The sequence below is a fragment of the Microcaecilia unicolor genome, chromosome 7, assembly GCF_901765095.1.
Source record: "Microcaecilia unicolor chromosome 7, aMicUni1.1, whole genome shotgun sequence".
In the NCBI taxonomy this organism is placed as follows: domain Eukaryota; kingdom Metazoa; phylum Chordata; class Amphibia; order Gymnophiona; family Siphonopidae; genus Microcaecilia; species Microcaecilia unicolor.
The window spans coordinates 123,796,575-124,084,932 of NC_044037.1; the positions used below are offsets into that span (position 1 = coordinate 123,796,575).

At 45.7% G+C, this 288,358-nt stretch overlaps 1 protein-coding gene across 3 annotated transcripts; it reads left to right on the forward strand.

Annotated features, from left to right (window-relative positions):
• Window positions 1-59,771: 59,771 nt before the first annotated feature.
• Window positions 59,772-229,928, forward strand: LOC115474661 (E3 ubiquitin-protein ligase TRIM39-like). Of its 3 annotated transcripts, XM_030210253.1 has the most exons (9): window positions 59,772-60,216; window positions 82,941-83,036; window positions 85,020-85,250; window positions 98,089-98,111; window positions 136,030-136,140; window positions 150,923-151,272; window positions 167,590-167,765; window positions 216,998-217,027; window positions 229,807-229,928. In XM_030210253.1, the coding sequence occupies exons 1-5, from the start codon at window positions 59,803-59,805 to the stop codon at window positions 136,106-136,108; spliced, it is 843 nt and encodes a 280-aa protein (XP_030066113.1). In that variant the 5' UTR covers window positions 59,772-59,802; the 3' UTR covers window positions 136,109-136,140; window positions 150,923-151,272; window positions 167,590-167,765; window positions 216,998-217,027; window positions 229,807-229,928. The 3 variants fall into 3 exon arrangements, with proteins under 3 accessions (XP_030066113.1, XP_030066112.1, XP_030066114.1); XM_030210252.1 differs by lacking the exon at window positions 167,590-167,765; XM_030210254.1 differs by lacking the exons at window positions 167,590-167,765; window positions 216,998-217,027.
• Window positions 229,929-288,358: the final 58,430 nt, after the last annotated feature.

Sequence of the window (288,358 nt, forward strand, 5' to 3'; positions counted from 1 at the left end):
GGATTTAGGAGTACTGCTGTTTCCAGCTTGTTCTAGTCCTGGTCCCTGTGTCATCCGGTATCCGATAAGTCCTGCCGGCCACTCAAACCCAGGGGCTCAACCTCCATTCATCCCTTTCCAGCAATTCCCCTCTCTCCCTGAGCCCTGCCCCTCCCATCCATGCTCCTCTGTCACCCTCCATTAATCCCTATCCAGCAATTCCCCTCTCTCCCTTCCATGACCCCCCCCCACCTCGCATCCATGCTCCTCTCTCCTCTGTCCTCCCGCTCCCATCATGTCCCAGTTGGCCTGGCCCGCCCTCTTCTCCCCTCCCCCTTCGCATTTATGCTCGTCTCTCCCCTGCCCTCCCGCTCCCATTGTTCAACTACTGCCCGCCCTCTTCTCTCCCACCAACATCCCTTTTCTTGATTTTTCTTTTTAAATTTACCTCCGTGGCTGTCCAGCAGCGCAGCGTCAGTGAAGGAGGCAGCGCTCCCGACGTCTCTAGCCTTCTCTTCGCTGTGTTGCGCCTTCTTCTGACATCAAGGAAATGACATCAGAAGAAGGCGGAACACAGCGAAGGGAAGGCTAGAGACGTCGGGAAGCGAGCGCCGCCTCCTTCACTGATGCTGCACTGCTGGACCGCCACGGAGGTACATTTAAAAAGAAAAAGAAAAGGGATGTTGGGGGGAGAAGAGGGCGGGCAGTAGTTGAACAATGGGAGCGGGAGGGCAAGCGAGGTGAGCATGGTGCGGCGGCGTCCCCCAGAGGGTGGCGCCCCCCTGCCATGCTTACCTCGCTTACCGTGTTGGCACGGCCCTGTCTGAATGTTCCGGAAGACCTAGCAGACGGATATTGTTCCGACGCTGTCGATTCCCTGCGTCGTCCATGGCTAGTTGCATATCCTGCACCATTTTAGTAGCACGTTGAAATACTAGGGCCTGATCTTCCATGCAGCTATGGTGTTGTTCTAATTCATCCATTCTTCCTTCAATTAAATCAAGACGCACATTGATGTGAGCCACCTCTTCCTTGATAAATTTTACATCTGAAGAATTCTCAGAGAGCATTCCAGTTATCGAGGTAAGTTGCTCCGTTATTAAAGCAAAAGTAGCAACGACGTCAGGCTTGTCTCTTGTAACTTTCTCCGGCGATGATAGATCCGGTTTTGATCATTTAGAACCCATTGTAAGAGTCGACTCACTCTTCGATTGTTTGCTAGTAGCCATTAATGAAGTGTTATTAAGCAAATATATACTGCTTACTTGTAGAAAAAGAAGGTTAAATCATGTTATTAAGCCAGGGAGGTGAGGAGCGCCTTAATTATGTGCCATTCTTTAACCGCTCTCTAGCGCCCCCCAGTGGAGGAGTAGCCTAGTGGTTAGTGCAGCAGACTTTGATCCTGGGGAACTGGGTTCGATTCCCACTACAGCTCCTTGTGACTGTGGGCAAGTCACTTAACCCTCCATTGCCCCAGGTAACATAGTAACATAGTAGTTGACGGCAGAAAAAGACCTGCACGGTCCATCCAGTCTGTCCAACAAGATAACTCATATTTGCTGCTTTTTGTGTATACCCTACTTTGATTTGTACCTGTGCTCTTCAGGGCACAGACCGTATAAGTCTGCCCAGCACTATCCCCGCCTCCCAACCACCAGCCCCTTCTCCCAACCACCGGCTCTGGCACAGACCGTACAAGTCTGTCCAGCACTATCCCCGCCTCCCAACCACCAGTCCCGCTGCCCACCACTGGCTCTGGTACAGACTGTATAAGTCTGCCCAGCACTATCCCCGCCTCCCAACCACCAGCCCCGCCTCCCGATCTTGACTAAGCTCCTGAGGATCCATTCCTTCGGCACAAAATAAGTACCTGTATATATGTAAACCGCTTTGAATGTAGTTGCAAAATACCACAGAAAGGCGGTATATCACGTCCCATTTCCCTTTCCCAATAATGACAAAATCTTCAAACATTTGTAATGTGCTTATACTTCTCACCAGGACCACCACAGACCACTAAATTGTAGAACCAGCTGTGTTCATTTTGGGCTCCCACATTTCAGGCTAAATAACACACTGTTTATTTACTGCTCAAATTTTTACACATTTCTCCTGAGTATATATTGGGTCACCACCACCAGCCCTGAGTTTATTTTGAGATTTTTTTCCTTCACTTAGTTTAATTTCATTGTTTTTGACTGGATAAAAGCAGCTTTCTGTCTCCCTGCACTCTACAAACCAGCAACTTCTCCCTTTCCTGTGATGAGCTGGATCTACTACAACAAAAAGAAGCCTCCAGTGATCTGCATCTGAATTAACTGGCTCATCAAACAACATCAGGATTCAGGAACTGCATAATAACGAAACTGTAACTGCAATTCCGTGAGTTGAAGTTAATCTTTAACCTATATTATCTCTAAATTTCTGATATCCTGCTGAAGCTCCCCCTCAAGCTAACAATAATCTCACAGATGTGAAATACAGCCTTTAGATTGATGTCTGTATGTCACGGTTGTGACTGTATCCCATGCCTACACTCACCTCACCTCCTGGTGACCAGGCCCTATGGCTGCTGTGGACTGTCTTCTTCCTGTTTCCCAAACATGTTCCAGAGTTCATTCCAGTCCTGTTCTGATGTTCCAGCACTCCAGACTCGCTTTGGGGTTCCTGCAGCCAAGCCTCACTTGTGACCTCATCTGTAATTGCCTTTATTGAGCACCTGGGAACTTTCAGGCTTGCCTTTGCAACAGAGGTCTTCTGATGAGTTTTCGTCTGTGTGTGTGTTTGTTGCTGTTCCAGCCCTGCAAGCCTTCAGCTTCAGTTCTAATCCTGCTTGTGTCTGCCCTGTTTGTCTTCGGCTTCAGTTCTAATCCTGCTTGTGTCTGCCCTGTTTGTCTTCAACTTCTTTTGTCTGCCCTGTTTGTCTTCAGCTTCAGTTCTAATCCTGCTTGTGTCTGCCCTGTTGCCTTCAGCTTCAGTTCGAATCCTGTTTGTGTCTGCCCTGTTTGTCTTCAGCTTTAGTTCTAATCCTGCTTGTGTCTGCCCTGTTTGTCTTCAGTTCTAAAACTGCTTGTGTCTGCCCTGTTTGTCTTCAGTTTCAGTTCTAATCCTGCTTGTGTCTGCCCTGTTTGCCTTCAGCTTCAGTTCCTCCACTGTTTGTTCCAGCCCTGTCTGCTTTCAGCTTCCATTCCAGCTCTGCCTGAATCCTGTTCCAGCCAAGCCTGTTTGAGAATCCTGAATCCTGTTTGAGAATCCTATCTACAGCTTCAGCTCCAGTCCAGTAGTTCCAGTCCTGCTTATTCCAGTCCTGCTCATCTACAGCTTCAGTTCCCATCCTGCTAGTTCCGGTCCTGCTTGTACCAGCCTGTCTGTGTTCAGCCTCGCTTCCTGTTTGGGTGGTCCACCTGCTGCTGCCGGTCACTGGCAGTGGCCCAAGGGCTCACTACTCTGGACACCATGACAGTCTGTGACACTGTAGTGAACAGAAGTGCCTGCTAGATATCAGATAATGGAGTTTAAAACTATTTTACCGTGTTTCAAGATATAAAAGTACAAAATAGAAATAAAATAAGCAGTTCTACCGAATGACTGCATATCTATCAGAGAATCTTCAACTTTCCTACTTCGAAGAGGACTCAGACCCTCAACAAGGCACTGTCTGTAAAATTAACACTCCCCTGTTAATTGCAGCCAAAGACAAACTGACTTTTGTTAAACTGAATAGATAGAAAGCTCTGAAACCTCCACACTATTTAATACAAAAATCTGCTCTGGCCAATAAATCAAAGATCTTAATACCCCTAATAATCTGGGGAAGAAGATACAACAGCCTCAAGAAAGCAATGTTTTCTGACTTAAATAAAGGAGATTTAAAACAAACATAGCTGCATTCCAAAAAGCGCTTAAGGTTAATTACTCTGTCTCAAAATGCCTGGCTTACTCAGCTCATTTCCCCCGCACCTCTACATTGCCTACAGTAATTCCAAACTGGCAGCTTGAAAAAGAGAACTGTGCGTTTGTAACCTTCCTTGAAACAGCAAACAAAGGAAATTGTCCAAATCAGACAGAAAGCGACTCTACAACCTGTCTGGAGGAACCTAGGTGCAAAATTAGCGGGAAGGCCGTCCTCCATCCCATGAACTGACTAGATCACGCAGCTCAACAGAGCAGTCCAGTGCCAGTGGACAAGAGCAGGCAGACGCGGATTGGCAGTGCAATCAAACATCAACAACTCACAGTGCACTCCAGCCCAGAAGGACAGTGTAGTTCTCATGCTCACCATGCTCGGTGACGACCAGCCGAGGAGTCAGCACAGCGGTGTGCCCCAAGGTTGTGGGAACACTGGATGCAGATGAACTGCGAAAGGTGAATTTCTACTGGGGGTCGGGGTCTGCGCCTTACAAGAGCCCAGTTCTGGATGGCCCACCACCCGCGCTGCAGGCACCCTACACAAGTTGCAGGTATCCTATTTGGATTCATGACCCATCATTGAGAACGGCAAGCCCAGAACAAGAGCTCTCACTTGGGGATGAGACGGCAAGTACGTGGCCTCTACGCTTCTCCTCTCGGCCGCCACAATTACCACAGCATCCTCCACTCTCCGAGCAAGTATTTTGCTGATCGGAGCACCCAAACTATGGAAAAAAAAAAAGAAGTGTTCTTCTCCAAACGGTGTTCTCCCCAAGCCACGCGGAGTGCCACAAGAACTATATTGAGTAGCAACTACTCTGTAGCACATCAAACTTCCACTGCTCATTTATCCTTTAGACGTGACTGTTACTGAAGGACATATTTACCCTGCTGCGGGTATTGTTTTTATGTACTAGCTACCTTCTATCTGATCATTCATTGATGTTGGAAAAGCCCCTGCCAAGGTAGAAAAAAAAAACAACAAACAACCAACCCCACGCAACACACAAACACAAGCACCTCAGAGCCCAAACACACACATATTGACATGCAAACACCCCCAAGCCAGAAGTAACTCCCAAAAATGGCCAACCTAAGGGCATGAATATTCTACTATACAATAACAACATGGACAATGGGGATACCAGCAGCAACTCCAACTGAATGGAACAAAATACCAGCAAGCATGACAGGAAGAAGACCACTCCAACAACTGGAAGAACCCAATCACCACCTAAAGAACAATGCAGAGGCCAAACAACCAGCAACATAAAACCAAACATGAACAACACCTAACAAAACAAGAGCAAAACAGAAAAACCACACAGCTACAAACTGTTAAAGAAAACAACATTAAACACGACACTTATGGTCCGATACAAATAGGTTATATAAACACAAGATCAGCCGTAAATAAGAAACACTACTAGAGACTGGATAAAAACGGAACAACTCGTACTACTGCTCATAATGAAACATGGTTGCACCTCGAAGACCCTGCACTACTAGACCTATGCCCACCATGATATAACATAATATATATCAACAGAACCAAAAGGAGGGGAGGAGGCGTTGCAATAATATACAAATCCTCCTTCACAGCAGAACCTGTTGCTAAGCACACACCCTCAATTGAAATCCTGGCATGAAAATCACTGACAAAACACTGACCAACTATGCATCACATTATTCTACCGCCCTCCAGGAAGCTGGACAAATGCCCAAGATGATTTCATGGACTTCGTATCAAACATCTGCACCAGTCACTCAAATGTCCTATTAGTAGGTGACATAAACCTGCACCTAGAAAAACAAAATGACACAAACACCAGAACATTAATGAACTTCATAAACCAATGGAGCTTCACAACAGCACAAGCAGTCTCATCGCACACAAAAGGACACCAATTAGACACACTAGCCCACAGATTCTCAGCGAATAGCAACCACATATTAACAAACCACACATGGGAAGAGGTACCATGATCGAACCACAGCAAGCCACTTTCACACTACAAGGGAAAAGAAAGCAGCAAGAAAAGAGAGCCCACAGATTCTCAGCGAGTAGCAACCACATATTAACAAACCACACATGGGAAGAGGTACCATGATCGAACCACAGCAAGCTCAACTTTCACACTACAGGGAAAGAAAGCAGCAAGAAAAGAGGCCCAAGAACCCAACCCACATTCACAACCAAAGGAAAAAGGTAGACAACCACACATTCTGAATTCAACGACATACCACCCGAGGATAACACTTCATGAGAAACTGGGACGAAATAAGTGAAAACACACTAAACAAATAGCACCACTCAAACAAAAACAAAAATCACAAAACAACCACATCCCTGTTTAATGACAACTATTACACATGAAGAAACTCTGTAGGAAACTCAAAAGAGCATGGGCCAAAACAAAACTATATGGAGAAAAGCCATAGAACATACACAAAAAGCATAAAGAAAGAGAAAGCAGAATGCTACAGTCAGTGCTTTTTGTAGGAAAAAAGGTACCGGTACTCATTATGGGCAGGGTCACCATCTATGGCTCCTCCCCTATGGTACCCACACCCCTTATACCAGCCATGGCACATATAAACAGGTATAATTGAAAATACTATACCAGTATAGGAGAAAAAATAACTTGTGATTTTTTTTTCATTATAATTACTTTCTATAAGGTGTTACAGCTCTAGTATACCCAGTGCAAAATAAGACAGCAGATGTAAATTCTCAAATTGGACATATTCCAAACACTAAAATGAAAGTAAAAATGATTTTTTCTACCTTTGTTGTCTGGTGGCTTTGTTTTCTGATCATGTTGGTCCCAGTCTCTGATTCTGCTGCTCTCTATGTGTTCTCTCAACTCCATTTCCAGGGCTTCCCTTCCATTTATTTCTTTACTTTCCTCCTTTCTTCTTCATTTCTTGCCCTACATTCATAGTTAAAAACTGGGTCCTCCGCAGACTTGACTGGAGGAGGTATAGAGTGAATCCAGCTTTTGCCTGTTTTCTCCATCCATGTGCAGTTTTTCTCCTCTTTCTCTTTCCCTCTTCTCCGTCAGTATGCATCTCCTTCCTATTCTTCCCTCCCCTCCATCCATATGCATCTCCTTCCTATTCTTCCATCCATATGCATCTCCTTCCTCTCTCTTCCTTCTCATCCATCCATGTCCAGCATTTATCCTTCCCCTTCCATCTATGTCCAGCACTTTCTCCTCTCTCCTCCCCTCCATCCATGTTCATCTCACTTCCTCTCTCGTCCCTCCCCTCCATTCATGTCCAGCATTTCAACTCTCTCCCCTTCTCTCCATCTGTGTCCAGAATTTCTCGTCTGCCCTAAATCCATGTGCATCTCCTCCTCTGACTTCCCTTCCCTCCATCCATATCCAGCATTTCTCCTCTAAATCCATGTGCATCTCCTCCTCTGTCTTCCCTCCCCTCCATTAATGTCCAGCATTTCTTCTCCTCCCCCCCCCCCCACTCCATTCATGTCATCTACTTCCTTTGTCTTCCCTGTCCTCCATCTATGTCCAGCATTTCTCCTCTCTCCCTTCCCCTCCATCCATGTGCATCTTCTTCCTCTGTCTTTCCTTCCATCCAACATTTCTCTTCCCTACCTTCCACTCCATCCACGTCCAGCATTTCTCCCCTCCCCTCCATGTGCATCTCCTTCCTGTCTTCCTTCTCTTCCATCCATGTCCAGCATTTCTCCTGCCCTTTCCCTCCATCCATCCATGTCCAGCAACTCTCCTCTCTCCCCTGCCCTCCCATCCATGTCCAGTGATTCTTCTCTCTCCCCTGCCCTCTCTTCCCATCCATGTCCAGCGATTCTCCTTTGCCCTCCCCTCCCATCCATGTCCAACGATTCTTTTGTCCCTATCCTTCCCTCTCATCCATGTCCAGCGATTCTCCTTTGCCCCCTATCCTCCCCTCCCATCCATGTCCAGTGACTCACCCCAGCCTCCACCTGCCCCCGTGTTCATTCCAACCCCAGCGCCAGCCCCAGCTGCCCGCCCTCAGCTCCCCGACTTTCCATTCCTGCCGCCTTGTGTTGAAATCTTTTATTTTACTTCAAGTCGCAGCAGCAGTGGCATTGAAGGCAGCAGACAGGCTCGCCTCCTCGCTTCCCTTCCCTCAGCATCCCACCCTCGCGGAAAGGAAATTACATCAGAGGAAGGCGGGATACTGAGAGGGAAGGGAAGGCTGGAGGCGAGCCTTCCTGCTGCTTTCACTACCGGTTAGCCGCTGCAACTTCAGGTAAAATAAAATATTTCAACACAGGGCGGCATGAATTGAAAGTCGGGGAGCTGAGGGCGGGCAGGTGAGCTGGCCCTGAGAAAAAAGATGCCGGCACAAAAAAAGCATTGGCTACAGTACCTCGACCAGACCAATACAAAAAAATATTCAAACTCGTGAACAAACTACTGAAACCCAGAACATATTGGCAACGACTGCAGATGAGCTTGCACAATACTTCAGAACAAACACATGATCAAACCTTGCCAAACCACAATAAATATCACAGACTACCTACCGGATTGCGAAACACATGACAACCACACCGCACCATACAGAATATGGAGTATGTTCTAACCACCCCAACAGTAAAGACGCTATGACAAAATACGCGCATACATACTGCCTACATGACAAATGCCCCAACTATATGATGAAAACCACCAGACTGGTTCATCGAGTTCCTCACCAAACACATCATATGCATCTTTGAAAGAAGCGTCTGTTTACGCTTTCCAAAATACTAGGACTAGGGGGCATGTGATGAAGCTACAATGTAGTAAATTCAAAACAAATCGGAGAAAAAAAAAGTTTCTTCACTGAACGTGCAATTAACTCTGGGATTCCGTTGCCAGAGAATGTGGTAAATGCGGTTAGCTTAGCGGAGTTTTAAAAACGGTTTGGATGGCTTCCTAAAGAAAAAGTCCATAGACTATTATTAAATGGACTTGGTGAAATCCACTATTTCTGGGATAAAGCGGTATAGAATGTTTTGTACTTTTTTGGGATCTTGCTAGGTATTTGTGAACTGGATTGGCCACTGTTGGAAACAGGATGCTGGGCTTGATGGACCTTTGGTCTTTCCCAGTATGGCAATACTTATGTACTTATGATTTTGGCATATGCCTGCATCTCCCTGCATCCAGACCAGCACCTCTGGTTCCAGGATCTCTCCCCCTTCCCAGTTCCAGCGTCTGTCCTTCTCTCTCGCTCCATGTGGTCCCTGTCACTTTTTCCCCTTGCCACCATTAGCAGTGCTTCAATTGAATCAGCCTGTCTTGGGGCTTGGGGCTTTCCCTATGATGTGTTCCTCCCTCACTGATGCAACTCCTGCTTCCATGAGGGTGGGTCATGTTTCAGGGAAAGACCAAATTGAAGTCCTGCAAAAAATTTCTTTACAGGTATTTAACTTCACCTTTACTGTGCAAATGTAGGTTATTTAAAAGCTCAAGCAGGCTGCACGGTTTAAATTTAGCCAGTAATGGAGTTCTGCCTCCTATGTCTGCTTGCCTCTTAATTTTATTTGTTAGCTTAATAAAATGTCTCTAGCTTTTTGCCAGTTTTTTTTCAGATTTATTTTAGCAACCATATATATTTTTGCAAAAGCAATCAGGACACCTACTCCAGCCTGCATCATCTGCTCCTGCCTGCGTCCTCTGTCCCAGCCTGCATCGTCTGCTCCGACCTGCGTCATCTGCTCCAGCCTGCATCAGCTGTTCCAGCCTCTGCACTTCTGTTCCTGCCTGCGTCCTCTGCCCCAGCCTGCATCCAGCCTGCATCATCTGCTCCAACTCTGCATCGTCTGTTCCTGCCTGCACCCTCTGCCCCAGACTGCATCATCTGCTCTAACCTGCGTCATCTGTTCCTGCCTGTGTCATCTGCTCTAGCCTGCATCATCTGTCCTGCCTGCATCCTCTGCCCCTGCCTGCTTCATCTGTTCCTGCCTGCGTCATCTGCTCTAGCCTGCGTCATCTGTCCTGCCTGCATCCTCTGCTCCAGCCTGCGTCATCTGTCCTACCTGCATCCTCTGCCCCTGCCTGCGTCATCTGCTCCAGCTTGCATCATCTGTTCCTGCCTGCGTCATCTGCTCTAGCCTACGTCATCTGTCCTGCCTGCATCCTCTGCCCCTGCCTGCGTCATCTGCTCCAGCTTGCATCATCTGTTCCTGCCTGCATCCTCTGCCCCAGCCTGCATCATCTGCTCTAGCCTGCATCATCTGTTCCTGCCTGCATCCTCTGCCCCAGCCTGCGTCATCTGCTCTAGCCTGCATCATTTGTTCCTGCCTGCATCCTCTGCCCCAGCCTGCATCATCTACTCTAGCCTGCATCCTCTGCCCCAACCTGTGTCATCTGCCCCAGCCTGCATCCTCTGCCCCAGCCTGCGTCCTCTGCTCCAGTCTGCATCGTCTGCTCCAGCCTGCATCATCTGCTCCAGCTTGCAGCTTTAACTCCAATCCTGCAACCTCTACTCCTTTGTTCCAGCCTTCAGCCTTAGCTGCCTCAACTCTGTTTGTGACTGTTAGTAGACAGCTAGACAGTTAGCTATTACTGGCTATTCTACTACTGCATATGCATTACCCTGAATTGTATTATCTTGTATTATTGGCTATTACCTCTAATGCCTATACCATCCCCCTCCTAATTGCTCTGAGCCTATCTGAACCTCCTCCCCCTTCAGCTTATTCTGAGCATTTCTGTACCAAAATCTGTTATTCTTATGGCTCCTATACACCTGCTCTTCTTGGCACTATCCCTTCCTAATCTATTTCTCCTTATGAAACCACTTCCCACCGCAGGAACACGTGGTCTTCCCTCTGTATTCATCATCTCTTTATCCCTCTCTTCACCATCTCTTTTTTCCACCCCCTTCTTCACAGCTCTCAACCTTCAACACTTCCTTCCTTCCATTCACCCCTCGCCTTTTTACCTGAATACATCTCGCCTTCGTCGCTGTCGTCATACCTCTCCTACTCTCCTCTGCACTCTCTTACTCCTTCTCCTGCTCTCCGCTGGTGACATTAATCCCAATCCTGGTCCCCCACATCAGCCCTCATCCTATTCGTGCAGGCCTTACCGTGATACCTCCAATCTTATTTCTATTCCTCTCCACTCCCCTTCTTCTTTGCCCTTCTCTTGTGCTCTATGGAACGCCTGCTCTGTCTGCAACAAACTCTCCTACATCCATGACCTCTTTATCTCTCATACCCTTCATCTGCTTGCCCTAACTGAAACCTGGATTTACCCTGAAGACTCTGCTTCTGTTGCGGCCCTATGTCATGGAGGTTATCTCTTCTCCCATACTCCTCGCTCAGTTGACCGTGGAGGCGGTGTCGGGCTACTACTTTCACCCTGCTGTAAATTTCAACCCATTCTTCCACCTCAGTCTCACTGGTTTTCTTCCTTTGAAGTCCACTCGATCCGTCTATTCGCTCCTCTACCTCTCCAGGTAGCAGTCATCTATTGACCCCCTGCTAAATCCCCCTCTTCCTTTCTCACTGACTTTGATGCCTGGCTCTCCTTCTTTCTTGAACCTTCATCTCCTTCCCTCATTCTTGGGGATTTTAACTTTCATGTTAATGACCCCTCTAACTCTCATGCTTCTCAATTTCTTCCCTTAACATCCTCCTTCAATCTTCAACTGTGCTCCACCCACCGCCCCTACTCACCAGAATGGCCACTGTCTTGATCTTGTACTCTTCTCCAACTGCTCAACCTCCAATTTCCTTGCCTCAACTCTTCCCGTATCTAACCATCATCTTTTAACTTTCACACTTAAACACCCTCCTTCTCAGTCCCGTCCTATTCTAACCAACACATTTAGGAACCTTCAGGCTATTAACCCTTCTACCCTGTCCTCCAGTATCTCAAATCTTTTCTCTATTGCTATATCAACCAAGTCCGTCAATGAGGCTGTCTCTTCCTATAATACTATTCTGTCATCTGCTCTGGACACTCTCGCTCCTCCCGTGTCTCGTCCTGTAAAATGTACCAAACCCCAGCCTTGGTTGGCCCCTACTATCCGCTACCTATGCTCTTGTGCTCGTTCTGCTGAACGCCTCTGGTTTAAATCTCGTGCCCATGCTGACTTCATACACTTTAAATTCTTGCTGACCTCCTTTCAATCGGCTCTCCAACTTGCCAAACAGGATTATTATATCCAATTGACTAACTCTATTGGTTCGAACCCTCGATGTCTCTTTGCCACCCTAAACTCTCTCCTTAAAGTGCCTTCTCCTCCAACTCCCCCTTCACTTTCTCCCCAGATTTTGGCTGATTACTTTCACGATAAGGTTCACAAGATTAAACTTGAATTCATAACCAGCTCTCCTCTACTCCTTCTTCCCTTAGTCCACTCTCTCAACCCTCTTACCCCTGCCTCCTTTTCTTCCTTTTCCGAAATCACTGAAGAAGAAACTTTACTTCTTCTTTCATCCTCAAAACTAACCACCTGCTCCACCGACCCTATCCCCACTCATATACTCAACACTATCTCTTCTGCTGTCACCCCTTTCATCTGTCATGTCTTCAATCTGTCACTTTCCACAGCGACTGTCCCTGATGCCTTCAAACATGCAGTAGTCACCCCACTCCTCAAAAAACCTTCTCTAGATCCCACCTCTCCTTCCAACTATCGCCCCATCTCCCTCCTCCCTTTGTTATCCAAGATACTAGAACATGCTGTCCACCGTCGCTGCCTCGACTTTCTTTCTTCTCATGCTATTCTTGATCCACTCCAATCTGGCTTTCGCCCCTTCATTCAACTGAAACAGCACTTGCTAAAGTCTCCAATGATCTATTCCTGGCTAAATCCAAAGGGCTCTATTCTATCCTCATCCTTCTCGATCTTTCTGCTGCTTTTGACACTGTTGATCACAGCCTACTCCTTGGCACGCTGTCCTCACTTGGATTTCAGACCTCTGTTCTTTCCTGGTTTTCTTCTTATCTCTCTCAGCGTACTTTTAGTGTATACTCTGGTGGATCCTCCTCTTCCTCTATCCCGCTCTCAGTGGGTTTACGTTAAGGATCCGTCCTAGGACCTCTCCTTTTCTCCATCTATACTTCCTCCCTTGGTGCTCTAATCTCATCCCACGGTTTTCAATATCACCTTTATGCTGATGACTCCCAGATCTACCTTTCCACACCAGAAATCTCGGCTGAAATCCAGGCCAAGATATCTGCCTGCCTGTCTGACATTGCTGCCTGGATATCTCAGTGCCATCTAAAACTAAATATGACCAAGACTGAGCTTCTTATCTTTCCCCCTAAACCAACCTCTCCCCTTTCCCCACTCTCTATTTCTGTCGACAACACGCTCATTCTTCCTGTCTCATCTGCTCGTAACCTTGGGGTCATCTCCCTCTCCTTCTCTGCACATATTCAACAGATTGCTAAAACCTGTTGTTTCTTCCTCTATAATATCGCCAAAATTTGCCCTTTCCTTTCTGAGCACGCTACCAGAACCCTCATCCACACTCTCATCACCTCTCACTTAGACTACTGCAACTTGCTTCTCACAGGTCTTCCTCTCAGCCATCTTTCTCCTCTTCAATCTGTTCAAAATTCTGCTGCACGATTAATATTTTGCCAAAGTCGCTATGCCCATATCAGCCCTCTTCTGAAGTCACTTCACTGTCTCCATGTCCGTTTCCATATACAATTCAAGCTCCTCTTATTGACCTATAAGTGCATTCACTCTACAGCCCCTCACTACCTCTCCACCCTCATCTCTCCCTACACTCCTTCCCAGGAACTCCGTTCACTAGGCAAATCTCTTCTAATTGCACCCTTCTCCTCCATCACTAACTCCAGACTCCGTTCCTTTTATCTCGCCACACCTTATACCTGGAATAGACTTCCTGAGCCATTACATCAAGCTTCATCCCTGGCCGCCTTCAAATCCGGGCTAAAGGCCTACCTGTTTGATGCTGCTTTTGATTCCTAACTTGTCACTTGCTCGTAACCTTTATCTTGTCTTCCTCTCTTCAATAATCCCATTTCCCTATGTGTCCTATCTGACTGTCCTACCCTTATCCCTTATTTGTCCTGTCTGTCTGTCCTGATTTAGATTGTAAGCTGTTTTGGGCAGGGACTGTCTTTCTTCATGTTTAATTGTGAAGCGCTGCGTACGACTGGAGTGCTGTAGAAATGATTTGTAGTAGTAGTAGTAGGACAATGAAAATGCCAAAATACAGAGGAGGGGAAAATTAAAGATGGAATTAAAAACAAGTAATCTCACAGAACCCTGAAAAAATGTTTATTGGACTAGTTCCTTGTTTGATAGTTGGCATCCTTAGTGCAGAGCTGCCAAAGGGGAGCAATTTCTAGGGGAGGTTTCCAGCATGATGAGGGAACTTTAAATATACTGTAGTTGAATTGTTTCCATAGGTTTCTATGTGGTTTTAGTGTTAAGTGCTTGAAATAATTGAGTTTTAACTATGTAACATGTCATCCATGAAGGCATTACTTGTTAATAAGCGTAGCCAGTAGCCCTTCCTTGGACTTCCCTTCACCACCATTTCAGATGTATAGATTGAATACACTGCAAGAAAAAAACTCATCCATTGACCTTCAATTTCACTTATTGGAGTGGTACATGTCACTCTTCTGGATGGTCTATAAACAAAAATGGGGACTCTTCAGGGAAAATTTTCTATAAAGACAATTTCTCCGTGGACAAGCAGGCTGCTTTTTCTCACATGTGGGTCGACGTCCGCTTCGGCCCAGGAATCGGCAATTTTGCAAGCAAAATATAAAAAACGTTTTGCCAGAGTCTACTGGCGCGCGTGCAGCGCGCACCACGCATGCGCAGTTGTCTTCCCGCCCGTTGCGTGAGTGTTCCCGCTCAGTTATTTTTTCTCCGCGATGAGGTGCGGTCAAAATTTTCCCTGCTCCTCGCAGGTCTGGGAAAGAGTTTTCTGCGTTGATTTCTTTCATTCTTTCTTTCTTACTGTTAAAAGAAAAAACTCCCTAGTTTTCTTTACTTTTTTGCCCCTTTTTCAAGTTTCCTTTGTTTTTTGACACGGCCGGCTTAGGCCGCGCAGTCGGGTTGCTCCCTTCTTTTCGTGCCCTTTTTTCTTTTAACAGGCATGATTGCGTCTTTTGATTTAGCCGAAGCCGTTTTTTCTTCCATGTCATCGAAGACACCCAGCGGCTTCAAACGTTGTACTCGGTGCAACTGCACTATCTCAGGTACCGATACCCATGCTTGGTGTATCCAGTGCCTTGGGCCCGACCACAGCCCAGCTGCTTGTAGTCTGTGTCTTCGTTTGAAGAAACGGACCCAAGCATCTGGAGGGCCCAACAAGAGAAGCTTTTTGGGACTTAGTCCGGTCCTTCAATGTCGACATTGACATCGGTACCGAGGTCGGCGGCGTCAAAATCGACATCGAGGGACGCGTCGACATCGGGAGTGAAGGTAATGGCTGCGGAATGAACTACTCGTGCTGGAAGCAGTGAGGCATCGAGTGGGTCTCCATCTGTCTCAAGGCCGCCTGCTATGCAGGCCCCCCCCCCCGGGACCGACCTTCGTCGGACCTGGCCCCGAGGAGATGTGAGGATTCCACGTCTTCCTCATCAGTACCAAGGATTCTCTATGACGGGCGTCGAGCGAAGGCGAAGAAGCACCATCATCGATCTCCTTTGACACATGTCGAGGGATTCGGCACCCGAGAAGCGTCGGCGCCGAGAGGATCGCTCTCCCTCTATTCAGGAGGTGCTGATGCGTCGGTCTAGCAGCCCAGTACCTGCTCCCAAGCCTCAACAGATTCTGCCACCAGCTCCTATGCCGACCCCACAGCCTTGTCCGACAGCGGTTCTCAACGAGCGCATCAGTGCCCTGCTTCCAGAGCTTCTGGAAGGGTTACTGCGGCAGTCTGCTTTGGTGTCAGGGGTGCTTGCTCCTTCCGTACCGTCAGTTACAGCGGTTTCTGGCCCTTCGCCTGCAGTGAGGTCCCTGACCTGAGTGCTGCCTGTGACATCGGTGTTGGCTGCCACCCAGGTCGACTCTCCTTCGACGTCGGTGGAGGAAGCTTCACCGGAGTCTAGGCAGGCATCGACTTCTTGGCATCGCATTCGAGGATGTCGTTCCTCAGCGTCGAGCAGGCTCAGTTTCAGACTGCTCTGAGAGATGTCTTGTCCGATATTGAAGATGAGCATTCGTGGAAAGAAGATGAGGATCCCAGGTACTTTTCTTCTGACGAGTTCTATGGGATTCCTTCTGAACCTTCCCCTCCACCAGAAAGGAGACTGTCTCCACCGGAGAGTCTATTCTTTACCTCCTTTGTCCGGGAAATGGCTGCGGCTATTCCCTTCCCTATGGAGATTGAGGATGAGCCCAGGGCTCAGATGCTCGATGTCCTGGATTATCCTTCTCCACCTAGAGAGGCTGCAGCGGCTCCTTTGCATAATGTACTGAAGGAAGTCCTTATGCGAAACTGGTCGTTCCCTCTGTCTAACCCCGTCATCCCGCAGAGAACTAAATCCCAATATCGTATCCACGGGGAACCTGGATTGATGAAGTCTCAGCTACCTGACAACTTCATGATGGTGGACTCCGCTCTCAAAAGAGCCAAGAGCACTAGGGACTATGCCTCAGCGCCCCCAGGCAGAGAATCTAGAACCTTGGACTCTTTTGGGAGGAAGGCGTATCAGGGCGCTATGCTCGTTGCCAAAATCCAGACATGGATCCACTTGCAGAACTTGGTGAGGCAACTGTCTAGCTTGGTTGATGCGCTCCCTCCGGAGCAGGCCGAGCCTTTTCACCAGGTGGTGAGGCAGCAGAAGGCGTGTCGAAAATTCCTGGCCAGGGGTACATTCGACACTTTTGATGTAGTATCCAGAATCGCTGCTCAAGGTATAGTGATGTACTGCTACAAGTATGTATCTTCGCTTTATCACAATCCCCTACTTTTATTATAGTAATGTCTGCGCTCTCTTGATCAATTATAACTTCAATAGCAGTATCTAAAATATTTTTAAAAATGGGAGGAAAAGCTTCAACTGACTCTATATTGGCAAGAGTTCATGTAGTCATCATTAGCTCAAAAACCTCCCCAAAAATAGCTTTATTGAAGTACATGTAAGCAAATTAAATCAGCTTCTACTCAGCTTTTAAGAATACATCGACTCATTCATCGATTTCCCTCCCACCCCTCCCCTCCCCTTTCCTTCCCCCCAAAAGTATTCCAAAGAGCAACCCAGCCTGCCAAACTAAAAATCTTAGCACACTATACCACCAGTAAGGTCAAGAACCCCCACCCAATCCCCACGACCCACCCACACACTCATACCAAAGAATAAGTAAAGAGAAAAAACAGAAACAAAATTATTAAGCAATGTCCTTTCTCACTCGAAGGATTCAGTGCTGTCCTCACAAGGAAGAAAATCAGATCACAGCGTGGGCCCGAATCTGGCTCAAGGTAGAGCAGTGATCACAGTCAAATGAGGCTTCTTAGCTTTGTTGAAGACTTGTTGCCATTGGTGCACTTTGTCTCGGGTGTTCGAATCGGTAGGTATAGTCGCGTTCTCTGGTGCTGCAATTCCTGCAGTTTTCAAAATCTGCCATGCAGAAGCTAAGGTGCATACTTTATGTTACTTCCGTGCCGCTGTGAAGCATAATGCAAATGGGAAGGCCCACCGATATTTCAGATTGTGATGTCCTAGGGCTTCCGGTATGGTCCTCATTGCTCGACGCTGCTTCAGTGTATATGCAGAGAGATCTTGATAAACAGAGATTGTGGCGTTGTTGAAGACTAAGTCTTTCTTTTGGTGCCCCAGTGTGAGAAGTTGCTCCTTGTCCAAGTATTTTGAAAAGTGCACCACAATGTCTCTTGATTTGTTATTGGGTGGAGTCCCCAAGGCTCGATGGGCCCTTTCAATTTCTGGGACAGGAGAGTCCGGCTCCAGGGAGAGTATCTGAATATAAAGTTCATGCACTACTCTCTTCACATCCTCCTGGTCCCCCACTTCAGGAACTCCCCGGAATCGGAGATTCTTGTGACTCCCCCGATTTTCCATATTGTTCAGTTTATATTGAAGCTCATCCAACTGGTTTGCAAAACCATCCCCACGCTGATGCATTTGCTGAATGGCTTCCACGTATTCATTCACTCACACCTCAAAGTCTTCAATACATGCACCTATGTCCTTCATCTCCCCACAGAGAGTTTCTATACACTCCACTATGTTGGCCTTCATGTGCGATAAGTCCTTGCAGAGATCAAGCAGAAGGCATATAAAATGTGGGTTGCGGGCACTGCACACCTCTCACTCTGAGCCTGCCAAGTCTGAATCAGAAGCTGTTTCCCATAGGGGGAAGCATGGTGCGAGGCCACTTTTGATAGGCACTGGCTATCCTGTGCCCCAATCTTAACATCTGACACCTTAGATTTTTGCGACATGATCACAACTTGTCATGCTTCCAAATCTTATCAAATGAGAGGTAATCTTACTTATGGATGCGTAGAATAGCAATATTAGCTGGGTGAGCCGGAAGCCCTGGGATCAGGCTGCCATTTCGGTCAGTGACCTCCATCGTACAATTTCTTTTGACGAGGCTACAGATAGTGATGATCCTTGAGAGGACCATAGAGGTTTGAAAGGTGTCTAAAGGGCTAACTTATTCTTTAATTACTCTGGCCCATTTTGTCTGAGGACCTTGAAAATCAAACAGAGAGTTTTAAATTTAGCCCTGTAAGGTACTGATGGCCAGTTTAGCTTTTGCAGGAAGGGTATGATGTGGTCATGCCACTTGCAGCCTTCTATCAATCGTGCTGCAGCATTCTGAATTAGTTGGAGCTTGTACAAACTAATTTTGGTTTGGTCAGTGTACAGGGCATTACAGTAGTCTAGCTGTGATGTTATCATGGCATGGACCACTGTGATCAGACTCGTCTTTTCAATATATGGAGAGAGATTTTGTAGCTGCCGTAGGTGAAGAGCCCTAGCCGCTATGAGGAAAGGCTAAAGCGGCTAGGGCTCTTCAGCTTGGATAAAAGGCAGCTGAGGAGAGATATGATAGAGGTCCATAAAATAATGAGTGCAGTTGAACAGGTAGATGTGAAGCGTCTCTTCACGATTTCCAAAAATACTAGGACTAGGGGGCATGCGATGAAGCTACAATGTAGTAAATTTAAAATGAATCGGAGAAAAGTTTTCTTCACTCAACGTGTAATTAAACTCTGGAATTTATTGCCAGAGAATGTGGTAAAGGCGGTTAGCTTAGTGGAGTTTAAAAAAGGTTTGGACGGCTTCCTAAAGGAAAAGTTCATAGACAGTTATTAAATGAACTTGGGGAAAATCCACTATTTCTGGGATAAGCAGTATAAAATGTTTTGTACATTTTTGGAATCTTGCCAGGTATTTGTGACCTGGATTGGCCACTGTTGGAAACAAGATGCTGGGCTCGATGGACCTTTGGTCTTTCCCAGTATGGCAATACTTATGTACTTATGACCGCTGATCCTCTCACTGTCTCCACTTTTTAAAAATGTCTGCTGAGACTTCAAGCGGTGGCCTCGCGAGATTTAAATGCAGAGACAGCGAGAGGATCAGCGGCAGTGGGCAGGAAATAGTGGGTATCTTTCCTGCACAAAGAAGCCACTAGACCAGGGGTAGGCAACTCCGGTCCTCGAGAGCCGCAGGCAGGTCAGGTTTTCAGGATATCCACTACTACTACTACTATTTAGTATTTAATTTGCATGAACTTTGATTTGCATACACTGCCTCCATGGTATGCAAATCTATCTCCTGCATATTCATTGTGGATATCCTGAAAACCTGACCTGCCTACGGCTCTCGAGGACCAAAGTTGCCTACTCCTGCATTAGACCACTAGGATGCCTTGAGGTACGTGCTAGGAGGGCACCCAGGTTCAGAGGGGAGGTGAATGGATGGAGTTGGGATAATGTCAAAAGTTGAAGCCAGTTAGGTGAGTCTCTGTTTTCCCTTCCTCACATAGTTGTCATCACTGTACACTCAAAACAATGCAAGCAAACCTATGTGCTGCTGCATCCACCTTGTCGTTCTTTATTGTTGGTGGCATTTTAATTTAATTTCACTTATATTTTCAAACATGCTGGCTTGTGCAGCATACAGAGGTACATAGAGAAAGTATAGTAATGGAATAACTTTCATAGGTCAAGTAGTAATTTGTTGTAAATCATAATCAGTGTGTCATTTGGAGGGGCTGGTTAAAGGGATACCCTAGCACTATTATATTTATGCAGAGATTTTTTTTCTCCTGGTAAATGGCCACTAAAACACACATCATGTTATGAGAATCAGGTGCTCAACATTCATATTTTCTATCAATCTATTTACTTATGTATGACATTTATAGCCCACATTAAACATGAATTAGGGGGGTCACGTGATGCCTGCTTCCTGATCGGCAGCAAGAGCAGAGAGCTCCTCAAACTACCTGCAAAAATCAGCTATATTAATAGTTTGGAAAAACCCCCGGGACACCTAACAGTATATCGCAGGGCTGGTGAGCTGAAAGAAAACAGCGAAACTAAAAATAGAGATCGAGGGCAGAGGGAATGCCCACAAGGAATCAAGGAAGCTTGAAGAACAAAAACGCTTCAGCGATGAAGGCAAACAAGATGGCGCCGGCCCCAGGTTCCCCGAACGCAAGTGAAAAAATGGCGGGAGAATGGGCACGAGAGATATCATTGACGGTAACCGCAGCACTGGAGGATAGACTGAATAAAATCCAGTCAGCGGTGGAAGAAATAAACGAAAAATTTGACTCGCAGACGCGCAGAATTGAAGAAGTAGAGCAAAGAGTGCTAGTGCAGGAGGAAACAACGCAGGGCATGGCGGCACAAATCTCAGAACTACAAAAGGAAGCAGCAGCTTTAAAGGAGAGAGTAGAGGAACAAGAAAATCGAAATCGGCGAAATAACCTGCGGGTTATAGGATTACCCGAGACAGTACAGGACAAAGAACTTTATAAATTTTTTGACTCATGGCTACCAGCACAGCTGGGCCTGGAGGGCGATGCAAGCGCATGGCAATGTGACCGGGCACATCGAATCGGGACACGAAGAGAAGGGGATAGTAAACCCCGCACAGCTATAGCGCATTACATAAACTGGAGGGAAAAAGAGATGTTACTTAAAACCAGCCGCTCCAGGAAAGAACCCATAGAATATGAGGGTCATAAAATACTGCTCTTCAACGACTACTCGGCAGCGGTGGCGCAACAGAGACGCGCCATGGCTCCTACCTGCACCTCACTGCACAGAAAAGGACTTAGATTCTCGCTACTATACCCAGCCAAATTGAAAGTGTGGCATGGAGGAAAATCACTACTATTCTCGGAAGTAGCGGAGGCTAGGGCCTTTATGGATAACATCAACAGGGAAGATCTGAGGGAGAGCCCTAACAGACTGCAGCAACCATAGGGCTTGGAGGATTAAAAAAAAAAACATAATAAAAATAAAAAACAGATGCAGTTTGCGAGCGCAAAGTTACCAAAGTTCCAACGCTAAATCGAACCCAGGCAAACAACAAAATGCCGGCGGGGAACATTGTGAGGGGAACGAGGATGCGCAGGAGAGAGAGGAAGAGCAGCGGAAGAAGCCAAGATTCATGAACTCACTGAAGCACCAGACGATCCCCTAGACTGTATGTTTAAATGAAGCCGGACTGTTTAATTTGCTAAAGTTTCTTTAATTAAGAGGAAGGGGGGAAGGGGGCAGGGAGGTTGAGGGACGATAAGCTTTGTTATCTTGTTGTATGGTTAAGGGAAGGAGAAGGTGGATGTGTTGGATAGTTTATTTGGGATGGGGTTTTGGGGCAGTGGGGGGAGGGGGAAAAAAGAGGGTAAGATGGGAACGGATGGGTGGGGGGAAAGTTACAAACATGAGAGGGGGGGAGGGGGGAGGAGATAGGGAGAGTACCTGTGGAGGAGGGCACGGAAGAAAGGGCTTGAATGTAACAGGAAAACAAAGTTCCACACAAAGAGTAAATGCAAAAGGAAAAATTGAAACTGGCGGGCTTAGCTGGGAGGCTCGCTGGTTGATAGAGAAGATTCTATGCTTAATATTGATGGATAGTTATAGCAATGGTTAACTTAAAGCTTATTTCTCTCAATGTGGATGGGATACACTCCCCGGTCAAGCGAACCAAAATACTGACGTGGCTGAGCAAAGAGGGAGCAGATATTGCTTATTTGCAAGAGACACACCTGTCTGATACTGAACATGCAAAACTGAAGAGAGGATGGGTGGGAGAAGTGGTTTATTCATCATTCAATAGCAGGAAAAGAGGGGTAGCCATACTCATACATAAAAAACTTCCCCTAAACATCCATAAAACGTTAACTGACAAGGAAGGGAGATTTGTTATAGTGTTGGGAGAATTATGGGGTAGAAAGATAGGTCTTTGTAACATCTATGGACCTAATGTTTATTGCCACAGGTTTTTTTCCGATATTGTAGCAAATATGGGCACATACCCTGAATACCAACTGGTTCTGGGAGGAGACCTAAACACATATGCAGATCCAACTGTTGACTGTAAACCGGCTAAAAAGAGAAGCAAAGGGTCGGAGGGCAAAGGAATCAACTTCTTGTTAAATCAATTGGGGACAGTAGATATACTGTATGGAGACTGCTACACCCACATGACACAGACTATACATTTTTTTCTAACCCCCACAATATGTACTCTAGAATAGATTACTTTCTCATATCACAATCTTTGGTCACGGCAGCAAAAGCGGCACATATAGTGGACAATACTCTGTCTGACCATTCGGCCATAACTCTAACTATAGCATACACTGCGAGTACAACAGAGAAGGTGTGGAGATTCTCACCCTCATTGTATTATGATAATGACTTTAAATCTTTTTTAAGAGAGAAATGGGCAGACTATCAGAGGTACAATGAGACGCCGGAAGTGGACCCAATAATATACTGGGAGGCAGCCAAAGCAGTGTTACGGGGCCACATCTTGGCATACACAGCTAGTAAGAAGAAAAAACTGGAAGCTGAATTGTTACAACTATCCCTAGAGTACCAGAGGGTGAGACAACAACATATAGGAAGCTTAGATAAAGAGGCCAAAACACGCAAGATGGAGTTACGTAAACAAATTGATCAATTACTTAACTCCAGGGCTGAAAGGGACATATACTTCCAAAGATTTAAATTATTTAAATGGGGGAATAAAGCTGGAAGGCTTATGGCTAACCTGGTTAGACCTTATAAAAAACGACAGGTGGTCACGTCGATCAAAGATAGCTCTGGCCAAAGTTACCGGCAGGAGGCCCAAATACAACAACAATTTGTTAAATATTACCAATCTCTGTATAAAGAGAGGGAAATGGATTATACACAGAGAGATGCCTTCTTTGGGGACGTGTCTATACCACAACTCACCATAGACCAAACCCAAGAGCTAGGTAAACCCATAACCTTACAGGAGATTAGACTGGGCATCAAGGTATTAAAACTCACTAAAGCACCGGGCCCAGATGGATATGGACCGGAGTTTTACAAAATACTATCAGGCGATATAGCTAGCCCATTAACCGATATGTATAATAGCCTTAAAAGAGAGGGGGTTGGTGAACATTCTAACCTGGCACACATCATACTGTTACCAAAACCAGGGAAAGATCCAGGGCAAGTGGGATCGTATAGGCCGATCTCACTATTGAACCAAGATGCTAAAATCTTAGCAGCTATCTTAGCCAGGAGATTGAACATATACTTACCTCAAGTAATACATGAAGATCAGGCGGGCTTTGTCCCAGGGAGGTATGCCTCAATGAACCTAATCAGAGCTCTGGCGGCCATACATATCCATAGAGGGAAAGGGGGGAAGGAGGCTATTGCAGGATTAGACATGGAAAAAGCTTTCGACAGTATCTCATGGGAGTACTTGTTTTGGGTGATGGAAAAGTACGGCATACAAGGAAGATTTAATGAGTGGGTCGGGGTTCTTTATACTAAACCAAAGGCTAAACTGCTGATTAACAACACACTGACAGAAAGCTTTGACCTACAAAGAGGTACGAGACAGGGGTGCCCGTTGTCCCCACTCTTGTTTCTTCTAGCAATTGAACCACTAGCCATTAAAATACGACAGAGTGAACAGTTAAAGGGCCTCCAGGTGGGGGGGAAGGAGATCCGCATTAACTTATTTGCGGACGATATACTACTTTATCTGGCGGACGCCTTTACCCACCTAGAAAAGGCATTGGTGGTGGTGAGGGAGTTTGGGGGAATCTCTGGATTACGAGTCAACTGTGATAAATCTGAACTACTCCCATTAGCAGGCAACAAGGAAAATTTAAGGTTTGAGAAACTGCCCATACCACCAGTGCAACAGTCGATGCGCTATCTAGGCATATACCTGAGCACCAATCCAGCTGTGATGTATAAAAAAAATATTTTAGATCAAATAGATAAAATAAGACAATCATGTATTAGATGGAAAGACTTACCACTGTCATTATTTGGTAGAGTGGCGATGGTTAAGATGGTGTTACTGCCCAAACTACTTTACCCGATACAGGCCATGCCAGTCTGGATAAAAAGGCAAGATGAATGAGTATTCAGGTCTATAATTAGAGCGTTTATATGGAGGCAAAAGGGCTCCCGAGTAGCATATCAAACGCTAACACTTAATAGAGAAAAGGGCGGCATTAAGTTGCCAGATCTCCGACTATACAATGTGGCTGCATTAATGAGACTAATTTATGAGGGCATAATAGGGCAATCGAAATTTATACCGGCCCATTGGTGGGAGGGCTGGTGCTCCCCGTACACGTTTATAAATCTAATACATACACCTCCGGGATTGGGTACAAAGCTGAATAAGCAGTACAGTTTTCTTCATCCACTGAGAAATGCTTGGAAGTGGTGGAGGAACAGACAGACACGGAGCCCGTATGCGTCACCATTCCTGAGAATGGTAGGGCTGGTAGATTTCCCCGCGGGGGTGGGTCCCTCCGGGTCCCTCCCATTTCAAGACATGGGCAAAGAACGGGTGTGCAACTTTTGGAGACCTGTCCCCTTCAGGGGGGGACAATTTTATGACATTTTCACAAATGAAAGACACATGGCAAATACCCAACACACAAATGATACAATACATGCAAGCCAGGCATTATTGGTCACAAATGAAAGTGAAATACGGGAAGTCTTGGACTTATGGTAACCTGGATGAGATGATGCTACGAATGCCAGTAGGGGGCAATCGGTTATCCAATTGGTATAAGTTGGTGAAACTGGTCACTCCAGAAGGTGGAGCAGGGGGGACTGTTACACGATGGAATGAAGAATTAGGAACAGACTACACACTGCCACAGTTTAACATGATGTATGTGACACTATTTGAAATGGTAAAATCGGCAGATTGGCAAGAAACCCAATTTAAGCTGCTACATAGGGCATACATTACTGGTGAAAAGGGAAAAAAAATGAAAATGTGGGCCTCAGACAGCTGTATTAAGTGTAAGTCAGGAACTGGCACCTTCCTACATACTTTCTTAGAATGTCCTAAACTGTTAATTTGGAATGAAGTATTTGCATTGATTAATAAGGTATTGCAGATAACGGTGGAGTGGTCCTATAAAGCACTGATGTTGGGGGATCAAACAGAATTAATCACACAAGGATTGTCTCGACCACAGAGGAGATTCTTGTACATGACAGTGCTGGCGGTTAAGAAAATCATTCTGCGGGAGTGGATAAGTGAGACATCGGCCTCATATGCATGCTGGCTGGTAAGAGTACAAGAGATAGCACATTATGAGATATCATTGTATAGAAAATCTACAAATGTGGAGGGCAAACAATATGCAATGCTGTGGCAACGGCTTGAGGAACTTGTAAGGAAATAAAGCCTTTCAAACACATGTCTTACATACAGGTACCACAAGGGGGGAGGGGGGATGAGGGGGGGATAAGTAAGAAGAGATGGGTATAAGATGGATGTATGTACACGGTACGAATCTTTTTTCTTTCTGAGTGAATAGCCTTATAAGGGACAATAGAATGGTATTATTAATAATAATAAGGGGGGGAAAAAAAAAAAGGAAAATGTTGATGCAATTGTGCTGTATTGTGCAAACAGAGATACACTGAAAGAATACTTTGTAATGGATTCTTAATGCAACAAAGGAAAACACAATGTCACGCATACTGAAAGCATGTATTGTATTAATGTCAATAAAAACAATTGGAAAAAAAAAATAAACATGAATTAGGTTGAAACCTGGCAGCATTTAAAATCTTTTTGTTTTCCTGTGCCTACATCAAAAGAAAAAGATGGCATGTGGGAGCTGTGGATTGCAATGGTATATTATAAAAATGCACTTGCATTGTTTATTACTACTTTTTCACAGAGAGGTATTGAATAATGAGGAAAGGGATTCCTTCATGCAGAAGTTTAGTCCAGCATCAGTCTAAATGTGCCAACATTGTCCAGTTCAGCACACTATTAGCCGCCAAGTTCATACAAAGTTAATTATGTTTATTAGAAAATAAATCTGTTTCCTCAGGCTGCTTGCTATGTGAATATTCCACCACTGTTTCATTATTTGTCGCGTCCCTCACCTGTGCCGCTTCTCCGTCGGTCGTGCCGCGCTGTCAGGGTGCCGCAGGGAGTGTTGGCCAGGAGAGGCGGTCGGGCGCCAGGTCCCTGCGTCGCACCGCTGGAGTCCTGTCTGCGGTCTGGGCTGCTCCGGCCCTCTGGTCCGCTTCGGTGGTAGCGGGGAGACGTCGGCCAGGTGGTCAGGGCCGGCGTTCCCCGAGAAAGGGATCCCTTGCAGGCGCGGAGCCTCAGAGGAATGTCGTCACTCCCCACAACGTCCGGATTGGCCGATCGCGGCTGACTCCGCCTCCTGCCTCTGGCCGGCCAATCCGGGGCTGTTGAGTCACGGTTGTGGGTAGCTCCGCCTCCTTTCAGCTGTTACCGGTCCTCCTGATGGGGAGGGCTATTTAGGAGCAGCAAGGTAGAACTCTCATTGCTTCGGCTTCTACTTTTGTGGATTCTGTGGCGTTGGGTTTCTCTCGGACTGCTCCTGCCTTGAAACTTGCCTGGACCTGGACTCTGCTTTTGTTTGCCGCCTGCCCTGAAACTTGCCTGGACCTGGACTCTGCTTTTGTTTGCCGCCAGCCCTGAAACTTGCCTGGACCTGGACTCTGCTTTTGTTTGCCGCCTGCCCTGAAACTTGCCTGGACCTGGACTCTGCTTTTGTTTGCCGCTTGCCCTGAAACTTGCCTGGACCTGGACTCTGTTTCTGTTTGCCGCCTGCCCTGAAACTTGCCTGGACCTGGACTGTGCTTTTGTTCGTCACCTGTTCTGAGACTTGTCTGGTCTGCTCCTGCTTTCCATCTGCCCTGAAAGTCTCACCTGTGTCTACACACCTCTGACCTCCTGAGGAGTTGCTGCTCCACTCTTCAGGTAAGATCAGGATTGTCCGGCTGCCTAACTCTGTTCGGCACAGGGGCTCACTTTCTGAGGGTTACTAGGCCTGACATTATTGCTACCAAGTATTACATATTAAGGGCATTTGCTTTAAACTTTGTTTTAATTCATTTATCTAGTCCTTACATGCACATTGTTTTGCTTCTTAAACCCAAAGGTGAATCCTAAGGGTGGTTGAATAATTAGGTATAAACTGTGTTGTTTCTGACTTTACTTGTTTTGGAATTTGGACTGCTTCGGGTCCTGTGCTGATCTGTACATCTGCTGTCTTAGCAGAGTATGGAAGAAAATGATTTATGTTACTTTTACTAGTATTTTTACTGCTTATAGAATCTGGCTTTCTTTGGGGGGGGGGGGGGTCATCAAAGTGACTTTGGTACAGCAAGGGCTGGGTGGGCCAGGAGCTGGGATAAAGGAGATTACTTGCAATGGGGACGGGCAGGGATGGGTTAGATTCCTGTGGGGACGGGATAGATTTATGTCGCCATGCAACTCTCTAGTGTGTATTGCTGCAAAGGGGGGGGGAGGGAAGGGAAGAGAAGAGAGAGTGTACAAAAACATCAAGTCACCCATTTCCAGGCTAGAGATTTTGGGCAGTCCTGGATTTCTGACGACTCTATCCTGGTGCATGTTGGGATTTGCAGCACTAATTTAATGGGAAGGATCAGGCAGTACAAATCCCACATTGCTTTGGGATGCAAATTCAAAACCAGGACTGGAACTGGGTAACTTGGCATCTCTGAGTGTGCATGAGTTTAGGGCTTCAGATTTTTGTGTAATATGTAAATCCATGATGGCTAAAGGAAGCTGCCACTCAGTAGCACTGATTTCTTGAAATTGCTGCCATTTTTGGCAACAATCACAAACATCACAATGTTACCACAAGTACTGGTAGCTGCAAGACTTCAGCACTACCTGCAGCGTGAGACTTTCCTATGGCCTCCACAGATTGATAAATTGAAATCCCCCAAAACCAGAACCTGTAATTTATAGAACTGCCAAGTTACCCATTCCAGGAGGGAGACTTTTTGGCCAGTCCTCTAGCATTGAATTCAACAGATAGAATCATGGACTACAAATACTACAGTGCTTTGGGATATCTAATATAATAATTTGCTCCTCCAACGTTCCAATGAGGCTACCTGTGATCATAACCACCTCCTGACGTCACTGGCACGCGTCAGGAGATGTTACTCCTCCTAGCAGGGAGGCGGGAAGCGCGCGAGAAAGGGCAGAGACGATGCTCTCGGGCACAGACATTGCTCTCGAGGAGCCGCTTCAGATCTTTAGTGGACCACTGACAGCTGAACGGCAGTGGAGCCACGGCAACGGAAACAAGATCAGGAGCCACTTCAGCACTCCAAAGACACTGAGAGCTGAACGGCAACGGCCAAAAAAAGGTAACCCACAAAAGAAAACTCACACACTCTCTCTGGAGGCTGGGATGGGGACAGAAAAAGGAAAGAATGGAAAAGCAGATTGTGGATTGGGGGAACAGCAGTGATTGATTGGGAGGATGGAGATGGAGACTTGGACATTGGCTGAAAAGGGTGAGCAGGTAGTGAGCTAATGGAAGACAGGATGGGGAGCTACAAGGAAAAGGATGATGCACTGAGGATGAGAAACCTAATGGAAAAAGGGGGAATTGATGTGGAAGGGAGTGCCCACACACTGGCTCACACACACACACACACACACACACTGTGTCTCACACACAGCATGTGTCTCTGTCTCACACAGACAAACAATGTGTCTTGGTCTTACACACTCTCTCTGTGTCTCTCTGACACACAAACACTCACTTTTTCAGTCTCACCAACACACATACACTCTGTGTCTCACACAGACACAGACTGTTTCTCTCACACACACAGACACTGCCAGACTCACACACACACAAACAGCATGTGTCTGTCTATCACATACACAAATAATGTGTCTTGGTCTCACACACTCTCTCTGTATCTCTTTAAATGTGTAACACGAAAGCAGGCTACAACAAAATTGAGATATATCAGAAAGTGTGACATTCCTGATACAAGTCAGGAAACTAGAACGCGCATGGAACAAAAAGAAGGATGAACAAACACTAAATGCCTGGAAACTACCTCGGAGGAAATACAAATACACTATAAAACAGACTAAAAGACTACATTACAAAACGATAATTGGACCAAACTACAAAGACACACACAAACTCTTTTACCTTGTGAACAAATTGCTAGACACCACACCAGTTACAAACAACAGCAAAGACATACCAAGTGTTGACGACCTCGCGGAATACTTCAAAGAGAAAATTATACAACTACGACTTAAAATACCCACCAGCCCCACTGAATACACCACACTCCTCGACTGTCTAGATCCAGCAGACGGAATATACCCAGCAGACAGAACCTGGACCGAATTCGAACTACTATCAGAAGACCACATCTCTGAAACACTCAAAAGATTCGCCAAATCCAACTGCAAACTAGACATATGCCCAAACAACCTCATGAAATCAGCCCCTCAACAATTCATAACAGACCTAACGAACTATGTAAACTCCATGCTACAAAACGGACTTTTCCCAAAAGAAAAAGGAAAAAATTTTCCTTACCCCAATACCCAAAGACGCAAAGACAAATGCAAGTGAAATAACCAATTACAGACCAGTAACATCCATACCACTAATAACCAAAATAACCGAAGGGATGGTAACAAAACAACTTACAAACTACCTAGACAAGTTCTCAATACTGCATGATGCCCAATCAGGATTCCGATCGAATCACAGCACCGAAACAGTACTAATTACATTAATGACTAAATTTAAACAAATGATTGCAACCGGCAACAATATACTCCTCCTACAATTCGACATGTCAAGTGCCTTTGATATGGTTGACCACGGAATCCTACTACATATACTTGAATACTTTGGCATCGGAGGCAATGTCCTAAACTGGTTCAAGGGGTTCCTAACCCTGCACTCCTACCAGGTTACATCAAATTCAACTACATCTGCAGCATGGACACCAGAATGTGGAGTACCGCAAGGATCACCCCTATCACCAACCATTTTCAACCTAATGATGATTCCCTTGGCAAAACGTTTATCAAGCCATAACCTCAACCCATATATATACGCCGACGATGTAACAATATATATCCCTTTCAAACAAGACATTAAAGAAATCTTCAACGAAATCAACCAAAGCTTACACATCATGAACACCTGGGCAGATGCATTTCGATTGAAACTGAATGCAGAAAAAACTCAATGCCTGATACTCACCTCCCAATACAACACGAATGAATTCACCGCTATAAACACACCAAAACTAAATCTTCCTATTTCAGATACTCTAAAAATCCTTGGAGTTACTGTTGACCGCCACCTAACACTCGAAACTCACGCAAACAACACAACCAAAAAGATGTTCTACAGCATGTGGAAACTGAAAAGAATAAGACCAATCTTCCCAAGATCCGTCTTCCGCAGCCTAGTGCAATCACTTGTACTCAGCCATCTGGATTACTGCAACTCACTGTACGCAGGTTGTAAAGAGCAAATACTGAGGAAACTTCAAACAGCCCAGAACACAGCTGCCAGACTCATCTTCGGGAAACCAAAATACGAAAGTGCGAAACCCTTACGAAAGATGCTACACTGGCTCCCACTCAAGGAACGAATTACTTTTAAAGTATGCACACTAGGAACATTTAGTGATCCAAGATGGCGTTTGTGAAGGTCGCATGAACGCCAGCTCCTGCTGCCCGTTGCGAAATTTCAAGCGGATAACTTACCTATTTTACAATGGGTAAGAGAAAGGGGAAGCTTGGAATACCCTGCTCCACGGGTCAGGCGAATCCCCCAGCCGCTCGTCAAACGACGCTAGAGCAGTCGGGTCTGGTTGTTCAGAGGATTCAAGCTGGCGCTTCGAGCGGTCCAACGGAGACCTTGGACCTTAGTACAGAGGGAGTGTCACTGAGCCCCTCTCTGAGGATAACCCCCTTGAGACCCGGAGGAATTTTGTTAGAGACGGAGAACCAGCCGAAGGTGGTATCCGGAAGTGTGACCCCTTTGGTTGGCAGTGGAGACCCCGTAGCTACTTCGTCTCCGATCGGAACATCATTGCAGGCAGGCTTGATGCCGAAGGCCTCTCAGCCTGTATGGAATCGGGACGAACCCTCTGTGGGAAATCGGGAGATAGTGAAACCAGCGGTTATCACCATGGACTCCATTTGGGAGGCAATTCAAGGATTAAACGCCACGCTACTCCAGGTAGCAGGTTCTATGGAGAAGCTCTCACAGGCTCAGATTGAGATATCCGGAAAGGTGACTGAGCAAACATCTAGGGTGGACTCCATTGAAACTGAGGTAATCTCTAATAAGAACTTTATTCAAGCTATAATGAAGGACAATAATGTTCAAAGGAAAAAAATTGAATATATGGAGAACCAGCAGAGGAGAAATAACCTTCGGTTTTTGAATTTCCCCAAATCCCCATTAATCCCTGCCAAAGAGATGTTGAAAAAGTATTTCATTGAAATTCTGGGGATTCCCTCAGAAGCTTTTCCTCCATTAACTCGAGTTCTTTACATCTCTGGGGCAGGAAAGGGGATAATATCTTCCCCTCAGCTTAATTTAACTCAGTTCCTCGAAAATTCAATGGAGGTTATCACAGAGAGGACGACACTCCTGGTAGTTTTTGCTCTGGAACTGGACCGTAATAATATCTTTAGGTTGTTTTTCCGCCATATTTCTACACCCTTTTTGGGTTCGAAAATTCAGGTATTTCCTGATCTCTCTCGAGAGACACAAAGAAAAAGGAAAGACTTTTTATTATTAAAAGCAAGAGTCCTACAATTGGGTGGGACCTTTAATCTCAAGTTTCCATGTAAATGCTGTATTTCCTTACAATCTACTAATTATATTTTTTTCGAACCTGAAAAACTTAAAATATTTATTGCTAGCAAGGAGTAATTTGGCGCTAACTTGAATTGTAATTATCGGCTGCCCTGACTTGAGTTCTTGCCCTTTTCTGTTAAAAATTTATTCTTTTGAGTTTAAATGTTCCTATATCTTGGATCAATAATATGTGGTCTAATATAATATAGTGTTTTTTTCCTCTTCTTTTTCTTTTCCTTTTTGGATATATGTCTATGAAATTAGACTTTTGTAATGCCATTTATGTTTATGATGTAAATGTAATGAAAAATTAATAAATAGAATATATAATAAAAGTATGCACACTAGTTCATAAAATTATTCACGGTGAAGCCCCAGCCTACATGTCTGACTTAATAGACTTACCACCCAGAAACGCTAAAAGATCATCCCGAACTTTCCTTAACCTCCACTTCCTAAATTGCAAAGGCATAAAATACAAAGTGCTACACGCATCAACCTTCTCTTATATGAGCACGCAATTCTGGAATAAACTACCACGCAACCTGAAGACGACTTACGAGCTGACCGACTTCCACAAATCGTTGAAGACTTATCTCTTCGAAGAAATCTATCGAAAGGATTAAAACACATGAAGCCCACACATACTGTTAATACTGCATCAATACATACTCATTTAGAAATGTTAAGTAGTAGTAGTAGTAGTATACTCTTATCCACTGAAATTCTAACACACTCAAACCTTAATCTACAGGTAAAAATGTAACAACCAAACGTTCTGTAGCTATTGTTCTGTAATCCTATCAGTATCCATTGTTCTTCCACTATTCCATTGTTCTGTTCCATTGTCCTATTCCCCTTGCGATACAAAGACTTTGTTTTCACTTTACTCCTCACAATGTAACCATAATCGAGTTGTAACAAATTGTACTTCCATCAATACAATATATTGTAAGCCACACTGAACCCGCAAATAGGTGGGAAAATGTGGGATACAAATGCAATAAATAAATAAAATAAATAAATAAATAATCCAGGACAATTACATGGCAGGGAACCTGTGAGCGGGAAAAAGACATCAATCAGGACTCAGAGGCAGGGAGCCCGTGAGTGGGAAAAAGACATCAATGAAGACTCAGAGGCAAAGGACAACGGGGTGCAACACAACAGGTAAACCACAGAACAAAAACAGACACAACACACAGAGAGTGAACTATGTTTCACACTCTCTCTCTTTCTTTCACACACAGACACACACTCTCTCTCTCTCTGACACACAAACACTTTCTTTTTCTGTCTCACCCACACACACACAATCTGTCCATCACACACTTTCTCTCTCTCTCTCTCTCTGACACACAAACACTCTGTTTACCTTTCTCACCCCCCCCCCCACACACAGACTGTTTCTCTCACACACACAGACACAATCTCTAAGACCCTCTTTCTCTCACTGTGTCACACGAAAGCAGGAACAACAGAAAAGGATAAATACAGAAACAGTGAGATAAAAATACAGGAAAATTACATGGCGGGGACCCCGTGAGCGGGAAACAGCCATCCAACAAGACTGAGAGGAAAGGACAACGGGGTGCAACACAACAGGTAAACAACAGAACAAAACCAGATACAACACACAGAGAGTGAACTCTGAATCACACTCTCTTTCTTTCACATACAGACACACACTCTGTGTCTGTCAGACACACACAGTCTCTTTTTCCCTCAGACATGTTGGATTATTTGTAGTAAATAATTAGCAGATTTTAGTACACACAGCTTCAGCTTTAGAAATGTTAATTTCTTTCTTCATCTCTCTCTCATTCACCCCTGAATAATTCACTGCTGAGTCACTTTAAAGTTGAAGTAACAAAACATCTGTTTACTCACAGTTTGTAGTTAGATTATAATCAGACAGGCTTATATATACATATTACTATACATTTGTATTATCAGCTCCTTCCATGTGCTTAGATGGTAATGGATGCTCACACCACCATAGATCCTCTCAGGTTAGGAGAGATCATGAGCTCCATGTGCTCCATGTGCTGCATCTGCTGCATCTATCCCCCAACAGGAAGTTGCATAGCTGTGTGACCTCTCTAAGTAATTCACATCAGAGGTCACAGAGTAATCACAGAGAAATAATAGGTGACAGGCAATGCATGTAAAAATACAATTACATTCCAACAAACCCCTTCTCATGCATAACTGTCATGCAATTATTTATTCATACAAAGTCCAAGCTTTATACGCAGATTCACAAAATGTTCTCTGGGTAACGGTTTGGTCATGATGTCAGCTGTCATCTCACTGGTGTGACAATAGTGTAGACTGATGACTCCTTCTTTTGCCAACTCTCGCACGTTGTGGTATTTCGTTGCGATGTGCTTGGTGCGTGACTGAACCTTGTCATTCTGTGACAGTCGGATGCAGCTCTGATTATCTTCCATTATCTGGATTGGTCTCTTTTCAGCTATTCCAAAATCCAGCAAAAGTTTTTCAATCCACATCAGTTCTCTGCACGCTTCCGATACGGCCACATATTCAGCTTCTGTAGAAGACAAACTCACAATACTTTGTTTATGACTGGCCCATGAAATGTGTACATTTCCATACATAAACACATATCCACTTGTGGATTTATAATTAGAATGATCCCCTGCCCAATCTGAATCACAGTAACATATTAGTTTTGGATTACTATTGGCTGAAATCTTTAATTTACAATCAATGGTACCCTTTAAATACCTTACCATCCTTTTAACTGCAGTCCAATCTGATTTGGTAGGTGAGCTGACCCTTCTGCTCAAAATTCCTACTGCATTTGCTATATCAGCCCTGTATGTGGTAGCTAGATATAAAAGCTTACCTATGGCTGATCTATATTGGATGTTATCTGGTAAAGGTTCTCTTACTGTTTCATCCTTCAGAAAATCAGTGATCATGGGAGTGCTTACAACTTGGGCATCTTGCATACCTAAACTTTCAATAAGCTCATTTATTTTCTGCTTCTGGCTTAGAATATAAGAACCATCATTTTGTTTCTCAATTTCTATACCAAGATAGTATGACACATTACCAAGTTCTTTTATCTCAACATTGTGGTTTAAACACTTTACAATGTCCTTGTACTCTTGCTCACTTTTGCTTGCAATGAGCAGATCATCAACAAAAGCTAAAATGTATGCATATTGTCCATTTGTGCACCTAGTGTACAAACATTTATCTGCTTCACCTTGTTTAAATCCTAAATTTGTCAATATTTCATGCAATTTTTCATTCCAACATTTTGCACTTTGCTTTAATCCGTAAAGACCTTTGTTTAATTTACACACTAGCTGTCTTTGTTTTGTATTTATGAAACCTGTTGGTTGTTCCATGTACAAGTCTTCAGTTATTTCTCCATGAAGAAACGCTGTTTTCACATCAATGTGGTTGACTTGCATGCCTTTTGAGACTGCAATGCTCAGAAGTGTTCTTATTGTCGTGTGTTTCACTACAGGTGCAAACACTTCATCAAAATCTTCTCCATATTTTTGAAGATATCCCTTTGCCACTAATCTGGCTTTATACCTTTCCACTTTTCCTTGTGCATTCCTTTTTAACTTGAATACCCATTTGCATCCTATAGCTTTCTTGCCAGGAGGTAATTTTGCAAGAATCCAAGTATTATTTTTATCCAATGCATCAATTTCTTCTTGTGCAGCTTTACGCCATTCAGCAGCTTCTTCTGCTGGCATTTTCTCAATCTCATCCCATGTTAAGGGCTCTTGAGCTTCTGCTGACTTTGTTAGGTAAGACAGTCTTGGGGGTGGAACACCTTTGTTTTCCCTGGATGAGCGTCTGACAACAGGTTGGTCTGACCTTTCTGCATCCTCTATATCTGAGAGTACTTCTCCAATTGATTCCCCTTCTCCAACTGTACTGTCTTCTTCAATGATCCTTTCTGTGTCTGCTTCCTCTGCCTGTTCCTCGTTAGATACAGGTGAGTTGCTTTCAGACATCTGCCTTGGTATGGCATTTATATACACTGGCATGTCTATTATGGTTCTAGTTTCATATTCTGGATGATAAGGCTCATCTGGGATAATCCAGCCTTTATCAACCCTTTTGTTTTCATCAAAATATGTAACATGTCTTATGCCAACAATGCCAGTTTTCAGATTCAAAATTCTATATCCTTTGTGTCCTGGAGTATAGCCAACTAAAATGCCCCTTTCTGTTGTGGAATCCAGCTTATGCCTTCTTTGCTTTGGTACATGAGCATATGCTGTACTTCCAAATGTTCTTATGTGTGACAGGTTTGGCTTCCTACCATGCCATGTCTCATGTGGTGTGCGCTCAGCGCCTTTAGTTGGCATTCTGTTTTGTAGGTACACTGCTGTGAGAATGGCTTCCCCCCATAGTCTTTTAGGGAGATTGCTATCTGACAGCATACATCTGGTCATTTCCACAATTGACCTAAATTTTCTCTCTGCAACAGAATTTTGCTCTGGTATATAAGCTACTGTTGTGATATGCTGAATGCCTTCTTGTTCTAGAAATGTGCGCATGCTTTGTGAAGTGAACTCACCACCATTGTCGGTCTGAAGAACCTTTGGTTTTCTTTCAAATTTATTGCTCACCATGGCTACGTATTTCTTCAGCATGTCTGTGACTTGACTTTTCTCTTTCAGCAAATAGGCCACACAGTATCTAGAGAAATCATCCAAGAATATTAGCACAAATCTGTTATTTCCCAATGATGGGATATTAAACGGTCCACATAAGTCACTGTGTATTAAGTCCAGTACTTTATTACTCCTATTTCCTGTATATGCAGGAAATGAGGGTCTCATACCTTTTTGAGTAACACAGTCTATGCATTTCTCAATTTTACCAGCATCTGCACTTATCTGAATGCCGGTGGCTAGTTGCCCACTGTGAAGATCCTGGATCACCTTAGAATCACGATGTCCCAGGCGGCGGTGCCAGATTTCCAGACTACATTTACCATCATTCTTCCTTACTTGCGCCATATGTGAGGCTTCACCTGAAATGCTCAGTTTATAAACATCATTATGCATAAAAGCTTCAGCATACACTTCATCATTTTTAGAGATTGTGCACTTACTGTTTTCAAAATGAATCACAAATCCCTTCTTATCTAATGTAGATACACTAAGCATATTGCAAACTGCTTGGGGAATATACAAGACATCACTTACAGGAATTTCTTTAACTTCATTAGACACTTTGCATTTTAAGAATCCAATACCTTTTGCTTGGATCTTAGCAGTCCCTGCGTTTGCAGTTTTAAGAATACCTTCCTCTGGACACATTTCCTGAAAGAAATCCTTACAATTGGTTAAATGGCATGTGCTCCCTGAATCCAAAATCCAAGTACTTTCATTTGAATTATTATTTACCATAGTCAAAGATTTTTCTGCCATTAGAAAGCCCTTGTGTTTATCTTTGTCCTTCATACATTTCCTGGTTTGAAAATTCTTTAGTTCCATTGGCTTAGGTGAGCTAGAGGGAGTGTTTTGTGTTTCCTTACACCATTTAGATACATGTCCCTCCTTTCCACATGAGTAGCAAATCAGCTTGCCCTTGGGTGGAGTTTTCCCATAGCTCCGCCTTCCTCTGTTCTTTGCCAAGAAATTTGTTTCATTTCTCTCTGACTTGCTTTGAGAACACATCTCCTCAGAATCATTTATTATGCATTCCTGCCTTAGTTTTGATGTTGCCTGTTCAAAAGATTGCCCTTCAATGGCCTCATTTACAGACCTAAAAACATCAAACTTCTTTGATAGTGAGGTAAAAAGAAATGCTCTTTTCAATGCATCACACATGGGAATTCCAGAAAGTTCTAGCTTTTGAAATGAAGACATAAGATGCATAATGTGATCATTACATTTACTTTTATCCCTTAATTTGGTTTCATTCAACTCTGCCAGCCAAATTGGTTGCTGCTTTGCATATGTAGTTGCATACATAGTTCTCAGTTTATATAAAATGTCCTTTGGTGTATCTTTTCCCTCCACTAATATGGCTTGTTTCTCTGAGAGAGCTTCCAAAAGCATGCACTTCACATAATAGTTTGCATTGTCCCATTCAGCCATATTTTCAGCTGTTCTGTCTTGGTCTAAGCATATATGTAATCCTTTTGCTCGAAGGAGACATATGAATCTTAGTTCCCACTGCTGATAATTAAACTCAGTTAATTTAGGCACCTTGAGAGAATAGAAAAATGGTGAATTTCCTCCCTCAGCCATTTTCTTAGCCTTCTGTCTGCTGTGTGGGGGGAGAGAGAGACAGACTGAATCTTTCCTTTAAAACTTAAGAGAAAAATGTGGCCTTTTTTTCTGCCTGGTAATATTTCTCTTCTTTTTCAATTCCTGGACCCTGGGCCCATAACCCTTTTGTTGGATTATTTGTAGTAAATAATTAGCAGATTTTAGTACACACAGCTTCAGCTTTAGAAATGTTAATTTCTTTCTTCATCTCTCTCTCATTCACCCCTGAATAATTCACTGCTGAGTCACTTTAAAGTTGAAGTAACAAAACATCTGTTTACTCACAGTTTGTAGTTAGATTATAATCAGACAGGCTTATATATACATATTACTATACATTTGTATTATCAGCTCCTTCCATGTGCTTAGATGGTAATGGATGCTCACACCACCATAGATCCTCTCAGGTTAGGAGAGATCATGAGCTCCATGTGCTCCATGTGCTGCATCTGCTGCATCTATCCCCCAACAGGAAGTTGCATAGCTGTGTGACCTCTCTAAGTAATTCACATCAGAGGTCACAGAGTAATCACAGAGAAATAATAGGTGACAGGCAATGCATGTAAAAATACAATTACATTCCAACAAGACACACAATCACTCTCTTTTCCTGTCTCACCCACACTCTCTGTCTCTCACACAGACACAGACTATTTCTCTAACACACACAGACACTCTCTCTCAAACACACACACAGCATGTGTGTGTCTCTCTCTCACACACAAAAACAATCCTGCTTATAATCGAACGAAAAAAACGCCCAAGAGCCGACCTAAATCGGGAGATGGACGTTAATCTCACAAAAACGAGTAAATCCATATAATCGAAAGCAATGTTTCAGTGCGTCCGTGTCGCTCGTACGTGGACGTAAAAACGCCCAAATAAGAGGCGTGTCGGGGGCGTGTTAGGGGCGGTGATACGACGTGGACGGGTACAACGTATAACGAATAGCGAAATGGCTCTGGTTGAGCGGGAAGATGGGCGTAATATGATGGACCCGAAATAAAAGCGACCAGAGCAAGGGGGAAAGCGTCTTGAGACCCATTAGCGATTGTGTGTAGTTGGAGAGTGGCGATATTGTTGGTGGAAGAGCGGAAGTGGTGGTTGCAGAGAGAAAGCCGAGCGTGTTGAGTACCTGTGACCGTCGTCTGTGTGCCCTGCCTCTTTTTGTGTCTTACCCTTTGACCGTTCCTTACTCCTACTCCTTTGCTCCATCGCCCCCTTCCCCTCCCCCTATCCCTCCCCATTCACTCTTCCCACGTGTATACTCTATTCCCTGACCTCCGTTTGTCTCTGTGTGCCTGTACTGTTTGGCGAGTGAGTGGCCAGAGGGCGTGGTGGCTGGAAGTGACAGATCTGTGTGTGTTGCTGTTTGTTTGACTACTAGTCCTAATACTTGCACTGGTGGTGGGGATATGGATGCACTTAATGCACTTGTGGCATGCATGCTACACGAAGAGGCCACCCACCGCAGGAGGTATTCACGGCCCCGAGTGTTTAGGCCCCGCACCACCTTCCTACAACTCACTGACCAGCAGTGTCTAACAAGGTTCAGGTTTGATAGGGCCACCATTCGTCAGCTGTGTGAGCAGCTGACACCCCTCCTTCAGCCCCAGACACGTAGGAATAACCCCATCCCTGCCCACCTCAAAATCACTTCCGCTCTCTCTGTCCTGGCCACTGGCAGTTTTCAATCCGTATTAGCTGCTAACACAGGCCTCACCCAAGCTTCTATTTCACACTGTCTCACCCAGTTCCTGGATGCCTTCATAACTCACACCTCACACTACATCACTTTCCCCACCACCCCCCAGGCCCTGCACAACAACATGGCCGCCTTCTATGCTGTTGCTAGATTCCCCTCGGTCATCGGTGTGATAGACTGCACACACGTAGCCCTCAGACCCCCCCCGGGCACACGAAGCCACCTACAGAAATAGGAAGGCATTTCATTCTATGAACATGCAAGTTGTATGTGATGCCCAGGGGGAGATATTAGACGTGTGTGCCAGGTACCCCGGCTCCACCCACGATGCCTACATCCTACAGCACTCGGGCATCTTCCGCAGGTTCGAGCGAGGGGAGTTCATTGGTGGATGGCTACTAGGTAAGTGCAACATGCATGTACCACCCATACTACACCTCCTCCACTGGGCAACCCTCCGCCCTGGCTTCCTCCACCACAACCCACTATCCAAATCTCCCCGCCCCCCCTGTACCTGCTCCAAGCGATACACACTCATCTATCTCATTCTGCTTTTCTGCAAAGGTGACCGAGGCTACCCGCAGAGGACATGGCTCATGACCCCCCTGATCCACCCACAACCAGGGGCAGAAGAAACCTACAACAGGAAACATCGCAGCACCCGGGGGATCATTGAGCGCACCTTTGGTTTATTGAAAAACCGCTTCCGCTGTCTGGACCGGTCTGGAGGAGAGCTGCTCTACAGTCCAGAAAAGGTGGCCAAGATCTTTGTGGCGTGCTGTATGTTACACAATTTGGCCCAGCGCAGAGGACAGCCTCTCCCAGAGGAGCCACAGCCACCACCAGAAGAGGCCCCAGATGAGCTGGAAGAGGAGCCCCCTCCACCCCCAGCCCACAGAGCAGAGCTCAATGCCTACCAGCTTGGCGTAAGAGCAAGACAAAGACTCATTGAAACAAGTTTTAGGTGAATGTAAGTGAACATTTATTTTTTACATACAGTGCATATGTGTTTGGTCAACCCCACCACCACCACCACCACCACCACCACCCCCCTCCCACACCCACCCCCCTCCCACCAACCCTCACCCTACAGCATGTCCCATCATTTTCCCCTTCCCTTCCCCCGTCCCCTCCTACCCCTCCCACGCCCTTCCTTTGCAGCTGGTGCTGCATGGGAAGTCTCTTCTGAGCTGCTGCTCCCAGTGTCCTCCTCCCTATCCCCACGGCAGCCTGCGGCTTCGGCTGCACCGTGGAAATCGGGCCACCTTCTTGCTTCTAGTGGTCTGGCCACAGGACCCAGAATGGGAGCAGAATTCGCGGGTGCTGCAGGAGTGGGTGCGGAGGCTGAGGAGCGCAATGCCCACCTCTTAGCTGGTGGTTGCTGGTGGTCAGTGGAGGAGGATGTTGATGGCAGGGGCTGCTCCAGCAGCACGGGGGCTGGAGTAGGCGCGGTGCCCTGAGGGCGCAGGTGTTGGATGCTCTGCTCCAGCCGTCTCAGTTGCTGGAGCACCTCCTGGTGGCCTTCACGGTGCGCCTGGAGGAGTTCCTGGTGTGCTCGCTGCTGTGCCTCCAGTGCTTGGCGCTGCAGCTCCAGTTTCTGCTGGCGGTACTCCTCCAAGCGCACGTTGTGGCGGAGTAGCTCCGTGGCCAGCCGCAGGAGTTGCCTCCTTTGGCCGGATGGCCTCTGGCGGGGAGCTGGGCCCTCCTCCTCCTCAACAAAGTCCTCCGGTGCTGGAGGTGCGGCCTCTGCTGGTGCAGGTGGTGGTGGTGGTGGCAGAGGCTGGACAGCTGGTGCAGGTGGTGGCAGAGGCTGGACAGCTGGTGCAGGTGGTGGTGGTGGTGGCAGAGGCTGGACAGCTGGTGGTGGTAGAGGCTGGACAGCTGGTGCAGGTGGTGGTGGACGCGGAGGATGCACAGCTGGTGCAGGTGGTAGAGGCTGGACAGCTGGTGCAGGTGGTGGTGGATGCGGAGGATGCACAGCTGGTGCAGGTGGTGGAGGCTGGACTGCTGGTGCTGCAGGCTGTGGAGGTTGAGGCTGGACGGATGGTGTAGGGCGTTGGCCTTGCAGGCCACTAGGGCCAGCCTCCTCTGAGTCTTCACCTGTATAGCACAAGAGTGAGGAATAGTGTTGGTGCAAATAACCCACTTTTGTCTTTCAGCATTCATATACATTGGTATGTCCCCCAACCTGATGACCCAGCAAAGAGATGGTGAGGAGGAATGGAATTGACACGGGTACGAAAGAGAGAGGCCCGCAGGCAGCTGGGTAGAGGTGGTGGATGAGCAGCCAAGAGAAGGACACCACTCACAACGTTGTGCACAAGCTGTTAGTTGTATAATTGTTAAATTGAACAACATTGCAGCATGTGTTGTGTTACTACTGACTTGCTAAACTGCATAGAACTGCTTTATGACCCCCATTACAGGCTCCTTCAGTTGAATGCATGTGGCCCACACTCAGTAGAGCACAGAGGTCACAGGAGGAACTAGGCACAGTTTGGTAATGGGAAAATAGGAGGGAGTAGTAGGGAAGGACGGCCCCCAGAGTTCTGCCACAGTAGTAACCTACACACACCCATAGGAGCCAACTGGAAAGTAGTATTGGGGGTGCTAAGCCCAGTGACCAACACTCCTCCCTGCACAGCTACATGATCTTTCCTCAATATTGGGGGTGCTCACACACACACACAGCACCCACCCTGTCTGCTTGCTCCTATAACACACATGACCACTACCACTACTCAAATAGAGCTTACAATTAATTCTATAAATATGGGCACACAGGACAAGTAAGAGGAAACCCAATGACAATGGTAGGGATAGGGAGTAAGGGTAGAGAGCTAGTGAGTAGGGGTTACCAGGTCAAAACAGCATCATAAAGGTGGCCTGTTAATATACATAAAGACAGCCAGAGATACTCCCCCCCCCCCCCACCTATCTCCCTCCCTCCTCCTGCCCCCCACTCCTCACCTCCCTCCCCCTGACCCCAACTTCTATAACACAAGTGTACTGCAGCACAACAGATACCCCAACTGCATAATGAAACACCTACCTGAGTCCTCAGCCTGGCCCGAGGTGTCCATGGAGCCAATCCCGTGGATGCCCTCCTGGGGTAGGAGGGAGTACACCATCAGCTCCATGGGTGTAAGGTTGGCAGTGTCATTGCCTGGGGGATTGGCCCCCGCCTTCCTCCGAACATCCCTCCTCAGCTTCCGCCACTTCCTCTTGCAGTCCTCCACGTCTCTCCCAGCATGGAAGACAGCATTCAGGCTGTCCCGTACTGCCTCCCATTCCCGCTGCTTTACTGTTGCTGCCAGCCTCTGCCCTGTGGGAGCAAACAGACTCCGGTGCCGCTGTACAATTTCTTGCACCAGGAGCTCCACCTCTGCCTCGAGAAAATTACCCTTCCGGGTCGGCGGCATGCGTGGTGGCATTGTACCAATGGGATTTTCGAAAATACGGAGTGGGCGTTTATATGGGCGCCAAGAACGCCCATTGAGACGGGGGAATAGGCGATTCTGATATGGGTGTTTCTTTTTCCATTATACACATAATTCCTAAGCGTGCCCAGCTCAGATAGCGATTAGGAACACATGGTTTTGATTATGAGTAGTAAAGTATGGGCGTCTCCACCTGCCTTCCCTTTCTTCATTGCCATTTTACCTGCCATTTCCTGCACTGAGACCTTGCCGGTTGTTCGTAATAATCATTTACAGGGTTTTACCCTCACTTAGCATGCTTGGGTACACCTGTGTATTTAGGGGGGGGGGGGGAATTATTGTTGGCCCTCAGCCACCACGCCTTCCGTTTCCTCTCTTCCACATCGCCTGATGCTCCCTTCCTTTCTCCCATTCTCTCTGCCTGGTTGTAGCAGGCAGTGTGTGGGGGCCACGAATTTGCTACACTCACCCCAAATCATGCACCCCTCGGTAACGGTCATTTCAATCAGGGAGATGTGCAGCTAATGTTCCAGAAGATAAAAGGCGCACTACACAGTCTTGAAACAGACGTTCATGGTAAGCTCTCATTTGTCTGCCACCTCTTCTCTTTGTGCTCATAGTCAAGGAGTGTGCATTCACTGTATGTATGTAGTCTGGAGTCAGATGTTAGGTAGCTCTGTTTTCACCAGGTTCCTGTGCATTGTACTGTGGGGTTGGCAGGTCCTCAGTGGTGTGGGCCAGCTGTTGGAGGTGCTGTATTGGTTCCCGGTAGGTTCCATCTTCCTTGTTTATGTGGTGTACCCCAGTCCCCATTTATGAAGTGGCCACCCATTCTCAAGGTCCATAGGCGGGGGAGGGGAGAATGATTAATGCAATGGATGTGTATAGCACATTATGGAACACCTTCCTAAATTGCTCCATAGGTAGTAGGGTAGGGAACATGCACATTACATTGTTTTTAATCGGTAGCCTGGACAAAATGATCGAGGTGGCTACAGGTAGTGCCACTGAGGCCTATGACGTGGTGGTGAGGGAGAGGGGTGTGTGTACAGGTACCAACCCAAAGTAACTGGTGGTGGCTAAAGCCTGGTGGCTGCTGTGGCCTAGTGGTTAGAGCACCAGCCTTATAATCATAAGGTTGCTGGTTCAAATCCCACCTAAGGCAAGTCACTTCAGGGACAAAGTTTGACACAAACCCAGAATACTTGAATGTAACACACCTTGATCAACTACTGGAGAAAGTGTGATCACACCTGCAAATAATGAGCACCATTTTTATTTGTGCCCTTCCCTAACACAAGTATTACATTGCAACTGTGATGAAGTAACCATCCATCTATTGGGTTTCCCATTGTTTCCCTTTTGCTCCTCAGCATTATATACCATAGCTGATGTATTCAATGTGAAAATATGAGCCATCTGTTTGTAGGTCCTTCTTGGGCCCCCCCCCCCCCACCCCACCAATGTGGCTTGTGGGTAAGGATATGTGTCCATCAGACAGCAAACACTGTGTATGTGGTACCTGGAGTTATGTGGAAGTGTGTACCTGGCAGATCACACGTGGTACAATATTCATCTCTTATTGATGGCACTCTGTATTGTGGGTCAGTATGGTGGAGGGGAGGGAGGAAGGGAGAGAGAGATGCTGGCTGGCCATTTTTATTCATGAACACAAATATCCAGCCAGCCTCCCCGGCCCAACCCCCCTGCACATATATAGCCATGCAGGTTGGAATGAACAGGTGGCGTTCTGTCTGGCCAACATTCTCAGACATACATCACCTTCTCATTCACACAGCACATTTAATGCTATGCATATTGCTGCCTCCTTCCTCTCAACTCAACAGCACCATTTGGTGATATGTAATGCACAAGGGAGACAAACACACACACACACACCCTGATAGTTATATTATAACAAACATTTATTTCCCCCCCCCACCCCCACCCCTACAAAATAACCCCAACAATGCCCTCCTCCCCCCCACAACTCCCCACACACCCCAACAATTCCCCCCCCCACCCCCCACAGAACCCCCAACATTTCCCTCCCCCCACACACACAACCCCAACAATTCCCTCCCTCCCCCCACACACACAACCCCAACAGGCCCCCCCTATTTAAATTAAGGGCGGCCACGCCCTCTTAGTAAGGCCCTCTGTAGCAGGGCAATGAGCAGCCCCAGCAGTACCCTTAGTGGGCCCTGGAGCTGCTCATTGCCCTGCCGTAGGGCTGTCACCTCCTGCAGCAGCTGTTGCTGGCCAACTAGAAGTTGCTGCTGGCCAACTATAAGTTGGTGCTGGCCATCTACCAGCTGCTGCAGGAGGCGCACTACCGTAGCCGGGCCAAAGGCTGGAGGTGGGCCAGGGGACACGGAAGATGGCCCAGGGGATGGAGGTGGGCCAGGGGACACAGAAGCTGGCCCAGGGGATGGAGGTGGGCCAGGCGATGGCGCTGCAGGTGGGGAGGGAGAGCCCTCATAAGGAGCTGCAGGTGGGGAGGGGTCCTCAGGAATGTCTATGATGAGGACTCCCTCCTCCGAGTCCTCCTCCTCCTCTTCTCCCTGGTGGCCCGCCTCCTGGCCTGGCTGCTGCTCCTCCTCCTCCTCCATGTGCCCCTCCTCCTGCTCCTCCTGCTCCTCCTCCTGCTCCTCCTCCTCCTCCTCCTCCTGGAGGTGGTGGCCCTCCTCATCCTGCCGCTCAACTTCCTGCTGGTGGAGCCCTGTGTATGTAAAAGGAGTGTGATTGAGATCAGTGCATACACCATGGCTTGCATAGTGCAGTAGCTGGGTGGCGTGAGGCAGGGGATGGGGCAGGGTGTGGTAAGGCGTAGCCTATGCCCACGGGGAATGAGCTGCATCAGATGACATGAAACAGAACCCTGGACCCTCCTCTGACACACACCACGCAGGACATGTGGGCATACCAAATTCATTGCTGACCAGCATGTTTGCATTGTGAGATGCAACGAGGGGTTGATGGGCAGTTGTTGTAGGAGTTATTGGGGGGGGGGGGCAGTGGGAAGGGTGTTGAGCACAATTCTTTTATGTGATTTAGGCCATAACATGCAGTAAAAGTAGGGCCTCAGGCACCTGTACCAGGACACAGTAATCAGCCACCACAATAAGGGGAATAGTAAAGTGTGGCATATCATCTCATTCATCTCGGGGGGATGGTCGGACGTTGCAAGCACGCTCATGGGAGAACCCCTGCAACCTGCATCCTTGATCTGGGACAGATATGGTATTACTAGGTGGCTATTAGGCACATGGGAAGTGATATTGTACAACACATTTGCTTTATTCATGAAATGTATGTAGTAATGTGTACAGGTGTCCTGTTTTTGAATACTTACGGCGAGCCCTGAGGTGCCTTCGCACCACCCGGATGAGGTCGGGCCTCTCCCGCCTTACCCGGCGGAACCGCCTCCTTAGGGACTCGAGGTCCCGGTGGACTCCAAAGCGTCTGTAAGATATAAGTTTGTAGAGCAGGGGTCAGGGGTGTTGGTCCTTTTTGTCTTCTGCACACATTCATTTGCTATTCACATACCAGAGAGAGAGGGTCTACAGTGTTGGGGGGGGGCACCTCCATTGGTAGTGAATCATAGGAGCCACCTTTTTACCATTTTGGGGGGTGGAACCCCCAGTGGAGATGACCCCTCCCTCCATACATATTTGATATTGGGGGTGGGGTGGTGAAGCACCCACAGCAGCCACCGAGTTGGTTCCTATGCAGATGATGCCAGAGAGGTGGGCATGAGGCCAGACAGTACCGTTTGTATACATTATAATGTATGCTTGTTAAACTACTTTATATGTGTTATCATGACCATGTTATAAAGTATGGTATAGGTTTCATTGGTCTCATGCTTCCACTATTCGGAGGCGTTGTAACCCACTGGCTGCAAAGAGGGGTTGGAAAATGTGGCCTTCACATAACTAACGAAATTTTCACATAACACTAATAGCATAGTCACGATACTAACCTAACGAAATACATTCTTGTAGGGATGTGGGAATGGTGGTCGTTTAAATAACATACAAATTATTAGTGATTGTGCATGTTCCTATATTACTCATGATCCTTGCATGGACACTCCAGTTACTGGTGGTAACATTGATGACGGAGCTGTTATATGTGTAGGTACAGGAGGGGAGGGGGGTTGGGCCATAACCTTACCTTTCTAATCGTTCCCGGATGCGGGACCAGGCTCGCATGGCCTGCAGCCTGGGGGGCAGGTGGTGGTGCTGTATGAAGAGGGTGTGGCGGTGCCTTAGGCACAGCCTGACGAGGAGCAAACTCTCCTCCTGTCCGAAGTTGGGTTCTCTTCGTTGTGCCATTTTTCCACGTGTTGGAAAAGAAGTGCCTTATATAGACGACCTTGCGTGAGGGACGTCGTTTCATGCACAGCTCCATATATGGATGACCATTCCATATATGGCCCCTATCAGCACATGGACGCCCTCGTAAGCATAGACGTCTTTGACGTGCACATGCCTGCAGGAGTGTGAAACGTGCCTTATATAGATGAGTATGACGCACCCCACCCGACCCTTTTCACATATACACAATATGCATTTACTGCATGTTCAGTAGGTGTACAGTGCATGCAGATCCGGACATTCAGATGGGCACATATGATGAAAGTATGGGTGGAGCAGCATGATATGTCTGTAGTTGACACATATATGCGTTCCTCATATATTTCCGTACCCGGATGGCCTGAACAACATGTACTGTACTTGCGATACACCTTTGTACATTATTTTACACACCACGTGATTTGGTCATTTGCACCTGCAATAATCGACCATCTTAGGGCGCCCAATTTAGTCACGCTTCTGCGCTCGTCATTTGATTGTTTTCTTACAGGGATAATCGATTATCGAAAAACGCCCACACTATTTTTCCATTATACAGGTCTATTTTTGGACGTTATCGTAAGAACGCCCTAATTCGTGCTTGGACGATCTTTCCATTTTGCCCCTCAATGTGTCTTGGTCTCAAACACTCTCTATGTCTCTCTTTCTCTCACTGTGTCACACGAAAGCAGGCAACAACAGAAACTGTGACATTAAAATCCTGGAAAATTACATGGCGGGAAGCCCGTGAGCAGAGAACAGCCATCAATCAAGACTGAGAAGCAAAGGACAACGGGGTGTAACACAACAGGTAAACCACAAAACAAACATTGATACAACACACAGACAGTGATCTCCCTCGCTCTCGCTCGACAGGAGGCCACAACAGACTAAGGAAAGAACACAATTCTGTTATTCAAATTAAGCATATTTACTTGGTGGAGAGCACGTCAGTGGGACACAGCCATCGATCAAGACTCAGAGGCAAAGGACATTGGGTTGCAAAACAACAGGTAAACCACAGAAACAAAAGACAAACAGATCTGACACACACACAGTTAACTCTCTGTACAGTCCTCTCTCTCTCTCACTCACACACACACACACACACCAAAAACAACAAAATAACTGTCACAAGCACACACTCTGTCTCTCTCACACATGTATACTCTTTCTCTCTTTCACACTAAAACACACACACAGTCTCTCTCACAGACACACAGACTCTCTATGTCTCACACACAGACACTGTGTATCTCACACACACATACACACTGTCTCTCAGTATCTGTCTCATATACTCTCTCTCTCTCTCTGTTACTCAGTCACAGGATAGCAGGACACAACAGAATAGGGAAACAACACAATTGTGACATACAAATTAAGCATCTTTACTAGGCAGCGAGCACGTCAGCGGGGCACAGCCATCGATCAAGACTGAGAGGGCAAAGGACAGTGGGTTGCAAAACAACAGGTAAACAACAGAAACAAAAGACAAACAGCTATGACACACACACAGTTAACTTTGTGTCACACTCCTTCTCTCTCTCGCTCACACACACACACATAAAAAAAAGGAATGTCACACACAAACACTCTCTCTCACACACATATACTCTTTCTCTCTCTGACACTCTAAAACACACACACACGGGCTCATTTTCAAAGCACTTAGCCTCCCAAAGTTCCATAGGTTTCTATGGAACTTTGGAAGGCTAAGTGCTTTGAAAATATGCCTCACAGTCTCTCTCACAGACAGACACGTGGCAAATGAGAGAAACTCAGAGATTTTCAGTAAGCATAATTACTTGATCAAGAGCACAGCAGTGGCCTCAGCCATCGATCAATACTGAGAGGCAGAGGACAGCAGGGTATAACACATAAGAATAAACAGAGAAACTGTGAGATTACAATTTAAGCTAATATCTAAAGATAATATCTACAAAAGACAAGGAAACACATCAGAGACACAGTGAACTTACTCTCACACACTGTCTCTCTGTCTCTGTGTCACAGACTCTGTCTCTGACATTGTCTCACTCTCTCTTTCACACACACTGTGTCAGACACACACAGTGACAGGATATGGATGGCTCAGAAACAACAAGCACAGCTACACATGAATGGGCCGCTGGACGAAAATGGTGTTAAAGGGGCGATCAAGGAGGACAAAGCCATAGCGGAGAAATTAAATGAATTCTTTGCTTCGGTCTTCACCGAGGAGGATTTGGGGGGGACACCGGTGCCGGAAAGAATATTTGAAGCGGGGGAGTCGGAGAAACTAAACAAATTCTCTGTAACCTTGGAGGATGTAATGGGTCAGTTCAGCAAGCTGAAGAGTAGTAAATCACCGGGACCTGATGGTATTCATCCCAGAGTATTAATAGAACTAAAAAATGAACTTGCGGAGCTACTGTTAGAAATATGCAATCTGTCCCTAAAATCGAGTGTAATACCGGAAGACTGGAGGGTAGCCAATGTTACTCCGATTTTTAAGAAAGGTTCCAGAGGAGATCCGGGAAATTATAGACCGGTGAGTCTGACGTCGGTGCCGGGCAAGATGGTGGAGGCTATTATTAAGAATAAAATTGCAGAGCATATACAAAAACATGGACTGATGAGACAAAGTCAGCACGGATTTAGTGAAGGGAAGTCTTGCCTCACCAATCTAATGCATTTTTTTGAGGGGGTAAGCAAACAAGTGGACAATGGGGAGCCGGTTGATATTGTATATCTGGATTTTCAGAAGGCGTTTGACAAAGTGCCGCACGAAAGACTCCTGAAGAAATTGCAGAGTCATGGAATCGGAGGTAGGGTATTATTATGGATTAAGAACTGGTTGAAAGATAGGAAGCAGAGAGTAGGATTGCGTGGCCAGTATTCTCAGTGGAGGAGGGTAGTTAGTGGGGTCCCGCAGGGGTCTGTGCTGGGTCCGTTGCTTTTTAATGTATTTATAAATGACCTAGAGATGGGAATAACTAGTGAGGTAATTAAATTCGCCGATGACACAAAATTATTCAGGGTCGTCAAGTCGCAGGAGGAATGTGAACGATTACAGGAGGACCTTGCGAGACTGGGAGAATGGGCGTGCAAGTGGCAGATGAAGTTCAATGTTGACAAGTGCAAAGTGATGCATGTGGGTAAGAGGAACCCGAATTATAGCTACGTCTTGCAAGGTTCCGCGTTAGGAGTTACGGATCAAGAAAGGGATCTGGGTGTCGTCGTCGATGATACGCTGAAACCTTCTGCTCAGTGTGCTGCTGCGGCTAGGAAAGCGAATAGAATGTTGGGTGTTATTAAGAAGGGTATGGAGTCCAGGTGTGCGGATGTTATAATGCCGTTGTATCGCTCCATGGTGCGACCGCACCTGGAGTATTGTGTTCAGTACTGGTCTCCGTATCTCAAAAAAGATATAGTAGAAGTGGAAAAGGTACAGCGAAGGGCGACGAAAATGATAGTGGGGATGGGACGACTTTCCTATGAAGAGAGGCTGAGAAGGCTAGGGCTTTTCAGCTTGGAGAAGAGACGGCTGAGGGGAGATATGATAGAAGTGTATAAAATAATGAGTGGAATGGATCGGGTGGATGTGAAGCGACTGTTCACGCTATCCAAAAATACTAGGACTAGAGGGCATGAGTTGAAGCTACAGTGTGGTAAATTTAAAACGAATCGGAGAAAATTTTTCTTCACCCAACGTGTAATTAGACTCTGGAATTCATTGCCGGAGAACGTGGTACGGGCGGTTAGCTTGACGGAGTTTAAAAAGGGGTTAGATAGATTCCTAAAGGACAAGTCCATAGACCGCTATTAAATGGACTGGAAAAATTCCTCATTTTTAGGTATAACTTGTCTGGAATGTTTTTACGTTTGGGGAGCGTGCCAGGTGCCCTTGACCTGGATTGGCCACTGTCGGTGACAGGATGCTGGGCTAGATGGACCTTTGGTCTTTCCCAGTATGGCACTACTTATGTACTTATGTACTTATGCTGCACATCATATGACTAAAAAACGCACACAAACTGATCAGCAACAGGCTGAACATTTAAAAAAAAGAGCAGAAGAACAAAGAAAGAGGCATGAGTGAGGATGAAAAGGCACATCAGAGTCAACAAGCAACTGCAAGGAAAAGGTCCAGGACACAAAATATGACTGCTCAGGAAAATGCAAGTAACAGAGAAAGACACGCTAATTTAGAAAGGCAAAGAATTGCTGAGATGACGGATGAACAGAGACAAACACACACAGCAAGGTGAACTGCTATACAACGGAAAAGATTACAAAACATGATAGAAGAAAGACCAACAAATAGAAAAAGGAAAACAGATTTACAGAAACAGAGACGAAAAGGCAGAACGACACTACAAGATTTAGGATGGCAAATACTTCCACAAGTGACAGACACGCAAACAATAACAAATAACAAAAAAATTACAGAATTAAAACAGAAAATATTTGCAAATGAAAAAAAAATAAAACACTCTTTGACAAAGGACAAAATAAAGCAACAAGAAAGCATACAGTGACAGCACAGTGTAGAAGTTCTAACACAGGAATTGCAATAACAGACAGTGTAAATGAGGACAACATTCAATACTATAGTTGTGGTCCAATGAACACAATGTGTATATTTTGCAATGCAAAACATTTTCAGAATGAAACACCTTCTGATAACCTATTTACACAATGCTGTAGTAAGGGGAAAGTACAACTTCCTGAAATTAGGTGCAATGAATTCATACAACACCTTCTCTCTGGGGAACATGAATTTTCAAAAAACTTTCTAAAAAAACATTAGGTCCATTAATAGTTCCTTAGCTTTTGCCTCCATGGGAGCTAAGATTGCACCACCACCAGGATATGGCCCTTATTGTTTTAGAATTAATGGTACTATTTACCATAGAACAGGAGCACTGCATCCTCAAAATGATAATCAAAGACAATTTGCTCAATTATATATTCTTGGCCCAGATGAGGCAGCCGTTATGAGACTACAAATGTCACCAAATGCAGACATCAATGATACATTAATGAGAGAATTGAGCAATTTCATGGTATGGGAAAATCCATTTGCAGACGCATGCAAGATGCTGTACGAAGTAGAAAATGAATGCATAACTGAAGCTAATAAGCTAGGAATAGAACCTCAAACTGTTTCAATGGCCATTGTTCAAGATCACAAAAATGATCCAAGACGATATAATGTACCTAAAGCCAATGAGGTGGCTTTCATTTTTTACAATACTGATGGAGAACCTCCTTTACATAGAGATCTGATCATACATTGCCAAAACAAGCCACATGAACAAAACAAAACTGAGATCATCAGTGTGTTGGATCCCAATCTGGAACCAATAGTTTATCCATTATTCTTTCCATATGGAGATCAGAGCTGGGGGATACATATTCCTTTGAATAAACAACCAACATATATTATGCACCTGCATTGCAAAGCCAAGAACACAAGAGTATGAGTTACACAAATACAGTACTATGGGTACCGTTTCGCTATAAGAGATCAATTCAACCCTTTTCTTAGTGCTGGAAAACTTACACAACAATATTTTGTGGATGCATATATTAAAACAGAGACTAACAGACTAAATTATATTTGAAAAAATCAAAATCTCTTAAGAGTAGAAAAATACTCTGGGTTAATGGACCACCTTACAAGTGAAGCTACACATCGAGGATTCACACCTGGCCAGGCATTCATTTTACCATCATCATTTCCTGGGAGCCCAAGAAACATGCATCAAAATTATCAGGATGCAATGGCAATAGTTCGAAAATATGGCAAGCCTGATCTGTTTATTACTATGACCTGCAACCCAAGATGGGAAGAAATTACTGAAAATCTAAACAAAGGTCAGTGTTACGGTTGTGAGCCCTTATGCCCAGACAGAGCACCACGACCCGGTGAGTAGAGCCCACGCTCAGTCGGGCAGCCGAACAACCCCGAGGCTTCACCTGGGAGTGACCACCGTTCCCCGGGGGTTGAGCCCCCAGGTGCAGGTGGCCACCAGGACTTCTGGAAACGAACAGGGGTCAAACAGCCGCAAGCAGCAGGCAGTAAGGAGTCGGGTCCGCCGCAGAGGTCAGGCCAGGCAGCAAACAAGAGGTAGTCAGGTCCGCAGCAGAGGTCAGGTCAGGCAGCAAGCAAGAGGTAGTCGGGTCTGCAGCAGAGGTCAGGTCAGGCAGCAAGCAAGAGGTAGTGAGATCCGCAGCAGAGGTCAGGTCAGGCAGCAAGCAAGACGAACAATCAGCAAACTAAGAATCCACCACCAGCAGAAAGACTACAGTAGTAGAAGCCGAAGCAATGCTAGTGAGGAACGCTGCTCCTTAAGTAGCCCTCCCCATCACGGAGACCAGAATCAGCTGGCAGGGGGCAGGGAGCCTGAAGGGAGAGAGAGACAGACGTCAGCCAGCCAGAAGAACACTGAGTGGCTGGCACAACCTGAGGAGGCGGAGTCCGGTTGAGAGCGGCCAATCCACACGTGGGGGCGTGACCAAGGTTCCCGGGCCCCGCGCCCGGAAGAGATGCACTTCCTCTGGTACACCGGCAATGGCAAAAATGGCCGGCGTTCCCATGGTGGCGAAGACTGGCAGAACGAGCGGGGCGAGACGAGGAGAGTCGAAGCGCCAGCCTGGCCCGCATGGCCGATGCTCCTCCTTACAGAGGCAAAGCCGGAGAGTGAGCTGGGCGCGGGGAGCATGCCACAGGTGAGGGACGCGACAGTCAGGCACCAGAGTTTCGACCTGACTTATTGGCAAGGGTGTTTCATTTAAAACTTAAACAATTACTAGACGATATTTGCAAACAACATATACTTGGTGTCCCTCTTGCAAAAATTCATGTGATTGAATTTCAAAAACGTGGTTTACCTCATGCTCATATATTAATTATCCTCAAAGAAGAATACAAACCAAAAAGAAAGGAAATAATTGATAAAATCGTAAGTGCAGAAATCCCGGAACCAAACAACTTCCCACGTCTCCATGCAACAGTTGCTAAGCATATGATACATGGCCCATGCACTGACAGTAACTTACATTTTCCCTGCATGCTTCATGGGAAGTGCTCTAAACAATTCCCAAAACCATTCCACAATGAAACTATTGAGACCTGTGACGGCTATCCTAAATATCACAGAAGGGATAATGGTGTTGGTGCACTCTTACATGGAAAATTCATTAATAACACTTGGGTTGTCCCTTATAACCCTTTTTTTACTTTTAAAGTACAATTGCCATATAAATGTAGAAGTATGTTCATCTATTAAAAGTGTTAAATACCTCTTTTAATATGTCTATAAAGGACACAATTGTGCTAATGTGGTTATTACCAAGCAACAAACTTTACAACATGATGAAATTAAAACTTTTACTGACTCTAGATATGTTAGTGCTCCCGAAGCTGCATGGCGACTAAATGGCTTTGAAATGCATCACCAATCACATACTATCCAGAGATTGGAAGTACACTTACCAGATCAACAAACCATTGTTTTCCATCCTGACAACGTTGAGGCTGCAGTTCAAAGAGCTAGAACAAGGGACACCACTTTAACATCATGGTTTAAACTTAATGCAGAACATAACCCTCCAAATAACATTTTGTATGCAGATATTCCCATGTACTATACTTTCAACAAAACAGAACGAAAGTGGGAACGTCGAAAAGCAGGACATGACAAAACAATTGGAAGAATGCATGCAGTTCATTTCTTAGCGGACTCTGAGCAATATTGTTTAAGGCTAATTCTAAAACACAAACCAGGGGCTAAGTCATTTGAAGAGTTAAAAACAGTTGGAGGTGTTCTTAATAATAATTTCCAAGATGCTGCCAAGAAAATGGGCCTCATTCAAGATGAAGCTGTCTGGGAACATACCTTAGACGATGCAGTCACATGCAGCATGGCACAACAAATCAGACACTTTTTTGCATATATTTGTGTTTTTGCAGTACCAACAAATGCTTTACAAATGTTCAAAAAATACAAGAAAAATATGACAGAAGATTTACAACACATCCATGGTTGCCAAGGTGATTTCTCGGTTTGTGAACAATTGCGCCTTCAGAAAATCCAAGGCGTTCTGAGTACACATGGAAAAACACTACAAAAATTCGGTTTGCCAACAGTCATCCAGACACTAGAAGATCCTAAACTTGCCTTCAAAGCTGCAGACGAAAAGCATAAAGCTAAAGCAATGGTAGAAAATCTAAACAATGAGCAGAAGGAAGCTTTTCATACTATACTTTCTGCCTGTAATACAAAAAACATAAAACATACGTGCTTTTTCCTTGATGGTCCTGGTGAAAGTGGAAAAACCTTTACATACAACAATATCCTGAGCAGCATTAGAGGAGATGGAGGAACCTGTTGCTTCTACAGGAATTGCTGCAAATCTCCTTCCAGGAGGACGCACTTATCATTCGCAGTTTAAGCTACCTGTTCCTCTACTAGAAACGTCAACATCAAGTATCAGATTAACATCAAATGATGCGTCCATTATTAGAGAAGCTAAAATCATTATTTGGGATGGCACGTACTGCTGTAGATAGACTCCTGAAAGACATCATGAACAATGACAACCCATTTGGTGGGAAAGTGCTTCTCCTTGGTGGAGACTTTCGACAAACTCTACCAGTGGTGCCACATGGTGATCGAGGTCACATAATTGAAGCAAGCATTAAGTTAAATAAACTATGGAAACAATTTAAAGTCCTCCAATTAAACAACAATGTGCGCTCAAAAGACACAGATTTCAACAACTGGCTTATTAATTTAGCTGATGGAAATCTTCCATGCCCAGAGGGTTCCAAAGATATTATAGAAATACCACAGAAACACATTTGTGAGGGAGATATAGTTAATGCTGTTTTTGGTGTCAAAATTACCACAGATTCAGTTTACAACTTTGCAAAAAAGGCTATTCTTTGTCCAAAAAATTCACATGTTGACAAGATAAATGATGCCATTCTTAATATATTAGAAGGTCAACAAATTACTCCAATGATGAGGAATCCCAGTTATATCCTGTAGAGTTTCTTCATGAACAAAATCCAACTGGCATGCCTTGCCATAAACTGCATTTAAAAATTGGAGCCATAATTATCCTACTGAGAAATTTAAATACCAAGGAAGGTTTATGTAACGGAACTCGCTTAAAAGTGAAAGAGTTGAAACATAACCTCATTTTTTGTCAGATAATAACTGGGTCAGCTGCAGGCAGTACTGTTTTTATCCCACGAATTGAATTAGCACCATCTAACACTGATCTGCCATTTACATTATGTAGAAAACAATTTCCTGTGAAATTGGCTTTTGCAATGACAATTAATAAGTCACAAGGACAAACATTTGAAAAAGTAGGCATTTTCCTACCAGAACCAGTGTTTACATACGGACAACTTTATGTTGCATTTTCACGAGTACGTAAGTCTTCTGATGCAATTGTTAAAGTTTTAGATGGTCCTGAACAAGGAAAGCTTTTCCCTCATTGTGACAAAGTTTTCACAAAAATATTGTTTATAATGAAATATTAAAAATCTAAACCAGCATTATGTTTGTAATTAAAGTTATTTACATTCTGCTTACTGTCTATTTTTTTAAATATTATATACATTCCCAAGATCCCAAAATCCTGGGTTTTCCGTAATTTAATTCAATCAATGGTATTAAGCCATGTTGATTACTGCAATGGAATCTATGTGGGGTGTAAGGAACAACTCACAAGGAAACTCCAGATGGCACAAAACACAGCAGCCAGATTGATATTTGGTAAGTCACCATTCCATAGCACCACACCACTCCGTGAAAATTTGCATTGGCTTCCTATCAAAGAACGCATCTCTTTCAAAATCTGCACCTTAGTCCATAAGATTATCTATGGTGAAGTCCCAGGTTACATGATCGACCTAATCAATCTCCCAATCAGAAATAGTACCAGTTCATCACGGTCTTACCTGAATCTCCACTACCCAAATTGCAAAGGACTAAAATACAAGACAACCCATGCGTCCAACTTCTCTTACATAAGCATGTGCCTGTGGAACGCATTGCCACAAGTGGTGAAAACAACTTATGATCACCTAAAATTCAGAAAATTATTAAAGACTCACCTCTTCGGAAAGGCTTATCCGAATGACCCAACCTAAGTGACTCAACCCTGCAACACTTCACTATCATAGATCGTATTGGACATTGACAAACCCTTTTACCTCACCCCAACTTGATTGAATCTTATCTTCCATATCCCAATACAACATTTTGTACTTATCCCGTACCGGAATGGTGAATGCCTTCACGGTAAAAAGTAAGCCACATTGAGCCTGCAAATATGTGGGAAAATGTGGGATACAAATGTAACAAATAAATAAATACACATTTATAAACAAGAAAATATTACTCATTGTATACCCTGATTTCTGGTAATGGTTCTGTTAACAACATAATTGCAATTACATCATCATTATCCTAGCGCCCGTTTCATTTCTTTCAGAAACGGGCCTTTTTTACTAGTATGTTTATAAATTGAAATAAAACAAAACATAGAAAAGAAAATAAGATGATACCTTTTTTATTGGACTAAATATATTTTTTGATTAGCTTTTGAAACAGGGGCGTAACCAGACTTCGGTGGGAAGGGGGTCCAGAGCTCAAGATGAGGGGGCACATTTTATCCCCCCCCGGCGCTGCTGACCCCCTGTCCCTTTTGACCCCCCTCCGGCTGCCGCCAAGTTACAACCCTCCCCCGCAACCGCCAGGTACATTTGCTGGCGAGGATCACCTTCAAAGCAGGGGTGTAGCTAGGTGGGGCCACGGGGCCATGGGCCCCCGCAGATTTAGCCCTGGCCTCCCTGCTTTCACCCCCACGACCCTCCCCCGCCACATTCGACCTCCCCCGCTGCCGCAAACCCTCCCCCGCTGCTGCCGCCATTAGATACCTTTGCTGGTGGGGGCCCCCAACCCCCACCAGCTGAAGTCCCCTTCAGTGCTGGTCTCCAAGTCTGGCGCATTCGCAGATCTGGATTCTGTTTCTGTGAGTCTTGACGTCCTGGGGGAGGGTTGGCGGTGGTGGTGGGGGGGTTGAATGTGGCGGGGGAGGATCGGCAGGGGGGGGTGAAAGCAGGGTTGCCATGTCTAAATCTGCGGGGGCCCATGCCCCTGTGGCCCCACCTAGCTACACCCCTGTTTTGAAGGTGACCCTTCTTTTTCAGATCAGAAATAAGCAAATGTTGACAAATATCAGAATATATAAGTGAAACACAAAAGCATGTATGTATGCTTAAAACCAGGATGTATGTTTAAGATCAGGACTGCCCAAAAAGTCTTCCTCCTGGAATGGGTAATTTGGCAGCTCTAAATTTATGGTGCATTCTCATAGTATTCCTGAGGGAATTCAGCCCTAAATCCTAAAAAATCCTGGGTCTTTGAAAGAGAACATTTTTTCTGCGTGGTAGATTACATCATTATAATTCAAAAACTGATTATTTGTCAAAATTACACAATATAGAGCTGCAGAATTTTCAGCTATTGTGCACAGATTTTTTTTTTCCTTTTCGTAGAATTTCCTCAAGACAAGACTAAACATATTTTGCTGTTAATAGCTGCTCCTTCACAGGCCAGGAGGCTCCCAGATGGCGCTGTCTGCAAATTGCTGTTGAGTTTTTGTCCCTGAAAGCCACTCCCTTATGTTTAAACTCACTAGCAGCAAATGAAAGCGCAAAGAACCTTCCTTTATTTCCTGCAAGAAGCATGGCTGCTGTAAGCCATGCTAAGAGGCTCCGAGAAGAAGCTTCTTGCTTTCTTTGTTTGGATTATTTTACAGACCCAGTGACTTTAGAATGTGGGGACAACTTCTGTCGCTCCTGTATCACTCAGAGCTGGGAGGGGATAGATACAAACTTCTCATGCCCTCAATGCAAGAAAACATCTCAGAAAAGGAACCTCAGAGCTAACCAGCAAATGGAAAATATCACACAAATCATGAAAAAGTTTTGTCCAAAGAAAGATAGACAAAAAGGAGGGAAGCTGTATGAGGAATATGAAGAAAATTTTAAACTGTGGTATGATGAGGATAAGAAAATGGTAGGTGGTTGTAGCAGTGAGTCCCAGAATCACAGATCTCACACTGTGATGCCCATAGAGGAGGCTGCACAGCTATACAAGGTGAGTGTAATTTTTAAATTATTATTCTTACAATGCCCTGGTACCACGGATCTCGCACTGTCATCCCCACAGAAGTACAAATGTCTCAGCATCGTTATTATTACAATGTAGTTGTGTCACAGACCTCATATAGGAATACAAAGGTATTAATACAGATAAAGAGATGAGAATATATGCTGGTTTAGCAAAAAGCTTCATTGTCATCCTGTTTTGTTGTAGAGTACAGGTTAAAAGGCTTGTTGTGCCTAGTGTTTAAATGTATGTACAATTGAGGCAGAGGCGTGTGCCTAGGGTGCCAAAATTTGAATGCTCTAAATAACTGGAAACAGCAGCCTCATTTTGCTTGCTATGGTGCCATGCTCTATGATGTCTGAGAGAGAGAACTTCCCTTCCCACTGCTCTAGGATCCTGCCTGTGGGTGCCAATATCTTCCAGGCCCAGGCATGATGTGGCACTGAAATATTTAAAAGTTAGAGCATTTTCAACAAGTTTGTAAGCTGAGGTTCTGAGCCATGTTGCCACGAGTCCTCTCAGCATCTGAGATTAGATTGGACTCCTGGGGGAAGTTTGTACAGCTGCACAATGCAGAATTTGGGGTAAGTAATGTCCACAGCAGGAGACAAATCAGCAAAGGCTCAAGTGCCTCTCTTTCCCTTTCTGCAGCAATCAGAAGAGGAGAAGGTGAATGACTTTACATTGAATTGCATCCTCCTCCTGCTCTTGTTGTCTTGGGCCACACTGAGCTGTACAGAATTCTGGTCCTTCAAATGAGTATGAATAGGCTGGCAGAGTAGCCTGATGTGCAGCTACTATTTGATGACTTCTTTTACCATGTGATTGGGGGGGGGGGGGGAGGCTGGAGAAAGCTGAATAGAAGTGTACCACAAGGCTGGGAGATGTGCCAGAGGAATGGAGGGCAGAGTAAGCTGTGTATGCCATGGGGGAGGGGAGGGGTGGTGAGAAAGAAGCAGGGCATGTTTTGGGAAGGGGGAACAGAGACCTCACTAGTTACTCCCATCTGTAGGTCATTTATAAATATGTTAAAAAGCAGGGGTCCCAGCTTAGAGCCCTGGGGAACCCCACTAACTACCCTTCTCCATTGAGAATACTGACCATTTAACCCTACTTTCTGTTTTCTATCTTTTAACCAGTTTTTAATCCACAATAGAACACTACCTCCTATCCCATGACTCTCCAGTTTCCTCTGGAGTCTTTCATGAGGTACTTTGTCAAACGCCTTCTGAAAATCCAGATACACAATATCAACCGGCTCCCCTTTATCCACATGTTTGTTCACCCCTTCAAAGAAATGTAGTAGATTGGTGAAGCAAGATTTCCCTTCACTAAATCCATGTTGACTTTGTCTCATTAATCCATGCTTTTGAATATGCTCTGTAATTTTGTTCTTAATAATAGTCTCTACCATTTTGCCCGGCACCGACGTCAGACTCACCGGTCTATAATTTCCTGGATCTCCTCTGGAACCTTTTTTAAAAATCAGCGTTACCTTGGCCACCCTCCAATCTTCCGGTACCACGCTCAATTTTAAGGATAAATTACATATTTCTAACAATAGCTCCGCAAGCTCATTTTTTAGTTCTATCAGTTCTCTGGGATGAATACCATCCAGTCCAGGAGATTTGCTACTCTTCAGTTTGTAGAACTGCCCCATTACATCCTCCAGGTTTACAGAGAATTCATTAAGTTTCTCTGACTCGTCAGCTTCGAATACCATTTCTGGCACCGATATCCCACCCAAATCTTCCTCGGTGAAGACCGAAGCAAAGAATTAATTGCAACGTTTGTCTTCCCTGAACGCCCCTTTTACTCCTCGGTCATCTAGGACCAACTGATTCTTTTGCCGGCTTCCTGCTTTTAATATACCTAAAAAAATGTTTACTATGTGTTTTTGCCCCCAACGCAATCTTTTTTTCGAAGTCCCTCTTAGCTTTTCTTATCAGCGCTTTGCATTTGACTTGACATTCCTTATGCTGTTTCTTATTATTTTCAGTCGGTTCCTTCTTCCATTTTCTGAAGGATTTTCTTTTAGCTCTAATAGCTTCCTTCACCTCACTAACCACGCCGGCTGTTGTTTGGTCTTCCGTCCTCCTTTTTTAATACGCGGATGGTGTTTTTGAACAGCATCCACGCCTGATGTAAATTTTTGACCCTCGCAGTCGCTCCTCTAAGTTTGTTTTCATCGTTCTCATTTTATCATAGTCTCCTTTTTTTAAAGTTAAACGCTAACGTATTTGATTTCCTATGTATACTTACTTCAAAGCTAATATCAAATCCAATCATGATCACTGTTATCAAGCGGCCCCAGCACCATTACCTCCCGCTCCACTAAGGACTAAGTCTAGAATTTTTCCTTCTCTCGTCGGTTCCTGTACCAGCTGCTCCATAAAGCTGTCCTTGATTTCATCAAGGAATTTTACCTCCCTAGCGTGTCCCGATGTTACATTTACCCATCAATATCAGGGTAATTGAAATCACCCATTATTATTGTGTTGCCCAGGTTTGCGTCCCTAATTTCTTTTAACATTTCTGCATCCGTCTGTTCATCCTGGCCAGGCGGACGGTAGTACACTCCTATCATTATCCTTTTCTCCTTTACACATGGAATTTCAATCCACAGTGATTCCAAGAAGTGTTTTGTTTCCTGCAGAATTTTCAATCTATTTGATTCAAGGCTCTCGTTAATATACAATGCTACCCCTCCACCAATTCGATCCACCCTATCACAACAGTATAATTTGTACCCCGGTATGACAGTGTCCCACTGGTTAGCCTCCTTCCACCGGGTCTCAGAGATGCCTATTATATCTAATTTTTAATTTAGTGCAATATATTCTAACTCTCCCATCTTATTTCTTAGGCTTCTGGCATTCGCATATAGACATTTCAAACTGTGTTTGTTGCTCCTATTTACATCATGCTTAGTACTTGACAGTACTAATTTATTTATTTATTTATTTGTTACATTTGTACCCCGCGCTTTCCCACTCATGGCAGGCTCAATGCGGCTTACATGGGGCAATGGAGGGTTAAGTGACTTGCCCAGAGTCACAAGGAGCTGCCTGTGCCTGAAGTGGGAATCAAACTCAGTTCCTCAGTTCCCCATGACCAAAGTCCACCACCCTAACCACTAGGCCACTCACTTTTGTCTGATTTTTATTTAGGGACTCCTGTTCTACTACAGTCTCTTTTGCAACCTCACTATCAGGATACCGTATCTTTCCTGCTTAGTTGTCTACTCCGAAGTTATGTGGGTGCTGGCTGATTTAATTTAATGTCTGCATTTATAATCTGCTTAACCCTTAAGTTCAAGGTGGAGGACAGACCAGTTTATATATATATATATATATATATATATACAGTGGGGGAAATAAGTATTTGATCCCTTGCTGATTTTGTAAGTTTGCCCACTGACAAAGACATGAGCAGCCCATAATTGAAGGGTAGGTTATTGGTAACAGTGAGAGATAGCACATCACAAATTAAATCCGGAAAATCACATTGTGGAAAGTATATGAATTTATTTGCATTCTGCAGAGGGAAATAAGTATTTGATCCCCCACCAACCAGTAAGAGATCTGGCCCCTACAGACCAGGTAGATGCTCCAAATCAACTCGTTACCTGCATGACAGACAGCTGTCGGCAATGGTCACCTGTATGAAAGACACCTGTCCACAGACTCAGTGAATCAGTCAGACTCTAACCTCTACAAAATGGCCAAGAGCAAGGAGCTGTCTAAGGATGTCAGGGACAAGATCATACACCTGCACAAGGCTGGAATGGGCTACAAAACCATCAGTAAGACGCTGGGCGAGAAGGAGACAACTGTTGGTGCCATAGTAAGAAAATGGAAGAAGTACAAAATGACTGTCAATCGACAAAGATCTGGGGCTCCACGCAAAATCTCACCTCGTGGGGTATCCTTGATCATGAGGAAGGTTAGAAATCAGCCTACAACTACAAGGGGGGAACTTGTCAATGATCTCAAGGCAGCTGGGACCACTGTCACCACGAAAACCATTGGTAACACATTACGACATAACGGATTGCAATCCTGCAGTGCCCGCAAGGTCCCCCTGCTCCGGAAGGCACATGTGACGGCCCGTCTGAAGTTTGCCAGTGAACACCTGGATGATGCCGAGAGTGATTGGGAGAAGGTGCTGTGGTCAGATGAGACAAAAATTGAGCTCTTTGGCATGAACTCAACTCGCCGTGTTTGGAGGAAGAGAAATGCTGCCTATGACCCAAAGAACACCGTCCCCACTGTCAAGCATGGAGGTGGAAATGTTATGTTTTGGGGGTGTTTCTCTGCTAAGGGCACAGGACTACTTCACCGCATCAATGGGAGAATGGATGGGGCCATGTACCGTACAATTCTGAGTGACAACCTCCTTCCCTCCGCCAGGGCCTTAAAAATGGGTCGTGGCTGGGTCTTCCAGCACGACAATGACCCAAAACATACAGCCAAGGCAACAAAGGAGTGGCTCAGGAAGAAGCACATTAGGGTCATGGAGTGGCCTAGCCAGTCACCAGACCTTAATCCCATTGAAAACTTATGGAGGGAGCTGAAGCTGCGAGTTGCCAAGCGACAGCCCAGAACTCTTAATGATTTAGAGATGATCTGCAAAGAGGAGTGGACCAAAATTCCTCCTGACATGTGTGCAAACCTCATCATCAACTACAGAAGACGTCTGACCGCTGTGCTTGCCAACAAGGGTTTTGCCACCAAGTATTAGGTCTTGTTTGCCAGAGGGATTAAATACTTATTTCCCTCTGCAGAATGCAAATAAATTCATATACTTTCCACAATGTGATTTTCCGGATTTAATTTGTGATGTGCTATCTCTCACTGTTACCAATAACCTACCCTTCAATTATGGGCTGCTCATGTCTTTGTCAGTGGGCAAACTTACAAAATCAGCAAGGGATCAAATACTTATTTCCCCCACTGTATATAAAAGTACACATAATCACATCACTCAAGAGAGGAAAATCTACATCTGGATTACCACCATAGAAGAATGTCTCATACAGATGCCAAATTACTCACTTCTAGGCTGGAGATTTTTTTTGCCAATGCTGGTTTTGAACTTACATCCCAAAGCGGTATGGGATTTGTAGAGCCTAATCCTGCCTATTGAAATCAGTGCAGCATGTCCCATAACGCACCAGGATAGGGTGGTCAGAAATCCAGGACTGTGCAAACCTTTCTAGCCTGGAACTGGGTAACTTGGCATCTCGGGTCTCTTCCTAGTTACTTCTGGGGGAGTCCTGTGCAAAAAAAAGTTAAATTCTCTACACAGTTAGGTTGATTTTGTGTGGTTTAAATGGGCAGGAGAGGCTAAGATAGGACTGCACATAAAAGCAGTCCTATTTGTCCACTTAGCTATACAGGCACTGGTGGCTCCATTCCAGCTTCATCCACTGTCTGATGTGGCACTAACCAGGCAGTGCTTTGGTAGTCAGAACTGATGTTTATGTATTTATTTATTTGTTTGTATTTTGCTCACTCCTTTTTTCAGTAGTAACTCAAGGTGAGTTACATTCAGGTACACTGGATATTTCTCTGTCCCAGGAGGGCTCACATTCTAAGTTTGTACCTGAGGCAATGGAGGGTTAAGTGACTTGCCCTAGATCACAAGGAGCAGCAGTGGGATTTAGCAGCATTGCTCATTTAAGTGCCACAGAATATTGGTGACCAGGATGTTAGGCGTGGTTTAAGCAGGCAGGAGTCTGCCTCTTCTGTCCATTTAAACCATGCTGAATATCGACTCTATTGAGCACAGAATTTAACCTTTTTTTGTGCAGAGTTTCCTCAGGAGTGATAAGGATGAGAGCCTTTGCTTTAGTGGCTCCCCAAAATATGAAATTCTCTTGAGAGCTGTGGTTATCTCAGGATCTGGTAGGTTTTAAAAAGAGCCTGAAGACATGGATGCCTTAAACTGCATTTGGGAGTGAATGATTTTCTTTTGTGGAATTATATTTTTATCACTTTGTATTGTGTTTAATAAAATGTTACTTTTAAATAATGCACCTCATTTCTGGCAGCCTTGTTGTAGAGAAAGCAATAAATATTAAAATACATACATTATTATAACAGTGTGTCCTGGGGTCACAGATTTCACACTGTGGCTGTGTGGTTCCCGTAGAGGGCTGTGCATGAGCACAAGGATTGTAATTTTTGTAAAAGGTGTCTAGTCTGGGAAGGTACACAGGTTTATTGTTCTGATTTTATAAAGACAACTGTGCATATGTACCTTTTTAAAACTGACCCCCAAAGCCTGCCACACAAAACTAAACTTGCTCTAAGGCAAGAATAAGTGTCCGTATATGTGCCAGTAAGCATTGGCACTTATGCATGTAATTTATACATGCATAAGTGCCAATGCAGTCCCTGCTGTGCCCCTGAGGAAACCTGTACATACATCATATACAAATAGGTGTTCCTTAGAGGCCTTCCGAACTGGCCCAGATTGTGACTGATAGGTTGTTCACGCCTTCCAGCAGGTGGAGACTGAGAATTCTGCTCTATAGAGTGAGCCAATAAGAGCCCTTGCTAAGTAGAGAAAGATCTAGTATCTCAGTCTCCAGCAGGTGGAAGGGGCTCTGTTTTCTTTCTCTGTGAGTTTTTTTTTAATTCTGTGTTTTGGGTAGTTTCTTTTCCCTTCTGTGCATCTGGGGTTTGTCTGTACCTGTTCTTTGGAGGCCGAGGTCGACGGGGATCTATTCCAGCCTCGGGGGTGTTACACCCAGGTGGCCAAGTCCCTCCCCTCCCAAATCCTCCCTGATATAGCGTCTCTTACATCTAACTCGACTACATCAGCCACATGGATATCTGAATGCGGAGTTCCACAGGGATCCCCCCTCTCACCGACCTTATTCAACTTAATGATGATACCATTGGCCAAACTACTATCAAACCAAAACCTCAACTCATACATATATGCAGATGACGTAACGATCTACATCCCATTTAAACAAGATCTAAAGGAAATTTCCAATGACATCAACCAGAGTTTACATATCATGCACTCATGGGCGGATGCATTTAAGCTGAAACTCAATGCAGAAAAAACCCAATGCCTAATACTCACCTCTCAACATAACACGAACAAATTCACCACCATCAGTACACTAAAATTGAATCTCCCAATTTCGGACACCCTAAAAATTCTCAGAGTTACTATTGATCGACACCTAACACTTGAGAATCAAGCGAAGAACACAACCAAGAAGATGTTCCACTCAATGTGGAAGCTAAAAAGAGTAAGACCTTTCTTCCCAAGGACCGTCTTCCGCAACCTGATACAATGAATGGTACTTAGCCATCTAGACTATTGCAACGCTCTCTATGCTGGCTGCAAAGAGCAAATAATCAAGAAATTACAAACAGCCCAAAACACTGCAGCCAGACTCATATTTGGAAAAACAAAATATGAAAGTGCTAAACCCCTGCGAGAAAAACTACACTGGCTCCCACTTAAAGAACGCATCACGTTCAAAATATGTACCCTAGTTCACAAAATCATTCACAGAGACGCTCCAGTTTACATGTCAGACCTGATAGACTTACCACCCAGGAATGCTAAAAAATCATCCCGCACATTCCTCAATCTTCAGTTCCCCAACTGCAGATGTCTAAAATACAAACTAACGCATGAGTCAACCTTTTCCTACTTGAGCACACAATTCTGGAATGTGCTGCCGCACAACTTGAAGACGATCCATGAACTAGCCAACTTCCGCAAACTACTGAAGACCCATCTCTTTGACAAGGCATACCACAAAGATTAACAAATGTGAACCATTACACAAATATCCAGAACTGCTTAAAGAAATTCAACTCACGAAATTAGTTTGTTACTCTACTATCCTGCTTAACTATTATCATATTACCCAAGATCCTTAAGCAATACTAAATGTATATTGCTCATTATTCTACTACCTTGCCTTACTATTATGTTACCCAAGATCCTTAAGGAATACTAAATGTATATTTTCTTATAGATTTCCACTATTCATAATGTAATGTAAGCCACATTGAGCCTGCAAAGAGGTGGGAAAATATGGGGTACAAATGCAATAAATAAATAAAATATTTGCCTAAGCCTCTTCAAGGGAAGTGCGGCTAGGCAGGGAGAGGCAGCTGTTTTCTATACAGAACCCCCCCCCCCCCCCCAAAAAAAAAAAAAACAAGAGAAGCTTAGTTTGCACAGCGTTAAGGGGTGAATGTGCAAGCCAGCTCTCTTGCTGTTTCTTGTCAGCGGCTGTTCTCTGTTTCCCCTCCGACACGCTAAGTTAAAAAAAAAAAAAACAACGCGCTGATGTTTGCTTGAAGCATGGCTGAAAGGTCCACCGCTGCGCTTTCTGTCAGCACCGCGGGTTAAGTGCTAGCGGCTGCTGCAAGTACTGCACCGCAATTGATAGCTTCTCTGAAGCAGGTCTCTCTGCTTTGATTTTGCTGGTTCAGTCAGTGGGTTGTAAAGACTCAACAGCAGGGAAGGAGAAATCAGCGGTTCCGGTTTTGGCGGGAACCACTGCCATTTTGGCTGCTCCTGCCAGGCTGGCGGAGCAGTCTGCTTCTCTGCTGGTTCCTTCAGAGCAGGTACATGCAGAACGTCTTTCCATTTTCCCTGCAGGGTTGGATGGGAGGAGTTTCATTCTGAATTTGTGATGCAAACGTATAAAGCATTTATGTTGCAGCAATCTAATCTTTCTCCTGTAGTTTCTGGGAAAAGACCTTCAGAAGGACAGTTAGTAGCAACTAAGAGGTCCAGAGAATCCTGGGTTCTGGACAAAGACCTTGGGTCTGATCCCGATCAGGAGATGCCATCCTTAGAGGAACAGGATTTTTCTCATGGAGGCATTTTGGAGGAGGACTCTGGTCAGGGGAATTCAGAGGCTGATCCTTTTATCCATGGGGAAGACCCTTCTGTCCTTAGAATGTTTCACAAAGAAGATTTGCAGGAATTAATTTCCTTGGTTTCCTCCACCTTACGTTTTGAGAAAGAGGAGTCTCCTGCTGCAAAGCCACGTAAGGTGGATCTCTCTATATAAAAGGCAACCCCAACGTTCTGAAGCCTCCACAGAAGTTGAGGCGCCCGAGATATCCGGTGTGCTCTGGAGTGTCTGCACCGCCCTTGCGTCAAAACATCATGACGTCGAGGGCGGAGCTATGACACTCGAGGGCCGAAACGGAAACACCACAGGCACAGCCACGGAGGCGCAGCAAAAAAAAACCCCTCCCCACACACAGTGACGCGAACCCCGAACAAGGCAAGTAGCTCGGAGGGACGGAGGGAGGGAGCCCCTTGCTAGCGCCCGTTTCATTGCGCTCAGAAACGGGCATTTTTTTCCTAGTCTTCTAATAAAGGGAGTCCGTAAACCAGGCAAGACTTTTCCTATTCATCAGAGATGTTGTTCAGGCACAGTGGGATGTCCCTGATTCGGACTTTAGGCCCGCTAAATCGGAGGTTTGTCTCTACCCGGTCCCTGAGGCTGACATCCCTCTTGAAAGATCCCTCTTGAAGCCAGCTGTGGTGGTTCCGGTGATCTCGGCAGTCACTAAGCGGAATACAGTGCCCGCAGCACTTAAGGATGTTTAGGACTGCCGTATGGAGCTGTTGTTGAAGAGTAACTTCGATGTGTCAGCCTTGGCAGTGCAGACAGCCATCTGCGGATCTTTAGTTGCCAGGTGGTCAGAGAGAGTGCTTGATAGATGTTCGGATGATTTGTCAGCCATTGATGCTGAGGTGGCGAAGCTCGAGATGGATTTGGCCTTCGTACGATTTGCTGCGCACGTCACCAAGTCTATGGCTGCTAGAAGGTCTCTTTGGCTTCGGAGTTGGACAGCGGATGCGGCCTCTAAGTCTAAGCTCAGTTAGTTTCCCTTTCGGGGTTCCTTATTGTTCGGTGAGGACTTGGACAAGTTAGTCCGCAGTTTGAGGAAGACAAAGGTCCCGAGACTTCCTGAAGATCAGCCTGTGCTTCTGGGCACAGTTTGTTTTCTATCCGGGGTCACCATTTTTATCGCTTTAGATCAGGTAATGCGTCTCCGGTTCAACAATCCCATTTTTTTCCAGAGGAATCAGTCTTTTCGGGGAGCTCACAGAGAGGGCAGGGACCTAGTTCTTGTAGGAGCACGTTTGGCGCAGTTTTACTGGAGGTGGAGATCACCTTCAACCAGTGGGTTCTGGAGGTTATTCGAGAAGGGTACACCTTAGAATTTGCACGTCCTCTGTTAGACGCATTTCTGGAGTTTCCTTGTCAGTCTCACTTCAAGGTGGCTGTCGTCAGGGACACTCTGGAAAGGCTTCTCAACCTTTAGGCTATTTGTCTAGTTCCCTTGGCGGAGCTCCGGCAGGAACGGTATTCCATCTACTTCATCGTCCCCAAGAAAGAAGGTTCTTTCAGGCCAATTCTGGACCACAACGCGATCAACCGGGTACTCAAGGTCTCCTCTTTTCGTATGGAGATGCTTCGCTTGGTCATAGTAGTAGTGCGGTCCGGAGAATTTTTGACGGCCCTAGACATTACCGAGGCCTGTCTTCACATTCCGATTCGTCCTTTTTATCAGCGTTTTCTACGCTTTGCAATCCTCTGCAAGCATTATCTGTTTTGGGCATTGTGACGGCTCCTTGCACCTTCACCAAGGTGATGGTGGTATTTGCAGCGGCCTTCAGGAGGGACGGAATTTTTGTTCATCCTTATCTGGACGATTAGCCGATCAGAGCAAAAATGTACCAGGAGAGTCTGCAGGTCACAGAGAGGTGGTCCATTTCCTTCATTCCCTTGGATGGGTGGTCAACTTGCAGAAAAGTCGTCTACAGCCATCCCAGTTCATGGATTATCTGGGAGTGTGCTTCAACACTCAGAGGGGTCGAGTGTTTCTTACCCAAGCTAGAATTCTCAAGTTAACAGACTTTGATTCATCAATTCCTGCTGACATTACTCCTGTGCACGAGGGATTACCTTCAAGTCTTGGGTTCCATGGCTGCGACAATAGAGGCGGTGCCGTGGGCCAGAGCACATATGAGATCTCTGCAAAGGCCCCTTCTCTTCAGGTGATCCGCTGCAGAGGGACTCCCTTCTGTGGAAATTGCATCTACCAGTTCAGGAGCAAGGCAGTCTGTGCTGGTGGCTCCGGACATCCAGTCTTTCCAGGAGGATGTCTCTGGATGCTCCGCAGTGGATAGTAGTTATGACGGACCTACTTATATACCTGGTTGTCAGCAGGCCAACCTTGTGTACTCGCTAAAGACTGTGCTGGTAACTGTGGATCTAGGGGCTAGGCCAGAAACCAGGAAGAGGTGCTTATGAGCTCAGAGACAGTCATATATGTTGTTGCCCTTTAGCAGCAGGCCACTCATAGACACTGTTAAGTTTACAGAATTAGCTTTGAATATTGCTTCCTCCCTTCCTGTGAAGTGAACAGAAACCCTTAGAAAACACCTTTTATAAATATTATATTTGCTTTCACTGTAATTTACTGAGTGTGTCTGGCTTGTCTTACCTGGCTTCATTGCCTGCCCTTGCTCACAGTACCACAACCTGGCTATAATCTTTTTAGGAAGGATAGGGAGGGCCAAAGGGGGGTGGTAGAATGGCACTAAATGTGAGAAACAGTATTAAAGTTGCTGAAATACAGGGAACCTAGGAAAAAAAGGGAGCGATATAGATAGTCCAGGAAAGACCTGATGGAACCCTGTATCTATATGGGTGTTATCAGACAGATCTCTGGCACAAATAGAGAATCTGGAGAAGGGTCTGATTGAAGGTATCCATAAACTGGGAATAAAAGCGGAGAGGTGGTGCTGCTGGGAGATTTCAACTTACTGGATGTGGATTGGAACTTCCCATCAGCAGTATTGGAAAGAAGCCGAGAGATTGTGGATGCCTACCAAACTGCTTTCCTCATACAAATGGTGATGGAACCCACATGGGATGGGGTGATGCTGGATCTAGTGCCCACAAATGGAGTGCAGACGCAGAAAACTCAAGTACGGGATTTCAGATTTACTGATTTTAGTGGAATAGGAGAGCATGTGAAGAAAAGCTAATTTATTTATTGCATTTGTATCCCACATTTTCCCACCTTTTTGGGGATACAAATGCAATAAATAAATTAGCTTTTCTTCACATGCTCTCCTATTCCACTAAAATCAGTAAATCTGAAATCCCGTACTTGAGTTTTCTGCGTCTGCACTCCATTTGTGGGCACTAGATCCAGCATCACCCCATCCCATGTGGGTTCCATCACCATTTGTATGAGGAAAGCAGTTTGGTAGGCATCCACAATCTCTCGGCTTCTTTCCAATACTGCTGATGGGAAGTTCCAATCCACATCCAGCAAGTTGGGATGGGCAGCAATAGGAGAAGTGGAGAGGCTGTGGTCCAAACTGAAAACAGCTATAAATATGGCAGCAGATCTTTGTCTTTATATAAGAAAAGTAAACAAAAACAAGAGACACAGGAAACTGATATGGTTCTCCAAACAAGTGGCTGAAAAAGTAAAGGCAAAAGAGGTGGCATTCAAAAAATACTGAAGAACGCAACAAGAGGACCACAGAAAGATTACCAGATAAAACTCAAAGAAGCAAAGAGGGAAATAAGGCAAGCAAAAGCTCAGGAGGAAGAAAAAATGGCTAAAGATGTTGACGGGTGATAATACCTTTTCAGATATATTGAGGAAATGAGAGAGGCTAGAAATGGAATAGTAATACTGAAAGATGCTGAGAATCACTTTGTGATGTGGGACATTCTAAACCAATATTTCTGTGTTCACAGAAGAAAATCCTGGAGAAGGACCCCGGTCGACTGTTGAGGGTATATCTGGGAATGGAGTGGATATTGCTCCATTCACAGAAGAAAATGTTTATAAAAACTTTTTAAAATCTGAAAGTGGACAAAGCTATGGAGCTGGATTAGAGACATCCCAGAATACAGAGGGAGCTCAGAGAAATCCTGGCAGGACCTCTTAAGGATTTATTTAATAGATCTTTAGAAAGGGAGAGGTTCCATTGGATTGGAGATGAGCGGATGTGGTCCCTCTTCACAAAAGCTTGGACAGGGAAGAAGTGGGAAACTACATGCTCATAAGCCTCATGTCAGTGGTAGGAAAAATAATGGAGTCGCTGCTGATGGTAAGGATCGTGACTTTTCTAGAACCCAATAGGTTATAAAATCTGAGGCAAAATGGTTTTGCCAAAGGAAAATCCTGCCAAATGAATCTGATTGATTTCTTTGACCAGGTGACTAGAGAACTGGATAAAGGGTATGCACTAGATGTAGTCTACTTGGATTTCAGCAAAGCCTTTGATACAATTCCTCATAGGAGACTCATGAATAAACAGAGCGGGCTAAATTTAGGACCCAAAGTGGTGAACTGGATTAGAAACTGGTTAACCAACAGAGTGGTGGTGAATGGAATCTGCTCAGACATAAGGGAGGTGAGTGGTGGAGTGCTTCAGGGATCGGTACTGGGTTCAATTTGCTATTTAATATATTTGTGGGTGACATTGCTGAAGGGATAGAAGGGAACATTTGCTCTTTCGTGGATGACACAGAAGATTGCCAACAGATTGCACACCCCAGTAGAGATGTCCAAAAATTAGAGGAATGGTCTAAGGTCTGGCAGTTAAAATTTAATGTGAAGAAGCACAGTGATGCAGTTGGGGTGCAGAAATCTAAAGGAGATTTATGAAATAGGCAAGAAATTGATAAACACGTTTCAACAGAGAACCCTTTGGATGATAGTGTCTGAGGAAGGTGACAAAACAGTATTACGAGGTGGTATAAGCAGAAGAAGAAAGGAGATGTTGATGCCCCTTTACAAGTGGTTGGTGAGGCATCTTTGAATCTTGTGTTCAGTTTTAGAGGCCATATCTCACTAAGGATGTAAAAAGACTTAAAATGGTTCAGAGAAAATTGATGAAAATAGTATGCAGTTTGCATCACAAGACATATGAAAAAAGACATGACAACCTTAATATGTATACCCTAGAGCAGGAATTCTCGGCCCAATCTTTGGGACACACCTAGCCAGTGTGGTTTTCAAGGTATTCACAGTGAGTATACATGAGAGAGATTTGCATATAGTGGAGGCAGTGCATGCAAATCTGTCTCATGCGTATTCATTGTGAATATCCTGAAACCTGACCAGCTGAGTATGTCCCGAGGACTGGGTTGAGAACTTCTGTTCTACAGGAAAAGAGGGAAGAAGGGTGAAATGATACAGATGTTCAAATATTTGAAAGGTATTAATATGCAAACAAACCTTTTTCAGGGATGGAAAACTGGTAGAACCAGAGGACGTGAATTGACGTTGCAGAGGAGTCAACTAGGAGTAACGTTAGGAAGTACATTTTCACAGACAGGGTGGTGGATGTCTGGAGTGCCTTTCCACAGGAGGTGGTGGCAACTCAAGCAGCTAGGGAATCAACTCCAGTAGTGGGGAATAAGGCCAGTGCCTGGCAGACTTCTATGGTCTGTGCTTCGAAAATGGCAAGTATGCATGTTTTAGATCGCATCATACTAAATGCTATGAGTTTGTCTTGTTATGCAGACTGCATGGGCTGTGCAGGTCTTTATCTGCCATCATTTACTATGCTACTATGGTTCTTATTTTCAAAGCTCTATTCCTATTTTGTATGCCTGAAAACTGGCATTTAGACATCCATATTGCATGGAAGTCCCAAATCCAGTTTTACAAAGGCAAGATATGAACGTCCAACACTGCAGAATATTCATAGAGCAAGGGGGTGTGGTCTGGGTGTATTTTGGGCAGGACTAGGGAGGGCCCAAAATATGGACATCCAGCTGTGATTACAGAAAGGGAAGAGACATCTGTGTCTAAAAAGGATGTTATCTGGACCTAGTACAGGCACATCCAGGTTACAGAATGGTGCTTTGAGTAGCTGTCCATTGGAGTGATTGAGATAAAGGTTTTTCATATACAAGATCAAATCAAACATGGAAACTATGTACCTTTTCATTATCTACTTGACCATTTGTCCTTGTGACCTTTTATACACAGGGAAGATAACTTTGATTGAATGATTTATAAGTAGAACAATGTTTGATTTTTTTTATTTTTAGAAGTCTTTATTAAGCATTGAAAAGACAATACAACAGCAGAGTAGATGTAGAAGTAAATGCAAAATGCAACACAAGGTACGCACAACCAGAATACCATACAGCGTAAACTCTGCCACCATATAAGAACATACATTACCCTCACACCCCCACCCCACCGCAAACCAACTAAACCTCCCACCTAAACCAACCCCCCCCCCCCACACACACACATCCCCTCCCCTCCCCCCTCCCCCTCCCTCCTAACAGGAAGGGTTCCCATATTGCTTCCCATTTCGCCAAAGTGCGACAGCGAACAGCCCAGAGTCTCTCCATTTCACAAATGTACCATAATTTGTTTAACCATCTTGTCGTGGGAGATTTCCAGTGGGCAGCTAACACAACTCTCGCAGCAGACATAGCATGCCTAGTCAACAACGCCCGAGATTTAGTGAGACCTGGAGGTTTCTTAGTAAATATGAAATATTCGGGAGACCATTTGATTGGCCTAAGAAACCAATTTTGTAACCTATGCTGTATAGCTTTCCATTAGGCCCGCACTTTAAAACAGGACCACCAAATGTGGCCCATAGTACCACTGGTGATGCACTTGGAACGTGATGCAAACATACAGGAGTCAAGTACCACCTATAGAGTACTTTAACTGCATTCTCTTTAAAGGGAACTGATATCGACATCCTCATCCATCCATTCTCCAAAAAGGACCAATCATCGTCATCAATAGTCACCCCTAGCTCCTGATGCCAGCGCTTCCTATGAACAAGGTAGGGATGCATTAGCCTACGCTGATAAGCATACAAGTAAGTGATAAGACCCCTAGTAGTCCTAGAATCTTAACAAAGATCCTCTATAAAAGAGTCCTCTTGCAATATTTTGGCCTTAATCACTGCAGAGGAAAGGAAGTGTCTCAACTGAGAATAAGCAAACAACTCCTGAGGTAGAATAGGATATTGTTCTATTAGCGAGTCAAAAGGGATCAAATGATCTTCATCAAACTGTTGACCCAAGGTTGTTAAACCCAAAGACGCCCATCTAGAAAACGGCCCAGGAGAAAGACCCGGGGGGGGGGGGGGGAAGTGGGTTATTAGCTATTGGGGACAATTTGGATAATATTAAATCCGGCTTTGCAAACAGCCCATCCCAGTAAAAAAAACGTTGAAGAGATCGAGAGACACAAATCCTTACTTAGAATCTTATACTTAACACGGAAGCCACATCAATGAATGAAGAGGACAGGAACCCAACTTGACCTGCTGTAGTTGAACCTATAGCTTCTGTGGATTTCCCTGAAACCACTCAAAAGCAGCTTGAGGCACATTAGGGACACTCCAACCACCATTCCTCTGATCCCGATAAAGTAAAGGCCGGGGCAGTCTAGGACGCTTATTAGACCAAATAAAATGAACCAGTCTGTCCTGCAAACTAGCTAGAAACCCCCTTGAGACCCTAAGAGGGAGGACTTGGAAAAGATGCATCAAACGAGGCAGAACAACGAAGGGGTTGGGCAGGGAGGGGGGGGGGTGTTGGCGACGAAAACCTTGCTAGCGCCCGTTTCATTTGCTCAGAAACGGGCCTCTTTTACTAGGAATTTATATTACTAAGAGGAATCACATATATATATATTTTAATAAAAATATCTTATGGACAAACTTTTTATGGAAATAAGTTTATTTAGTTTATTTGCACATTCTTGATATATGCAAGGGCCCAGTCTGGTTTCTATGCGGTTTATAATAACAAAAGCACTAGAAAATCCTCTGTTCCTTGGCTTTTAGAGGGTATTTCTATTTTTTCAAAACTTAGCTGGTGGTGGGAGGCAGGGCTGGTGGTTGGGAGGTGGGATAGTGCTGGGCAGACTTATACGGTCTGTGCCAGAGCCAGTGGTGGGAGGCGGGGCGGGGATAGTGCTGGGCAGACTTATACGGTCTGTGCCCTGAAAAAGACAGGTACAAATCAAGGTAAGGTATACACAAAAAGTATATTCATCTTTAACGTAGCAATCCTGCCAAACCAAGATAAGTCAGAAGCATCCCACCTCTCCAGGTCCTTATAAAGAGCTTTCAAAAGAGGAGGGTAATTGGCAGAAAACAAATCTGAAAGAAGAGGTGTAAGAGTAACCCCCAAATAAGTAATGCCCCCAGATACCCATTTAAAAGAAAAGGAATGCTGAATGGACTTCAGAACCAGAGAAGAGATCCCAATCGCTAAAGTCTCCGACTTATTCACATTTAATTTGAAACCTGAAACCAAGGAATAGGCAGTCAAACGCTTCATAAGGTTAGGTAAGGAAATTAATGGTTTTGTCAGGGAAAGAACATCATCAGCAAACATTGCCAATTTGTATTCCCTATTCCCTACAGAGATTCCAGAAATTTGGGGATCAGAACGTAAAGAAATCACAAGGGGTTCCATAAACAACGCAAAGAACAATGGCAAAAGCGGGCATCCCTGCCTAGTGCCCCTAAACAATGGAAACATCGGGGAGTTACCACCATTAATACGAACACAAGCCCGTGGAGAGGCATAGAGAGCTTGTATCCATCTGTGAAATTCCAGACCAAATCCGAAGCGTTCCAACACCTGGTACATCAAATGCCTTTTCGGCGTCCAACCCCACTAAACAGACTGGGAGCTCTCACTTCTTAGATACATGACTCAAGTTAATCATGCGACGGACATTGTCCATAGCCCACAGACGATGAGGAATAAAGTCCGTCTGGTCTGAATGGATTAGATCAGGCAGAACGTTTGCAAAGTGATTAGCTAAAACTTTCACCAATTTTTTAACATCTGAATTTAATACTGAAATGGGACGATAAGAAACACATTCAGTCTTATCCTTACCAGGTTTTGGAATAACTGCGATCCAGGCTTCCATCATAGAGGGCGGAAACTCAGCCCCAGTAAGAATCTCATTAAGGAGCTCCGTCAATATAGGTGCCAGTTCACCATGAAAAGCTTTGTAAAAATTGTTAGGCAATCCATCCAGACCAGGTGACCTTCCAATTGAAAGTGCTTTGATAACTTGAGACCTCTCCACTGAAACCGGACCATCCAGGGCCTCCTGTTGATCAGCTGTATGTGTAGGAAAAGAATATGTTGGTAGAAAATTATCTATCGCTTCTGGCGTAGTAGAAGTATCAGAAGTATAAAGATTTTGATAAAATGACTGAAATTTTTGACAGATCTGCAAGGATGAGGACAAAGAATTTCTTCTACCATCCCTCACTTTAAGAATTGTGCAGTCCACCCGACGACGCAATTTAATCCCCAAAGCCTCACTCGGTTTATTGCTATACACATATTGAGTCTGTCGCTGTTGAGCATAAAAAAATTTTTAACTGATCAGAATATATCTGATCTTCTTTCAAACGAAGTGCCTGAATTTCCCGCAGAGTAGCAACCGAATGAGAAGATTTATGACTTTCAGCCAAGTGAGTCAATTGTGATAGGCACTTAGCAACCTCAACCCTTTGCTGCCTAGCCCGGAAGCTAGCTTTTTGAAGAAAGAAACTTCTAGAGACAGCCTTAAGCGCATCCCAAACAACCCCCAAAGACGGTCCCAAATTTAAATTAAGATCAAGATACTCCTGCAAGAGTGTTCTGTAACCTGCCAGAATCTCGTCCTCTTTTAGCAAGGTAGTATTCAAAGTCCACCTCCTCTCTTTATCTTCCTGTCGGAGAGAAAGAAGCAGAACCCAAACAGGAGCACGATCCGATAAGGTAAAAGTTCCAATATCTGAGGTCCATCCAACATGTGTCAGAGAGATATCTATTAATAAATAATCAATTTGAGAGTAAGTATCATGAGAGTGTGAATAAAAAGAATAGTCACGAACCGCCGGATGTGATACACGCCATACATCAGAGATGCTAAGATCTCGAACAAACCTATTTAATGCTAGGGAAACTTGAACATCCAAACCGGAGGGTGGGCCCGACCGCAGGATGCTGTGTGTGAAGTCCCCCCCCCCCCCCCCCAACTATCAATTTACCAGTGGGACAAGACGCAAAGTGTCCTACAAGCTTATTCAAACCCCCCCCCTCCCGGGCTTCATTGGGAGCATATATTGAGGCTAGGGTCAAGGCCAAATTATCAATCGGCTCAGAAGCAAGAATTGACCATCGTTATCACGCTTAATTTTAACTACCTGTATCTGCAAGAGGAATGAAGCAGGGTTGCTACCCCCCTCTTAGAACCATCCACTGCTGAGGCACAAAAAACAGAAGGATATTGGGGATGTGACAAAAATTTTTCATGTTCCCCTTCTCAAGTGAGTTTCCTGTAAAAACACCACATGAGGTTTGAAATGCAACAATTCCTTAAATAATTTATGGCGCTTTTGGGGAGAGTTCAGGCCTTTCACATTATAAGTCAAAAATTTTAAGTCTTTACTCATTTCAGACACATGACAGGCAGCTATGTAGGATGTACATAGAACAATGGCAACCCCTCAAGGCTAAAGCAAAGTTAAACAATCTCCCCCCCCCCCAGCATCCCCCAGTCACAACCCCACCCACAATCATACACCCACCAGATAGCACCACACAGCACTGAATGGGAAATAAGGAGAAAGCAACCACAATACCAAATGAATCACCCAACCTCGCACACATCCCCTACAATCACACCCACACCCAACCTTTGTCACATACTAGTATTACATCCACCCACCACGCATTAATAACAAATAGCATACTCTTCCTTCGACACCAAGCGAGTGCCCCAAAGCAATAGAACAAACAGTTATCAATAAGATCCCAATCAAATCATAAGTAAGATAAGTCTTAAAAGAGTCAAGTCTGAGCCAATTGTTTCTTAGACTTCTGGGTGACTCTCTTCCACTTTTGGAACTTAGCCTTCGTTGAGGGTGCCAAATCAGTCGACGGGACAGCAGATGGTGTCAGGCCTACCTCATGAAGAATCTTCCAAGCATCAGAAACACTGCGAAGCCTGCTCAGTTTACCTTTAATCGTAAAGCATAAGGCAAATGGAAAAGCCCACCGATATGTAATCTTCTCCTTAATTAGAATCTCCAACACAGGCTTCATAGCGCGTCTCTGAGCCAGCATGAACAAGGAAAGGTCCCGATAGACTGACACTTTAGCCTTGTTATATTCCAGAGATGATAGTTGATGAGCGCACACCCACAAGCTCTCCTTAAATGCAAATGAAGAGAATCTCGCTATAATGTCCCTGGGTCTGTTATCCAATGATTTCCCCAAAGCTCTATGAGCACAGTCTATTTCCACTGCACCAGAGTCCAGATCTTCACCCAAAATTTTTACACACAGTGAGCGCACTATAGCAGGGACATCTTCCGCGTTACCGTTCTCCGGAACCCCACGGAACCAGAGGTTGTGCCGGCGTCCAACATTCTCGAGATCATCGACTTTGTTTTGAAGCTCCTCGGTTTGCTTCAACAACTGGGAGAATTGGGAGTCTACAACTGCAGCTCGTTCAGCCTGCTCATCAACCCACTCCTCCAAGACCTCCACCTGGCCACCAAGCTCTCGCAGGTCTAAACTGATGGCGTCCATGTACTCCAGAATTTCGACCTTAGACGCCTTAATCTCAGCTTGGATCTCCTCCAGGCATTTAGCTATTTCTTTGGGGAAACCTTTCTTGGGGAGAGAAGGACGCAGGTTTGCTTGGGAGGAAGCAGAATCCAACTCAGAAGAGCGACCCATGGTGCGATGGGCCCTTACCCAGCTGTCTCACAGAATGGTGCTCTCCCTCCCTGCGCTGCGACGATGGAAGTTTGCTCATTGCAACAGAGGACTCGCAGCAACTTTTACAAGGTAAGTAGAGATGAATAATAAAGTGGATGCCGGTGGATGAAGCAAATAAAGGCAGGATAGTGCGGGAGCTAGAATCTCAGGCGTCCATTTGACACCGTGACATCACTTCCTCCACAATGTTTGATTTTTAAATTATGAACTATAAACCCTGGTGGGAAGTTGACTGTAGTGTTTTTCTGTGATCATTTTTTATGGGGGATGTATTTATTAGAGTAACATGCGTGAAAACTGAACATGTATGGGTGCCTACATCGGCAGCTCAGGGAGCTGCCACCAACTGCTGAGCTGGGCAGCAGAGTTCTGACCTCCTTCAGGTACATCTTCAGCTGGCAAGGCTTGGGTATCCCCACCAGCTGCCACTGCTGGGTGGGCCCCTGGTTACCCGTGTCTATGCCATTGTATTAAACATGCATATATTTGACTACTTGACAGCAGGTGCAGTGTCGTGCCTGCAGTCTAGGCACCATTTCTGCAGGATTGGTACTAGTATGTTATAAAGACATATAGAGGGTCAGTACAATATAAGGATTGACTGGCAGCTATGTTCAGGTCCTATAGTTAAGCTGGAGGTGCCCCTGGAGTCGGGGTGCCACTTTGTGGGCCAGCGGAATCTAACTGTATGCTAACCCTTGAGGTTAGTAGTTCAGCAGTGATGGACCTGGGGTGCGGATGTGGGGTAATCTGGAACGGAGGGAGGGGGGGAAGGGACGGGGGCTTCATAAAGGGGGGTAAAATGACAAAAGGTTGACGATCTGATTTATGTGTGACTTCATTACATATGCTTCGGTGTATATATATGTTGATGTGTTCTGATTTGTTATCAATAAAAATTGTTGTTGAATCATCCTATATAATAAAACGCACCTCCAACATTCTGAAGCTGACTGCATGGCTGAGGCATTCCTGCTCTCTGTATCCATCTCCTGAATTGACATCATGTACTTCTGGGTTCGTCACAATCAGAAGTGACCAACCACACGAGGTTTCTTGGCTTCAGAATGTTGGAGGTGCATTCTATTAAATAGGATTGGTCAGTTCCTTGAAGCACAGCCAGAGCTCAGTGTCCTGCACAGTAATGCTCAGACACCAGAGAGAGAGGGGGCAGGGGCTGACACCAGAGAGAGGGAGGGAGGGGGGCCTGACACCAGAGAGGGGGGAGGTATCTCTGTCACACACACACTCTCTCTGTCTCTGTCTCACAGTCAATGTCTTTCTCTCTCTCACTCTCACACACTGTCTCTCACACACTCTATGTCTCACACTGTATCACATTCACTCTCTATGTGTCACACAGTCACTCACACACTCTCTTGGTCTCATACACTCAGTCTCACAGAGAGTCTGTGTCTCACACACACTATCTCTCTCTCGCACACACTGTATCTGTGTGAAACACTCTCTCACACTGTGTCTCACATACGCACTTGCACACACTCTCATTCTCACACACACACACTCTCTCTCTCTCACAGACACACTCGCACCCAGACTCACTCTCTCTCTCTCACACACACACACTCGCACATTCACTCTCTCTCTCACACATAGTCACTCTCACATACACTCTCTAAAACATACACACTCAGAGGAAAACCTTGATAGCACCCGTTTATTTGTGTCAGAAACGGGCCTTTTTTTTACTAGTAAAGACATATAGCGCCTATGTGTCTGTGTAAAATAAGCTAAAAGTAGGTGCCTTGTTACCCTTCTGACCTAGGCATTCTGTTTTACAATTACCCCTGTTAAGTCTAAAATTATATTCATAAAAATGATGCTGAAATTCAAACCAAGTGTATTTTAATATTCACAGAACAAATTTAAAATGTGCCTGGCGCTTCTGAGAAAAAAGCTGGAAGACCTTGTGAAATTTAAGTCTAACGAAGAGAAGAAAGCACAAGAACTGATGGTGGGTGTGTCTTCCTTTTGAACAAATTTCTGCAGGGACACTGTTCCCTCTCACTACATCAAGTCCCTGAATAAGATCAATAACAGAGCAATAAGATTTAATCTGCCTTGTTACATAGGCATAAAAAGTGTTCTTGGTTCCTTTTTGGCTGAAAGTAATTAATAAGTGGTATATAAAATAACAATTGAAATTTGAAAAAGACCAGGTATATTCTAAATCAATATATTTTTGCGCATTTGCTTTTGCAACCAGGAATGGATTTGTCCTTCTGTTTTTCCAAAGCCTCCTGGTTTCCTTGACTTTATTTATTTATTTATTTATTTAAAAGATTCTGCGGCAAGAGTTTACAAATTCTCAAGCAGAATTTTCACATATCGGTAGTGGTTGTATATTGCTTTTGCATATATTTGAATAAATCTGCATATTAAATGTTTATTTTATAAACTAAAATACAAGTTAAATTATCCATTATATTTCTTGTGTATCTGATTTAATTTATAGGTTATTAGTTGGGGGGGGTGTAAAGGATCTTAGTGATCAGTGTTAGAGCATGAGGGGTGGGGGAACTGGGGGGCGTGGAAGGGAAAGAGGATCTCAGATGCAATAAGGGATCTCAGAAAGGAGGGGGGAGAAGGGCATTCATGGGGCATAGGGAGAGGCGGGATCACAAGAACAGGAAAGGGGATGAAGGGGAGAGAAAGAAGAGGTATTATGCAACAGGTGGAACCAGGACTAGAAGAGGGAAGGAAAATGGGTCAATGCGTACACACCTTTTCTCATTCATTTCTGCACCCCCCCCCCTCTGAGCACTTTTTGAACCACTTATACTCTGCGCCTCCTCAAACCCTCCACTCACACCAGATAAGCCCTTTAATCTCATCCCTCTCCTCCTGCCATCCACCAAACTACTCATTCTCTCCCATTCCCTCTGTCACTTTTACACTTGCATTTGCCCAACACTTCCTTCATTTGCCTTAGTATAATTGTCAATCATTTTTCCTACACGCTTTCTACCCTCTTAATTCTATTTCTTGCCACCCTTCCTCTGAGTGGCTGCTGCTTCCAGTCGCCTCATTCACTTTTCCCATCTCTCCTCTCTATGATATTTTTACTCTTTCATCGTGGCTCTGGATTTGGAAGACAATACCGGCAACACCTTAGGTGGCATCAGGGCTGACTCAACGATTAAGCAAGACTAGGTAGTTGCCTAGAGTAGCAGATTCTTTGGGGAAGCAAAGAATAGCTGCAGTCAAAGCAAAACAATAGGTTTTGACAGTCACACAAACTCAACAATCAGCACATACTTTAATTTGTATTTTTATAGGATTTTTGTTTGATGATCATGTCTTAAGTTGAATTATCAAAATCTTTGGGAGGCTGCAGTCTAAAAGCTTGAAAGTTAATGGGGGGAGGGGAGTTAAACCTGAAGGGTTGCCTAGGACGCCCACTACTTTTGCACTAGCTCTGGGTGGCATCCTTTCTCTTTTGCTATTTTGTTTGAGACACACAGCATAAAGCATAATACCAGACAGTGAAGTGATTATGGGAGGGAGGGTAGAAAGAAAAGCTGCTCTGATTCCACCGTTGACAGCCATGCCACTATATACACTTCTGTTTGGACCCAGCCTCTGACAATTCTACCAGGACCAGGCAATTCTACAGCAAGGGCTAAATTTTGCTGCCCTTACTGTAGCCATGGAATTTCAGGAGGCCAGGGGCCCTTATTTTAACCAGTTGACTTACAGGACACAAATTTCAGTCTTGGAAAATAAAAGGCTTTCATCTGTACGTCTAATGTAGCCCCATTATGTGATTTGTCACTTTTTCAGTGGCTTCTGAGAGCCCTACGATACCATTTCTGATTGTGGATTCTGTAATGATAACAGAACAGATTTCCTTTTCCCTACAGACCCTGTATCTAGAGCTTTCTGCAACAAAACCACTACAGCGTTACTGACATTTATGTATCTTTGTTTAATCCAGAATGAGACAGATATCAAGAGACAGAAACTTGTGTCTGAGTTCGAGGAGTTACATCAGTTTCTGAACAAGGAGAAGCAGATCCTTCTCTCCAGACTTGAGGAGAAAAAGATGATGATTTTTCAGAGAATCAGGAAAAATGTGACTCAGCTAGAAGAGCAATGTTCCACCATCATGCGGTTGATCTCAGAGATAGAGAAAAAGACTCAGCAGCCATCTGCTGAGTTACTGAAGGTGACATCTACAAATGTACTACTTAAGGCGGTTATAGATCTGCCATGAGAACTGATATACTTAACAAATAAATGTGATGTGTGTTTCAAAGCAAATTTAGCAAATGTAAGTTTGCTTTGAAAATTGGTGTAACCTAAGTGCATAACAACCTGCAAATGTATGTGGGTGTTAAAAAATTAGCCTCATGTTTGTTTATTTATGACATTTATATCCCACTTCATTTCAAATAGGATTCAAGTTCAATGTGGCTCACAATATAACAAAAGTAGAACTGACAAGTTGTTCTGATTACATAGAGCAAAGTATATGTATATATATATATGTGTGTGTATGTTTATATATAATAGCATAACATGAAATCCTGATCATATAACATGTTTGTAATACATAGGATAGAATGTGAATATGGACAGAGTTGTTGTTATTGCGGTTTAGTTAGAGGGTTAGTTATTTGTATTGTTAGAGGTCGATCTTATCAAATGAGTTGTCAATAGTTTATGAAATATGAGATAGTCTTCAGTTTGACGGAGTTGTTTGGGCAAAGAGTTCCATCTGGTTGTACTTTGGTATGAAAATCCAGCATTGTGAATAGTTTTATATTTGATTTTATTACATTGAGGGAAATGTAATACAAGAAAGTCTCTGGATGATTTTTTAGCATTGCGTGTTTATAGCACTATAAGATTCTGCTTTAAGATGGGGATGGACCATAAATTATTTGGTGGGTGAATGCACATAATTTGAAAGTAATACATGAACTTATGGGTAGCCAGTGTAGTTTGAGTAGAAGCAGGGTGGCTTTGGAGTATCGGATAGCTTTAAGTACAAGACGAGCTGCTGTGTTTTGAGCAGTTTGTAATTTTCTGATTAGTGAGGTCTTAAGTCCTGCATGGACCGCATTGCAGTAATAAAATTTTGATAGTACCAAGGATTGAGTTAATAATCTGAAAATTGTGTTTTGAAAATAAGGTCTTAATCTTTTTAGTTTCCATAATGATTTAAATACATTAGACACTAATTTGGATACTTGTGGTTCAAATGAGAGATGTTGATCAATTATTATTCCCAGGATTTTCAAATTATGCTCCAGTGGATAAGTTTTGTTACTAATAGTAAAAGTAGAAGAAGTGATTGGTTGGTGAGGGTTTGTTAGTATTAAGAATTTGGTTTTCTCTCTGTTAAGTTTCATTTTGAAATTGTTTGCCCATAATTCCATATTGGCGGAATTCAGTTTGGATGCGTCAGAATTTGACTGGTACACTTTCTTGGTTAACTCCCTGCGTCCCACTAAGTCAGCAGCGATATCCCAATCCTCATATTTTATATTTCACAAAGCCTATTGGACTCCTGCTCGTGTGGCAAGAATCACTAAGAGTGTCAACTTTAGCTGCTGGTCTTGCCAGGAGAGGGATGGCTCATTAGCGCATATGGTCTTCTACTGTAAGAACGTCAGAGCTTACTGGCAACTTATTTGGACAAGAATGTGTCTTATTTTTCACCTGCCAGAGACTACTGCGCTTTCTTATGAGGTTGTGATCTTACGAGCCTCTTGTCCTAATATCCTCCTTCTGGAGTCCGATAAAAAGTTGTTCAACATACTGTTAGCTGTTGCTCTACATTTAATTGTTTCCAATTGGAAAAATGTGTACCTCAATTATAATTAATTAATTAATTTATTTTTTTGTTACCCCGCCCTTTCCCGCTCATGGCAGGCTCAATGCGGCTTACATATTGTATACAGGTATTTATTTGTACCTGGGGCAATGGAGGGTTAAGTGACTTGCCCAGAGTCACAAGGAGCTGCCTGTGCCTAAAGTGGGAATTGAACTCAGTTCCTGAGTTCCCCAGGACCAAAGTTCACCACCCTAACCACTAGGCCACTCCTCCACTCCATAATGAATGGTGGAGTTACGTTTGTGTGATTAGGAAATATGAAACCATTTTGGCCCATAAGCGTTGACGAATTAAGTCTGTTTTGAAGACCTGGGCTCGTTTAGATCACTTTTGTAAGGAGTCGCATAGCACCACTTGATTTTGTGTATCCATACTGTGTGTTTCCGGGTATTGCCATGTCTCTTTGATCTTCCTTTGTGTTTATTTCCGGGGGGGGGGGGGGGGGTTGTTTGCTTTTGTGTTTATTTTTGAATTTATCTTTGTATTATCGGTATGAAAAAGCCTTTCCATATCATCATGCTGATCAATCCATAGACTGGTGGGTTGTGTCCATCTACCAGCAGGTGGAGATAGAGAGCAAACTTTTGCCTCCCTATATGTGGTCATGTGCTGCCGGAAACTCCTCAGTATGTTCTCTATCTCAGCAGGTGGTGGTCACACACAGCAGCAGCTCTGGCTAGGCCTCCAAGCCTAATTTTTAGGTTTTGTTGAGTGCCTGGGGTTGAGGGCTCTTCTTGAGCAAGTGCAAACCTGGTGGCGCCAGGTCCCTCCTTTTCTCCCCCCTCCCGCTGGCTCCGTTAAAAAAAAAAAAAAAAAAAAATTTTGAACGTCCTTAAAGGCGTTTATTTCGACGTTTATTTAAACGTTTATTGCAGCTACTCACTGGGACACCAGGTCGTTACAGCTCGGAGCGGAAAGCAGGTAATTTTTACCTTTTTATAGCGGGCAGGGGGTTCCCCGATTGATCTCCACGTGGCCTATGGCGTCGGAGGGCGAGGGCGCAAAGAGTCGCTCCCCGGATCGCTTGTGCGCTTCTAGAGGGGATGCGGGGGTCTTAAAGTCTGATTCGCCCTTGTTGGGTGACAGTTTCGTGACCGATGAATGTCCCGGTCCTTCCTCCGGTGTGGTGGTTTTTCCCGCCATAAACGCCCATCCCCCGCTGCTCGCCTCCGCCATCTTAGCCGGCCACGCGGCTCAGACGGCTTCTTCTTGGGCCGCCCTTGAGGTGGGAGACGTTAATGCCATGAACGCCCTTAATTTGGGCGACGGCACAAAAGCGGCTAAACATAAGCGCCGTTCTTCCCGCGCGGCTCCTTCGCGGAGTGTCACGCCGGACGCCATTTTGGATACGCAGCATGTCTCTCCCCCGCTCTTGCGAGCGCCGGTTGAGGGTGCGTCTAGGGCTGTAGCCCAGGCTGCGGAAGTGCACAGTCTGGGGGGTTTCTCCCCCGAGTTTGTTTTGCTGCTGCATCAGGCCTTCCTTATGCAAAACGCTGCCCCTGCTCCCTCGTCTGGTAAAGAGGTTGAGGCCCCCGGAGGTAAACGCCCTCGGGTTGATTCCCAGGCCTTGGAGGACTTTGTCTCCTCCGATGTAGATGAGGGCAGCGTATCTGAGTTCTCCCAACGGTCCTTTGCGGATTCCTTGGAGGAGACGGATCCCCGCTCGGATGGAGCGGATGACCCCTCTGCAGCGCGGCTCTTTAGCTCAGAGGATTTGCCCAACCTGTTAGTGCAGGCCATGGGCATTTTGAAGATTTCCTCTCCGGAGGACGTCTCTCCCTCAGCCCCTGTTGGTTCTGCCATTATGCTGGGGACGAAGCGCCCGCCTAGAACCTTCCACGTGCATGATGCTATGCACACCTTAATTTCGGCTCAATGGGCTGTCCCGGAAGCGAGCCTTAAAGTGGCTAGGGCTATGTCCCGCCTCTATCCTTTGCCTGAAAGTGAACGTGAGGCCTATCTGTGGCCTACCGTGGATTCTTTAATCACTGCGGTGACTAAGAAAATGGCGTTGCCGGTGGAAGGTGGCACGGCCCTAAAGGACGCCCAAGACAGAAGATTGGAGGCGGCCTTAAGGTCGTCCTTTGAGGCGGCTGCTTTAAGTTTGCAGGCCTCAGTTTGCGGCTCCTATGTGGCCAGGGCGTGCCAGACTATGGTGCAGCGGGCTTCCCCCTCGGATCATTCCTTGAGGGCTGATTGGCCGGCCCTGGAATCGGGCTTGGCCTATTTGGCAGACTTGCTGTATGATGTCTTGAGGGCCTCAGCTAAAGGCATGGCTCAGACAATCTCTGCGCGGTGGTGGCTTTGGCTGAAGCATTGGTCTGCTGACCACGCCTCTAAATCCCGCCTGGCTAAATTGCCTTTTAAAGGCAAGCTGCTCTTTGGGGTCGAGCTGGACAAAATCGTGACCGATCTCGGCACGTCTAAGGGCAAGAAGTTACCAGAGGTCAGGGCTCGGGCTAGTACTCGCCCCGGTACCTCCAGAGGACTGTTTCAGGAAGCCCTTTGGTACCGCCCGGCCAGGTCGGGCTCTTCTGCCTCCTCTTCCTTCAAGAGGAACTTCTCCCCCAAGCAGCATTCCTTTCGCAGAGACCGCCGTCCCGGAGGTGCTCCCTCCGGTCCTCCCCCAGGGTCTCGTACCCAATGACGGGGCCTTGGTCCACCCCCCAGTGCAGATTGGAGGACGGCTGTCCTCGTTTCTGGGCGAGTGGACCACAATAACTTCAGACGCTTGGGTGCTGGAAGTCATCAGAGACGGCTACAAGCTAGAGTTCTGCCAACCCTTAAGAGACGGGTTTGTACTCTCTCCCTGCAAGTCTCCGGTCAAAGCTGTGGCAGTGCAGCAGACCTTGGACAATCTGATCCGCCTGGGTGCGGTTGTTCCGGTGCCAGAAAATCAGCTTGGCAAGGGACGTTACTCCATTTACTTTGTGGTACCAAAGAAAGGAGGTTCTGTACGGCCTATCCTCGACCTCAAAGGGGTCAATCGGGCCTTGAAAGTTCGGCACTTTCGCATGGAGACTCTCCGCTCTGTTATAGCGGCAGTGAAGGCAGGGGAGTACCTGGCATCCTTGGACATCAAGGAAGCGTACTTGCATATTCCCATCTGGCCTCCTCATCAACGCTTTCTGCGTTTTGCAGTACTGGGCCGACACTTCCAGTTCAGAGCCCTCCCGTTCGGGTTGGCTACTGCTCCGCGGACCTTCTCCAAAGTAATGGTGGTCATCGCGGCCTTCCTGAGGAAGGAAGGAGTACAAGTCCATCCTTATCTGGACGACTGGTTGATCCGAGCCCCCTCTTATGCAGAGTGCGGCAAAGCTGTGAACCGGGTGGTTGCTCTTTTGAGCTCCCTGGGGTGGATCATCAACTGGGAGAAAAGCCAGCTGCGCCCAACTCAGTCCCTGGAGTATCTGGGAGTTCGATTCGACACCCAAGTAGGCAGAGTGTTCCTGCCAGACAATCGGATTGTCAAGCTTCAGGCTCAGGTGGACCAGTTCCTAGTAGCCTCTCCTCTTCGGGCTTGGGACTATGTGCAGCTGTTGGGCTCTATGACGGCCACGATGGAAGTAGTGCCCTGGGCCAGGGCTCATATGAGACCACTACAACACTCTGCTGCAGCGCTGGACTCCGATGTCGGAGGATTATGCTGTGCGCCTTCCCTTGGACCCAGCAGTGCGCAAGGCGCTGAGCTGGTGGACGCAGACAGACAAGTTGTCTGCAGGAATGCCTCTGGTGACCCCGGAGTGGATTGTCGTCACGACGGACGCCTCTTTGTCGGGCTGGGGAGCCCACTGCTTGGGAAGGACAGCGCAGGGGCTCTGGTCTCCTGCAGAGGCAAAGTGGTCTATCAACCTCCTGGAACTCAGAGCCATTCGGTTGGCGCTTTTGGAGTTCATCCCGGTACTGGCGTTGAAGCCAGTACGGGTCCTGTCGGACAATGCCACGGCTGTGGCCTATGTCAACCGCCAGGGAGGTACCAAGAGCGCCCCTCTAGCCAAGGAGGCCATGAATCTATGCCAGTGGGCGGAAGCGAACCTGGAACAGCTGTCAGCGGCCCACATTGCCAGAGTCATGAATGTCAAGGCGGACTTTCTCAGTCGCCATACCTTGGAGCCCGGAGAGTGGCAGCTATCTGCTCAGGCGTTCTTGGGCATCACGAAGCGCTGGGGCCAGCCGAGCCTAGATCTGATGGCGTCATCGGCCAATTGCCAAGTGCCGTGCTTTTTCAGCAGAGGACGGGACCCTCGATCCCTGGGAGTAGATGCTCTTCTCCAACAGTGGCCGACACAAGAGCTCCTCTATGTGTTCCCGCCCTGGCCCATGTTGGGCAGGGTGCTAGACCGGGTGGCAAAGCATCCGGGCCGGATAATCCTGGTGGGTCCGGATTGACCCAGACGTCCCTGGTATGCGGACTTGATCAGGCTCTCAGTCGACGATCCTCTGCGGCTGCCAGTGGAGCAGGGTCTGTTACATCAGGGTCCCGTGGTGATGGAGGATCCCTCCCCCTTTGGTCTTACGGCCTGGCTATTGAGCGGCAGCGTCTGAGGAAGAAGGGCTTCTCAGACAAGGTCATCGCCACTATGCTGAGAGCGAGGAAGCGCTCTACTTCTACTGCTTACGCCAGGGTTTGGCGTACCTTTGCAGCGTGGTGTGAAGCAGGCTCATGTTCTCCATTCACTGCTCCAATTTCTTCAGTGTTGGCATTCCTGCAAGAAGGTCTGGAGAAAGGCCTGTCGCTCAGTTCCCTTAAAGTCCAGGTAGCGGCCCTGGCTTGCTTCAGGGGCCGCCTGAAGGGTGCTTCCCTGGCTTCGCAGCCAGATGTGGTGCGTTTTCTCAAGGGAGTTAATCACCTGCGCCCTCCTCTGCACTCGGTGGTGCCTGCGTGGAATCTCAACCTGGTGCTAAGAGCATTACAGAAGCCGCCTTTTGAACCCTTGTCGAGGGCATCTCTGAAAGACCTGACGTTGAAAGCAGTCTTTTTGGTGGCTATCACTTCAGCCAGAAGAGTTTTCGAGCTCCAGGCACTCTCATGTCGAGAGCCTTTTCTGCAGTTCACTGAGGCAGGAGTGACTATTCGCACAGTGCCTTCCTTCCTGCCCAAGATTGTTTCTCGCTTCCATGTGAATCAGCAGCTCTGTCTCCCTTCCTTTCGTAGGGAGGACTACCCAGAGGAATACTCTGCTCTTAAATATCTGGATGTGAGACGAGTCATCATCAGATATTTGGAAGTGACCAATGATTTCCGGAAGTCGGATCATCTGTTTGTCCTGTTTGCAGGTCCTCGTAAGGGTCTGCAGGCTGCTAAGCCTACAGTGGCAAGATGGGTCAAGGAAGCCATTGCAGCGGCTTATGTGGCCGCGGGGAAGGTGCCGCCTATCCAGCTGAAGGCTCACTCCACTAGAGCTCAGGCGGCCTCGATGGCAGAGGCCGTCTGCGTCTCCTTGGAAGAGATATGCAAGGCGGCAACTTGGGCATCGGCCCATACATTCTCCAAGCATTACCGCTTGACTGTGGCGGCACGGGCGGAGGCCCGATTTGGAGCTTCAGTGTTGAGGTCAAGGATTTCAATGTCCCGCCCTGGGTGAGTACTGCTTCGGTACATCCCACCAGTCTATGGATTGATCAGCATGATGATATGGAAGGTAAAATTATGTATCATACCTGATAATTTTCTTTCCATTAATCATAGCTGATCAATCCATAGTCCCTCCCAGATATCTGTATTGTTTATATTCTGGTTGCATTTCAGGTTCAAGTTTAGTCTTCAGTTCCTGTTCAGGAGGACTTCGTGTTCAAGTTTTTCAATGGATTCTTCAAGATTTGAGACAAATTTGTGTTACAGTGAGCTGCTGCATTCCTCTCCCCTCCGTTTTACGGGGCTGGATTGAGACTTAAATTCTGCCGGCACTCCCTCCCGCTTCGTGCGGCTGTAGGGCAGCTTTGTACCCTTCCCGCTTCGGCGGTGTTAGGGTCAGTCAGCTCCTCCCGCGGTTGCGGTTGCAGGATAAGCCAGATCCCCCCGCATCGGCGGGTGTGGTGTCCCTCCCCTGCTCCGCGGGGATGAGCTGGACGGATTCCCCTCCCCCACTTGTGTGGGGATGAGCTGGGTTAATTCCCCTCCCCCGTTTCGGCGGTGGTGAGCTGGGCAGAGTGTCCCTTTGTGGGTGTAATTCTCTAAGTGCTGAGTCCTGCGGATGGAGCTTTGATATCGACATACGAGGAGTATATAGGGAGGCAAAAGTTTGCTCTCTATCTCCACCTGCTGGTAGATGGACACAACCCACCAGTCTATGGATTGATCAGCTATGATTAATGGAAAGAAAATTATCAGGTATGATACATAATTTTACCTTAATAAACATATTAAAAAAAAAAAGATTTCTTTGATATCTTTGTCAAAAATGACGGATTGTAACATCATCGGCATACATGAAACAATTGAAACCATTTGAGTCACGTAGATAACCTAGAGGTGCCATCATTATGTTAAACAGGATGGGGGAGAGAGGAGATCCATGTGGTACTCTGCAATTAGGGGACCAGGGAGCTTAGAATGAGTCCTGATTGTTTTACTTGGTAGAATCTAGAGGTGAGAAAGCCCTTGAACCGTTAAGAACATTGCCGGATATACCAATATAATCTAACAGATTGAGTAGAATGTCATGGTCCACTGTATCAAAAGCGTTGGACATATCAAATTGTAAGATGATGATCTTTCTGCCTTTACTTAGCTCTTTTCTGAAGTTTGCAATAAGTGTTGTTAGGACTGTTTGGTGCTGTAAGAGGACCTGAAACCTGATTGACAGGCATGTAATATCGAGAAAGAGTTAAGATAGTCCATGAGTTGTTGGGTAACCAGGCCTTCCATTACTTTAACTAACAGTGGGATAGAGGCTACAAGCCTGTAGTGTGAAACTTCATTCAAGCTGGATTGTGGGTTTTTGGGAATGGGGGGTCAGGATTGTTTTTCCATTTTTTTAAGGAAAAATTCTGTGAGATAGCATAAATGTTATATTTGATTACAAGCACTGTAGGAACTGTTCAGAAGCTGATTTTAAGAAGTAGCTGGGACATGGGTCAAGTATACATTGAGAGGATACATATTTTAGTAAGTAGTGCTTGACAGAGTCTAATGTTGGTTTGGAGAAGGAAATCCATATTCTATCTGCAGGAAGGCAGTTGGGAGATGTGGCAGATACATTGAAAAGATTTGTGATTGGACTTGTAGAACCTTTCAGGTCGTTCCTGATTTTGACAATTTTCAGTTCAAAATAATTTGCTAGTTGGTCAGCAAAGGAGCTGATTCTGTGCCAATAGTTAGGGTGTGTGTGTTTAGTAGATTGTTAACTAGGGCACAGAGTTTCCTAGTATTTATTATTATTATTTGTTACATTTGTATTCCACATTTTCCCACCTATTTGCGGGCTCAGTGTGGCTTACAATACATTGTGAATGATGGAAATACAATTTGTTAAAGTACGATTATGAGTTACATTGTGAAGAGTTATGGGAAGACAAAGTCAAAACATCATTTGGGGAATAGAACAATGGAATGTAACAATGGGGAAATGATAGGGCGATAAACAATAGCAAGAGAACATTAGGGTATACAATTTTATCTGTGGGTAGAGTTTTAAGTGTGGTGAAAATACGGGGGGAGAGAATTCAGAACAGAGTGTATTGATGCATTTCTATTAGTGTGTATGGACTTCATGTGTTTTAATCCTTGCAATAAATTTTCTCAAAGAGATGAGTTTTCAATAGTTTGCGGAAGTCGGTTAGTTCGTAGATTGTTCTCAGGTTGCGTGGTAATGTATTCCAGAATTGCGTGCTCATATAAGAGAAGGTTGAAGCATGCAGTACTTTGTATTTTATGCCTTTGCACTTAGGGAAGTGGAGATTGAGGAAAGTTCGGGATGATCTTTTAGCGTTTCTGGGTGGCAGGTCTATTAAATCAGACATGTATGCAGGGGCTTCACCGTGAATGATTTTGTGAACTAAGGTGCATACTTTAAAGGTGATACGTTCCTTGAGTGAGAGCCAGTGTAGTTTCTCACGTAAGGGTTTAGCACTTTCGTATTTTGGTTTTCCGAAGATGAGTCTGGCTGCTGTATTCTGGGCTGTTTGAAGATTCCTCAGTATTTGCTCTTTGCAGCCCGCGTATAGTGAGTTGCAGTAGTCCAGATGACTGAGTACGAGTGATTGTACTAGGCTGCGGAAGACAGATCTTGGAAAGAATGGTCTTATTCTTTTCAATTTCCACATGGAGTAGAACATCTTTTTGGTTGTGTTGTTCGCGTGAGTCTCAAGTCTCAAGTTTCTGAGATTGGCAGATTTAGTTTAGGTGTGTTAATAGCGGTAAATTTATTCGTGTTGTATTGGGAAGTGAGTACCAGGCATTGAGTTTTTTCTGCGTTCAGTTTCAATCGGAATGCATCTGCCCAGGTGTTCATGGTGTGTACACTTTGGTTGATTTCGTTGGAGATTTCATTAATGTCTTGTTTGAAAGGCATATATATCGTTACATCATCGGCATATATGTAAGGGTTAAGGTTAAGGTTTGATAGAAGTTTTGCCAAGGGGATCATCATTAGGTTGAAAATAGTTGGCGAGAGGGAGGATCCCTGCGGTACTCCACACTCAGGTGTCCATGCAGCAGACGTAGTTGAATTTGATGTGACCTGATATGAACGTACGGTTAAGAACCCCTTGAACCAGTTTAGGACATTGCCTCCGATGCCAAAATATTCAAGTATGTGTAATAGGATTCCGTGGTCAACCATATCAAAAGCACTTGACATGTCAAATTGTAAGAGGGAGTATATTGGTGCCGGTTGCAATCATTTGTTTAAATTTGGTCATTAGGGTAATTAATACTGTTTCTGTGCTGTGATTTGACCAGAATCCTGATTGGGCATCATGCAGTATTGAGAACTTGTTGAGATAGTTTGTGAGTTGTTTGGTTACCATCCCTTCGGTTATTTTGATTATTAGTGGTATAGATGCTACAGGTCTGTAGTTAGTTATTTCACTTGCGTTTTCCTTTGTGGCTTTGGGTATAGGGGTGAGTATTGTTCCTTTGGGAAAAGTCTGTTTTGTAGCATGAAGTTCACGTGGTTCGTTAGGTCTGTTATGAATTGTTGAGGAGCTGATTTCATGAGGTTGTTTGGGCAGATATCTAGTTTGCATTGGGATTTGGCGAATCTTTTGAGCGTTTTAGAGATGAGGAACTCTGACAGTAATTCGAATTCGGTCCAGATCCTGTCTGCTGGATATATTCTGTCTGCTGGGTCTAGACAGTTTAGGAGTGTGGCGTATTCAGTAGGGCTGACGGGTATTTTAAGTCGTAATTGTATAATTTTCTCCTTGAAGTATTTCGCGAGGTCATCGACCCCTGGTGTATCTTTGCTGTTATTTGGTGTGGTGTCTAGCAATTTATTTACAAGGTAGAAGAGTTTGTGTGTGTCTTTGTAGTTTGGTCCAATCATTGTTTTGTAGTGTAGTCTTTTAGTCTGTTTTATGGTATATTTGTATTTCCTCCGAAGTAATTTCCAGGCATTCAGTGTGTGTTCATCTTTCTTTTTGTTCCATGCGCGTTCTAGTCTTCTGACTTGTGTTTTGAGTTCTTTCAGCTCTTCGGTGAACCATGGATTTGATTTTTTTCCTATGTGATGTTCTGGTTTGGATAGGGGCAATTGTATCTAGTGTTGTCTTACATATATCGTCCCATTCTTGGAGGAATTGAATGGTGTCTGCATTTGTTGACCATTCGTTTTGGTAGACCTGTTGCCAGAATGTTGTGGGGTCTATTTATCCTCTCGTGGTGTATGTTGTTCATTCATGTTTGTTGACTGCGTTTCTGTGTATTTTTCGCCAGTGGAGGGAGACGTATGCTTTATGGTGGTCTGTCCATGGTGTGGGTGTCCATCTTGTGTCTGTAAGTAGGAGAGTTGAGTCTGGGTCGAATTTGTGTGTAATGATGTCTAGTGTGTGTCCTTTTACGTGTGCTGGTTGAGTGTTAGGTGCGTGTAAATCCCAGAGTTTTAGGAATTCTTTGCATTCTTGTGTGCCTGTTGAGGTGTCGTCTTCGAGGTGTAGGTTGATATCTCCTATTATGAGGATGTTTGAGGTAGAGACACAAGTGTTCGAGATGAAGTCCATGAGTTGCGTTTGGGAGTCTTTCCATTTCCCTGGTGGTCTGAAGAATAGGATTGCATTGAGGTGTCCTTGTAGGTTCGGATGATTGATTCTTGTCGAAGCGATTTCGAGTTGTGGTGAGGTGGATTCACCAGTGGTTGTGATGGTGAACTCGGATTTGTAAATTATGGCTATTCCGCCACCTCATTTTCCATTTCTTGTCCAGTGGGTGATTTTGTATTCTGGTGGGCATGTCTCTATGATGGCGGGGTCTGTAGGGCTGTGGAACCATGTTTCCGTGATGAATAGAAGGTCTAGATTCTCTGTGGTAATCCAGTCTAGTATGTCTACTGAGTTGCTTACTGCTGATCTAGCGTTGATGTATCCTATTCGGATTAAGCGGTATGGTTCTGTAGGGAGGTTATATGTGTTTATTTTTATTAGTTGTCTGTTTCCTCGGTGGTTGAATTTGTTGTTGTTGTTGTTTTTTTTCTCTTTCTGTTGGTGGTGTTCGTGTGTGGAGATTTTTCCTTTTGGTTGGTTGTTGTATTTTTGGTCTGGTGAATTGTTAATAGGTTGTACATAGAGTTGGTGTATTGAGGTTGGGTGGTTGTTGATGTTGGGGGTGGTCCATGCGTGGTGGATTATGGGGATGAGATAGATTATTATCAGTAGCTTATTAGTGTTCATTTTGATTTTGACCATAATCTTTCTAGGTGTCTGCAGTTTCTTTTTGCGTTAAGGATGTCCTCTTGAGAACCAGGGTGAGATTTTTTTGGTGGGTCTGAATTTTGTTTTCATTGGTGCTATATCATTAAGCACAGTTGTACATAGATTGTCCCAGGTGTGGTTAAAGTCATTACTGAGTGAAGATGTGAGGAGTGTGTCTAATGGGATATTGGACCAGAATTCTTATAAGTTAATTTTGCCTCTTGTTTTGAAAGTAGACTTTTTGTTTTTTAACAAAACGTTTGCTCATAATGTATGGAATGTACCTAAAATTACTTCTGTCTCATTTCTCTTCTAGGATGTGAAGGACACCTTAAGAAGGTACAGTTCTCTTTTGATTTAAGCTCTTTCTGTATGAAATAGCCCTGTATGCGACTAAGGAACCTGCTTCTTTTCTAGTGACTGGAAAGTGATATGTGACCCCTTTCACACACCTGTGTAAAGCATAAGTGGCATACTTTGTGCTATGGCTCTCGTGTACTTTTTTGTTAAAAATTTTCTTTATTAAACCATAGTTATAAATATTTTCTTTTATACATCACCTCCACCCCACTCATTCCTACCACAGTTTTTATTTTTTCTCCATACTATCCCCCCTTCCTCCCCCGCTGCACTGTAGCCTTCCCTTGGTGAATGAAAATCAGACATTCCTTGTCATCAAGCAGATGAAGCCATTACGTGTGGGTTATGTCCATCAACCAGCAGGGGAGATAGAGAGCACTCAAACTTTCACAGTGCCCTCTTGGCCAGCTAGTTCCACTGCCTCTCCAGTATTCTCTATCTCCCCTAGCAGGGTGGCTGCAGCTTGTTCGAGCTCCAGAAAAATCTGCCGGGAGGTGGTTCCTGGCTTGCCAGTTGTTAACCAGGGTGTTGGAGGCTATAGCAGCCTCACTTTAAAGGCACATAGGTTAGCCCTTTCCCTGCCTTACCCATACCTCTGTGGATGTGGACATATTGCCTTGCTTTCCCTGTCCTTACCCACCAACAGTGGATGCAGGCATATAGGTTCGCCCTTTCCCTGCCTTTCCCACTCATCTGAGCCTCCGGAGTCTTCAATACCTCTGCTTTCCTCACAGCTAAAAAAAAAAAAAAAAAAAAGTTGCGTCGCGTTTTTAAACGCAGAGATGCTGGAACAGAGGTTTTTGACCTGATTTTCAGCAGGATCGTAGTTGTACACTAGATCCTTTGAGGTAAGAGTGTTTTCCAGCTCCTCCGGGGTGGGCCCGCGATCGGGGCGATTTTGGCGCGAAACCGCCATCTTGGATTTTACCGCCGTTTTTCGGCGATGGCTGTGGACAATGTAAAGCGCTGTTCCACTTGTGGCAAGCGCAAATCAGCAGGGCTCTGTAAATCGTGCTGTACTGGCGTAGGAGCCGGCCCGAGCATGGCGAGCGATGTTTCTTCCCGCTCTGAGCTGGCAGCGGGCGCCATTTTGCTTACACCACATGGCGCGGCCTCCGTGGACACGGAGAGACCTGAGCCGGGTGGGGCACCTCGAGATGAGGTTATTTCAGGAGTGGCTAGCACCGGACAGGATTTGGGTGCCCAGGGTGAGATTTTCTCCCCGGATTTTGTGCTTTTGCTGCATAAAGCATACATGATGAAAAGAGCCCTTCCTCAAGGGTCGCCTGAGGCTCCTGTGATTGCCCCCCTGATGGATTCTGGCCTGGGACTGCCCAGTGAGGCTTTTTTCCCGGATGCTTGGCCTAAAGATAAGCGCAGAAGGGTTAATTCCCCTTCAGATTGTGGTGCACCTTCCCCCCCCCCCCCCCCCCCCCCCCCGTGGTCGGGGTGTGAGGATTTGGAGAACTCTGACAGACGTTCTTGGTCTGAGGAACCAGAGTCAGGTGCGGATTTACCACAGGATCTGGATGATCCCTCCGCGGTGAGGATTTTCCACAGTGATGAGCTGCCAGCGCTTATTTCAGATACCCTGCAGGCCCTCTCGATTGAAGATCCTGACAGTGGCATGGCCTCCTTGGGTAATCCCAGGATGGCTAGTACCAAGAAAGCTGCTCGGGCCTTCCCTTTGCATGACTCCATCCTAGAGCTTGTTTCGGCTCAGTGGGCTGACCCCGAGGGACCTTTGAGAGTTTCCAGGGCTATGGGGCAGTTATACCCTCTGCGTGAGGGACATATGGCTCGTTTTCAAATGCCTACAGTGGATGCCCTAGTCACTGCGGTGACAAAGAGAACTACCCTCCCTGTTGAAGGAGGTGTTGCCCTGAAGGATGTTCAAGACCGTAGGCTGGAAACAGCATTGAAACGGTCCTTTGAAATTGCAGGTCTCACTGTTCGGGCGTCTGCATGCAGCTGTTATGCTGTTAGAGCCTGCCTAGCTTGGCTGCAACAGGCAGTGGCTCAGCCCGGAGATGGAGCGGAGCCCTTCTTGGATGTGGCTCCGCGGATGGAGGTGGCCTTGTCCTTTCTGGCTGATGCCCTTATGACCTTGTCAGAGCTTCGGCTAAACAAATGGCAGTAGCAGTGGCGGCTCGCCGTCGTCTGTGGCTACGACACTGGGGCAGCGGACATGGCCTCTAAGCAAAGGTTGGTGAAGTTGCCTTTTCAAGGACTTCTCCTATTTGGTGAGGAGTTGGAGAAAATTGTGAAGGCCTGGGTTGATCCAAAACCCCAGCGCTTGCCCGAAGATAGGCAGAGGCCTTCCTCTAAGGGCCAGGCGGTCCACTCCTCGTACAGACCTCGCTTCCGTGAAGCTAGAAGGTACCGCCCGGGCATTCTGCTGGGTTCACTTCACGTGCCCGTGGTCAGCAGAGGAACTCCTTTCGCTCGGACAAGCGTTCCGCAGCCAGTAGCTCAAGACCAGGAGTTCAGGGGTGACCCTCTCAATGATGGTGCGCCGGCCCTCTCCTCGATGCCTGTCATCGGAGGACGGCTTTCCCTCTTTGTCGAGGAGTGGGCCAAGATTTCCTCAGATCAGTGGGTTCTGGACCTGATCAGAGAAGGATACAGAATAGAATTCAACGCCCCAGTAAGAGACGTGTTTGTGGAGTCCCGATGCGGTTCTGCCGTCAAACGGGCGACGGTGGAGGAGACTTTACAAGGTCTGATTCAGTTAGGGGCAGTGACCCCGGTGCCTCCCGCCGAGCAAGGCTGCGGCCGATACTCCATCTACTTTGTGGTGCCGCGAAAAGGTGGGTCCTTTCGCCCTATTCTGGACTTAAAAGAAGTGAACAAGTCCCTGAGAGTGCGGCATTTCCACATGGAATCCCTGCGCTCTGTCATTGCGGCGGTACAGCCAGGAGAGTTTCTCACGTCTCTAGACCTGAAAGAAGCTTACTTGCACATACCGATTTGGCCCCCGCACCAGAAGTTTCTGAGGTTTGCGGTGTTGGGAAAACATTTCTAGTTCAGGGCCTTGCCTTTTGGCCTCGCCACAGCTCCCGAACCTTTTCGAAAGTAATGGTGGTAGTAGCTGCTTTTCTCAGGCGAGAAGGTATCAGGGTTCACCCGTACCTAGACGACTGGCTCATCAGAGCAGACTCTGCAACAGAGAGCTTACAAGCTACAGCCAGAGTGGTCTCAGTACTGCAATCTCTAGGCTGGGTCGTCAATATGGCCAAAAGTCACCTGTCCCCTTCACAATCTCTAGAGTTTTTTGGGGGCCAGGTTCGACACAGTCTCGGGCTATGTGTTCCTACCTGAGCTAAGGCGGTGCAAGCTTCAGAATCAGGTCCGTCTGCTCCTGAGGATGCCCCGCCCGCGAGCTTGGGACATTGTCCAGCTGCTGGGATCGATGACAGCCACGATGGAAGTGGTACCCTGGGCGAGAGCGCACCTGAGACCTCTACAGTATTCCCTACTCCGGAGATGGTCTCCTATTTCTCAGGATTACCAATGCAGACTTACTTGGCTCCCTGCGGCCCGACTCAGCATGGAGTGGTGGCTCTCGGACAGCATGCTGCGGCGAGGAATTCCGCTGACGCTCCCCGTTTGGTGCCTGGTGGTAACAGATGCCAACCTGAAGGGCTGGGTCGCACACTGCAAGGGGAAGCATGCCCAGGGTCTATGGACACCCGAGGAGTCGGAGTGGTCCATCAACTGCCTAGAGTTGAAAGCGGTGTTTCAGGCGCTTCTGGCCTTTCAAGTGACCCTGGAAGGATTGGCTGTCAGAGTGATGTCGGACAACACGACAACGGTGGCCTATATAAATCGACAAGGCGGAACAAGGTGCAGAGCACTAGCCGCGCAGGCCGAACTGATTTGCCACTGGGCCGAGCTGCATCTTCAGTGTCTGTCGGCAGCTCATATTGCAGGTCAGAGCAATGTGCAGGCCGATTATCTGAGCAGGCATCAGATCGATCCAGCAGAATGGAATCTGGCAGACGAAGTTTTCCTGCAGATCTGTGCCAAATGGGGCAAGCCCGTGATGGATCTAATGGCGACAAGTGCCAATACCAAAGTCCCGTGCTTCTTCAGCAGACGGAGAGATCCTCGCTCGGCGGGGTTGGATGCCTTGGCTCAACCCTGGCCTCCGGGTCTACTTTATGTGTTTCCCCCATGGCCCTTGATAGGGCGCCTGCTCTTGCGGATTCGGCTGCACCCAGGAGAAGTGGTCCTCATCGCCCCGGATTGGCCAAGGAGACCTTGGTATGCAGACCTCCGACAGATGCTCCTGGAGGCTCCTCTGCCGTTACCTCTGGTACCGAACCTGTTGACTCAGGGACCGGTAGCCATGGAGGACGCCGGCCGCTTTGGTCTTACGGCATGGCTATTGAGAGGGCGCAATTGAGGGATAAAGGTTATTCCAATAAAGTTATTTCCACTCTCCTGCAAGCCCGCAAGCGGTCCACTTCCGTGGCTTATGCCAGGATTTGGTGCCTGTTTGAGTCTTGGTGTGCTTCCAGAGCCATTGCTCCAATGCGGGCTCCTGTCTCGCTGATTCTGGGACTTTTTGCAGGAAGGTGTACAAAAAGGCTTGGCCTATAATTCCCTGCGGGTGCAGGTGGCAGCGTTGGCCTCCCTTCGTGGTAAGGTGGAAGGCGTGCCTTTGGCTGCTCACCCAGATGTGGCACAGTTTCTTAGAGGGGTTCTTCGGCTCCGACCTCCAGTGCGAGCACCCTGTCCAGCTTGGAACCTGGGGCTAGTTTTGAAAACCCTGCAGGCATCTCCTTTGAGCCGCTTCGGCGAGCATCGGAGAAAGATTTGACACTGAAGGCCGTTTTTCTGGTGGCCATTACCTCGGCGAGAGGGGTGTCAGAGCTCCAGGCGCTGTCCTGTAGAGACCCATTTCTGCAATTTTCAGAGTCCGGAGTCACGGTTCGGACCGTGCCTTCCTTTATGCCTAAGGTGGTTTCAGCCTTTCACCTAAACCAGCCTATTTTCTTGCCCTCTTTTTCAGAGGAAGAGTTTCCAGAATCTTTTGGGCAGCTGCACCTTTTGGATGTGCGCAGGACTCTGCTGCAGTATCTGCGAGTTACTAACTCTTTCAGGACTTCTGATCATCTGTTTGTTTTGCTATCCGGTGTCGCAGAGAGTCTCCAGCGTCTAAAGCCACTATTGCCCGCTGGCTCAAAGAACTATCTTTTCAGCTATCTGCTGGCCGGCAGGGTTCCGCCTGTAGCCTTTAAGGCACATTATACTAGAGCGATTTCTTCCTCTTGGGCTGAAACTGGAGGCACTCTCTCTTCAGAGATATGCAGTGCAGCAACATGGGCTTCTAAGCTCTCCTTTGCCCGACATTACAGGCTGGATGTGGCTGCCAGGAGGGATGCGCGTTTGGTGCACAAGTGCTAGCGCGTGGTGTGGCTTGTTCCCACCCTATCTAGGGATTGCTTTGTTACATCCATACGTAATGGCTTCATCTGCTTGATGACAAGGAAGGGAAAATGAGGTTCTTACCTGGTAATTTTCTTCCTTTAGTCATAGCAGATGAAGCCATGAGCCCTCCCTGTATGATTGTCTGTATGCTGTGAATCTGTTTTCAGGTTCTGTTCTAATTTCCTGAGTTCCTTCCTTGGGAGAAAGTTGGAAAACAATCTCAGGATTCATGTTCAGTTTAAATTTAGGAGGATGTGTTCATTCCCTCCAGCATGTTTCTTTTTGGAGGATGTGTTGATTCTCTCCAGGAGGCGCGTGTGTTCCCCTCCAGTTCTATAAATAGGAGGATGGTTCATTCCCTCCAGTGTGTTGGGAGGATGTGTGATTCCCTCCAGGAGGCGCATGTGTTCCCCTCCACTTATACAATAAGGAGGATGAGTTTATTCCCTCCAGGAGGATGTGCATTCCCTCCTTTATGAGTTTCATGCCCTTGTGATGGGCCATCGTTCGCTGTGAGGAAAGCTGCTTGTGATTCCCATTGCGGTTTGCCATACTGCTTTGGAAGCTTCAAATACTGAAAGAGGCAGTGGAGCTAGCTGGCCAGAGGGCACTGTGAAAGTTTGAGTGCTCTCTATCTCCCCTGCTGGTTGATGGACATAACCCATACGTAATGGCTTCATCTGCTATGACTAAAGGAAAGAAAAATTACCAAGGTAAGAACCTAATTTTCCCTTAATGATAAATAATACAGCACGAGCAAGGGTGTGCAAATAGTTTAAAATTATACTGCATGCCTTGTGAGGCAGGGAATTCCAATAGTCCTCCTATTCTCACATACTTTCTTCACAGAACTCTGTGGTCCTACCATATTCATAAATTTGGAAACTAAAAATGTATAGATAATGAATGTAATCATTTTTTGGAATGTGAAATTATCCATTTAACATTAGCAGCTATTTTTGAGTTCTCCAAGTTTCTGGCAGGACTGAAGTCAATTCGCCTTTATATGGAAAGTGATACCCCCCACTAGTGGTAGTATGCAAGTGGTCAGTACTGTCCATTTTTAAACCATAGTCAGATGGGGCGAGAGCAGAAGGAAACTGCTCCTGCCCTGTCCACTAGAATCCCAGGGATCACCTCTGGGTAAGTCTCAAGGGTTGAGTTGGACACATGAGATGGGGCAGATTGGAGATGGGGGGGTTGGGGAAAGATTGGAATTGGGGGGATTTAGAAGCAGGAACAGGTGGGAGGGAGGATTGGAAAAGGGGGGGGGGTTGGAAAGAAGGATTGGGCAGAAGGGGAGGATTGGAATTGGGAAGGAAGGGTGGTTGAAAGCACATCAGGGCAACCAAAGAACTTGTCAGATTAGTTATGTGGGTGCTGATGGTCAGTGCTGGTTCCCACATAGCTACGTGGCCAAAAATGGGACGGCCTTTTATATGGTCCTGTCTGGCCATTTTGCTATGGGGCACTCGCACACATAAGTACCGGCTCCTTCTTGGCTCCCCCTCGCCCCTCCAGCTCCTCCCCCCCTCTCAGGACCACCCCAGCACTGCTTGGATTGTACCGGGTTAGTTAAAGATGATACTAACCATGCAGTGTCGCTGTATATCAGTGACTGGGCCCATTTAATGTGGTTTAATTGAGCAAGAGCCTCTCCTATTTACTTAAACCACGCTGCTTATGAACCCCTTAACGTATTCACTTTTTAATAATAGTTTTTAGTATGTAAATAAAGATCAATACTTATCTCCCAGCACCTATCCTAACTGAAAAACGTTTTCTGCTTCAGGGGAGACTGTTCTCAAAGGAACTTCATCATGGTACACCCCATCACTCTTTGATGGTAAACTGCAAAGTTAAAAAAATTAAAAGGGGAGGGTTAATATTTAAAGGAACTAATCCAGATAGTGCCAAGGCTGTCAAGAGGAAATATTCAGCAGCACTATCTGGATAGTGGTGGGGTGGTCCATGAGCAGAGCTTGGGTGGGTGGGCGGGTTAGTGTCAATACTGTCTCTCTTTGTTAAATTGTACAGCGCTGCGTAACCCTAGTAGCGCTCTAGAAATGTTAGTAGTAGTAGTAGATATTGAGTGCTGCTATCTGAATGTCTTAAGGTGCTGACTTCCATGGGCTTATTTTTGGGAGGAAGTTATCACAGAATGGATATCATCACAAAATCCCATTCATAAAAACTTGATTGCTTGACTGCATTGTATGGATCAGTCAGGTACAATCAGGGTATTACTGGGTGCCACACTGTCACATGATGCCATTCCTTTCAGTCCAAAGTTAAAAAAAATCCAAATAAGTCATGTTATGAAAGAATGCATAAACCTTTAGTCATATAGAGGATGGGCAGTTTTCAAAAAGACCTTTTACCTGTGGGATAGAGTGTATTACTTATCAAGGGAGAAATCAGTACTACTACTATTACTATTTATCATTTCTATAGCGCTACAAGACATACGCAGCGCTGTACACCATACACAAAAAGACAGTCCCTGCTCAAAGAGCTTACAAGGTAGAAATGCTGGGAAATTTTACAAGAGAAAAGAGAAGACCAGAGATTTTGAGTTCTATAATTCCTAGGAGACTAAGGGAGAGAATATAGATAGAAGTTTATGGGATAGAAGGTCATATCTTACTGTGGATTGCCAACTATTTAAATGATAGGAAGCAGAGTAGGTTACATGATTATTTTGCCAATGGAGTAGAATGACTTAGGGATCTCTGCTAAGACTGCTGTTGAACGTACTCATTAATGATGTTTCTTTGGCATCAGCTCCACTGTTCTGCACGAATGGGTGTTATCCCTTCCTACCAGCAGGTGGAGGTACAGAAAACTGAATTCTACCAGTGACATCACCGGTATAAGCTGGGGTGCTCCCTGGAGCAATCCATTATTTTTCTCTACTTTCAACAGGTGGTAGGTCATGCTGACAGTGCTCCTAGTCCCTGGTCTAGCTCCCCGCTCTGCTGGTCACAGCCGCATAGGGAGATTGAGCCATAACAGCGGTCTCGGGACTGTACCTAGTTTAGCATGGAGCTTAGCTCCGCAGTACCTAGTCACACTTCTTAGTGCCACTGTGTCAGGCATTGGGATGGTCCTGCTGGGCCCACCGGAGGGGTGCAGACCTCCATCCCCTCACCCCTTTTTGCCTGTACACGCTGTTTGGTGTTCCTCCCCCTGCAGTTCCCAGGCTCCAAAAAAAAAAAAATTGTGTAATTGGCCTGCCTAGCTTTATTCTCTTTGTCAGGGAATAAAGCTATTGGAAAAAAAAAAAAAAGAACAGGTGATTCTCTTTGCACACCCAGAGAGAAACAGTGAAAGGTGGAGTTGCTGGAGCCCCGGTTGAGACATGACCGCGTGCATCTGCCACATGGCCAGGCATGGTGGTGTCTACAAGAGCAGGCAGCTAAGTACAGCTGCTGACTCTCTGTGTCTCTCATGCGATGAGCTTTTCTGACTTAAGAAATGGCCAAAGGGAGGAGGTCGGGGGCTGCCAGAGCTGCATATTCCCTGGTTGAAGTGTTGGGACATGCGGGCCTTTTTCCCTATTGGGGCTTGGGATTGTAGGAGCTCTTTCCTTCCCTACACAGCTTGGGATGGAGCTTATCCCAAATGGTAAGGGAAGACCTGAGTTGGACATCAGGTTCACCCCAGGGGGCGTGAGGGGAGCCCTTTTTTGGGCTCTAACCGCTGCAGAGAAGATCTGGTGGTTCTAGAGGGATCAGTCTCCTCAGAACTAGCAGGGACAGACTCCCAGTCCTCTGTGAATTCTGATTCCGAAGAGCCTCCCTCTGAGGAGGCAGAGGAGGAGCGGTTCCATGTGATCCAACTTTTCAGAGAGAGGAGTTATATCATTTCATTGACGATGTTGCGAGGTCTAGTAATGCCCAAGCCTCCAGCCGCAGAACCCTCTGAGGGGATTCCGCTGCTGGAGGGCCTTGCTGGCCCCCCAAAGCCTTTTCCCCTCCATAAGGCCCTCATCTGTATGATGATGATGGAGTGGGAAGGCTCTGGATGGGCCCCTTGGGGGGGGGGGGGGAACAGGGTTCTGGATCGCTTCCACACCTTTGCCCCAGAGGAAGGTTGAGGAGTACTGGGCGTTTCATAAAGTGGATGCTCTGGTTACTGTGGTCACAAAGGCAACTGCGGTGCCAATTCAGGGGGGGCTCGTCTCTTCAGGACTCCATGAGAAGAAAATGGAGCAGCAGCTGCACCTGGCCTTCAGTGGGGTCCTTGAGAATTTAGGCCACCGTTTGTGGTGGTTATGTGGCCAGGGCTATGTTGTGAAAGCTGCAGTATTTGCCTGAGTCCTCTGAGGTTGCTTGCCTATAATTGGACAGCCGTCTTGGCGGATGTCCTCTGTGACCTTGTCTGGCTGGCCTCCTACTCTCTGGACCCGTGGTTGTAGGTTGTTGTTGATTGTGGCTCCAGCAGTGGGTCGTGAATGCAAACTAAGAAGCTGTTACTGTAAGTCAGCTACCCTTTAGGGTTACGCAAGCCCCAGATGCCCATGGTGTGGGATTATTTGCTGTCACGGTCGGCCCCGCGTTTCCTTACTTCTGTGTCAGGGTCTCGTGTGATGCCCCCCGCTGCCTTCTGTGCTGCTCCCTCCGGCCTGCTGTCAGCTATGCTTCATGCTCATTTGGGGGAAGCTGGATTCAGGTTGGCGCTGCTCTGGCCCGCCCTCGCTGGCGTCGTCACCCTGGGCCTTCTTCTGCAGTCACTGCTCTCTGCCTCTTTGCCATGCAACAGGTGTCCTGGTTCCAGTGTCCTGCACAATGTCAGCTTCCAGCCCTAGTTTCAGTTCCCAGTTAAAGATTCAGCTTCCAGCCTTAGTTCCGTCTCAGCTTCAGCTTCCAGCCCTGGTTCCAGTTTCCAGCACGTGCTTCAGCTTCCAGTCCTGGTTCCAGTTTCCAGCACGTGCTTCAGCTTCCAGTCCTGGTTCCAGTTTCCAGCACGTGCTTCAGCTTCCAGTCCTGGTTCCAGCTTCCAGCAGATTGTTTCAGCTTCCAGCAGATGGTTTCAGCTTCCGGCACATGCTTCAGCTTCCGGTCCTGGTTTCAGCTTCCGGCACATGCTTCAGCTTCCGGTCCTGGTTTCAGCTTCCGGCACATGCTTCAGCTTCCAGCACAGTTTCAGCTTCCAGTTTGATTTCCAGCTTCCTGCCTCCTTTGACGCTTCTATTGGAGCAATCCCTTTAGCAGGGACTCGCCTACTGCTTGCTACAGTCTGTCTGTCCCCTGAACAGGCAGGCAGTACTGATCCACCGCAGTCCAAGGGCTTACTGACTATGACACTTGACAGTTTGCAAGGCCATGAGCTCAGATGGGTCACCTGCCCTGTGGCTGCTTCAACAATTGGCTCTGTAGCTCCAGCAATTGTTCAGTTCTGTCCAGTATTTGTCTGCTCGTATGGACCAGCTACAGGGACCAGCAGTTCCTCAAGGGGCCACTGCTCCTGTTCCAGAATTTGTCAGTCCGGTCGGATTCACGGTCACCTCTGGTGTCCATCTGACTTCCCCGCCTAGATACAATAGCAACCCCAAGACTTGGAGAGGGTTCATTAATCCATGTCTTATCATCTTTGAACTTCAGGCTAGAGACTTTCTGACAGATTGAGCTTGAGTAACATATTATCTTTCTACTGGCAGGCCAAGCACTTGCATGGGTTCCCCTCTGTGGGAGCAGAATGACCCAGCACTCAACAGTCTCCAAGCTTTTCTTGAAGAATTCCGTTGGATCTTTGCTGAACCCAGGAAAGCTTCTTCAGCAGCTGCAGAGCTCCTCCGTCTTAGACAGGGGACTCACAGTGGATAGTTATGCCATTCAGTTCCACACGTTCTCTGAAGTAGAGTGGAACAACGAATGTCTGGTAGCAGTGTTTTGGCACGGATTAGCCCATCTATCAAGGATGAACTGGCAGAGTGAGATCTTCCCTCTTCTCTGGATGATCTAGTTGGTCTGTGCAATCAAATTGATATTTGATTTCATAAGCGAGTCCGAGAACATCATTCTGCCCGCCATATGATTTGGTTGGGGCCCCGGCTCCCAACAGCCCTCATGCTCTTCCAAAGACTCTGCATCACCAGATCCTGGAGAACCCAGGTATATAGAGGTATATAAAATGAGTGGAGTGGAACCGGTTGGATGTGAAGCTTCTGTCCACGCTTTCCAAAAATACTAGGACTAGGGGGCATGCGATGAAACTACAGCGTAGTAAATTTAAAACAGGAGAGAATTTTTCTTCACCCAACGAATAATTAAACTCTGGAATTCGTTGCCGGAGAACGTAGTGAAGGTGATTAGCTTGGCAGAGTTTAAAAAGGGATTGGACAGTTTCCTAAAGGACAAGTCCATAGACCGCTACTAAATGGACTTGGGAAAAATCCACAATTTCGGGAGTAACTTGTATAAAATGTTTGTACGTTTGGGTAGCTTGCCAGGTGCCCTTGACCTGCTGTTACTCTAGCCATGACTGACATAAGTTCTTCAGATATGCTCCCATCAGCATACGTAGCCTATGCTGATGTCTTTTCCAAAAAAACACACTGAAAAAGCTCCCTCCTCATAGGTACTATGATTTCCTTATTGATCCCTCCTGGGCAAGATGCCGCCTCGAGGAAGGGTTTACCCCCTTTCTGTCCCAGAGACTCAGGCTATGTTGGATTATAATGCAGAGAACTTACTGAAAGGGTTCATTCACCCTTCTACCTTGCCGGCTGGAGCAGGATTTTTCTTGGTGGGGAAAAAAGATGACACCCTTCGCCCTTTGCATTGACCTACCAGGGACTAAATGCCATTATGATGAAGAACAGATACCCATTCCCGCTTATCTCTGAGCTTTTTGACAGTCTTTGGGGTGCTCGGATCTTTATCAAGTTGGACTTGAGAGGAGCATATAACTTGGTACGTATTAAAGAGTTGGATGAATGGAAAACAGGTTTCAAAATGAGATATGGCCATTATAAATATTTGGTTATGGTATTCGACTGGCTAATGCCCCAGCTGTTTTCCAGAATTTTTTTAATGACATCTTCCGAGACATCTTACAGAGGGGCTCATTTTCAAAGCACTTAGCCTCCCAAAGTTCCATAGAAACCTATGGAACTTAGCCTCCCAAAGTGCTTTGAAAATATGCCTCAATGTGTGTTCTAGTCTATCCAGATGTTATCCTGATATTCTCCAAAACATTGGCCCAAAATTGTGAACAAGCAAAATTAGTTCTGCAACATCTAAGGGAGAATCATCATTACGCGAAGCTAGAAAAGTGCAGTTTTCAGCAGACAGAGCTACCCTTCTTAGGTTATATTATTTTGGATCAGGACATTAGGATGGATCCCGCCAAGCTGTCTGCTATCCTTGATTGGCCTCGCCCCCAAGAGCGTAAAGCACTACAATGTTTCTTAGGTTTTGCAAATTATCACCACTAATTTATCCAGAATTACTCCTCTGTAGCGGCTCCGCTCACCGCCATTACCCGCAAAGAGGCTAATACCCAGGAGTGGCCCAAGGAGGCGCTTCAAGCGTTCGAGCAGCTGAAGAATTCCTTTAGCTCAGCACCTATACTCTGGCATCCTAATCCTGAGAAGCCTTTCTATGTGGAGGTAGACGCTTCCTCCATTGGGGCTAGGGCTATTCTCTCTCAGGCTGACAACGTGGGCAAGATGATACCATGCGCTGCCTTCTCCAGGAAAATTTCCCCAGTGGAGAGGAACTATGCCACAGGTGACCAGGAATTATTAGCCTTCAAAATGACTTTGGAGGAATGATGTCATAAGTACATAAGTATTGCCATACTGGGAAAGACCAAAGGTCCATCGAGCCCAGCATCCTGTTTCCAACAGTGGCCAATCCAGGTCACAGATACCCGGCAAGATCCCAAAATGTACAACCATTTTATACTGCTTATCCCAGAAATAGTGGATTTCCCCAAGTCCATTTAATAACTGTCTATGGACTTTTCCTTTAGGAAGCCGTCCAAACTTTTTTAAAACTCCGCTAAGCTAACCGCCTTTACCACATTCGCTGGCAACAAATTCCAGAGTTTATTACATGTTGAGTGAAGAAAAATTTTCTCCGATTGTTTTAAATTTAGTACCTTGTAGCTTCATCAACATGCCCCCTAGTCTAGTATTTTTGGAAAGCGTAAACAGACGCTTCACATTTACCCATTCAACTCCACTCATTATTCTTGAAGGAGCCAGACACCCTTCACTGTGAGCTCCGATCACAAGAACCTGCTTTATTACAGGAAGCCCCGGTGGCTTAATCCCCGGAAGGCTCGATGGTCCTTGTTTGTTGCTCATTTTAATTTCCGGGTTGTCTTTCGCCTGGCTGAGAAAACCCTCTGGGCCGATTCTTTCTCTCATTCATTTCTACGTTCTGAAGAGACTCCTGAGTTTCAGATTGTCATTGATCCTGCTAAAATTCTGGCCGCAGCAGCTGCACCGATTCCACCTGGCAAGACAGTTGTTCCCAAGCGCCTCCGGGGACACAGTACTGACTTGGGGACATGACTCCAAGGTGACTGGATATCCCTGTATTTGGAAGACAGTGGAACTCATTTTTTGGACATACTGGTGGCTAGTAATGAAGAAGGGTTTGGCCACTTTTGTGGGTTCTTGTCCTGTCTCTGCTGCCACAAGCCCACTCACTCTCGGCCTTGGGGCCTTCAACCCCTCCTGGTGCCTGAAAAACCCTAGACTCACATAGCAATGGATTTCGTAACAGACCTCCCTGATTCTGAGAGTTTTCCACTATTGGGGTGGTCAGTGACTGATTCTCAAAGATTTCACATTTCATCCCATTACTTGGGCTACTGACAGTTCCCGCTTTTGCCATGCCATTTCTCAAAGAAATCTTCTGTCTCCATGGTTTACCTGCTTCTATTGTATCTGATTGTGTTCAGTTTACATCTAGGTTTGACGGAGCTTATATAAATCTCTGCATATCACCCTGAACTTTTCGTTCTGGCTATTACCCGCAAACCTATGGCCAAACTGAACGAGTCAACCAGATCCTAAAGACCTTCCTGCAGAGCTACGTACCTGTTCATCAAATTGACTGGTCTCAAATTATTACCCTGGGCCGAATTCAGCTATAATAATCAAGTGAGTGAGTCCTCCGGAATGTCTTTTTTTACATTTATAATTTTTATTAGGTTTTAATACTTATACAGATATTATAATACTGCAAAGTGTAATACAGCCATTAAGTAATAAGATTTACAAATCAGGAAATCAAAAGAAAATTCTCTTCTTTTAATAAACATAACATGGCTTCCTTAGACCTCAATAAGACGGGGGGGGGGGGGGGTAGGAATCTAGTGAAGTTAACACAATGTACATAAATCATTACAGCCTTAATTATGGTTCCGTCATTCCTTACTTCTTTATTCTACTCTACAGATTGTTTACTGTCTAGGAAGGTCTGAAGCTGATTGGGCAAATAATACACATATTTTATCTGATTTAGTCTAATAATACATTTGCAAGGGTAAGCCAGGAGGAACGAAGCCCCCAATTCCAAAACTTTTGGTCTCATAGAGAGAAATTTTTTTCGTCTTTCTTGGGTGGACTTAGTCACATCCGGGTAAAGCCAAATTTTCTGACCAGCAAACAAACGATCAGTTGATTTAAAGTAAAGACGCATTATTGCATTTAAGTCCTGCTGAAATACAAATGAGACAATCAACGTTCCTCTTTCAGTTACTTCTTCAATTGTTGTTCCAAAATGGCTGTGACATTTTATAGGTCTATTGACTTCTCTGAGTCTATTTTTTTCATTTTTAGATGATATATAGTAAATTTTATTCAACGGTGGAAACACTTCTTAGGAAAACTTCAAATTTTCTTTTAAGTACCTGCAAAACATGTCATTCGGGGAAACTCCCAGTAATCTAGGGAAATTCAATATACGGAGATTTAATCTCCTATTATAGTTATCCATATTATCCTTGATCACAGCCATTTTAAATTCTTCAGTTTGTTTAGACTCTCCCTGCAAGGCCTCAATTTTCAGGGAAAAGTCTTGTTTCACCAACTCATGGGAGTTCTTTATCTCCTGTATATTTGCATTCAAAATCTTTACCTCTTCAGAAGATTGTTTCAGTATTTTGTCCATTTCTACAAGCTTCAGCCAGATCTTGCCCAGGCTCACCTCTGTCTCTCCGGCAAACGCAGATATTCTCTCAGATTCGAGCTCCCCTCTAGGCTCCTCGGAATCGCCCCCTCTGGGCTCCACAGGAAACCCCGTTCGAATCGCAGCAGTTGCAGGGCAAGGAGGCGTCGTAGAGATTGGTGGGGAGAGAGATGTTTCAATTTCCAGAGGGGGGACCGCTTCACCGTTCCTCCTGCTATGGACTCCACCTCACCTCGTCGGGAAAGAGCGGAGAAGAGCGCTGCCAGACCCACAGTTACCGGCGTGAACGTTCCCGAAGGTAGGGAAATCCTCCGATCGTCCCTTACGTTTTCGTGTGCTGCCCTAATGTAATAGAGGCAAGAAAAAATATCAAGTTTAGCAATTGTGGACCGGAGCACACTTCAAACGTAACTGCTCACGGCGCCATCTGACACGCCCCCCGGAATGTCTTAGTTCCAGATTGTGTTTGGACAACAGCCTAGGATACCTATGCTATAGCGGACAACACCCCTTGGATACCTCTGCCGATAGCCGATGCAGTTGCAGTAACCGGCTGCCAAAGCTGCCACTAAATCTCTAATTGAACAGTGGAAGAAGACGAAAATACTTAAGACAAGTTCCCTCTACTAAGTTTGCACCCAGGTTTATTGGACCATATAAATTCTTCACCAAGTGGGCCAAGTGTCCTATCAGCTAAGGTTGCCACCTACATTATGGGTGCATGTCTTTCATGTATCTCTCTTCAAACCTGTGATTCTGAGGAGGGAAAAGCCACCTGTTCTTCTGCAGTAGCCATGGATCCTGACAGGGAGTGTGAGGTCCAGGATATTTTGAAGTTGAGGAAAGTCTACAGCAGATTTGAGTATCTTATTGCATGGAGAGGTTATGGGCTGAAGAGAATTCTTGGGGACCAGCATCCATGCTCCCTTGCTGGTTAGAAGATTTCATCACCTCTTTCCCCATAAACCTAACTGACAGCAGATAGGAGGGGCCCTTTGTGGAGGAGTACTGTCACAGTCATCCCAGCATATGGACCCATTTAACATCCTCCGCTGCTCCCTCCTCTGGCCTGATGACAGCACGCGCTATGTGCTCATTTGGGGGAGACTGGATTTGGGTTGGCGATGCTTGGGCCCGCTCCTCACTGACATCATCACCCTGTGAAGATGAGGCTATCGTGAAGATGAAGCTCCCACCTCAGGATCCCAGGTCCCTCTTTCACTCAGGGTGAGCTGGTTCTCAGTATGCAGATGTTATGCAAATTAGTCTATTTCCCCTTTCTACTCAGGGTGACCTGGTTCTCAAAAAGGCAAACATAGTCAGGTCTCATCAACAGGATTTTCTCATACAAATCTTTATTCCAGCCTCTGGGGCACACTTCTTTTAGCTTAAAGCACTTCACAAGCTTAAACGTTCTTCCAGCTTAACCATTTCTTCCTACTCAGTGCAATCTTCCAGCTTAAACATTTCTTCTTGCACAGTTCAATACCCAACAGATTTCTTCCCCCTGAGCCCTCCCAACACAGGCATCGGGCTCAGTACTAACTCAGTCCTGGACACACAGTCCTTCCTTGTAGCACACAGTTCTTATACCTTGATACTCTAGGGCAGTGATGGGCAACCTTTTGAGCTTGGTGTGTCAAAATTCGCCAAAAAACCGAGCATAAGTCGGGTGGTGTGTCACTTCGAGAAAAATCACTGCTACTAGGACCGCCCCCGGGCCCCCCCTCTACCCGAGATCGCTGCCCACCCGAGGTCGCTGGGCTCCCCTCCACCCACTATCAGGCCCAGAACTAACCTTAAAGCCTCCTTTCACGTCGCAGCAAGCAGAAGCAGGGCAGACCTCTCCTCCTTCCTTCTGTGCTCCGCCCTTGCGGACGTTACGTCAGGCGAGGGCGGGACACTGAAGGAAGGAGTGGCCTGCCCTGCTACTGCTTGCTGCGACGTGAAAGGAGGCTTTAAGGTTAGTTTCCGGGAGCGAGGAGGGAGGGCGGACCACACTGCGGCGGCGCCGCGTGTCATCGAAAATGGCTACGCGTGTCAGTGCTGACACACGTGTCATAGGTTCACCATCAGGGCTCTAGGGCCTTCTTACCCCAGCCGTATTAACTCAGTCCTTCTTTGTAACACACAGTTCACCACCAGGCCATAGGGCTCAACCAGTACTTTCCATGGGGATCTTTCTGCATCAGCTACCAGCTCTCTTCTGCAGCGGCTAGCTCTCCTCTCTCCCTCACAACTCAGGTGGGGTATTAAGTGGTTAATGGCCAAACAGGACCTAGCCCATAACCTGCTGCACCTGTTCCACTCCCCAGGACTCTCCTCGGTCCTAGCGACCTCCTGCTATACACCCCTTACTGGCTCCCTTTAGTGACTCACCCAGCCCTTCTCCCTGGACATTTTAGGGGAACAGCGCCCTCTAGGGGCCTAACCAGGGTAGGACAGCCTCTTCCTATCACAGTCTCCTTCTGCAGAAGCTGCTCTCTGCCTCAGTGCTTTGCAACAGGTCATCCTGGTTCCAGTACTCTGCACAGCATCAGCTTCCAGCCCTGACTCCAGCTTCCAGCCAAGCTTCAGCTTCCAACCCTGGTTCCAGCTTCCATCATAAGCTTCAGCAATAAGAAACTAGGGGCTACATTTCTGGATCTTCGGAAATATAATGTTGCTTGTTTGATGAGATACATGGTGGACTGGATAAAGGGTACTCAATATTTTACTCCATTACCATTGGAATAACAATTAATGGCACCTGTACATCTTTTGCTTTATTTACATGTTAAAAAAATCTCATCTTATATTTCCTATTCATAAACATCCGCTTCTGAAATCTATGCAACAAGATTGGCACTGGATTTGTCAAGATTGAAAATTTCACCACACACTACAGTTCTGTTGCCATGTAATTGAGACATTGACCCAGATGCCTCAAAATTATATCTAAAACGATGGTATAGACATGGTCTTTGCTATGTTAAGGATGTGGTCACTGACTTTGGCACCATGAAGGCATTTGATGCTTTGAAAGAGGATGGCTTGATTCTTTGAATCAATTGGCCTTGAATGAAGATATGACCAATTTGCTGAAACTTTTATTTTATTATAAGTACATAAGTATTGCCATACTGGGAAAGACCAAAGGTCCATCGAGCCCAGCATCCTGTTTCCAACAGTGGCCAATCCAGGTCACAAATACCTGGCAGATCCCAAAAATGTACAAAACATTTTATACTGCTTATCCCAGAAATAGTGGGTTTTCCCCAAGTCCATTTAATAACGGTCTATGGACTTTTCCTTTAGGAAGCCGTCCAAACCTTTTTAAAACTCTGCTAAGCTAAGCGCCTTTACCACATTCTCTGGCAATGAATTCCAGAGTTTAATTACACGTTGAGTGAAGAAAACTTTTCTCCGATTCGTTTTAAATTTTCTACATTGTAGCTTCATCGCATGCCCCTAGTCCTAATATTTTGGAAAGCGTGAACAGATGCTTCACATCTACCCGTTCAACTCCACTCATTATTTTATAGACCTCTATCATATCTCCCCCCCAGCCACCTTTTCTCCAAGCTGAAGAGCCCTAGCCGCTTTAGCCTTTCCTCATAGGGAAGTTGTCCCATCCCCTTTATCATTTCGTCACCTTTCTCTGCACCTTTTCTTTTTTTTTATTTTATTTTTTATAATTTTCAAAAATAATATAAAGCATGTTATACATATACAGACATGAGAATTAAATTATTCAGGATATAGGATTTCTCCAACACAATATCAAGATTATAATTCTTATTACTTGGACCACAATATTTGGACAAGACACTAGGAATAAATTATAAGAAATTGTCAGGAATTATTTTCAAATAAATTGAGAGGAAAAAGCACATAAGTCAACTAGCTGATATTACAAGCATAAACTGTGTGAGTATTCAGGTAGCTCCATCACCACCACTCCCTTCTTTGGCAATTAACCATTTCAGCATTTTCCTCAGGATCCAGGAATACAAAATTAACATCATTAAGAGACACGAAACATCTACAAAGATATTTCAGCACAAAAGAACCACCTAGTGCGAGAATTCGTGGTTTAAGCGCCAGGAACTCTCGCCTTCTTTTTTGTGTTTCCTTATTCAAATCTGGAAAAACTTGTATCCTGGCGCCTAAGAATAGTGCCTTCATATGTTTAAAATACAAGTGAAAGATATTATTTCTATCCAGTTCCAATGCGAAAGTCACTAGGAGGGTAGTACGTTGAGTAACCACATCTAAAGAACTTTCCAGAAATTCAGTGAGGTTAAGTCCAGGTTGAGAACCTTGAGATTGAGATCTAATTCCAGAAATATATTGGGCTCTGGTAATTGGTGGATAACCCTCTACCGGAACTCCAAGAATTTCTCCAAAATACTTCTTCAGCATATCTATAGCAGGTATCAATGGAGACTTGGGAAAATTAAGAAATCTTAAATTATTTCTCCGTCCTCGGTTATCTAGAAATTCCAGCTTCCTCGCTAGAATTTCCCTGTCCTTAACCATAACTCCTGTCAAGTTCTGAAGTATCTGTGTCTCTTCTCCCAGAGTTTCAATTTTCCTGTCATTCTCTTGTATTTTCCCAGATAATACTATTTGTTCTTGTTTTAATTCTGTGAGTTCAGTTTTAATAGACTTTGTTACCTGGGTGAGGGTGGTATTGATGCCCTGGATAGCATCCCACAGCGTCTCCAATGTTATAACAGCGGGTCTTAAATTCACTCGACTTCCCTCAGGAGCTGCCTCCAGAACCAGGGGAGATATCAGGCTATCTGCCCTTAATCTGCCAGTTATATTCTGTTCTGGGGTCGAAGTGGCTGCGGGGCCTCCTCCAGTCGTTCGGGGTCTCACCACTTCGGATGGCTCCTCGTTCATCTTCCCCGCAGCTAACAAGCTGCTTCCGGGTCGTGGGGGCGCTGTTAACGGAGGCGGGCTTAACGAAGCCGTCTCCATGCTTCGGTCCAATTGACCAGCAACGGATCCCGTTAGCGTTGGCGTCTGCACCTTCAACGCCTGGATTCCAAATTGTTCCAGCGTCTTTTGCTGGTTAGCCAGTTTCTCGGGGTCGGAGGGGGTTGAAACCCCGGTCTTTCCCTTCCTCTTCCCCATGGTTAACCCGGGGAAGAGTGCTGCTTCCCAGGTATGTCAGCTGAAAATCGGGAGCTCACAGACATACGTCCTCTCACGCCGCCATCTTGTCATTCTCTCTCTGCACCTTTTCTAATTCCACTATATGTTTTTTGAGATGCGGCGACCAGAATTGAGCACAATATTCGAGGTGTGGTCCCCCCATGGAGCGATACAAAGGCATTATAACATCCTCATTTTTGTTTTCCATTCCTTTCCTAATAATACCTAACTTTCTATTTGCTTTCTTAACCGCAGCAGCACACTGAGCAGAAGGTTTCAATGTATCATCAACGACGACACCTAGATCCCTTTCTTGTTCTGTGACTCCCAACGTGGAACTTTGCATGACATAGCTATAATTCGGGTTCCTCTTTCCCACATTCATCACTTTGCAGTTGCTCACATTAAACGTCATCTGCCATTTAGATGCCCAGTCTCCCAGTCTCATAAGGTCCTCTTGTAATTTTTCATAATCCTCCCGTGATTTAACGACTTTGAATAACTTTGTGTTGTCAGCAAATTTAATTACCTCACTAGTTACTCCCATCTCTAGGTCATTTATAAATATGTTAAAAAGCAGAGGTCCCAGCACAGAGCCATGGGGAACCCCACTAACTACCCTTCTCCGTTGAGAATACTGACCATTTAACCCTACTCTCTGTTTTCTATCTTTTAACCAGTTTTTAATCCACAATAGAACACTACCTCCTATCCCATGACTGTCCAATTTCCTCTGGAGTCTTTCATGAGGTACTTTGTCAAACGCCTTCTGAAAATCCAGATACACAATATCAACCGTCTCCCCTTTATCCATGTTTGTTCACCCCTTCAAAGAAATGTAGTAGATTGGTGAGGCAAGATTTCCCTTCACTAAATCCATGTTGACTTTGTCTCATTAATCCATGCTTTTGAATATGCTCTGTAATTTTGTTCTTAATAATAGTGTCTACCATTTTGCCTGGCACCGATGTCAGACTCACCGGTCTATAATTCCCGGATCTCCTCTGGAACCTTTTTAAAAAATCGGCGTTACATTGGCCACCCTCCAGTCTTCCGAATCCCTCCAATCCCGAACAACTAAAGCCAGTCTATCTTTTTATCAAAGGAGTCGTGGTACCTTTCAAGTGCCCTAGGACTATGAAGCTCTGGCTTTGGCATGGAATGCAGAACTATCACCTAATGAGTAAACGAGGAGTGAGAGTCTTCATCATCTTATGAAACATGTTAGAATCCTTTCTCAGTCGGTGACTGTTGTAAAGGGGGGCTCCCAGGGTTCCAGGACAGAATGCTGCTGATACTGGGACTCAGGGCCAAAGTATTTTATTATCAAGGCACTTTCATACCAAAAATCATAATATATTCTTCAAAACAAAAGGTACAGCCCTCTTAATATAGTCTTCAAAAGAAAAAGGTAGTACAGTCCTCATAAGATAATCTTCAAAAGAAAAAAAGGTACAGTCCAGGTCACAAAATCCCTCAGCAAACGCTCAGCTCCTCAAGACCTCAGGTCTTCTATTAGGGCATTAGCTTTCCCTTCCCCTTCCTTCAGAAGGGTTTAGTAAGAGTTCAGTACACTTCCAATATAGCACAACAGTTCAGAACAAATCTTCATGGACAGTCTTTGCACATCAAACCAATACCACAAATTACCTGCCTTTTCACAGCACAGAGGGAACCCTGTAAGGAGCAGGTTTGGCAGTTTCTCTCACCTCTCAGCACCAAGCCCGGTGTGGCCTCCTCCACTGCCTTCAAGTGCTGGGTGCTGGGCAGTGCAACCTTTGAATTCTCCCACTCCATGCTAGCTGGCTCCTCTCCCTTAGGCAGCACTAGTGGCAGGCTACTTCCTTCCTCCACATACTCCATGGAATCTCTCTCTCCATTCATCTTCCCTCTCTCCTGGTGACTGAGAGCCTCCAGGATATGTGCTCTCCCCTTCTCACAGCTGGGGGAATATATACTGATGGCGAAGCCAGGGAAACTGAGCTTTCATCCTTCCCTCGCCCTCTAGTGGGGAAGGGAGTAACAGGCTCACCCTGCCTCAAGCTGTTGCTCCCCCTGCTGGGACTGGAATCCATTCCATCTTTTAGGACTACTATCACTCATTCTTGCAAGGACTTCTGGGACCTGTAGTTCTGGGCTCACTGCTTCACTGGTGAATCTTTGGGGCTTGCTTTGTCACACTATCCAGGAGCAACAGTATAAGTGTTTCCTGTGGATGTTTGTGGCTCCATGTCTTGCTTTCCGGCAGGAATTTCAAGTACAGCGCAGTGCCCTCTGTGCCAATTCTCTCCAGCCAATTTAACTCATATGTGTTGGTCCTGTGACAGAATACAGCTTTTTGGAAAAGCATCATGGCATATTATATACATTGTACATAAATACCTTTATGGTGGATATACATTTGTTTTCCAATTTTACCTCTTTGGGACTGCGGAAAGGTCCTATCTTCTATTGAAAAAAGCCTTTATTATTATTATTTTTTTAACTTTAAATTTTTATTGCATATTTTCTTATGTTTACAGTTGAAACCATAAAATCATTAAATGTACAACAAAGTTTTGTGTCCGTCTCTTTACATTATCTCAACGTGACGGTCTTTCCAACTCCCTGGTGTTATCACATCAATACAACCCATTAATTCCAAACTGTTTCCCATAAACATTACTCTCCAACCATGTTTCCCCCTATATTTACCCATCTTAATTATTCTCGTACCAACCACTGGTGATATAATCAACATTACACCCATGCCCCCCCCCCCCCCCAAACACACTTAATATATACCTATGGCCCCCTAATACTGCCCTCCCCCCCGCCCCACCCCCCCTCCCTGGAACGTGTCTCAACCCCCTCTAAAGTCTCTCAACCATTTGCTGAAGTCTTTTCCATCCCTTTTACGTTTAAGTTCTCCCTCCTATATACCGTTAAATGCTCCTTCCCTATCATCAAGCCGATCAATCCATAGACTGGTGGGTTGTGTCCATCTACCAGCAGGTGGAGATAGAGAGCAATCTTTTGCCTCCCTATATGTGGTCATGTGCTGCCGGAAATTCCCCAGTATGTTCTCTATCTCAGCAGGTGTGTGGTCACACATCTGCAGCTCTGGCTAGGTCTCCAAGCCTAATTGTTTAGGTTTTGTTGAGTACCTGGTGTTGAGGGCTCTTCGTGAGCAAGTGCAAACCTGGTGGTGCCATGTCCCTCCTTTTCTCCCCCATCCCACTGGCTCCGTTAAAAAAAAAAAAAAAAAAAAATTTTTTAAACGTTCAAAAAGGACGTCCATTTGCAGCTGCTCACTGGAACAAGTCGTCGCTGCTCGGAGCAAGAAGCAGGTAATTTTTACCTTTTACTAGCGAGCAGGGGTTCCCCCGAACGGTCTCCACGTGGCTATGGCCTCGGATGGAAAGGGCGCGAAAAGACGCTCCCTGGAACGCATTCGCGCGCCTAGCGGGGAAGCGGGGGGCTCGAAGGTAGAGTCGCCCTTTTTGGGCGCCCTTGCGGAGCCAGGAGAGTTCACCGGTTTTTCCTCCAGCGCGGCGGCCTTTCCCGCCTTAGGTGCCCATCCCCCGCTGGCCACCCTCCCGGTCGTGACCGGCCACGCGGCTCGGTCGGCTTCTTCTTGGGCTGCCCTCGAGATGGGAGACGTTAACAGCTTGGTCGCCCTTGAATCCGGTGACAGTAAGAAGTCGGCGAAATTAAAACGCCCTTCTTCCCACGCGGCTCCTTCTCGGAGTTTCGCCGCCGGACGCCATTTTGGATGCGCAACACGCCCCTCTCCTGCTACTGGGAGCGCAGATGGAGGGCGCCTCTAGGGCCGCGGCACAGACTGCAGAAATGCACAGACTGGGGGGTTTCTCCCCTGAGTTCATTTTGCTGCTGCATCAGGCCTTTCTTATGCAGAACACTGCCCCTGCCCACCTCTCTGATGGGGTGATGAGGCCTCTATGCTTAAGCGCCCTCGGGTGGATCTTCCACCATCGGGGGACTTGGTCTCCTCTGATGTGGATGACGGCAGCGTGTCTGAGTTCTCCCAGAGATCCTTAGGCGATTCTATGGAAGAGACTGATCCTCGCTCGGATGAGCGGACGACCCCTCTGCAGCGCGGCTTTTTCGCTCAGAGGATTTGCCCAACCTGCTTGTGCAGGCCATGAGCATTTTGAAGATTGCCTCTCCGAGGAAGGCTCTCTCTCAGCCTCTACTGGCTCCGCCATTATGCTGGGAACGAAGCGCCCGCCTAGAACCTTCCACGTTCATGAAGCCATGCAGACCTTAATTTCAGCGCAATGGGATGCCCCTGAGGTGAGCCTGAAAGTAGCCAGGGCTATGTCCCGTCTGTACCTCTTACCTGAGGGGGAACGGGAAGCCTTTGTCTGGCCCACGGTAGATTCCTTAATCACTGCTGTGACTAAGAAAACGGCGCTGCCGGTGGAAGGTGGCACTGCTCTGAAGGACGCCCAGGACAGGAGAATGGAGGCGGCCTTAAAGTCGTCCTTTGAGGTGGCCGCTCTGAGTTTGCAAGCCTCGGTTTGCGGCTCCTATGTGGCTAGGGCGTGTCTGACTGTTTTGCAGCAGGCTTCCCCCTCGGACCCTTCCTGGAGGGCGGAATGGCCGACCCTGGAGTCGGGTTTGGCCTACTTGGCAGACTTGCTGTATGATGTTTTGAGAACCTCGGCCAAGGGTATGGCTCAGACAGTCTCTGCACGGCGGTGGCTCTGGCTTTAGCACTGGTCTGCTGACCATGCCTCTAAATCGCGCCTAACCAAGCTGCCTTTTAAAGGCAAGCTACTCTTTGGGGACGAGCTGGACAAGATCGTGACAGAGCTGGGCACGTCCAAGGGCAAGAGGTTGCCGAAGGTCAGGACTCAGGCCGGCAGTGCCCGTCCTGGTTCCTCTAAGGGCCGATTCCAGGAAGCCCATCGGTATCGCGCCCGGGCAAGTTGGCCTCCTCTGCCTCCGCTTCCTTGAAATGGAACTTCTCCCCCAAGCAGCTTCCTTTCGTAGGGACCCGCCGTCCAGGAGGTTCGTCCTCCGACCCGCCCCCAGGGTCGCGTACCCAATGACGGGGACCTGGTCCATGGCCCAGTGGCAGATAGGAGGAAGGTTGTCCTCGTTTTTGAGCGAGTGGACCAGGGTAACTTCAGACGCTTGGGTTCTGGAAGTCATCAGAGACGGCTACAAGCTAAGTTCTGCCCGACCCCTAAGAGACGGGTTTGTAAACTCTCCTTGCAAGTCTCAGGTCAAAGCAGCTGCCGTGCAGCAGACTTTGAACAACCTGATCCGCCTGGGCGCGGTGGTCCCGGTGCCAGTAGATCAGCTTGGCAAGGGGCGCTATTCCATTTACTTTGTGTGCCAAAGAAAGAAGGCTCTGCTCGGCCTATTCTCGACCTCAAGGGAGTCAATCGAGCCTTGAAAGTTCGGCACTTCCGGATGGAGACCCTCCGCTCCGTAATAGCTGCGGTGAAAAAGGGAGAATTCCTGGCCTCCCTGAACATCAAGGAAGCTTACCTACATATTCCCATCTGGCCGCCTCATCAGCGCTTTCTGTGCTTTGCAGTGCTGGGCCGACACTTCCAGTTCACAGCCCTCCCGTTCGGGTTGGCAACGGCTCCGGGGACCTTTCTCAAAAGTAATGCTGGTCATCGCGGCCTACCTCTGCAAGGAGGGAGTGCAAGTCATTCCCTATCTGGACGACTGGCTGATCCGAGCCCCTTCCTATGCGGAGTGCGGGAGAGCTACAGACAGGGTCATTGCTCTTCTGAGCTCCCTGGGATGGGTCATCAACTGGGAGAAAGCCAGCTGCGCCCGACTCAGTCCCTGGAGTATCTGGGAATTCGATTCGACACCCAAGTGGGCAGAGTGTTTCCTGCTGGACAACCGGAGCATCAAGCTTCGGACCCAGGTGGACCAGTTTCCTAGCCTCCTCTACTCTTCGGGCTTGGGGACTATGTGCAGCTGTTGGGCTCCATGACGGCCACGATGGAGGTAGTGCCCTGGGCCAGGGCTTGTATGAGACCACTACAGCACTCCTCTTTTGCGGCGGTGGACTCCAGTCTCGGAGGACTACGCCGTACGCCTTCCTTTGGATCCAGCGGTGCGAAAGGCGCTGAGCTTGGTGCTGAGGCCAGGCAAGCTGTCCGCAGGAATGCCTCTTACGACCCCGGAGTGGGTTGTCGTCATAACGGACGCCTGCTTGACGGGCTGGGGAGCCCACTGCCTGGGACGGACAGCGCAGGGACTCTGGTCCCCTGCAGAGACGAAATGGTCCATCAACCTCCTGGAACTCCGAGCCATTCGGTTGGCGCTTCTAGAGTTTCCTCCTAGTACTGGTGCTGAGGCGGTACGGGTCCTGTCGGACAATGCCACGGCTGTGTCCTATGTCAATCGCCAGGGAGGTACTAGGAGCGCACCTCTAGCCAAGGAGGCCATGAAGCTATGCCTGTGGGCGGAATGCGAATCTGGAACAGCTGTCGGCGGCCCACATTGCGGGAGTCATGAATGTCAAGGCGGACTTTCTCAGTCGCCATACCTTGGATCCCGGAGAGTGGCAACTGTCTGCTCGGGCGTTCTTGGACATCACGAAACGCTGGGGGCCGGCCGAGCCTGGATCTGATGGCGTCCTCGGCCAATTGCCAAGTGCCCGCGTTTTTTCAGCAGAGGACGGGACCCTCGATCTCTGGGAGTCGATGCTCTTCTCCAGCAGTGGCCGGCACAGGAGCTTCTCTACGTGTTCCCGCCCTGGCCCATGATGGGCAGGGTGCTGGGCCGGGTGGCAAAGCATCCGGGCCGGGTGATCCTGGTGGGTCCGGATTGCCCCAGACGTCCCTGGTATGAGGACTTAGTCAGACTCTCGGTGGGCAGCCCTCTGCAGTTGCCAGCGGAGAGCGGGGCCTCTTACATCAGGGTCCCGTGGTGATGGAGGATCCCTCCCCCTTTGGTCTTACGGCCCTGGCTCTTGAGCGGAAGCGGCTGAGGAAGAAGGGCTTCTCAGACAAGGTCATTGCCACTGTGCTGAGAGCGAGGAGGCGCTCTACTTCTACCACTTATGCCAGGGTTTGGCGTACCTTCGCGTCGTGGTGCGAGGCAGGCTCTGTATCGCCCTTCACTGCTCCAATTTCTTCAGTGTTGGCATTCCTGCAAGAGGGGCTGGAGAAAGGCCTGTTGCTCAGTTCACTGAACGTCCAGGTGGCGGCTCTAGCTTGCTTCAGGAGTCGCCTGAAGGGGGCTTCCCTGGCTTCACAGCCAGATGTGATACGCTTTCTCAAAGGAGTTAATCACCTGCGCCCCCCTCTGCACTTGATAGTGCCTACGTGGAATCTCAATCTGGTACTACGGGCCTTGCAGAAGCCGCCCCTTCGAGCCCTTGCCAAGGGCATCGCTGAAGGACCTGACGCTGAAAGCGGTCTTCCTGGTGGCTATCACATCAGCCAGAAGAGTTTCCGAGCTCCAGGCTCTCTCGTGTAGAGAGCCGTTCCAGCCATTCACTGAGGCAGGTTGTATCGATTCGCCCAGTGCCCTCCTTCCTGCCCAAGATTGTTTCTCGATTCCATGTGAATCAGCAGCTTTACCTACCCTCCTTTCGTAGGGAGGATTACTCAGAGGAGTACCCTGCGCTCAAATACCTGGATGTTAGACGGGTCATCTCAGATACTTGGAAGTGGACCAATGATTTCCGGAAGTCGGATCACCTGTTCGTGCTGTTCGCAGGCCCTCGTAAGGGTCTGCAGGCATCTAAGCCTACAGTGGCACGTTGGGTCAAGGAGACGATCGAGGCTAGCTTATGTGGCGGCAGGGAAGATTCCGCCTATTCAGCTGAAGGCACACACTACTAGAGCACAAGCAGCCTCGATGGCGGAGTCCAGATCTGTCTCCTTGGAAGAGATTTGCAGAGCGGCTACTTGGTCGTCGGCTCATTCCTTCTCACAACATTACGCTTGGATGTGGCTGCTTGGGCCGAGGCCCAGTTTGGGGCTTCAGTGTTGCGTTCAGGGATTTCCATGTCCCGCCCTGGGTGAGTACTGCTTCGGTACATCCCACCAGTCTATGGATTGATCGGCTTGATGATAGGGAAGGTAAAATTATGTATCATACCTGATAATTTTCTTTCCCTTAATCATAGCCGATCAATCCATAGCCCCTCACAGATATCTGTATTGTTTGTGTTCTGGTTATATTTCAGGTTCAAGTTCAGTCTTCATTTCCTGTTCACGAGGACTTCGTGTTCAAGTTCTTGCAATTGAAGTCTCTTCGAGTTGAGACGATTTTGTGTTACAGTGAGCTGCCTGCTTCCTCTCCCCCCGTTTCGGCGGTGGCTGGATTGATAACTAAATTATGCGGTGCTCTCTCCCGCTTCGTGCGGCTGTAGGGTAGCTTTGTATCCCTCCCGCTTCGGCGGTGTTAGGGTAAGCCAGCTTCTCCTGCGGTTGCGGTAGCAGGATAAGCCAGTTCCCCCCGCGTCAGCGGGTGTGGTTTCCCGCCCACCGCCCCCGGCAGTGGTGCGCTGGAATATTTCCCCTCCCCCCGCTTCGGCGGTGGTGAGCTGGGCAGAGTGTCCCTTTGTGGGTGTAATCTCTAAGTGCTGAGTCCTGCGGATGGAGCTTTGATATCGACATACTGGGGAATTTCCGGCAGCACATGACCACATATAGGGAGGCAAAAGATTGCTCTCTATCTCACCTGCTGGTAGATGGACACAACCCAACGTCTATGGATTGATCGGCTATGATTAAGAGAGAGAAAATTATCAGGTTATGATACATAATTTTACTTTGATCCACTTCAATCTGGCTTTTGCCCCCTTCATTCAACTGAAACAGCACTTGCTAAAGTCTCCAATGATCTGTTCCTGGCCAGATCCAAAGGTCTCTATTCTATCCTCATCCTTCTCGATCTATCTGCTGCTTTTGACACCGTTGATCACAGCCTACTCACTTGGATTTCAGGGCTCTGTTCTTTCCTGGTTTCTTCTTATCTCTCCCAGCGTACCTTAGTGTATACTCTAGTGGATCCTCTTCTACTTCTATCCCACTGTCAGTTGGTGTACTTCAGGGATCTGTCCTGGGACCTCTTCTCTTCGCCATCTATACTTGTTCCCTTGGTACTCTGATCTCATCCCATGGATTTCAGTATCATCTTTACGCTGATGACTCCCAGATCTACCTCTTCACACCAGAAATCTCAGCCGAAATCCAGGCCAAAGTATCAGCAAGCCCGTCTGACATTGCTGCCTGGATGTCTCAGCACCATCTGAAAACTAAACATGACCAAGACTGAGCTTCTATCTTCCCCCTAAACCAACATCTCCTCCTCCCCCATTCTCTATTTCTGTGGATAACACTCTCATACTTCCTGTCTCATCAGCTCGTAACCTTGGGGTCATCTTCGACTCCTCCCTCTCCTTCTCTGCACATATTCAACAGACTGCTAAAACCTGTTGTTTTTCTTTATAATATCAGCAAAATTTGCCCTTTCCTTTCTGAGCACAGTACCAGAACCCTCATCCACGCTCTTATCACCTCTCGCTTAGGACTATTGCAACTTGCTTCTCACAGGTCTCCCACTTAGCCATCTCTCTCCTCTTCAATCTGTTTCAAAATTCTGCTGCACAACTAATATTCCGCCAGGGTCATTATGCTCATATTAGCCCTCTCCTCAAATCACTTCACTGGCTTCCTCTTATTGACCTATAAGTGCTTCACTCTGCAGCTCCTCAGTACCTCTTCACTCTCATCTGTCCCTACATTCCTCCCCGGGAACTCCGTTCACTGGGTAAATCTCTCTTATCTGCACCCTTCTCCTCTACTGCTAACTCCAGACTCCGTTCCTTTTATCTTGCTGCACCATATGCCTGGAATAGACTTCCTGAGCCGGTATGTCAAGCTCCATCTCTGGACCGTCTTCAAATCTAAGCTAAAAGCCCACCTTTTTGATGCTGCTTTTAACTCCTAACCCTTGTTCACTTGTTCAGAACCCTTATTTTATCATCTCACTTTAATATTCCCTTATCTCTTGTTTGCCCTGTTTGTCTGTCCTAATTAGATTGTAAGCTCTGTTGAGCAGGGACTGTCTCTCATGTTCAAGTGTACAGCGCTGCGTACATCTAGTAGTGCTATAGAAATGATAAGTAGTAGTAGTAATATTGAGATCTCCTCCCACAATCACCTGTCCCCCTATGAACCCATGAATCTCCTCCCATAATTTGTGGAAAACCCTCCCTGTCCCGTGTTAGGGCATAGATGTTGAATCAGTGTTATCTCCTTCCCCTGTATCTATCCCCTTAGGGCCACACACCTCCCTGTTGTGTCCTTAAATTCGTTTTTAATTATCATTCCACATGTCTGTCTAATCAATATGGCCACGCCCCCCCCACTTTCCTCTCCCCTGTGCCTTGGTGTGTTACCACCTCTTATATATTTTACCGCATAGCAAATGCCATCCCTGGGCCTCAAATGCATCTCTTGCAAGAATATCACTTTGCACCTCAACCGGTTTTAACTCTTTCATCACCCTTATTTGTTCCCGGGGTTATTGAGCCCATTAACATTCCAGGTACCCACCTTCAGTCACTCTCCCTCCCCCTTCCCACTCCCTCCTCCTTGACTTTTCCCCTCCCCCCCCCCCCCCGACCTGCCTCCCCCCTTCTCCTCTATAACCCTCCCTCCCCTCTCCCCTCCTCCTCCCCTCGAACCGATCATGACTTGGTCTGTCGGTTAGAAAGGAGACTCCGCTCTTGCCCCCAAGGCCCCCACTCCCCCCCGAATCCCCCCCTAACTCCTCCCCTCTAATCTTTTTAGTAATGAACCCTCATCCCACCTACCCCCCCCCCCCCCCGGCACCCCCCATACTAGGGTCAGCTCACTACCAGACATCAAAAGTAGTCTTTGTTTCTGAGAGTTCGTCAGATTCATCACTACTCCCTCTCATGGAGGTCATCAGGACGCGCTTCTATCATTCTTCTTCCCTCTATTGGTTGCCATCTGCCATGCTGAGTCTGATCTTGGCTCCCCCTCCTTCGGCGGCTGTCGCTCCCGATCTGGGAGTCCTTCACACCCCAGCAGTCTCAGTGCTGCCCATGCTTCCGCAGGTGTCTTCGCCTTTCGTGACTTGCCCGCCACCGTGAGCCATATTGCAAAGGGGAAAAAGCCATCTGTATTGAATCCCTTTAGCTCTCATGAAACCTGTCACTTCTCCCATTTCTCTTTCGTTTTTGCAGTGTGGTTACCGCCAAGTCCTGATATACTCCTATCTTATAATTTTTCCTTTGTGTCACTTTCTGTTGTCTTGCCTTTGCCAATATCAGTTCTTTGGTAGGGAAATCCAGAAAACAAGCTATGATACCTCTCGGTGCTGATTCCCGTTGGAAACCTGCACTGGAATGTACACATTGTAAGCTGATATCACATTGCACACTTTTCACCCTCCGGGCTTAAAATATATTGACACAGTTCTTGATCACTGCCTCGCAATTGCTGAAAATGTCCAGTTCCAGAATTCCTTTAAACCGTAAATTGTTACGGCAAGATCTGTTTTCCAGGCCTTCCACCTGGTCTTTTAACTGTTGGATTTCCCCTTGTGCCTCTACCTTTTTTTTTTCTGTACTTCCGCCTGTACTATTTCCCTCTTCTCCTCGACTCCATCGACACGTGACCCCAAGTCTCTGATCTCCGTCTGAATCTCTCTGAGTGAGCTTTGAATATCTTTTCGAACCCCTTCCAGCTCTGACTTCAATTCCTTGAACCAGCCCACCACTTCTACTTTAGTAATTTCTTCATTATTCTCCCCCATTTCCCTGGGGGATTCTTCCTCTGAATCTGAAGGAATCACTGCCATCTTCTCCACTCCCTGCCTGGCTCCTGCCACCTCTTGTTTCGTCTTCCCCGCCTGATCTGTCATGTACCCTGAATTTTTCCAGGCTCTTTTTCGGCGGCATCCTGGTGGTCTCCTTTTCTTGGCTGTATTTACCAAAGGTATTTTGGCGCTGGTTAGTTATGACCCTTATTTTTCCTCACCCTTAGTGTGAGACGTTCATCCTGTATAGCACAAGGTGCTTTCCTTAACTCAGTCCTCTCTAGCCGTGAACTTTATTTTGTTGTGGGCCCAAGAGCACTCACCCTCTCAGTTCAACATTTTAGCTCCAAATTTCTGCTCTTTCCAGGAGGGAAACTCTCCTCCATTATCTTTTCTCCTTGTTCTAGCTTCACAAAGGCTCCCTCAGCCTGCTCTGATGGTTATTCTTTTTCCTCTGTCCCCTTGGACATCAGTAGTCTTCAGGGGGGTGCCTTTGTCTCCTCTCCTTCACCATTCCCCGGATCTGGACTCCTCCGCTCCCTGTGATACTGTTATACCCCCCACTGGGGGGAGGGGGGGGGGAGAAGCGCCTGTCACTCCCTCCATTCGCTGGCCTCTCCTTTACCGGCCACTGCTCTTCCCGATCCAAATCTGTCTGAGGCACCGCCAACTCCCTCCTCTCCACCTCCTGAGGATCTCCATTTCGGGGCCCCACACTTTTATTTCGCCGCGTTCCGTCTCCGGTGGCCATCTTGGATTCCTGCTCATTTTGGCGCTCCCGCGGCTCTCCCCAATCCTGCTGATCTTTCTGCCCACATCCCCACACTCCTACCTGCTCTTGTGAGCAGTATGACTCTACCGGGAGGGGGTCGGGGGTCTCGATCAGGATCTAGCGGAGCTCACTTCTCGGTGGCCATCTTCCTGCCCGGCTCCACCGGAAGTCAAAAGCCTTTATTTTTTGGCTAGGAAATGCATACTGTGGAATTGGAGGCAGGCTGAAGAAATGAAATGTATCAGTTATTGAAACTGGAACGCTTGGATGCTAAGAAGGGATCAGCGGAAATCATGGAGGATTTTTCAACAAACTTAGTATTTTGTGTGGGAAGACCTCTCTCATAGGGCTCGTAGTTATCTTTTGAATAAGTAAGGCTCTGTCCTGGTGTATGAAGTTTGAAGTGTTTTGGTGGGATGGGGGTTTGGGAGGGGAATTAGGATTGGGAGTAAGATGGGTAGATAAATTGCTGCTTTGGGCAGGGTTCACTGTGAAGAGTACACATAGGTGATCCCATTTATATTCTCTTGTTGTTTTTTTTAATTTTGCTGTATGTTGGTGTTGTGGTTGGGAGTGGGGAGAAAATGTACAAAATGAGAAAGGGGGATGGTTTGTATTTACTTCTCTTGTATTTTGGTCTATTATGGTTGCTTCCATCTTTCTAATAAAAAGGAATTAAATCAACAATCATGAATAAATACAATATCAGATTAAGAGAAAAAGGTCTTCAATTCTTGTGGAAAAGATGGCACATTGGTTTCCAGTCTTAATTCCTCTGGTAACTTAGGAGCCCTTTTACAAAAGTGCGGCAAGCCTATGGCAGGCTTGCCTTGCGGCAGTTCGGGAGCCTAGTGTAGTTCGACGTCCACTGCGCGCCATTCCCAGCGCTAGAAAATCTTTTTGTATTTTTCTAGTGCCTGGGGTATGCCATGCAGTTACCAACGGCTACCGCAGGAGCCCTGCTCCTCCTAAATAGGAGGCGGTTGTAAGAGCTCCCCCAGGAAATGTCCGCTCAGCAAGTGTCGTACTTACCACACGGCCATTTCATTCCTTTAAAAAAAAAAAAAGGCCTTTTTTTTTGGCGGTGGTAAAAAGGGGGACTCGGCACATGGCATTCCATGCACCAACACCACCAAAGGGCCCCTCCCTTTACCACTGCTTGATAAAAGAGCCCATAACCAGAACTCGGAACATGAAATACTGAGTGCTCTGATGTAGAGGGAGTGGTATCAAACATATAAACGGCGAGTGACCGTAATCACTCGCAAATGCGCAGTAGAGACCTTCTCTGCCCCGCCCCCCACATCAATACGTGATGACGGGGGGGCAGAACACAGAGGGTCTTGTACTGCGCATTGCTGAGGGAGGGACACCGCCGTCTAACGCTCCCCCACCCGAGTCGCCGCCGCCACCACCCACCTTCTACCCGGTCGGGCCCTCGCTCCACTATTGAAACAGCGAGGGTCCGGGAACGCAGCACTGAGCTCTGCTGAGCTGCCGACATCGCCTTTCCTTCTTCTCCTCTGCCTCTGTCCCGCCCTCGACGACGTTACGCACACGAGGGCGGGACAGGCAGCTGCAGGCAGAGAAGAAGACACGAAGGCCGACGTCGGCAGCTCAGCAGAGCTCAGTGCTGCGTTCCCGGACCTCGCTGTTTCAATAGCGGAGCGAGGGCCCGGCCGGGTGGAAGGTGGATGGTGACGGCTCGGTGGGGGACGCGAACTCGGAGGGGAGGGGCGCGGCGAACTCGGCGGTGGGGGGCCCCCCCTTCCTATAATAGCCCGTTTTTACGGGCTCAAAGTTAGTTACGGTATAAAGTCCCTTTGTTATTTAGGGGGGGGGGGGGGGAGGATTCTTGTGTTGTTTTAAATTAAAGAAATTACTCCTGAGAAAAAGTTAAAATTCCACAGGGACTTCGATGGTGAAGGTTGTTCATAAGATGGACCATTTATACCAGGTGTCTAAATTGGCAGGCTATATACTCTAGACAAATTATGCAATTTCACAAAACAATGGGGACAAGTATACTACTTGGAGAGGGAGGGATAAGGGAAGGGATGGGATGGGATTGGATTAGTACTATTACTGTCTAGCGCACACTCCAGATGTACAAGTACTGTTTGTTCTATTCAAAATTCTTCAATAAAAAAGAAAATCCACAGGGACAAAATAATCTATTTATTTATTTGTTGCATTTATATCCCACATTTTCCCACTATTTGCAGGCTCAATGTGGCTTACACCGGTACCGTAAGGCATTCGCCAATTCCGGTAGTAACAGTTTACAATGTGATATTGTGGTCGAATAAGGTACATATGTTTCAGGTACTATGGGGATAGGGGAGAGGAAAGGTTATAAGTGTCCATTTTGAGCTTTGGTTTTGCTGTGTTGCAGGGTGTAGGTATTTATGTGGGTCAATGAGGTATGCTTTTTTTTAAACCAGGTTGGTTTTTAGTAATTTCCTGAAATTTAGGTGGTCGTAGGTTGTTTTCACAGCTTTTGGCAATGCGTCCATAGTTTGTGTGCTTATATAGGAGAAGCTGGATGCATAGGTTGCTTTGTATTTGAGTCCCTTTACAGTTTGGGTAGTGGAGGTTTAGGTATGTTCAGGATGTTTCTGGTTATGTTTCTGATTGGTAAGTCTATATGGTCTGTCATGTATCCTAGGACTGGCCATAGACAATTTTGTGGACCAGGGTGCAGACTTTGAAGGCAATACGTTCTTTGATTGGAGCCAGTTGTAGTTTTTCTCGGAGGGGTTTGGCACTTTCGAATCGCGATTTTCCAAATATCAGCCTGTCTGCCGTATCTGAGCGGTTCGGAGTTTCTTTGTGAGTTGTTCCCTTACATCCCGCATAGATTCTGTTGCCGTAGTCTGCATGGCTTAGTACCATTGATTGTATTAGGTTGCGAAATATATCCCTCGGGAAGAAAGGTTTTACACGTTTAAATTTCCACATTGAGTGGAACATCTTCTTGTTGTGGAGTTCACTTGACTCTCAAGTGTGAGGTTCCTGTCGATTGTGCCACCGAGTATTTTCAGGCTGTCTGAGATAGGGAGGGAGTGTTCTGGGGTGATTAAGGTTGTGGGATTGTACGTATTGTGTTGAGATGAGAGTATACGGCAGTGCATTTTTTCAGTGTTCAGTTTCAGTTGGAAAGAATTTACCCATGAATTCATGGTGTTCAAACCGAGATTGATTTTGTTGGTGATTTCGGTTAGGGAATGTATATTGTTGACATCGTCTGCATAAGATGAACGGGTTGAGGCCTTGCTTTGATAGGGATTTGGCCAGTGGGATCATCATTATGTTGAAAAGTATGGTGATAATGGTGATCCTGAGGTACTCCACATTCTGCTTTCAAGGTGGGGATATGTTTAAGATGATTTCACTGGTATGTTCTGGTGGTTAGGAAACCCTTGATCCAGCTAAGTACATTTCCGCCAATGCCGAAGTAGTTGGAGTCTTAGTAGTATATTGTGGTTAATCATGTCGAATGCGCTCGACATATCAAATGGAGAAGTATACTTTTACCTGTGGCTATTTCCTGCTTGAATTTGGCCAGGAGAGTGACTAGCACAGTTTCGGGGCGAAATCCTGATTGTAGTATTGAGAACTTGTCCATGTAGTCAGTAATCTGTTTAGTCACCATGCTCTCCATCAGTTTGATTGCTAGTGGGATAGATGCAACTGGGCGGTAGTTGGTAAGTTCGGTTGTTTTTTTCTTGGGGTCTTTTGGATTGGGGTGAGTAGGATATTGCCATAATCCTCAGGAAAAAGACCTTGTTGGAGCATGTAGTTTAGGTGTGAAGCGAGGTCTAAAGGAAGTGATCAGGGGGTGGATCTTAGCAGGTAGCTGGGGCAGGTATCCAGTTGCAGGGGTGTTGGAGAACCTTTTGATCTCCTGGGTGACTGTTTTGACAGGAGCGTGAAGTTTGACCAAGTTCGGTCAACTGGGTATTCTCCAGGGTTTGGATCCAAACTGTTGATTGAAGCTTTCAATGTCAGTATTATCGTGGGGTAGTGTTTTGCGTAGATTTGTGATTTCTTTCCTTAAAGTATTTGGCGAGTTTTTCTGCTGATGGATGTCTGTATTGGTTGTAGTGACCACTGAAGTGTCTAGTAGTTTGTTCACGAGTTGGTATAGTTTCTTTATGTCTTTGTAGTCAGGTCATATATTAGTTTTATAGTAGTTCTCTTGGTTTGTCTTATTGCATATTTGTCTTTCATTGTATCTGTTTCCATTCATTGAGCGTGTGTTCGTCTTTTATTTTTTTCCATGCTTGTTCGAGTTTCCTGGATTGTGTTTTTAGTTTTTTCAGTTCATCGTTTAAACCATTATACTTTTTGAAATGGCAAAAGCAAAGGTAGTGCTTTCCTTTTGATCCTATGCCCCAGAACAGATAATGAGTACGCATCACATTTATGCAAATGTGCCACAGAAAAAATTTGTAACTCTAGCCACAAAATCATCCTTATCCTATAGGAGTCAACATTTCCCAGAATAAACCCAAGGGAGGTATATCGCATTCTATCCTTCTGTCCCATCTCTATCCCCTTGGGAGGTGAATATCTCCGAAAATAATCCCAGTGATTTTCTTACCTGTAGGTGTCAGAATGTGGATTTTCCAGAACCAAAGGCTGTTTGCACTGAATCTGAAAATGGGTTTCCAATTGCGCTACCCTGAGCAACTGAAAAAATTGATTACAAAATTTGGAGGTAAAAAAGAGCTGTTATATTTTTTTCTGTTGATTGCTTTATTTTTCCTAGATCATAAGCAGGCAGAATATGAAGAGAATAATTTAGACCTGCAATATGTGTAGTTTGATTGAACTGGCTAAGTTTACTTCCACACCAGCTTGCTTCTGATCCTCCCATATATAATTGCGTAAAATTTAACAAAAATATCAATTGGGACAAAATGTAAATGGTATATAGGGGTAGATTTTAAAATTAACCAGATAATAGAATGTTCTTGGGGGGATGTGGGGGATGGTCCTTGGGGGGGTGGAGCAAAGGCAGCTCTATCTTAAAAATTGTGATGATACATGGTACAGTGATCTGCTTCCTTTTGTTACTCTATGTTATGGTTGTCATTAATAAAATTATTTTCAACTAAAAAAAATTAACCAAATATTACTGCTGGGGAAATTCTGCACAAAAAAATAAAATAAAAAATCTGCACACAATATTTCAGAATTATGCACAATTCTACAACTTTTTTGGCACATAACCACTATTCTTGAGCATAGTTATAAAATACAATATAGAAAAAAGTTTTTTCTCAAATATGCAGGATTTTTAAAGAGTAGTCAAAGTTCCCCTAGGAGTACATAAACTATAGGTCTGGTTTGGGGGGATTTACTATATCAATCTGTAGAGCCTGAGAAACCGCTTGGAGCTGCTAATTCTGGCAATAACAGAGGCAGCGCTTTCACAAAATCAGGGGGCGGTGGCAGTGCAGAGCTTCTCTCAGACTCTATGAACAGATAATACAAACCTAGAAAAAACCAGAAGCCCTAACATAGGGAACAGACGGACTCAGGTTTGTTACAGAGATGCCAAGGGTGACCCACCCCAATGAGTGAGATTCACCACACCAAGGAGTGAGATTGAAGGACAAAGGAGAGATTTTTCAGATGGTACATCCAGGTTATAAATCTAGAATGAATTAAATATAGTATTAATTGTAAATAAATCAAGGCAACACTAAATGATATTGACTTTTCTTTGGAGTCTCTAAAGGATACAGACAATGTGGGTGCAGTTTGGGTACATTTTTTTTGAAATGAAAATTGTCTTCCATCCAGTAGTTACAAGTATGTACATCAGTTTCAGAGCACATGTATTTGCAGTAAAAGGGGAAAGGGACAACGGCAAGGGAAAGCAGTAGGCAGGAAGGTGTGCTCAGATTTCTTCCTACTGGTTGGACCATTTGATTACTTCTCTCAGGCTTCTCTCTCATAAAAACATGTGATCAAGATCGGTACAGGGCCACCGAGGGAGGGGGGAGGGCAAGATTCCCCTGGCCAGACGCCAGCGATCAAAAGAGACTGCTTTGCTGGCCACAGGTCCTCCTTCCTCCCGCATCCCTGCCTGTGCGTAGGGTTACCATATTTACCCTAAGAAAAAAGAGGACACATGCCCTGCCCCCTGTTAGTTTGAACCCCCCCAAAGAAAGCCAGATTCCCTCTCTTTCTCCCCCCCCCAATGTAGATCCCCTCCCCAATTTTCCAGCCTCCCTCCACCCACATGATCCATTTGCATTACACCTCCCCTCTCCTTCTTTACCTTAGTGTGGTGCCCTGGTGGTCTAGTACCTTGTCTGACAGGAAAGAGCCACTCCTCTTCCTGCCCAGTGGTCTGCAGGACTGTTCTTGCTCCCAGCGCCGATTCAAAAAGGCTGCCGAGAGTTCAAGCAGTTACCTTGGCAAGACTTCTGTGGATAGTCTCTTGAGTCCACCGCTTGAACTCTCAGCAGCCATTTTGAATCGGAGACGGGAGCAAGACAGTCTGCAGGACACACTGGGCAGGAAAGAGAGGGCTCTTTCCTGTCAGACAAGGTCACTAGACCACCAGGGCACCACACTAAGGTAAAGAAGGAGAGGGGCGGTGTAATGAAATGGATCATGTGGGTGGAGGGAGGCTGGAAAATTGGGGAGGGGATCTACATGGGGGGGGGGAGAAAAGAGAGGGAATCTGGCTTTTCTTTGGGGGGTTCAAACTAACAGGGGGCAGGGCATGTGTCCTCTTTTTTCTTAGGCCTCGAACAGGTCAGACCACCAGGGCACCACACTAAGGTAAAGGAGGGGAGGGGAGGGGAGGATAAGGTGCCCGTCTGCCCACCAGCCTGCCCATTCGTCCACAACATCGGACAAACGGGACAGTTTAGCAAAACCCACCCGGCCGTGTGTCCTAAAAAAAAGGACATGTCTGGGTTAAACTGGATGTAAGGTAACCCTACCTGTGTGGAAACTAAGTTATTTACAGGAGGTGGAACGTGGCAGGAAAAGGACCTATAGCCGGCAGAGCACTCTCTCTCTCGTTCGCTGCTACGGGAGGGGGCGCTGGCAGCGGTGGTGGGGCCCAGAAAATTGTTTGCTCCAGGCCCAGTTTTTGTATCGGCAGCCATGGATCAGTGCACAGGTACCAAAGCTCTGATGAGTGAGAATTAGGTTTTAAAGAGTGTGAGAGTGAGAAAGCTTTCAAATGAGTGTGACTTGGCATCTCTGTTGTTATCCCTATGCTTTCTTCCCACACCCACCCCACTCACTCTTGCACATGCTCAATTGTGTCCTCCCCAGTTTATTCCTAATCAGGCAGTCCACCCCCTACAAGCCAGCCTATTTGCCTCAGCCCCTCACCAGTTATATAACCAGCTCTTTCCCAACTAATCTGCTGTCCCCAAACCAGTAGGACACTCAGTCAGCATGCCTAGCTGTCCTCCCCAACCTTCTGACAAGCATGTTTTATCTTTAATACAACACTATAGAAAAGTGTCTGGCTTATATTTAAATTTAGATAAGTGGAGGCGTGGCTCTTGGAGGTTACTGATATGAAGACTGACAAGCACATAGCCAGTGTGCTCCTCTGCCCTCTTCCCCTCTCCCAAAGAAGCAGACAGTTCCCAGCCGGCTTTTAGGATCAGAAGTAAAAGTCTCAGGATCGCTCACCAGTTCATCTGCTTTCCTCTCTCTGCAGAATGTCCTCTTTAGTGCATGGAAAGACAGATTCTGCCCTGCAGGGCTCTCACTATGTTACATCCATGAGGGGCCTGTATTCTCTGGCTGAGCTCTCATTTCATTCTTGTGAGAATAATGGGAGACTGTAAGCTCTACAAGGTTCAAACAAACAGAGCCACACGTGCAGTGCCTGAATTTGAGCCATCCTTGCCCTAAAGGAAGACGCTGTAGAGAGAGGAAATTGGGAAAGGCAAAAAAACAAATTGGTGAGGAGCCCTGTTTGATTTTATGTTCTTTGATCCATCAGTTGGCCAAATTTTGTGCGCCAACTCATTTTTTGAGGGGAGCAGGAATTCTGAGCAAATTCTGCATTGCACAGTTGTGCAGAATTCCCCCCAGGAGTAGGATATATGGCTCATTCTCAAAATTAACCAGATACATACCTTTGAAATAAACCCTCAATTTCATAAGATACTGATATACAATTTATATATAGAGAGATGAGAGCTTTCTTCTTTTTTCCTGTTCTCTGCTTGTGTCCCCCATTCTCTCTCTCTCTCTCTTTTTTTTTTTTTTTTCATTTTATTCTGTTGCTTTTTTTTGTTTATTTATTTGTTGCATTTGTACCCCACATTTTCCCACCTATTTGCAGGCTCAACGTGGCTTACATAGTACCACCTCCGTTGATGAAACACATACAGAGTAATGTTAAAGAGAATGAGATATATGCGTTACAGACACATTAGAGAATGAGATATATACGTTACAGAAACATGAGAGGACGAGTTATATAATGTTCGTTGCAAGTTTTGGTTTCATTGTGTTGCTGAATTCAGGCACTTAAGTTGGGTCAGTAGGGTATGCTTTTCGAACAGATCGGTCTTTGGTGATTTCTGGAAGTTGAGATGGTCGTGCGTTGTCTTTATGGCTTTCGGTAATGCGTTCCATAGTTGCGTGCTTATATAGGAGAAGCTGGATCCGTAAATGATTTGTACTGGAGTCCTTTGCAGCTAGGGTGGTGAAGATTTAGGTATGTTCGTGATGTTCTGATTGTGTTTCTGGTTGGCAGGTCTATGAGGTCAATCATATAACCTGGGGCTTCGCACAGATAATCTTGTGGACGGATGCAGATTTTGAAAGTAATACATTCTTTGATTGGGAGCCAGTGCAGTTTTTCTCGTCGGGGTTGGCGCTGTTGAATCGCGATTTTTTTGAATATAAGCCTGGCTGCTGTGTTTTGAGCAGTCTGTAGTTCTTTATGAGTTGTTCTTTGCAACCCGCATAGAGTCCGTTGCAGTAGTCAGCATGGCTGAGTACCATTGATTGTATCAGGTTGCGGAAGGTTGCCCTTGGGAAGAATGGTTTCACGCGTTTTAAGTTTCCACATTGAGTGGAACATTTTCTTGATTTCTAGAGTTAACTTGGGTATCGAGTGTAAGGTTTCGGTCGATTGTGACACCAAGGATTTTCTGGCTGAAATGGGGAGGGCGTAATCTGGGGTGACTAAGTTTGTGGGTATATTCGTGTTGTATTGTGATGAGAGGATAAGGCAGTGTGTTTTTTCTGTATTGAGTTTTAGTTATGCGTTTGCCCATGAGTTCATGATATGGAAGCCGAGGTTGATTTTGTTGGTGTGAAAGGGATGTATATTGTGACGTCGTCTGCATAGATGAATGAGTTAATGCCCTGAGTGGATAAGGACTTGGCTAATGGGGTCATCATTAGGTTGAAAAGGATCAGTGATAGTGGTGATCCTTGAGGTACTCCGCAGTCTGCCTTCCAAGGTGATGATATATTAGAGTTTACTTCCACTTGGTATGTTCTGATGGTTAGGAAACCCTTGATCCAACTGAGTATGGCTCCGCCAATCTCGAAGTAGTCTAAGAGTCTTAGTAGTATACTATGGTTACCATGTCGAATTGGAGAAGTATGCTTTTGCCTGTTGCTAGTTCCTGTTTGAATTTGGCCAGGAGGATGATAGCACTGTTTTGGTGCTGTGGCAGGGGCGGAATCCTGATTGTGATTCATGCAGTTTTGAGAATTTGTGTATGTAATGGTCAATTTCCATCAGCTTGACTGCTAGTGGGATAGATGCTACTGGGCGGTAATTGGTGAGATCGTTGTTTTTTTTCTTGGTATCTTTTGGTAAGGGCGTGAGTAGAATGTTGCCGTTTTCCTTTGGGAAGAGGCCTTGTTGGAGCATGAAGTTTAGGTGGGATGTGATATCTGTTATGAAGCGATTGGGGGCAGATTTTAAAGGTAACTGGGGCAGGTGTCCAGTTTGCAGTGAGTATCGGCGGCTCTGTTAATCGCATGGGCCAATGCTTCAGCAGTAAGGAGAGCTAATTTTGACCAGATTCAATCTGCTGGGTATTCTTCCTAAGGTTGGGTGTAAGCCATTGTTGAAATTTTCAATATCGGCAGTGTTCTGAGGAAGATTGTTTCGTAGTTTTACAATTTTTTTCATTGAAGTATTTGGCAAGTTTGTCTGCTAATCGGATGTATGAGTTGGTTGTGGTTGACCGGGGTAGTGCCCAGTAGTTTATGTACGAGTTGGTATAGTTTCTTTGTGTCTTTGTGATCTGGTCCTGTTTTGGTTTTGCAGTATTACCTTTTGGGTGTTCTTATTGTGTATTATATTTTCTATGTATTTGCTTCCAAGCGTTGAGTGTGTGATCGTCTTTTATTTTTATCCATGCTCGTTCAAGCTTCCTGGTTTGTCTTTTTAGTTTTTTTCAGTTCATCGTTGAACCATGGTACTGGGTTGTGTCTATCCTGCTTATAATCGAACAAGAAAACGCCCAAGTTCCGACCTAAATCGGGAGATGGACGTTTATCTCACAAAAACGAATAACACGGTATAATCGAAAGCCGAACTTGGACGTTTTCAACTGCACTTCATCGCGGAAGCATACAAAGTTGACGGGGACGTGTCAGAGGCGTGGTGAAGGCGGGACTGAGGCATGGTTATCACCCGAACAGAGATGGGCGCCTTTCGCCGATAATGGAAAAAAAGTATGCGTTTGTAGCTAGAATTTAGGGCACTTTTCCTGGACCCTGTTTTTTCACGAATAAGGCCCCAAAAAGTGCCCTAAATGACCAGATTACCACCAGAGGGAATCGGGGATGACCTCCCCTGACTCCCCCAGTGGTCACTAACCCCCTCCCACCACAAAAAATGATGTTTCACAACTTTTTATTTTCACCCTCAAATGTCATACCCACCTCCCTGGCAGCAGTATGCAGGTCCCTGGAGCAGTTGTTAGGGGGTGCAGTGGACTTCAGGCAGGTGAACCCAGGCCCATCCCCCCCCTACCTGTTACAATTGTGCTGCTTAATGCTTAGTCGTCCAACCCCCCCCCCAAACCCACTGTACCAACATGTAGGTGCCCCCCTTCACCCCTTAGGGCTATAGTAATGGTGTAGACTTGTGGGCAGTGGGTTTTGAGGGGGATTTGGGGGGCTCAACAAACAAGGGAAGGGTGCTATGCACCTGGGAGCTCTTTTACCTTTTTTTTGTTTTTTGTAAAAGTGCCCCCTAGGGTGCCCGGTTGGTGTCCTGGCATGTGAGGGGGACCAGTGCACTACGAATCCTGGCCCCTCCCACGAACAAATGCCTTGGATTTATTCGTTTTTGATCTGGGCGCTTTCATTTTCCATTATCGCCTGAAAAGCAAAAACGCCCAGCTCACAAATTGCCGAAATAAAACATGGACATCTATTTTTTTCAAAAATACAGTTCGGTCCGCCCCTTCACGGACCCGGTTCTCGGAGATAAACGCCCATGGAGAAAGACGTTTTCGTTCGATTATGCCCCTCCACGTGAAGTAGTAATTGTTCGTAAGGGTGCTATTTTGTCTAATATGGAGGAATTCCTTGCATTCGCGTGCTGTTGGTAGAGTTAGGGTCTTCTAGGTGAAGGTTGATGTCTCCTAAGACTAATATATTGGAGTTGGTTACACAAGTGTTTGAAATGAAGTCCATGAAGTTTGACTGGCTTTCGTTCCAGTACCTGGTGGTCTGTAAAACAAGACACAGTTCAGGTGGTCAAGCAGGGATTTGTTATGTATTCTAATGAGGCAATTTCAAGTTGGGGGTGTTATGGACTCGGCTGTGGTTTCGGTGGTAAAGTGGGAGTGGTTAGATAGGCCTATGCCTCCACCTCTCTTTTCCTTTCTGGTCCAGGGAGTGATTTTGTATCCTGGAGGGCATAGGTCAAGAGTTATGGGATCCTTTTGATCGTGGATCCAGGTTTCATTAATGAAAATTAGATCAAGGTTTTCTGCCGTGATCCAGTCTGTTATTGTTGTTGTTTTGTTAACTACGGATCTGGCATTAATGTAGCCCACTTGAATCTTTTGGTATTCTATAGTTGGTGATGTGTGGATTTTTGTTAGTTGTCTTTCCGTAGTTAGTGTTGCTTATTATGACCTTTTTTACCGTTTTGTTGGTGTTGTCCATATGTGGGTATTCTTCCTTCGTTTTGGTGGTTGTCAATTTGGTGAGGTGTGGAGTTTCTGATCAGCCTTTGGTGACTTTATAGGATGGATATTGTTTGGTGTGAGTGGGATGGATAGTGTTAGGTGAATCAGTGATAGGGAATGGATTGCTAGGAAAAGTGTGACTGTATTCATTTTGGTGTCAGTTTGGAGGTAAGTAAATACTTACAGGTGATCAGGGGTGGCGTCCAAGGGCGCAGAGGCTCTATAGACCTGGGCGCCGGGCTGCTGTGTACACTAATTTGGTCTTGTGTTACCTGGGGCAGTGAGGCTCCGTGATTTTGGATGCTGTGATACTGGTTGGCGGTTGAGTTTGGGAGAGGTGGTGGTAGTGGTGACTGATCAGCTGCTCACAGCGTGCTTCAGGATAGTGGGGCCGCGCCTGCACCCAAACCCTGGGACTCCGGCAGCTTCCCAGGCTACATTCAACCGTGATCTTCATGGGCGGCATAGGGCTCACCTCAGTCGCGGCAGATGGTTGGCCGCAGGCGCTCTCTCTGATGCGCAGTTCGTGACTTGGGGGCTGGCGCTCTCTCTAATGTGCAATCCGTGAGTCTGGGAGCAGTAGCGATGGTTGGTGGCAGGAAACTGTTCGGGCAAGAGACTATTCAGACCTGAATTTGGTCAGGAGATATTATGAGGCTTATTTTCGAAAGAGAAAAACGCCCAAATTCCGACCTAAATCGGGAGATGGACGTCTTTCTCTTGTGGGTGCCCAAATCGGTATAATCAAAAGCCGATTTTGGGCGTTTCCAACTGCACTCCGTCGCAGGAACGCATAAAGTTGACGGGGGTGTGTCGGAGGCGTGGTGAAGGGACTGAGGCTGTGGTTATCGGCTGAGCAGAGATGTGCGTTGCTCGGCCGATAATGGAAAAAAGAAAGGCGTTTTCAGAGAGAATTTAGGTCACTTTTGTTGGACCCGTTTTTTTTCACGAACAGGTCCCAAAAAGTGCCCTAAATGACCAGATGACCACCGGAGGGAACCGGGGATGACCTCTCCTGACTCCCCCAGTGGTCACTAACCCCCTCCCACCAAAAAAAAACGAATGTTAAACACTTTTTTCCCAACTTTTAAGCCAGCCTCAAATGTCATCCCCAGCTCCATGACAGCAGTATGCAGGTCCCCGAAGTAATTTTAGTTTAGTTAGTGCTGTGCGGGACCCCATGCCAGAGAGGAAAAATCGGAAGAAAAAAAAAAAAACAAGCAATGCAGTCAGGGACGTCTAAATTACCAGGATAGTAAAAGGGGAATCGAACCAGCAACCTTCTGATTACAAGCTCAGTGCTCTAGCCAGTGCACTACTGATTAGACGTCCTTCCCTTTCCATTAAGTCTCTCCAAGTTTCTGTCAGCCAATCACCGCTGTTTAGCTGACACAGATGTCAGCTAATGAGCTGTGATTGGCTGACAGAAACTTGGAGAGGACTTAATGGAAAGGGAAGGACGTCTAATCAGTGGTGCACTGGCTAGAGCACAGAGCTTGTAATCAAAAGGTTGCTGGTTCAATTCCCCCTTTTACTATCTTTTAATTTGGACGTCCCTGACTGCACTTGCTTGCTTGTTTTTTTTTTTCATCGATTTTTCCTCTCTGCATGGGTCCCGCGCAGCACCAACTAAAGTAAAATTGCTCTGGGGACCTGCATACTACTGTCATGGAGCTAGGTATGATATTTGAGGCTGGCATAGAGGCATCTCAGGGGGACCAGTGCACTACGAATGCTGGCCCCCTCCCACGACCAAATGCCTTGGATTGGTTGTTTTGAGCTGGGACGCTTCGGTTTCGATTATCGCTAAAAAACAAAAACGCCCAGCTCAAAAACGACCAAATCCAATGTATTTTCGAAAAAAAAAGATGGACGTCCATTTTTTTCGAAAATACAGTTCGGCCCGCCCCTTCACGGACCCGTTCTCGGAGATGGACGTTTTTACAAATGGGCGTTCGCGTTCGATTATGCCCCTCTATGTCACCAGCTGCATCTCATGCTCTGCAGCCCGTCGTCTCTGGCCAACATCGTACAACTTCATTGGCGACGCAAACTACTCCCGTCTGCCGTTCCCGCGTGTGGCGTGAGGCAATGCCGCCTGACTGGGAGCCGCTCCAAGCCACGCATCTCTCGCGTGCTGCACACGTCGCGTCTCCCCAACCGTCTTCTACGCCCGATCCTCTCACCTGCTCCTCTTGTCTGCCACTCTCCATTCCATAGCCCAGGCCGCCATACTGGAACAGACAATGGTCTAGCCCAGTATCCTGCTTCCAACAGTGGCCAATCCAAATCACAAGTACCTGGCAGAAATCCAAATAATAGCAAGATTCCATGCTACCAATCCAAGGGCAAGCAGTGGCTTCCCCATGTATCTCAATAGCAGACTAAAAACCCAGATATTCTAACCACTGTTACCACATCATCAGGCAACAAGTTCCAGAACTTAACTATTCGTTGATGTGGAAAAAAAAATGTTCTTCTATTTGTTTTAAACTTATTTCTGCTATTTCGCTAAAACTTCAGCACTGCAAAATTTGTCATATGAAAAACATCTTTTTTGTGTTAAATCTATTTTCTTTGTCAACAAGAATCATGAAATCAGAAACTAATGGGTGACGTTTGATGGGTGTCTCCTCCTCCTCCCATGTTTTAGTTGGGTCAGAGGCCCCATGGAATTAGAGGAGCTGTGTAGAAGACTTCAGGCACAGTGCTCCCTACTTTAGGAGTCACAGTTGCTCTAGTACAGTATCCCCCTCTCTCCTTTCCTCCATGGTCTGCCTAGTATCCCTCTCTCTTGATCTCCAAATCTAGTAGCAGCTATCCCCAAGGTTTTCGGTCATTCTTCTGTCTCTCTTCCCAGCTGCATCCATCCATTCTCCCCTCTCCCCCATATCAGCAGTGGTGTATTGTTCTTTCCTTTCTTCTTCTGACCTTTAGCATCAGCAGTGCTGCAGGCATCATTCATGAAAATCCTGCCCTTTAGTGCTTTTACCATTATGCTCTTCTACATCAGTGTGTTCCAGTGAGATAACAAGAGCATGTAGTCATATGCCATAATACTAGAGAACAATTATAATGATCCCAACTATGATTTCTTTATAGGTAATATTTATTTATTAAGTTTTCTATACATTTTTGGACCATCAGAAAAGCGAATAACAGCAATGCACTATATAACTGCTTTTCATATCGCTCTCAATCCTCATCGGTCCTTTTTGTAAAATTGCATTTTCTCTTCATTTATATAATAATAGTTTATTCATTCACTTATCTTCAAATATCGGACCCACTGCCAACACGGCCAGTGTTTTGACACCTTCCTCAGGGTAGGGGTCTGTTATCTCTGTCAAAACACAAAATCAGTAATTAATGTCCATCAATCATTCTTCTCAATATCCTATTACATTCATGAATGTCACCTAAATCGCACATACTATTCAGTACTCAAACTTGCTTGTAAAATTAGTATTCCATGAACATGGCACCAGCGTTTAGTCAGCGTTTTAAATACAGGTCATGTGACTTAACTGATTGGTTCAATTCAATGTCTTCAAATCAATGACCACCATTCAAGTTCTGCATTCAGCCCATTGGGTTGAACTGAATCCAGGGGATAATATCCATTGCCTGTTCCTTATAATTAGTTTACTAAATTATAGGGCTGCACATTTAACGCGTTAATAATGCGATTCACTCATTAAATGTTTAACGCACGTTAAAGCCAGGTCTGGCGCCCTCATCCATTGCTCCCTTTGGGGGCATTCCTGGGCTGCACAGACCAGCTACTGGATCCTGGTCTGGGTTGGCTCTGCTGCTGTGCTGTTCCCAAGCAATCTGGGGAAGGTGGAGCCACACCGTGACCCAGAAGTAACTGCGGAGGTCCAGGGCAAGGTTGGAGGAGTTCTAAGCAGCAGCATGGCTGGGTCCCAGAAGAGGTAGAATGTGATTATTTTCTCCTTCCATATTCCTGCTCCTCTCAGCTCTGACATTGCCTTCCTGTGCTTCTGAACCCTCCCCCACCCCGCGGTCTCCATTCTCATTTTCTCTCTCTCGCTCTCTCCGAAATATTTTGCTCCTGAACTCTCACCCCCACTCTTTCCTTATACCTTCTCCTGTTGACTCTCTGACTTATCTTCAGTGCTGCAGCTCTGAAGGCATGCTGCACGAAGCCTCTCTCTGTAGTGTCCCATCCCTTCTGACAGCGCTTCCTGTTTCCTGTTTAAATAGAATAGATAGCATTCAAACCATGAGAAGGCAACTAGCTAAGCCAAAGGGAGATAAAACATAAAAGGTAAGGGGACATGGTGAGAGAGGAGTAAACCAGAACCTAGGATTGATCGAAGGCTGACTGAAAAAGCCATGTTTTCAGGCAACTTGAAATTTCTTAGGACACGGTTCAGCTCAAATAGAGAAGGACATAGAATTCCAGTGAAAAGGGGCCTGCAAAGCAAAGGTGCTGTGTCTGCTGGATACAATTGAGCATTTTTGGAGCTTGGAAGACAGAAACAATAATCATTTACAAGAACGAAGAAACCGGGCTCGTGTACAGGGAATAGTGAGGTTGGAGAGATAAGGAGGGTGGCCAATTCTAAATGCTTTAAAGGCCAACAGAAATAACTTGTAGATAATCCATTTATTGATGGGCAACCAGTGGTGTTTAATAAATAAAGGGGAAATATGATCTGATTTGTGCACGTGGCAGAGAAGTCGGATTGCTGTGTTTTGGAGTGATTATAGTTTCTTGAGAAGGGATTGAGGGCAGCCCAGGTAACATATATTGCAATAGTCAATTCATTAAGTCAGTAATGAGAGGATAAGTGAATGAAAGGTGTTAAGGTCGAAATATTGTCTAACAGAGCGGAGTTGACATAAAATGAAGAAAACAGTTTTATATAACTGAAATATCTGAGGTGCAAACGACAGCTGGGAATCAAGAATGATTCCCAAATAGAGAAAAGAGTCTACTGGTTGAATAGTGCTACCGAAAACAGTGAGGGGGATCTTAGGGGTCGGGAGGCCTCGGGTGAACCAACATTCTATAGTTTTGTCTTTAAGGATCAGTCTATGCTCAAGCAATGATGATTTACACCCTATATGTGTGTAAATAAAGAAACTGACACCTGTTATAAAAAGAATAATCAAAATATTTTTTATTTTTTCAACTGTTCTCCGTCGAACAGAGGCAAATGAGGAACACTCATTTGGAAGCAAAGTCCTGCTTATATGATATATTTTAGCTATAATAGAGAGATATATATATATATGCTTAGCAGTAATACAGAGATATATTTGCTTAGCTTTGCTCTTGCGTTTGCTTTGCTTAAGATACCTTTCTCTCCCTCAGTTTAAATACACTTACAAACACACTGCATCCAATGTGTGCACGTCATCAACCCTCTCTCTTTGAAGCTTGTTTTCACATTCATTCCTTATCTATAACAATTCTTTCTGTCCAGCAAAGACAGTCTCCGCTTCACACCAAGCTGCTCTTCAAGGTTAATTCTATGACTCCCTTATTGCATTCACAGGGCTGTGACTCATATCTCGTTTGCCTTAATTCTTTGACCATAGGAACTTCACACTGCCTCAACAGTTTCTAATTATATTCATTATATTAACAGCAACCAATGTGATATCAAAGATAGACAACTTTGGAGGGGGCAAGAGTAGGGGAAAAGGGGTTGATGGGGTAGATTAGAAATATATTGTCATGTAGAAGTGGATGAGATACTTGTGGATTGGATAATAGTGGCTAACGGACTAAGAAAAAGATTGAAAGGAGCGAGGACAGGAGGAACCCTGTGGAACCCCACAATCAAGGTTACACAACTGAGATTGTCGAGGATGAGGTGTTAACCTTAAACATTCGACCTTTCAGGAATGAGGAAGCCCAGAAAGAACTAATCCGATAAGCCCAAGGAAGAAAGGTGATCTAGTATAAGGGAGTGATCTACAAGGTCAAATACAGCAGAAAGGTCAAGCGAGACAGTGAGTACAACGTTGTGTTTATCTAGGTGATAGTGCAGTTTGCTTAATAGAGCTTTAATAGTTGTTTCTGTACTGCAGTGGGAGCGGAAGCTGATTGTCCTACGGTGGAGGGCAAGGGGTTTCTTGAAGAAGGAATGCAGCTTGTGGTAAACTATCTTCTCAAGAATCTTAGAGATAAAGCATAAGTTTATCTGGGATGATAATAGGCCAGGGCATGAGGATCCAGAGTTGGCTTCTTTAGGATAGGATGGACTAGGGCAGTTTTCCAAACAAGGGGAGCTTGACCAGATACAAGACTGTTATTGATGAGTAAGAAGATAGAAGGCAATAGGTTAAGCTCAGGAATTTTAAGCCACGCTGAGGGAAAGGGATGAAGAGCACAATAAGTACCTTTCATACTGGAAATGATTTTAGATATTTTGAACAACAATTGTAGTTCAGAGGAAGACCAGGAGGACGAGTCAGTAAGCTCATTTTTTTTTTGCAGTACTTCTGATGCTAAAGGTCAGAAGAAAGGATGGAACAATACAACCTGTGCATAAACCTGGGGAATCCACTGCTGATATGGGGGGTGGGGGGGGGGGTGGAGAGGAGAATGGATAGATGCTGCTGGGAAGAGAGACAGAAGAATGGCCAAAATCTTGGAGGAGACAAGTAAATGAATAAACTATATATAAATGAAGAGAAAATGCAATTTTATAAAAAGGACTAATGAAGATTGAGAGCGATATGAAAAGCAGTTATATACTGCATTGCTGTTTGCTATTCTAATGGTCCAGAAAATTGAATGAATGAATGTTACCTATAAAGAAAGTATAAATGGGATCATTATAATTATTGACTGATGTCCCCACGATAAGAAATCCCCCTAATAAGTGGATAATATGAGAAAGAATTTCATTTGCCTTACTTTCCTACTCTGGGTTGGCATTCATGTCATGATGGAACAATAGTGAAGCAATAGTGGGCATAGTGCTGCCCCCAAAACTGTACTGCTCTAGGTGACCACTACTTGACTTAATGGATTCACTGGCCCTGGATCAATTTTATCCTTGTCTGCAGTGATGATCTTTCTGGAAGAAAATAAGCATTGAAAATAGGGAGGGGGGGGAGTCTCTTGAAAAACTTGATTAATGAAATAGTTAACTACGGGGAAATTTATATTTTCTTAATATTTCTTTTCATCAAATAATTTTATAATTGCAGTACAACTAACTGTTGAACAACTTCTTGCAACAGAACTGTCTGCATAGAAGCATGAGTTTTTTTGAAAATGCAGTTTCCAAAAGTAAGCTTAGATGAAAGTGTGTGCCTAATTTTCAGATTTACTTTCTGTATCTTTTGCAGAATCACCTCAGAATTCAACTCTGAATGTCTCGGTACTAAACCAGAAGGATAATCAAATAAGCCCTGTTGTGCAGAGTCAAAATCCAGTACAGCATCCTGCTTTGGGGCAGCTTGTCCCAAAGACTCGCACCTTGATACCTGCTCCAAAAGCAACTTCAACAAAAGAGACTTTGCAAACTCAGTTGGGAGGAAATATCCTGTTAGTAGTGACTCCTCCAATACCAGCAGTGAACCAGAAAGTGCCACCATGCCTCCCTCAACATTTACAGACAAATGTCCAATCCCAGTTAGCTGCAGTAAAGAGTCCTCCATTCGCCCCACAACTGATTCCTTTGGGATGTATCCATCAGGTATGCCATCATCTTACATTTATTGATGAACATTTTTTCAGTAAAACTGCCTAAAAAGAACTTCCACACAGCAAGTAGCTGTGTGGGTTTCAGAAGAGCAAAGTTCAGTATGCTTACCGACTAGCAAACCATCTTACCCACTGTATAGAAACATTTAAGAGAAATTTTTTTTCAAAACAATCTAACCATGTAATCAGTGGGTAAAGCATGCACAGCATTGCTCATTGAATTCTTTGCGTGTAAATGCATGTGTTTGTTTTTTGAGGTGGATGTGTCTGTGATAAGTTCTTGTATGTTACATCTGAGTGTGTATGCTTTATGTGTCCTATGATCGGGAGAGGTGAGGAGAAAGCAGTTTGAAAGGTTGACTTTCTTAATTACTATGTTTAAGTGATTAGAGCTGCTTCTCCCATAGAAATCAATTTTGGCATTATTTGAAAAAGGTTAATTTCTCTTCTGCCTCCTGCCATATGCAAAACTAACTTCTATGGCACATAATTCCCTCCAATTCCCTCCTTCCTGTGTCTATAGCAACTTTCCAGTCCACTGCCTTTCTATTGGCTGGCTCCTACCTACAGACCGTTTCTAGTTTATGATTCAACATTTTTATTGATGGCAATTCAAAGGAAATACATCCAATAATATGAATACACATAGATTCAAAAATAACATGTACTCCTTAAAACAAAATGGTACAGTCCGTCATCAAATTTTTAACATTTATCCCCACCCCACCCCTCTGTTTTATGTTCTAACAGTTTTATTGGGAAATGACCCTCTTACATTAACAAACTCTGCGTGTAAGAAAACATTGTAAACTCATTAATACGCATAATAAAATACTTAAGCCAAGTAGTAATCAGCAGGCCATCCCCACTATTTTCCAACTTCTTCTTCTCCTCCCCACTCCCCAGGACCCTCCCCCCTCCCCTTTGAGCTGCTAGCTTCTCCCCCCCTCATACTAATTGTCCTCCCCTCTCCCTCCTACCCCCCCCCCTCCCTCCACTGACAGTGCAATGCCATTCTTTACTCTCCACAATTCCTAACCGTCCCATGGGAGTCTATTCAGGACTTGACTACGTGCCCATGGCAATAATTTGGACAAATAAGCTTCCCAGATTGCAAGGAACCTCTGCTGCCTTCCAGGAGACAACCCTGCCCCTCTGGATTCCCATGTCATCAACTCATGCAGCTTGTTCCTCCATTGCCAAAAGGAGGGGGGGGGGGATCCTGAGTCCAATAAATGAGAATACACTTGGAGTCACGTGACGCGATGCACGAGAGCGGACGCTAAACACTTCGCTCCGTGCCTACTCCCGCATTCATCCGGGCTAAAACCCTTAAAAACAAAAAACAAAAACATTCCATCTTTATACACAACACCTTATTGCACTGCTGGGAAAAGGCGATTGACGGTTAGAGTTGACGATGGCGGCGAAAACTTTGAGAAAAGACAAAGACAGAAGCAGAATCGGGAAGACAAAATGGCGGCCCCCGCGGAGTCCCCCGGTGTTCGTCAGTTAGCTCCACATGGACAGCTGAAATAGTCGGAGAGGTAACAGCAGCTCTGGAAGGAATATTGGACAGGAAATTACAGGGGCTGGAACAGAAGCTGGAGGGGATAAAAGACAACATGTCCCAACTCACCCAAGACATGGCAGGATTCCAACAGAGAACAGGAGCATTGGAAGACCAGGTATCAGCTATTGAACAAAACTACGCCAAGCTATTAAAGCTGGTCGAGACACAGGCCGAAAAACTGGAAGACTTAGAGAACCGGTCACGTCGCAATAACTTTGCGTTTTGTGGGGATTTCAGAAGAATTGAGTGACAGAGATCTACGTTCCTTTTTGGAGGACTGGCTTGTGAAAGAACTGAAATTGCCTGCCGCCATGGGGCCACTGACAATAGAGCGAGCGCACCGGGTGGGGCCCAAGCGCCCAGAACAAAAACAGACCACGAGTTGTAATATGCCGTGTGCTCAATTTTGCCCAGAAAGCGGCGATTATGCAAGCGGTTCGGAGTGGAGATGGACTGCACTATAAAAATCAAAAGATCCTTTGCTTTCAAGATTACTCAGTCGCAGTGGCAGCGCAACGAAAAACCTTCTCGCCAATATGTTCAACACTGGTAAATCACAAAGTTAAATTCGCGCTGATGTATCCAGCCAAATTGAAAATATTTCACCAGACAGGCACAAAGATTTGTGAAATGATAACAGAGGCTCAGCAGTATGTTCGCCAAATATTAAATACAGGTGATGAATGACTCTAGTAAGAGAGCGGACCGGAATGGTTATGTTCTGCAAATAAGGAAACGGATTTTACTATAAACTCTAAGGTCAAAGGAGCTGGTCTACTGGGGGAAGGCTGTGGAACACGGCTAAGGACTATATAAAACTATATAAAGCTATCACTAATATACAAGCTGAACTAGTGATTTACCCCCCTAAAAAAGTTTAAATGAGCCATGAATAGCAGTGGAACTTGCCAGCATAGATCGCTGCTGAGAAAGGCAGGACGGGACGAAAGGAGCTGACCAAGACACATTCTTCACTGACGTGACTGACCGCAGTGAACTTGAGCAAAAAATGTAAGTTGGTGTTAAGTGCCATAACTACATGATGGTGAGAGAAGGACTTGGCCAACTACAGATTTTGGATGCTGATTTGCGACTGAGCTTCGCTAAGTTGGAAAGGTTTATAATTCTTTCAGTATGACTCTAAATAAGGAAAATGCAGGCATAAAATGTGAAGAGTAGACTGTTAAATACTGTATGTTAAAGTTAAAGTTCGTTAAATGGTATACAGTTATGTTGAAGATTTAATGTAAGGAACAACGTAAGTAATATAAAGGGTTAATGTCAGGGGTGGGGAGGGCATAATTGATATAGGAACCTGGAGGAGGGAGGAACACAGTTTGAATTGGAATCTTCGAGGGGAAAAAAAAAATCCCTTGTCACCCACGCTTATAGCGGAATGCTGGGAGGGGCGTAGATGTGGCTAGTTCCCTAAGAATAGGGACGAAGAGAAAGGGGGAGGGCAGGGGTTTGGGGGGGAGGGTTGAGGGGTTGGGGAAGGGGAGACTATATGGGCATCTTAGGAGATTTTTGGGAGGGGAGGGTTTCACTCAGGCCGTAACCAAAGTCATTGCTCAGCACCACAAAGTAAATGGGGGGCGCCATGAGCTGGGGTGGCGCCCCCATGGAGATAAAGAACTACAACAGTGTAATAAGGACCACAGACACACAGGTGATGACTAAAATTATAACATGGAATGTGGGTGGCATAGGTTCACCAGTGAAGAGATCCAAGATACTGCGTTACTTACAGAGAATAGGCGCGGATGTAGCTCTCCTACAGGAGACACATTTGTCGGACATCGAGCACATGAAATTGCAGAAATGGTGGGTAGGGGATTGCATTAGTTCGCCAGCAAAAGGGAGGAAAGGGGGAGTAGCCATATTGATTAGGAAAGGAGTAGCTGGACAAATAAGTGACATTACCAAAGACCCTGAGGGCAGACACATCTTCTGTAAAGTATCCTTGGGTAGGAGACAAATTTTAATGGGCAGCATTTATGCGCCAAATCAACTAGACAATAGATTTTACAAGAACATTATTGATCTGTTGTCAAAAGAAGATGATATCCCAATGATCCTGGGAGGAGATTTTAATATGGTGTGGGACCCGCAAATGGATAAATCGCTTGCTACCCCCGCACCTCCTTGGTGGAAGTCAAGGGGACTCACGAACTTAGGTTCGTTGCTAGATCTTTTGGACATATGGAGGGTTTTTCACCCACATGAGAGGGACTATACACATTTGTCTAGGGCCCACAACACGCAATCACGGATTGACTATCTCTTGGTGTCTCGATCCCTGATAACAGATATACAAGACACACAGATTGGCCCATATGCGATATCAGACCATGCAGAGGTATGGGCAATTTTGAACTTTGGGGGACAGGGTACGAAACATAGACAATGGGTATTTCCTAGCTATTTAGCTCAGAACGCACGGTTTCGTGAACATTTACTGAAGACTTGGAGAGACTATAAAAGCCATAATGAACATTCTGTATTAGACATAGGGACGTACTGGGAGGCGGCGAAAGCCGTGATAAGGGGAGAGATTATCAGTTTTGTAAGCCAGTTTAAAAAGACGAGGGACAGAGAAATATTGAGTTTAGAAAAACAAATTCTGACATTGAGGAAGAAACTTGGGGAATTGCCCTCCCCACAATTGAAAACGGACCTCATAGCGGCTCAGGTGAGCTTGAACTCCCTTATACACGAGAGGGAGAAGAAGTCACAGGACTACTATCGGTTTCAATTATACAAATATGGCAGCAAGGGAGGGCGGATGTTAGCTAGATTGATAGCCCGGAAACAAGCCTCAAGAACAGTTACAGCGCTAAAAGATAAGGCTGGAAAGCTGTGTCACACAGATAAGGAGATTAGAGAGATTTTCCATGAATGCTATCAGAAGTTATATAACGCAGAAGAAGACTCGGGCCTTGCAACCAAGGCCTACCTAGAAGGAGTGGATCACCCAGTACTTAGAGACAAAGATCGGAAAGATTTGAACGCCCCCATTACAGTAGATGAAGTACATTGGGCAATTACCAGCAGTCAAATGGGGAAAGCTCCGGGACCAGATGGTATGAGAGCGGAATGTTATAAACTGCTGGGTGAAGAGATAGAACCAACAATAGCGGGAGTTTTTAACAGCTGGGTCGATAAAAGCTCGCTACCTAAGCAGCTAAACATAGCCCAAATTATTTTAATACCAAAGCCTAAAAGGGACGTGGTTTTGGCAGAATCTTATCGACCAATCTCCCTGTTGAATTGTGAATTGAAATTGTTTGCAAAATTTCTGGCCAACCGCCTGGGCAGAGTGCTACCAAAGATTATCCATGAGGGACAGGTGGGGTTTGTAAAGGGACGATCAATCTCCAAGAACTTAAGGAAGATACTAGCAGCATTGGAATTTACGGGCACGAGAGCAGAACCCACATTAATGATAAGTTTTGACGCAGAGAAAGCTTTTGATCGTGTAAAATGGGAATATTTGTTTGAAACCCTTAGAGCATATGGGATCACAGGGTGGTTTGAAAGAGCGATCAAAACATTATACCTAGACCCCACGGCACGAATTATGGTAAATGAGGGTATTTCTGCAGAGTTTGCGATAGGGAGAGGCACCCGGCAGGGGTGCCCGCTATCACCACTATTGTTTGCTATATACTTGGACCCTCTGATCAGAGACATATACTCCATGCCGACAGTGAGAGGAGTAAAGATCAATAAACAGGAGTTTAAATTGGGCGCGTTTGCAGATGACCTGCTGGTAATACTTATGAGCCCAGCGGAGTCACTGAATGCGCTATTGGAAATATTTCAGGAGTTTGGTGATTACGCTGGGTTCAAGTTAAATCTAGAGAAATCAGAGGTGCTGGGCAGGAACATCAACAAAAATGAGCTAGGACAGGGACACTTTCCCCTCAGGTGGGCGGAGGGTAAATTCAGATATCTAGGAATTATGTTGACACCCAAAACTGAGGACCTAATGTTCAAGTCTTACTGAACACGACTAAACAACAGTTAGAGAGTTGGAAATTATTACAACTGCCTTTAATAGGGAGAATATGCTTAATTCGAATGATTATTCTCCCCAGGTGGCTTTATGTCTTGCAAACAATTCCCATTTGCTTATTACGTAAAGACCGTCGTGTGTTTAATAGAATGGTAGTGAAATTTTGTTGGGCAAACAAGAAAGCAAAGATGAAGTCCCAATGGATGGTGGGGGGTTGGCAACAAGGAGGGCTGGGACTGCCAGATCTAGAGCAATACAATATGGCGTGCCTGTTAAGATATGTCAAAGACTGGATTTTTGATACCACCTATTATACACCTCTCGAATTGGAAGAAGCCCTGTTCGCCCCAATGCGTCCACAGGCTTTGGTACAAATAGAGAGAATGCAAGTACCCGTAGAATATCGACACAGCCTGCTGCTGGGCCCTCTGAGGAAAGCATGGAAATTTATGGGTAAAAGATTAGGTATAGGGGATGGAGGGATAAGGGGGAATCCACTATTTGAGGCAGGCAGGGATAATGCAGTTTTTCTCCGCTGGGAAGAGAGGGGACTGATAACTTTAGAGGACATTATTGGGGAAACAGGGGAGATTCGGACGTTAGAACAGCTGGTGAGGGCAGACGAACTGCAATGGGGAGACACATACGCCTATTGTCAATTAAAACACTTTGTTAAATCTATGAACAAAGAAAGACTTTCACAGAAATTAGGAGCTAAGATCAAACAGTTTTTTGAAAAAATCTCAGACACAAATCCTTCCATTTCAGGAATTTATAGGGCCCTGTGGGAAGGAAGGCCACCAAAAGATCTGACCCATCTAAAAGAACGCTGGGGAAAGGATCTTGGAGTCAACCTAGTAACATGGGACATTACTAAGGAAGTGCAGAGGATTCCCAGATTGTTAAATGAAGCACAATATAGAGAATGCGCATTCCGATTCATTCATAGAGCTTACATGACTCAAGCACAGCTGGCGAGGCTCGGGGGGACCCAATCGGCGCTTTGTAGGAGGTGTGGGGGAGCAGAAAATATCTTTTAACATGGATTTTGGAGTTGTAGGAAACTTAAAGCATTTTGGGGGAAAATTGCCCAGTATTTGACTACAAATATGGGACAACGGGTAGCATGCACACCAGAGCACTTGCTGTTGAACCTCCCAGGATCAGGTAGAGGAATGATATCAAGGGGCAATATACTATTTGGTAAACTGACACTGCTGGCTAAGAAATGCATTCTATTATACTGGACGACAGACACAGGACCTGAATTTTGGCACTGGCGGAATCTGATCCACCAACTGGTGATGTGGGAGGCAAAAGAAGCCAGAAGTGGCCCCAAAAAACGTATTAAATTTCTGAAGATCTGGGGCGGATACTTGGATTCTTTGACACCTAGGAGTAGGAACTTAATACTTAAGGTGCTGTAGCTAAGGTAAAGGTCTGGAGGGTACTGGCAAGAGTGAGACTGGGGGAGGGAGGAGGGGAGGCGGGGGGGGGGGGGGGGGAGATGATTCACTGAAGAAATGTAAACTCTTTGTTGATAAGAGGTAGCCAAACGGTAAAACATAGTATGTTATAAATCATAAACTCAATCTACTTAATGCTAAGGGAGAATGATAGGGACGGTTGGGGGAAAGTATAAAACCAGGAATCCCTCATTAAGGTACTCAATATCTGGACCTGAAGTGAAAATTGTCAAGGCATGTTTTTGGCTATGTAGAATGGATATTGATTTTGTAAAAGAGGGCTGGGGGGGTGGGTACTAGGGGAGGGGGGAATATAAGAAAACGATCAAAAGCCATAAAATCTGTTTGTAATATTTTATTGTTGTTCAATAAAAATGTTTAAAACTAAATGAGAATACACTTTTTCCCCAAGATGCAGGACTTCCCCAAGAACAGCTTCTCATCTCTCATCCCCTCTTGCCATGAGCCTGGCACACTAAACATCGCCTTCTCAAATGATAACCTTACCACTCTTCCTATCACTCCTTGGAGAAATTGAACTATGGCTGACCAAAACATAAAGATGTACCTACTCTCCCACATACCATGGAAAAGCATTGCCTCCGCCCTCTTGCACTTTTTGCAGCCTGGTGAGTCCAACACCCCAACATGAAAAGCCTGCCTTTGAGACAAATATGCCCTGTGCACCGTCCGAAAATGACATTCCTGCAATTCCGCGCTATGCACCTGTCAGGCTTCTCACGGAAACACTGAGTTTGTGAGCCCTTGGACCACTACCGTGGAGCTGCAGTGGCAGGCAAAACCACCCCCAAACCAGAGACAAGGCAGAACAGGACTGGAACCCCGGACTGGAGTTGCAGCTGAGGCAAACAAGCTGGAACAGGCAGAGTAGGAACAGCTAGACTTCACCTGCACTTGACCGCTGTTCCCCCGGAGTTGAGCTCCTGGGTGCAGGTGGTCGGCAGGACTTATAGGGCAGGGCAGGAACTGGATATCAACAGGATACACACAGGGTCTAGAATACACAAAGAAGGCTAGGCAGAATACTAGCCTAGGACTGTCAGACAAACAATACCACACCAGGTAGAAAACAGGCAGGCTCAAGAACCCGGACTGAAAGCTGCCAAGCAGCCACTGAGAAAAAAACACGGACAGGAAAGAGTCAGGACTGAAAGCTGCCAAGCAGCCACTAAGAAAGAAACACAGACAACCAAGAACTAGGCAAGAAATACAGACCAGAAACAAGACTTGGAACTAAACAATAAAACCAAAACTAAACTACACACAAACTGACTAGAACCAGACAAGGAACTCAGACTAGAAACTGGACTAGGCAGAAGTGCACAGAGCACACCCACATACTAGGGACCTTAGACGATGCAAAGGCAAACACAGAAGTTTCCAGGTGGTTAATAAAGTGCATCAGCAGCTGAAGTTCACTGCAGGAATCACAAGGCAGCTACGGGTGCTGTTCAGGCACAAACAAGAAAAGCAAGTCTGGCAGCCCGGAAGATCCGGACCGGACTGGGCTGAAGTCTGGAACGTTTGACAGTCCATAGCAGCCACCGGTTCTGGCCACCAGAGGGCGAAGTGAGCACAGACAAGGAAACAGTCACCATTGTGACAGCACCATTTGCACACCACTCTTTAGAGAGGTCAGTAACAACTGTGCGGAAACGCTTCTTCCCAGCTCCCCACTCCACCTATCTGCTAGACTGTTTCTAGTTTAAATGGAAGCAACTGTTGACTTCTTTAAATAAAAATAAAAGCCAGTTCAAACTTCCTGAGTCCTTAGCACTTGGCATGCAACAATACCAGGGTATAATCTTTTTAGGAGGGATAGGCAAGACCAAAGGGGCAGAGTAGTGCTTTATGTGAAAAACAGTACAATACAAAATAGTCCTGTTGTCCACATGTACCGCAAGGTTCAATGCGGATAACAATATAGCAGAAGCCGAACAAGCATTGGGGATTACAAAACATGCTTGTAACAAACCAGAATTGTGCAAAATTTAAGTGTCTTGACTTAAGTATTTCCTAAAACGATAGGTCTTTAAACATTGTCTAAACACAGGATAGGAACTTATTTTCCTTATAGTAAAGCAGCTGATGTGCAGGGAACCTGGGTAAAAGAGGAAGTAATAATGGATTATCCTGCAAAGAGAAGATGGAACCTGCATCTACACAGATGTCATCTACAGACATCCAGCACAAATAGAGAAGGACAAAGATCTGATAAGGTATCTATAAACTGGAAATGAAAGAGAAAGTGCTGTTGCTTGGAGATTTCAACTTGGCTGATGTGGATTGGAACTCCTATCTGAGGAATCGGAAGCAGAGAGATTGCGGATGCTCTGCTCAGATAAATGGTAACGGGACCCACAAGGGAAGGGGTGTTGCTGGATCTAGTGCTCACAAATAGAGAACGTGTTTCTAATATCCAAGTGGGTGCCCACCTAGGCAATAATGATCATCAATATGGTTTTGATATAAGAGCTAAAGTGGAGTGCAAACACACAAAACTCAAAGTCCTGGATCTTAAAAATGCCGACTTTACCCTTCCTGTCGGCTCTTTCTTCAGATACTCCACCATTTTGCTAGACAAAGGAGAAGTGGAAGGGCAGTGGTCCAAGCTGAAAAGGAGCTATTAATATGGCAACAGATCTTTGTGTAAAAAAAAGTAAATGAAAACAAGAGATAAAGAAAACCTATATGGCTTTCCAAACAAACGGCTAAAAAATAAAGACAAAAGAGGCAGTGTTCAAGAAATAAAGAACACCACAACAAAAGGAAGACAGAATAATCAGGTAAAACTCAAAGAAGCGAAGAGGGAAATACAGTTAACAAAAGCATACGCAGAAGACAAAATGGCTAAAGATGTTAAGAGAGGGGACAAGACTTTTTAAAGATATGTTGGAGAAAGGAGGATGGCTAGAAATGCAATAGTAAGACTAAGAACTGATGACCATTGCTCTGTGAAGTACAATGCAGTAAAAACAGACGTGCTAAGCAAATACTTCTGTTCTGTGTTTTCTCTATACACCTGGAAAAGGACCATGGTTGTCTGCTAAGGGTATATATTGGAATGGAGTATATATCATACCATTCAAGGAAGAAAGTGTATATGAACAACTTGAAAAACTGAAGGTAGACATGGGGCCAGATAGGATACATCTAAGAATATTTAGGGAATTTAGAGAAATCCTGGTGGGTCCTCTTAAGGATTTATTTAATAGATCCTTGGAAATGGTAGATGTTCCATGGGACTGGAGATGGGTAGATGTGGTCCTGTTTCACAAAAATGGAGACAGGGAAGAAATGGGAAACTACAGGCTGCCTTAGATCCAAAAGAGCTGAAGGAGAGCTTACAATATCTTCCCATGTTCATCCATCTCCACCTGCCCACCTTCAAACTTTTCATTGGGGGGTATCCTCAAGGAGAAGAGCATTTCCAAATGCATTCTCTTTGTCTATTAAGAAATGTCCTTCAAGCATGTGGCTCTTCCCCTATCCACTTTCCCCTTTCTGTCATGAGCTTGGTGAGAGAGACAGATAGTAGTAGAAAAAAAAAAGAAAGAAAGATGATGGGAGCCTTGCATTGAAAAACACTGCCCTAGAGGAAAGGAGAGATGGGGTAGTACAAACGTTTAACTATTTGAAAGGTATTAATATACAAACCTTTTTTTCCAGAGAAGGGTATGCGGTAGAACTAGAAGACTTGAAATGAGGTTAAAGGGAGGTAGACTTAGGAGTAAGGTTAGGAAGTAGTTTTTCATTGAGAAGGTGGTGGCTTCCTGAAATGCCCTCCTGCAGGAGGTGGTGAAGATGAAAACAGTAACAGAATTCAAAATATGTGGGATAAGCACGAAGGATTCCTATTGAGAAAGAGAAGGGAAAGGGGGAAAGGGAAATGGGACTTGATATACCGCCTTTCTGAGGTTTTTTTATTTTTTGCAATTACATTCAAAGCGGTTTACTGTTCAGCAACTGAAATGCAGGCCTGAAGAACAATGATGTCCATAGTTGATTCAGACACAATCCCTGTTAGTTCCGGTTCTGACCAATGAGCCCATAAACCTTATCTTATATGTCTATCGGTGTAAACCTGACTTGTTACCATATTCATCCCCAAAGATGAAGTGCAGATGTTCTCTGTAATGTCAGTGTGTCCTTGAGCTGGCAGGTAGTGAGATGCAGGAAATGTTCAGGCAGCCATGACAGTATTGCTCTAAAAAGATGGTTCCTGGCCTGGAAAGTGTTGGGTTCGTAGGCCACAGTACACAAAAGATGATATACAGGAACACTTAGTTTTATGCATTGAAGTGAAGATATTTGTCAAAACAGTCAGAGAGGGAAGATTAAACTGATTCCAAATGGATGAGCCATGAGGCAAAGGTTGAGCCATGGCAGAGGGGGAAGAAAGAGAGGATGACGGGGATGGCTGGAGGGGAGGAGAGAAATAGGAACCAGAGGAGATGAGGAAGATGTAGTAGGAGCAGGCTGAGGAATAGAAGCCTGAAGCGTTTGTATTTTTAGTTGGCTGTACCATTATGAAACCTTCCCTCTGAAGACTAAGGCCCGGGGCTCACAATGTGTTCTGCTATTTCCCTTTCAGGTAAAAAAAAAAAAAAAAATCAATCAGAGAAATTCTTGCATGTGTAGGGTAGCAAGTGACATGGATGTGGTGTTATGCTTATTTGATGATCATTCCAGCTGAAATGATTGATGGGGCACAGGTGTGCCTTACAAAGGGACCTTCTGCTGCTTTTGGAAGATGCATACTGGAGTTTTCAATCGAGCACCAGCATATCGGTGAGTTCACTGGAAGAGATCAGTTTTTCTCTATCTCCATCTGATGGCAGGAGAGGATAACACCCACCCATTTGAAATCATATAGCTGACTAAAAGAAAGTCTGTTTGGCCCTTGACACAAAGTGATGCTTCTCTGAGTGCCTGTAAGGCTGGTTTAGGCTTGTGATGCATGAAAAATGTCTGCAGCCTGAAAATAAGTTTTTATAAAGAACTCCTGGGTGACTTGCTTCAGCATCACCTTCAAATTCCACTTTGAGCCCTTCCTAGCCCTAATCTGTGTTACAGTTTACAGTTTATTCAGATTTGCAGTTTTACATTTCAAAAATTAAAAACAGAACGGAAAGTAACTACAGAATATTAAAGCATAATGTCAGTTTCATTCACACAAAAACTAAAGAGACAGGCAAAGAGTAGGTTATAAAGAAAGGATGGGATGGGGGAAAGAAATAGAGGAGAGGGGTGGGGCAGAGATAAGTTGGCATGGGATCGCAAATTGACATAAGAGGGGGAGAAAGCATGTTGGAAGAGCCAAGTTTTCACCTCATTTCTACATTTTTTGAAAGAAGATTCTGCTTGAATAACAAGGGGCATAGAATTCCACAGAAATGGGTCTGCAGAGTAGAAGGCCCAATGCCTGGTAGATTCACGAGAAGCCTGCTTCGGGCCTAGTAGCACAAGACGATGGTCATTGATGGAACGGAGCGTATGGGTGGGAGATTATGGTATTGAAGAGAATGTAAGTACAGCGGAAAATCTGTCCTGAATGATTTAAACATAAGCATGAGTTTTTTTGAATATGATGCGTTGTTCCACTGGAAGTCAGTGGTGTTCCTGGAATAAGGGGGACACATGGTCATAGCGATGAGCATAGCAGAGGAGCCTGATAGCCGTGTTTTGGAGATATTGAAGTTTCTTCAAGAAAGCACGAGAGCAACCTAAATAAACTATGTTGCAATAGTCCAGTCTTGTGATCAGTAGGGAAAGAATGAGAGAATGGAGTATATCATGATCAAAACAGCATCTGCCAGAGCATAACTGATGTAGAATGTAAAAGCCAGTTTTACGCACATTAGAAATCTGAGATGCAAAGGTAAGATTAGAATCAAGAGTTATACCAAGATATCGAAAAGATTCAACAGGCTGAATATCAGTTTCGAAAAGGCACAATAGAGAATTTGGACATGGCAGACCGCTCGTGAACCAGCATTCTACAGTTTTCTGTTTATTTAACACCAATTGTAAGGAACTACAGGTTGCCTTTGGCACTGTTTGGGATTAGAGAGTTGCACGGGGACAGAAATCCAGCCTATCCCCATGGGGAAACTAACCAGTCCCCTTGGGATTCTAACCCATCCCTGCCACAAGTAATCTCCTCCATCCCAGCCCCTGCCGCACCACAGTCACCTTGCTCCCCCCCCACCACCACCACCACCACCAAGAAAGAGATCTGCATGAAATATTTATTTTTATTATTTTGACTTATGAAAACCACTTGTCCCTGAAACATGCTCAAACCAGAATAATCCATTTGTACAAAACAGATGAGGTGAAGATGTGATTCCATGTGCCCCAATGAAAGGGGATTTTAATTTTACTTCCAATCTTTATAACACCAGGCTTCCCAAGGCAGATTACAACAGTTAAGATGAACCCCAACCCATCAGTAAACAGGATATCATCACTGAAATTTGCTTATGTATTACTGTATTGTAGAACAGTGTAGAAAAATGAGCACAAAACACAGCCTTTATTAGTTCTGTTTCTACCAGCAATAATTTTTGAAGCTGTTTTATATTCAGTTTTTATTTCATGGTATTTATATCTACATATGGGAATCTTTCAAATAAATTAAAAAGCTGTCAAATAAGTTTAAAAAAAAGTTTTTGTCCTCCACCTTTTAAGGCACTGTCTACCAACTGGAACAGCTTTTGACTTTTTACAGATTGACCACACATAGGCAGTCCCTTATTTCTAAAAATCTTCTGCTATTGTTTTCAATATTGTTTGCTATTGTTTTGGGTGAAGCAGCGTGGCGGCAATCTCTGCCTACTGGCTTCTACTGGCTGACCCTTTTTCTAATTGTATTTGTTTAATACCTATCGTACTTAGCGTTCACCATTATGGTGTTTTGTAAGCCACATTGAGCCTGCTAATATGTGGGAAAATGTAGGATACAAATGTTACAAATAAATAAATAAATAAGATAAATTAATTGGTAACAATTTGGATTTGCTTCCACATCTTGCTAAGTGCTATTCTATAAAGATCCGTAGGCAAATCACAGCACGCAACTCAAAGGGGGGGGGGGGTGGACGCGGGAGGGGCATGGGTGTGACAGGGCATTCACTAAAGACGCAAGCAATATTACTGAATATTGGGGTTCTGCACTGAAATTATGCACCAACGTGTAAATCCTCCTGCCCAAAGCCCGAATAGCATATTTTACTATTTGGCGAAATAAATGGCACCCAACTTGGAGCGCCATTTATAGAGTAGCACTCTGCACAGATTACTTTCAGCACCATTTTTTGAGCGCCATTTACTGAATCTAATCCTAAATGTGTTTGCATTTTGGCCTTCTATGCGCACTCGGGGGTCCATTTACTAAGCTGCGGTAAAAGGGGGTCCTGCGCTAGCGTCAGCGCGTTTTTGATGCATACTGAGGCCCCCCCTTTTACCACAGCGGGTAAAAGGCTTTCCCTATGAAGAAAGGCTAAGGAGGCTCAGGTTGGAGAAGAGACGGCTGAGGAGAGACATGATAGAGGTATATAAAATAATGAGTGGAGTGGAACGGGTGGATGTGACGCATCTGTTCACACTTTCCAAAAATACTAGGGCTAGGGGGCAGAAACTACAGTGTAATAAATTTAAAACAAATCGGAGAAAAGTTTTCTTCACCCAACGCATAATTAAACTCTGGAATTCGTTGCCGGAGAACGTGGTGAAGGCGGTTAGCTTGGCAGAGTTTAAAAAGGGGTTAGATGGTTTCCTAAAGGACAAGTCCATAGACCGCTACTAAATGGACTTGGGAAAAATCCACAATTTCGGGAATAATATGTATGTTTGTACGTTTGGGAAGCTTGCCAGGTGCCCTTGACGTGGATTGGCTGCTGTCGGGGACAGGATGCTGGGCTCGATGGACCTTTGGTCTTTTCCCAGTATGGCATTACTTATGCACTTATGCACTTATACTGGCTTCAACCCATTGGGCTAGATAGCCTTGTATTGTCTCCTGTTCTCAATCTAACCTCCTTACCCCATTTTTCCCCTCCTCCCTGCACCCACACTCTGCATCCTTCTCCCCTGCAGCCTTGGGTGCCCTCCCCACACATACCTGGTCACCCTGGTGGTCTAGTGGCTTGCTTCGGGGCAGGAAACATCCCCATTCTTTCCTGCCCGCTGCCGCTGATCCGTCTCGCTACTGCTGCTTGTTTAAAATGGCTGCTGAGACTTCAAGAGCTGGCCTTGCAAGACTTCCACTGAAGTCTCTCAAGGCTGCCGCTTGAAGTCTCAGCAGCTAATTTTAAACAAGCAGCGGCATTGAGACAGATCAGCAGCAGCGGGCAGGAAAGAGTTGGGGGTCTTTTCTGCACCGAAGCAAATCACTAGACCACCAGGATGACTTCAGGTATGAACGGAGAGGGACAACATAGGTCGGTTCAACTGTTTGGTTCCACGGGAACCCTGCAGGACCCAGGTCCAACCCTGTGGGATTCCTGTGGACCTGAAGGGATCCCCGCGGAATTTCCACTGTCTCCGCTCCTGTACAGCTATCTATTTGGGATGCCAATGCATTCCATTGACTGGGGCAAGAGGAAGAGGAGAGAGCCAGCCCAGCAGACAGAGGGAGATTGCCTCCTCAGAAAGGAATGTTTGTTTATTTAGGCTTGATATACCACCTTTCAATTTAAAATCAGAACGGTGTACAATTTAAAAGAAAACATAAAATTGCAAAAAAGTAAGAAGAGGAACTACAAATCCAGTGAAAAAATAGAAATGAGAAGAAAGAGATAAAACAATGCTGCCAGTACAAGGGAAGCGGTCTATCTGTGATCCTGGTGGCCTTCTGACTTACAAGAAATGCCAAAGTAAAAAGATTGAGGTGTTTAGTCGCCTAGGGGAGTTATCTTATATAAAACCATAATTAAAGGGAAGCACAGCATTCTGCAATATCACTTGTCTTCATACTTTTAGGAGAATTGTTAGAGACTTTCTTTTTACCTTATGTTTGACAGGTATCTGGACTCAGTATGAATTATGATAGTCGTAATGGAAATATATTGTTATAAGAGGGATTATCTCTTTGGCCTATATCTTGATTGTGATCCACCTTGAGCCACCTGAGTAAAGCGGAATAAAAATGTCAAGATTAGATTGTATTATATTGAGGAACCTCCATGGTAGAAGTCTCTATTCAAACAATCTTTCTTTTTTCTTTAGTTTCTCTCATTCCGGGCAGCTATATCCAGTGGCTTCAGGTTGAGTCCTTCTGTTTTGGGGCAAGCATCCCCTGGATGGGTCCTTGCTGACCTTCCTGCAAGTAACAGTATGCAGAAAAGAGAGGACTTGAACATCCATACACAGGACCTAACAGCTCCTGGATAGGTTAATTGCTGGTGAGTCTTGCATGGTGGAGGTAAGTGATGCTAGGAGCAACTTAGCTTGGATCCTCCATGCTCAAGACTAGTTCAAGACAGGGCCTCAATGTTTGGCCATACTTCTCAGGTCCACCCCGATCCATCCAGGGCTTTCTCTCCAAGTGCCTGGCTCTTCCATTAGCTGCCTTCCATGTGCTGTGGAGGACTTGCAGCCCATCTGCATATCCTCACAGCCTAGTCCGTGGTGACTCCCAGGTCCACTCCGATCCTTCCAGGGCCTTTGCACCAGGTGTCACGCTTCCACCAGCTGCATTCCAGGTGCTGTGTAGGACTTGCAGCCCATCTGCATATCCTCACAACCTAATCCGGGGTGACTCCCAGGTCCACCCCAATCCACCCAGGGCCATTCGCTTCCACCAGCTGCCTTCCAGGTGCCGTGTAGGACTTGCAGCTCATCTGCATATCCTCACAACCTAATCCGGGGTGACTCCTAGGTCCACCCCAATCCATCCAGGGCCGTGCACTTCCACCAGCTGCCTTCCAGGTGCCTGGAGGATTTGCAGCCCATCTGCATATCCTCACAGCCTAGTCCAGGGTGACTCCCAGATCCACCCCGATCCACCAAGGGCCTTCGCTCCAGGTGCCTAGCACTTCAACCAGTTGCCTTCCAGGTGCTGTGGAGAACTTGCAGCCCATCTGCATATTCTCACAGCCTAGTCCATGGTGTCTCCCAGATCCACCCCGATTCATCCAGGGCCTTCGCTCAAGGTGTCCAGTGCTTCCACCAGCTGCCTTCTAGGTGCTGTGTAGAATTTGCAACCCATCTACATATCCTCACAGCCTAGTCTGGGGTGACTCCCATGTCCACCTCAATCCATCCAGGGCCTTTGGTCCAGGTGACATTTGTTCCCACCAGCTACCTTCCAGGTGCTGTGTAGGACGCAGCCCATCTGCATATCCTCACAGTCTAGTCTGGGGTGACTTCCAGGTCCACCCATATTCATCTAGGGCATTTGCTCCAGGTGCCAAGTGCCGTTAACTGCTATTCTTTTTTTTTTTTTTTTCTATTTAAATTCTTTATTGATTTTCAATTTCACAAGTACAACAAACTTGCATAGGAAACACAGAAGGCAATAATTTCTAGAATCAATTACAATACACTTCCTTGTCTAAAATATGACAATTTACATTCTTCCTTAGACCTCAAATGTGGGAGGGGGGGGGGGGCGTTAAGAAACGTTGAGGAGAAATTTTTTAAACATAACTATTAGTTGAATAAATCGGCTAACCTTTATTCCACAAACTATCTTAATTGGTCTGATGTTGTTACACCGTGGGGGTCTGAATCCTCTTAGCTTCCACAACAACTTTTAGCTGGTATGGTTCAGAAAAAACATACTTATTTCCCTGGAAGTTAATTCTACACTTACAGGGATAAGCTAACAAGAACGATGCTCCCAAAGCTTTAACATTCTTTCTTAATTCCAAGAATTGTCTCCTTCTTTCCTGGGTTGCCTTCGCAACATCAGGGTACATCCAGATTTTTTGTCCATAAAACAATTTAACAGAATTCTTGAAATATAACTTAAACACATGATTCAAATCTTTCTCAAATACAAACTGAACTAACAATGTTCCTCGGTCTGTAATCTCAAAGTTTGAGTCCTCAAGAAATGCAGTTAAATTTTGAGGTTTCTGAGCCTCCCCTTGTGATAATCCTGCAGAGTCCACAGATGAAACTTTCTTTTGGGGTAAATAATATATTTTTGTATAAGGAGGTAAGGTTGGATCTGGTAACTGCAGGATATCCTTCAAATACATTGAAAATAGCTCACTCGCTTTCAATAAAGGAGAAATGGGAAAGTTCAAAAGTCTCAAATTCAAACGTCTATTATAATTCTCCATTGACTCAATTTTCCTATGAATTATTTGTTTATCTTTGATTAAAGCCGTCACTGAGGATTTTAAACCGGTCATTTCCTCATGTGTCTTTTGTGTTTGGGCATCCACATCGTTCTTAATTTTCTCCAAAGATTGATCAAATTTTTCAATTTTACTCACTATTGCAGCAAACTCTTTTGTTGAGTTTGAAACAGCTAACGTCAATGCCTGCACTGCCTTCCAGACCGCCATCAGGGTAATCTCTCCCAGTTCTTCCTGGGACCCTAAGTCCTCCCTGTCCGATCTTCGAGGTGCCTTGCCGACCGAAATCCCACCGGCAGCGCCTTCCGCATCCAGCGGGGTTTCCGGCCCTCGAGTCGAAGCAGGGCAAGGAGGCGGGACCAACTCCGACGGCGTGAGAGAAACCTCGCAGCCCAGGAACGCCGACGCTCCTCCGTCGGGGCTCAACAGCGGGCTCGCCATGCCGGTCACTGGTGGAACATTCTGCCAGAGTCTATCGAGTGACTGCTGCACTGGGGTCGACGCCATAGCCTTCGGCATCACGCTTTTCGTCGCCCCTTTTCTCTTGGTATGTGGCATGTTGTTGAGAGGAAAAGTTTTCAGCTACCACTCGTTTCCTCTAGCAGTACTCAGGCAGCCATCTTGTAACGCCCCTAACTGCTATTTCTTATGGCTCCAGTACAGTTTCTCTTGGTACTTTCCTTTCCCAATCTCTTTCTCCATCTGAAACCACTGTATACTGCAGGAACACATTGCCCATGTTCTGCTTTCATCATCTTACCATCTCTTTTGTCTTCTCCCTTCTCAGCTCTCAACCTTCAACATTTCCTTCCTTTCATTCAACCATCTCCATTCTGTCTGAGTACATCTCTTTTTGTTGCTGACGTCATACTTCTCCTCCGTACTCTCTTGCTCCTTCTCCTGCTTTCTGCTGGGGTTATCGATCCCAATCTTGGTCCTCCACATCAGCTCTCATCCTATTCATGCATGTCACACAGTGATGTCTCCAATCTAATTTCTGTTCCTCTCCTGTCCCCTTCTTCTCTGCCTTTCTCATGTGCTCTGTGGAATGCCCGTTCTATCTTTAACAAACTTTCTTATCCATGACCTCTTTATCTCTTGTACTCTCCATCTTCTTGCCCCAAGACTTGACTTTGCCCACAGCGGTCCAGTGTCATGGTGGTTACCTTGTCTCCCATATTCTTCACCCAGTTGGCCACAGCGGTGATGTTCGGCTACTGATCTCACTCTTGTAGATTTCAGTCTCTTCTTCCACCTCAGCCTCACTGCTTTTCTTCCTTCGAAGTCCACTCCATCCATCTGCCTCTCTGAGTAGCTGTCATTTATCAACCCCGTCCCTTTCTTCCTTTCTCACTGACTTTGACTCCTGGCTTTCCTTCTCTCTTGAGCCTTCATCTCCTTCCCTCATTCTTGGGGATTTTAATACTCATGGTAATGATCCCTCTGACTCTTATGCTTCTCAGTTTCTCACTTTAACATCCTCTTTCAATCTTCAACTGTGCTCCACTCCCCCTACTCACCAGAATGGCCACTGTCTTGATCTCATCTTCTTCTCCAGTTGCTCACTCTCTAGTTTCTGTGCCTCAGCTCTTCCTCTCTCTGATCATCATCTGATAACTTTAACACTTAAACACCCTCCCTCCCATTCCCGTCCAATCTCCACCAATACATTTAGGAATCTTGAGGCTATTGACTATTCTACTCTGTCCTCCAGTGTTTCAAATCTCTTGTCAACCACTATGTTATCCAAGTCTGTCAGTGAGGCTGACTCTTCCTATAATACTGTTCTCTCGCTCTTCCCATTCTCCGTTCTGTAAGGCGTACCAAACCCCAGCCTTGGCTGACCTCTAGAACCCGCTGTCTACATTCCTGTGCCCAATCTGCCGAACGCCTTTGGCTGAAATCCTTTGCCATGCTGACTTCATACATTTCAAATTCTTGCCCATGCTGACTTATACATTTCAAATTCTTGCTGACCTCCTTCCAGTCTGCTCTTTCACTTGCCAAACATGACTACTATAGTAGACAAACTCTCTTGGCTCAAACCCTCAACATGTCTTTGCCACACCAAACTCTTTCCTCAAAGTGCGTTCACCTCTAACTCCCTCTTCACTTTCTCCCCAGACTCTGGCGGAGTACTTTCGTGATAAGGTTCACAAGATTAACCTTGAATTCTCAACCAAGTCACCTCCACCTTCCCTCAGTTCTTTCTATCAACCCTCCTTCAACACCTGCCTCCTTTTTTTCCTTTTCTGAAAGCACTGAAGAGGAAACTGCACATTTTCTTTCCTCCTAACTGACTACCTGATCCTATTCCCACCCATCCACTTAGCATTATCTCTCTTACTGTCATCTCTTCTATCTGTCATATCCTCAAACTTTCACTTTCCACTGCAGCTGTTCCTGATGCCTTCAAACATGCCATAGTTATACCACTCCTCAGAAAAACCTTTGTTGGACCCAGCCTGTGTTTCCAAGTATTGCCTCATCTCCCTCCTCTCTTCCCTATCCAAGACACTGGAACATATGCTGTTCATTGCCGTTGTCTTGACTTTCTTTCAATTCTTTGATCCATTTCAATCTGGCTTTTGCCTTCTTCATTCAACTGAAACATCCCTTGCTAAAGTCTCCAGTGACCTGTTCCTGGCCAGATCCAAAGGTCTGTATCCTCATCCTTCTTGATCTATCTGTTGCTTTTGACCCTATTGATCACCACCTACTCATTGATACACTATTCTCACTTGGATTTCAGGGGCTCTCTTCTTTCCTGGTTTTCTTCCTATCTCTCCCATCGCACTTTTACTGTATACTCTGGTGGATCCTCCTCCACTTCTATCACACTATCAGTTGGTGTACCTCAGGACTGTTTTGGGACCCCTTGTTTTCTCCATCTATACTTCTTCCCTTGGTTCTCTGATCTCATCCCATGGTTTTCAGTATCACCTTTATGCTGATGACTCCCACATCTACCTCTCCACACCAGAAATTTCAGCAGGAATCCAGGACCAGGTATCAGCCTGCCTGTCTGACATTGCTGCCTGGATGTATCACAGCCGTCTGAAACTAAACATGACCAAGATTGAGCTTCCTATCTTTTTTTTTTTCCCCTAAACCCACCTCTCCTCTTCCCTCATTTTCTATCTCTGTGGATAACACTGTCATCCTCCCTGTGTCATCAGCTCATAACTTGCGGTTATCTTTGATTCCTTTCTTTCTTTCTCTGTACATATCCTACAGACTGCTAAAACCTGTCATTTCTTTCACTATAATATCACCAATCACTCAGTGGGTACTTGCGTCTTTTTCTAATCATCTGAATATATATACAAGTAATACTCTCTATGTTCACTGGAGGAAAAGACTTCAGATTCTTGCATACACTCTTAATGATATCAATCGAATTGCAACTGCTACCTCTCCTGCAGATCCTTCATCTGCTGTAATTGGGATCAGGTGCAGAATCGTCATCAGTCAAAAAAAACCCCGTTTCTCTCGTGTTCATTCTATTTGTGCACAGTCTTTTCTTAGTACACAGTGCTAATAATGATAAACTTCATAATTATTCAACACTTATCTGGGCTGTAGAAGTAGTATATCGGTAGCGCTCAACAGAGAGCAGCAAGAAGGGCAGCAACAAACCTGTGTACTAAGATACACACATGGAATTCAAAAAGTATATTTAAACGTCATTGGTGGATAGTGCAAGGACATCCTGCGTTCCAAGACCATAACTTACGTATCGCTTTTTCAAGGGGACAAAATTTAAGAGAACTAATGCAACCTAAACTGAATGAAATGAACGGGTCGGAAGAAATAGAGGGGCATAAGACTTGTGGTAGTTGTATTTACTGTGAAACTGTGATTACAGCTAAAGAATTTATAAATCCTAAAGATAAGAAAATGTATAAGCTACGATACAACACAGATTGTAACAGCAATCACGTAGTATATATATTGAGATGTACATGCCAAAAACTGTACATAGGAAAGACAACACGAGCATTGAAACAACATCTGACCGATCATAAGTTTAATATTATACACCAACGTAAAGAGGCACCACTAGTAGTCCACTCTATGGAAAAACAGCACAGATTTGCAGATTTTACGTGTATTGTGATAGATCAAATAGGAGAGTCGATAAGAGGAGGAAACAGAGATTGATTACTGATATAAGCAGAACAACGTTGGATCTTCAGGTTGAATACCATAATACCGCACGGTTTAAATGCACGTATAGAATGGAAAGCATTCATGTAGGATTAGGTAGTTTACCATTTGAACAAGACAGATAAGGGAATGTACCTTTAAGAAGACATTCAGTAATGATTGGATAGGCAATCAAGGTGAAAGTTTAAATACCCTACCGCCATTTTATTCGATAGGAGTCCAGTGAAAACTCACACTGGGACTCGTATAAGGTAAGCTCCTTCAAACTGAAACCTGTTGATAAGCTAGCTCTCCACGGTCCACTCTCTAACATGACATAATTGCACTTGGTTATAGGACAGATGTAGCAGTTGAGGGTGTGACTCCTGAGGAAGCAACTGAGAAACGGAGGCTCTCTGTTGAGTGCTACCAATATACTACTTCTACAGTCCAGATAAGTGTTGAATAATTATGAAGTTTATCATTAGCACTGTGTACTAAGAAATGATTGGAGGAGAAAAGAGAGGAGGAGTGGCCTAGTGGTTAGGGTGGTGGACTTTGGTCCTGGGGAACTGAGGAACTGAGTTCGATTCCCACTTCAGGCACAGGCAGCTCCTTGTGACTCTGGGCAAGTCACTTAACCCTCCATTGCCCCATGTAAGCCGCATTGAGCCTGCCATGAGTGGGAAAGTGCGGGGTACAAATGTAACAAAAAGAAACAAAAAAAGAAAAGACTGTGCACAAATAGAATGAACACGAGAGAAACGGGGTTTTTTTTTTTGACTGATGACGATTCTGCACCTGATCCCAATTACAGCAGATGAAGGATCTGCAGAGGAGAGGTAGTAGTTCAATTCGATTGATTGATTGATTTTATTACATTTGTACCCCACGCTTTCCCACAGATAGCAGGCTGTAAGAGCGTATGATATCATCAAGAGTGTATGCAAGAATCTGAAGTCTTTTCCTCCAGTGAACATAGAGAGTATTACTTGTATATATATTCAGATGGCTATAGTATCACCAAAATTTGTCCTTTCCTTTCTGACCACACTGCCAAACCCCTTATCCACACACTTATCCCCTCTCACTTAGACTTTTGCAACTTGTTTCTCACAGGTCTCCCACTAAGTCATCTCTCTCCCCTTCAATTTGTTCAAAATTCTGCTGCACGACTTATATTCCGCCAGTGTCGCTATGCTCATATTAGCCCTCTCCTCAAGTCACTTCATTGGCTCCCTATCTGTTTGCATACAGTTCAAACTCCTCTTATTGACTTACATGTGCATTCACTCTGCAGCTTCTCTGTACCTCTCCACTCTTATCTCTCCCTACACTCCTTCCCGGGTGTTCTGTTCATTGGGTAAATCTCTCTTATCTGTACCCTTCTCCTCCACTGCCAACTTTGAACTCCGTTCATATTATTTTGCTGTGCCATATGCCTGGAATAGACTTCCTGAGCCAGTGTGTGAAGCTCTAAATCTAGGCTAAAAGCCCACTTTTTTAATGCTGCTTTTAACTCCTAACCCCTATTCACTTGTTCAGCACCCATGTATGTTTTATCATTCCCATGTTAGTAATCCCCGATCCATTATTTGTCCTGTTTGTCTGTCCTAATTAGATTGTAAGCTCTTTCGAGCAGGGACTGTCTCTTCATGTTCAAGTATACAGCTTCGTACATCTAGTAGTGCTATAGAAAAGATTAGTAGTAGTAGAGTTCCTGTGCAGAGTTTTGCAGGTTTATTCTTTGCAAGAGTCAATTATCTTTGAAGAAATCCTGGAATTTTAGGGACCAAATTCAGAGGCTGCCTGGACGTACTTATGGGAGGTCCTTCCTCACCTCAGGCCCCTTCTCCCAGTACTGGTCATCACTGGTCTAAATTCAGAGTCCAAGAGCAATACTACCATGGTTCATAAAATTATCTACGGCGAAGCCCCGGGATACATGACAGACCTCATAGACCTACCAACCAGAAACATAACAAGATCAACACGAACATACCTAAATCTCCACTACCCAAGCTGCAAAGGACTCAAATACAAATCAACTTATGCATCCAGCTTCTCGTATATAAGCACACAACTATGGAACAGATTACCAAACGTTGTGAAAACAACGTATGACCACCTAAACTTCCGGAAATCACTAAAAAGTAACCTGTTCAAAAAGGCATACCCTACCGACCCAGCTTAAATGCCTGAACCCTGCAACACAACGAAACCAAAGCTCTTACTGGACATAACTTAACTCTTCCTCCCTACGATTCCCTAATGTGTCTGTTACAAATGATCTTTATTCTACCACAACATCACTTTGTATTTGTTCATACCGGCATTGGTGATCGCCATTACGGTACTATGTAAGCCACATTGAGCCTGCAAATAGGTGGGAAAATGTAGGATACAAATGTAACAAATAAATAAATACTATTCTGGCAGCTACCTCCCTTCTTCAGGAAAATAGTCTTAGAATGTTTGACTGGGATGGAACCCTTGTTGCAAACTTCTTGCTCTGGCTGTGCTTCTTCATGGAAACATGAGCTTGCACTCCACTCAGGTTGAACATGTGGGACATACACATAACAATTTTTTGGGGTGTTATTGAGGAACCTGACAGTATAGATTGCTAAAAGAATGGGACTCTTGCCACATTCCAGCATTAGACAATATAGTGTCAGAAGCAAATATTCCCTCTTATCTCTAATTCTGAGCTCTCAACACCCAATTATTAACAGAACTGACTCCACAACCAAATATTATAAAAATAGAGTGCTTATTTATTTACAATAGCAGCAAAGATAATGTGCAAAGAAGGCAAGAATAAAGACACAAGAAGTGTTATTATAGAAACAGCTCAGAGTAAATGCACATTATCCTAGACAGAGTTCTAATTCTGTCAACTAATCTAAACTCACATAACTACGCAAGAGTATATGGCAAATATACAACCTGATGCAGACATCCAGCAGATGGCAGAGTGTTCCTCAGATGGTCAGTCAGATGAACAGCAGGATCTGCACCTTGGATGAAATATCAGCATAACAGCCCCTGTATAAGATGCAAGCTCTCTTCTTATACAGTAATCACAAGCTGCAGCTGTGCTAATAACATGCATTCTGGCTTTGTGGGTGATGCACACATAACCTTGTTTATCCGAAATGTTGTGGCTTCAAAGGCCACAAGATTGTCTCATTGGCACCATTTGAAGGGGTCACCTTGACAATGAGCCAAGGTTTCATAAACGATGTACAGTTTTGCCAGCCACAGTGTCTCTCTCAGATACAAGGGAGATCTCAAGATTCCTTGGCTGGTCTGGCTGTGACGTCGATGCTGATAGTAACGTTGTTATTCTGGTACATTGGTGCCCTTGGCAGCATTATTTTCTGTATGCAAGGCCGAGGCTCATTAAACAACAGGTTTTAGCAGTGAAAGATGAAATAAGTCTGAGTCTGCATTTTAGTATCAAGTTGTTAATACATTGATACACTATTCTCATTTGGATTTCAGGGGCTCTCTTCTTTCCTGGTTTTCTTCCTATCTCTCCCATCGCACTTTTACTGTATACTTCTCCACTTCTATCCCACTATCAGTTGGTGTACCTCAGGGCTCTGTTTTGGGACCTCTTCTTTTCTCCATCTATACTTTTGTTACATAGGAACATATAGTGCTTTATAGGCTTATTTTGCTGCTATAGACATCGTGCCCCCTTGCTGGTGTCAGCCATGCATACTAAGCAGCAGAACAGAGAAGTCTTAGAATCTGTTGAATGACTTCATAACCTGGCCTGTGGTTCCTTACAGTCTGTGGAGTCGATAGCCATTTTAGATCCATGTTCTGCCTCTATCTGTGCCTCACAGTTTGCTGAGGCACCTTGCAGTCCTCAGAAACTGGGATTAGTGGCCATTTTACATGTGCATAGATTAGAACCTCTCTTTTACTGGCTTCCTCCAGGAGTGGACTCGAGTAACATCAGACCAGTGAGTACTGGAAATAATCAGAGAAGATTACAAATTCAAATCTTCCTTCCTTTCAAAGAATGATCAGTTCTTTAGAGTTTTCCTCCTTTCACCTGCTAGATATCAGAAGAATTTTTATGCATTAAAAGTCACTAATGATTTCTGTTGAGCAGATAAATTGTTTATCTTCTTTGGTAAGACTTAAGAAAGACAAGGCAGTATCTTAAGCTACAGTTTCTCATTGGTTAAAGATATGATTTCCTTAGGATATATATTGGTGGGTAGACAATTGCCTATAACCGTGAGAGCACACTCTGTTAAAGAGGTAGTTGCTTCTTGGGTGGAGTATAATGCATTGTCTCCGGATATCGGTAAAGCAGCAACATGGTCCTCTCTATATACTTTTGCAAAGCACTATTGCTTGGATGGAGCTACTAGCGAGGAAGCTGCCTTTGGAGCTTCAGTTCTCAGAACAGGGGAGACTGATCCCCTACCATCTTGAGGACTGCTCCTTTACTTCCAAAAAGTCATGGATTTGTCTGGTGCGTATGAGAAGGAAGGAGAATTAGATCTTACCTGCTAATTTTCTTTCCTATAATCACACCAGATGAGTCCAGCCACCTGCCCTTATTTGTTTCTCCATATCATTATAGCCGAGATCTTATTTTTGCCAACTCCTTGTTTCTCTTGTTGAGTAAATATTTTTGCATTACATCAGCATTAAGGTCAGCAAATGTTTTCGTATTATTTCTGTAACTGTTTTCCACTGCTTTGTTAGCTGATTCTGAAGTGTTTGAGCTGTACAGGGTTCTATTAAGGCACAGCACAATTCTGTATTCTCTGTCTCCACCTGCTGGTAGATGGGACACAAACTCACAAGTCCTGGACTTGGCTGGTGTGACTTAAGGAATGAAAATTAGCAAGTAAGATCTAATTTTGCGTTCAGTAGGCCTAAACTAGGCTTTGATTTGCATTACAAATAAGGTGGTATATTAAGTCTAAATAAACGATAAGTGATTTGTTTAGCTGAATTTCACCACAAACAGATAATTTTAAATTCCTCCTTCCCCCAAACCCAGCCCATTTAGCCATTTTGTCCATTTTTAATTTAAAAAAATAAACAGCTAAGTCAGTTATACGTTCCAATATTGTTCCAATGATTTCCAAGGTATATGTCCACACAAAAAAGCAAGTTCAAAGTTCATTGGTACAAATTATTTGTACCTTTGAATTTTGTAGACACTTTTCAAAAAGCAATGACCTGAGTGGTTTCCCTTTGAAAATTAGCTACAAGGTTTGCAAATGCAGTATAAAATACATACAAGCTTAGCTGAAAGGTGTGTGTGTGTGTGGGGGGGGGGGGGGGTACCACAATTGCCCCTTTAATATATTTAAATCTGTATTATTTTCCTTAATATATCTTACCATGAGGATGGACGAGATATATATATATATATATATATATATATATATATATATATATATATATATATATATATATATATATATAATTTATTTATTTATTTATAAGAATTTAAATTTACAAGCAATAAAATAACTTGCCAGAAATACAGAGAAAGTAATACATAAGAATTATTTCAATCGGGTAATTCTATACTCTTCCTTAGACCACAAAATAGGGAGAGTGGAACAAGACAAGGAGATCAATTAAACAACAGTAAACAGAAAAAACGTGGTATTAACCTGATTATCCCCAGTTATTATTTATCTGAATTATTATTCCACATTGATCATCTGGTTGGCTTCTTCAAACCCAAAACGGTGTATATTCAGTTTAATTCGTTGAAAACATACTTATTGTCCAGTATTAGTAGAAATAATAAACCTAATTTCATTTTTTCTTTTTTAAAATCAGAAATTATTTAACAATGCGAAAACTTGAATCTCTAAGGTAATCCCAGTTTCACAGGCTTTACTCCTTTTGAATTAATATTACTAAGTAATCTATATATATAAAACTCACCCTCAACGTTCTGAACACAACGACGTCAGTGAAGCCAAGCCCTGACTTCCTTCAAAAAGGTTCGAAGGTTCGTGGTGGTGAAGCCACCAAAATCACTCCGGGCCCCGCCCTCGAGGGCGGAGCAATGGCAGAACAACGAAGGGGTTGGCACAAAGGGAGGCGGGGGGGGTCGAAAATTGCTCCGGGCCCCGCCCTTGCGTCAAACGTCATGACATGAGGGCGGAGCAATGCCAGAACAACGAAGGGGTTGGCAGGGAGGGAGGGAGGCAGGGAGGTGTGGTGTTGCCAACGAAAACCATGATGGCAGAACAACGAAGGGGTTCACAGGAAGGGAGGCGGGGGGGGGGGGGGGGGGGTTGCAAAACCGCTCCGGGCCCTGCCCTCGCGTCAAACGTCATGATGTTGAGGGCGGAGCAATGGCAGAACAACGAAGGGGTTGGGCAGGGGGGGGGTATTAGCGACGAAAACCTTGCTAGCGCCTGTTTCATTTGCTCAGAAACGGGCCTCTTTTACTAGTAATTTATATTACTAAGAGGAATCACATATATATATTTTTTAATAAAAATATCTTATGGACAAACTTTTTATGGAAATAAGTTTATTTAGTTTATTTGCACATTCTTGATATATGCAAGGGCCCAGTCTGGTTTCTATGCGGTTTATAATAACAAAAGCACTAGAAAATCCTCTGTTCCTTGGCTTTTAGAGGGTATTTCTATTTTTTCAAAACTTAGCTGGTGGTGGGAGGCAGGGCTGGTGGTTGGGAGGTGGGATAGTGCTGGGCAGACTTATACGGTCTGTGCCAGAGCCAGTGGTGGGAGGCAGGGCGGGTGGTTGGGGGGTGGGGATAGTGCTGGGCAGACTTATACAGTCTGTGCCCTGAAAAAGACAGGTACAAATCAAGGTAAGGTATACACAAAAAGTGGCACATGTGAGTTTATCTTGTTGGGCAGACTGGATGGACCGTGCAGGTCTTTTTCTGCCGTCATCTACTATGTTACTATGTAAAAGCATCTTGTGCAAGTAGAGGAGGAGAAGAAAAGCAGCAAGTGCTAGTGGTTGTAGATCAGGCCTTTGAGAAGACTTGAGTAAAGAGAGATTTTGAGGGCAAGCTTAAACTTGGTAAAGGAGGGTTCCAGGCAGAGATGTACTGAGAGTGTGTTCCAGAGCCTAGGACCTATGTAGCTGATAGCTGAGGCACGGGTAATATCAAGGCAGATGAGGGAGGGATGCAGAAGTGCAAGTATCTCTTATTTATAAGCTGAAGGAAAATGTTCTTTTATAAAGAAATAAATACATATTAGTTAACAATAATGAGTCACTGCTCTGACATTTTCTCCTCCCAATAGGGAGACAAAAACTAGTCCATCTTGTCAGTTCCCTCTCCCCTGTCCCTCCCTGATCCTTCCATGCACACAAAAAGAATCAATTCTTATTTAGAAGTGGAAAGAAAATAAAGAAAAAGTTAAACACAAAGAGAGCTTTGAAAAGTTTAAAGGGTAATACTTATCTGATGTAAAGCACAGGACAGGATTCTCTTGTTAATTTGCAGTAATTGTAGTAGGAAAACTGAAAAGAGAAATGTTAAAAGTGAGTTTTAAGTTATTACTGGTCCAGTTTTAATTAGAAAGTTTATATATTTCTCAAATTGCATTAATATATTTATATATATTCTATTTATTAAAATTTATTATATATATATATATTGTCTGTATTTAATAAACTTACCCTAATTTTTCCTTGAATTCTCCTTATCCTTTAACCCATCCTCCTTTCCTTAATTTTCCCTATATTTAATGTGAGACCGTTCTCCAGAGAGAGCCCTACCTGAGGTAAGGTCACGGACTACACAGTGGAGTGAAAATAAAGATCAGGTGTGGTTGGCTCCTGGGGGGGGCGGAGCTTATATTAATTCAACCAAATTTTGCCTATTGTAAATTTGTTATTAAAGCAGTAAATTTGAGAATTGACATAGCAGTAGTAAGGGGTATATTGTGCCATATTGTAGGGCTGATAATACAGACTTAGGGCAGAATATCAGTGGTTAGGTGACCATAAGCGATTAAGCAAGCAGGAGCCTCATTGAATATTGGTTGGCTGTGTAATTAGATTGTAAGCACTGTTGAGCAGGGACTGTCTCTTCATGTTCAAGTGTACAGCGCTGCGTACGTCTAGTAGTGCTATAGAAATGATAAGTAGTAGTAGTAGTAATGTTTTGAGCAGGTATATGTAGAGAATGACATGGGGATAAAATTTGTCCCCATCCCCGCATGCCCCATCTCCGTCTCCACCCTGTCTCCGCATGCCCTGTCTCCATCCCTGTCCTGTCCCCACAGGCCCTGTCTCCGTCCCTGCCCCGTCCCCACAGGTTCTGCCCCCGCCCCATCCTCATGGGCTCTGGTTTCATCTGCAGAAGGCTCGAACACTTACGATTTTAAAAAGGAACAATATACTGTGCAACTGTTGTGTATAAATTACAAATAGAAAACAGTAATAACAATGAGCAGCTATAATAAACCCTCCCACCACCACCACCCTCTACCCTTTCAACCCCAACAATAGCTGACTTCTACTACCCCAAGGAATCCTAATCCACCCTGTTAAAATGTCCAGGGGTACAAAATACAACCCGTTCTTTATGACCTAGAGGGAAGAAATATGCCCTATGAAGCACTGTTATGATTTTTAATCTGTGGTTCATATCATCATGCTGATCAATCCATAGGACTGGTGGTTGTGTCCATCTACCAGCAGGTGGAGATAGAGAGCAAACTTTGCCCCCTATATGTGGTCATGTGCTGCCGGAAACTCCTCAGTATGTTCTCTATCTCAGCAGGTGGTGGTCACACACAGCAGCAGCTCTGGCTAGGCCTCCAAGCCTAATTTTTAGGTTTTGTTGAGTGCCTGGGGTTGAGGGCTCTTCTTGAGCAAGTGCAAAACCTGGTGGCGCCAGGTCCCTCCTTTTCTTCCCCCCTCCCGCTGGCTCCGTTTAAAAAAAAAAAAAAAATTTTGAACGTCCTTAAAGGCGTTTATTTCGATGTTTATTTAAACGTTTATTGCAGCTACTCACTGGGACACCAGGTCGTTACAGCTCGGAGCGGACAGCAGGTAATTTTTACTTTTTATAGCGGGCAGGGGGTTCCCCGATTGGTCTCCACGTGGCCTATGGCGTCGGAGGGCGAGGGCGCAAAGAGTCGCTCCCCGGATCGCGTGTGCGCTTCCAGAGGGGATGCGGGGGTCTTAAAGTCTGATTCGCCCTTGTTGGGTGACAGTTTCGTGACCGATGAGTGTCCCGGTCCTTCCTCCGGTGTGGCGGTTTTTCCCGCCATAAACGCCCATCCCCCGCGGCTCGCCTCCGCCATATTGGCCGGCCACGCGGCTCGGACGGCTTCTTCTTGGGCCGCCCTTGAGGTGGGAGACATTGATGCCATGAACGCCCTTAATTTGGGCGACGGCACAAAAGCGGCTAAAGTTAAGCGCCGTTCTTCCCGCGCGGCTCCGCGGAGTGTCGCGCCGGACGCCATCTTGGATGCGCAGCATGTCTCTCCCCCGCTCTTGCGAGCGCCGGTTGAGGGTGCGTCTAGGGCTGTAGCCCAGGCTGCGGAAGTGCACAGTATGCGGGGTTTCTCCCCCGAGTTTGTTTTGCTGCTGCATCAGGCCTTCCTTATGCAAAACGCTGCCCCTGCTCCCTCGTCTGGTAAAGAGGTTGAGGCCCCCGGAGGTAAACGCCCTCGGGTTGATTCCCAGGCCTTGGAGGACTTTGTCTCCTCCGATGTAGATGAGGGCAGCGTATCTGAGTTCTCCCAACGGTCCTTTGCGGATTCCTTGGAGGAGACGGATCCCCGCTCGGATGGAGCGGATGACCCCTCTGCAGCACGGCTCTTTAGCTCAGAGGATTTGCCCAACCTGTTAATGCAGGCCATGGGCATTTTGAAGATTTCCTCTCCGGAGGACGTCTCTCCCTCAGCCCCTGTTGGTTCTGCCATTATGCTGGGGACGAAGCGCCCGCATAGAACCTTCCACGTGCATGATGCCATGCACACCTTAATTTCGGCTCAGTGGGATGTCCCGGAAGCGAGCCTTAAAGTGGTTAGGGCTATGTCCCGCCTCTATCCTTTGCCTGAAAGTGAACGTGAGGCCTATCTGTGGCCTACCGTGGTTTCTTTAATCACTGCGGTGACTAAGAAAACGGCGTTGCCGGTGGAAGGTGGCACGGCCCTATAGGACGCCCAAGACAGAAGATTGGAGGCGGCCTTAAGGTCGTCCTTTGAGGCGGCTGCTTTAAGTTTGCAGGCCTCAGTTTGCGGCTCCTATGTGGCCAGGGCGTGCCAGACTATGGTGCAGCGGGCTTCCCCCTCGGATCATTCTTTGAGGGCTGATTGGCCGGCCCTGGAATCGGGCTTAGCCTATTTGGCAGACTTGCTGTATGATATCTTGAGGGCCTCAGCTAAAGGCATGGCTCAGACAATCTCTGCGCGGCGGTGGCTTTGGCTGAAGCATAGGTCTGCTGACCACGCCTCTAAATCCCGCCTGGCTAGATTGCCTTTTAAAGGCAAGCTGCTCTTTGGGGTCGAGCTGGACAAAATTGTGACCGATCTCGGCACGTCTAAGGGCAAGAGGTTACCAGAGGTCAGGGCTCAGGCTAGTGCTCGCCCCGGTACCTCCAGAGGACGGTTTCAGGAAGCCCGTCGGTACGGCCAAGGCAGGTCGGGCTCCTCTGCCCCCTCTTCCTTCAAGAGGAAATTCTCCCCCAAGCAGCATTCCTTTCGCAGAGACCGCCGTCCCGGAGGTGCTCCCTCCGGTCCTCCCCTAGGGTCTCGTACCCAATGACGGGGCCTTGGTCCACGCCCCAGTGCAGATTGGAGGACAGCTGTCCTCGTTTCTGGGCGAGTGGATCACAATAACTTCAGATGCTTGAGTGCTGGAAGTCATCAGAGACGGCTACAAGCTAGAGTTCTGCCGACCCTTAAGAGACGTGTTTGTACTCTCTCCCTGCAAGTCTCCGGTCAAAGCTGTGGCAGTGCAGCAGACCTTGGACAATCTGATCCGCCTGGGTGCGGTCGTTCCGGTGCCAGAAAATCAGCTTGGCAAGGGACGTTACTCCATTTACTTTGTGGTACCAAAGAAAGGAGGTTCTGTACGGCCTATCCTCGACCTCAAGGGGTCAATCAGGCTCTTTCGCATGGAGACCCTCCGCTCTGTTATAGCGGCAGTGCAGGCAGGAGAGTTCCTGGCATCCTTGGACATCAAGGAAGCGTACTTGCATATTCCCATCTGGCCTCCTCATCAACGCTTTCTGCGTTTTGCAGTACTGGGCCGACACTTCCAGTTCAGAGCCCTCCCGTTCGGGTTGGCTACTGCTCCGCGGACCTTCTCCAAAGTAATGGTGGTCATCGCGGCCTTCCTGAGGAAGGAAGGAGTACAAGTCCATCCTTATCTGGACGACTGGTTGATCCGAGCCCCCTCTTATGCAGAGTGTGGCAAAGCTGTGAACCGGGTGGTTGCTCTTTTGAGCTCCCTGGGGTGGATCATCAACTGGGAGGAAAGCCAGCTGCGCCCAACTCAGTCCCTGGAGTATCTGGGAGTTCGATTCGACACCCAAGTGGGCAGAGTGTTCCTGCCAGACAATCGGATTGTCAAGCTTCAGGCTCAGATGGACCAGTTCCTAGTAGCCTCTCCTCTTCGGGCTTGGGACTATGTGCAGCTGTTGGGCTCTATGACGGCCACGATGGAAGTAGTGCCCTGGGCCAGGGCTCATATGAGACCACTACAACACTCTCTGCTGCAGCGCTGGACTCCGATGTCGGAGGATTATGCTGTGCGCCTTCCCTTGGACCTAGCAGTGCGCAAGGCGCTGAGCTGGTGGACGCAGACAGACAAGTTGTCTGCAGGAATGCCTCTGGTGACCCCGGAGTGGATTGTCGTCACGACGGACGCCTCTTTGTCGGGCTGGGGAGCCCACTGCTTGGGAAGGACAGCGCAGGGGCTCTGGTCTCCTGCAGAGGTAAAGTGGTCTATCAACCTCCTGGAACTCAGAGCCATTCGGTTGGCGCTTTTGGAGTTCATCCCGGTACTGGCGTTGAAGCCTGTACGGGTCCTGTCGGACAATGCCACGGCTGTGGCCTATGTCAACTGCCAGGGAGGTACCAAGAGCGCCCCTCTAGCCAAGGAGGCCATGAATCTATGCCAGTGGGCGGAAGCGAACCTGGAACAGCTGTCAGCGGCCCACATTGCCGGAGTCATGAATGTCAAGGCGGACTTTCTCAGTCGCCATACCTTGGAGCCCGGAGAGTGGCAGCTATCTGTTCAGGCGTTCTTGGACATCACGAAGCGCTGGGGCCAGCCGAGCCTAGATCTGATGGCGTCATCGGCCAATTGCCAAGTGCCGCGCTTTTTCAGCAGAGGACGGGACCCTCGATCCCTGGGAGTAGATGCTCTTCTCCAACAGTGGCCGACACAAGAGCTTCTCTATGTGTTCCCGCCCTGGCCCATGTTGGGCAGGGTGCTAGACCGGGTGGCAAAGCATCCGGGCCGGATAATCCTGGTGGGTCCGGATTGGCCCAGACGTCCCTGGTATGCGGACTTGATCAGGCTCTCAGTGGACGAACCTCTGCGACTGCCAGTGGAGCAGGGCCTGTTACATCAGGGTCCCGTGGTGATGGAGGATCCCTCCCCCTTTGGTCTTACGGCCTGGCTATTGAGCGGCAGAGTCTGAGGAAGAAGGGCTTCTCAGACAAGGTCATCGCCACTCTGCTGAGAGCGAGGAAGCGCTCTACTTCTACTGCTTACGCCAGGGTTTGGCATACCTTTGCAGCGTGGTGTGAAGCAGGTTCACTTTCTCCATTTACTGCTCCAATTTCTTCAGTGTTGGCGTTCCTGCAAGAAGGTCTGGAGAAAGGCCTGTCGCTCAGTTCCCTGAAAGTCCAGGTAGCGGCCCTGGCTTGCTTCAGGGGCCGCCTGAAGGGTGCTTCCCTGGTTTTGCAGCCAGATGTGGTGCGTTTCCTAAAGGGAGTTAATCACCTGCGCCCTCCTCTGCACTCAGTGGTGCCTGCGTGGAATCTCAACCTGGTGCTAAGAGCCTTACAAAGCCGCCTTTTGAACCCTTGTCGAGGGCATCTCTGAAAGACCTGACGTTGAAAGCAGTCTTTTTGGTGGCTATCACTTCAGCCAGAAGAGTTTCCGAGCTCCAGGCACTCTCTTGTCGAGAGTTTTTTTCTGCAGTTCACTGAGGCAGGAGTGACTATTCGCACAGTGCCTTCCTTCCTACCCAAGATTGTTTCTCGCTTCCATGTGAGTCAGCAGCTCTGTCTCCCTTCCTTTCGTAGGGAGGACTACCCAGAAGAGTATTCTGCTCTCAAATATCTGGATGTGAGACGGGTCATCATCAGATACTTGGAAGTGACCAATGATTTCCGGAAGTCGGATCATCTGTTTGTCCTGTTTGCAGGTCCTCGTAAGGGTCTGCAGGCTGCTAAGCCTACAGTGGCAAGATGGGTCAAGGAAGCCATTGCAGCGGCTTATGTGGCCGCGGGGAAGGTGCCGCCTATTCAGTTGAAGGCCCACTCCACTAGAGCTCAGGCGGCCTCGATGGCAGAGGCCGGGTCCGTCTCCTTGGAAGAGATTTGCAAGGCGGCAACTTGGGCGTCGGCCCATACCTTCTCCAGACATTACCGCTTGACTGTGGCTGCTCGGGCGGAGGCCCAGTTTGGAGCTTCAGTGTTGAGTTCAGGGATTTCAATGTCCCGACCTGGGTGAGTACTGCTTCGGTACATCCCACCAGTCTATGGATTGATCAGCATGATGATATGGAAGGTAAAATTATGTATCATACCTGATAATTTTCTTTCCATTAATCATAGCTGATCAATCCATAGCCCCTCCCAGATATCTGTACTGTTTATATTCTGGTTGAATTTTAGGTTCAAGTTTAGTCTTCAGTTACTTCAGGAGGACTTCGTGTTCAAGTTTTTTCACTTGGATTCTTCAAGAGTTGAGACGAGTTTGTATTACAGTGAGCTGCTGCATTCCTCTCCCCTCCGTTTTACAGGGCTGGATTGAGACTTAAATTCTGCCGGCACTCCCTCCCGCTTCGTGCGGCTGTAGGGCAGCTTTGTACCCCTCCTGCTTCGGCGGTGTTAGGGTCAGTCAGCTCCTCCCGCGGTTGCGGTTGCAGGATAAGCCAGATCCCCCCGCATCGGCGGGGTGGTGTCCCTCCCCCGCTCTGCGGGGATGAGCTGGACGGATTCTCCTCCCCCACTTGTGTGGGGATGAGCTGGGTTAATTCCCCTCCCCCGTTTCGGCGGTGGTGAGCTGGGCAGAGTGTCCCTTTGTGGGTGTAATTCTCTAAGTGCTGAGTCCTGTGGATGGAGCTTTGATATCGACATACTGAGGAGTTTCCGGCAGCACATGACCACATATAGGGAGGCAAAGTTTGCTCTCTATCTCCACCTGCTGGTAGATGGACACAACCCACCAGTCTATGGATTGATCAGCTATGATTAATGGAAAGAAAATTATCAGGTATGATACATAATTTTACCATGAATAAGAAGTCATCAGCAATCTCAGGATTCAGTCTAGCTCTCCTGTCCTCCACAGTCCCTCCTGCAATAGAAGATGTCTTCTTAAAAAATGTACTGATAGCAGGATGTACAGGATCCCCCATTCACATTTTGCTAGCTGTGGCCAGCATGTTTGCTTGTTTTCCAAAAAATAAAAATATTGTCATCTGCATCAATCAAACATAAATAACAGTCCAGTTCATTAACAGTCTTCAAAGTAGAAAGTGACACGGGGACAAAGTTTGTCCCTATCCTCATGGATTCTGTCCCCGCCCTGTCCCCATGGGATCTTTCCCCGTCCCCATCCCCGCGATTACTGTGGATCCCCGTCCCCGTGTCATTCTCTAGGTGTATGGCCTGTTCCCAAGCACTAGGCAGTAAGGGGCTTCCTGGGCTGGTGCCTGCTTGACCCATATATATGCTTTCTCCTTTCTCTACTCTCTGCCACCTTCCAAATTAGTCCTGTATATTCAATGCCAGGCCATCGAATATCTGGGTAACATAGTAACAGCATATAAAGACCAGCATGGTCCATCTAGTCTGCCCATCAAGGTGGATAGAGTTGTACCTGACATTCTGTGCAGAACAAGCAGGTTTCCTCCTCTGTGTCATTGGATAGGATTGTACCTGCAGCTCTGTGTTTTCTTTTGATAGGAATCCTCCATATTTATCCCATGCCTCTTTTGAATTCTGTTATTATTTTTGTCCTAACCACCTCCACTGGGGGTTGTTCGAGCCATCCTCCACCCTTTCAGTAAAAAACTTTTTTTTTACTTTTTAAGCTTACCTCCATACATGTTAATTTCATGTCCTCTAGTTCTTTTTTTAATCTATTCTACGCTGATTTAAGAACGTGACATGTCAGTACCCATTTTACAACAAAAATAAGTGCCGAACATCAAGGGCAATATCAATTAACAATCAAAATCATCATTATTCCCCTCTTTGATTTTCTGTTATCTAGAAAGGAGTAGTCAGTCGCCCTCAACTGGTGTGTTTTATCCCCCCACATATTACTACCATACCTCATATACTTAACTTACATATTTCTGTCTTTCTACTTTCATACATGCTACCCACCCCCTTTCGACTAATACCTTTTACTCCAGGATTACACTAATCTTCATTATCATGCATGCTCAGGATAGGAAATGAGTATAATCATCGAAACGTAGCCCATATCTGCTTGTACCACAGCAGTGCTACAAAACAGCAGTTTCATTCATGAGGGCCAGCCAGTAATTGTAAGGAGGGGCTTTTCTTGGATCCACCATTATAAATTCACTTTGTGGACCAGCAAGAAAACTGTGAGCACAAATTTATTTTTTGCTTTTGATGTTTGCTTTCCCCTGTCCTCCTCATTCCACAATCCCAACATCTGTATGTACATTCTAGCTGACCCACAACTCTCCACTGCCTCAGTTGCTTGAGTCCAAAGGTCTTGAAGATTTGGACATTCATTTTCTTTCCTCACACTTCCCTCACATTCATCACATAATGCCCTTTTGGGTCCATACAGTCTTATGTTTGACCAATGCTAACCCTTTTTTCACATATTTTTTTATTTATTTATTAGGATTTATTTACTGCCTTTTTTAAGGAATTCACTCTAGGCGGTGTACAGTAAGAATAGATCAAACATGAGCAATAGGCAATTAGAGCAGTAAAAATTGCCACTCCTCTTTGCCTATTATTAAATTGCCACTACTGGAGGTCACGTGATGCGTCACGAGCAGTAGCCACGCTTTTGCGCTGCTCCGGGACCCCCGCTCGCTCTGCACCCGCGGATTATCGCAACAAGCAGTCCAACGCCGAAAACACAAGTCCCCACAGCTTTGTGAACTTGTATGGAACAATTTCTTGTCTCCATGCCGTCCGGAGCCCTAAGGAAGACAGCGAAAAAGAAAAGCCGGCGGCTTTGAGCGGCGAATCCAAGATGGCGCCGGGTTCGCCGAAAACTGAAGCTGAATTCTCGCCGCGCCAATTATCCCAGCTGGTTGCTGCAGTAGGGGCAGCACTGGAACCTCGGTTTGCGTCGCTGGAGGGGCAATTCGGGAAAATTGATGGAATCCTGGCGGATCTGACGGGACGTGCTGCAGAAGTGGAAAAACGGGTGTCTGATTTGGAGGACAACTGGCAACGCAGGGAGCCTGACTTTAGAAGCCTACAAGATCGGCTGACACAACAGGCAGAGAAAATAGATGATATGGAGAACAGAGCCCGGCGCAACAACCTCAGGTTGGTGGGTTTGCCTGAGAACATTCCTGATCAGAACTTGGGCTCAGTATTAGAAGCGTGGCTCCGGAAAGAATTTGCATTATCAGATAGCAGGGGCCCATTTTGTATTGAGAGAGCTCATAGGATTGGGAGACAACAACAGAATACACAGCGAGCCAGGGTGGTTATCATTAACGTTCATAATTACATTCACAAAGATGAGATCCTGCAGGGATATCGACTGAAACGAGATTCCCTGGCTTATGCAGGATCCCGCATCCACATATTTTAGGATTACTCGGCTAGCATCCAAGAGAGAAGGCGGAAATTTCATCCAATCTGTACAACCCTGGTGACCAAGAAAATCCGTTTCCTGCTGTTGTACCCTGCTACTTTGAAAATCCATCATGCAGGGAAATGGGTTACCTTTACTTCAGACCATTTGGCACTGCAGTTTGTGAATAAAAACCTGGAGGAAGCCAGGGATCCAGCTTGATTTGGTTTTCTGCCTTTGACGGAGAATGAAGGCACTACTGGCCAGTGGCAAGTGACGGAGAATCCGGGAGACCCACTTTGTGGGTGCCCCCCCAGAACTTTGACTGTTTGTAATAGACAGTTATGAAGAAAGCTGGGGTGCGGGATGGGTTGGGGGTCCTCGCATTTTTGTGACTTCTACATAGTTGGGGCTAGTAAGGTTAAAGTGGGTAAGCGAAGAGGGGTTGGGGGGTGGGAGGAGATAGAGATGCATGTAAGGGGGAAGGGTGGGAGAGTGGGCAAGAAAGGGGGAGGGGGAATAGGTGGCAATGGGAAGTTGAGTGTGATTTGGGTGAAGGAACTGCCATGGGATAACATTATTAAGTATAAATATGCGATAGCGCGCTACTGCGGGAGGGGGGAGAGTCAGGATCCCTGGGTGAGGGCTGGGCACCCGGGGGTGTTATTTGGTTTGCTGCCTCGAAGGTATCAATGGAGAATGACGGGAGATTAAGGTAAATTTTCAGATACCGAGACTAATTTCTTGGAATGTGTCCGGTATTAGCTCCCCGGTAAAACGCTCAAATATTTTAACGACCCTGCAGCGTCACAACGTGTCTATTGCCTGTTTACAGGAGACTAAATTGTCGGATGCAGAACATCTGAAACTGCGACAGAGATGGGTAGGAGATTGCTTCTATTCTTCTGCGCAGGGGAAGAAGGGAGGAGTGGCAATACTCATCCATAAGAGCTTGCAATGCACAGCACGGGTGGTGGTTAGTGACACTCAGGGACGATATCTCCTATTGCATTTAAATGTAATGGGCCAAGAGATTTTCTTACTTAATATGTATGGACCGAACGTGTATGACCACTCCCTCTTCCAGCACATCACACGACTAGGGTTGCAATATTCAGCTGCACCGTGGATTCTCATGGGAGACTTTAATCAAGTAATGGATGGGCAGCGGGACAGATCAGCCCCGGGAGCGGGAGTGGCGCTGGGCAGGGGCAAGGGGTTACCATATCTGTGTAAAACGTTAAACGTAGTAGACCCCTGGCGCCTGATGAACCCTAGTGTCCGAGACTATACTCATCTTTCTCGTGCTCACGGCACATGGTCAAGGATAGATTACATCTTGCTAGATGCCAGTCTTTTCCCACAAGTCTCCCGGGTTGAGATAGGCCCCATGGAGGTCTCAGATCATGCTTTGATTTGGGCCGACATAGAATTGGGAGCTGCACGGCTAAAGGGACGCCAGTGGCGTTTCCCGTCCTATTTGGCGGGGGACCCCCACTTTCAAGATTACCTTAGACAAAAATGGGCGCTGTTTGCAGACATCCATGTGGTGCATGAGCCTACGGCGCAGTTATATTGGGAAACGTCGAAGGCTGTAATGCGGGGGGAAATAATTTCCTATATGTCCGCAAGGGCGAAGCGTATGGCCCAGGGGGTAATCCAGCTGGAACATAAGTATCAGATAGTTAAACGCAGATATCTTGCGGCCCCTTCTAAATTGCTTCGAGAGGAGATGGTTTCTACACTTGCAGCATTAAACTCCCTGATTCATGAACGTACTAAGAAACAATTATTTCACCGTTCATTTGCTTTCCATAGGTATGGCAACAAGACAGGTAGGCTATTGGCCAGAGTGGTAAAGAGCTGGAGTGGTAATAGGTTTATCCCTTCCTTGAGAAAGCTAGACGGGACTCAGGAGAATAGTCTAACGGGGATATTGCAGCTTTTCCATGATTTTTACGCCTCCTTATATGCAGCTCCAGAGGCCCAGAGTGGTCCTTCACTAGTAAATTATCTGGAAGATTCGGGTATACCACGATTATCAGAGGCAGTGATAGGTCAGTTAAATGCTCCCTTGAGAGCGCAGGAGATCCAATCGGTGATCAAGTCTCTGAAGAGAGGCACGGCGCCGGGCCCTGATGGGTATACATCAGAATATTATCAATGTATGCTACCCCAGATTGTTGGTGCCTTGACGTCCTTTTTTGAAAAATCTATAATTGGGGGGGTGCTCCCCTGCCACGCCAACGAAGCACTGATTACGCTTATTCCAAAACCGGGAAGGCCATCTGACAACCCGGAGTCATATAGGCCCATATCACTCATCAATGTAGATCTAAAGATCCTGGCTAGGGTGCTGGCAGACCGCTTGGCACCTCACATGCCCAACTTGGTGGGCGAGGGGCAGGTGGGGTTTGTGCGAGGCAGGCACTCGTCTATTAATGTACGTAAAGTATGTCTCGCAATCGCACACAGTCAAGCCCAGGAAAAACCGTTGTTATTGGTGAGTCTAGACGCCGAAAAGGCGTTTGACAAGGTGTGCTGGGACTATCTATTTGGGGTTTTGGAGTATGTAGGCCTGACTGGTTGGTATGGGCGGGCGATAGCAACTCTTTATTGTGGTCCCCGAGCCTCCTTGATGGTAAATGGCCTACGCTCTCGCACGTTTCCCATAGCTCGTGGTACGCGACAGGGATGCCCTTTATCACCGTTGTTGTTCTTGTTGTATTTGGAACCGCTGTTGCGGACAATACAAAGATACACTGAGATTTCGGGGCTCGACGGTCCTTCGTTTGCGATTAAAACATTGGCTTTTGCGGATGATATACTGCTGACTTTGACTGATCCGCATAAGTCATTACCTAGTCTCTTGGATGTTATAGCAGAGTTTAGTTACTACTCTGGGTTTACACTTAATCTGCGGAAGTCTGTTGCCTACCCTGTTCAACCTGAGATTAGAGAGACTTGGAAGGGGGAATTTCCGCTCACATGGTCCACTGGCCCTTTAAAGTACCTGGGAGTATTGATTACATCAGACTTAACACGCCTGTACGAGGTTAATATCCAGCCTCTGCGAGTACGCACTCAACGAGCTCTGCAGGGGTGGTTTTCGCTTCCCTTGTCTCTCATGGGCAGAATCGCCTTATACAATATGATTTTGATCCCTCAGTGGCTTTATGTTTTACAGATGCTGCCCTTATTTCTCAAAGATAGCGATGATAAACTAGTAACAAAGCTAGTGACGCGGTTTCTGTGGCAGGGCAAACGTCCTAGGTTAAGGGCCTCACAGCTTTTTCTTCCCCGCACCCAGGGTGGTTTGGGTCTGTTAAGTGTTAAGCTTTTCTCGATAGCTAGTAACATGCGCCATTTGACCGATTGGTTTCGAGGATCCTCTTATTTTTCTTGTACAGAAATGGAGACGCGATTGTTCGCCCCCCTTCACTTTAGTGCTTGGTTACATGCGCGACCGGGGAGGTTGTGCACCCCTCCGGTTTTCGCACCGTTGTTGCTACCCGTGCGGAGGACATGGCGTTGGGTATGTCATTTTTATGGCCTAGAAGCGGAGGCTTCACCCTTGTTGCCGATTCAGGGTAATAAAGACTTTATACCGGGATCTATCTCGTTAGATTTGACCACCTGGGCAGCTAAGAGATTGCAGTATTTGCATCAACTATATCAGGAAGATGGAACACTTAAAACCCCAGAACTTTTGCAAGAGGAATATGGAATTCCAAAAGTGAATTTTTTTTCCATGTTCCAATTGCGTCATTATTTAAGATCTCTGCCACCAGCAGCGCTGACGCCGCAGACATGGGAAATACTCTTGACTATTTTGGGTTTAGATGCTCAGCTAGTGATTCCCCTGAAATACTATCATAATACGTTACGGGAACACTTAGGGGACATTGATTATGATAAAGTATTGGACAGCTGGAAGGGGGAGTTGGCACTGGACCTGCAGAGAGATCAGGTGAAGACATGTCTCCTGGGCAGGCGGCGAGTGACGGAGAATGTGACGCTGCAGGAGATCCATTACAAATTCTTATTGAGGATGTACATTTCTCCACACCGAGCATACCGGGCAACTATTCAGGCCGTGGATGAGTGCTTAAAGTGTGCCCAGCCCTCGGCGAATTTGGGACATATGTTTTGGAGTTGCCCGAGGGTTTTGGGATTTTGGCGCCAGGTAAATAAACATGTCTCTCAAATGTGGGAGGTCATTTGGCGACTATCGCCATTACAATTGTTTGAAGTCTTTAGGGTGTCCCCCTTTTTATCCGGAGAGCTAAGGGCCTTTTTGAAAAAAGCAGTGTTAATTGGTAAGAAGTGCATTCTTCACCATTGGATAACGAGAGAAAGCCCAACATTGCAGCAATGGCGCTCACACATGATTGTATTTTGTGCGTTGGAGCGCCGGGGGGTAGGTGATTTATCCACCCCTGGTGGTGACCTTTTTTGCCGGACTTGGTCCCCATTTTGGGACTCCCTGACCGCAGTGGCGCGCAGTAGAATTTTGAACGCTTAAACAGAAACGAAACGATAGGTTATGACATGGCATGGGGTGGGGGGGGGGGAGAGGGTTGGGGGGGGAAGGAGCGGTTATAATCCTGAAGTGAGGTTTTCCCTATTGTAGGGACGGTGGTTTATGTCTGGTGCCACCATGACCACGCTTTCTCCTAAGAGAAGTCTCTGCCAGTGGCGTGGGGCTCATCAGAGTCCAGACCCCGCGCGGCCTGGCACAGCAGAGCGATAATTGGTTATTGGAAAAAGAGATGGCCTAGAGTGGGATGATGGCACACTAGCTACTCAAGAGACAGATGTTATCATTCCTATAGAGGTTGGGGGAGGGGAGAAAATTGGTTGAATTCACTTGGATAGTTGATTGTATTATGTTGAGCACGTACAAAATGGTTGGTTAACACACTTGTATTCTGCAAGATTGTGGTTTAAGTGCTGCAAGGTGGTCCATAATACTAGGAATCATTTAAACATAAAAACAGAAGGACAAGGTGGGGATGAAAAGTTTGAGGACAGACTGCATCATTTTGTCTTTATTGTATATATCTTCATATTGGAATCTCCGTATATTCATATTGTTAAAAGTGTTCTGGTTGGTTGGTCATCAATATAAATGTTGAAACATAATTTATGTCGGGATTGGGGGGAAGGGGGATAGTTGGGGGGATAGGGGAGAAAATGTTAAAAACCTTTTTGATGCTGTTTTGTGTTAAGCCTATCCAGCAAGATTTGTTAGTGGAATTTGAATAGTGAAATGTATTGCTAAGATTTGATATGCTGAAGCATCAATAAAATTGTTTTAAACATAAATGGCCACTACTTCTCCTACCCATGCTCTAACACATATCTATATGTTTTTGCTTAAGGTCAACATGTGTGCACTTAACTAGGGAATGGATGCTGTCCACATTTAGAGGGAATTTATCAAGGTTGCGGTAAAAGATTGCCTTTTACTGCATGTTGATTTCCCTTATGATTCAGCATCCTGTGGTCCCACAGATTGCAGAATCCTGTTGTAAAGGAATAACTGTGCTTGCAGCCCCCAGTCTGGCAAAGCAGGGTCCCCTTGTCATCTAGCAACCTCCTCCCCCCCCCCCCCACGCAAAGGCCAAGCCCATCTCCCCCCCCCCCCTCCCACTCCTAAAGTAGCCCTTGCCCCCACTCAAGGCTACCTTTAGAACAGTGGCGGTCCAGGGTGGGGGTTCTTTTGGAAGGAGTGATGCCCAGTATGGTGCTGGCTGCCAAGTGGTGCAATACTGGTAGGAGTCATGTTTGTTTGTATGGAAAAATGACCCCTAGTGGCAGTTGAGCCGTTTTGTAGTCAGTGCTGATCTGGGCAGGAGCTACAGGGCATTGCTCTTGCGTGAAGACCTCCCTCCCCACTGCTATCCCTTAGGAGTTGGGGGTAGGATAGCTGGGGGTGGACCCTGGTCAGTCGGCCTGGGAGCATCAGGGTGTGAAATAACCCCAGCAAAAAGCTGAAGTTATTTTACTGTCATTTTTTGGCCCTAACACGACTTGCAGTGTATCACCACAAATTGCGTTAGGATGTTTGTATAGTAATGGGATGCAAAACATGTGGCAATTTAAATATCACTGTAGTAATTTAAGTCGGGCAGCGTTAGGGCCCTTTAAGGGGCAAATAACGTGACTTAAAGCCCTAACACTGCATGATAACTTCCCCCCTCAATGATACATTGTTTCTCATTCATTCAGATGCATTGTCTGAAATTCCATAATCCCCAAGGTTAAACGTGTTATTGCTTTGGTCCACAGTGTCCCAGCCTTTACACATGTGATCCTGAATCCTATAGGTATATACACCCAATCTCTCCCCTTTCAAAATCTCAGCCCTGGGATCTTCTTCTGATTTATTAAATAGTGTTAACATCCTTTTGTTAAAATTAACTTCCCCTGATCGCTCCCTAAGATATTCCTGCCCCAAACACATTCCACCATGCATCTCATCCAGCCATTAGCCATACTCACACTCACATATGCACTCTCCCTGCCTTATATTCCCTCCTCCCAACAATAGATCAACTCCCCTTCCTACCCAGTTCCCTTTCCTTAATCACCTACTCTGTCCTATAAACGTCCTACTTTTTCTCTCATCCTTGTCCCTCTGCCCTTCCCCCCCTTCCCCCCATGAGTTCAGTTTACAACTCTTCTTTCGAACAAGTCCAATAAAATATTTTGCAGAGTCTGTATCATTAGCTGTCCAGCAGAGTCAAAATTCTTGGGTGTGTTATCATTCACTCTTCATCAGACTAGTAAAACTCTACTTCAAAATCTTCTGTTACAAACTCCCTATTAGCTGCAACATGCCCTGAGGGATAACAGGACATGGAAACAATGGAATTCATCCAGTTAAAGAGGTGACCTCCATATTTGTTCTGGTTCTCTTTGTCTCTCTTTATTGTTCAAAATTAGCTGATCAGTCATCCCCATCGCATCTTAACACTGACCGCTCAAAATGATGTTACAGAGCTGGAACTATGAATTCCATTTAAAACACATCATTCTTTCATGACCCAAAGAAGCAGTTCATTATGAAGTGATAAGGCAGAATTAGCAGGGTTTCCCTCTCGCCTTGACTTAGCAAGTGTTATGTGCTTATGTTTCCAAACATGTTCCCTATACTAGGCCGGATATTGAGAGTGCACCTCTCTTGCTCCATCTGTCTTTAACACTTTTCTTCAAACTTCGCTCACCCCAGCTCCTTGACCATGTTCAGCAAATAATCCTCATGGAGTACAGGCTCCTTTTCAAACTGTAACAGAGTAAATGGCGGCAGATAAAGACCTGAATGGTCCATCCAGTCTGCGCAACAGTCACACTTATTATCAATTGATGACTAAACCAACAGTGTGATATAAAATACTTGATCATGGTCTGTATTTGGCATTTCTGGGACAGTAGAAATCTGCCCAGCACTGTCCTTGCATTCCAACTACTGGAGTTGATGTTAAAGCCCACGCCAGTCTCCAAAACTGTGGTTGCTTATAACTAACAACTACATGTAACAGCAGCATATGAACCAAAACCATATAGTACTTCACTTCACTGGCTTTTCCAAGTGGAGGCTGCTAGAAAGAGGCCGCATTAGTCTCCGTCCATTGTTCCTCTTATTCCCCTTGTTAACAAGACCTCCTTGCACTTACTGCAGCACCTCCTGATAAACCAGGTCTTTATCTGTTGTCATTTACAGTTTTAAAAAGGAGCCTGTACTCCGTGAGGATTATTTGCTGAACATGGGTGCGGAGCTGGTGTGAGTGAAGTTTGGAGAACAGTGTTAAAGACAGATGTACAGCCATAATGGAAAAAAAATCAAAAACGTCCAGGACTAAAACCAAGACGTTTTGGTCTAGACCTGTTTTCAGAATGAATAAGGCAACAGAAGGTGCCCTAAATGACCACATGAGGGAATCAGGGGTGATCCCCTCCCACCCCCCAAAAATGTGAATACAAATATGACTTGCCAGCCTCTGACAGCTGCAGATGTTACAGTCAGGTCTATTAAAGCAGCATGCAGGTCCTTGGAGTAGTATAGTGATTGGTGCAGTACACAGTGGGGGACTCAGGTCCCTATCTTCCTCTACTTGTCACACTTAGAATAACGAAGGGGTTGGCAGGGAGGGAGGCAGGGAGGCGGGGGGGGGGGGGGTGGGAAATTGCTCCGGGCCCCGCCCTTGCGTCAAACGTCATGACATTGAGGGCGGAGCAATGCCAGAACAACGAAGAGGTTGGCAGGGAGGGAGGCAGGGAGGGGTGGTGTTGCCGACGAAAACCATGATGGCAGAACAACGAAGGGGTTTACAGGGAGGGAGGTGGGGGGGGGGTTGCGAAATCGCTCCGGGCCCTGCCCTTGCGTCAAACGTCATGACGTTCAGGGCGGAGCAATGGCAGAACAACGAAGGGGTTGGGCAGGGGGGGGTGTTGGCGACGAAAACCTTGCTAGCACCTGTTTCATTTGCTCAGAAACGGGCCTCTTTTACTAGTAATTTATATTACTAAGAGGAATCACATATATATTTTTTTTTAATAAAAATATCTTATGGACAAACTTTTTATGGAAATAAGTTTATTTAGTTTATTTGCACATTCTTGATATATGCAAGGGCCCAGTCTGGTTTCTATGCGGTTTATAATAACAAAAGCACTAGAAAATCCTCTGTTCCTTGGCTTTTAGAGGGTATTTCTATTTTTTCAAAACTTAGCTGGTGGTGGGAGGCAGGGCTGGTGGTTGGGAGGTGGGATAGTGCTGGGCAGACTTATACGGTCTGTGCCAGAGCCAGTGGTGGGAGGCGGGGCGGGTGGTTGGGGGGCGGGGATAGTGCTGGGCAGACTTATACAGTCTGTGCCCTGAAAAAGACAGGTGCAAATCAAGGTAAGATATACACAAAAACTGGCACATGTGAGTTTATCTTGTTGGGCAGACTGGATGGACTGTGCAGGTCTTTTTCTGCCGTCATCTACTATGTTACTATGTTATTTGTCACACTTGTGGTGGAAACTGTGATCCCTCCCAAGGTCACCAGAACTCTACCCACATATAGGTGCTCTCTTCACCAATAAGGGCTATTGTAGTGGTGTACAGTGGGGGACAGTGGGTTTTGGAGGGCTCAGAGGACAAGATAAGAGAGCATAGGTGAGATGTGTACCTGGGAGCATTTTTATGAAGTGCACAGAAGTGCCCTCAAGGGTGCCCCATTGTTCTCCTAGGATGTCTGGGGGACCATTCTACTAAAAATGCTAGCTCCTCCTACATCCCAATGGTATGAATCTCTATGTTTTGCATCAATTTGTTTTGTTTTTGAAAATGGGCCAAAAAAAACAAAACGTCCAAATCACAAAACCTTGTTTGAAATGATATTTTCGGGGGGAAAAAAGACGTTTATCTTTTTTGAAAATGACCTTCGTTCCTATTCAGATTTTGGATGTTTTGTACAAAACGTCCAAAATCGGACTTAGATGTCATATTGAAAATGCCCCTTCTACTGTAACAAAAGAACACTATTTAATACTTTAAAATCAAGAATCAACATACATTAAAATCATAATTATCTAGCAGATCTTCAGGAAATAGATAAACGTCTTTCTAAATATAAGATAATTTGTTTCTATTCTAATAAAAGATGGAAAAGAATTCCATAATGACATCCACTTAACTAAAAAAAGCCATTTTAGAAATCTGCACATTCTTAATAAAAGGAGGACTTAACACTAACTGTTTCACAATCTAGATGATAGCCCAAATAAAGATGCAGAAACCATACTAACCTTTAGATCAGATGTAAGACCAACATCTAAAAAAAAACAAAAAACAGACAGGCTGAGTTAAATATAATTCTTTCATTGATGGGAAGCCAATGCAATTTACGAATAAATTCAGAAATACTATTGTATTTAGTAAGTTTAAAAATAACTCTCACTGCAGAATCCTGAATAAATTGTAATTTTTTTGGCACGTTTACAACAGTGGCATCCCGTGAGAGTACAGTTGTATAGAAAGGACCACAAGGAAACTAGAGGAGAGAATCTTGTTTTAAGATCCTGCTTGCACGATGAAGAATAATGCAGTTACCACCAGCTCTCACCAAATTAAAGCTGATTTTATCCTGAGATGTTATAAGTATTGACTTTAACAAGGGTGACAAAAGGGGAGGGTCGAACCAAGATGGCATCGTATTGAGACGTTACCCCAGACGTACTCGGAGACTTTCTTTCACAGAACTGAGAGAGGAGTCCGAATTCCCTTGTCATGGGGAAGCGGAGAGGAAAGGTGAGGGAGGCTCCTGTTACCCCTACCGAAACCCCCCTCTTGAGGCAGATGACGCTTGAAAGTTTTGGAGTAACGCTGGGACCCCGGGCGACATCTTCTCCAGCTATCAGACCGGCTTCTATCAACTCTGTCAGCAGTGTAGACGGGGCTTCTCTTAGCCCCGACGCCCATGCGGCACCTCCCCAACCAGGAAGAGAGCGAGTGGTTTGTGACTTGGAGGGCCCTATGCCTGGAATGGAGAGGACCCCGAGGAAGGGAGCCCAACCGAACGCAGTGGTAACGAGGGAGACCTGGTAGGACAGAGATTTAACAAAAATTTCTCCTCAGTTATGAGAGATGGCTTAAAACAGATCTCCAACGCCCTCTTCCTGAGCTGAATGTAGGAGTTGTAAAACCTGCCTTAGTGACTATGGATTCAGTATGGGACTTAACTTTCTCGATGCATTGTTTGCTACATTCAGTATTATTAAAAAATGCTGGAGAAATTAAAATTCTATCAGAAGCCTTATTGACGACTCGAGCAAATTAATGCCCAACAGCTGTCTGAAACAAAATTGCTTGAGGATAAAATTCAGAAGTTGGAAAATTTGAATAAAGCCACAATTAAGGACAGTAATTTTGTTAAACGGAAAATGAATATCTTAAGAATCAGCAGAGAAGACTTAATTTGCGGCTTCTCAACTTCCCCAGATCTCCAATTATTTCTGCGATTGATATGGTTAATTTTTTTTTTTTTTTTAAATTTGTTTATTATTTTGCATGTGATTTCAATAAAACATTTAACAAATTTTTCTCTCTCTCCAATGCAATTCTATTCTATAGGTTATACACAGACCTGGTTAAGGAAAATTCCCCTTCCCAGTCTCAGTACAGTGTTCTGTGTAATAACAAACTTTAAATTTAACTCTTTAGCACTTACCCCCCCCCCCTTCCACCCTCTCTATCCCCATCTCCATCCCCCCTCCCCTCCTCCCATCTCCCGCCCTCATCCCTTTTTGGTAAAGATTATTCTTCTTGATTATAACATTGACCACTTCTCACATATTTAAAATACGTCCTCTACCCCCTGGGGGTATTGTCTGCCAAAATGGGGTCCATAGTCTATAAAAGTCTTTGTCTGTGAATCTCCGTTCTCCTCTATAATCTGCTAGTCTCTTTTTGAATTTCATGTAATCCATTAACAGCTCACGCCACTTCTGCAGAGTCGGCTCTTTATTTGTAATCCACTCTGTGAGAATATGTTTTTTCGCTGCCATTACAGCTCTACAAGTAAATCCCTTGAAGCCTGCTTTGGTTGGTTGAACTATCCTTGGTCTTCCGAACAGCAACAGCGGCCCTTTCTTCCATGTGGCGCCCCACATACTGGATGTCATTTGTATTACTCTGGTCCAAAATCTTTGTATTTTTGAGCAAGTCCAGAACATGTGCCCTAGTGTCGCGCCCTGCATCCCGCACTTAGGGCATGACCGTCTGGAGAGACTCCCATATGGAAGGCTCTCCTTGGTGGAATGTAAGTTCTTAATGCAAATTTGTATTCCATTTCACAATATTGGACCATCTTTGATGATTTTTGCGTCAAATAAATGTGTTCCTGTAGTATTTGAGGCGTTAAGGTCATTTGCAGTTCCTCCGTCCATGCCTGGGCCAGAGCTACATAGTCTCTTTCTTCTGTCATGTCTCTTAAATGTCTATGATGCATTGTCAATGACATTCTGCCCTGTGCCCTTAGTGAAAAGGCTGAGGAAATCTCCTCCTGCACATCTTCTGTGAGGCATTCCCAGGGCAAGCTGTTTATATAATGTCTCAATTGCCAGTAGTAGAATCTATCTCTTTCATCAAGTTTGAACTGGGCTTGAAGCTCCACGAAAGGCCTGGTTCTTCCCTCTGACGTCAATACCTGATGTAAGTATACCAGTCCTCTCTGCTGCCATTGGCTAAATCTACGGTGTTGAGTTCCTGGTAGGAATTGTGGGTTATTGCAAATTGCTTGAAAAGGCGTAATTCGTCCAGAAAATTGATGATGACGGCAAACCCACTTCCAGACCGCCTTTGCCGTGGGCATTATATGCGATTGTTGTAGAACTTTAGGAGCTTGACAGCCTCCCACATGCAACAAGCTGCTGAAATGTATTCCCTGTGTTAAGGTTGTTTCCAGATTTGTTGCTGAAAAGTCTGAGGTTGATCTGTACCAATCAGAAATATGTCGCATGCCACTTGCTATTGTGAGATACCTGATGCTGAGCAATCCCAATCCTCCATATTCTCTTGGTATTTGCAGCGTCCGTACTGGGAGACGTGCTTTCCTTCCTTTCCACAGAAAACGCTGTATATGCCGGTGCAAGCGTTTTTCATCTTCTTTCTTGAGAAAAAGTGGAAGGGTTTGAAACTTATAGAGCCACTTTGGCACTATCATCATGTTGCGATTGATATGGTTAAAAAATATTTGATGGAAGTCCTAGGGATGCCGGGTGAGTCTCTACCACCCATAACAAGGGTAATTTATCTCCAGACTTTAATATCACCTAAACCTGGAAGTAACCACGGTGTTACGGATGGAGGAATGAACCCGACGTCTTTCTTAGAGTCTTCTTTAGAAGTGGTTACCCAAAGGACAACAGCAGTGGTACATTTGCACTTGAGATAGATAGGGAAATGGTACTAAAGTTATTCTTTAAGCACTTAGACTCGATGTTTTTTGGCTGTAAAGTTAGAATTTTTCCGGATCTTGCAAGAGAGACTCAACGTAGATGTAAGGCCTTTTCGGCAATCCGTCAAAGAACTTTAAATCTTGGGGCAACGTTTACCCTTAAATTTCCTTGTATTTGTCGTTTTATCTGTCAACAGAATAACTACCAATTTTTCGATCCAAAACAACTCAAGGACTTTTTGAGTTCTAAAGAAGCTGAGAATGTAAACGTGAAAGTTTAGGAACTCATATGGACACTGTATGATAGATTGAGAATGTATCCGGAGTATGTAATAGTCTGATTTTTAATTACTGTATATGATAATTTGTATCTTGGTTTCATTTAAGTATTTCCAAGGAGGTCACGTGATGGATTGAGAGAGGAAGACGTGTTCCTGAATCTCTCTTGGGCTAACCCCCCCTAAGGTCTTAAAAAACACGCCTAAATACAGCGAAACGGTTTAATCCGATACCTCAAGCTCTCTAGAGAATATGGACTCATTTGTCACGAGAGAAACTAGAGCGATGCCGAGTCGAACAGTGAAAAAAGACACAGAGAAACCGAGAGCGTCGACAGTCCCAAAGATGGCGGCGAGCCCGAAACAGGAATTCGGTTCCTCATTCACTGCAGAACAACTTACCCAGCTGACAGAGGTGCGGTAAGAACGGCGTTAGCACCGGAACTCACTAAACTCACTGACCAGCTTGCTGGGGTTGAAACTCTCTTGGGAGACACAACTCGACGAACGGGAGAGCTTGAGGTCAGAGTATCCGAGATTGAGGACACTGAAATTCACAGAGAAATAGCATTCAAAAATATGCAGCAGGAATTAAACTTCCTCCGCAACCAAGTTGATGACCTCGAGAACAGGTCACGGAGGTCGAACCTCCGAATTATTGGAGTACCGGAGTCGATTCCTGACCGATCCTTAACTAACCAGCTGGAGCGATGGCTAAAATCAGAATTCGCGCTCTCAGATAGTGCAGGGCTGCTGTGCCTCGAACGAGCTCACCGCATGGAGAGAAAGAACCCATCGAACTCCAGGCCACGTGCAGTACTCATAAAAATTCATAACTTCATACATAAAGAGGAGATTTTGAGAGGGGCCCAATCAAAGTGGGAGTCGCTATCGTTGGAAGGCGGACAAATCCGAATTTTTCAAGACTATTCACTGGCCGTGCAAGAGAGACGGAAAGCTTTTAGCCCCATATGCCAGAGTCTTGTAGCGAAGAAACAACGTTTTATGTTATTATACCCCGCACAGCTAAAAATTCAGATTAATGGGCTCTGGAAAACCTTCACGACGCCGTTGGAGGCACAATCGGCGTTGGATTGCGAACAGGCCCCCGACGCGCAGAAGGCCTGAGGGATTTATAATTTAGCAACACTCACAATGCAATGTGGACTTCTTATAAATCAGAAGCTGAGATATCGAGACTTGCAAGCAGCTCCTTGCCATGCATGGGACAAATATAGTGAACTGTCAGGCATGCATATGATTTTGATGTTGTACTGAAGATATTAAGTTTGTTTAAAGGCGTAGACAGATTAGAACAGAGAAAGATTCACCTGAGGGGGGGAAGCACCTTCATCATTAGACCTTCACTCTTCTAACCGGTTTCCGGGAAGAGAGAGTGGGGCTACTCAGGGGATGGGGATGAAAAAGGGAAGGGAAGTGGGAGGGGGGAGGGGAGAAGGTTGGGTGGGAGAGGAGACAGGTACACTTGGCAAGGATGGATGGTCCCAGGGGGCTAAATTTAACAAGTGGTATAGCAAAAGCCAGAAACTCCAGGTGAGCTGGGCACCTGGGGCATTAAAAGATAATAGCCACTATACTAACACCAACAGGCCCCCATATGACACCAAAAGCTAGCTCCACAAGATTCCTGACTTGGAACGTGGGCAGGATTTCCACTCCAATTAAACGAGCCAAAATACTGGCTGCGTTAAACAGACATAAAGCTGATGTGATATGTTTGCAGGAAACCAGGTTAACTCCAGAGGAACATTTAAAGTTGAAAAGAAACTGGGTGGGGGAGGTACATGCGTCGTCGGCTGAGGGTAGGAAGAGAGGAGTGGCCATCCTGCTCCAGAAGGGATTAGTGGCTAGAACACAATTAGTAGAAAATGATCCCCAGGGACGATATGTATTGGTCCACTTATGGCTACACAATAAAGAATATTTAGTAGTAGGGGTGTATGGCCCGAATTTATATGAGAGATCATTCTATGACCAAATTGTGCAATCATGCCTCCTATATTGGTCACTGCCGTTGATAATTATGGGTGACTTCAACTTGGTGGCAGACCCCCGATTAGACTGTTCTGCGCCGAGACGGGCAACTAGGGGAGGGCAGGGCAAAAGAGCCTTAAACCAATTTATGCAGTCCCTGTTGGTGGTGGATGTTTGGAGGACATTAAACCCTGAGGGGAGGGGGTTCACGCACTTGTCTAGAGCGCACGGTACATTCTCAAGGATCGACTACATATTAATAGATAGGAAGATTTTTTCACAAGTACAGGAAGCGGAGATAGGTCCTGAAGAAATAACGGACCACGCGATGGTCTGGGTAGACATCAGAGCCCTGGGAGCTGATCACAAATCTATGGGGTGGCGATTCCCCTCTTACTTTTCAGATAACAAAGAATTCCAACAGTATATCCACAGCAGATGGGCAGATTATTCCGATTTTAATTCATCCTACAAAGATCGCCCAACAGTATTTTGGCAGGTGGCGAAAGCCATTATAAGGGGAGATGTAATTGCTTACATAGCTAGGAGAGAGCGTAGAATAACAGGAGCTATTATTAACTTGGAAAATAACTTCCAAAGAGCAAAACGCAGATATTTATGCTCCCCTAGCAAGACCCTTAAAGAACAAATGCAAGCGGCACAAATAGCGCTAAACTCTCTTCTCCACGAGAGAGCGACTAGAGTGTTAATATTCCGGAAATATAAGTTACAAAGATTTGGTAACAAAATGAGCACTTTACTGACTCGGTTAGTTAAAAACAAGGGAGGTAGCCGGGTGATAGCAGCAATAACAGATCAAGGAGGGAAGCTCCATCATGAGAAAGAGAGCGTAGCTCGGGTGATCAAGGATTATTTTAGATCCCTATATGAAGCGAGACAAGAGGGGATACAAGAGTATTTGAGGCAGGCTGGCATGGCCCAATTATCGAGTGAGGCGGTGGAGACTTTAAACAGCCCTATTTCAGGGAAAGAACTCCAGCAAATTATCAAATCGCTACCTAGTCATTCGGCGCCAGGACCAGACGGTTACTCATCTGAGTTTTACAAAATCTTAGGCCCCCCAGCTGTAGCCGCCCTACTGGATTATTACGATGAAGTAGTAGAACAACAAAGATTCCCCCCTCATACAAATGAGGCACTGCTTACCTTACTATTAAAGCCCAGAAAACCGGAAGCGCAAGCAGGGTCTTATAGACCAATATCATTAATAAATGTAGAGGTCAAAATTTTGGCCAAATTGATTTCAAATAGGATTCACCAACTCCTCCCAAGCATAATAGGACCAGAACAGGTAGGATTTGTTCGGAACAGACAGTCTGTGGTGAATGTGAGGCGGGTGTTAGTTGCAATGGGCCACTGTTAACACAAGAGGATAAAGGCAGCGCTTATCAGCCTAGACGCAGAGAAAGCGTTTGACAGCATTGACTGGGAATACCTATTTGAAGTGCTACGCTACCTGGGCTTAGAGGGTTGGGCACTACAAGCAATTAAAACATTATACACTAACCCTGTGGCTGAGGTACTGGTGAATGGGGAAAGAACAGGACAATTTCCCATACAACGAGGGACTAGGCAGGGGTGCCCCCTCTCCCCAGGATTGTTCCTCCTGGCCATAGAACCACTTCTAAGATCCCTAGTAAAGGAGGAGAGAATAGCGGGGGTAGAAGTAGGGGGAGAAAGGGTCAAAGTTATGGCATTCGCAGACGATCTCTTGGTGGCGACAGCGCGACCCAGTTCATCGGTTGCTATTCTTCTCCAGAAAATATCTCAGTTTGGAGCATTGTCAGGATTTAGGATTAATATCCAAAATTCCAGCATCATGCAGATATACCCCCCAGGTTTGGCAACGGGGAAGGGGAGAGATCATAATTTAGTGGAGGAAATTAAATACTTAGGGGTGCATATCCCACAAGATCTAACTAATCTTTATGAACGTAATATACTCCCTCTGCTTGTGGAGACCACAACCAAATTGAGTCAGTGGCAGGGGCTCCCCATATCGCTACTAGGGCGGATAGCAATGTGTAACATGATGATAGTGCCCTGTTGGCTCTATAGCTTTCAGATGCTTCCTCTCCACCTCAACAGAACAGATGAACAAAAATTGAACTCTTCCCTACAAAAATTCCTATGGAAAGGAGGGCGAGCGAGGCTCCTGCTGGATATGACATGCATGCCACCAGAATATAGAGGACTGGGACTCATGAATATCAGAATGTTGTCAATGGCATGTGCTATGAGCCACCTTAACGATTGGTTTTGTGGCACAGAGGATTTTTTGGCAACCAAGATTGAATTGAACCTCCTAGCCCCCTACCACTTCAGCAGCCATTTGCACGGGCTAAAATGTAGGCCAGTGCCGGCACTGACTATTTCTCATGTGCTACCCACTGCACGGAAAACCTGGAAGTGGCTGTGCAGCTTACATCATTGTCTCTCCAGAGTAACTCCTTTTCTTCCGTTGTGTGGAAACCCAGCGTTCCCTCCCGGGAACTTGTACGGAATATTTGGCAAATGGAAATCTAAAGGAATAGTATACCTGCTGAATGTACTCACTGAAGAAGGGAAACTGAAATCATACAAAGACCTGCAAGGGATGCAGCTTATTGGACCTAAAGACCTTTTGCACTATTGGCAGTTAAAACACTATATATCAAGTCTGCCCTGGGAGGCACTCACGGAGGATGCACAAGAGGAACTGGCCTCAGCTCTTTCTTTAAATTCGCAACAGAAAGTACCTCTTGCATTTCACCACAGGCACATAAAGGACACTAAACTAGAGCTCGATTATGCTAAACAAGCAAAAGACTGGAGTAAAGATTTGGCAACGCGGATACCGACCAGTGTGTATAAGGCCTATGTGTTAGCGATCCGCCGGACTACTCCTTGGACAGCGCATTGGGAACTGCAGTATAAATTTGCGCTGAGACTCCATGTACCCCCTCGCAGGGCGTTCCACATGGGCTTGTCCCCGGATGGAGCATGTCCAAAGTGTGGGGAATGTGGGGCAACACTAGGACACATGTTCTGGAGATGCCCGAAAGTTCAGCAGTTCTAGACACTCCTTATCCAATTTACGCGACGAATATGGAAAGCCCCATGGGCAGCTACACCCCAGATGCTGTTTGGAAGATTGGCATTGGGAGCAAACAGACCTAATGGATATACTGACTTTGTGAAACGTGCTATGTTGATGGCAAAGAAGGCTATACTAATAGACTGGTTGACAACTAAAGGACCCTCGATGATACAATGGTGTACCCAGATGGTGTGTTTGCTCAGGATGGAGAAGCTGGCCCTTAGGGATCAACCCTGACAGGACTTGGATAGATACTTGCTAAGATGGTCCCCATTTCTAGTGTCTTTGCCCCCTAATGCAAGAAGTTATTTGTTGAATACATAGTTACAAGTGTAACCAGATACTAGATATGATACTTAGGTAAGGGTAGGGGGGTTGGGGGATGGAGGGAGAAATGTATATGTCAGATGACGAGTTGTATTCTGAAGGTTGTATTTCTTTGTTTGAGTTGGATTTAAACATAAGTATTTCCAATATGGAGGTCGATAATGAATAATTGTATTTCCTTTTATTGAGACAAGTAGTTGTCTAAGGAAAATAATGTTTTTGTTTTGAGTATTTCTTATTTCTATATGCTTCTTTGATAAGATGTAAAATTTGAAAGTATAAATAAATATAAAAAAAGGGTGACAAAATATAAAATTGGTCCAGGTTCAGCTTCTGAGATGAGAATCAGTAAATAGGGATCACAGACAGTTCCAGGGTGTTTTTCAAAACCATTAAATTGACTCTATGAAAACTGCCCTCCCTTGGTCTTGCTAGAAGAATATGTGGATGCTTACGTTTAGCTATGTATCATGGAAGTGTCCCTGAAGTGTGTTTTCACTGGAATGTGTATATTTTCTACTGGGTGTTTTGCACAAAAGCAGATGGAAAATTTTGTTTCGGCAATACTGTGGTTGATTGCACGATGATGTAGCTGCTATATCATTAATATCTTCTATAGTATGCTTTGTTTTATACAGTTTTAGTATGATTATGATATATGCTGTATGTTCACTTTTTTGTTGTAAACTGCTTAGACACTTTAGTGTAGAGCGGCATAGGTGCCGGCTCTGTGGATGCTCAAGCACTCCTAATATTTTGGGTCCTGACATAGGTGGTGTACGGCAAAGGCACCATGTCAGTTAAAAGGAGTTGCTTCAAGTCTTGGTGTTCCCTATGATGCATCTTGCCTCCTCTGATGCAACTTCCTGCTCCATGTGGGCATAACTCGTCACAGGGAAGATCGAGGCCCTGAGGCAGCACATTTCAATTGCTGCGGTGCCTCTACCTGCAGACCAAAAAGAACAGAAAAATAAAATGCTTAGACAAAAAAAGTTAGAACAAGGAGATCACGTGATGCCATGCTTGGAGGAAGACGCTGAATTGAGTCTCTCCGGGCCCCCAGGCATCTCCTGAAAGGTTGCAACGCACCTAAAGGGAATTAAATTCTGATTTTGGGTTGGTGAGACAGCCAGAGAGATTTTATAGCTGGAGAGAGGAGTTGGCAGAGCGAAAATGGCAGTGCAGTCAGCACATAAAGAAAATTCTAAAAGCAAAGCGGTGGAAGAAAAGATGGCGGCGCCGCAGAGCCCGGTGGCCCTCACGGTATTCTCCGTGTGGATAGCGGAGATTATCGTGGAGATGACAACGGTACTGGAGGAGCTGCTGGAGAGGCGGCTGGCTCCTCTTGATGCAAAACTGGAACGCTTAAATATCCGAATGGAAGATCTGGCTAAGGACTGGATGGCGGTGCAAATCCGGACAGTGAAGGTGGAGGACTGGATTACGGCGGTAGAGAGTGATCAGGGAGCCATGCAGAAGAAAGTGGCAGAGTTGGAGGCCAAGCTAGAGGACCTTGAAAATAGGTCTAGAAGAAACAATTTAAGGCTTGTGGGAATGTCGGAGGCGATGCCGGATCGAAATTTGCAGGGCTTCCTGGAAACTTGGCTTACTGAACAACTGCAGCTCTCGGACAGCAATGGACCTTTAAGAATTGAACAGGCACACAGGCTAGGTCCGAGGCCACAAACAACAAATAGGCCTAGAGTGATTATCCTCAGAGTTCTCCACTTTGCCAAGAAACAGGAGATATTACAAGCACTCCGAGCTGGGAAAACGCTCAACTATGAAAATAAAATAATTCTATGCTTTCAAGATTACTCCGCAGGGGTGGCAGCCCAGCGAAGAGCTTTTCCCCCCATCTGCTCGAGGCTGTTTGCACTCAAGATCAAGTTTGCGTTAATGTATCTGGTAGCCCTTAAAATCACACAGGGAGGATTGACTTCATCATATACTTCAGTGGTGGACGCTAAGAAATTTTTGGTATGTGTGGAGAAGAAAGCCGAGGGAAGTACAAGGAAGAATGGAGAAAATGCATAGTAGACCCACTGGCTGCAAGATCGCGAGGCTGGAACAGTGGAGCTGCAGTGTGTTTTATGCACCATCTGGCCAAGAGAGTTAAGGGATGGAGGATGGTAAAACAACATAGAACCTGAACTCTCAGACATTTGTTTCAGTGTTATGGTTAATTAGCAGATGAGCAGAAGAGTGAAGGATGTCAGAGGCGTCCTAGATCAGGACGTTAATAGTCAATTAAAGGATGAATGGACGAGAGAGGTGTGTATGGAAGGAGATGGAGTACTTAGGGGGGGAGGGGTGTAGGAGTTTGAATGTATGATGCAAAAAACTTTGTGTTAATGCCTGAGAATGGAGATGTCTAGGGGGGCGTTTGAAGTGATTGTTCCTATGGGGGGAACCAGCTGTTGTGGGAGGGGTTGGGGAGGCGGAGAGGGGGGGGCAGGGGGGGAGGGAGTAATAGGTATCTTGGTTCAGTGGGAAATGGTAGGTTAAGAATGAGATGTTGGCATGCAAAGAAGGGCTGGCAATGTTTGGAGGGTGGGGGATGGAGGCTGGGCTGCCCCCCGCCATGGCAGGTTAAAAGAGACGTTAAATGAAGCGGATATATACCAGTAAGACATGGTAAAGTTAATTACTTGGAATGTCGGAGGGATACATTCACCAATTAAGAGATCTAAAATATTACAACATATGAATAGAAATAAAGTGGATGTAGCATTGCTCCAGGAGACACATCTTGATGCACGGGAACATGCAAAGCTAAAACTTGGTGGGTAGGAGAGTGTGTTGCAGTGGCTGCCCAGTGGAAGAACGGGGGGGGGGGGGGGCTATCCTGTTTAGAAAAGGGGTGGCTGAAGAGATACAGCTAATAAGCGAAGATCTAGAGGGGCGTTTTATTTTGGTTAAAGCGGTCATCAACGGGTGAACAGTTTACATATGTAATATCTATGCCCCAAATCAATATGACAGGAAATTCTATAGCAGGGTAGCTAAAGTCCTGACTAATGAAGAGTATGGCCCTTTGGTGGTGGGAGGGGACTTCAGTGCAATATGGGATCCGAGGATGGACAAGTCTGCCTCTGGCCCTGTAGCTGGATATTATGCGAATAAGGGACTGTTACAATTGAGCAAACTGTTAGATTTGGTGGATGTGTGGAGGGAATTACATCCCATGGATAGGGATTACACCCACTTGTCGCGTGCACATGATACACAGGCTAGAATAGACTATGTACTGGTGACCGGGGGGAGTTTAGGAAAGTGCGGGAATCAAATATAGGCCCTTATGTTATTTCAGACCATGCTTGGGTGTGGATGAAATGGGAGGCGGGGCAACATAGCAAACGAACAAGTCAATGGAAGTTCCCTAGGGAGTTGTATGGAGACCCTAGGTTCCGGGAAAAGATGCTGAATTGTTGGGATTCCTATAGGTCCACGAATGCAGAACATGAGAGTAACCCCGTATTGTATTGGGAGGCAGCAAAAGCGGTGCTGAGGGGGGAAATAATTAGCTATACCCACTATAAGTGCAAGGCACGGGACAGGGAAATTTTTCAGCTGGGGGGATTGATTATGAAAGCCAGGCAGAGTTTTGGGAGGTCGCCCAAGGAAGGGGGGAAGAGGAGGCTGTTAGAATATCAAGTGGTGCTAAACACGATTCTCCATCAAAGGGCCCACAAGTCACAGCAATATTACAGGTATATGCTACACCGTCATGGCAACAAAGGGGGTAGGTTGATGGCCAGGTTGATTAAACCAGTGGGAGGTCCCCGGAGATTCTTGCGATTCAAGACGATAGAGGGCGGAGGGTGTATTCGGATGAAGAGATAGGTGGGATTTTTCGGGAGTATTATCAGAGTTTATATGCAGATCCCCCAGATGAGGGTCTCTCGGGAGAAGTATATCTGAGTAATGTGACACTGCCTAAGGTGGGACAAAGAGAGAGAAGCATTTTGAATGCTTTAATCATGGAGGAGGAAGTAGCGACAACTATTGAGCGTAGTCCCCTGTTTAAAGCCCCTGGGGTAGATGGTTTTAGAGTGGAATGCTATAAAATTATTGGGGGGGGGGGGGGTGCAGTAGTCCCGCCTCTAACTAGAATGTTTAACAAAATCGTGGAGGAAGAAGTCTTTGGATTTAGCTCAAATTATAGTGCTACCTAAGCCAGGAAGAGACCCCACGTTTACGGCCTCCTATAGGCCTATTTCATTGCTGAACTTTGAAGTTAGGTTATTTGCAAAGATAATGGCAAATCGGTTGGCTAGGGTATTACCAGATATTATCCATGAGGCCCAAGTGGGTTTTGTAGGGGGACGCTCGGTGGGAAAGAACATGCGGAAGATACTGACCTCACTGGAATACAGGGAACGTAGGGTAATTCAATCTATACTTACTAGTTTTGATGCCGAGAAGGCCTTTGACCGGGTAAGGTGGGATTTTCTTTTTGATACTTTAAGGGCCGATGGAGTTGAGGGTCACTTTATCTCGGTCATCAGGGCATTATATTCGTCTCCCCGAGCTACAGTGCTGGTTAACGAGAGGGACTCTGAGCCTTTTTCGATATGTCGTGGGACTCGACAGGGTTGTCGCCATTGCTATTTGTGCTGACCCTAGACCCTCTTATACGGGGGATAATGGATAACTCAGACATCAGGGGTATTCAGGTGGGGGATCAGTGTTTCAAGGTGGCAGCATTTGCGGACTATTTGCTAGTGCATTTAGGGGCACCAAGGGAATAGTTGGAGGCGTTGTTGGAGGACTTCCGGGAGTATGGAGACTACGCAGGGTTTCGTCTAAATTTGGAAAAGTTGGAGGCATTGCCTTCATCGCAGCAAGTTAAGCGATTGTGGGATGTCAACTTTCCATTACGTTGGGCACACGACGTTTTTAAATATCTGGGGGTGAGACTGACAATGGACACGGGAACTCTATATAGTAGGAATATTACATGTCTTATGGAGGCCACCAAAAATCAGTTGGAAGGGTGGAAGGCTTTACCTTTATCGTTGCTGGGGAGGATAAACTTAGTGAGGATGGTTCAGTTTCCTCGGTGGTTATATGTTCTCCAGTGCCTTCCACTGTATATGAGGAAAAAAGACACGCATCGTTTACATAGCCTGTTGAGTAGTTTTTGTTGGGGGGGGGAGCCCAAAATTCGTTTGGTGGATATGTTGGGATTCTGGACTCAGGGAGGGTTAGGGCTGCCCAATTTATGATTATACAATCAGGCATGTTTGATGAGGCACTTAAGTGATTGGTTTGGAAATAAACATGACTACACTCCGGTGGAGATGGAAAAAGAGTTTTATGCACCTTATAATTTCAGATACCTATTACATTGTAGGAAAAGTCAAATCCCGTCACAGTTGAAAGGGAGTGTCTTGTTGGGCCCGTTAAGGGAAGCGTGGAGGGGGTCAGTGACCAAATTGGGGGGCAACGCAAGGATTTCAGACCAGATCCCGATTAGGGGTAATAGGGACTTTATACCGGGTTTAGATAGCCCAATATTTGAGTAGTGGGAGCAAAAGGGCATAGTTTGTCTGGAGAATCTGCTAACAGAGGAAGGGCAGCTGATGACATTTGAAGAGTTACAAGACAGAGTGGGTCCTGCCTGGGGCAATAGGTTTGCTTATGTGCAAATCAAACATTTTCTGTCCACTCTGGATGGGCCTTCAGTGAGGAACCGTTTGGGGACTAAGATAAGGGAGTTTTTTCAGCAGATGTGGGGGTTTCGGTATCAGGACTTAGACAGGTTCTTAGCAAAGAGACCCCGGTTAGGGATTATTTAGGAGTTAAGAGACGGTGGGAGGAGGATTTGGGGAAATCTTTGGAAGATTGGGATGTTGCTGCAATGCTTAGGGCTATCCCCTTGTTGACTAGAGATGAACGTTTAAGGGAGTGTGGAGCGAGGGTAATACTTCGTGCTTACGTAACTAAAACACAGCTCACACACATGAATCCGCAGGTGGGGGCAAACTGCAATAAATGTAATCACTATAGACATACGTTTTTTCATGCCATATGGGAGTGCCCCAGGATACAACAATTTTGGGAACAGGTGCGGAGGTTCCTGGCCAGTATTTTGAAGGTGCAGGTGAGCAGGGCAGTGGAATAATTTGTTCTAGATAAACCTAAATCATACTTTCCGATGCAGAAACATGCAACCCTGTTGAGTCGTAAGCTGGCCCTCGTGGCCCGAAAAGTCATATTACAAAATTGGGTGTCAGAGGAGCCACCAGCATACTGGCACTGGAGGAACCAGGTACATTTGTTGGTAACATGGGAAGCTGGGGATGCTAGAGGCTCACCTAGGCGAGGGAAAGAGTTTTTGGCGATATGGAATCCCTATTTGTCTAGTTTGAGCCCCAGGGGGAGAAGCCTTATTGTCAATACCCTGTGAATTTGGGAAGAGATACCGAATGGTAGTGCTGGGGGATGGTTGGGGGGGGGGGGGTAAGGGGTAGGGGCAGGGGTGGGTGGGGGGGAAGTTTTGTTATTCTAACTAATGGAAGGTGTTGGGGAATCAGTGTAATTGGCATATTTTTGTTAGGACAAGGGCATGATAGTATATAAATGTGAAAAGTTCACAGACCGCAGGCACTGTTATAGCTTTATTATAACAATGTCGATAACGGCATATTTGTTGTATTGCTGATGGTTGGATTACATTGATTTGAAATCAATAAAAATTGTTGAAACATAAAAAAAAGTCAACAAAGTATTTTATTCTGAATTTATTAATTGGAATATGTCAGCTTTTGGAAATGCATTTTAGTTTCAGTTTCTCTAGTATTGCTGTATGTCGAGTGTGACTTCTTGAGGTTTCCAATTCAGTTTATTTTTTTTTGGGGGGGGGGGGGGGGGGGGTTGCCTTCATATTGATCTCTGGTCCCTTGTGATATATTTATATGTTATGTGTTTTTCATGTGTGGCCATGGTGCAGTATTCTGCTAGCATGTAGTATCTGCGTAGAGATCTTGTTTGTTTTGTTTCACTAGGCAGTGTATTGGTGTTTTAGCGCCCAGAATCGTATTTATAGTGCTGTCAGTTTACACATGAGGTTGTACTCTTCATGTCCTGGGAGTTAGTTCTGTTATAGTATGGTAAAGTTCTGAGTGTATTTGTGCTCAAGTTTGTGTATAATGTAAAGATGTCTTAACAAGGTGTGATTTGGATTTTAAAACGTGCAGGGGACAATGTTTTGATGGTGTAGTAATGTCTCAGGAATGGTATACATGCTAAAGTTCGGGAAATTGAGCCTCATTTTATCTTTGAATGCAGTCTGTGACTATTTCTTTTTTGATGGTGGCAGGTGGAGGTACAATATTGGGTTGTGTTCAGCAGCCCTAATCATTTTGAAAAGTTGGCTCCTATGTAGAGCTGTATATTAAATCAATAAATCCAATCCAATTTGAAATGGTTCACACTATTACAGAGTACATGGATACTTTTTACAAAACTTGCCAACATTATTTATTCCTCTTTTCTGACATCTGATTGCTGTTTTCTCTTTGTTTTTAGAGTTGTGGATGGAATATGGCAGATATTCAGGTAATTAAATCTGGTAATTAACTAACTGTATAATGTTCATATCCAGTGTGACCTGCTGATTCTTTCCAAGTGTAGCCTCTCAATACAGTCACCTAGAGAGGACATTTGGAATCATTTTCTCATGGACCAGTCACCCAATGCATTTGTTTCATAGTAACATAGTAAATGACGGCAGATAAAGACCTGTATGGGCCATCCAGTCTGCCCAACAAGATAAACTCATTTTACATGGTTTGTGATAATTTATACCTAAGTTTGATTTGTCCTTAACATTCTCAGGTGTCACGCTTCACACTAAACACTGGATAGTGAGCCCTTGGGCTACTGCCGAGGGACGGCAGCGGCAGGAGGAACACTCACCCCACACCAGCACAGGCAGAGTTGACGTACCTGGATTTGGCAAGGTCTCTTAGGCAGGCAGCAAGATGAAGCAGAAGTCAGGTCCAGGCAAAAGTTCAAAAGGCAGGCGGCAAACAAAAGCAAAGTCAGGTCCAGGCAGAAGTCTCTATGTAGGCGGCAAGCGAAAGCAAAGTCAGGTCCAGGCAGAAGTCTCTATGCAGGCGGCAAGCGAAAGCAAAGTCAGGTCCAGGCAGAAGTCTCTATGCAGGCGGCAAGCAAAAGCAGTAGTCAGGCCCAGACAAAAGTTCAAAAGGCAGGCAGCGAGCAAAAGCAAAGTCCAAGTCCAGGCAAAGTTCCAAAAGCAGAATACTGAGGGTAGCAAAGGGAGCGCAGCAACAAACACTCGCAGAAGAAACACCTCTGAAGACCTCTGTTGCAAGGCAAACTAGGGAAGCTTCCAGGAGGTTAATAAAGGCCAACAGCCAGGGAGTACACCAGGTACGGAAACAGCTCAGTTCCAAAAAGTCTCAAGACCAACTGTCAGGCTAGAAAATCTGGACCGTACCGGCATGACTTCTGAAACCGGGAAAGCCACAGACAGTCCATTGCACCCACCAGGTCTGACCACTAGAGGGCGCGCTGAATGAGAGTGTGCCACCGAGGCAGAGACATAACAGTACCTCCCTCTCAAGGCCCACCCATATCTATTCAGTCACAATCAGGGCATAGATCATAGAAGTCTGCCCAGCACCCGTTTCGCTTTCCAATTACTGGTGTTGCCACCTAATCTCCGCTAAGATTCCGCGGATCCATTCCTTGTAATCAGGATTCCTTTGTGTTTATCCCACGCACGTTTGAATTCCTACCGTTTTCATCTCCACCACCTCCCGCGGGAGGGCATTCCACATATCCACCACCCTCTCTGTGAAAAAATATTTCCTGATATTATTCCTTAGTCTTTCCCCCCTCCCCTCCCCCCCAACTCAATTCATGTCCTCTAGTTCTACAACCTTCCCGTTCTGTTTCCTGCATAACATGACAGGGTCATGTACAGGAGTATAAAATATCAGGAAAAGACTCTCACGATATACTCCTCATCAAGATTTCAAGGACAGTGAGCTTAGCATTTTTCAATAAATCTTTTTTATGCTCCACTACTGCAAATTGAAAATAGCACAAAAAATTAGGATGTGTAGACAGAGTATAAGGCTTGAATTTTAATGATGGCCATTGATTGTGTGACCATGTCAGCTCTGAAGAGAACTCATCCTAACCTTTCCATTCTATTGTCACTGTGCAGTAATTGAACATTAAGGGAACAGTTCTCTAACTGGGTGTTTCCATGTAGGTGCTCCAAGGGTGGGCAGTAGAAGCCTAGATTTCATTATAGAATACCTGATATGTGGACACCTAAATGTGGCAGGAACACACATAACTTACAGTATTCTGTAACTTTGTGTATAAGTAGGAGTTCCATTGATGTTCATCCATGAGTACGCCTCCTGACAAATATGTTCTATGCAAAATAGTTGCATATTTACAGAATAGTACTTAACCAGCAAACTGGCATATATGTGTAGAAGTATGCCCCTATATTCATATATGCTAGTATTCTACACATTTATACATGTAATGTGTGTGTAAATGTTAGCACCCAGTTTACAGAATTGCCTTTTAAATAATTAGAATTATTAAATGCAGTAGTTTTGAGTTCTGGATAAAGCTAAAGTCTATCTGGAAATGGTTAAAAAGGGGATTCCTTTGTTACAATCATTGATACTTGTTGAAAGGAAATATAATTTTTGTTAGGGATGAGTAAACTTAAGATTCTCTTCATGCAGATGTGTTCTTCCACCATATTCTGAAAAGAAAAAGTTCTTGTGAGTTGCGTTGCTCAAACAGAGTGTTAGTTTGCACCTATAGTGTCTTGGGGGTGAGGTGGGGGGAGACAGCACCCATGGGTCCTGTGGGCACCACACCCTGCAATCAGCCACAGAGTCTATGAAAACACAGCACTGCAAAGATTACACTCATTCCTGGAACACAACGTATCTCATATTGGAAAAAGAGAACAAGTCAGACTGCTATAAGATACTTGCGTAGTAGCAAAATACCTCATCTCAGTACCACAGACAGAACTGAAACAAACCCTCACCAAATACAGAATAAGTGACCACATATTAGAAATAAAATAGGAATACATATATATTTAAGGCTTCTACATTTTGGTGTTCTTTAAATGGAATTTTTTGTCTTTTTCTTACCCTCCCAAAACACTTTGACTAAAAAAACACAGGGGTTTATTAATGTTTTTGCATTGTGAATTTAAACTATAGGAATAGTTTTAGGTATGTTTGATCTAGAAAATGGTACTTTAATTTTTTTTTTTTAAAGGAAGGCTTAATGAGAGTTAATGTTCTAGTGCAGGAGTCCCAACAATTTTGGGACCCCTGCACGTTTAAAAGCTTCTCCCCTAGTTCATTCCTACCACTCTCTCTCTCCCAAACTATTCCCCTCTAGTCCCCCTCTCCACCTCCATCCCATCCCGATCCCCTTCTTTCTGTTCTCCAGCCTCTCTCCATTATTTGTCCCTCCTCTCCTCCCTAGTCTCACCACTCTTTCTCCCCCATCCCCTCACCATATACTGTTCTCCCCAACCTCATCCCACCATTCTCTCGCCTCACCTGTTCTGACCCACTGGTCTCCCCGCCATCTCCCAGGAGATCTCATAGAAGATGGATTGGCTGGAGTCTACTGCTTACACCTGCCGTGTATTTTGTATCGGCCCCGCATGGCCCTCAGCCTGTGGTGTGGCCTCTGCCACCGGTGTCGAATGCAGCACTGGGGTTGACTGCCACCCTTGTAGATTGACACCGCTGTAAGCAGTTTTACTGCAACTCAAGCCTGGAGCTCTATCCTTGATTCCCCTTTCGGGGTCCTGCCTCTTCTCAGCCCACCCATGACGGGTTTCTGGCTGTCACTGGTAAAGAGCATATGGGGGTCAGATGCACATTATTGGCACTTCTTGAGAGGGTGTCCTTTAGAATGCTATCTGCACCCATCCTCCCTCCACTTGCACGGACGTTGTCTCCATTGACGAGCCTGTGTTTCCCTTTGGGGACATTGTGAATGTCTTTTCACTGCCTTTGGAGGTGGAGGATTGCTTTTTCCTCTTTGAGTTCCTGGGCTACGAGTCTTCTTCTAGGAGATCTGTACTGGTCCTGGTTCATTAGCTCTTCCATGAGGTTCTAGTGAGGGGTTGGAGGTCCTTCTGTGGCCCGCTCCCTTACATAGATATAGCCTCCATTCACCAGTTTCAGAACTCTTCTGGTTTTTGGGGGGGCTCTACTTTCTCCTCCCTCCAGGGGAGTTGGATTATCGCTTTTGGGAGTATGGATTTCTATGAGCTGTTCTTCAGTGCCCACTAGCTGGGACACTAGTACCATGGATCCACTTGGAAGCTCACATATTGCCCTTCTCTGGACTTCAGTCCTGCTACCTCTCCACAAGCATATACTGTTTAGCTTTGTTCCATGCTCACTTTGGCAGTTTCTCTCCCATTGGAGCTAGTCGAGTCACTTACCAGTATTGGGTCAGGTGGAATGTCTTGGCTGCAGCATCCATCAGTTCTGTCTCCGCTATGGCCGCGTGATCCTTGGTGAGTGTGTCTCTCTGCTTTTGGATGTTCGGCGGAGGCTGGTAGCTTCCAAGTGCCAGAGAGATGACCCTTTTAGAACACGGTTCTAAAAGTCTTTGCTGCCCTCATTACAGACTGCCTAAGCACCTTCTCTGACTTCCTGCTTGTCTAGGAAGTTCTTCGCTCAGTCAAAATGAAGGTCTTTTTATTGCCTCCTCTTCTTGCTAGCCTTAATGGACTGCAACTCAGCGTATTACTTCCGTCTTAAGCATGTGCTTCAGCCTGGATGGCTCTCCAGATGCAGCACCATACCCCTTTAAGAGGACTCCAGAGGGAAATCGCTGCAAAACCAGTCAGTACTCCTATGCCCTCCTGGTTGCACGGAGGCCACAGTTATTCGGGCTTCAGGCAGACGGCCTGTCAGCCGGGAGTGGCTCAAATCAGTTCTCAGTTCTGCTCTTTGTATTGTTATTTTCTCAGCAAAGAACAGTTTAGGATGGTTTCTTTACCTAAACATCCTACTCCCCATGGTTCTGGACAGTCATTGGCTCTGCTGCCTGCACTGGCTGGATATTTATCTACGGGCAGTCGCTTTCATTTCACCTGGGGATATTCTAGCACATGCTGCCTTTTGGCTTTGTGTCCAATCCTGGGAACATCACCATGTGTCTTATGTTCTTCGCAGCTCCTCTGTGCTGCCTGCGAGTCCATTTCTTTGCCTGTTTGAGTTTGTGCAGAGCACATCGATGACTGGTGGAGCATATGGAGCATTTTTTGGGTGCTGGACTTAGGGGGTTCATGTTTTACTATCCCCAGCTCCATCTGCTTCCCGTCTCCCACTTCGACATCATTGTGCTCCTGCTAGATACTCGCCTAACTGAGGCGTTTCTTCCCCTATGGGATATGGATACTCTGGTCACTCTTGCAACAGGGCACTGGGCCCATCGGTGGTTCCCACCTTCACAGCTGTTCATGTTGTTGATTACATGGCCTCCATCACCCATACAACACCATGCCTCTTTTTCACATGGGATCTCCTTGTAGACTCTAGCTTCATCGTGGTGTCAGACCATGGGGACCCTGGAAGAAGTCCTTCACGTGTTCCCATGGTTCGTTTGCTTTCTGTTTGGTAATGAGTCTGCCCCATTAGTCCCTAGGACTGTTCTAGGCCCTCAACTTACTACTACTACTACTATTTAGCATTTCTATAGCGCTACAAGGCGTACGCAGTGCTGCACAAACATAGAAGAAAGACAGTCCCTGCTCAAAGAGCTTACAATCTAATAGACAAAAAAAAGTAATCAAATCAATTAATGTGTACAGGAAGAAGGAGAGGAGGGTAGGTGGAGGCGAGTGGTTACAAGTGGTTACGAGTCAAAAGCAATGTTAAAGAGGTGGGCTTTCAGTCTAGATTTAAAGGTGGCCAAGGATGGGGCAAGACGTAGGGGCTCAGGAAGTTTATTCCATGCGTAGGGTGCAGCGAGACAGAAGGCATGAAGTCTGGAGTTGGCAGTAGTGGAGAAGGGAACAGATAAGAAGGATTTATCCATGGAGCGGTGCACGGGAAGGGGTGTAGGGAAGGACAAGTGTGGAGAGATACTGGGGAGCAGCAGAGTGAGTACATTTATAGGTTAGTAGAAGAAGTTTGAACAGGATGCGAAAACGGATAGGGAGCCAGTGAAGCGACTTGAGGAGAGGGGTAGTATGAGTAAAGCGACCCTGGCGGAAGATGAGACGGGCAGCAGAGTTTTGAACCGATTGGAGAGGGGAGAGGTGACTAAGTGGGAGGCCAGCAAGAAGCAAATTCCTCAACCTGAACTTCCCCAGCTGTAAAGGAATGAAATACAAACAGGCTTATGCTACTACCTTTGCGTGCAAAAGCACACAGTCCTGGAACGAACTACCAATGGCACTGAAAACCATAACCAATCTAACAAGCTTTCGCAAAGCCCTGAAAATACATCTCTTCACCAGAGCCTACAAAAGTCACCCTCAATGAAACAAATCATTCCTTAAACTACCCAAGTACACCTAAGACACCTCTCACACGACCTTACCTAACACCTTTCCATCTGAATTCCTCTTTCACCTCAGCTTATGATTGACTGTCTTTTTTTTTTTTCTTTTTTGTCTTCAAATCATGTAACAACATTTTCATTTCCATACTCTGTAAGCCACATTGAGTCTGCAAAAAGGTGGGAAAATGTGGGGTACAAATACAATAAATAAATAAATAAATAAATAAATAAGCAGATTGCAGTAGTCTAAACGAGAGGTGACAAGGGTGTGGATGAGGGTTTTGGTAGAGTGCTCGGAAAGAAAGGGGCGGATTTTACAGATGTTGTAAAGAAAGAAACGACAGGTCTTGGCGATCTGCTGGATATGAGCAGAGAAGGAGAGAGAAGAGTCAAAGATGACCCCAAGGTTACGAGCTGAGGAGACAGGGAGAATGAGAGCCATCATCAGAAATAGAAAACGAGGGGAGTGGGGAGGTGGGTTTGGGGGGAAAAATGAGAAGCTCGGTTTTGGTCATGTTTAATTTCAGGTGGCATTGAGAAATCCAGACAGCAATGTCAGACAAGCACGCTGAAACTTTGGTTTGGATGCAAGGTGAGATATCAGGGGTAGAAAGGTAGATTTGGGACTCATCAGCATAGAGATGGTAGGAAAAGCCATGGGATGAGATTAATGAACCAAGGGAAGAAGTGTAGATAGAAAAGAGGAGGGGACCAAGAACAGAACCCTGAGGTACGCCGACAGGCGCAGAGGGATAGAAGTAGAAGAGGATCCACCAGAGTGAACACTAAAGGTGCTGAGGGAAAGGTAGGAAGAGAACCAGGAAAGGACAGAGCCCTGGAATCCAAGTGAGGACAGGGTATCGAGAAGTATGCTGTGATCGACAGTGTCAAAAGCAGCGGAAAGATCAAGAAGAATGAGGATGGAATATTGACCTCTGGATTTAGCCAGTAATAGGTCATTGGAGACTTTAGTAAGCGCAGTTTCGGTTGAGTGGAGAGGGCGAAAACCAGATTATAGTGGGTCAAGAATAGCATGTGAGGAGAGAAAATCAAGGCAGCGGTGGTGAACAGCACGCTCAAGTAATTTGGAGAGAAAAGGGAGGAGGGAGATGGGTCAGTAATTAGAGGGACAAGTAGGGTCGAGTGAAGGCTTCTTAAAGAGAGGTGTGACCACAGCATGTTTAAAGGCAGTAGGGACAGTTGCAGTGGAAAGTGAGAGGTTGAGAATGTGACAGATAAAAGGAATAAGAGCAGGTGAGATGGCATTAAGAAGGTGGGTGGGGATGGGATCAGAGGAACAGGTGGTACATTTTGAGGAAGAAAGGAGAAGTGTAGTTTCCTCTATAGTAACTTCAGGAAAGGAGGAAAAGGAATGAGGGGAAGGAGAGAGAGGGGAACGGACTGGTGGAGGGAGAGGTGGCGAGGTAGAGAATTCAAGGTTTATCTTTTGAACCTTGTCGTGAAACAATTTAGTAAGGGTCTGAGGAGATACCTTCATGTCTTCCTGTGGTACCATCTTCTTACCTAGATAACAAAGCTCCCTTGTCAGGTTTCCCCACTTGAACTGTTCCATCAGCCCGAAGACAGCTGTTTCTGCCACTCTGGATGACCTGACACGCTCACAATTGCAACTATTCAGCTACTCTCTACCCATTTCCACAGTCTATGCTCCTTTGTGTCAAATGTGACAGAGGGTGGTCGGCTGCTCCTTCAGGCCAATTTTTGGACAGGTAATTCTAACAGTCTGGCTAATTTACTATCCTAGGTCATATAGCCACAAGATAGGTCTCTTCCTGAAGATGTTCCTTCCAGGTTCTCCCTTTTCTGGAACATCCTTGTGATATCTCTCATGGTTACTCAAGTACGTAACCCCTCCTTCCATTTTGGTCCAGGTCCGGAACAGATTACCATTACTTACATTTCCCCTTCCTTTGGAGAACAATCTTCTCTATTCATATCCTTTCATCTCCCTGTTAGGGCATGCTCTGTGGTCGAGCAGGTAGTACTGAAGAGCCAACACTCTGGCTTTCAGAGGCCAAGATGCACTTCTTGGCCTCTGCAGATTTAAATTCCTCTTGTTCTGGAATTGTCTTTCCAGGTGCCATGGGCCACGACATATTCTCCATCCCTCATTCCACGTAATGGGGGAGTGGGTCTCTTCTGTCATTCCATCCTCCAGTTTCTGGCCCACACGGCCTGGATGATCGAGGTTTTGAATTAGCTTCCTGGCATTTTTTCTGAAAGTGATTCCATAGTTTTTCTGGCTTTTCAGAAAGTTCCCCTTGGGAAATGCTCTCTTTCCAATGGGATAGGTTTGTCATCTGGTAGGCATACCTTCTACATCTTTCTTAGTTTAGTCTACGTCGACTCAGTGGAGATCTCAGCATCGGTATCCCCGTTTCTTAAGCACTGCTGCTTGTTTTCCTGTAGAGGGGAATTCTCTCCCTCAACCTATTTATTTCTGATGGTTGTTACATAAGCTTGTTGGGACTATGACCTTTGGCCCTGTCAGCAGTTTCATCTTTTGTCGCAATGGAGTGATTCTTCACATGTACCCTAGGTTCCTACCTCAGATTATATCAGGGTTCGATCTACATTAGTTGCACTAGCCTATCCTTGATGCGGCCTCAGCCCCACAGGTTTTCTCCTTAACCTTTAGTTACCTTCCTTCTTACAGGAGGTGGCTCACCATTGGGGATTGCTAAATGTCTGTTTAGCTACCTCCTTATTTTTTCTTTTCCTTCCATCCAGGCCAGGCTACCCAGGATTATCCTCTTCAGACTTGCTGTGTCAACGCCTTGAATGTATTGTTCATTTCTATTAGGAAGCTTGGTTGGGCTGTTTTGTTGTGTTCTCTTCATTCCACACAGTTACGTCTCGTTCCTGCTCAGGGTATCATGCCTGTTGCAGTATTTTCATCATGGATTTGATGGAATAGTAATGCACTTTTACTTTGGATTCTAGAATTTGACCCCACCCACCTAGACACTTTTTATTCTTTCCCAGGCTTCACTTCCGACGATTTGCTTACCGGTTTCTCTGTGTTCTGACCTCACCGTTGCGAGGTGCAAGTCAATCATTGGCTGTTGTTCCTAATGAGCCTGGTAGCTAGGGATTCCCCAATTGTGAGAATATTAGCCTACTTGTCCTCAGAGAAAGTGAAGATATATACCTGTAGCAGGTGTTCTCCGAGGACAGCAGGCTATATATTCTCACATACCCTCCCACCTCCCCTTGGAATCATCTTCTATGATATAGTATTGTACTGTTGGTCCTGCATTCACATGGTGGGACGGAAGGCACTCGCGCATGTGCACTGGAGCATGTCTCGCGCTCCAGAAGAGCTCTGTGAAAAGCTTGATACAAGCTCTGGACCGAGCAATGTGGTATGGCGTTACCCAATTGTGAGAATATATAGCCTGCTGTCCTTGGAGAATACCTGCTACAGGTATCTTCGCTGTTCAGTGCCATGTGCTCCACAGTCCCTCTCCGAATCAGAACTGGAAACTGACATCTTTGCAAACTGTTGGAGTGGAAGAGCTGGTTTACCGCTGCTACTGTCTTTTTTGGAAGCTCTGAGTATCAAAAGCCCTCTAATTTCCTCAAAACTAATATTTTAGACACTCTGCTTTTCACTGCTATGCAGCTGCACCTCTGCTATTGCAGTGGAAAGGGGTAAAGCCCTAAATAAATCATAATCCCAATGGAGCTTCAGCTCAAAGCTGCCATTCACAGAGATGTCACTTCGCTCTTCAACTAGTTTCTAACCTAGTTAGTCACCTTAGTGCCCTTATCAAAGGTGCTTTGTTTATTTATGTTGGTCCATTTCACACATTCAGTTTAATAAAAGTTTTTGATGTACATTACAACTGAAAGGTGGTATATCAAGAATCTAATAAACATGACTTTTTAATGCATGCAGATTGAGAGCATATGGTTTTAATTTTTAGACCATATGTATAAAATTGATTTTGCTTGTACTAAAATTGTCAAGGCTTATTAATGAATCAAATACATGCCAAGAATGCATATCCTAATTCTTTTCTCTCATCCTCATCTCCTACTCAGATACTCCATGGTCTATGCTGTGGTCACTGCTCTATGCTGGCTCATGCAATTTAATGGGGCAGGCAAGCAGGCAGCACTGTCCTTGGGCGCTCAAATTAGAAGACTACCCTGGACCTGTACCACTGCAGTACCTCCACCCACTGACATTAGTTCCTAGCAACCTAAACCATAGTTTTAGGTTGGGGACCAATAGGACAATGAGAGCAGTAGCAAAAATCAGACCTTGCCAAGCCAGCTGACATTGAGTGAGTGATTTCACTTTCATGGTCCATCTCCCATGCAAGAGCAAAATTTCCCACCCAATGAGGCTGGTTCAGCTGCATGAAGAATAATGAAGGCAGCAGCAGGACCCCACTCCCCCTACTGACTGCTGCCACTGTGCTCTGCACTCCCTCCTCAAGCAATGCAACTTATCAAGCAGGCTTAAACCGGTTGTAGATCTATTTCCTGATGCAGGAGATCAGAAATAGGAAGTACCTGTCCTTGAGATTCAAATCTGTGTGGCTGAGTTGCTGGGCCTACAGAGTGGATCCGCATTCAAGAGAAGAGAACTATCTGTTCACAGTAAATGAGGTGAAATGGACAGGGGCTGCTCCTCACTGGTTAAAAAGGAAGGGGAGGCAAGTAGGGGGCACATGCTGAAATTTGGAGAGAGGCAAGCGCAGATGCTAGGAAAGAAGAAAGAGGAAGTGGAAGATACTAGTGCAGGAGGAGGAGGCACCATCATATACTTTTGAAAAGGACACGGAGCAAATCAAGAGAAATGGAAAGTTGGAGAGATGAGAGAGTAATAATTATAGAGATGGGGAGATGGAAAAACATGAGAAGGATTTGGAGGGTAAGAGAAAAAAAAAGGAGTGAAAAGTTAGGAAAGAAGAAAATGAAGAAGTAGGTAATGCTAAAAGATGTGAGAAGAACTAGAATGAAAAGAGACGGCAATGAAAGAAAGAGGAGAAAAGAAATAAGAAGGATGGCTAGACTCAGGATGGAAGATGAGGGGCTGAGAATTGGGTGAAACAATTGAGGAAGGAATGGCCATGGTGGAGGAGAAGGGGAGGACCGTAATGTTGGGGATAGAGAGAGAATTGGAGATGGGGGAGAGGGAAATCCAGGTAAAGAATTGGAGAAAGAAGAAAATGAGGAGAAAGTATAAGAGAAATTGGAAGAGGAATGGAGAAAAAGGGCACCTAGAAAGAGACCAGAAGAAAGTTGAGAAACAGAAAACTAGAAAGAGAGAAAAAATACTATCCACTCTGAGACAAAAAGAAGAGGGAGCACTGAAACAGAAAAGAAGACATCAGAAAGAAAGAGGAGATAGCGATAGAACCAAGAGAAGCTAGTGAACAAGCAGAGATAAGAGGATAGAAATCAAAATGTAGACACTTAGGTTGGAAAATTGTTTTGACAACAATTTTATGCCTCTCTTCCCCCCCCCCCACCCCCCCATGCTAGGTAACTAGTCTAAGTAGGCAAGGGGTTCCCAGAGTTAGAGGAAACAGCTGTTATCTGTCCTTTTCTGTCTCTCATTTATACCTGTTGTTACTATCCTAAATAAGGATTTTGTCTGGGGGAAGGGGAGGAACTGTACTGTGCTGCGCTGCATTATTTTGTGTGCTGAAAGTTTTCCTTTTAAAATTGCTTCCTCTTGGCAGCTCTGGGTAAAGGTGTCTGTATCTAGTATGAATACATTACCTGAAAAACAGCCCTGGTATTTATTTATTTATTTATTTTTGTTACATTTGTACCCCGCGCTTTCCCACTCATGGCAGGCTCAATGCGATATTGGACACAGAAGAGCTATAGGGTTTTGTGTTAAGAGTAGCCTGGGAGTAGATTAATTTTAGTGTCCAATATTCCCATAATAAGCCATATGGGAACAGATTGATGGGAACATTGGACACTAAAGGGTTAACTAGCCATTTTAACACGACAACCACAGTAAGAACAAGAGTCTTCCGCACAAATACACCAGATAAGCAAACACAGAAGGATGATGCAGAACAAATGCATCCAATGGGCTACAAAGTTCACATCAGATGTTTTGAATAGCCCATTAGATGCATTTGTTCTGGATCTTCCTTCGTGTCACCCCCGCTATGTTGCCTATCTTAAACATTTACAGCCTTCTTTTTTTATCTCATTCAAAAATGGAGTAAGAAAAATCAATCATATGGGGATCATTGAAGACTAGATGGCCAATAGGATTGCTGGAACTCAAAGCCAAGTGAGTGATAGCCAATAGCAGAATTTTATTTATTGATTAGGATTATTTACCGCCTTTTTGAAGAAATTCACTCAAGGCGGTGTACAGTAAGAATAGATCAAACATGAGCAATAGGCAATTACAGCAGTAAAAATATTCAAATAACAATAAAAGTATGGCATAGTAAACGACATCAGATAAAGAACTGTATGGTCCATCCAGTCTTCCAAGCAAGATAAACTCATTTTACATGGTATGCGATACTTATATGTATACCCGAGTTGATTTATCCTTGTCATTCTCATTGCCGTCCTTTAGTGCTGTGAATGCAATATACTACTTACACATGTCAACACAATGCGTAATAGAACATTTTAATTGATAGAGAAGGGTAATCACTTTCATAGAATAATTGAGCGACTGTGAAGCCAATCAATAGAGCTAGAGTTGGATATATGAGAAGTCTATGAGAAGTGTCTGCTCATGTTTGTCATTAATTTGTTTTCTTCTACAGTGGATGTGACTCTAGATCCTGAAACTGCTCATCCATGGCTCATCCTGTCTGCAGATCGGAAAGAATGTCAGATGTGGAGACAGAAAGCAAGATGTACCAGACCTCATCCATAGATTTGATTATTCTCTTTGTGTCTTGGGGTGTGAGGGTTTAACTTCAGGGAGACATTACTGGGAGGTGGAGGTAGGAGAACTGACTGTCTGGGAGTTGGGGGTGTGTAAAGATTCTGTGAGCAGGAAGGGACGAATTACACTCTCACCTGAACAGGGATATTGGGTAGTGAGACTGAGGCATGGAGATGAATACAGGGCTCTCACTTCCCCTGTGACTCGACTCCATCTAATTGCAAGACCCCAGGCAGTGGGGATTCTCCTGGACTATGAGGCAGGAAAGGTCTCATTTTTCAATGCAATACTAACACTCATATGTACACCTTCATTGACACCTTCAAGGGGAAACTGCGGCCTTTCTTCTGTCCTGGTTACAATTATGGAACGTTGCAAATACGAGCAGTCAGAAACAGGTAATGAGCGCGACCTCAGTTGATCACCTGCAGTCCCTGTTGCTCAAAATAAAGAGCAAGCGGTATTTTAAGATTTGTGCTAACCATGTTAGAATAAATTACTCCTACACCAATATTAGAGTTGGATAATTCTTTTATTTTCAATTAAAAAGGTTATTTCTACGTATGCCAGTGAACTAATACAGAAATCTCATAATTATCTGATTTAAAACTGCCATAATAATTTAGGAAGACTGGAGTAATGTGGAAATCTTGATTTTACAGTGACAGATTGATATAGAGCCTGTATACATGTCTGTCCTTAGGAGGGTGAATTGGGGTGACCACTCTCGGCTGTGTTATGGTGACCCACACAGGAAACGAATGGTGTCATGAGTCAAGTGAACTGAAGAAGAGGTAGCATTATCAGTCTTGCTTTTCATCAACAGGCAGTGCATATTGGCTCCCAAGGTCATCAAGAATGTCAGTCCACACCAAAGACCAATGTAATAAAGTGTGGGAGGCTAAACGCACAATTTAGAACAGGTTCTACACAGAAATTTTCTGTGCAATTATAGCCGCCATGTGTACAAAGAGTTAAGTACACAAGAAAAACTGTTCAAAGGTTTGGATAGACATTAGCTCACTGCTCATTTTAATCTAATGATAATGAAGGTACATAAGTATTGCCATACTGGGAAAGACCAAAGGTCCATCAAGCCTAGCATCTTGTTTCCAACAGTGGCCAATCCAGGTCACAAATACCTGGCAAGATCCCAAAATAGTACAAAACATTTTATACTGCTTACCCCAGAAATAGTGGATTTTCCCCAAGTCCATTTAATAATGGTCTATGGACTTTTCCTTTAGGAAGCCATCCAAACCTTTTTTAAACTCCGCAAAGCTTAACCGCCTTTACCACATTCTCTGGCAACGAAATCCAGAGTTTAATTACATGTTGAGTGAAGAAATTTTCTCCAATTTGTTTTAAATTTACTACATTGTAGCTTCATCGCATGCCCCCTAGTCCTAGTATTTTTGGAAAGCGTAAACAGACGTTTCACATCTACCCATTCAACTCCACTCATTATTTTATAGACCTCTATCATATCTCCCCTCAGCCACCTTTTCTCCAAGCTGAAGAGCCCTAGCCGCTTTAGCCTTTCCTCATAGGGAAGTCGTCCCATCCCCTTTATCATTTTCGTCGTCCTTCTCTGCACCTTTTCTAATTCCACTATATCTTTTTTGAGATGCGGTGACCCAGAAATGAACACAATATTCGAGGTGCGGTCGCACCATGGAGCAATACAAAGGCATTATAACATCCTCATTTTTGTTTTCCATTCCTTTCCTAATAATACCTAACATTCTATTTGCTTTCTTAGCCGCAGCAGCACACTGAGCAGAAGATACTGGCTATTAAAACTAGTTGCAGAGAAGTGTGCAAAGTGATCCTAAGTCTTAACATCTGGTTTTGTAACGCTGAGCTTTTAGTGCAAAGTCTGAGATGGAGTTAAAGGTTAGCTTGCTGTTTGGTGGCTACAGTTAAGGTTTTATGCCAGTTTGTGCTAGCATGAACTACCTAGGAACCAGCTGCAACTTTTATCTGGTTTTATTGACACAGATGGGTAGGTAAGAAGAATGGCATGGAGATGAAGAATTGAACAGTTGCCCAATGCAAGTTATATTTTTTTGGAGGGGGAGGGGTGTGTTGCGGATGTGAAATGAGTTTATGTATTGACTGAAGAATTTTAGATAGTACCATATCAATACTATTTATGCATAGAATATACATTTGGCATTCCAGACACACACATTAATGCGCTTGGGACTAGATTCTGTATATCGTGCCTAAAAAATCGGCACAGAAAAAACATACGCCCAGTGCCCATTTGGCCATTTACACCAATGGAAACCTGGAGTAAATGCCGAAGTCTGAATTAAACATGGAACGGGCATATTCTGTAACACTGTGTGTAAATTCAAGGAATGCCCACAACTTGCCCATGCCCCTCCTATGGCCACACCCCCTTCCCAGATCCACATTTTAGAATTTACATGCATCACTTTATAGCATACACTTACAGTTGTGCATGTAAATTCTAATTTATGCAAATTAGTGTCAATAATTGCTTGCTAAGTTAAAGTGAGCATGCAAATCTAGAATATGACCGGATTTGCGCGAGCAACTTAAGTCGCATTATATTGAATCCGTGGGATGATGCAGTGCATCTCCAGGTGCCGATAATCTCTGCAAAATATTCTGCTGCTTGTGCACACCAACCCAACCACACAGTTATTTTTTTATTTTTTATTTTATTGCATTTGTATCCCACATTTTCCCACCTTTTTGCGGGCTCAGTGTGGCTTACAATAAGTTGTGAGTGATAGAAATACAGTTTGTTACTACTCGGTTATAGATTACATTGTGAGGAGTTAGGCGAGACAAACTCAAGAGTATCATTTAGGAATATAACAATGGAAAAGAGCAGTTAACCACAGAAGACCCATAAGCTTTAGGCTAATGTGTGGGATGAAATAAATAAAGGAGGCAGGAGGCATCTTAATATTACCACTAGAACTGCTGCTGATGAAAATGCATCAGGTGAAGGAGATCTGGGACATCATGATGAGAAAGCAGGAATGCAAAATTCTTTCATGTTCATGGCATGATGCTGTTTATACAGGGTGAGGCAAAAAAAATTGAACCCCAGTAGAGTTTTTGCCATTTTCTTAGCAACTGCTTTGAATTTCAATGAGAAATTTTATATACTTGTTTAATAGTAATAAGTATGATGACTAAATAATATTTAATTATCTTAAACTATGTTGATGTTACTGACACTTTAGCATTACCACCTAGCAATTTTTGCATATTAAAAATGTGCAAGCTAAAACATTATTGGAATATCAGGCAGAGTCCTGAATTGGTTTAGGGTCTTTCTTTCTCATAGATTTTATTTGGTTAAGATACAGGGTGAGCTTTCAGATGGGTGGCTGCCCAGTTGTGGGCTGCCTCAGAGGCTCCCCACTGTCACCATTTCTATTTAATGTGTTATCATCTTTAGGATATTCGCTGAAAAAAATGTGGTTATCAAGCGTATATATGTATACTAGTAAAACAGGCCCATTTCTGACACAAATGAAACGGGCACTAGCAAGGTTTTCCTCAGAGTGTGTATGTTTGAGAGAGTATGTGTGAGATTGACTGTGTGTGAGAGAGAGAGAGAGAGTGAATGTGCGAGTGTGTGTGTGTGACAGAGAGAGAGTGAGACTGCTGGGTGCGAGTGTGTCTCCTCTGTCTCCCCTCCAGCCACCCAGCGATTCTACTTTTTCCCTTGCCCCCCTCCAGCCACCCAGTGATTTTCCTATCTCCCCTACCCCCCCTCCAGCAACCCAGCGATTCTCCTCTCTCGCCTGCCCCCCCTCCAGTCACCCAGTGATTCTCCTTTCTCCCCTGCTCCCCTCCAGCCACCCAGCGATTCTCCTTTTTCCCTTGCCCCCCCTCCAGCCACCCAGCGATGCTCTTCTCTCCCCTCCCCACTCTAGCCACCTAGCGATTCTCCTATCTCCCCTGCCCCCCTCCAGCCACCCAGTGATTCTCCTGTCTCTCCTGCCCCCCAGCGATGCTGTTCTCTCCCCTGCTCCCCTCCAGCCACCCAGCAATTGTCCTATCTCCCTGCCCCCCCTCCAGCCACCCAGCGATTCTCCTATGTCCCCTGCCCCCCCCCCCCCCCTCCAGGCACCCACGATTCTCCTTCCCCTTACAGCACCACACCGGCCAAATTTTTGCCCCTCCGCCAACCGCCCAACCTTCCGCTGCCATGCACAGCTCAGTGTAGAGCCAATCGCCGCTGTGCGCCCGCCCTCCCACTTGTGGTTGGTTAGTGCTGCGTGTGACGTACCCGGAAGTACGCTGAAGTCACTTCAGGAGATGGATACAGGTTTAGAGAGAGCACGAAAGCTTCAAGGCTTCACTTTCTCAGCTTCAGAACGTTGGAGGTGCGTTTTATTATATATGATATATACACTGATGATAGAACAATGACTGCAGATAAAGGCCAAATGGCCCGTCCAGTCTGCCCATCCTCTGTAACTCTTAACTCCTCCTTTTCCTAAGGGGGTCCCACATGCTTGTCCTATGCTTTCTTAAACTTTGACACAGTCCTCATCTCCACAACCTCCACTGGAGGGCATTCCACGCTTCCACCACCCTTTCCGTAAATGAATACTTATGATATTTCAATACTGTTTCCAATTAGATCTAAACTAGTGGATTTATTACCAGAAGTCACAAGATGGCAAATTAGGGCCAAATGGGCCATCCAGTTTGCCCTTCCTCATTAACCACTAACTCCTCCTTTCCTAAGGGATCCCATGTACCTGTCCCACACTTTCTTAAATTCTGACACAGTCTTTGTCTCCACAACCTCCACCAGGAGACCATTCCACACATACTCCCTTTTAACTTCATCCTATGCCATCTCATTCTAGAGTTTTCCTTCATTTGAAAAAGGCTCACCTCCTGTATGTTAACGCCACTGAGGTATTTAAACATTTTTATCATATTCCCTTTCTTCCAGTGTATGCATGTTGAGGTTCATGAGCCTGTCCCTTTAAGTTTTGTGACAGAGACTGCTTACCAATTTAGTAGCCACCCTCTGGACCGACTCTATCCTGTTTATATCTTTCTGTAGGTGCAGTCTCCAGAACTGCACACACACAGTACTCTAAATTGGGTCTCACCAGAGACTTATACAAGGACATTATCACCTCTTTTTTCTTGCTTGTCATCCTTATGCACTGAAGGATCCTTCTGGCTTTGGCCGTTGCCTTTTCTACCTGTTTGGCCACCTTGAATTCATCAGACACAGTCACTCCCAAGTCCAGCTCTTCTTTCGTATATAGAAGCACTTAACCCCCTATATTGGATTCTTGTAACCCAAGTGCATGAGCCTGCATTTCTTAGCATTAAATCTTAGTTGCCAGTTATCGAACCATTTTTCAAACTTCGCTAGATCCTTCTTCATACCATCCATACCCTCCAGGGTGTCCACCCTATTACAGAGTTTGGTATCATCTGCAAAGAGAAAAACCTTACCAGACAGCCCTTCTGCAATGTCACTCACAAAGATGTTGAAAAGAGCCAGCCTGAGGACCGATCCCTGTGGTACACCATTGATAATGTCCCTTTCCTCTGAGCAAGATCCATTGACCACTACCCTCTGTCTCCTTCCATTTAACCTGTTTTTAACCCAGTCAGTCACTTTAGGTTCCATACTGAGGGCACTCAGTTTATTAATCAGTCACTTGTGCAGAACCGTATCAAAGTCTTTGCTAAAATCCAAGTTCACCACATCTAGTGCCCCTCCCACGCCAATTGTTTGGTCATCCAGTCAAAAAATCAGATTTGGAGACACGACCTGCCTCTAGTAAAGCCATGCTGCCTCAGGTCCCGCAGGCCATTTGATTCGAGAAACCTCACGATCATCCATTGTAGAAGCATTTCCATTAGTTTACTCACCACCGAGGTCAGACTGACAGGTCTATAATTTCCAACCTCCTCCTTACTTCCACTCTTGTGCTGAGGGACCACATTTGCCCTTCTCCAGTCCTCTGGGACCACTCTGTACTCTAAGGAGGCACTGAAGAGGTCAAACAGCGGAGCTGCTAGAACATCTCTGAGTTCCTTGAGCACCCTTGGATGTATCCCATAAGGCCTCATCGCTTTGTCTACTTTTAGTTTAGCTAGTTCCTCATGAACACAGTCTTCTGAGAATCGGTCCCAGTCTACCACACATCCATCCCCCTTAGCATTTGTTTTCTGCAGTCCTACCACCAGTCTTTCACCTGTGAACACAGAACAGAAATAATTGTTAAGCAGTTCAGCTTTATCCTTATTGGCTTATACATATTTCTCCCTCAGTTTGAGCCTCGCAATGCTATTTTGACACTTCCTCTTGTCACTTATATACCTGAAAAAGGTCATGTCCCCCAATTTTACCATATCGGCTATCTTTTCTTCCGTTTGTTTGCTTTCATGACAGCTTTTTCAGCTTCTCTTATCTTTTACATGTATTTTTGCCTGTCTTCCTCCTCTTTCTGAGTCCTCTTGTAACTCGTGAAAGCTAATCTTCTTTCCCTTACCTTTTCAGCTACTACATTCGAGACCAGAGTGGCCTTCTTTTCCTCTTACTGTTATGTAATTTTCTAACATAAAGGTTGGTCGCTTTTAAAACAGCTCCTTTCAGCTTTGCCCACCGCTGTTCTACTTCCTTCAACTGTTCCCCTCCAACCAACTCTTCCTTGAGAAGTTCCCCCATCTTGGCATTAGTGCTCTTGAAATCTAGGACCTCGATCTCAAATAAGTCCTCTCCCCCCTTGTCTTAATATTGAACCATATCATTCAGTGATCACTAGATGCCAAATGATCTCCCACAGTAACATCAGATATAACAGTCCCACGGATTCCCCCACAGGCTTTCTGCTTCCTATGTACCTGAAAAAGTTGTTACTGTGAGTTTTAGCCTATTTGGCAAGTTTCTCTTCATATTCTGTTTTAGCCTTCTTTATTAATGCTTTGCATCTGACTTGCCAGTGCTTATGTTGCTTCTTATTTTCTTCGGTTGGGGCCGGTATTATGCTCATGCCAGGGAGGATTGGGCTGCATAATCACCACCTCAACAACCCTAGGTCTACTTATTTGACTGAGACTGGAAACAGGTAGATAGGGCTTACGTAATGCCCTTAACTCCTCAGGTGCTATATTATTATTATTATTATTTGTAGCATTTGTATCCCACATTTTCCCACCAATTTGCAGGCTCAATGTGGCTTACATTATGCCATAATGGCGATCGCCATTTCCGGGTAGAGAATTACAAATTATATTATATTAAGGTGCATACATTGTAAAGTATAGTACAATATGGTATTGCATAGAGGTGCCTGAGTGATGGAGTGAATTATAACATAAGTTAGTCAACTATAGAAAGTTCATTTCTGACATGAGAAATAAAGTAAATAGCTTTTATATATACAGAGCTCCACAGATAAAAAAGCCTAAAAGGATCAGAGAATTCTAGATACTGTTCACAAAGCTTTAGTGCCTCATCAGCCTTTTCCCTTATCTCTGGCGGGTTTAAATCTCTGTCCACCCTGAGTACAGAACATATCTTCTGATAGTCAGTTACCATTCTCTCTTACTCTTTTCAAAATACAGGGGTAGTGCTGTCAAGGGTAAATAATGAATGTGTGCCATGGCTTTTGCCATCCTACCTGCACTTTTTAATAAGCAAAGATACCGCTACTCAGAATTGACTGTATACTCAAAGGAGGGTAATTACATTAATGAAATGAAGAAGCACTGCTTTAGTAACAAGAAGAATTAATGTGCTTTCACAGAAATGATTCTTTTTCTCTGTTGTTGCTATTATTCAGTAGTTTGTAGCTCACTCTAATGCTAATTAATGTTAATTTAGTCACTATAACCAATTACTCTTCTAGGGAACAGCCTTCTAACACTGGCAATGTGGTTTACTGTTTGTATGTAAGGAACAGACACCCATGCTTATCAACATATAAAACAGGCTGTCTCTGGGTTTAAAAAGTAGCTCTCTACTTAAAGACAGCTGTTGGACACTTTTTGAACACTTAGCAAAAACGAAACTGACCCAAGGACAGAATTCTGTGAAAATTCCAAAAGTGAGAATATTTTGTAAATATGTTCTCAGCTAGCTATCCATGGCTTCTAGTAGCTTGGCTGATACTTTCAAATGAAAAGCAACAAGTGAGCTGCAACCATCGGGCCCTATAACTTAATATTAAGGTGCAAATTAGTTCCCCCTTTTAGGGATCTACATATCAATCATTAGATAATATCTCAGTGGACCCTCTAAATCTGTAGGCACAAAACAGCACTCTGGGGTGTTATTGGAGTACATGACACATTGTAAATTATGACAGAAATGGGTCCCAGCCAAAACTAACATTAGTAAGTGCAGTGTCAGGAGTAAATGTACCACCCCTTATCCTTAGATCCAAGCCAAATAATAAAGGAACTAACCCCATACCCAAATATTATAAAAATAGAGTATTATTTTATTTACAATAGCAACAAATAATATAAGGAAGATGGGAATAAAGACAATCCTATTATAGAAATAGCTTGGAATAAACACGTAAATCCCTAGCTAGCCTCTGAATTGCAAAGAGTCACTCTAAACTCCAGAGTACTGATACGAGGATACATGACACAAACAACCTGATGCTGTCCTTCAGATATCAGCGTGTCCCTCAGATGTGAGTCCTATCCAATGCAGATCTTGCCCCTTGGATGTGGTGTTAACACACACAGACTAGTTCTGATAAGAACTGTCTTTTATAGAGAAATTAGGAGCCTTATCTATACTGCTGACATACATTTTGTCCTTGGAGAACATAAATAAATACTTGTTGACCAGACACTCTGGCTCCAGAAGTCCTGCATTGACGTCAGTTCTGATAACAGCCTGCTAGCATTGATGTCAATTCTGATAACGTGCATCAATGCTGATAACAACTTGATTGTCCTGGAACATCGTGACCTTATCAGTAGCTTCCAAGTACAGTAAACAAATGATGTTGTGCTTCTGTTAGACTTGATGTCTCTGCTTGTTGTGGAGGCTTTATAGATAGAATGTCTGAGGTTGCATATTGTAATCAGGTTGCTAATGCTGGATTATGTCATGTATGTATGAGACCATCTATGTTTCCATATAGTCACATTGGCAGCTGGGCATAGTGCTCATAGAAGTGCTGCAGTAGCTTGCTTGCATTGCTCCTACAATGGAACTAAGAAAAAAGGGTGAAGCACATTGTGGAGGCGCGTTCACAGTGTACATTGTGGAGGTTTGTCCACGGCATATGCATTGTAGATTTTTGGGGGGAGCATGAATATAGCATCGACGCTTTAAAATCAGTAACTTCAACCACAAATCTAAACGTATGTGGTTTTTAACGGCAACTTTGAGCATCAGCCTGTCAGTCTTTTTGCTATTTCCATAAGAAGCCCTTTTAAATCACCATAATGTCTAGCAAACTCATACTTGTCATTTCATCTTCCTCATTCCTGACATCAGGCTCTGCATAACTGCTATCTTGAGATATCTCTTGGGGTCTAAATTTCCTTGTTTATACCTGGCCCCTACTTAACCTCAAGCCGAACTCTGATCAAGGCATTGTACCAGCCAAAAAATAAATGACCAATCATTTCCAACCAGCACCTCCTCATCAGCAGACAGTTCTAGTGCCCTGATAAGATGAACAAATTTACTCAGGGACTGACATCCTGAGAATTCTCACAATCTCATGACCTGTCAGATCCTCAGCTTGGGCTACTACTGCTACTGAGGATAGAAATAGCCCAGTGTTAGTGATGCCTTAATTTCACTAGAACTTAAGGGTACTAAAGTTATCTGGGTTCCATTTTGATTCCCTGACTTACTAAAGCCACTTTGAGCCTGCAAAGAGGGTGGGATAAGGTGGGATACAAATGCAACAAATAAAAAAAAAAAAACACTATAGATTTATTACTTCCTTTGTTGTTCCCTTTATTATTCTCTACTGTAAGATCAATTACTTTTTTCATCTTTTCTCTTTTGTGATGTGCTACATGCTGGCAATGATGACCCACCTACTGCTGATCCTGGCCTACACTCAGCCGCATGCGCCTCCTCTTTGCAGTCCAGCTGTTAGATAATAATCAGCAAGCCTGGTATCCCTTTTTTCTAATTCATTTCCTCCATTCCTTTCTCAGACACAATTAGTATTTCACTTTGAGGCATATTTTCAAAGCACTTAGCCTTCCAAAGTTCCATAGGTTTCTATGGAACTTTGGAAGGCTAAGTGCTTTGAAAATATAGTGACCCAAGTTGCTTTATGAGCTTAGATTTTTGTCTCATAAGCAAGATATGGTTCAGTTAAATTTCTTAGGTCATTCACCTGTTTATTTAAATCTCCTCATAAGAACATAAGAGTAGCTATACTGGTTAAGACCAATGGTCCATCTAGCCCAGTATCCTGCTTTCAACAGTGACCAAGCCAGGCCACAAGTACCTGGCAGAAACCCAACTAATAGCAATATTCCATACTACCAATCCTGGGGAAAGCAATGGACTCCCCCCATGCCCATCTCAATAACAGACTATGGATTTTTCCTCCAGGAACTTGCCCAAACATGGGTATAAATTATATATACCACATTAGAGGATGAGCATATGAGTTCTAGCAGTGCTTCCAATCTCTGTGTATGTGTGTCTATGAGTGGATTCCAGCAGTACTTCCAGCTTCTGTGTATGAGTGGGTTCCTGAGAAGCCGCCAGCTTCTGTGTGTGAGTGGTTCCTGAGAAGCTGCCAGCTGCTGTGTGTGAGTGCGTTCCTGAGAAGCCGCCAGCTTCTCTGAGTGCGTTCCTCAGAAGCCACCAGCTTCTGTGTGTGTGAGTTGGTTCCTGAGCTTCTGTGGCTTTACTTGTGCTGGCCTACTCTAGTTCCTTTCCTGTTCCGGACCCAGACCCTGACTGAGGCCAGTCACGTTTTCTGCTTTTCAGGGATCAGTCTATCATAGACTTCCATTAAGAACCAAGGGCTCACTACCCTGAAACATAATAGGCATCTGCTTTCACATCTCTCTATGGGTTTAAATCCCAAGACATCCTCTGTTGATCCAGGCATCACCTTGGCAGCATCAAGGATAGAATGAAGATCTCAGGGTATGGAAAAACAAACTTGGAATGGATTATCTGTCACGCACAACAACTTGCTGCAAAAACTACTTAACAGCGTCTGTCTTCTCTTGCAGGTCCCCAAATGGCATTTCCATATCATCAAGCTGATCAATCCATAGACTGGTGGGTTGTGTCCATCTACCAGCAGGTGGAGATAGAGAGCAAACTTTTGCCTCCCTATATGTGGTCATGTGCTGCTGGAAACTCCCCAGTATGTTCTCTATCTCAGCAGGTGGTGGTCACACAGCAGCAGCTCTGGCTAGGCCTCCAAGCCTAATCCTTAGGTTTTGTTGAGGCCTGGGGTTGAGGGCTCTTTTGAGCAAGTGCAAACCTGGTGGTGCCAGGTCCCTCCCTTTCTCCCCCCTCCCGCTGGCTCCGTTAAAAAAAAACGTCCTTAAAGGCGTTTATTTCGACGTTTATTTAAACGTTCATTGCAGCTACTCACTGAGACACCAGTTCGTTACAGCTCGGAGCGGCAAGCAGGTAATTTTACCTTTTTATAGCGGGCAGGGGGTTCCCCGATTCTTCTCCTCGTGGCATATGGCGTCGAGGGGCGAGGGCGCAAAGGGTCGCTCCCCGGATCGCTGGAGCGCTTCTAAAGGGGATGCGGGGGTTTTACAGCCTGATTCGCCCTTGATGGGTGACAGTTTAGTGACCGATGAATGTCCCGGTCCTTCCTCCGGCGTGGCGGTTTTTCCCGCCATAAACGCCCATCCCCCGCTCCTCGCCTCCGCCATCTGGCCGGCCACGCGGCTCGGACGGCTTCTTCGTGGGCGCCCTTGAGGTTGGAGACATTAATGCCATGAACGCCCTTAATTTGGGCGACGGCACAAAAGCGGCTAACGTTAAGCGCCGTTCTTCCCGCGCGGCTCCTTTGCGGAGTGTCGCGCCGGACGCCATTTTGGATGCGCAGCATGTCTCTCCCCCGCTCTTGCGAGCGCCGGTTGAGGGTGCGTCTAGGGCTGTAGCCCAGGCTGCGGAAGTGCACAGTCTGGGGGGTTTCTCCCCCGAGTTTGTTTTGCTGCTGCATCAGGCCTTCCTCATGCAAAACGCTGCCCCTGCTCCCTCGTCTGGTAAAGAGGTTGAGGTTCCCAGAGGTAAACGCCCTCGGGTTGATTTCCCAGGCCTTGGAGGACTTTGTCTCCTCCGATGTAGATGAGGGCAGCGTGTCTGAGGTCTCCCAACGGTCCTTTGCGGATTCCTTGGAGGAGATAGATCCCCGCTCGGATGGAGCGGATGACCCCTCTGCAGCGCGGCTTTTTAGCCCAGAGGATTTGCCCAACCTGTTGTTACAGGCCATGGACACTTTGAAGATTTCCTCTCCGGAGGACGTCTCTCCCTCAGCCCCTGTTGGCTCTGCCATTACGCTGGGGACGTAGCGCCCGCCTAGAACCTTCCACGTGCATGATGCCATGCACACCTTAATTTCGGCTCAATGGGATGTCCCGGAAGCGAGCCTCAAAGTGGCTAGGGCTATGTCCCGCCTCTATCCTTTGCCTGAAAGTGAACGTGAGGCCTATCTGTGGCCTACCGTGGATTCTTTAATCACTGCGGTGACTAAGAAAACGGCTTTGCCGGTGGAAGGTGGCACGGCCCTAAGGACGCCCAAGACAGAAGATTGGAGGCGGCCTTAAGGTCGTCCTTTGAGGCGACTGCTTTAAGTTTGCAGGCCTCGGTTTGCGGTTCCTATGTGGCCAGGGCGTGCCTGACTATGGTGCAGCGGGCTTCCCCCTCGGATCATTCCTTGAGGGCTGATTGGCCGGCCCTGGAATCGGGCTTAGCCTATTTGGCAGACTTGCTGTATGATGTCTGAGAGCCTCAGCTAAAGGCATGGCTCAGACAGTCTCTGCGCGGCGGTGGCTTTGGCTGAAACATTGGTCTGCTGACCACGCCTCTAAATCCCGCCTGGCTAGATTGCCTTTTAAAGGCAAGCTGCTCTTGGGGTCGAGCTGGACAAATCGTGACCGATCTCGGCACGTTTAAGGGCAAGAAATTACCAGAGGTCAGGGCTCGGGCTAGTACTCGTCCCGGTACCTTCAGAGGACGGTTGCAGGAAGCCCGTCGGTACCCAGCCCGGGCAAGTCGGGCTCCTCTGCCCCTTCTTCCTTCAGAGGAATTTCTCCCCAAGCAGCATTCCTTTCGCAGAGACCGCCGTCCCGGAGGTGCTCCCTCCGGTCCTCCCCCAGGGTCTCGTACCCAATGACGGGGCCTTGGTCCACGCCCCAGTGCAGATTGGAGGACGGCTGTCCTCGTTTCTGGGCGACTGGACCACAATAACTTCAGACGCGTGGGTGCTGGAAGTCATCAGAGACGGCTACAAGCTAGAGTTCTGCCGACCCTTAAAAGACGGGTTCGTACTCTCTCCCTGCAAGTCTCCGGTCAAAGCTGTGGCAGTGCAGCAGACCTTGGACAATCTGATCCGCCTGGGCGCGGTCGTTCCGGTGCCAGTAAGTCAGCTTGGCAAGGGACGTTACTCCATTTACTTTGTGGTACCAAAGAAAGGAGGTTCTGTACGGCCTATCCTCGACCTCAAAGGGGTCAATCGGGCCTTGAAAGTGCGGCACTTTCGCATGGAGACTCTCCGCTCTGTTATAGCGGCAGTGAAGGCAGGAGAGTTCCTGGCATCCTTGGGCATCAAGGAAGCGTACCTGCATATTCCCATCTGGCCTCCTCATCAACGCTTTCTGCGTTTTGCAGTCCTGGGACGACACTTCCAGTTCAGAGCCCTCCCATTCGGGTTGGCTACTGCTCCGCGGACCTTTTCCAAAGTAATGGTGGTCATCGCGGCCTTCCTACGAAAGGAAGGGGTACAAGTCCATCCTTATCTGGACGACTGGTTGATCCGAGCCCCCTCTTATGCAGAGTGCGGCAAGCTGTGAACCGGGTAGTTGCTCTTTTGAGCTCCCTGGGATGGATCATCAACTGGGAGAAGAGCCAGCTGCGCCCGACTCAGTCCCTGGAGTACCTGGGAGTTCGATTCGACACCCAAGTGGGCAGAGTGTTCCTGCCAGACAATCGAATTGTCAAACTTCAGGCTCAAGTGGACCAGTTCCTAGTAGCCTCTCCTCCTCGGGCTTGGAACTATGTGCAGCTGTTGGGCTCTATGACGGCCATGATGGAAGTAGTGCCCTGGGCCAGGGCTCATATGAGACCACTTCAACAATCTTTGCTGCGGCGCTGGACTCCGATGTCGGAGGATTATGCTGTGCGCCTTCCCTTGGACCCAGCAGTGCGCAAGGCGCTGAGCTGATGGATGCAGACAGACAAGTTGTCTGCGGGAATGCCTCTGGTGACCCCAGAGTGGATTGTCGTCACGACGGACGCCTCTTTGTCGGGCTGGGGAGCCCACTGCTTGGGAAGGACAGCGCAGGGGCTCTGGTCTCCTGCAGAGGCAAAGTGGTCTATCAACCTCCTGGAACTCAGAGCCATTCGGTTGGCGCTTTTGGAGTTCATCCCGGTACTGGTGTTGAAGCCTGTACGGGTCCTGTCAGACAATGCCACGGCTGTGGTCTATGTCAACCGCCAGGGAGGTACCAAGAGCGCCCCTCTAGCCAAGGAGGCTATGAATCTTTGCCAGTGGGCGGAAGCGAACCTGGAGCAGCTTTCAGCGGCCCACATTGCCGGAGTCATGAATGTCAAGGCGGTCTTTCTCAGTCGCCATACCTTGGAGCCCGGAGACTGGCAAATATCTGCTCAGGCGTTCTTGGACATCACGAAGCGCTGGGGCCAGCCGAGCCTAGTTTTGATGGCGTCATCGGCCAATTGCCAAGTGCCGCGCTTTTTCAGCAGAGGACGGGACCCTCGATCCCTGGGAGTAGATGCTCTTCTCCAACAGTGGCCGACACAAGAGCTCCTCTATGTGTTCCCGTCCTGGCCCATGTTGGGCAGGGTGCTAGACCGGGTGGCAAAGCATCCCGGCAGGGTAATCTGGGTGGGTCCGGATTGGCCCAGACGTCCCTGGTATGCGGACTTGATCAGGCTCTCAGTCGACGATCCTCTGCGGCTGTCAGTGGAGCAGGGCCTGTTGCATCAGGGTCCCGTGGTGATGGAGGATCCCTCCCCCTTTGGTCTTACGGCCTGGCTATTGAGCGGCAGCGTCTGAGGAAGAAGGGCTTCTCAGACAAGGTCATCGCCACTATGCTAAGAGCGAGGAAGCGCTCTACTTCTACTGCTTACGCCAGGGTTTGGCGTATCTTTGCAGCGTGGTGTGAAGCAGGCTCACTTTCTCCCTTCACTGCTCCAATTTCTTCAGTGTTGGCGTTCCTGCAAGAAGGTCTGGAGAAAGGCCTGTCGCTCAGTTCCCTTAAAGTCCAGGTAGCGGCTCTGGCTTGCTTCAGGGGCCGCCTGAAGGGTGCTTCCCTGGCTTCGCAGCCAGATGTGGTGCGCTTTCTCAAGGGAGTTAATCACCTGCGCCCTCCTCTGCACTCAGGGGTGCCTGCGTGGAATCTCAACCTGGTGCTAAGAGCGTTGCAGAAGCCGCCTTTTGAACCCTTGTCAAGGGCATCTCTGAAAGACCTGACGTGGAAAGCAGTCTTTTTGGTGGCTATCACTTCAACCAGAAGAGTTTCCGAGCTCCAGGCGCTCTCATGTCGAGAGCCTTTTCTGCAGTTCACTGAGGCAGGAGTGACTATTCGCACAGTGCCTTCCTTTCTGCCCAAGATTGTTTCTCGCTTCCATGTGAATCAGCAGCTCTGTCTCCCTTCCTTTCGTAGGGAGGACTACCCAGAGGAGTACTCTGCTCTTAAATATCTGGATGTGAGGCGAGTCATCATCAGATACTTGGAAGTGACCAATGATTTCCGGAAATCGGATCATCTGTTTGTCCTGTTTGCAGGTCCTCGTAAGGGTCTGCAGGCTGCTAAGCCTACAGTGGCAAGATGGGTCAAGGAAGCCATTGCAGCGGCTTATGTGGCCGCGGGGAAGGTGCCGCCTATCCAGCTGAAGGCTCACTCCACGAGAGCTCAGGCGGCCTCGATGGCAGAGGCCGGATCCGTCTCCTTGGAAGAGATATGCAAGGCGGCAACTTGGGCTTCGGCTCATACATTCTCCAAGCATTACCGTTTGACTGTGGCTGCACGGGCGGAGGCCCGGTTTGGAGCTTCAGTGTTGAGGTCAGGGATTTCAATGTCCCGCCCTGGGTGAGTACTGCTTCGGTACATCCCACCAGTCTATGGATTGATCAGCTTGATGATATGGAAGGTAAAATTATGTATAATCATACCTGATAATTTTCTTTCCATTAATCATAGCTGATCAATCCATAGCCCCTCCCAGATATCTGTACTGTTTTTTATTCTGGTTGCATTTCAGGTTCAAGTTTAGTCTTCAGTTACTTCAGAAAGACTTCGTGTTCAAGTTTTTTCACTTGGATTCTTCAAGAGTTAAGACGAGTTTGTGTTACAGTGAGCTGCTGCATTCCTCTCCCCTCCGTTTTACGGGGCTGGATTGAGACTTAAAATTCTGCCGGCACTCCCTCCCGCTTCGTGCGGCTGTAGGGCAGCTTGTACCCCTCCCGCTTCGGCGGTGTTAGGGTCAGTCAGCTCCTCCCGCGGTTGCGGTTGCAAGATAAGCCAGATCCCCCCGCATCGGCGGGTGTGGTGTCCCTCCCCCGCTCCGCGGGGATGAGCTGGACGGATTCCCCTCCCCCACTTGTGTGGGGATGAGCTGGGTTAATTCCCCTCCCCCGTTTCGGCGGTGGTGAGCTGGGCAGAGTGTCCCTTCGTGGGTGTAATTCTCTAAGTGCTGAGTCCTGCGGATGGAGCTTTGATATCGACATACTGAGGAGTTTCCGGCAGCACATGACCACATATAGGGAGGCAAAAGTTTGCTCTCTATCTCCACCTGCTGGTAGATGGACACAACCCACCAGTCTATGGATTGATCAGCTATGATTAATGGAAAGAAAATTATCAGGTATGATTATACATAATTTTACCATTCTGTAGAAGAAACCCCCTCCCCCTGGGCACCTCTCAGTAATGTGCACGTCCTAAAGCTTAACATCTTGATAGGCAAAGTAGTAATGCATCCACAAAATTTCTCCCCCTGTTCTTTATCCCTGCTCAGGATGTCTGCACCCATTGTATGTATCACACTACTGTTTATCTTTTCCCTCCATTTTCACTTACCCATATTGAAGAGGTACATCAGATGAAGTGTTGTGTTTGGTCGTGAGCCCTTGGACCTAGGTTGAGGCCTACGGCAGACTAAGCCCATGCTAGTACAGAGACAAAAGGCTATGAAGCCCAGCATGCTCAGGGAGACCAGAGAGCACCAGCAGAAAGGAAAGATAGAACATTCATAAGGGCTGCAAGGCTGAACTGGAACCCACACGTAACAGAGTCCAAGCATATGGGCCGCAAGGCCAAACTGGAACCCAAACAAACAAGAAGGAAGGAAGGAGAAAAGGAACAGAACAAAGTCCCTGAAGAGAATACTAACTAGGCCATCCACACTGCGCAAATCACAGTCACCAATGAAAAGTCACAAGACTAAACATTGTGAAAATGATCCTCCCCTCCGCCTGAGGGTCCTCGGGATCTCCCCTTCACCCTTGCTGCCCAACCTCCTGGTTCAGTGCAGTCCACAGGGCAGGGCTCAAAGAAATCAACTTCAAAGCAAACTTAATAAGTTCTTTATTTTGCTTGGGATCCAACAGTCCAGCAGTGCAAAAAGACACAATACTTGAATCAACAAAGAAAAAAAAACCTCACAATTCCCCCTGTTGCTCCTCTCAGGGGTACAAATACAGCAAGAAAAAAAAACTTTTAACTCCCAGGCTTCCAGCACCCAGCTGAGCTCCTTTTAGACAGTTTTATAGCCCTGGGTCTTCTTTTTCCCCCCCTCTCCCTTGGGAGGGGCCAAAACACTGTAAGCAGTTCCAAAAAAACAAACAAACACAGTTCTTGAGGCTTCAGCACACAGCTCAAACCCCTTCAGCTTCTTTTAGGCTTTTTAGCCACAGTTCACACTCCACCTTCTTCCTGCTGGGCTCAGCCCACTCCGGGAAAAATTTCTCGTCCCTCTTCAACCAGAACTCTTTAAACTCAAAGTTCATTCACAGCCTGAGCTCTGGAAAATGAAAAGGCCCCACCCATCTGGGTCACTCTCTCTAAGCACTGACCCATCCTCCCACATGACCTTTCCTCTTCCCTCTCTTAGCCCAGTTAACATACCATGAAGTTACCTGGTCCCTTATTTTGTTACCTAAGGAGTGAGCCCAGGCTGAGAGGTCCATAGGCTCTTCCTCGCTCTCCTCTCTTTCTCTCTGCCCAGCTTCTTGATACTCCATAGGCTCCCCGTTCCACCCACTTTGCAGCTGTTCCTCTTTCCCTTGATTACCCTGCAGGGGCGCCACCCTTTCCTTGTTAGAGTTCTCCCCCTGTTCCTGCTGGGGAAGGTAATCTCTGTGCCAGGCTTTGCCCCGAGGTTGCTGGGAAATGTAGTCTCTTCCTCTCCTCCATTTTACAGGTGTCACGAACCTTTCTCTGCTCTCTCTCGGGGAATGCTGGGTAATGTAGTCTTTTTCCTTCCACCCTTTTCTAGGGGGCATTACTACTTCTCTCGCTCTCTGGGGATGGAATAGAGGCAAGGCTCTGTTCTGCCTATGTCTGCTCGTGAGCCACCTCCCTTCTTCCTCTTCCACTTTCATCTTATCTACCCCCAGGTCCTCTCCTTCACAACATACAGGTACTAACAGCATGTAAAAGGGAAACCACACAGAGAGGCAGCTCAGGGCTGTGCTAGAACCCACAGCTTAAAAGGAAGAGCAGCCCAACCAGGATTCAAACAACAGATTCAGCAAATAAAGGTTAAAGTGAAACCACATAGGCTACTCAGGGCTCTGCCAGAACCCACAGCTTAAATGGAAGAGCAGCCCAAACAGGATTCAAACAACAGATTCAGTAAGTAAAGGGTTAAAAGAAAACCACAGACAGGCAGCTCAGGGCTGTACCAGACCCACAGCTTAAACAGAGCAGCCAAAACAGGATTCAAACAACAGATTCAGGAAGTAAACGGTTAAAGGAAAACCACAGAGGCAGCCGAGGGCTGTGCTAGAACCCACAGCTTAAACAGAGAAGCCCAAAGGATTCAAACAGATTCAGCAAGTAAAGGGTAACGGAAACCACATAGAGAAACAGCTCACAGCAGAGCTACAGCACAAGTAGGTGAAGGAGCAAGCTCTCACAGACTCAAACAGCAAATACAGAAAGTAAAGGGTTAAGGGCAAAAACCACACAGAAACAGCTCACATTTTTATCTACCTTTTCTATATCCACTATATCCTTTTTGAGATGCAGTGACCAGAGTTGCACGCAGTATTCGACCAAACACAACACTTCATCTGATGTACCTCTTCAATATGGGTAAGTGAAAATGGATCAGGCAACCCTCAGGGGGAGGAATGCTGGCTTCGGCCTAACCCCTGGTAAGCCTTTTCCTCAGCTGAGAGGTGCCCAGCTCTACCACTGGCTTGCCTTTCAGGTGCTGTAGAGGACTTGCAGCTCATCTGCATATCCTTTCAGCCTTCTCTGGGGTGACTCCCAGGTTTGCTCCTATCCACTCAGGGCCTCTGCTCTAGGTGCCCGGTGCTTCTGCCAGGTGCTGTGGAGGACTTGCAGCCCTTCTGCTTTTTCTTACAGCTGTATCCGGGGTGACTCCCAGGTCCACCCCGATCTTCCCAGGGCCCTCGCTCCAAGTGCCCTGTGTTTCCAGGTGCTTTTTGGCTAGGAACACGCGACCCTCAGGGGGAGGAATGCTGGCTTTGGCCTAACCCCTGGTAAGCCTTTTCCTCAGCTGAGAGGTGCCCAGCTCTACCACCGGCTGCCTTTCAGGTGCTGTAGAGGACTTGCAGCTCATCTGCATATCCTTTCAGCCTTCTCCGGGGTGACTCCCAGGTCCGCTCCGATCCACTCAGGGCCTCCGCTCTAGGTGCCCAGCACTCCCGCCAGGTGCTGTGGAAGACTTGCAGCCCTTATGCTTTTCCTCACAGCTGTATCCGGGGTGACTCCCAGGTCCACCCCGATCTTCCCAGGGCCCTCGCTCCAAGTGCCCTGTGTTTCCAGGTGCTTTTTAGCTAGGATCAGGCGACCCTCAGGGGGGGGGGGGAATGCTGGCTTTGGCCTAACCCCTGGTAAGCCTTTTCCTCAGCTGAGAGGTGCCCAGCTCTACCACCAGCTGCCTTTCAGGTGCGCGGGGCATTTTTCTCTTTACATCTACTTTTCTCCCAGTTACTCTGTTACTTAACACCTCAGTCACTACTCATGGCCCCTATACACATTCTTTTCCTTGCCCTGTCCATTCCTAATCTTTTCCCCCTCCCCCTACCGCTGTGTACCGCAGGAACTCACTGCCCATCCGTCCTCTCCCGTCCTGCTCACTACTACAATACCCTACCCACCCCCATCCCTCACCACCTCACCATCTCTCCTATCCCCCTCCTCCTTCCTAGCTCTTAACCTTCATCACTTCCTTCCTGCCATTAACCCATCCTCATTCCTCCTAAGCGCATCCCGTCTTCGTCGCCCTACCTCCCCCACCCTCCTCCGCACTCTCTTGCTCCTTCTCCTGCTATCCGCCGGAGACATCAATCCCAATCCAGGTCCCCCACACCTGTCCTCGTCCTATCCATGCAAACGATTCCGGGATGTCTCCAATCTCATCTCTATTCCCCTCCTCCCCCCCTCTTCCCTCCCCTTCTCGTGTGCCCTGTGGAATGCCCGCTCGGTCTGCAACAAACTTTCCTTCACCCACGATCTCTTCATCTCCCATTCCCTCCAACTGCTCGCCCTAACTGAAACCTGGCTCACCCCCGACGACTCTGCCTCAGTCGCGGCCCTGTGCCATGGAGGTTATCTTTTCTCCCACACTCCCCGCCCAGTTGACCGCGGAGGAGGAGTCAGGTTTCTACTTTCGCCCTCCTGTAGTTTTCAACCCCTCCTCCTACCGCAGTCTCACTGCTTCTCATCCTTTGAAGTTCACTCCATCCGTCTATTCTACCCGCTGCCACTCGGAGTTGCAGTCATTTACCGCCCCCCCCCCCCCCCCCCCCGATAAGTCCCTCCCTTCCTTCCTTACCGACTTCGATGCCTGGCTTTCTGTTTTTCTTGAACCCTCATCTCTGTCCCTCATTCTTGGAGACTTTAACATACATGCTGATGACCCATCCGACTCCTACGCTTCTCAGTTCCTCACTCTGACATCCTCCTTCAACCTTCAGCTGAGCTCCACCACCCCTTCTCACCAAACTGGCCATTGTCTTGACCTTGTCCTCTCCTCTACCTGCTCACCCTCCAATTTCTGCGCCTCTGCTCTTCCTCTCTCAGATCATCACCTGATCACCTTCACACTTCATCACCCTCCCCCTCAGTCCCGCCCAACACTAACCACTACTTTCAGGAATCTCCAGGCTGTTGACCCTCCCACCTTATCCTCTTGTGTCTCTAATCTCCTCCCTTCCATCATGTCCTCTGAGTCTGTCGACAAGGCTGTCTCTGCTTACAATGCCACTCTCTCCACTGCTCTGGACACACTTGCACCATCCATCTCCCATCCCACAAGGCGTACTAATCTCCAGCCCTGGCTGACCCCTTGCATCCGATACCTTCGCTCCTGCGCCCGATCTGCCGAACGCCTCTGGAGGAAATCTCGCACCCATACCGACTTCATTCATTACAAATTCATGCTATCCTCCTTCCAGTCCTCCCTATTCCTTGCCAAACAGGACTATTACACCCAATTGACTAATTATCTCGGCTCCAACCCTCGTCATCTCTTCACCACCCTTAACTCCCTCCTCAAAGTGCCCTCTGCTCCCACCCACCCCTCACTCTCTCCTCAATCACTAGCTGACTACTTCCGTGACAAGGTGCAGAAGATCAACCTCGAAGTCACTACCAAGCCACCTCCTCCTCTTCACCCTTTAACCCACTCCCTCAACCAACCAACCCAGGCTTCCTTCTCCTCTTTTCCTGATATCACCGAGGAGGAAACCGCCCACCTTCTTTCCTCCTCGAAATGCACCACCTGTTCCTCTGATCCCATCCCCACCAACTTACTAAACACTATCTCTCCTACTGTCACCCCCCCCCCCCCAATCTGTCATATCCTCAACCTCTCTCTCTCCACTGCAACTGTCCCTGACACCTTCAAGCATGCTGTAGTCACACCACTTCTCAAAAAAACATCACTAGACCCTACCTGTCCTTCCAACTACCGCCCCCATCTCCCTCCTACCCTTCCTCTCCAAGATACTTGAACGCGCCGTTCACAGCCGCTGCCTTGATTTTCTCTCCTCTCATGCCATCCTCGATCCGCTTCAGTCCGGTTTTCGCCCTCTACACTCGACAGAAATGGCACTCACCAAAGTCTGTAATGACCTGTTCCTTGCCAAATCCAAAGGTCACTACGCCATCCTCATCCTCCTCGATCTATCCGCCGCTTTTGACACTGTCAATCATAATTTACTTCTTGCTGCACTATTCTCATTTGGGTTCCAGGGCTCTGTCCTCTCCTGGTTCTCCTCTTATCTCTCCCACCGTACCTTCAGAGTACATTCTCATGGATCTTCCTCCACCCCCATCCCGCTCTCTGTTGGAGTTCCTCAGGGATCTGTCCTTGGACCCCTTCTTTTTTCAATCTACATCTCTTCCCTGGGCTCGCTGATCTCATCTCATGGTTTCCAATACCATCTTTATGCTGACGACACCCAGCTTTAACTCTCCACACCAGAAATCACTGCGGAAACCCAGGCCAAAGTATCAGCCTGCTTATCCGACACTGCTGCCTGGATGTCTAACCGCCACCTGAAACTGAACATGGCCATTGTCTTTCCACCCAAACCCACTTCTCCTCTCCCTCCACTCTCTATTTCAGTCGATAATACCCTCATCCTCCCCGTCTCATCTGCCCGCAACCTCGGAGTCATCTTCGACTCCTCCCTCTCCTCTGCCCATATCCAGCAGACAGCCAAGACCTGTCGCTTCTTTCTCTATAACATCAGCAAAATTCGCCCCTTCCTCTCCGAGCACACCACCCGAACTCTCATCCACTCTCTCATCACCTCTCGCCTTGACTACTGCAACCTACTCCTCACTGGCCTCCCACTTAACCATCTATCCCCCCTTCAATGAGGATAGTGCAGCAAGAAGTAAATTATGATTGACAGTGTCAAAAGCGGCGGATAGGTCGAGGAGGATGAGGATGGAGTAGTGACCTTTGGATTTGGCAAGGAACAGGTCATTGCAGACTTTGGTGAGTGCCATTTCTGTCGAGTGTAGAGGGCGAAAACCGGACTGAAGCGGATGGGAAGGCGGTAGAACGAGAGGACATGAAATGAGATTGAAGGGGGGCAGACTCAAAAAAGATGTCAGGAAGTATTTTTTCAAGGAGAGGGTGGTGGATGCTTGGAATGCCCTCCCGCGGGAGGTGGTGGAGATGAAAACGGTAACGGAATTCAAACATGCGTGGGATATGCATAAAGGAATCCTGTGCAGTAGGAATGGATCCTCAGAAGCTTAGCCGAAATTGGGTGACGGAGCAGGTGGGGGAAGAGAGGTTGGTAGTTGGGAGGCGAGGATAGTGGAGGGCAGACTTATACGGTCTGTGCCAGAGCCGGAGATGGGAGGCGGGACTGGTGGTTGGGAGGCGGGAAATACTGCTGGGCAGACTTGTACGGTCTGTGCCCTGAAAAAGGCAGGTACAAATCAAGGTAAGGTATACACATATGAGTTTATCTTGTTGGGCAGACTGGATGGACCATGCAGGTCTTTTTCTGCCGTCATCTACTATGTTACTATGTTCAATCCATTCAGAACTCTGCTGCACGTCTTATCTTCCGCCTAGACCAATATGCTCATATCACCCCTCTCCTTAAGTCACTTCACTGGCTTCCGATCAGGTACTGCATACAGTTCAAGCTTCTCCTACTAACCTACAAATGCATTCAATTTGCAGCCCCTCATTACCTCTCTACCCTCATCTCCCCTTACGCTCCTACCCGTAACCTCCGCTAACAGGACAAATCCCTCCTCTCAGTACCCTTCTCCACCACCGCCAACTCCAGACTCCGCCCTTTCTGCCTCGCCTCACCCTATGCTTGGAATAAACTCCCTGAGCCCATATGCCAAGCCCCCTCCCTGCCCATCTTCAAATCCTTGCTCAAAGCCCACCTCTTCAATGTCGCTTTCGGCACCTAACCATTGTACCTCTATCCAGGAAATCTAGACTGCCCCCAATTTGATTGACTGCACTTTTTTGTCCTTTAGATTGTAAGCTCCTTTGAGCAGGGACTGTCCTTTGTTAGATTGTACAGCGCTGCGTAACCCTGGTAGCGCTTTAGAAATGTTAAATAGTAGTAGTAGTCACACCATGGAGCAATACAAAGGCATTATAACATTCTCAGTTTTGTTTTCCATTCCTTTCCTAATAATATGTAACATTCTATTTGCTTTCTTAGCTGCTACTGCACACTGAGCAGAGTGGTTTCAACGTATCATCATCAATGACACCTATATTCTTTTCCTGGGCAGTGATACCTAATGTGGAACTTTGCATCATGTAGCTATAGTTTAGATTCCTGTTTCCCACATGCATCACATTGCACTTGCATACTTTAAACATCATCTGTCATTTGGATGCCTAGTCTCCCAGTCTCATAATGTCCTTTTGCAATTTTTTCCACAATCCTCTTTTGATTTAACAATTTTGAATAACTTTGTGTCATCAGCAAATTTAATTACCTCATTAGATATTCCCATTTATAGATCATTTATAAATATGTTAAAAAGCAGCAATCCCAGCACAGACCCCTGTGGAGCCCAATTATCTAGTCTTCTCCGTTAAAAATACCATTTAACCCTGCTTGTTTCCTCGCTTTTAAGCAGTTTTTAATTCACAGTAGGACATTACCTCCTATTCCTTCTTGCACCTGTTCCTTTTCTCCCCACTTCCTTTCAGCATCTGTCCCTTTCTCTGACATTTCCTTCTAGCTTCTGAGCTCACAACTGCCTCTGCTCCAGACCAGCAGCAGCACAACAAAGGACAGTCACTGTAGGACTGCAGATTTGCAGCTACCGGTTCTGCCCCTGAGCAGGAAGTGATGTTGGAGGGGCAGGCACCAGCAGCCTTGAGTCTGCAAAGTGCAGAGCTGCCAAGGGGGTCAGCCTTCTGTGCGGGAGATTTAGGGCCTGCCCATAGCTCCGCCCAGCCCACTCATAGATCCAACCAGCCAACCCCATAACTCCCCTCAGAACCACTCACAGCTCCACCCAGCCCACCTATAACTCTGCCCAGAACCGCCTACAGCTCAGCCTGAGCACACTGGGATTTGCAGTCAGGAGCACCAGAAGTAGCCTCCCTTTCCAGCAACAGCAGGAGACGCTTTCACTCCTGCTGCCGCAAGACCAGCAGTAGCAGGAGATGACATTTAATGAAGGCATTTCCTGCTGTCAGTGGGAGATCCTGGCTCACCGGCGGAATGGTGGAGACTTGGCAGGTCTGACAGTGTGGCCCTGATGTGACTGTCCTTGTGGTGACTGTTCTTTATTTTCTGCTGGGCTGTAGCAGCAGCCAGTGTGGTGGCAGGAGGGAGGTGTGAGAGGTTCTGTTGCAACGCTGTGCAGCAGACCAGGTCTACTACATGGCTTCTACAGAGAAAAGTGTTGAGCCTAGAGAAAACACTGATGTGTACTTACACATGCATATACATCCACATTGTTTTTTTTATAAAAGCCATTTCCATGTGTAGAATATGACACACATAAAATGCTTTAAAAAATTAAATTCAAGGTGATTAAAAGGGAAAATCCTTTTTCAAGATTGCAACAGTAGTAAAATAAAGCTACATGGCATACTAAGGTTCTACATTTATATATTCCAAGGCAGTAAGTGTGAAAACGTATAGTGCATGTGCAAGTCCACACATGTGTACATAAACATGTGCAATACAGGAGTCTAGGAGATGCCCTTTACTGGACACAAGGCCTGCGGCTCGAGAAGAGTCAGGAGCTCTGTTCTTAGAGATTTTCAAGGCTGGGTTCTGTGCCTTTCCTCCAGGCAGCTCCCAGATGACCCCAACACAGGGATTCAAGGAGGTTAAAGCCAGTCCAAAGTATCAATGTCTCCAAGGGGCCACTGCGTAAAACTAATGCCAGCATTAAAAAGCGGTTCTTGATTTGCACGCACATTATTGTGCTCAAAGGGCTTGAGCACGGATGTTAATGTACAGTAAACGCTGCAAATTCATTTGAATGGATGCAAATGAGGTAATATAGTATTCCTTCCCAATGCACAAATGAAAGTGCTGTAATGCACAGAAGGCAATATTAGCCAATAATGCTGAAAATTTACTGCCAGGTCAAGGGTACTGTAGAAGGTTTTCAGGAGAACATTTTGTGTCAATTTTTCATCTTCTTTTGCAAGCAGAAGGAAGCCCATGCAAATTTGAGCACTGCTAATGAGAACCAACAATGTGCACAAGCTCGACCAAAACTGATAGCACACATTGATGCTTGTTTTTCTGTGCTTAAAGTGTAAACGGTTTTTGAAAGACTGATATTTAAAAGCGTTGATGTGTGCTTGTACTTCCAGGTTTGTCTAGGCATGCATTTAAGAGCCACACTTACTGCAAACCCTTTGTGCACATATGCCAGGCACAATCCTCCACTTGCTTTTGGTTAGTTAACGCCAATTAACTGCACATACGATTTGTGTAAGATTTCTCTTGAGCAACACAACTATTTTTCTGTGCTGTTGTACTATGGGCTTTTACATTGCAGACTTTAGCACCTGGCTTTGAGCATCGGCCTCCTATTGCATTAAGAGGCAAACCAGAAGAAGCAGACACTCAACAACTCACATGCAGCACCCTCCCCCTCTGTCCCCATTTGGTATCTCTCCCTCTCTATCTCAAACCCAAATCCCCTGCCCCAATCCAGCATCTCTCGCTCATTCTCAAAATCCCCACCCTCACATACCACATTCTAACTAGAGAGCTGCACAGGGACAGAAGTTTTGCCCATCCACGCCCATCCACATTGAAATCTAACCCATCCCTGCCTGTACCCATATCCTTCAGAAGTGGTTATTTCATTTAATTATGTTACTGAAATACAATTTGTGAACTATGTATTATTCCCAATGAATATTTCCAAATCAACAAAAGCTCTTTATTAATTTGGAAATATTAATTGGGAAGACTACATACTTTGTAAATGGGTCTCTGCTAGAGCCTCTAATGTATTTTGTACATGTAAGTGTTCAGCCTAATTCTCCCTGAAGAATAATGTTGCATTACTTTAAACCACATATTTAATTTGCATTGACTCTAATTAACTGCATTTTTCACTGCATCCAAAGAGGTTTAATAAGACAGGAAATGGCATGACATCAAAAAGCTGAAGTCCTCTCTCCCATGCAGCCTCCATATTGGTGTACCCCAGACAATCTATCAGCTGCTGCATCCTTGTTGGTTAACGCAAACAAATAATCCCACAGTTGCTGGTATTAATGTCAATTATTCTTATTGAAACCAGGACACCTGCTACCCAAACTAATATAAAAGTATGTTTTGAAAATATTTTTTGAAAGAGTATCCTCAGAATTCTCCACAGTTGTCAGCAATTAGTAATCACTGTTGCCCGATGGTATAGCACTTCATTCATAGGGCTACTCTTCTTTTTAATACCGTGTTACGTGTTACTAGTGTCATTTAGTGATAATACCTTTACAAAACCTTCACCAGCTATAGTCATTAACCATTGTTTTAAAATAGCATAGTCATTCATAGAGACTGGACTTATCTTTTTATCCAGCGTCCTCACTGACTCCATGCTCCAAAATGTCAAAGAGCAGAGGTGGATATCTGGCTGCCTTCCCCTGGAAGCGCCCGACGCTGCGGGTTTCAAACTTCTTTCCTCAGGGACTCGTATTAAAGCTGTCATCTGTGCTGTCATCACTTATTAAACAAGCTGCTGTTAACCCTCCTTCATTGAGAGAAATGACCATTTAACCTTACCCTCTGTTTTCTGTCCAATAACCAATTCCTAATCCACACCAGAACCTTGTCTCCTATCTTATAACTCTTTAATTTTCTCAAGAGTCTCTCATGAGGAACTTTATCAAAAGCTTTCTGAAAATTTAGATACATTACATAATCGGCTCACCTTTATCCACATGTTTATTCATGCCTTCAAAGAAATTAAGCTACTTGGTGAGGCAAGACTTCCCGCAGCTGAACCCATGCTGACTTTGTCCCATTAAACCATGTATGTATACGTGTTCTGTAACTTTATTCTTTATAATAGTTGTCAAGACTTGTTACTGTAAAGTCTTGATATCTTGAAGTATAACCTTGGCACACCAGCACACACCTGAAGTCTATATTATTTTTCTTAAGTTTCTTTATTGAATGATTCACAGATAATTTACTCACAGTCAGATGTTCAGAAGTATTGCTCCAGGGCACAGAGACTCCATAATTCTGAGAGCTGTAGCAGTGGTTGGAGGTAGAAGTCTGAAGAGAAGCAGCTTTATTGCAGAGGTGAGAAATAGCTGAACAGATAGAAGTATCTCAGAGCTGGGTAACTGGAGTGTGCGATATCTCATTAGGGAGGAGATATTTTAAGTTCGTTCCAGGGAGTTTGAAGCAGGACAGTGCTGCCTGAAGCAAGATGGAGAATGCCTCATGGCAAAAGGGACAGGGGGGTCAAGAAGGCTCACACAGGCCCAGGGAGCAGGAGGTAAAGACCAATGGGGACAGAGGCTGGGCAGCCTTCGATTGGAGGGAAAGGTCGTACCTGGCTGACCTCTCAGGACAGAGATAGTAAGAATGACCAGGAAATTATAGCAAGTAGACAAAGGAGCCAAGCTTGACTGAGAAAGAGAGGAGGTCTGGGCCGCAGCACAAATCAATGATAACAGTTCTTGTACAGACAAGCAAGTGTGGCTGCATTGCCTGTGAACTACATTACACACAATGCATTGCTCACGTATCATTGCAGAGAGAACTGCAGCAATGAAAATCCTTAGAAGTGAGAATAACAGTAAAAGCATTAAACACATTTTAGGATCACATTATAAACTAGTGCAAGGCTGTGAGAGGACAGAACAATAGTTTCTACTATTTTGCCTGGCACCGATGTCAGGCTTACCGGTTTATAATTTTTATTTTTGTTACATTTGTATCCCGTGCTTTCCCACTCATGGCAGGCTCAATGCGGCTTACATATTGTATACAGGTACTTATTTGTACCTGGGGCAATGGAGGGTTAAGTGACTTGCCCAGAGTCACAAGGAGCTGCCTGTGCCTGAAGTGGGAATCAAACTCACCCTTTAGAACCCTTTTTAAACATCTGCATCACATTGGCCACCCTTTGTGGTTATGTTCCACTAATAAGTTAAACGATTTACTGGCTTTCTTGAAAAGATTACATAATCTTTGGCACAATCACACACTTATTTTTGCAATATCTCAATTCCTCTTCTATAGCCACAAAACAGCCTTTTAGTGTGGATAGTGTTCACAATGAGCTCCTTTTATTATCCACCAGAAAAAAAAGAGATGTGTATTCAGTTTAGGCACAGCAAAAGTCCTCACAAGAAAAAATATATATAAGAAAACCAAAGTACTGCATTAGGGAAATGGAACTTGATATACCACCTTTCTGTGGTATTTTGCAACTACATTCAAAGCGGTTTACATATATACAGGTACTTATTTTGTACCTGGGGCAATGGAGGGTTAAGTGACTTGCCCACAGTCACAAGGTGCTGCAGTGGGAATTGAACCCAGTTCCCCAGGATCAAAGTCTGCTACACTAACCACTAGGCTACTGGGGCTTATAGCCCATTTAGTTATGTTTAAACAAATGAGAGATCTGCATTAAACAAAATATTCATTTTTATTATTTTGACCTATAAAACCACTTGTCCCTAAACCATGCTCAAAACAGAATAATCCATTTGTGTATCTAAAATGTAAACTTCGACAAAATAGATTAAGTGGAGATTTATTTATTTATTTATTTATGGGTTACTTATACCCCACATTTTCCCAGGCGCAATGTGGCTTACAGATAATTAAATAAAAATTACAAAGTGAAAAGCTTAGGAAAGTATACAAGAAGCAAACAGGGGAGGGGAATCTAACAGCGTGTGCTAGGCAGGATAAGGGACAAGGGATGCATCAATCAACGATGTAAGTTGGGGAGTAAGCCTTAGCATAGAAGTATGTCTTTAACAACTTCTTGAAGAGGGCATGGTCCACTTGAGTTTTAAGGTGGCGAGGTAGAGCGTTTCAGTGTTTGGGACTCCAGTAGTGGAAGGACGAGGCGAAGATCCTCTTGTACTTGACACCCTTACAACTCAGAAAGCGGAGGTAGAGATAGGACCGAGCAGCAGGGTTGGCATTTCTAGGTGGAAGGTCGATCAAGGGGAACATGTATTCCGGGGCAGCCCCATAGATGACTTTATGTGTTAGGGAGCAGATCTTGAAAGCAGTGCACTCCTGTACTGGCAGCCAATGAAGTTCAAAGTGCAAGGGTGCGGTGTGAGCAAAGCTTCTTTCTCTAAGGATGAGTCTCGCCGCAGTGTTCTGAGCCGTTTGGAACTTTTTCAATAAGGAGGCCTGGCAACCCACATAAATTCCACTACAATAATCCAGATGGGATAGGACGAGCCAGTGGTCAAGGGTCCGAAACAAGTCTCTGGGAAGGATGTATCTGATGCGCCAAAGCCTCCACATCGCCTGGAACATTTTCTTGGAGACCAAGTGCACGTGATCAGCCAGCTGGAGATGAGAGTGTAGATACACTCCTAAAAGCCGCAGGCTGTTGGCAATCGGAAGGGTGGAGCCCAATACTGGAAGCACTGTGTCGGATACATGGGCATGACAGGATGAGACAATGTTTTTTTTCCCTGTTGAGTTTGAAGCGGAACACCCTGGCCCAATGCTCCAAGGCGGAGAAACAGGCATCAATGAGGTTGGCAACTTCCGATACGGTGGAGTGGAATGGGATGTAGACTGTAATATCATCCGCATAAATGAAAGGATTGAGGTCCAGTTTTGTAAGTGCAGAGGCTAAAGGCATCATCATAATGTTAAATAAGGTAGGTGAAAGGGGAGACCCCTGTGGGACCCCACAGGAGGCCTTCCACAGTTCAGAAGTGTTGGAGCTCACCAAGACCTGGTAGGACCTGGAAGTCAATAAACCCTTGAACCAGTGCAATACCGGTCCTCCTATACCAAAAGAGTCCAGTAGGTGAAGCAGGAGTTCATGGTCCACCATGTCGAAAGCGCTAGACATGTCAAATTGCAGCAGAAGAATCTTCCGTCCAGCAGCTAGCTCTCGACGGAAGTTAGATAGGAGGGTGACCAGGACAGTCTCTGTGCTATATTGAACTCGGAAACCTGATTGCGAATGGTGGAGGATATCAAATTCAGCCAGGAAGTCGTTGAGCTGAACATTGACCAGACTCTCCATCAGCTTGATAACTAGAGGTATCGAGGCCACCGGGCGATAGTTAGAGATGACATCTGGCTTGATCTTTATATTCTTTGGAATGGGAGTGAGGAGGATGTTACCATGACCCGGCGGGAAAGATCCGGCGCTTAACATAAAGTTGAGGTAACAAGTCAGATCTTCAACATAACATTTCGGTGCGACTTTTAGGAGATGGGTCGGACAAACATCTAGTCTGCAGCTTTTGTTGGAGAATTTACATAGAACTGCAGCCACATTGTCAAGTGACAGGCGGTTGAATTCGATCCAGATGCAGTCAGCAGGGCAAGCACCCGAGGGCACGGCCAAGGATACTAAGAAGTAAGAAGTCGTCCACGTCAGAGAGGCAGCTTACGGTTGTAGACCGCAGGGTAAGAACTTTCTCCTTGAAGTAGGATGCAAATTGTGTAGCTGAAGGAGGAGCAACACTGGAGCGTTCTAGTTTACGGGTATCTAGGAAGGAGTTTAGCAGCTGATAAGAACATGTACATGTAATGACTGATTCACAACACCACTCTGTAAGCCACATTGAGCCTGCAAAAAGGTGGGATAATGTGGGGTACAAATACAATAAATAAATAAATAAATAAAAAAATCTGTCTGATATCCCGACCAACCGCCTGCATCTTAGATGAAAAGTAGGTGTGCATGGAGGGGCATAATTGAACGCGAACGCCTATCTCCATGGGCGTCTATGTCCAAAAACGGGTACGTGAAGAGGCGGGACAGACCGTATTTTCGAAAAAATGGACGTTTTTCAGCTGGGCGTTTGTTTTTTTTAGCGATACTGGAAACTAAAAACGCCCAGCTCAAAAACGTCCTAATCCGAGCCATTTGGTCGTGGGAGGGGCCACGATTCGTAGTACACTCGCCCCCCCTGACATGCCAGGACACCAACTGAGCACCCTAGAGGTCAGTGCGGTGGACTTCAGACAACGCTCCCACATGCATAGCTCCCTTACCACGGGTGCTGAGCACCCAACCCCCCTCCCCCAAAACCCACTACCCACAAATGTACAACACTACCATAGCTCTTAAGGGTGAAGGGGGCACCTACATGTGGGTACAGTGGGTTTTGGAGGCCTCCCATTTACCAGCACAAGTGTTACAGCTAGGGGGGGATAGGCCTGGGTCCACCTGGCTGAAGTGCACTGTGGTACCCACTAAAAGTGCTCCAGGGACCTGCATACACGCAGGCCTCTAGGACTTGTTGCTGCTATATAACATTGGCATACCAATGGACACCTGAAGACTAATCTCTCCGAAAACGTCCTTTATTGGAATAAGCACGCTTACTCACAGTTAACTGCACATCAGAGGTTGTGCCCCATTGGCAACGAATCTCCCTGGTACTGAGATTAGCAGTAGGTCAGAGCTGGCAGAATGGTGTACAATGCCCTCTTTCAGCCACATTCAAGGTAAGAACTAAGTTCTGTAACGTGGCTAACACGTGAAAGGGATCTAAAACTGGCTTACAAAAATGGCCACTACCTCATGGACTACCGGAAACAAAACAGGGCACACTCTGACCCAGCAGAGGGAAAAGCACCATGGGAGTAGAGCCTACCAACTACCAACATCGTGAGCATTTGCCACAAGCTAGTGGAATCATGGAGCCCAATACCCTACCCCCACCACAATGCATTGCTGATGTGACTCTGCAGTGCACATAACAGAAAAGGTGTCACACTCACCTGAGAGCCACATCAGAACCAGGGAAAGGCTGTCACAGGATAGAACACATTCTGCTGTCGTGGAGGTGGGTACGGCATTTGAGGCTGGCATAGAGGCTGGAAAAAAAGTTTTTAAAGTGGGTTTTTTTGGTGGGAGGGGGTTAGTGACCACTGGGGGAGTCCAGGGAGGTCATCCCTGATTCCCTCCAGTGGTCAGTTGGGGCACTTTTTTTGGACCAGTGCGTGGAAAAAAAGGGTCCAAAAAAAGTGACCCAAAATCGCGGTAAAAACGCCTTTTTTTTCAATTATCAGCTAAAGACGCCCATCTCTCGGCCGATAACCACGCCCCAGTTCCGTCTTCACTACGCCTTCGACATGCCCCCATCAACTTTACCCGTTTCCGCAACGGATTGCAGTTGGATACGCCCAAAATTGTCATTCCATTATACCGATTTGGGCGCCCACGGGAGAAAGACGCCCATCTCCCGATTTGGGTCGCAATATAGGCGTTTTTCTCTTTCAATTATAAGCAGGTTTGCGTGATGGATGGCGTACTTATACTTGCGGTGACTGCTTTTCCAGGCCTCCTGAGCCAGAGCAGATTTGCATTTACGCCAGGCTCTTTCCTGCCGTCGAGCCTCACATTTCAAGGCTCTCAGATCTGCAGAGAACCAGGGTGATGATTTACGAATGAACAAGGATTTGAAACGCAGTGGCGCAATTGTATCCAGCACAGCTTTGCATGTATGATCCCAGTCAGAGAGGTAGGTAGGCGAGAATGGTTGCAGATCCGAGCCATGGCTATAGAAAGACCTCCAGAACAGGCTGGGATCGATGACACCTCTGGTGTAAAATTGACGAGTCTGACGAAGCCGGGGGAGACCTGAAGTTTGTCAACGCAGAGTGAACTGTAGCTTAAAGTGGTCCGACCAAGCCGTTTCTAGCCAGCCAATATCATGAAGAGAAAAGTTCTGATCGTCTGAAAATTTAAATGAGAAGAGGTCCAGTGAATGACCTTTACAATGAGTTGGACCAGTAGTAGGGCATTCAAGGTCACAAAGGTGGAGAAAATCCAGGAACTGGGATACTTCCGGAGAAGTGGGATTATCCAAGTGGAGGTTGAGATCACCCAGGAAGAGTATATTCGATTTGTTCATGCAGATGTTGGAGATGAAATCCAAAAGCGTGGATTGACTGCTTTACCAGATAACCGGAGGCCTATAACACAGCACACAGACCAGCTGGCAATGAAGGGAGGAGTGATGAACCTTGACGGCTGCAACTTCCAGCGACGAGGAGATCAGATCTGAGCTTGTATCTACTGTGAGGTACGAACAGTAGATGAGCGCCAGCCCACCCCCTCGTTTGTCCACTCTGTCCCAGTCCTCATCTTGTAGCCTGCTGGGCAGAGGTCCAGCACGATGGGGTCCTTAGGGGTTCTAATCCAGGTTTCCGTGATGAACAACATGTCGAGAGCATCAGAGGAGATCCAGTCAGATATCAGTTCAGGTTTGCTCATTACGGATCTGGCATTTATATAGCCCACATGAAAAGATTGGAATTGCACTGGATTCGCGTGCACGAGGGGAACCAGCGTGTGATGATATTGCAGGGAAGGATGGGACTTAGAGGCGACGGGGGTAGATAGTAGATCAACTTGAGGTGGGTAACAAGGTGGCGTACGGGATGAGAGTCTCCTGTGACCAGAGATTATAGGGATATGAGCGTACGATGTTTCAGTGGCAGTAAGGGCAGAGTACAACAGGGCTGACAGGCAGAGAATCTGGATTGTGGACGACAAGAACATGATTGTACCAGGGGGTAGCAGGAGTGGAGGAGAAATGGAATAGAATTGAAATCCAGTTAGTGAAGATGAGGGGGAGAGCTGATGAATAAGTAGACAGGTTGTAAATCCACAGGAGAAGCCACAGGCGATAGGCCAGCAGGACCTGGGCAAGTGGCGTAGAGTAGGGGCTGTCAGACACCTCCTAGATGCCGTCTAGTGGAGTAGATCAAGCCCAGATTGCTCTCCCTAGTCCCGCACTGAGTGCAAACAGAAATAGGGGTAGGATGATGCACTGAACAGCTGATTAGTAGCAAGAGGAGGCTCCTCCTTCGTCTATTTGACAGCGCAGAGATGGGCTCCTCCTTCACCATACAGGTTAGGCAGATTTTCCATGGACAGGATCTTCTAGTCACACCTTCTGAATATTCGTCACGGTGACGTGCGAGACCCGGAATCCAATAGGAATGCTTTAAAAGTAAAACACATTAGCATTAGCGCATTCCCGCCCAGACCGGTACTATAAATACCTTTGACAGCTCAGAATAGTCAGTTTTAATTTTTCCGCGTTGACGGAACGACCCGCAATTAATTTTTCAGATTCAGTCAGTCCGTCAGTCAGTCAGTCATCTAGAATTACTACATTTCTGTTATGTCTCAAAGAAAAACGGAGTTTAAACCGTGTGCGACTTGTACTCGTAAACTTTCCCTTACAGATCCTCATTTTAGATGTGTGCGCTGTTTAGGGGAGTCTCACGATACCAAAAATTGTTTTGCTTGTAGAAGTATGTCCCAAAAGTCTTTGGACATCAGAGCATTTAAGCTGCAACAATATTTAACTTCAGCAGTACAATCGGAATCGTCTTCCGTAAGTTCTCATAAAAACTCTGTCATGTCTGTGTCAGTGTCGGATTCCCCAGCTCCGGTGGAAGAGAATATTACCCCTGCTCTCCCCCTTGTCTTCATGCCCGGGGATCAGGTGCCTTCCACTCCTGCTCTCCCCCTTGCCTTACGGCCCGGGGATCAGATTAAAGCTGTATCTAATGGGCAGCAAACTGAGTATGATGCTCGTCAGAGCGATGTCAGGTCTGGACCTCGACGTCGATATCGACGTTCTTCGAGATCAGCTGATCATCATAGTCGAAGGGGGAGGAGCTGATCCCGCTCACATTCTTCTGACTCGACTTCGAGCAGTGGACTCGATCGACATCGAGGATTTTCTCGGCATGGCCGATCCTCCCGATGCCGTCATGATTCCAAACACAGCAATTTATCAAGGCATAGTCGTTCTTCTTGTAAAAGTCGTCGTACGAGGTCACCTTCCAGTTCATCATCGGATGTGCCTTTGAGAAAACGTTCTAAGTTACATTCTCATTCAGATCACAGCTCTTTAAAGCATAGAGCTTCTCGTCATTCAGTCTCTCATACTTCTTCAAGGGCTCAGTCAACCTCTTCTTCTGCACAGTTGAAGATTTTGGAGTTACTTACAAAACTCTTACATAATCAGCAGACAGTACATGAAATTAACCAAGTGCAGTCACCTCATATAGCACCAGTTCAAACAAATTCGATGACTCATACATAAGTACATAAGTACATAAGTAGTGCCATACTGGGAAAGACCAAAGGTCCATCTAGCCCAGCATCCTGTCACCGACAGTGGCCAATCCAGGTCAAGGGCACCTGGCACGCTCCCCAAACGTAAAAACATTCCAGACAAGTTATACCTAAAAATGAGGAATTTTTCCAGTCCATTTAATAGCGGTCTATGGACTTGTCCTTTAGGAATCTATCTAACCCCTTTTTAAACTCCGTCAAGCTAACCGCCCGTACCACGTTCTCCGGCAATGAATTCCAGAGTCTAATTACACGTACAGATCAGACACAACCTATATGGTCTGTGTCTCCATCTAGTTCAGTACAAGAGTGTGCTTCAAATAAATCTTGTATAAATTCTCCAGTACCTTCTTTATCTCACTCATTACATGTTGATAATCAGACTCAGTTAGACCAGGAATTACCTTCTACTTCTGACTTTCCACCTGTAAATCAGGAAGAAAATTTATCTGTACAAGATGAGTCTTACCATAAATTTTTACAAAAGTTGGTAACAGTTTTGAGCATAAATGTCTCTCCTCAGACTGATACTGCTGTGGACAAACGTTCAGTCACGAAATATTTGAATTTATCTAAGCAATTGGTAGCATTACCAATACCTCCAGTACTTCAAGAACATCACAAATTAATTTGGAACACCCCTTATTCTATTAGATCTACGCAACGGTCATTAGAAAATAAGTATAGGGTGCAGGAAATGTTGGGTCATGGTATAACTCAGCTTCCGCATGCATCTTTAGTGGTAAAATCGGCAATGAGACGACATAAGTTGCAGAAAGATATTACCAATCATCCACCAACTAAAGATTTAAAATTCATGGACTTATTAGCAAGAAAGAATTTTCAGTCCTCAATGCTCTCAATACGTATAGCAATCCATATGTTTCATCAAATGGAGTATTTGTATACCATCTTGGATGATCTGTCTAAATTACAGGCAGTATTTCCTCAGCAAGAGATTGCAAATTTTCAACAGATTCTTACCAAATTGGAAGAGAGTTCTAAACAAATGATTCGTACTACACACGACCAATTTGATACATCACTTAGAAACGCAGCAACTGCAATTGCATCTAGGCGTTTCTCATGGTTAAGGGCATCTGCATTAGGTGAAGATGTTCACGAAAAGGTGGCTGATGCTCCTTGTGTGGGTGACTCTTTATTTGGAGATCGAGTAAAACAGCTTATTGAAGGTCTTAAAGAAGACTGTACAACTTTGGACACTCTAGAGCAGGATAAGCAGCAGCCTCCAAAATTGAATTATAAAAGATTACCATATTTTAATGCAAGGAATAGATTTCAACAACGAAAACCTTTTGGCCATCAACGGTCTAATTTTCTATTTAAATCTCAGCCTCAACGTTACAATTTTCAGGCTAGAGCAGGTAGAGACCGGCGGTCACAACGACCTGCTCAAACAAACCAGCAGCAAAAACTCAATCCGTCTTTTTGACCAGTCCTTGTCTCCGATTCCGGTGGGGGGCAGAGTTCAACATTTTTTCAGCTCTTGGATGTCTATAACAACAGACAAATGGATTTTAGACATCATTCAACATGGATATTTTCTCAGATTTTCACAGCCCCCAGCTATACGATCACCTACACGTCTTCATGTTCCAAGATCGCAGCTCCCATTTTTGCAACAGGAGGTCTCCAGACTCCTCAATCTCAATGCTTTAGAGATTGTACCTGCTCACGACATAAACAAGGGGTTTTATTCCCGATTTTTTCTAATAACCAAAAAGGATGGGGGTTACAGAGCAATCCTGGATTTAAGACAACTCAACAAATTTCTTCCCAAACAACGTTTTCGAATGTCATCTATACAAACAATTCTTCCTCTGCTAAAACAAGGAGTATGGTTTTCAGCCATAGATCTGCAGGATGCATACCTGCATATTCCTATTCATCAATCATCAAGACGATTTCTTCGATTTGTGTGCCAGGATCGTCATTATCAGTTCAAGGTTCTACCTTTTGGACTAACATCAGCTCCCAGAATATTCTCCAAGTGTGTCATAGCTCCTGTAGCACATTTACATCGTCAGGGTATAATACTTTTCCTATATCTCGACGATTGGTTGATTGTAGCACACTCTCATCAGCAAAATCTTCTTCATTTGCAGAAGACCATGCTTCTTCTCGGAGAGTTAGGTTTAGTGATCAATTACAAGAAATCTCATTTGACCCCCACTCAGAGATTGACGTTTATAGGAGCAGATCTGGTCTCCTATCAAGCGTTAGCAAAACTGCCACTCAATCGGACCCAAGTTCTGATTCAATTAATGCAGAATTTTCTGTCAGCAAAGATCATCTCTGCTCGCCAAATTCTAATACTTTTAGGCCATATGGCTTCAACGGTCGCTGTTCTACCTGTTGCACGTCTACATATGCGACCCCTGCAGTGGTATTTAAAGAGACGATGGAGTCCTATTCTACATCCACTTTCTTCAAGGATATATCTATCAAATCGGATCAAACTACAGATGTTGTGGTGGACACATCAACAACATCTGTTGGTGGGAGCTCCATTCAATTTACCAGGTCCAACCAAGATACTTACCACGGATGCATCCAAGATTGGTTGGGGAGCCCATTTAGATCAGTTCTCAACGCAAGGCCAGTGGACCTTTCAAGAGAGTTGTTCTTCCATAAATCTTCTGGAATTGAGGGCAGTCAGATTAGCTGTTCAGGCTTTCCAACATCTCCTTCATTCTCAGGTGATTCAAGTTTGTGTGGACAACCAAGTGGCAATGTTTTACATCAACAAACAGGGAGGTATGGGTTCTCTAAGTCTGTGTCGAGAAGCAGTCAGACTCTGGGCACTAGTTCTGTCTCTACATTCGGTGATTCGAGCAGTGTATCTCCCAGGTCGACAAAATCACATTGCAGATGTCTTGAGCAGACAGCTTCAACCTCACGAATGGTCTCTAAAGATCACAGTTACTCACGCTCTTTTTCAAAGATGGGGTTGGCCTCAGATAGATCTATTTGCATCCCCACAGAACAACAAATGTCAGAAATACTGCTCAAGGTGGCCTTCAACTCAAAGGATAGCGGCAGATGCGTTTGCCCTTCCTTGGACAAATTATCTGTTTTACGCTTTTCCTCCAATTCCTCTAATTCCAAGAGTTTTGCAGAAAATCATTCAGGACAGAGCGGCTGTAATACTAGTAACACCTTATTGGCCGAGACAAACCTGGTTTCCGGTGCTCACACAATTAGCTCTGTTCCAGCCTTTTTTTTCCTTCCTCTCATTCCAGATCTCATATCTCAAAACAATGGTCAACTACTGCATCCAAATCTCAACAAACTTCATCTCACGGCTTGGTTTATTCAACTAATCCATTAGATTCTTCCCTTTTTTCTCAACCAGTTTTGGATGTATTATTATCTTCCAGAAAGCACTCAACTAGATTGGTTTATGCAGCTAAATGGAAAAGATTTCAATGTTGGTGTAGATCACATCATGTGAATCCCATTTCTTGTCCTATTTCTGTATTATTGGAGTATTTTCTTCATTTGTCTGCATCAGGCATGGCCGTATCTTCAGTTAAAGTTCATATGGCAGCGATTACTGCTTTTCATGATCCAATTGATGAATGTACAGTGATGGCACATCCTATCACTAAAAGATTTTTGAAAGGTTTAATGAATCTTCACCCTCCTACTCACATACCTCCAGTAGCGTGAGATTTGAACCTGGTTCTGGAAAAACTTATGGATCCTCCATTTGAACCACTTACGTCAGTTTCCTTACAATTTCTGACTTGGAAAACTTTGTTCCTTATTGCAATTGCATCAGCTAGAACAATTGGAGAACTGCAAGCATTGGTTTATTATTCTCCGTATACTCAAATTTTACATGATAAAGCAATATTACGACCTCATCCAAAATTTCTTCCAAAGGTTGTGTCGTCTTTCCATGTCAATCAATCCATTATTTTACCAGTCTTTTTTCCACCTTCACATCAATCTACTGTGCATAGCAGGTTACATACATTAGATTGTACCAGAGCACTATCAATCTATTTACAGAGAACGTCAACTAGTCATAGACCATCACAGCTGTTCCTCTCTTATTCGACGAAGGACAAACAACCAATATCTAAGAGAACACTTTCTTCTTATGTTACTCACTGTATAAATTTTTGCTATCAGCAGCAGGAGTCACATCCTCATGTGACAGCCCACAATTTAAGAGCAAAAGCTTCTTCAACTGCATTTTTGCATAGTGCACCTCTCTTAGATATTTGCAGAGCGGCTACTTGGTCATCTCTACATACTTTTTCTAAGCATTACTGTCTTGATACAGCATCTAGAGCAGATTCGCTGTTTGGGCTATCGATCCTACAAGAGGCTATGTAAGCGACAACCTTCCTCCTCCTGCTATCACAGGTAACATGTTATGAAATCAGGCTTGTGGGTGCTTCATATTATAATGTCTTATGTGACGTTACCTGTGTATGCTTGGGAGTCTTCAGAAGGTGTGGCTAGAAGATCCTGTCCATGGAAAAATCATAGTTTCTTACCTGTAACGGTAGTTTTCCGTGGACAAAGGATCTTCTAGCCACACAATCCCTCCCTACCCTCCCTGGTTGTCGTAGCTATTTTAATGAACTGACTATTCTGAGCTGTCAAAGGTATTTATAGTACCGGTCTGGGCGGGAATGCGCTAATGCTAATGTGTTTTACTTTTAAAGCATTCCTATTGGATTCCGGGTCTCGCACGTCACCGTGACGAATATTCAGAAGGTGTGGCTAGAAGATCCTTTGTCCACGGAAAACTACCGTTACAGGTAAGAAACTATGATTTAGCAACAAGATGGGGCTCCTCCTCTTCCGAAGCAGGGAGAGCGGCACCGGCACTCAGTTTCGACGGCGGATGCAATGAAACAGGTGATCATTAAATGGCGGCCTGGCAGCCATTGCCGGAGCACGACGTCTTCACCCCCGAGACCGCTTGCGCGATCTGCTACAGAGAGGATGACAGCTGATCGGCGGTAACAGCGGTAGTGAGAAAACAGCGCTGGAAACCGCTCTCAAGCGATTGGGGTGCAGTAGCGGTCAGCTGGGAGGAGGAGGTAGGTTACACAGAGAGGTCCGACGGAGAGGGTGCAGGCAATTGTCGAGCTAGGAAAGTTGAGAGCTGTCAGGATCTTTGCGGGGACCAGGAAGGCTACCGAAAGCGAAACTTGCAAATATAAGCAGAAATAGTCAAGAAGATGAGGAGCAATAGTGTTGGCACCCGGAGCAGCGGTTTTGGAGTCCGTTAGTCAGCGGCCATCTTATTTATTTTATTTTTATTTTTTTTTATTTTTCCATGTGCCCGAATTAAAGGAGAGTTTTATTTTACTTCAATTTAATTTCAGTATATTCCATTTTTATAACACCAGGCTTCCAAAGGCAGATTACAACAAGTTAAGATGAACCCACTGAAATTTGTCCATGTATTACTGTATTCTATAGAACACTATAGAAAAATGAGCGCAAAATACAGATAATTTATTACTGCTGTTTCTACCAGCAACAATAATTTTTTAGGTAGTTTTAGTGATTTTCAATTTTATTATATATTTGCATATGGTCAGCTGCTGAGCTGGCTACTGTCTGCATGGTTGTTTCTTTCCTGCGTGTTTCAAGCCTCACTTTGGGTTCTGTGTATTTCCTGCCTCTGTCCTGTAGGGTTTCCACTTCCTGTGTGTTCCAAGCCTCACTTTGGTGTTCAGTGTGTATTTCCTGCCTCTGTCCTGTTTATAAGGAAGTGGTGCACTTTCGTTCAGTGCCTTTGCAATGCCAAAGGTCCATGTGCAGTGAAGCATTTCTGCCTTGTTCATTGTCTGTGTGCCTATGGGCACTTCTGCCTTGATTTTTTGTTGCTTTGTTTATTGTCTGTGTGCCTATGGGCACTTCTGCCTTGATTTCTTGTTGCTTTGTTTATTGTCTGTGTGCCTGTGGGCACTTCTGTCTTGATTCCTTGCTTAGGGTGCCTGTGTGCACTTCTGCTTCTGTTCTTCTCCATCTGTTTGTGTGCTAGGTTCAGCCTTCAGTCATAGTTCTGTTGTTTGTCTGTGTGGCTCAGCTTTATGTCCTGCTTAATCTGCCTTGCTTGTTCTAGTCCCCTCTACCTTAGCTTCAGCCTTAGTTCTGTTGTTTGTCTGTGTGGCTCAGCTTTGTATCCTGCTTGTGTCTGCCCTGTTTGTCTTCAGCTCCAGTCCCCTTCCTGCTTGTCTCTGCCCTGTTTGCTTTCAGCTTCTGTTCCTGCCAAGCTTTTTTGAAAATCCTGAATCCTGCTTGAGTATCCTGAATCCTGTTCCTGCCAAGCTTGTTTGAAAATCCTGAATCCTGCTTGAGTATCCTGAATCCTGTTCCTGACAAGCTCGTTCCAGTATCCTGAATCCTGTTCCAGTCAAGCCAAGTCCATTCCTGCATCCACTTCCAGCCAAGTCAAGTCCATTCCAGCATTTGGTTCCAGCCAAGCCAAGTCCGTTCCTGAATCCGATTCCAGTCCTGCTTGGGGGGTTTTGTCTCCTGCTGCCGCTCGACGACAGTAGGCCAAGGGCTCACATTGTTCCAGAGTTCGTGACTGTTTGTTTAAAGCCTGGGATCATGACAACATCTCATCAATATTGATATGTAATTAGAATAATCAGCCCCCCCTTTTACAAAGCCCCACTAGCGGTTGCTGGTGCAGTAATGCCGACACAGCCCATTCAAAGTGAATGAGCTGAATCAGCATTGTTGTGTGGCTTTGTAAAAGGGGAGTGTGTATGTGTGTGGGTGGGGGAGGGGTTATAGAACCTTTAAGAACAGTCTCTTATAAGACGAGTTGCTTGGTTGTTTTGATTTATAATATCACCAATAAAAATTGTTAAAACTTAAGAACAGTCCCTTAGACAACCTGAGCCACCTTAACAGCACTAGTCCCACCCAAGAGGAAGTGTGTTATGATTGGGGTCTGAACCCCTCTCAAACTTACCTCTTTCCTGGGGGTCAGCTTCTTAGCTGGCTTCTGTTTCTTTTGTCTGTCCTTTCTGAGCTGGCTCTGTCTCTCTGTGCTGGCAGCTTCCAGCAGCATGGCTCTAATTGTTTCACTATACTGCACCTGTGTGTGTGTGTTGCCTGAGTTGCTCTACCTCTCTTTGGGTGTACTGGCTTCAAGTGCTTCACGGTTTTGCATTGGTGTGGGTTGGGCCTCTCTGGGTCAGTGTGCTGTTGCCTGGGGCTAGGGAGTGTGACATCATCAGGGTTGGCCTTGATAAGGAAGTGGTGTTGTTTCCTTCAGGGCCTTTGCAACAGTGGTGTTTGCTTTAGGTAGGGTGGTGCAGTGTGCACTTCTGACTTTGTGTCTAGTTTCCCTGCTTGCTTTTGCTAAGGGGCAGGTTAGTGTTAGTGCAATGTGCACTGGTGTTTGTGTGTTTAGCTTTCCTGCTTTTCCCTCTTGGTTTTGGAAGCATTGCTATGTGTAGGGCTTTGGAAGCTCTGTTGCTGATAGAAGTACTTCAGGGTTTGGTGTTGTTAGGAGCACTGCAGAGTTTGCTGTTAGAAATACTTCTGAACCTGAGAACCTGACAGATTGCAAAGGCCATGAGCCCGGCAAGAACCCCCGCCCAGCTGACCCAGCTGGGGTCCAGCTCCATCATTGTTCTTGATCCTTCTATGACTCTTCGTCAGTATCGTGGGAAACTTTTGTCTCATCCTGTTTTGAAGAAGACCCCTGAAGCGGCAGCTGAGAGAAAACGTGTCCGATGGCTTGGAATCGCTGAAAACCCAGTTTCAGATATGGACCCTTTTATCACGCTCGCTGAATATTGCCGCAGCCTGGTCTTGAATCCAGCTTTGTGGGATACTCCTGAAGCTGTCGCTGAGAGGAGACATCTTGGGAATTCCATGCTCTGGGCCCAGCAGGGGTCCAGTCCAGTTCAAGCAGCGCGCCCAGACAAGCCTCTGAATCCAGTCCGAGCAGCGCGTCCTGCCAAGCTTCAGAGTCCAGTCCGAGGAGGGCTTCTCACTGAGCCTCCGATGCCAGTTCAAGGGGCTCTTCCACTCAAGCCTCGGAGCCTGGTCCAAGGGACGCTCCTAACCGAGTCGCTGACTCCAGTTCAAATGGCGCTTCCACTCAAGCCTCTAAGTCCAGTCCGGGGGATGCTTCTGACCGAGCCTCCGAGTCCAGTCCAGAGGGCGCTTCAAGCCAAGTCTCTGCGTCCAGTTCAAGTGGCGCTGTCTACTGAGTCTCCTAGTACAAGTTTGGATCCCAGTTCCAACCCCATTTTTGATCTGGATCCGTTTCTGACACTCCAGGAGTACCGGGTTGCCCTTTTGTCTGATCCAGCCTTGAAGGATACCCCTGAAGCTGCCGCAGAGAGAAAGCGTGTCTCCTGGCTTGGGTTTGAAGAAAACCCAGTTTCTGCTATTGATCTCTCTACCAAGCTGTTCTTTTACCGCTTCCAACTCCTATCGGATCCAGCCCTGCGGGATACTCCTGAAGCCCAAGCTGAAAGAAGGTGGCTTCCTGATTTTTCCCGCCAAACTTCTGAGTCCAGCCTGAAGGGCTTTGCCTGCCAAGATGCTGAGTCCGGATCGAGTGGCAGCAGTGGCAGCCAAGATGCTGAGTCCGGAGCGAGTTGCAGCAGTGACAGCCGAGATGCTGAGTCCGGAGCGAGTTGCAGCAGTGACAGCCGAGATGCTGAGTCCGGGGCGAGTTGCAGCAGTGGCAGCCGAGATGCTGAGTCCGGAGCAAGTTGCAACAGTAGCAGCCAAGATGCTGAGTCCGGAGCGAGTTACAGCAGTGGCAGCCAAGATGCTGAGTCTGGATTGAGTTGTAGTTCCAGTCAAGATGCTGAGTATGGATCGAGTTGCAGTCCCAGCCAGGATGCTGAGTCTGGATCGAGTTGTAGTTCCAGTCAAGATGCTGAGTCTGGAGTGAGTTGCAGCATTGGCAGTCAAGATGCTGAGTCTGGATTGAGTTGTAGTTCCAGTCAAGATGCTGAGGCTGGATCGAGTTCTAGTTCTAGTCAAGATGCTGAGTCTGGAGTGAGTTGTAGTTCCAGTCAAGATGCTGAGTCTGGATCGAGTTGCAGTCCCAGCCGGGATGCTGAGTCTACACCGAGTGATGAGTCCATGATGACTGCTGAGTCTGCACTGAGTGTAGAGGCCAGCCGAGATACTGAGTCCACGATGAGTGCTGAGTCTGCACTGAGTACAGAGTCCAGCCGAGACAATGAGTCCACGATGAGTGCTGAGTCTACACCGAGTGCAGAGCCCAGCCAAGATGACGAGTCCACGATGAGTGCTGAGTCTGCACCGAGTGCAGCCGAGATGCCGAATCAGAATTGAGTTACAGTCCCGGGCAAGATGCAGAGTCCGGGTCAAGTTACAGTCCCGGCCAAGATGCTGAGTCCGGTGAGAGTTGCCGTCCCGGCCAAGATGCTGAGTCCGGGTCAAGTTGGAGTTCCAGTCCCAGGCAAGATGCTGAGTCTGGGTCAAGTTGCAGTCCCGGCCAAGATGCCGAGTCCGGGCCAAGTTGGAGTTCCAGTTCCAGGCAAGATGCTGAGTCTGGGTCAAGTTGGAGTTCCAGTCCCAGGCAAGATGCTGAGTCTGGGTCAAGTTGTAGTCCCAGCCAAGATGCTGAGTCTGGGTCAAGTTGGAGTTCCAGTCCCAGGCAAGATGCTGAGTCTGGGTCAAGTTGCAGTCCCGGTCAAGAGGCTGAGTCCGGACCAGGTTGCAGTCTCAGGCAAGATGCTGAGTCTACTCCGAGTTCCCATTTCAGCCAAGATGTTGAACTCCTTCTGAGTTCCAGCTCCAGCCAAGGGGCAAGGTCTAGTCTGAAGTCCAGTTCGAGTTCCTGTCTGGCTTCAGATTCCAGGATGGGTGTGGGCTCTAGCCCAGTTCTGGCTGCTACAGTGGAGTGCCAGGAAGTCAAGGAAGTTGTGGACTCCTTCAGGAGATGGTTCCTGTTGAATAGAACTCCGCTTGTTGCATCCAAGACTCTGATCCTGCCTAGCAGCCGTTCTAAAGAGCCTCGTGGCAGCCAAAGCCATTCTGGTTTCCTAGTTCCAGATGTACTTGTCACGTCCTGCCCAGCCGCCCAGATTTATGTTGTGAAACCCATTGGGAGATTTCATCACAGCTACCCATGGAGACCTAAATTGTCTTTTGAGACCTGGAGCTCCCGTGGGGACATGGGAGCCTTGAGGGGGAGGTGCTGTTATGATTGGGGTCTGAACCCCTCTCAAACTTACCTCTTTCCTGGGGGTCAGCTTCTTAGCTGGCTTCTGTTTCTTTTGTCTGTCCTTTCTGAGCTGGCTCTGTCTCTCTGTGCTGGCAGCTTCCAGCAGCATGGCTCTAATTGTTTCACTATACTGCACCTGTGTGTGTGTTGCCTGAGTTGCTCTACCTCTCTTTGGGTGTACTGGCTTCAAGTGCTTCACGGTTTTGCATTGGTGTGGGTTGGGCCTCTCTGGGTCAGTGTGCTGTTGCCTGGGGCTAGGGAGTGTGACATCATCAGGGTGGGCCTTGATAAGGAAGTGGTGTTGTTTCCTTCAGGGCCTTTGCAACAGTGGTGTTTGCTTTAGGTGGGGTGGTGCAGTGTGCACTTCTGACTTTGTGTCTAGTTTCCCTGCTTGCTTTTGCTAAGGGGCAGGTTAGTGTTAGTGCAGTGTGCACTGGTGTTTGTGTGTTTAGCTTTCCTGCTTTTCCCTCTTGGTTTTGGAAGCATTGCTATGTGTAGGGCTTTGGAAGCTCTGTTGCTGATAGAAGTACTTCAGGGTTTGGTGTTGTTAGGAGCACTGCAGAGTTTGCTGTTAGAAATACTTCTGGTGTTTGTGCTATTAGGAGCATTGCAGTCTTTGCTGTTGGTGTTTGGTGATTTAGAATCACTTTTGGCTTATGTGTTAGCTTCCCTGCTTTTTCCTTGTGCCTCCCCTGTCTTCCCTTTTAGTGCTAGGAGCTCTTCTGGTTGCTTGCCAGAGTAGTGCTTAGGAAGCACCTTGTTAGTTGTATCTAGCTTGCTAGAGCAGTGCTTAGGTAGCTGGTTAGTTTTGTGTTTAGCTTATTAGTGTAAAGCTCTGCTTGTAGCTTGGTGCTTAGTAGCACCTGTGTTAGCTTTGTATTTAGTTCCCTGCTCTGTTAGTTTAGGGCTTAGGAAGTCCCTTTCTTGAGCATGGCGTAGGAGCTCCTGTTTAGTATAGGGCTTAGGAAGTCCTTTTTGTCAGTTTACTGTTAGGAACACTCCTGCTGGTTTAGGGATTGGGAGCACGTAGATCAGTTTAGGTTTAGGAGCACTTCTGTTTCCAGTCCTGGTCCCTATGTCATTCGGTATCCAGTAAGTCCTGTCGGCTACTCGAACCTAGGAGCTCAACTCCTGGGGGGCTTAGTAGCTAAGCGCAGGTGAAGCTGTGCGGACCAGTCCAGTGTGCTCCAGTCCAGTGTGTTCCGGTCCGGTGTGTGTTCCAGTCCTGTGTCCTCCAGTCCGGGGGATTCCAGTCCATGTGTTCCTGTTCGCTGGGCAGTGCCTGCAGTCCCTGCCTGTGTGCTTACCCAGTGTTGGTTGGTGGGTTTTGCCTGCTGCTGTCGCTCCTCGGCAGCAGCCCAAGGGCTCACGTTTGCTCCAGAGCCCAGCCCCGCGGGCTCTGAACCTGAGAACCTGACAAAGTGATCCAGGAGGAGGTGTGGAACCTAAACCAGGAAGTATATAAGACAGGGCCTAACTGAGGTTAAGGATAGGGTTACCATATGTCTAGGTTTCCCCAGACATGTCCTCTTTTTGAGGGCACAGACACAAAAGAGAGGATAAAACAGCACACAAAATAATACAGAAACAAAAAAGCAACACTGGGCCTTCAGGATTGAGATTATCAAAGTCTCTTGTTTATTAATTGACGGATAAACCCGACACGGGCCGTGTTTCGGCGCACTGGCGCCTGCCTCAGGGGTCTAGACGTAAAATAACAAAAAACAAACCAATATATATTTTATTTATTTATTTATTGTACTTGTATCCCACATTTTCCCACCTATTTGCAGGCTCAATGTGGATTAAAAAGATCTGTTATGACAATGCCATAACAGGGAAGAAATACAATCGGTGTTACAAAGTATAAAAGAAGACAGAGGATCTGGTTATGCAGTTATATCATGAGACATTCTGGGTAAAGGAGTGTAAGGATTGTAAGGGTTGTGTTCTAGTCACTATGGGTTTTTGCAGTAAGCTTTATTGAAGAGATAGGTTTTCAAGGCTCTGCGGACGTTTAGTTCGTCAAACGTTTTCAGGTGAGTTGGAAGTGCATTCCACATCTTCGTACTTATGTAGGAGAAGCTGGACATATGTGTTAGTTTGTATTTAACCCCTTTGCAGCTAGGGAAGTGAAGGTTGAGAAAGGTGCGAGAAGATCGGTTAGCATTTCTGGGTGAAAGGTCAACTAGATATAGCATGTAGGTCGGGGCATCTCCATGAATGATTTTGTGAACAATCGTGCATATCTTGAACGCGGTACGTTCCTTCAATGGGAGCCAGTGTAGGTTTTTTTCTTAGGGTTTTGTGCTTTCATATTTTGTTTTTCTAAATATGAATCTGGCTGCGGTGTTCTGTGCTGTCTTAAGTTTCTTGATGGTCTGTTCTTTACAGCCAGCGTAAAGTGAGTTGCAATAGTCCAGGTGGCTTAGTACCAAGGATTGTACCAGGTTTCGGAAAATGACTCTTGGGAAGAAAGGTTTTACTCTTTTGAGTTTCCACATGGAGTGAAACATCTTCTTCGTTGTATTCTTCACATGGTTTTCGAGTGTAAGATTTCGGTCAATGGTGACTCCCAGAATTTTCAGACTGTTTGAGATGGGGAGGGAAAAGTTAAGGGTGTTTATGGTAGTGAATTTATTTGTATTGTGTTGTGAGGTGAGTATAAGACATTGTGTTTTTTCTGCATTGAGTTTTAGTTGGAATGCATCTGCCCAGGAGTGCATGATTTGGAGGCTTTGGTTGATTTCGTTGGTAATTTCTTTTAGGTCTTTTTTGAATGGGATATATATCGTGACATCATCTGCATATATGTATGGGTTAAGGTTTTGATTGTCTAATAGTTTGGCTAGTGGTGTCATCATTAGGTTAAAGAGGGTTGGTGAGAGGGGAGATCCTTGGGAAACTCTGCATTCAGGTATCCATGGGTCTGATATCGCCATATTAGTTGTTACTTGGTAAGATCTGGTTGTCAGGAATCTTCTAAACTAATTAAGAACGTTCTCTCCAACTCCAAAGTATTCCAGGATATGTAGTAGTATTCCGTAGTTGACCATGTCAAAGGCACTGGACGTGTCAAATTGTAAGAGAAGTGTATTATTACCAGTTGCTATTGTTTGTTTAAATTTATTCATTAGGGTTGCTAGTACTGTTTCTGTGCTGTAGTTCGATCAAAATCCTGATTGGGAGTCGTGCAAGATTGTTTATTTAGGTGATTCATGAGTTGTTTCATCACTGCGCCTTCCATGAGTTTGGTTATTAGCGGGATAGATGCTACTGGATGATAGTTGGTTAGGTCATTTGTACTTTTCTTTACGTCTTTAGGTAGTGGAGTAAGTAAAATGTTACCTTTATCCTTTGGGAAAAGACCTTTTTGTAGCATGTAATTCAGGTGATCCGTGAGGTCTGTTATAAATTGTTGGGGGGCGTTTCTGACAGGTTACTAGGACAGACATCCAATTTGCAGTGCGATTTGGCGTATCTTTTGAGTAGTTGGGAGGTGTTTTCGACCAATAACGCATCAAAGTTGGTCCATGATCGGTCTGCTGGATATTCCCCATGTATTGGGTCTAAACATTCCAGGAGGGCTGCATAATCAGTTGTGTTGCTGGGTATCGTTGTTCGAAGTTTTATGATTTTCTTATTGAAGTAGTTGGCCAGGTTGTTTGCTGATGGGGTATCTGTGTTATTAGAGGTAACCGGCGTAGTGTTTAGCAGATTGTTTATAAGTTGGAAGAGTTTATGTGTGTCCTTGTAACCTGGACTGATTTTAGTTTTGTAATATGTTCTTTTGGTCTGTCTGATAGTGTATTTGTATTTTCTTTGTAGTTGCTTCCAAGCTTTGAGTGTCGAGTCATATTTTTTCTTATTCCATGCACGTTCATGTCTTCTGACTCGTGTCTTTAGTTCTTTTAGTTCTTCAGTAAACCATGGTATTGATTTTTTTCTGTGTGAGGTTCTGGTTTGAATCATCATACAAATCATACATTCATATGTAGTGCACATATAAAATGAACTTATTACATATAGATACTTCACTTTAGACTTGCGTGTGACATATGTATAACAAATAAATTAAAATTATACACCTAATAAGAAACATATGCATCCTAAAACATGTATATCTAAAAATATTGATAAGAATGTCTATTTGGTTTGAAACCACATGTGCACCATCGGGAGTCCGGGGGGGGGGGGGGGGGGGGGGGGGGTTCTGAATTTCCTGGATTTGTCCGGGTTTCTTCGGTTCGGGTCATCACATGACCTGACTCCTCTGTCCTGACCTATATTATGCACGCACACGGCATGCAGCGTCTGTGCGTGTGCCAGCCAGCCTGCCTGCTGATCATCTGATGATGATCTTCCTGCATGCAGGCACAGCGCTTTTCACTGTTACTGCCTGTTGTCTTCCATTCCAGCCGCCGCCATAACCCCCGATGACGAGGCTGCAAAGCAAAGCTGGCTGTTGTTGGTAGGCCTTAAGTTTGGGGGTTTGTGTGTGTTAATATCAGAGGTAGCCGCTGCCAAATGGCTGATTGGAAGCCCTACTACAGAAGACCTGAGTTTGACTGCCAGCTCAGGTGTTTAACTCCTAGGACTGGCTGGGGCCCGGGGGAGGCAGCGCTCGTCACCAGCCTGCCTGCCTATCAGCTGATGATCTGCACGCTGCACTTTTCACTGCTACTGCCTGCCGCCGCTGTAACCTGAGGTAAGAAGAATAACTAGATGACCTTTAAAATTCGGAGGGGAGGGAGGAGGGACCCTGGAACTCGAAGGGAGGGAGGGAGAAGGGGGGCCTGGAACTCGAAGGAAGGGAGGAGGGGGGAGAGGGCCTGGAACTCGAGGGGGGGCCTTGAACTCAGAGGGGGAAGGGAGGGGGGCCTGGAGGGAGGGGGGCCTGGAACTGGGAAGGACAGGGACTGGAACTGGGAGGGGAGGGAGGGAGGGACTGGAACTCGGAGGGGAGGGGGGAGCGGGGAATGCATCACCTGTAAAAAAAAATTTTCAGCACCGCCAATGCTGCTTATTGTCCTAGAAATAAGAAGTGGATTTTCCCAAGTCCATGTTAAGAATGGCTTATGGACTTTTCTTTTAGGAAATCATTGAAACCTTTTTAAAACCCTGCAAGCTAACTGTTTTACCACACACTCTCTGGCAACAAATTCCAGAATTTAATTACACGTTGAGTGAATAAATATTTTTTCCAGTTTGTTTTAAATTTACTACTCAGTAGTTTCGTTGCATATGATCCCCTAGGCCTTGTATTTTTGGAAACAGTAAACAAGCAATTCATGTCTACTCATTCCACGCCACTCATTATTTCACAGACCTCTATCATACCTCCCCTCAGCTGTCTCTTTTCCAAGGTGAAGAGCCCTAGCCTCTTTATCCTTTCTTCATAGGGAAGTCATCCTGTTTGCCATTTTCATCACTCTTCTCTATACCTTTTCTACTTCCGTTATATATTTTTTGAGGTACGGTGACCAGAATTGCACTCAGTATTCAAGGTGCAGTCGCAACATGGAGTGATACAAAGGCATAATCATATTCTAATTTTTGTTTTTCATTCCTAATAGCTTAACAGACAATGGGGGGGGGGGGGGGGGGGGGAGAAACTGGGAGACGTTTTGGAACTGGGAATGAGGTTGAGCATGGGGGAGATATGCTGGATAAGAAGACAGGATGAAAGTGGAAGAGTGAACAGGGAGACAGTGGGAATCCTGGACAAACAAGGAATAGATATTACGGTTTTCTTGGTTTGAGATTACAGAGTTTTCACTGCACCGACCTAGTGAACACAGTCATCTAACGTGAGCTATGAACGTGAAATGCCGAAACAAAACTGTTCATTTACTGATATGATGAAAGAGATTTACCCATGTTTTCATTCAGCTCGACATGACAGGGTAGCGGAATGCATAACATGTGGTGGTGGGACTTATATTTCTGTTGCGCATAAAGGTGCACTTGATTTAGAGGTGCATATCAGAACATCGAAACATGTTAAGAATGTTCAGGGAGAATGCTCATCTATGAAACTTACAGATTTTTTCATAACACCGTGTTCCAAAATTGATGATTCTGTTTCGGCTGTTGAAGGAACATTTGCGTTTCATGCAGTTAAACATCATCATAGCTATAAATCAACGGACTGCAGTTGCAGGTTAGTAAAAACAATATTACCGGACTTCAAAATTGCATACAAAATATCATGTGCACGAACAAAAACTGAAGCAATTGTTAATAGTGTGCTGGCTCCGCATTCCATTGATGTGGTTGTAAAAGCACTAAGCTGTGTATGCTACTGTGGGGTTGCGACAGATGGTAGTAATCATGGATCTCGGAAGTTGTTTCCAATTCTTATTTACTACTTCGATTGGAAAAATGGTGGTTGTGGTTTACAGTCAAAACTCATTGATGTGCATAGCACTCCAGATGAAACTGCAGAAAGAATTTCAACGTGCATTTAGAACAGCTTGGACAGACATAGCTTATTTCAGAAGTGTATTGCCTTTGCAGGAGATAATTGTAATACTAATTTTGGAGGTGTCCAGCGTAGAGCTGCTGGCAAGAATGTGTTTGCTAATTTAAAGAAGATGAAAGGAAAAAGCAGTGGCAATGGTACATTAGTTGGAATAGGTTGTCCAGCACGTTTTGAATAACTGCGTGCAGCATGGCGCTGATACACTTGATCTTGATATTGAGTCAATAGTTTTAAAAATTTACAACTATTTCTCAATCTACACTGTTCGAACTGAACATTTAAAAGAGTACTGCGAATTTGTTGAAAATGGAATATCATCAGCTACTTTATCACTGCAAGACTCGATAGCTGTCTTTGTTTCCTAGCATCCATCGCATGTTGCAGATGTTTCCAGCCTTGAAGTCTTTCTTTTTGTCTCAAGAAAAGCCACCTGCTGTGATCCGAAATTTCTTTGAAAATGATCTGAGTGAGATTTACCTTTGGCATATGCATTCGCTGATGAATGTGTCACATTCACAGATTGAAAAAATTGAACGTGAAAATAACTCACTACTGGAGGTTATGAACTGCCTTAAATCTGTCCAGTCTGTTCTCACGTCGAGCACAACAGAGCTTCATGTCACTAAAGGTGAAGGAGTTGTTAAAGAAGTTGCGTCAAGATGGACTGGATGACCACTGTTTTTTTTTTTTTTTTTTTTTTATTAAGTGGAGAAACACACACTACAAAAATCAGGAACACAAAATACCTACATTGTTTGTTCAATAGAATTACAATCTAAGATATACATACACATCACTTAGTAGCAAGATACCCCTTCGGTGGCCTTAACTTTACCGGAATTCACAAAACATGTCCCCTGGACCCGGTGTAATGGCCCGCCGATCAGCATTATGCTTAACCATGGTGCTTCTCTGCCTTTTTTTCCTTTTTTACCCTTATCAAATGGAGTCCCCTTGATAACCATCCCCCCTCCCGTGTCCCTCCCCTTCCCTCCCTCTCCCCCCTCCTCTTACCCTCCCATCTGAACTGGTGCACAGTCCTATGGTCCTTTGTTGTTTTCATAAGGTACCTTCAGAAACATTGGAAGAATTTGTACCATGTGAGCCACCTATGTGAACTTCTTATGTGTGCATCGACTGCCATTGTCTCCACATTCCTATATATAAGTTGTCCTTCTTGCAAGGCAGCTTCATGTCCCCGCTCTCCCATTCTGCCATCTATGCCATGCCTAAACTACATCCTACACTGCCTGTCAGACTCTATCTGCTACTGCAAGTTAATGGGATTACTTCACTCGGTAGAGAAACGCAGCACCTTCAAAACAACTCCAGCACAAGTAAAGCAATTTCCCAGCACACAGTTTTAAAAGAAACAACCAGCCTCCAAATTAAACCTAGCAAGTATAGAGTAGATAAAAGAGGCTTAGAGAGGACTAGAGAGGAAAGACCCTCAGCAGTGAAGGAACAACATTTTTTTTCTTTGTTTTTTTTTTTATGTTTGTTTTAGTTGAGATATAGAGGCAGTTATAAGAAAAAGCTTTAAAGAGAAAGAAACATTTTAAACCACAGGCAGCCTTAGCAGGAGCGTAGCCACGGGCGGGCCTGGATGGGCCCAGGCCCAGTCACTTTCCCTCCAGGCCCGCCCAACCAACGTCTGCCCCGCCCCGGGTGTCAGCAGGTGTGTGTGTGTGGGGGGGGGGGGGTGCTCCGCTAGCGCCGCAGTCCCCACCTGCCTACCAGCTCCGTCAACGGACGGAGAGATGACCCTCTTCCATCACCCGGCGGAACTGTAAGATTTTAACACTGGCTGAACAAATAGAAGTTCTTAAAAAATTAGTAGAGGAGTGTGGTAGCCGTGTTAGTCCACTCTTAAGGTTATCAATAGAAATCAAACAAAATAAAACATGGAAAAGAAAATAAGATGATACCTTTTTTATTGGACATAACTTAATACATCTCTTGATTAGCTTTCGAAGGTTGCCCATCTTCGTCAGATCGGAAATAAGCAAATGTGCTAGCTGACAGTGTATATAAGTGATAACATTCAAGCATTACTATGACAGTCTGACAGGGTGGGAGGATGGGGGTGGGTAGGAAGTATGCATGGGGACATCAAAGCATATCATTGATATTCTAACAGGGTGGGTGTGGATAGGTGAGGGGAGGGTGATCAACAGAGACATACAGCTTTATGGTTTATAATGGGCTAGGAACCCCAGATCCTTGTTAAGTCCTTTCTGTTGGGTGTTAAAATATTCAATCATTCTGACTTCAAAGGTCTTACGTTCTTGTATGGTTTTAAAGTTACCTTTGAGGATTCTCACTGTGAAGTCACTGGTGCAGTGTCCTGGTCCTGTAAAATGTTGCCCAACAGGCGTGGGAACCCTGCTGGCACCAGTATTGTTTATATGATGTCTATGTAGATTGAATCTTGTCTTAAGCATCTGGCCTGTTTCTCCAATATAGCATCCTTCATTACATTTTTTACACTGAATGATATATACCACATTGGAAGATGAGCAAGTGAAAGATCCCTTTATGTTGAATATCTTTCCTTTGTGGATGACTTTGGGGTCCTGTGAAATATTTTGGCATAGTTTGCAACTGGATAAATTACAGGGAAGTGTGCTCTTCTGTTCCTTTTCAGTTTGTGAAGGAAGTTTACTTCTGATTAGCTTGTGTTTTAAATTGGGTGGCTGTCGGAAGGCCAGTACTGGTGGGGATGGGAATATCTCTTTCAGTAATTCATCCTCCTGGAGTATAGGTTGTAGATCTCTTATGATTTTCCTCAGTTTTTCCAGCTCTGGATTGTATGTCACTACAAGCGGGATTCTGTCTGTGGATTTTTTCTTTTTGTACTGTAGCAGATTCTCCCTGGGTGTTTTGAGGGAGGAGGCAATATTCTTGGAGATTATTTTGGGGTTGTAGCCCTTCTGTTTGAAGGATTCAGTCAGGGTTTTAAGGTGTCTGTCTCTGTCCCCTGGGTCAGAGCAGATACGGTGGTATCTTGTGGCTTGGCTGTAAATGATGGATCTTTTTGTATGTGAAGGATGGAAGCTGGAGTTGTGGAGATAGCTACATCTGTCTGTGGGTTTCTTGTATACAGATGTTTGTATACAGCCATCACTGATTGAGACCGTGGTGTCCAAAAAATTGACTTTTTCTGGGGAGTAGTCAATTTTGAATCTGATTGTAGTGAAACAGGTGGGAAATCAGGAGACGAAAGGCAAATTTTGGTTCCAAACAAGGCAACTTTATTGCTAGCAAGTGAACAGCACCGAGTAGCCTCGGGACACTGTGTGTCATAAATCATCTGACGCTTACATTTATACTTCCCTACTGGGCCTGCGCATTTGGCCCCTCACACGTCATAACTGTCATGCGCAGTAAACATTTGTAGTTCTTACAGTACAAAATTGTAGTCCCAGTACGTACACACGTCATAACACTGAAATGATACTGGCAAGAAAAACGAAACTTAGCAGCTTATTCTGTATACACACAATGCTCCTTTCTAGCACAGGAGATAAGGTGCGGCTCAGGAATGCAGGGGGGTGTCAGCACCCTCCAAGGCCGCCTATTCAGATGGCGTTGCTACGTGCAAGCTGGTCTTGTATAGGCCTTGCAAACTACTGTTACAAGCTATATATCTAATAGCCCTGCATTCTGTCTGTACATTAGTAAACAGCAAACTTGTCTTGTTAGTAAACAGTAAAACTGGATAAGGCACAAATGTCCAGTGCAGTAATAAGGTGTGGCCAAACAGCCAAAAGCAGAGGTAGAGTGCATAAGTAAAAGTCCATCAGTAGGCACAAAACATGAGGTTGTCCTGTTGCACAGTAGTATTCAGGTAGTACCGGCGTTCCACTCCTTCATTCCCCCCTTTTGATACTTGAACATCCATTCTGGTGGAGAGTATCACCTCCACGAACCCTGAAACGGAAAGAAAGGACAAGGATAGTTAGCGAGGGAGGCAACAAGCGAGCCCTAAGCCCTTGCGCAGCCGTTGGTTGCTTCGCCGGGGTTGAGACGGAGGGCCCCTAGTGGAATCCCCCCCCCTTTGTAGCCGGTCTTTTGCTGGCACAAGGGTGATGGTCCATTGAGTGACTCAGGGGGTTCAAAGTGCACATCAGCCACAAGGTGCTTCATCGTCAGCTTCATCAGACTGGGGGATGGGGGAGTACATCTGGAGAGCCATAAGTTGGGCAGCAGCACGGCGGTCAGCGATGCTTTCCATGGTGGAGCGGAGACACCTGAAAACTAAGGGGAGAGACAAAGGTATTATTAGGCAAGACAGCAAGAACAGGCCACCCATGACGAGGAGGCCGTGCAGGCTCCCGGAGGTTGGGAGCCAGCTGGTGAGGGAGGAAGTCCAATCCCAGGCACTGTTCCAGGTCTGGACGGGGACGTGGGCTAGCTTGACCATCCGGTCAGTTATCTCCCTGATGACATGGCTCTGGTCATCAATCTGTAAGCAGCAATTACTGAGGTTAAACTTGCCACACACCCCGCCCTCCTGGGCTAAGAGGTAGTCAAGAGCCAAGCGATTTTGATAGACGGCGGTAATGAGCTTAGTGTTCTGTCGAGCTAGGATATTGAGGGCCAGGGCAGAATCGTTAGTGAGGATTTCGAGTACGGCCTGTAGGCGAATAATGCGATTTAGCATGTAGATAGGGGTGCGGTACCCCCATGTACCATCTTCAGCCCACGTGGCCGGTCCATAGTAATGAATGATGCGTTCAGGCGGCCACTCATTGTCTCTCCAGTCTCCAATTTGGACCTTGGGCTTGACGGGTGGGAAAGACCGTCGTCGTCGGGTAGGATTATCAGGCCCCTTTTCCACGTAAAGGGGGATACCCAAAGTTTCGCCAACTTGTATGGGCAGAAGGAAAAAACTAGGTCGGACCGTGCCCAAGAGGCAGGTACCGTACCAGCGGGTCGGGAGCTGTTCATAGGCCCTGCGTCCGCAGATATAGTAGTAGCCCGCCGGGGCTACCCACT

Coding starts and splice junctions, on each gene's coding strand:
- LOC115474661 (XM_030210253.1), top strand. CDS start 59,803: ATGGCTGCTGTAAGCCATGCTAAGAGGCTCCGAGAAGAAGCTTCTTGC. Junction 60,217..82,940: donor AGGCTGCACAGCTATACAAG/GTGAGTGTAATT, acceptor TAATATTCACAG/AACAAATTTAAAATGTGCCT. Junction 85,251..98,088: donor CATCTGCTGAGTTACTGAAG/GTGACATCTACA, acceptor TTTCTCTTCTAG/GATGTGAAGGACACCTTAAG.